General features: G+C 37.9%; 9 protein-coding genes across 13 annotated transcripts; 7 read left to right on the top strand and 2 right to left on the bottom strand.

Moving 5' to 3' along the window:
- The first annotated feature begins 7,439 nt into the window (after positions 1 to 7,439).
- Positions 7,440 to 14,800, top strand: LOC139743152 (zinc transporter ZIP9-like). Its single transcript, XM_071653662.1, has 7 exons — positions 7,440 to 8,010; positions 9,342 to 9,444; positions 10,070 to 10,303; positions 11,221 to 11,295; positions 12,298 to 12,383; positions 13,179 to 13,313; positions 14,552 to 14,800. Exons 1-7 carry the CDS (start codon positions 7,849 to 7,851, stop codon positions 14,798 to 14,800), a joined length of 1,044 nt encoding a protein of 347 aa, XP_071509763.1. The 5' UTR covers positions 7,440 to 7,848.
- Positions 14,801 to 24,138: 9,338 nt separating this feature from the next.
- Positions 24,139 to 57,312, bottom strand: LOC139743138 (uncharacterized). Its single transcript, XM_071653648.1, has 22 exons — positions 57,252 to 57,312; positions 54,807 to 54,895; positions 53,658 to 53,848; positions 53,008 to 53,288; positions 52,209 to 52,478; positions 51,588 to 51,708; positions 50,767 to 51,166; positions 49,947 to 50,092; positions 48,904 to 49,089; positions 47,719 to 48,033; positions 46,618 to 46,775; positions 45,155 to 45,314; positions 44,501 to 44,608; positions 38,988 to 39,305; positions 38,224 to 38,400; positions 37,382 to 37,514; positions 36,337 to 36,498; positions 31,336 to 31,530; positions 30,586 to 30,687; positions 29,902 to 30,097; positions 28,313 to 28,473; positions 24,139 to 24,384 (listed from the first exon to the last, which is right to left on the bottom strand). The coding sequence occupies exons 1-22, from the start codon at positions 57,256 to 57,258 to the stop codon at positions 24,139 to 24,141; spliced, it is 4,122 nt and encodes a 1,373-aa protein (XP_071509749.1). The 5' UTR covers positions 57,259 to 57,312.
- Positions 57,313 to 60,323: 3,011 nt separating this feature from the next.
- LOC139743137 (uncharacterized) lies at positions 60,324 to 68,983 on the top strand. The gene is made up of 5 exons (XM_071653647.1): positions 60,324 to 60,341; positions 65,608 to 65,934; positions 66,303 to 66,796; positions 67,399 to 67,516; positions 68,753 to 68,983. Exons 1-5 carry the CDS (start codon positions 60,324 to 60,326, stop codon positions 68,981 to 68,983), a joined length of 1,188 nt encoding a protein of 395 aa, XP_071509748.1.
- An 8,331-nt stretch (positions 68,984 to 77,314) lies between these two features.
- On the top strand, positions 77,315 to 80,764 carry LOC139743136 (uncharacterized). The gene is made up of 4 exons (XM_071653645.1): positions 77,315 to 77,551; positions 78,026 to 78,519; positions 79,844 to 79,961; positions 80,558 to 80,764. Exons 1-4 carry the CDS (start codon positions 77,315 to 77,317, stop codon positions 80,762 to 80,764), a joined length of 1,056 nt encoding a protein of 351 aa, XP_071509746.1.
- A 5,800-nt stretch (positions 80,765 to 86,564) lies between these two features.
- On the bottom strand, positions 86,565 to 105,092 carry LOC139743135 (uncharacterized). Its single transcript, XM_071653644.1, has 18 exons — positions 103,620 to 105,092; positions 102,688 to 102,794; positions 101,729 to 101,874; positions 100,380 to 100,810; positions 99,498 to 99,965; positions 98,538 to 98,678; positions 97,833 to 97,997; positions 96,570 to 96,621; positions 94,977 to 96,436; positions 94,331 to 94,468; positions 93,527 to 93,643; positions 92,317 to 92,508; positions 91,706 to 91,768; positions 90,771 to 90,887; positions 89,689 to 89,757; positions 89,156 to 89,227; positions 87,409 to 87,549; positions 86,565 to 86,621 (listed from the first exon to the last, which is right to left on the bottom strand). Exons 1-18 carry the CDS (start codon positions 105,090 to 105,092, stop codon positions 86,565 to 86,567), a joined length of 5,409 nt encoding a protein of 1,802 aa, XP_071509745.1.
- Positions 105,093 to 112,048: 6,956 nt separating this feature from the next.
- On the top strand, positions 112,049 to 201,476 carry LOC139743119 (synaptosomal-associated protein 25-like). 5 transcript variants are annotated; one of them, XM_071653626.1, is made up of 8 exons: positions 112,049 to 112,120; positions 126,220 to 126,561; positions 159,767 to 159,808; positions 168,889 to 168,937; positions 179,690 to 179,807; positions 182,548 to 182,685; positions 185,086 to 185,230; positions 201,108 to 201,476. In XM_071653626.1, the coding sequence occupies exons 2-8, from the start codon at positions 126,484 to 126,486 to the stop codon at positions 201,174 to 201,176; spliced, it is 639 nt and encodes a 212-aa protein (XP_071509727.1). In that variant the 5' UTR covers positions 112,049 to 112,120; positions 126,220 to 126,483; the 3' UTR covers positions 201,177 to 201,476. The 5 variants fall into 5 exon arrangements, with proteins under 5 accessions (XP_071509727.1, XP_071509725.1, XP_071509728.1 ...); XM_071653624.1 differs by lacking the exon at positions 168,889 to 168,937 and adding an exon at positions 167,329 to 167,377; XM_071653627.1 differs by lacking the exon at positions 201,108 to 201,476 and adding an exon at positions 192,635 to 193,125.
- Positions 201,477 to 227,446: 25,970 nt separating this feature from the next.
- Positions 227,447 to 255,745, top strand: LOC139743118 (uncharacterized). Its single transcript, XM_071653622.1, has 6 exons — positions 227,447 to 227,934; positions 244,013 to 244,309; positions 245,168 to 246,048; positions 246,567 to 246,792; positions 247,502 to 247,645; positions 252,404 to 255,745. The coding sequence occupies exons 1-6, from the start codon at positions 227,784 to 227,786 to the stop codon at positions 252,721 to 252,723; spliced, it is 2,019 nt and encodes a 672-aa protein (XP_071509723.1). The 5' UTR covers positions 227,447 to 227,783; the 3' UTR covers positions 252,724 to 255,745.
- An 11,194-nt stretch (positions 255,746 to 266,939) lies between these two features.
- LOC139743134 (transmembrane protein 26-like) lies at positions 266,940 to 273,134 on the top strand. Its single transcript, XM_071653643.1, has 3 exons — positions 266,940 to 267,130; positions 271,520 to 271,733; positions 272,385 to 273,134. The coding sequence occupies exons 1-3, from the start codon at positions 266,940 to 266,942 to the stop codon at positions 273,132 to 273,134; spliced, it is 1,155 nt and encodes a 384-aa protein (XP_071509744.1).
- Positions 273,135 to 281,560: 8,426 nt separating this feature from the next.
- On the top strand, positions 281,561 to 285,351 carry LOC139743151 (phosphatidylinositol-glycan biosynthesis class F protein-like). Its single transcript, XM_071653661.1, has 5 exons — positions 281,561 to 281,839; positions 282,890 to 283,026; positions 283,877 to 283,993; positions 284,473 to 284,581; positions 285,070 to 285,351. The coding sequence occupies exons 1-5, from the start codon at positions 281,561 to 281,563 to the stop codon at positions 285,202 to 285,204; spliced, it is 777 nt and encodes a 258-aa protein (XP_071509762.1). The 3' UTR covers positions 285,205 to 285,351.
- The last annotated feature ends 3,007 nt before the right edge of the window (positions 285,352 to 288,358 follow it).

The following is a 288,358-nucleotide window of genomic DNA, read 5'->3' as shown; positions in this document are numbered from 1 at the left end:
TAACTTTAAAAATAGTTAATCAATCCAAACACAATTTCAGGGTATGAAACTATGACTCATTGCCCACATCTTACAGAAAACCCCATTCAGTTTGCTTCAGTTGTCAAAGAGAAGTGAGGATTTTTGTAGAGCATGTCAGGAATCTCTTCCCTCCAAGTTCTGTCTATTGTGTTTACACATTAATATGCAGTTCCAAGAGCATCCAAGTGCTAAACTTGGAAGAATCAGACTCATGACATGCTTTACAACAATACACATTTCTCTGTGACTACTTAACCAAATTGAGTGGGTTTTTCTGCAAAATAGAGCTAAGATGTTATATTTAAAGACCCTGAAGTATCATTTAGACGGTTTAATCATATTTGGTGTTACGAAGCAAAATCAGATTGTAATTTTTTGGGGGACATACTGCACAGGTAGTTTTCTTTTTTTTCTTTTTTTTTTGGCAAAATCTTTAAACCAACTCTAGGTTTCTTTTGAATGTTTGTTAAACAATCCATGTTAACCCGTTGAGGATGAGTCCCGAGTATACTCGGGCAGGTGTCTGTGGGAATTGCGTGTTGTGGCAAAATCAAATTGTCCTCAACGGGTTAAATGTATGGAGCAGCAAAAGAAGAGCAACACAGACACTCTAAAGAACTGATACATGCGTGAACTACCAACGTGGATTTCTAAAAGTTTGTTGACAAAGGTACTTGATTTTTTTTTTAAGAAGTTTCATCCTCAAAAGTTGTTCATAAAGGAATCAAATGTCTTATGTGCTGCTATTTTCACAGCAAGATTTGATGAACACTTTCATGAGTGTTTAATTTTACTTGAATTCTCCAGTGTGAGGTGCGACAACACATACACATTATGTACGTGTATAATGTTTCTATCACATAGTATTAAAGTTACAAGCTGATATGAACTGTCGAGAGAATTCAGTTACGAAGTCTATTAACCAACATGCATTTTATACACTATATGAAAATTGTATAAAAATGTTTTTCTCTGACATTTTGGACTATAACATGGAGTATACTGTTCATGTAGGGTATATTCAGGAAGCTTAAATGCACAAGTTCAACTTACAACCATAATATTTGAAGTGAAATTTTGAGTGTTTGTCTTCTCTTTACTTTACACAAAGTCTGGAATGGTGCATTCTAGTTAAACTGCAGATTTTTATCTTGTTTATGCTCTTTGAAAAGGGTAACACCGTGTATTATGCTTTGTTGAAAACATCTCAGCCCCCTGCCTTAATTTAACTTTTTGTCACATTACTCCTGTCTTGTTATATCACTTGAAGGGTATAAATATCTGAGATACTACTTTTTAGAATTTAGATGTCAACAAGCCATTCTTTTAAACTTGAAAGTGTACCTTTTTATGCTCACTATTATCTGGAGTAGCATAGCTATCAATTATGGTGTTGTTGTTGTTTTTTTTTTGTTTTTTTTTTGTATTTAAAATGTAGAGAACAACTGAATATTAGTGCTGGCTGTTGTTATGAAACAATAAAGAAGCAACAACTGTACAGTGCCCCTCTGTCTTATTCTGTAGGTCAAAGAATAATCTGAATTGTGTGTACATCACCATGTCTTACTCCCAAATGGGCAAAAGTTCTTGAATATCCCATCAAGTCCCATGAAAAAACATCAGTGGTTTGGTGCTGCATGATGTATCTTTTTATTATAATTTCATGATTCAGTGCTATAGTATATCTTGGGGTACTTAGAATTTTTTTTAAAAAGTCTTTCATTCAGGCCCTACTTCGGTCATAATGTTTTCTTTGGTCATAGGATTGCCTGTGATTTACCAAAATGTTTTACTGATCCTTAAATTGGCAATGCATATAAGAATATTAAAGCTAGTGTTTCTGTTTTATTTTGTGAAGGGTTAATGAATTTAACCAGTTTCATCTAACGCTTCTCCAGTGTAAGATACTAATCAATTCAGAGTTGCCAATCTCATGATATCAACATGATGATCCATACCCCCAGACTTGAGGGGTTAACTACAGCTTCCTAGGATCACTAATAATAATGATGGGGGGAAACTATGACACGAGGCCCAAAAATATAATTAAAGTAGGTTGTTCAGTTCAGTTCCTCATTTCCAGCTGCAGGTTGCATTGCCCTGTGATACTTATTATCCTCTAGTTTAATTGATAATATGTATTGCTTGTTTTTCACCATGTGCATATACAGTAAATGTGGATAAAATGTATGTTATTGGTAAACATCACACACCATTTTAATGATCGCAAGAGTATAGCTGCATGTTTCCCATTTTGGAAACACAATAAATGTGATTTTTCTTCTGCTTATGATCACAGAGGCTGTAGTCTTGTCTTCTTATCAGTCTTGTATACTACATGTAATTCATTTGTGGAAATTGTGTAGTGGTGTATTATGTTATTTGTAGAAGATAAGAATATTTAGATTTAAGTTGGATGAGAGAGGAGTATGTTCGATAATGATAAACTAGGGAGAGAAAGAGAGAGACTTTAATGCATAGGTTTAGTCTTTTAAAGTAAAGAATAGGGTCTTTACAGAGTTTAGCTTATTATACTTAAACAGTTTTAAACACAATATATAACAAAATGTATTTAAAGGACAAGTCCACCTTTATAGACATATGAATTGAGTGAATGCAGGAATATTAGTAGAACACATCAGTGAGGGTTTGAGGAAAACTGGACAACCCGTTCAAAAGATACAAATTTTGAAGTTTCTGCTCAGTCACTGCTGGATGAGAAGACAACTGTAAAAGTGGAAATTTTTGCGGTGTTGAAATTTTCACGCATTTTGTGCAACCCGAAACTAGTGCGAAAATAAAAGCACGCGAATATTTTTTGCTTGCCATATGTTCCAGTAGTTGATGTCTTGATTCCGTGGAATTAAAAACATGCGAAATTCTTCTTACCCCGCCGAGCGCAAAAAATTAGTCGCGTGAAAATATCCACTTTTACAGTACTACAGCTTGTGATGTCACATGTGTACAATGATATAAAGAAAACAAAGAAAATTCAACATATTTTCACTTTTCTCGCATAATAAAAGAATGCTTGGCTTGCCTCTTTCAGAATTAAGGCAGAGGGAATAACATTACCCTTAACATACCTCAGCAACAAGTCGAGGAAATGTGCACTGTTTTTCGAAAAATAAGAATTTGTGAAATTCTCTTTATATTTTTCTTATGTAGTTGTACGCAAGTGACATCATACACTGTAGTTGTCTTCTCATCCAGCAGTGACTGCGCAGACATTTTAAAAATTCATAACTTGTGAACATTGTCTTATTTTCCCCAAACTTTCACTGATGTGTTCTAATAATATTGCTGCATTCACTCATTCCACATGTTTGAAGGTGAACTTGTCCTTTAAGTTTGGGGAAAAATCAAGAAAGTTAGAATATACGCAGGCTGCTATAGGGTAAGTCACAACTGTCACTGAAGGTCAAGTGACTGACATTTCTTGGTTGCTACTTGATTCCTTCCGTGACAGAATTTACCAGTGACACAGTTTTTCTTGAAATGGAAAGAAGATACTGGCTTTACCAGTCTGGATAGGTCCGGGATAGGTATGCAGGATCATACTGTTGAATTCAAGTGTTGGGGAGAAGATGAACATGAAAGCATGAAATTAGTGACATCAAATATGAGTGCTGGGTATAGCCCTAGCCATGTGATGGCAGAGACATGGGTCATGTGAAATTTTCACTGAGCTGCAACTTACTCTTCAATGTTTGTTTGTTTTTTTTATCAAAAGATATGATATTTCCATAGGGCCTTATGGGTGACTTTTCTCACCTGGGTACATAAGTTTGTAGCCAGAGAGAGAGCTAGTTTCATTGACCAGCCCAGTTCAATTGATTGTACCCAGTATTAATGCTCAAGTCATGAGTACATGTAAAATTATGAATTTTATGATTCTACTGATCTTTTAGTTTGATTTTGATCAAAACATTATGGTTTTGCCTGCTTAGCATTACTCTGTATGTTTAATATTCAAGTTAGCTTTCTCTTTCACTGTGTTCATTGAAGTATGTTTGTTTTTTGCTTTGTTTCGTTTGAGTGCACATTTGGCGTGCCATGGCTATTTCTGGTTTGGCTTCAATCTGAATACTGTACACAGTACCGGTAGTCTTATTGCTGCAGACCGCTAAGACAGTTATTTTCAATACATTGTATCGATGAGATCCACTCTTGACACGAACTGGAAGATAAAAGTAGAAGAAGACATTATGATAGGTATCAATTGCAAAGACCCACACATCGATGGAATTAAAATAGTAAACATATGTCTTTGTGTGTCCTTATCATCCGTCTATATAAATAATATCCATCACGTGTCAATTAGGACTAGATGGGTGCACTGGACCAGGTGCATAATCCATAACGTATAGCCTTATAGCATGGACCTCAGCTTTTGGATAGGAACTTTTGGATCACTGGCGTAGCCAGGGGGGGGGGGGGGGGGCGATGGGGGCGATCGCCCCCCTAAGATTTGGACCGGGGATTTGGGAGGCGGAAAAAAAAATGCGTGTATACTGTATATGCATGCACATGAAGCGGGTCTCCTTTGCAACCTTTCATCAAATAAGATATTTTTTTGAATATTTCACTCAAAGTGTGCACCAGATCGTTGAATTTCAATTCAAAATATGCAAAATCTCTCGTGCTTGGGAGGGGGATACCCCCTCCCAAACCCTCCCCCTCTGTGCCTCTTTCCCTAGCCTAGTACACTTTTTAGATTTACAAAAAATTATGAATAATTCTGAGTGCACAAGACTTATCACTTATATTCCGAAAAACTCAAGGTTCCCTCATGTATAAGGGGAATTTCCCCTTTTAATCGACCATTTCCTCCCTCAGCCCCCCCCCCATCAGTTTGTGCGTGTGTGTGTGTGTGTATTTCCCAAATGTTGATTCCATCAAAAATGCGTAGATGAGATATCTCAATTTCAACCTTAAAAAGGCAAAAGCTCGATCGGAAGGGAAGGGTGGGGATAATACTCGCCCACGCCTTCTCCCTGCTCCCCCGCCCCTCCCCCCCCCCTTCCACCATGCATAGAAGTATAGACTGTGGCTATACCCAGATCGCTTTATTTCAATTCTAAAAACGCAAAAGCTCCGCGAGCGGGAGGAGGAATCCCCCTTCCTCTATATACATCACTAGACTTTATGCATACACACAGATGGTGCACATTCGGAATAAGAGCTAAATTCCGTGATTTTATCACTTCGATGAAAAAGTATTGCACCAAAAATTTGCAACAGATCGCTGAATTTCAGGTCTGAAAACCCTCCCCTCCCCCTTCACTCGCTCCGCTCTCTCGGGTTCAGTCGCGTTCATGATATTCAGTGAAAAGAGTTAATACAAGAAGTGTATTTAACTTATAGCATTTTATAGGCAAATTGTTCAATAATAATCTACATCAAAATAAACTGCTACCTTAAACAAGTGGGACTGTTTCACGTCGATATAACGCGCAAAAACATGCATCAAATTGCACCATTTACAACATCAAAATGCAAACAGTTCTCACCGTGGGAGGGGGACACCCTCCCACACCCTCCCCTCCCCCTTCACTCGCTCCGCTCTCTCGGGTTCAGTCGCGCTCATGATATTCAGTGAAAAGAATTAATACAAGAAGTGTATTTAACGTATACCATTTTATAGGCAAATTGTTCAATAATAATCTACACTAAAATATACTGCTATTTTACCTTAAACAAGTGGGACTGTTTCACGTCGATAAAAGGCGCAAAAACATGCATCTAATTGCACCATTTGCAACATCAAAATGCAAAAAGTTCTTACCGTGGGAGGGGACACCCCCTCCCACACCCTCCCCTCCCCCCTCGCTCGCTCCGCTCGCTCGGGTTCAGTCGCGTTCATGATATTCAGTGAAAAGAAGTAATACAAGAAGTGTATTTGAATTATACCATATTATAGGCAAATTGTTCAATGATAATCTACATCAAAATATACTGCAACCTTAAACAAGTGGGACTGTTTCAACTCGTTAAAACACGCAAAAACATGCATCAAATTGCACCATTTGCAACATCAAAATGCAAAAAGTTCTCACCGTGGGAGGGGGACACCCCCCTCCCACACCCTCCCCTCCCCCTTCACTCGCTCCGCTCTCTCGGGTTCAGTCGCGTTCATGATATTCAGTGAAAAGAGTTAATACAAGAAGTGTATTTAACTTATAGCATTTTATAGGCAAATTGTTCAATAATAATCTACACTAAAAATTACTGCTACCTTAAACAAGTGGGACTGTTTCACGTCGATAAAACGCGCAAAAACATGCATCTAATTACACCATTTGCAACATCAAAATGCAAAAAGTTCTTACCGTGGGAGGGGGACACCCCCTCCCACACCCTCCCCTCCCCCTCGCTCGCTCCGCTCGCTCGGGTTCAGTCGCGTTCATGATATTCAGTGAAAAGAAGTAACACAAGAAGTGTATTTAAATTATACCATATTATAGGCAAATTGTTCAATGATAATCTACATCAAAATATACTGCAACCTTTAAACAAGTGGGACTGTTTCAACTCGTTAAAACACGCAAAAACATGCATCAAATTGCACCATTTGCAACATCAAAATGCAAAAAGTTCTCACCGTGGGAGGGGGACACCCCCCTCCCACACCCTCCCCTCCCCCTTCACTCGCTCCGCTCTCTCGGGTTCAGTCGCGTTCATGATATTCAGTGAAAAGAGTTAATACAAGAAGTGTATTTAACTTATAGCATTTTATAGGCAAATTGTTCAATAATAATCTACATCAAAATAAACTGCTACCTTAAACAAGTGGGACTGTTTCACGTCGATATAACGCGCAAAAACATGCATCAAATTGCACCATTTACAACATCAAAATGCAAAAAGTTCTCACCGTGGAGGGGGGACACCCCCCTCCCACACCCTCCCCCCCCCCCCCCCCCCCCCCCCCCCCCCCCCCTCGCGCGTGATCGCTCGCTCCGCTCGCTCGGGCTCGGTCGCTTCGCTCCCTCGCAGACTAACCGCCCCCCCTAAGATGAAATCCTGGCTACGCCGTTGTTTTGGATAGCCATCAACTTATCTAGGAAATAGATATTGGTTTGCAATTATTGTCCGCGGTTTTCTTCAAAACAATAACTCAGTTGTTTAGTGAAAGAAGTTACGAGATTGATGAAGGGAGCAGAGAGTAGGCATACAACAATTAAAATCTTAACACCTGGGGTTTTCCACTGTTACGCGAATTTAAAAAAAGAAGAAAAACAAAACAAAAGGAAAATGCTAGCTACTATGTTTATTTTTTTAAGTCATACAGCAATGCGAAAAAGAGAGCAAAGCAATATTTGTCGGAGGATTTAGGAATACAAGACAAAAGAAATCAAATGGGAATGCTAAGTCTTATAATAGAGACATCGCCAAATAATGTCCTCTTCGCTTCTCATACATGGCCAGGCAAGAGGCCACGCAAACACAATCACCGTGTGCATTGTGTGTATTCAGTACATGTACGTATTTTGCACCTGACCCTTATGCGCAGGGGGACGGGCAAGATAGAAGCTACAAGTGCATATCTTCTGCTGTCCAAGAAGAGATACCCCGAGATAAATTAGGTGTTATCAGTGGTTATCGTCTTTCCATGTGAACATATGTTTCGTCTCTCAGTTGTTATAAGAGCCATCAGTCACAGCAAGCGACGTGGTGAATTTCTCTGAGTTGATCAACTCGTCACGTAGGATTTCCGAGCACACACGTATTCCACCAGTTTGGATGGCTGATGTTGTATCCAGCGAGAGACAAGTCTCCAATTCCAAATCTAGCAACTTTCCTGTGCCTGGTGCATGGTGATGTATGACTGCTCAATCAGAGTTTCCAAGTCGTAACGCCGTTAGCATTAGCGCAACGATGGAAGAAGAAGGAACAGAAACATGGGGTATTTTCGTGCTCTCATTCGCGATGCTTGTTGGATGTTTTATTGCCGGTTCAGTGCCGTTAGCGATTTCCATGTCAGAGGTGAATAAAGAGCCAGAAATTTACCCTTTGTCTATTCTAAACTAGGGTTTAATTTAGGGCCTAACGTTAAGTAAATTAAGTCAGGTGTGATATGGTGATGTAAGGTAAGCTGCAGTCCAGCTGTATTTTTGAGTAGAATGCTAGAAAATCTAGCCAGTCATGCTAGAATGTCACTTAATAAGGCAAAATCGTGAAATAGGCCCCACCGCAGTGCCCGTGCACCCGTGCGATGCTATGCTGTGGAAATCGGCCCCACCGCCGTATGCATCTCGCGTAAACGCCGTTTGTTGGGGCTGTATTCACGAGTATTATACTGTGGAAGAAAGCCCCACCGCCGTGCTTGTCTACCGATGAACGCCACACGGTGGGGCTGAATTCACGAGTATAAACAGGCGAGCCGCCGTAGTATTTGTACGGATACGCAGTGGTGGGGCCTATTTCACGAGTATGCCCTTAATAATGACTTATCAATCAATTTTGACTAGTCTATGCCTTTAATTTAACTCCCCCTATGTACGCGTGAACCTAAAGTAAGGACAAGTACGAAGTAGCAAGAAAGACAGAACTATAATAGTAGGTGATAGTACCGTATGCAAGTGGACATGCCAGTGCCAGTGCTTCCACATGACTAAACTGAGTAAAAATTGTAACGTGTTAACGTTATCCTATCAAATCACTCATGGGATTTTGAGCCACACTGACTATTTTATAAATAATATTGAAGTTTTGATTTCAGCCTTGATAATCAACAATGTCGATTGATACGATGGTCACAATTTGATGAAAGAGTGTACACTGTGGAAAGGATATATAAATATTTGTTAATTTTTTTGGTCAGATACACAAATTCATGTATTCAAGACTAGATTCTATTTCCTTGATTTTCACTTGCTGTTTATTATTTCAGCTCAAGAGAGCAAACTTCCTTACCGTGCGGAGAGTATAATATCAGTGAAAGAAACATATAATTACACTCTCAGTAAAACAAATTCTTTTCATTTATATAAAATGCCTCCCCAGAGGCTAAGGTAAGACCAAGAAAGAAAAGAATTGTGAGGATGTGGACATTTTGTCTAACTTCATCTTACCACTTCAATGAACATGCTGGAGGTCTATAGTATTGCTGCTTAGAAGTACCTGTAGTTGACAGGTTCAAATTCAAGGGTGTTTTTTTTTTTTTTTTTTAACTTGGTGATTGAAATACCATTAATACTGATTGAACGTGTGATCTACAGACTGAGAGTGGTTGGTAGTAAACATATCTATTACTGCACTCTCTGTAAAAACCATTTTGATATCTCTGTTGTTGAAAACGATTCATCATCCCACAGAGCAAGACGCGGCTTATTACTGTCCTCGGTGCAGGCCTACTGGTAGGCACTTCACTAGCTGTCATCATCCCTGAAGGAATTCACTCACTGTTTGAAGAAGCAGGTATTCTGTCGCCGTCCCTCCATCCTAAAAATAGAAAATGCACTTTAAAAATACAAGGTGTATTTTGATATAGTGTAAGACTAGTCGGGTGCTGTAAAAGGGTTATCCCAAATTTATGGAGTTTTCAAACTTGGATTATTACAACTTATACAAGTACATCAGAGACTATGGAATGGTTTTTAGTGTGGGAGGGGCTCATGGGTAGTGCTGGTGTTTGAGTTTCCCCTTTTAATGTTTTTTTATTATTTGTAAAGAGCCCAAAGTGTATGTGTTGGGGGGGGGGATGGGAGGGAGGGGGCTTCTCCCATAGGTACATTACTGGTAACTCACAGACTGATTTTATTACAGTGAAATTGTACTGTAAGAAAATTGAACAAATGTTGATGAATGTGACTTCAGGACGTTTTGTTAGCAGTTTCATGATCATCTGTAATTTTTGTATTTAGCACTAATGAGATGAGCTTTTTTTTTTTTGTCTTTTGGCTGACACTTCATGCATAGTTACTGAAATGTCACTGAGGTAAGGAGATGATTTTTGTCCGTAACTGCAAGAATTTTTTTTTCTATCTTCATGCAAAGGTTAATCTTAGATATTCAAGTCTTATTTACATGTCTGCATTTCCAGGCCCACACTGTCATGAAATAGACCCCCGGGCTGTGATAGGACCAGAGAACAACCCAGCGAAACCTGAGGTGAACCAGAATGAGGCTGCAGAGCATCCTGAGCATGACCACAGCCACTCCCCTGCGGAGGAGCTCCACTCCCTCATCGGCGTGGCCCTCGTCTTTGGATTTGTCTTCATGCTCCTGGTCGATCAGATCGGCGGAGCCCATGGTCACTCCCACACACAGATAACCGGTAAAAACTCACGGATTGAGTTCATAATCTCAAGTGAAATTTTACTGCATGACAAGGGTCATATGATATACTGTACCTTCCTACTGGTCTACATGTTGTATAATACCTGTCTGGCTTCCTACTATGTTGTCCTTAAAGGGAAACTCCACTCTGTAGTCACATTTAGTAAAGCAGATAAGGTCAAATAGAACAAAAAAAAGGTTTGATGAAAGTTGGACACGAAATGAGAAAGTAGAATTTGACAAAGTAACATGTTGTTAAATGCATTTATCCATATTAAATGAAGTGATGTCATTATATCACATGACTTGAACCTAAAGATATAAATTCATTTGTTGGTCATTAGTTTAGCAATTATAACACTGCTTTTTAAAAGTCATTATTGCTTGGTTGTTACAACTGTACTATAATTAACAAATTGTATAATTTTCTCCTTTTGAATAAATTCAATAAAAGACAATTGAATAAAGGTATAATATTATGTGCCAGACAGTGGGAGACTTTGGTAATAGCATCAGGACTTGGTATTATTTATATCCAATTTGCATACATCTGTGATTGTGACCATGATCACTGTGCCATGAAAGTGTTGATCAGAAGACTCCATTTACTTTCTTACTGTTGTCTGCTGTTGATGAAACTTTCACTTTGTCCCCTCCCCCCCCCCCAAAAAAAAAAGAAGAAATACAATGCTGTCATTAATGCTAGAGTTCTTCAAGGCCTATCATGTAAATATACTGAATTTTAGGGTCTACAAGAGACAAGGTTTTTTTTTTCTATGATTTTTCGTCATTTTATTGTCATTTTATTCTTATTTCAATCATTGAAACAGGAAACATTCTACATTTTGTGTGGTGATTTTAAAGTGTTTGATGATACATAGCAGCATGTTCAATTTCTCACTGCTTTGTGCACAGGGGAACTTGATGTTTCACACAGAACAGGAAGAAATCGTATCACTGCTACACTTGGTTTGGTTGTCCATGCAGCAGGTGAGAAGAATCTATATTATTACATCAGCATAACATTACATACTAAATATTACTACCATAATGGCATCAATTCATTTGACTTCAGTCACATACACAGTATTTGGAAATAACAAATTCTAATAGATATGGCCATAAGAACCCCAAACAATTCCCAGGAGTTGTATTGTGAAGAACCTATTTATGCAAGAAACTTTGCAAAACTTTAAAGCAAAATGTATTTTCATCTCCCTACTGAGGGTATTTTTTATAGTTTACTTCCAAATGACACATCGTGCCTTTACTGAATTGGCAGTGAAAAGGAATGTTTAATGTTGATAAAAAACAAATGTGAATCATGTTGAATTGTAGAGTGAATTATAGATATGCTGTGTGGGTGTACAATCAGTGTGTGATGTCAGAAGGTTTGATATGTTTTTTTTTTCCCATTGCACTTCCTTTGCAATTAGTGGTATACTCTATATCTCTGCTGTCACAAAACCATCTTCCACATTTATTTTGGTAACTCCTTAATAAGCAATTAGTGAAGGTTGAGGAAAAAACTGCAATATTTCATTGCTACACTGCCTCATAGTAATTTCCCTTTGAATAGGATACAGACTGTATATGCTTTCTTAAAGTTGGTCAATGACTTTCTCAGAAATCTAGTCTTGTTGATATGAAATTAGACATTGTTGAGAATGTCTATTCATAGTTCACTTGAATTCTACATTGGAAAAGAATTTTATGTGGTGTAGATGAATGCTTTAAAGGATCTGTTATGCTTTTAACTGTACAAATGATAGCTATTAAAAGATGGACAAATTCTTCAGTGCAAGTCCAAACTAGGACTTCCTCCCTTTGCATATACAGCATGTATGTTTGCACCCCGTACTTAAACTTTACAGTGCCACGTTTCACCTTTCAAATTCTGTGAAGTGGAGGGTAAACACTTGTACTTCTTGGACCGTGCAGAATATTCTCAGCCTTCTTGCTGACAATCATATTCTCCATCTTAATTTGCAGCCGACGGTGTAGCTATGGGAGCAGCTGCTATAGGATCTCGGGCAGATGTGCAGATGATTGTATTTGTTGCCATAATGTTGCACAAGGTGAGATCTGCACGCTCTATACTCAGGAGTGCCATATTAAACTAAGAGGCAAGAAAGGGAAATGGCAAAGAAGTTTGTAGAATCATTTTTTTAAATTGGCCACAGATTGCAGCAGTTAATTTTAGATGTAGAGTTTTCCATATTTCTAATCCACATGACTGACCATAATTTGCATTTTATAAATTGTTTTATTTTATGTTGTTTTTGTAATGGGTCTGCCCTAGAGGGGGAAGAGTGCATATGGGTGTGTGGTCTGTCCATCCATCCATCTATCCCATATGTGCATATAGTGTACTTGCATAGATTAATGAATTTATGTACATATACATATAATAAAAGAGAGAGAAACACATGTACACAGTGCAAGCATGCCTATATTTTAATGTTATCATGATAGATATCTGCTCGTATAGGTTCAGGGAGCAGTGTTGTGCCTCATTTAGCATGATTAATCACAAGTATGTAAACATGTTTGTTACTGCAGGCATATTTATAGACAGTAGCAATTAACCAGCAGCTACAATGTTTGTATGAACAGATTGCTAGAAAAAACAACAACAACCAAGTTCACATGCATAAATACCAGATCCACTCTGTAAGAGATTGATGTGGAGCGAGTCTGTGGGTACCATTGCAAGTAGCCAATGGATGCTAGTAGAGGGAGTTCACTGTACGCGTGTCAGGTTCGAGTCCAGAAAAGAAGCAGGATTGTTTAAGCTTGAGCAGAAGTTATTCTGGATCATATCACGATTTGTGTACCTCATCTTTGAATTTTTTTTTTTTTTCACTCTCCAGGCCCCAGCAGCATTTGGTCTGGTGACCTTTCTCATGCATGAAAACTACGAGAGGAACAGGATACGAAAGCATCTTCTTGTATTTTCATTTGCGGCTCCAGTAATGGCGTTATTTACTTACTACAGTCTTAGTCATGTGAGTGCTCTTCCTTTTTAACCCATTAATTCCCAGAAACCACTAAAGTTTTTTTTTTTCTTCTTCTTCTTTTTTGGACACTTTTGTGGTGTGGTGCTGTAATTCTATATAATAACATTTACTCATTGTTAAAGGCATAATTTACCATTTGCAGATGAAACAAAAACCGAGCATTAGTGCTTTAAAACAGTTCTAAAATGTGAGTTGGGGATAGAAACAACCAATGTAAAAATTTGAATCCGTGTAATTGATGTTAAGTATATTTAAATACACAAAATATGAACAATAGTTATAATAAAGATGTTTGCAGACTAAACCGTCTACAATTATGGTTTATGGAGAAAAATACTGATATCTCTTTATAATTTAAGTTTATTGTGAAATTTTTATGTGGTAGGATGTTTTGTGATAAAACAGACCTGCACATACAAATGTATGCGTCGAGTGTAATATCTTGAACATTTTGTAAATCACTGCTCCTAAAGGTAAACAGGACCTGTAATGAATTGTAAGGTAGAATTAAGTATAAAACAACAACAACAAAACACAGCAAACTGTCCAACATTTGAGTCCTTTTTTGCTCATAAATAAATTAATTGTTTTTGTTGCAGAATTTTCAAAAGCGTCTTGAAGACAGCAAAATTAATAATTTATTCTAAGATTGGCACCTCATTTTGAAGATTTAAATTCTGTCTTCTCCAAATGATTTTCGTCAATTTCTTTTCGATTTTGTGCAGATGAATGGATTTTAACCAGTTATATCTTTCTCTAGTGTAAGATTTGTGGCGAAATTTAGAGTTGCAAATTTAATGATGTCAAGATGATAATTTCTGCAACAAAATCCCCCCCCCCCCCCCCCCCCCCGAACTGGATGGGTTACGCTGTTGCCACTTATCAGTCATTGTCATTGAAAGTCAATACTTTTTGACAAACACACTTTACTGAGTACTGATGTTGTCGTTACTTGTTATAGATTTCCGCAAATCATCTAAATATAAACCTACTGCAACAGCAAAATATACCTAGATTTAGGTTGTAAAATCATTATATTATGATACATTTTCAATCCAATAGCAGGAATGGATTTAGAAAGGCTAATAAAATGACATCATTTGAGACAGAACGCTATTGCCGCATTAAAAATTGTTCGTAAGTAAAAAAGCAAGAAAATGAAATACCAGAATAAGTTCAGCTTTCAAGAAAGTACTGTCTGGAATTCTCTTGTTTTGTTTTTTCAGGCAAGCAAACAGGCTCTGCTGTCTGTCAATGCCACAGGATTGTCTATGCTCTTTTCGGCGGGCACCTTCCTTTATGTGGCCACAGTGCACGTTCTTCCCGAGATAGCCTCCAGCCAGAAACAGCCACCTTCACCAGCCGACCCAGAGGGTGGGACGGAGGTCAGACAGGGCTTTACGTGGACTGAGCTCGGGGCGCTGGTGTGCGGCTGCCTGGCACCACTCTTTCTCGCCATGGGACACCACCATTAGACAGGTGCGGCTGTATCCCCGCAGTATTTATCTTCCTCTGTTCCAAAGGAGAGTCCTACTGCTGAAAACCCTGTACCAGAGGACAAGAGACATTGTAGGAGTCCCTCTTCGGACGAGGTCTCCAATTAAGAGATTGCATCGAGGCACAGCAACAGAAATCAAGGGCTATGATAAATGATGGATGCCAGTATGATATTTGTGCAGCCCACTTCATCACTTGTCCTGGTGACTCTATCCATGAAGACTGGCGTGAGGAAGAAAAAAAAATTTAATGGGTGCTGAACAGCTTTTTCATGGCTGTTACCATATTTCTGTCAATATAAGTTCTGGTCAGACAGGCTGAGCATAATCAGAGTCAGGAGGATATCCCAAAAAGATGCTTCATAAAACCAGTCAGAAGGGTGGTTTTGGTGGGTTTTTTTAGGGGGGGGGGGTATTTGCTTTTTGACAAGTCAGATACCAAGTTTTCCTACCAGAGGCCATATTAATGGACTTGTCCTTCACAATAAATGCAAATCAATCTGGAATTGTCATTCAACATCATGACAGTTCTTTTCCAGTTCTGAGGTTTAGCAGTGTGAAGTTGTAAAACTGTTCAGCTTATTTTGCTTTCTAGAGAAGTGTAGTGAAGGCTATTTACTCATAAATTGTACACTTTTCCTGAATCATGTCAAGTATGCCTGGAAGGCTGTTATGTTTGCACCAATGAGTTTTGCACTTTAAAATGAATGAAGTGCTAAATTAGATTTCTATTACATAATGCCTTGCAATAGAAGGGTTCTCCCAAATGAATGCTCAATTATCTGAGTCGAGTAAGCTGATATTTCGTACCGTCAAAGAAATTCATTCCAGGCAAGCCTAATGAAGCTACTTTGTACCAAGCAATATCTTGTGAACCGGTTCGTGGGGATGATAAGGTTATGTATGTAGTTTTTGTGGATGGATTTGTACTCATTTATGCACAGAAAATTATTCTTATAAAGTCAATATGTAACAGTTCATGTGAAAGGTCCCTCCTTTGTATAGGTCTGTCTTTTTTTTTTCCCAGAAAGAATATTGCTGTAGTGCTAGGATTGTGTAATTTGCCAGGTGTCAATTTCATTCAAAGCCCACAAATCAACGAGTTGAATGCAATTACACTCATCCTGTCAGAATGTGTGTGATCGTGTCAAGTGCATATTTGTGTGTGTGTGTGTTAGGGAGTGTGTGTGTGTTTGTGTGTGTGTTTACTTATGTCTCATGTTCCTTGACTTGCATTGGATAGTCTAGCTGTTACTAACTGCTCCAAAGCCTGCTTTCAAACTGAAATGTAGGGGAAAATTTCCCTGAAATTCATCCTATTCTTCATCTCTATCAGTACCAGCTACAGTGATAATATTGGTTTGTAAGGAGCAGCTCTCTTGATCAGGAGAAAGTTCCCAATTGAAGTGATTTGATTGGATGTTCAGATTGGGATGTTAGGAAAAGGTGTCAAAGTAGCTGACAATATATGTAGGCTCGTATTAATACATTAATTTACTTATAAGACTTGTGGCTGAACCTGTCTTTCACTTTGATCCATAGGGGAAGAAGTTCAAAAGATTGTGTAAGTGTTCACAACATCAGCAGTCAGTGGCATATCATCATGATACAGTGGTACATGTGCTCATCAACAACTAAAGCTGACTCAGACTGGAGATTTTGTCAACTCTGTGTAAATGTGTAAGTCAACAACATGTAAGTCTATGTATGTCAACTTACACAAGGTTTCCATTATTTGTACATTTTTATAGAATATGAGTGTTCAGCACAGCTTTGTGTGGCGTTTGGAAAGCTGATGTTGTGGTGGGATGGGGAGAAAGGAAGTAACAGACATGATATATTGATGGTATGCTCAGAGTTTGATTATATACAAGCAAGTTTGTCAGTGTAGAGAGGGCTACTAGTGTATATCATGCTTAGATTCCAGTGGCATTTTGTTTGTTGGGACCACCAAAGAAGTGGGAGCCAGGCTCAGTCAAAGTTTTTGTAACTTGTATGAGATGACATCGCTGTCTATCCATCCATTATTAAAAACAGCATGATCTCAGACCAGCAATGTTGTATACCTGCCGTTATTTGTCTCTAAATGCTGATGACAGGTTGATTAAAGGAATGGTATAGTTTTGGTTGAGATGGGGATTCAGGTTTTAACTTTCTGCAAGATAGTTAGGAACCACTTATATGAAATATCAAGGAGCATATAATTCTAAAATGATATCAAAGGTTATTTGATGAAAATTGGTTTTGTAATGGCTTAGATATCCAGAAATGAAGAGATCAACAATAAAAGATGGGACCCAACTTTTACTGGGATCACTTTATTTTGCTTTGTTTTTGGATATCTCAGCCATCTCAAAATTCATTTTCACCAAATAAATGTTGAATTCCCCTTAAAATTGTATGCTATTTAATATTTCACAAGTGGTTTTTAGTTATCTGATAAAAAGTTAAAATCTTACTCCTCCATCTCAACCAAGACTATACCATCCCTTTAAGATGGTGCTTGCAGTTGAACTCATTTGATTAGAAAAGTTCAGATCAGAGTGGTATGAAGAGGAACTGCTGTATGCACAGTATTCATTCATCTATTCTTGTTAAGTGCCATGATGTATGTACAATGTATTTTCAGTCCCGACTCTGTATTCCTCTCATGTAAGTCCATATGGTTCCCATCATACAAATTGCAATGGTGCAAAGTTTAGATATTAAAGGCAAAGAGTGCACGTCGGTCTATTTTACATTACCTTGCCTGCCCCATAGTCCCATATATGTGTTGCTCAATAACCAAAGGACATTTGTAACAGTATGACACAAAACATACACATATATTCCATTACTGCGAGTTAATTTACATCAACTTTTAAACACTTTGTATGAAAAAAAAAGATAAGGAGAGCATGAAAAAAAATTTTTGTTTGCTTTTTAGGGCAGTCTGAGAAATCTGTTATTTAAAAAAACAAACATACTTCTGTTTGTATCTGAATGTAGTTGTATGAAGTTCCACACTGGGATGAACATGTACAGTAAATCGTAAGTTAACTTGTGGGTTGATGAATTGCATAAATCAAAGAAATGTCCCCATTTTATTTTCTTATGTTTCTCATGAAATTCTTTATGCAAGACAACATTCTTAAAGGCATAATTTACCATTTGCAGATGAAACAAAAACCCAGCATTGATGCTTCAAGATAGTTATAAATTATATTATAATTAAATTATAAGTTAGGGATAGAAATGACCAATGTAAAAATTTGAACCAGTATTATCGATGTTAAGTATTGTTAAATATACAAAATGTGAACAATAGTTGTAATAAAAATGTTTCCAGACTAAACCGTCTAAAGTTACGGTTTAATGAGAAAAATTGTGATATCTCCTTATATTTTAGGCTTTAATGCAGAAATTTTGTATGGTAGTAGGTTTTGAGATACAACTGACCTACACATATGCATCAAAAGTGATATCTTGAACATTTTTAAAATCACTGCTCCCAAAGGTAAATAGGACCTTTAAGTATTGATAGCCTTCTAATTTCAATAGAAACAAGACATTACCTGGAGAATGACTGACCATTGAGAATGAGGTTCAGTTCTACATTGCATGCAGTGTGTGAATTAGTGTGTGATATGTTTGTGTAAATTAATGTGTATGTTTGCCTGAAACATCCATTCACAAGAGGAAAACCCAACCTCTCACAAGAGACACAGGAAAACACACACACACGTAACATATCTGTGTTAAAAAAGACGAAGATAATGCAGAAATACAAGCTATTTGAGGGAACGGGGGGGGGGGGGGGGGGGGAGATTTTTCATTTTTTCATGGGTTTTGGTGTCTATTGAAAAATATGGGTAATGTTACTGTCACAAACAGAGTCTGTAAGTTGAGTTTAAAATTTTGGAAACATTACCAAAAGTACAGCACCAAACCACAGAAATGAGGTAGTGACTATTACCAATGAAATAGTGACTATGCACTAAGTTGCTATATACATTATGTGCACAAAGAATGCATATTAAAGTAGACCATGGGCAGTTTTACTTGACTAGAGTCATTGGTATCTGTAAAACGAAGTTGCATTCCATTTTGAGTCCATAATATAGTGTAGAATTCCGCATTGCAGAGCATACATCATTTGTTTTAGTGAATAAAGTGTACCAGTAGTTGTAACACATGTAAATAATGATACAGAGCAATGTTTTGCATGAACTCACACACACCCGCACTCACATGCTGTTGTTACTTGCCACACAAAACTACAATACAACACATTTGAACGCTGCCAGTGATATTATATGAACTGGTCCATGTTTTTTAATCAAAACAGGCAGTTTGTCGACAGGTTATTACGTTGGCGCATGATCTCTGATACCGGCACAGAATGGCACAGCATAATGTTGAAGCAACAACCAAAAAGACTGAGGAAAAAAAAAATATGTGCAGTTTCTGCACAGAGGAGAGAGATTGTGATAGACAGCAAAACATACAATGAAAAAGAGTGAGAAAGAATTACCCTCAGTCTTCACTGGTAATATGGCAAAAGCCACTTGCTATAGAGTACCAAAGTGTGATGTCATAGCCTATTATCGCCATGGATACTGGTTCTAAACAACCCACCTGGCTCGAATATTTGTGAACACTATTGTTGCTATCGATGTTTGCACCTGGTTCCAACACAAGCTATGACAGAAGACTGTGACAGCCCCACTTCAGTTTGACATCAACCTTCAGGTATATGACACTATGGGTTCACATCACAGATGACATCAACAAGAAGCAACAAGTACAGTCCAACAATAAACTATAATCACTACACAATACTCTTTTTAAAAAAGGCCTTTTCCCCTGACTGCACCTTTTCTTGGAATACACTGTATTAATGACAGTTTGTAAGCTATAAAACTTAAGACTTGTCTAAAGTTTTGTTACCAATACCACACATTTTTCATTAGATATTTTACCCTTCTTTTTTTAACACAGGTTGACAATAGCACTTTGGTATAAATCATCCAAGGTCATTGGCATTTGATTTTATTCCTGAAAAGAATTCATATTGGTAATCTTTATCACAGATATAGCATAGTTACAAGTGATTATGCTATTCAAGCCATCTTTGGCTTCATTGTGTTATAGGTTATTATGTGTAAGAATATTGTGAAGTAGAATATCTAACTGCAGTTGACAATCGCTGCATAGCAATCACTACATTCTGCTATATATGCAGCCCTTCTCTCACATTTTGATGATGTTTATTCTTCTTGACCACTGACCATGAATACTGGTCTTTAACCCCTTTTGACACAAAGGATATACATGCGCATTTCTCAATGTTATGTCTATCCACACTGACCACTGACATTTCCACTGACTTTTTCTACCAAGTTTGGCAAGAAAAGAACCTTTTTAGCCATTGCCAAATTACTTTTGAGCTTGACATTCCCTTCCAATCATTTCATGCTAATAACTGTCTATATGCATCTGTCTATGAAACCTTCTAAATCATGTTACCACTGGACACATTTCACTGCAATTATATGGCTGGAAACTGATATGCAGCCAAAGTTCAGTGACCTCTTTGTTTCTTTCCTTTCTTTCTTTCTTTCTCTCATATTGTTTGAAAAAGATCTGGGTTGTGCTGAGACCATCAGAAAGACTGGCAACCAGAAGCATAATGCCTCCATTATCCTTTGGGTATCATACAAATATGATGAAAATTCTACTTATTGGACGTATTCAAGCAGAAAGGGAATTCAGGGTCCCAACAGTAATTTTGCAATTAAGACTCACTGCAGATTAATGAAACATATCCTTCAGAGATTTCCCTTCTTTAATTTTGTGCATGTCCTGGACTAGATGTTTCCAAGATGACACATGGCACTCTAATGAAAGATCACAGGAAAAAGTACCAGAGCTCATACACTGACATTATATTTTCCATGAATGTGCGCACAATTGAATGCAGATATTCTGTAACTTGTGAAATGCATGCATAGTTATTATTTTTCTTTCTTTTCATCAATTTTTGCAGTCCGCCTCTCAGAGATGTCGTAGATGATACCCATGTTGAACAATATTATACACGAAAGAATAATCATATACAATAAAACATTAACAATAACACATACACACCAAAAACAAACAATGGAAAGGGCAGAATCAACATAAAATCAAACAAGCAGTAAAAAACAACATACTGGTAGTTTTAGAGGAAAGGCCAAAGAAATACTCAATACTTGCTTTCATGTGCAGCATAATTCATTCATGCCTGTGTCTGATCAGTTCCTTGTCAGTTTGATATCTACATCACTCTTCTACCAAATCTGAGGAATAGACAGAATACACATAGTCCCCTTTCCTACGCAATACTACAAATAAATGCAAATATCAACATTGAATCCTTTGATTAGCAATACAAATGTCTGCTAATAAAACAAATATCTTCCACGCACAATTCTGAATATCTTCTTTGAAGAGTACTATATGTTACAATATGTACTATTACATTTACTCTGAGTGCAAAGTTATTCACATCAATGTCACTGGGAGAAAAGCCCTGCAGACATCAACCGAAGTCATTCAAAAATACTAATTCATTAATGGTTTTGGAAAACATACATACATGACACAAATTGATGAATTTTATATACAAATGTACTTGAAGGACGGAAGAGAGAGGAAATTGTGTGCATTGATTTCTGGGGTTTGTAGTGCAGAATAATAGTTATCACATGATTCCAGATGTGACATCCAAACTGCCCCACAGCACTGATTAAGACAATTCTTCTTGACATTTATATGTTAGATTGTCCTTACATCTTTCAGCTGGTGAAAGATGGATATCTCTATCTTCAACCACAGCTTCATGACAGACAGATACTTAATTTACATGATATGAATCTTCTGTGTGGTAATAACAAGGTCAAAACACTCATTACCAATACCCATCTACATTTGTCAAGTATCTTCATACACCTGTCGTCAGCTTTAAACATTATCATAGAAAATATATTCATAAAGATGAATTCTATCATCACACCAAATTTAGATATATAAATACTAAATTGTGCCTATCAAAAGTGCACATAAATTATCACTGACAAGTTGGATGAAAAGACAAGTGGTGAGTTACAAAAGCACAATTCTTGAAAGGTAAAATTCTTTCTACTCAAATCTAAAAATTGCTAAGGCTGAAGAACGGTTGATTGCAAACCTTACTGCTACTCCTATACAGCTAGCAATAAGAATAAAAATAGAGACCACCAATATTCAGTGAGGCCATTTCTTAAGTGTATGGATGTACTGAAGTATAAAAATATATGATAATACACAGTTTTCATTGCATATTTAAAGATGTGGTGGCATACAGCTTAGTGAGCCCTCCATATTTCATTAATCTGTAGGTGAGAATACTTCATTAATTTCTAAAGCTAGATAGGCACAATATACTCTGATATAAAGAAAAAAAATGCTTGCTGGACGGAAGGTTCTCATTCACTATATGCAACACACAATTCTTTAAGATTTTACCAAAAGATTTTACCCAGGAGCTCTAAAAAAAACTCTAAAAATACTTCAATGTATACAGTTGAAGGGTTCATGATTAATGCATGACAATAAACTTTAGTGGAAGGATATTGAATCTCTTTGGCTGACTTCACGACTAACAACTGCACTTCATCAAATCTTTACAAATCTGACTGGAATCTTCTGAACATTGGAATGTCTTGCATAGATACACATTTCTCAATGTGAAAATTGGAATCCCTTGATTGAGTTTAATATTGTTTGATACGTCTCCAGAGAAGCTGACTTGTGAACTCACTTAACATCTTAAAATCACTAACTGCCTGACACACAAAAATACAAAATCAGTGCATTTAAGTGCCTAAGTGTTTGCACACATTTGTTCATATGGCTCCATAACATCATAACACAAGTCATAACCCTTTCCCACCACTGTTTAACATCCCCTTCAAAGCTGATATTCCTTCTGATATGAGGCCCACTTTGGAGACCGTCATTTTACATATCTATATAAATGGTAATGTATTCCAAAGCAAGTATAACAAGTAGAAATATTGCTACAAAAAGAGGACATAGGCACAACTATGAAAGGCACAAAGGGCTCCGTCATGTACCTATTCGGTCAGAAAATAGGGCCTTATTCATTCCAGTTGAACAAACTTACGTCATACCATCATATTAACAGATGAGTGTTATCTCAAGATTTTCAGCTAGTCTTTGTGCCAACTATTGTTGTTGAAGAAGACATTAATTGTCAGTAGTGTGAGATAAAGGCTGCTGCCCATCTCTCACAGACTCTGTAATAGTGTATAGGTCAAAATTGTGCTGGCATGGCCAGAAACCAGTCCAAAGATATGTAGGATTATGATTGCATCCCTGCCAACCCCCTACATTCAATGAATAGGAATAAATTTGGGTAAATATTACAAAAATAGAAATTTCACCCATCTCCAATACATCAATATCAGCAGCTGCTCACAAAATAGGATTACAAGAGTGCATAAAGCTTCTTAATTCTTTCCAGAGAGAGAGAGAGAGAGAGAAAAGAGAAGGAATATTCCTTTTAAATATGCACAGTTGATAGGTATGGAATTAGCCTCATCAACTTAAGATATATTCAAGATCTTTGGAATCTGCATATGTTTGGGTACACTTTGGAAGTCATATTCTCAATCTGGATACTTGTATAAAGCATGGACATCACTGTGAAACAGTTTAGTTGTAATATTATTCAACATATTTTTCCCCATCTATAACAGACAGGGAACCAATGTATGAACTATGACATAAATATACAGATATTCATTACCATTTGTAGCTGTACACAGTATCCTGAAATAATCTGTGCTAACTGGTAGTGGTATCAGTACTTTCAAATCTCCTTGGCAATAAGAGCCCTTGAAAAACCTTATGTACTCTTTTAGAAAATGACTTGTGTAATTGCACTAACATAGCTTAATTTCTTTCACTGTATTTCAACACTTATGACGCATATAGAATGAATACCATAGGTCTGCCCTACTCAATGTTATGAACATGTCTTTAGCATACCATATCACACAACATATTCATGAAAGTTTTGAAATACATGTATATCTTATACAGTATCTTTACAACACTGTGAGTTCATCTGAAAACAGAATAAAATATCAAAACAAACAGATGAAATGTGATGGGGGTTACTTAAAAGGGAGGCATTGACGATTGCTCAATTTTTAATAGCTCTATGATTTTACATGTACACAGATTCTGTACAATAGAATGATGTGAGTGCTATGTGGTTTAAGATTTGGTCAGTCTTGGACAACCACTGCCAGCCGGGGCGGCAGGCTTACTCTGTTGGGTCTGGAAGGAGTGGAGGAGGACTCCAGGGTAGATCCCCCACTGCCCCGGGTTGAGATGGTGTTCCTCTGCCGAGACTGTGGCTGCAGCGTTCCTGGAGTACTGGTGGACTCTCTGGTACTGGTCCGCCCACTTCGTGGCACCGCCGGTGCTGTCTCCACATCACTAAAGTCTGTTGTCTCATTGGCCTCAAATACCTAATAACATTTGGATTCCAGAGTTTGTTTGTTTGTTTGTTTGTTTTTGAGGTATGGAGGGAGATGTAAGGACGGGGTGAAGAGTATGTTTGTAGATGTATACATGTGTGGGTGTGTGTGCATGTGTATTTACATGTTTGTGCAGAGAAAAAACAGAAAGACAGAGATTACAGACTTTTTCCTACTGTTGTACCAGTTCAGTGATACTCACTAATCTGTTTGTTATAGAGCAAAATATCCAACATAAAATATCAATGCTCTGTGTCAATAAAAAGTGTCATGTTATTGCAAAGACAACACTGCTGACTTTCTTCACAGCGCAAACAATATCAATGATTAAATGCAGACACACAAAAATGCACTCTGGAATGTCAAATGAAGTTAGATTCTATGAGAAATGACTGTCTCATACTATGCAAAGAATATCTGTAAGAAAATCTGTTAGACAATGTCAGTTGATTGTTAAGATTGTCTGTATATGAGAGGCAAAATTTCACATCACACACAGCATTATAAATTGAAATAGTAACATCAAATACAACAATGATCGTATTGGATCTGCAGCTCCAACAATATATTTCTTGTCAACCACAATGCACTTCCATTTATAATTCTAATTTGGGAACCTTGAAAGGGATAAGAGTGGAAATGGAATACAGAGTTTACCCATTTGGAATACACCAAGAAAATGGAATATATGAAATGTATCAATTACACCTCCCCCAAGACATCTGCTGGATGCAAACAGCTCCTCTTGCAGCAGCAGGGTCCCTCATGTCATGCTTTTTGTGTATTTAACTTTTTTATTTAGTGGAGTTTTAGTCTAAATCGATGTAGTAATTTCAAAATATCATATCTGCACACACAGCAGCCTAGGTGTACATGTATTTCAGTATCAATATAGAGACTTTAACACCACAACAAAGTGAATGAATACAGTGTAATGAATGCAAGAGGTCACAGGAGTTTGAGGTGAAAACTGACAGTCTTTATCACACAAAAATGGATTACTTTAAATACCAAAGGACTCTTTTTATTATGTACAGAAAATGTCATTAAAACTTATCTTTTTGTTTTCTTCAAAGAGGATAGTTGTATCTATGACTCTGATCACGATAAAAGGGGAAGCATGGTTTCTACACATTGTTCAAGACAGAAGAGTTAATTTTGCATAAAAACAGTAACATCATATTTTTTTTCATCTTCTTAGGTACATGTAGGATGCAATGTCAGAAGATTCACTTCTTGTAGCAAAAAAAGCTGCTGAAAACTGCTTATCCAATAGTGGCGAGCCAATGGAGTTAAATGGAGTCAAAAGGGGCCTGAGCTTTAGATCCTAGCAGAATCTTCGTCAGAGGCAAAATGACAAACAGGCAGGGAGAGCAATCACATATAAGGACTTCACACTACAAGAACAGTCAGGGACAGGCTAGGGAAACAGAACAAAAACAAAAAACAAAAAGGAGAGGGTAGGAGGTCATGGGCAAAAATCCAAGGGAGAGAAAAATGTATATGTTCATATACATGTTCATATACATTTTTCTCTGCCTTGGATTTTGTGTCCCCCCCCCCCCTTTTTCATATGTGCTTTAATTATTACTATTTTAATTTCATTTACAAATATCATGATTATTAGTGTTAATATTATCACCTTTATTGTGTATATATATATATACTTTGATATGTTTGATTACTTGCATTTGTTGGTTGACTCTCACTTTCATTTTGTTGCCTCCTCTTAGTACACCTTATTAGGGCTCGTTGTTTGCTCAGCCCCCCCCCCCCCCCTTCCCCTTGCTGTTGCTATTTCACTCTTTTCCTTTCTTTATCCCTCTGTTGTTCCTCATCTTGTTTGATGTCGCCTCCCTATTCATCCTTTTCCTTCAATGGTTGCCCCCATGGTCCTCAGGATCATTACTGACCCTCCTCTGCCTTTTGTCCGTCCACTCTCCTGCTCTAATCCCCCTCCCTTTACCTGTCAGGCTCCTTGCCCATGACCCCCTACCCTCTCCTTTTGTTTTCTTTGTTCTGTGTCCCTAGCCTGTCCCTGACTGTTCTTGTTGTGTGAAGTCCTTATATGTGATTGCTTTCCCTGCCTGTTTGTCATTTTGCCTCTGACGAAGATTCTGCTAGGATCGAAAGCTCAGGTCCCTTTTGACTCCAAGATTCACTACTTTTCAAAATTATCACAAGTTTCCTGCCCATTTTCTAAAAGTTCACCTGATTTGTTGTTTGCATTTGTATTGTCATATATTCTAACAACTTATCTTTCTATCAAAGATTAGAACACAGTCAGTATGTGTTATTGCTCATGGCTTGTGTTTGTAATCACAAGGTTACATCACTACAGTTGCATGTGTTATCGAATCAAGTTGTTAATTTGAAGTGAGAATGACAAAAATACAGATCTGTGAAAACGACTCTTGCAAGATTTAAAACAAATTCATACAGTTCATTCATCCATCCGCGTATTGCTTATGACACATAACAGTTCACTGAATAATTCTTCACATCTACTATTCCTTTTTAAAGATTTTCAACTCATGACATGAAATATACTTTAATTGTGATCTTGCAATACTGCACATATACTCCGTTTTAGCCTTTCTTGGTTATTACATCAATACTAGCAGTCCTCTTCTAGTGTTGTCGTATTCATCAGCATTTTATGTGCATGTTGAATACAGTTTGACCAATCTGCACTATCATAACTTATTTACTCTGAAGAACATTGTGATAGTTTATCACTATTATACATTGTATCTGTTTATATTTCTCTTCTTCTTTTGTGTTGTTATTGTTGCAAGAGTCCAATTCCATAGTTCCACTCTTCCCCTGTAAATTGGCCTTACTTTTGCATTTACAAATTTTTCCTTTACTACTACCCACATAATATCTGCATGTCACTGTCCCTATGTCCGTGACATTCTTGTTTGTCAGTCCTTTCTATCAAATTACAGTCACTCGAGTTTAGAGTCAAACATTGAGCTAAATGCAGCAGAAAAAATGGTGTGAAAATGCACCTGTGGATGAGTTGAGTGCACAATGATTGCAAGGTTAGCTGGGGGGTGTGAGGTGATGAACTACAATGTGTACTAGTAATAGCCAGAGTGATGGCACTAACATCAGTCAGTGCAATATTCTGCAAGCTCTACTTCTCTTTCTCTCTGGCAAATGAAGAACAAGTTGCACTGGGGTGCTAAACAACAAATTCTGCATTACTTGGCAATGCAAACCATTTCATGTTCAGACGTGAGTGTGTGCTGTTCACACTAAGGTGTAACACACATCATCACCAGCTAACCTCTACTGCGGCAGTAATTCAACCTGGGCCCATTCCTTGTTTCAGCATGGTTAAGGGAAAAAAAGGAAAACCCACACAAAGCAGATATTGTAAAATTGGAATAATGTTCTTTACATGGAAAATGCCAGATGAATAAAAATACACAAAAAGGACAATTGCTTTAATACTGGACTACAAAGCACATAAACTTGAACAACAATTCACAAAGCACGGATAATTAAATTGGAGACTACATGTTCACATCTGGGTGTGATCTTCTGACATCAAGAATATGAGTGTGTGCAATGATACATGATGCAGCTTTCAAACAGCACATCATACATGTGAAGTCCCCTAAAATGTAGCTCTGATGCAATAAAAATATTTGTTGTTGCAATGGGCAGCTGAAGTAATCCAAGTCCCCTCAGAAGAACAGCTGAGTCCTGTAGGCTAGCGGTAAAGGGCTTCAGGTATTACACTGTATTGGCTGAGTGTGAATGTCCAGTGTAAGTGATATGTTTATCTTTCTTGCAATACACACACTAACAACAACATAAACTAATAAAACAATAACAATAACAACAGTAGATATGGTGTGAAAAAAAAAGAGTAATAAATATATATGTGCTGCATAACAAACATTACCTTCCACTGCAGGCCATCACTGATGGAGAAGGTGATCCCAGTCCCACCAGTGCGGTTTTGTGGTGGGGTATGGACAGCTGGCAGCTTGAACTCCCTCTGTGGTTCTCCCATATCCATGAAGAGCTTCAATCTTTGCTTAGAGAGGCGCTCATACTTGGATGCTGCAATGACAGAGGGGGAAAAAGCACTAGTATGACTGTGAAATATACAAAAGCACGGCTAAATCAAAGCAACTTTTGACCACTTGATGAGATCCATCACCATTTAAAGTCTGATCATTGCAATTATCTGTAATATCTGTTTTCAAGTTTAGATGCAGGCAAGAGTGTCGGTGATTACACATTTCAGAGTCAAGTCAAATTACCTTGGCAATATGCTCATTAAAATTAAAAAGTTTTAAATTTTGAAACTTACCTAGATGTAGTATCACATTAAGGAGGTAGTACAGATATCAAACTTCTTCTGTTGAACACAAATCAAATTTCTTCTTCATTTTTTTTTTCAAAATCACTGCATCTTGTAGTTTTATAAGTTTTATACATGTCTCAGATTTCATTATGATAACATGGTGACAGTTTACATGAAGTGTCAGTGTCTGATCTTTCAATTCTGAAAGTGTCATGCCTTTAGGATAATTCACCTGCATGGAATTAGTGAAATGAAATCAGCAGACCAGGGGAAGTTTGAGGACAGCTATTAACCCGTTGAGGACGGTTTGATTTTGCTACAGCACGCATTTCCCATAGACCCTTGCCCGAGTCTACTCGGGACTCGTCCTCAACGGGTTAAAAAGCACCAAAAAACATTCAGAAAGTTTGAATGTCAGTGAACCACTTTTACATGGTGTCTTAAAGTGCTTTCAAAGTGTCATCTTGGTAACATTGCCATGACATTGCTGACAGAGAATTTTTCACATGTTGCACACACAAGGGGATTGCCATGTGACCCTTCTTGAATTTGTATGACAGAAATAACTTCCTTTGTCTTGAAGGACAAACAAAAGCAGAACATCCTAGTAATTTAACTGTTGAACACAATCAGAAAAAAAAAAATATGCCTCTAGAAGAATGTAGAATTTTAAAAACTTCATATCCAAACCAGAAAAGGGCATCAAGGCAAGGTTTATTTCAGTCACATGATGAAGGTGGCTCTTCTGGTGCTCAATGAATGCAATATTGGATGACTTACCTGCACACAGATAGTTGTATCTTTCTAAGTTTTTCCCTGAGTTTACTGGAATTTTGGTCTGTTATAATTTCAGGATGCTTTCTCAGCAAACACACATCTTCATAGTCAGATAGCATGTATGACACATATTACGTATGTGAAAAAAGCTTTTATTCTGGCATGGTGATGATTTCACAACATCACCACATATAATTACAATTGCTGTTGGGTTCTTCTATTGTACTAGATATCAATATTGTTCTTCTACAGACTCTGCAGTAAATATGTCAGGGCTTACATTTAAAGACAAACCACTGATCTTAAATCAACAGTCCTAGCATATTCTACACCCTGTCGAAGGTGACTTTACTACACTGTATTGAAAGTCACCAATCACCTTGTCTGTAATACTCTGTACTTACATGGTAGTCCATCCTGGTGATAAGCTGGTTGGTGGTAGCGCTTTGTGAAGGCTGCCCAGTATGGGAGCATCTCTTTGAACACGCTGTACTGGGCGTCGTCAAAGAAGTTTGGGTTGTGAGGATCCTTGCCCGTATCCTTAAGGTAGGCATCAGCCTTCTTCAGAATCCTGCTCCCCAGCTCTGTGGTGATATCAATCTGAGAACCAAGAGAAATGGAACCTTTAGATGGATGGAGCCTTGGGTAGAGTGGGATCTACGTACCAGGGCTGTGTTTTACTAACATGGGAACTACTAGTATATCAAGCCAAACAATCAACCCAAAGTTGGGACAAATTCAGATCAGATTTACTGTATTCGGGGAAAGATACACAGTCATTCAAGATTATTCTGGAACGCGGAAAGGTAGGGGCATTATATTGTTCTCAAATGGCTTTCATAGTGAAACAGTTTCTAACTTCTGAGAACTGACTGATCCCAAAATTGTCCCTGGATTAGTTGAATTGAACTTAGGATGAAACAGCCCAGGTATCATTTCTAAAGCATGAACTTTCAGCAGAAAACAAACTTTTGATAGTGCCTAAAATTCTCATCACAGGGCATAAGAACACATAAACATATCATGATAACCACTAAAGGAGTACATTTTCCACAGCATTTGTTAATGAGTTCAACACCTGCACTCACCAGCACTCCTGATGTAGTGAGTGGTGAATCGATGAAACAGTCTAAAATCACTTCCACTTTTCGTTTCAAGAGAAAGTTGTCGGTGTTGGTGTGGCATGCCTCCTACAAATGCAAACACAGATCAAAATCATCACTTACTCAGTAAACACATCCACAATGCAAAAAGAGAAATGAAAGATAAGAACAGTTTGAAATGTCAAACATAAGAGCAAATTTAATGAAATAGATGAGACAAAACAGCACTGCAAAACCATGCATTCGGTTAACACCAAAGGCAATACCATGACAAATGAGTAGGTATGATATTGTTAAATATATCATACTGTATAAATATACTGTATATAACATTCTCACTAAAATGAACTCTATAAATCACTTGCTAATACTAGCTCTCTTGGAGCAAATATATATCATATGGCAAACATCTACACTCTCAATATAATGGGCACATAGTAATGATGACAATAATACTAATATTAGTAAATTGATTACAATATTGATGTTGTATCACTTACGGGTACAAAATAAAATAAAATTACAAGAACAACAAAAAAGTGCAGAACACAAAACAAAACCATATGAAAAATAAATGGGTGCAACAAAAATGTTGCCTTATTATTTGAACAGATATCAAATTTGTGTATGTTTTCTACAACTGGCACGCAAAATTTGATTAATAGACATGGTTCACTAGTCATTAACATTAAACAGAGAATGGACAGCAGGACCTCAGGGATCGATTACTTGTACCTTAAACCTCTGAGCCTCCAGATAGAAGACCAGGTCCTTGTCGAGGAACTGGGCTCCACCTTCTTTATCATTGTACTCCATCAGGTATCGGTGAAAGTACATGAGCTTATGGGATGGGACTCCACGGGCAGATTTGATGAGAGTGGCGTGGAACTCATTCTTGTCCTGACTTGTTGGCATTTGCTGGCCGGATTGCTGTGGACCATGATGAGTTCAAATTAAATTAGTGAGTGAAGGAAGAAGTGATTGATCAAAACATCCTTTGGGAGATGTAGCACACTTATGTTGTGTAAAAATGAATAATGGATATTTTTTATAAACAAAATAGTATATGTACATATGCACTTTTTGGACATGCATTCACTTTGTTCAAAGGCAAGTGTATCATAACTATGAACACTCTCAAAGATTGTGTTTAGAATTATGAATTCATGCTTTAGTACCAACAGGCATTCATTTCTTTGTGATTTAAAAAGACGTCATTACAATATCATATTTGATGACAGAGTTAGAACTACTACCAGACTGACATGATAAGTGAAGGAAACTTGGAAATCATTTGCCACTGGCATAGAAAGTATTTTGTCTATTTAACTCTGAAAGAGTTTCTTGTGCTGATCTATTTGAAGAATTACCATCTGCATGTGACTACAACTTAATGTATACATTGATAATCATTCATGAAAGGAAGTCTCAATCTTGTGCTTATTATTGAGTGGAAGCTTGCAACTTCTGCTGAGGCACTATAATATCTATCTTTCTGCTTTAAAAAAAAAAAAGTAAGTTAGTTTGCCCAAGAAGGAATTGTACCACACAGAAATGCAAGAGAATTCATTTTTTTTTTTTGATAGGGACTTCACAAGTACACTAAACACAAGCCCAAGAAAGATATCAGAAAGAATGAAAAAGAAAGAGTAAAGAGAAATATTTTTGATGAAATCTTGTATATTTCTTTCTTGCAAAAGGATGAAACAACTTCAGTACCAAGGTACATAATGTTTATGGGTGACAGCATGAGAGAAGAGTACCACTGTTAGTAAAGCACAGCCCAGCTTTATCCCATGAGAGAATGAAATGTGAGACAGAGCAGAGTCAAGATCACACTGTAAGTCTAAACCGTATTTCATTTTCAGACGATCGAAACTGCAGAATAACAAACCTTATTTCACTTTCAAATTAACAAACCTTCTGCATAACATATACCTCGTTTCCTTTGCGGACTAGTGAAACTTCAGATTAACGAACCTTATGTAATATTTGGACAACTACCCTGGGAATAACACCCCAAGTGTTCTGATTAACAAACCACATTTCCTTGTGGACTAGCAAACACCTGGTTATATGGCATTTGTATGTTATGGAACTGAGCTAACCTTCTGAATAATGAAGATCACCAGAAATAACATCAGTTGTATGACCTGTACCTTTCAAATAACCTATTTAAGAGTGCAGTGAAAGCTATCCTAAAGATTGAAAACACTTATAACTCTCTCAAAATTTGTCAAGTTGTATTTAAATGTACAATGCCATGTGTCTATCACATACCTGCCAACCCTGAGACTTTATAAATATGAACAAAGAAAAATAATCTAAAAATCTGAACTTTCATAAATTTCATATACTTTACTACATGTATTAACAGAACTTCCAAAAAATCAGAACACACTGAAATTAATGCATTTTCTTTCAGTGAAAAATCTGAATATTCAGATTAAAACTGAACAGTTGGCAGGTATGCTATCACACTTCATTATGGTTTTAATTTGGTGAACATTCCGCAACTTGCTGCATAAAGGGTATTTGCAGGATTTATTTTGACAAAAGACTTTCTCTTCCCATTTGATCCTGGTTCATTTTGGGTGACTACTTGATTTGTTCTGACGTTACATCCTAAAATACATTCTTTTATGAGCTTGATATTGGTATTACTTGGTAACTTAAGGCAAATGTCATAAAAATGACTCACAGCTTAATGATTTTGTCTTACTCTGTCTATATATCAAATCTGTTGAAATGATGTCTGTCATGATGACATGAAAGGGTGGGGGACATGAACAGTAAATAACAAAATGACCTGGTAAGATTGTGATATCCAGTATTCCTAGTGCAGAGGCAAGACAAAATAATAGAAGCAACCAAAACTGGCATAATTTCAGCAAAGCTGGCAACAGCAGTAAAGAAAAAATAACTATAGTCTCATTTTTCCTATTTTATGGATGCACAAACACACAAAATGCAATGCAAACGCAGGGTTTAATTGACCATAACCAACAACAAAAATCACATGCCCTGGAAAATCAAAAACAACTGAGCAAACAAACAAAACGATTGCATGGAAGAGTTTTGCTATAACAATGTACAAAGTTAATACATCTTAGCAGTGTCATATGAATTTCTGAACAAAACTGGTGCAAATTCTGTCTTTTTTCAGCGTTTTTGTGCTACATAAACTCAAAATAGCAGTGACAACTCACAGAGCTGCCACAATGCAGATGCATTACTTACATGAGTTTCAGGCTATTGGTTTGATGATGAGCAAGTGAGATAAGAAAGTGATAGTTATGGACAGTTTCTAATAACAAAAATGCATTTGTATGATGCCACTCATAGCAGGACACAAACATGTGTACATAAATAATGCACCATAACTGTCTGCATATTCACACATATACACACATACATTTGTATACAAAAGCACACATACAGCATACATATATACATACATATACACATATTATACATATATGCATACATTTATACATACCTACACACATACATATATATGCATACATACATACATATAGCATACATACACTACATACACTCACAACTGACACTGAGCAAGACCGTCAGGCGGATGAAGGATATAGGCTTACACATCATCACACTGATCCCCATGAATATGACTACATTACTATATTGTACTATTCAGACTATATTGTACCTGCATGCATTCACTGGAGATGAATTACTGTAGATCACCTTTTGACAGCAAAATTTGATCCGAACAATTATCATCATCAATGATATGCACAAATGAAATATATCTTTTTAATAGTAACTGTAAGAAATGGCAAAATGAAGAAGATGAAAAAAAATTACCATCGCTGGCCAGTTCTGCAAAAAAGCTTTTTGAATAATTAATTTTTCTTTAATCCAATTTTGGCACTGTTTTTCAAAGTCATTCATTTATTTTCTTGTTCTGACAGCTGCTGGTTTTAACACCCCAAAAACACCTAATTTCAAATGAATCATCATTCTACCAGTTTTTCCATAATAAAGACTACGTGCTCACAATGCTTCACATCTTGCTTTCTAAAATACTCAGAAGAATTCAATAAAAATGGGAATGAAATTTGAGGGAAAAATAGATAACCTTGTGAAATTTGCGAGAAAATAGATAACCTCACACTCTATGAGATATGTTCTTGTTGCATTGATAATTTTCCTTTCTATTTCTATTTCTTTGTCCTATTCATATCTATATATCTGTATGTGACCTGTGCACAAACCCAGGTACAATACACTACTACACTAATGTACAATATGATACATACACACACAATAGCACTACATGAAATACATACTGCCATACATGTACTTCAAATAAGCATCCACCAGGCAAAATGAGCTAGTTGCTTCAAAATGCAAACTCTTTGCACGACCCAGTATGTAGGCCACAAACACAAGCCTTTGGTATATGTGTTTAGTTTTTGCTCAACCAAGGCTTTGGGGTGCAGATGAGCTGTTTTGTGAAGGGTTGAGGTTAGGTCTAGGCTTGGCTTAGCAGCATGCCAGTTGACTATGTGATGCATTATGCAGCAGTAAATCTGGAGCTACTGCTAAATACTCCTTAATACATGTATTTTTTTATTTATTTTTTTTTTTTTTGGTCACAAAACTCTCCAAACTTATGTGTTGCTATAACACCACATTTATTACACACAGTTGGTATGTAACATTCAATGTGCAAAATGTCAAGCATATATATCTCAAGGACAAATATATAAAGCAACACTTACGTATATCATGTGAGAATCACCTTCCTATATTTGTTGTCTCAAATTTGCCACATTACTTTACATGCTTAACATTAAAAAAAAAAACAGGAGAAAAACATATTTGCCTAGTTTTGTTTCAAATCTGATGCGTGGTCAATGCAAAAATCCAGTAGAACATGCAGACAAACACTTTCTCTCTGGAACACATCCATAATGAACAGCAGTTGGACCATCAAGATTGACTAATTACATTCCACTGACATTACATATCATTACCAGGATTACTTGGTACATTGAATATGCATAGATGGCAAACCAGGGTACATTCAGATGATGTTATGCTGGAGAGTTCAGAATCTTTGTTTGAATACCACATGAATCAAGCCTGAAACTATAACAGATTAAGTGTTAAGGCACTACAGGCAATTAGAGTAGAAACATGTGGGAAAAAAACACAATATATTAAGCATAATCATCCAGTGGTTTATTTCTATGCTGTTGATTTTTTTTTTTCATGTTTTCCACAATTCACTATGCACAGTGAAGTTTGGCAGTCTATATACACAAAAACACATACACATACAACAAACAATAGAGACAAAGTAACAGAGCAAGTTAAACAAGAATTTGTGTGGATTTGTTTAAGTCTCTATTTTTTGCACAATCATTTAGTGATTTATTTTTGTGTTTGCATTTTTTTTCTTTGTACTTGTTAGCAGCATTCAAGTAGTTATGTTAGCCACAATTCACAAAACATGAAGAAGTTTGGTAGTTCTTTCCAACACACCTACACAAACAAGCATGCACACAGCCACACACAAACACACACGCAAACAAACAAACTCACAAACTAGCAGAGCAAGTTAACAAGAGTTAGCAGAATATCTGTCGAAGTCTTTTTTTTTTTCTCCTTTTGGTTAAGTACAAAGAATAGATAGAACTCCATAAGAATAGAAATCAGTTAACACATTGAAGAGAAGTATTCATTTGTTTCCCTTACCGGACCCTTCCCTCTTCGTCGTCGCTTGTAGGCGAGCACCATGCTTTGGGTGCTCTCAGTGCGCCCCGTGTTGGCCGTTCCCTCGATCCTGTCGCCTCCACCTCCTCCTCCTCCTCCTCCTCCCATTCCTCCTCCTTGCTCATCCATTGATTCCATGTGACTCTGAATGACACATGTCATGGTTTTCATATACAGACGATGGATGATGGGTAGCTCACAACACACCACAGGCAATAAAAGCAATCACTCTAGCTCACTCAAGCAGTGGGTTCAGATGAAATGCATGTATAAGGGAAATTCAGTGAAGGTTTGTGTATACTGGCAAATAGGGGACTTGTGAGCCAGTGACATCATCATGCTAATTTGCATATCTGGTCATAACTGTCATTACTGTTTCATAAAGAGGTGAAACTTTACAAAGGATGAGTTTCTTATTTCATGTCTAGTCACAATAAAATGTTCACATTTCTGTTTGTTTGATTTCACTGTACTTATTCAAGTCAACTGAAATTGGCATTTCACTTCAAGGCATTAACTGTTTTGACTGATGGTCATCTAACAAGTTCACACATTGATATCTTATTATTTTGTGCACATTATTATATATGACCATTGCCTGCAATTGTCAAATGTTCTGACCCAGTCTTACAGAATATTCTCCATTTAGTACTCCAGTCAAGACGATAACTAGATTCTCTTTAATATAAGTATAATGATAACATTTGCTTCCAGACTGAGAAGAAGTAAATCCCACTCATATGCTTCCCTGTCAAACCCTTACGATCAAAGGACGATGGTTTTCATGATATATACATGATGTATTTGATTATATGGAGACACATCTGAAAACACAATATATGTATGCATATACGTGAAATAATGAAAATGAAAATATATTTGAGATGGTATTCATTCCGACAATGGTAAGGATAATGTGTATCGAATATAGTAATCTGAGAGGCATCATTTAGCTATGAGTCACAAATAAACATTGTAATGGGCATCCAATGACATGGGGGACAAATTTTCAACAGAAAGTACTTACAGCCCAGAAGTTGCTGAAGGCTTCCTCGATGTTAGGAAGGACAGATTTCAGTGCCATATCCATTGTTTTTGAGGACAGCCTCTCTCCCTCTGTACTCTGTCGCGCCAGAACCTCTCGACTCATGTTGATTGACCTGAAGTTTGCCGAGAACAACATTCAATGTGTGAGCATGACTGTTCCTTAGAGAGAGGGTGACATCTGAAGCTACCAGCATCTACCAAGTATTCATCATCATTCAAAAGAATGACATACAAACCACCAAAATCATTAAAAGCCACAAGTGTCTCCAAAGGGGTTGACATTTATCCAATCTTTCTGGTAGATTTGACCATGATTATGACTTCTCTGCAGTGGCCCTTTGAAAAAAAAAATTATAATTCTTCATAATAATATGAAGGCATATACACACAGTACCATTTACTCTGGGTTACAGATACAGATAAGATGACTGAAGTCAGAAGTGCTCTTGCCCTAAACATTTCTTTCCCATCACCCCTATGGGGACCACATGAACCTTTTGCATAATTTTGCCTTCTCTACCCCATAGGATGATTGCAAGTGAGAAACGCTGGATGTATCTCCTCTTACAAAGGGTATTTTACGCAAACAGCTTGACAATGTTGTGAAAGTACTATAAGTACAAGCACACCATCCACACTTAGATTCTTAGGTGGTGCTTTTAAGTACACGTATAATGGATGATGGAACATAAGGCTGTATGGTCTGCTACTACCACACAATGAATCCCTGCCATGGAATTCATGTGCACGGCAAAGGAAACCCAAAGCAAGCTGAAATGTGCAGGTAACTATGTTGAACAGAAGTTACATAAATAATCATACCTTCTGGAGTTTGGGTCAAAATAGTTTCCGTAGATCTGCTTCGAAAGCGTCATCCGCTTCTCGACCAGGTTTTCAGGGATACGGAAGAAGATGTCAATGTCAAAGTACATCTGGATCATGTTGTTGATGTCCTTGCTCTCAAAATCCTGGGCAAATGTCCTGAAGAGATTCATAATGCTGGACAAGGGAAAGAAAAAAAAACATGTTTCTTAGACTTTGACGGCAGAGGAATGAGAAAGGATGAGCAAATATATACAAGAGCTTTCACCTGGTATAACAATTGTAAATATTGCTTTTAAGACAAAGTTGTAAATGCTGCAGATTTTATTAAATTAACAAACCATAAAGCCAACAAGCTCTTAGTCAATGTTGAGAGCATATTGTATTGAGGTATGAATAATTGCCACCCACCAACATCAAATGACAATAAAACTAGATTACTGAGGATTTGGCACAGGAGAGCAACAGATTACACAGCAATTGTTTGTTCTTGGTTTTTAACTCCTCCACTGATGTAGCACACATATCATCTTGTGGCATACAAGTTTTCAATATCATGGGTGAAAGTTATCTTCATATAAGGTGAATGTTAAAAAGTTACAGAAACTACCTAAGGGAGTGTAAGAAAGGTAAAACGAATGGGACACTGAAAAATGACAAACTTTTCATAAATAGGAAGACTTCCTTTAGAGTGGAGAGCTGTAATAGAGACAAATAGCTGAAAGATTTGACAAGCTAATGACCTCGTTTGAGCAATGAATCACCTTTTGTTCTTGAACATCTTCTTGAAGCTGGTGTCCTTTTCATCCTCCCCTTTCTTGTCCCCCTTCTGGTCCTTGCCTGCACCTTCAAACTTGACCCCCTGCTTGCCCCCCTTTCCACCCTTGCCGGTGTTCTTGGCCGCCTGCTGACGGGCTCGGGCCTGGCGCACCACCTTCCGCTGCATGGCGATCTGCTTCCTCTTGCGCTCCTCTCGCAGCTTCTTCATGGCCTCCTTGTCCGCCTGACTGGCCGTGTCCTCCTTCTTGGCTTTTGCTTTCTCAGGTTTCTTCGTCTTGCCCTTGTCTGTCTCCTCATCGCTACTGAAAGAAAAATGTCAAAAACAGGATACATCATTTATATGCCTAACAAGCATTATGGTACACAGAGACTCCAACCCCAAGCACCTTCTGATCTGGAGATTCCCCCGCCTGAAACCCCTAGCAAACAGGAGACCCCAAGTTGATGTGCGCAAAGCGCGAAGTTCCTTGTGGCCGGGGTCCAGCTCTAGGGTTCTAAATGCTCTCTCGTGCTGTCTAAGGCTTATTTTTCAACATACGATGGCAATAAGTAAGAAATCCTTTCCAACGGGAGACACAGAGCCAGGGCGGGAGAAATTAAATCTCAAGCGGGAAAACGGGAGATTTGGCAAAAATGGACTTTCAGCGGGAGATCTCCCGTCGAAAGCGGGAGAGTTGGAGTCTCTGGGTACATACTGCAAAGCCAGACAAGAATGGAGACCTAGTGAAATAAAAAGGGTCCAACAGAGAGCTAGCATATTGTCCTCAAACAAACATAAACACAAAACACACATACACGAACAAGTTAGCGTGGATGTGTCTTCTTGGACATCATACAAATACAGAAACATACACACAAAGAAAGTGTATACACTGCAAATATTATTCATTGTCCTCAGATGTCAAACAAACTCGGACACACATTGAATTGATTTTTTTAAACCCTCAATTAACATTTTGATATATTCACCACAGAATATCGGTAATATTGTTTTTCTGCATCATCATCATCTCACGTCACAGATTAATCCAAGGAGAAAACTCATAGATAGATACAAACTTGCAACACAGACACAAAATATACTCTCACTAGCAAACTAGATTATTCATTATTTGCTTGCTCATACATACATCTCTTGGCACAAAAGTTACCCATACTGATTATTTGTGGCCTGTAACACACAGCTATGATAACTTCTACTGAGATCACTACATATTGATTGAAAACAAGACCATGCCACATCACAGTGTAGCTTTGGGGTTCTACAGGACTTCCTCTGTAAAACCACTGAGAATATACCAAACTACAAATGTGGGTAAATTTTATTGAAGTCATTGAAATGCAAGACGTATTTTCCCTGTTTTATAAATCCTTTCATTTATATAAGCATTTGTAAATTTGCAATTACTAAAGCCTATCATTCACACACACACAAAAATGTAAAACCACCTGTTTAATATGTAGCCAAAATTTTTATGCATACAAGCTGTCACACACATACTCACACATGTTTAATTCATTTGTACCATGACAAATTACAGCAGAACTGGTGCAAGGATGCATGCACACATGTAAAAAGGTAGCATCCCTACAAAACACAACAAACAAACAAAAACAGTAAAAACTGAACTCTAAAAATGATAATGAAAAATATGTGCAAGAGAAATGTGTTAAAAAATGTTATTTGATTGCAGGTAAAACAGTGAAGGATATTCAAAGAATAATTGCATTGATGCTCAATTCTAGATAATGCATAAATCATTCTACTTAAAGTACAGAGATAGAAAATACCACTTTAAATCAATAACTGAAATGACCATAGCTTCATAACAAAAGAGAAGTAGAGAATCGCTACATCTTGTAAAACTTACAATTTGCCTAAAAATATAATGACAAATATACAGAAGAAAGAATAAACACAGGACATACATTGCACTAATAATCTTAAAGATTGAATAAAAGTCAAAAATATAATCTGACAAGCAAATAAAGGAACTGCAAACTTAGAATGTGACAGAAAAAATAAAGATGCGAAACTGACAGACACTTGCACAAAATAATGATAAGCAGTGATTTCAAATACTACAAAGTAATCATCACTAAATAATGTGATAAACCAATCAGCTACCCAGTATGTGCAATTTACATGTGAGTGTGCAAACTGCATGTAAACTTCATACTTTCATAACTTTGATAGTTAAACTATGCAGTCACAAACACACACACACACAAAAAAAAAAACCAATAAACCAATGATTCCTTCTTTGTGCCCTTCCAAAAATCTGTCTCTTTTGCAAACACACACAAACAAACACACACACACACGTCACTACAATACTTTCAAGTGCTTTCACTGCTGGTTAAGTGCAGGTAAAGAAAACAAAACAGCAAATCATCAAAAGGGTGAAGAACCTAGAGTGTGCATGTGCAACAGCACGATAGTTTTTTCGTGGATGATCGAGGCACGTCACCTGTCATTATCACTGGATTCCATATCTGTCTCACTGCTCTCATCACTGAGGCACCGATGTACGTAGTGGGGGGAGGGGGGTTGAAAGGAAGGGATGTATGAGGAAAGATAGCATGCATATTGAGAGACAGACCTAAAAAGGTTACTTGCATGGTATGCAAGCTAAGACAATGACAAATGATACTGTTAATGACAGCCCTCACAGCTAGTATACCATGAGGGCACTATGATTGATGTGCACCATACACTAATTGCTCTGTGCAACTGCTCCCTGACAAATGCCAGATTGCTCCCCATAAATTTCATTCCTAAATTCACTAGCAATCTCCATCATGGTACCTTATTGTTCTCTCAAGTTCCTGTGGCAACAAATACATGAATATGGATGGACAGAACAATAGAGCAATAGATAGATGGAGGAATAGCTAAACATTTCCTCAATGATAAAAAAGACTGCATATTCATACATATTTTTTACAGTGACATAATGAACTACTTATATGTACCAAGTTAATATATCATGTGAACACTGACAAAGAAATATTCTTTACACTAAAATGATTACAGGAGCAATCATGAATTTTGTCTCAACAGCAAGCATATCCAAAGTAAGCAAACAGAAGGTAGATGGTAGATAGGGGAAAAAGAAGTGACCTCAATTCCAACAAAAATTGCAAATTCCAATCCTAATTGTGTAGCACCTGACAATCCTGAAAATCCTGACAATAAATTTACATGATGTTAAAACAAAACCAATGCCTCCGGCACCACTTAGTGGCGTAGTCATAAAGACTGCTCGAGAACATTTTCATGACATGCAGAAAGAACATACACACACAAAAAGAAAAGACAACAATGACATGAGTTTGACCTAATTCATTGCTCCTAAGATAAGTAAAAAGAGTTTGGCTATTAAAGTGCTTGTTCTTCATAAACTGCAGGAGCAGGTTACAATGACATTGGCCCTTGATTCACATTGAGCTCTAGAGCTGGTTCACATCTGTGTCATCATTTAACATCAGATTTGTGATGAACGTGGAATTAACTGATATTTAATCAAGTATAGCTTCTCTGATGTTTTCCTATAAACGTGATTCTTGACATTTTGCATTGCACAATTGTTCCTATAAATGTTCCATTAAAAAAACAAAAACACTGCAACACTCTTTGAAAACCTTCCTTTACCTGGCTTTTTGATGAATGACGGATATCACTGAAGGCCTTTGTTGCAAGCGTAAGGACACAAAATGGAATCAAGTGCTGTTTATGACACCGTATAATGACACCGTATAAACTACACCAGATTTAATGTCCATAACATCCTGGAATGCATGCATGATAGATGCTTCCAACACACACACACAATTTGAAATATGTGTGACAACAGAAGTATCTGAAATTGTAACAGGTAAATGTTAATGTACATGATATATTCTATCACATAGTTTATTTTAATCAGTTGATCCCCACATTGGCGGTAACTCTGAACAAATCTAGTGTTACAGTCTTACAGCTCGTATTACAGCTCCCATTTGAATAGAAACAGTTTTGCGCCAACCTCACTTCACAAGTTTTATATGTGCAAACGCATTTCATGGGATATTCCGCAAAACCTGTTGAGCATCATGAAACAGAACTTTTACAGCATACAAAAAAGAAGAGGAGATCATGGTAACTTTTTATTTGTCAACGCTAAATAAAGAAGAAGAGAGATAAAAATAAACTTGACACAATCAATTTTCTTCTTAAGATGACTGCCATGTATTGATGAAATCTGCTGGATGTCAACAGTTCTACTGGTAGTAAGCTTTTACCTTCAATGTACAACATACAAAACTAGAAATGTCGCTACGGCGACTGGTGTATGCCTCCGCCATAATGCATGGTTCTCCTAATAGGTCTATAGTACAATGTCTTGACAATGTCTGATGACAGTTTCACACAATTGGCAAAATATTAAAATGACAAGGTTTGCCACAAATGTGCCGAATGTTCACTTTCCTAGAACTAGGTTCAATTGGATGAATGATTAAAACATCAGAGTGCAGGTATTTGGGGGAACTGATGATTTTTACTTGACTTTTGACCCTTTTATAAGTTTATGCATTGAGTAATTTTCAAGATATTGAGAAAAAGTATAATTTCAGTATCAAATGGTAAAATAGTATTATCTAAACCTGGCCTTTGACTTTTGACCTCACAGTTCCAAAGAGAATCACTGTTAGGTAGAACATGCATAAATATGTAAGTTTCATGATAATACCTTGAGTTACTTTTGAGATATGGAGGAAGAAGTGCAATTTAGCACTTTCACTTGACCTTTGACCTTTTGACCTTTGACCTTTTGGCAAGAAACTTCCCACAGAATATATATTGGGTTATACATGCATACATCAAGTTTTAAAAAAAATCCTTCAGGCATTGCATAAATATAAGGAAAGTAGTGATATTTTAAGGAGTTGACCTTGACCTTTGACCCCCTGAGCTTTGACCCATGACCCCCAACTTCCCTAGATAATCACTGCCCATCGGTACATGCATATATACTAAGTTCCATGAAGATACCTTGAACCGTTTGCGAGATATGGAGAAAAACATGAAATTTCAACCTTTTTTTCACAAAATAACCTGTGACCTTTGACCTTTGACCCCATGACCCTAAAATCCAAACAAAGTATTATCCCCCCAGGATATACCCTCATACCAAGTTTGATGCAAAACCACCTCACAGTTCTTGAGATATCGACAAAAACAAAACGGGACGGACGTACGGACGGACGACCCGAAAACATAATGCCTCCGGCCACTTCGTTGGCGGAGGCATAAAAAAATTGAAACAGTTTTAAACTCTTCACATTCATAGCATCACATTCATCAACTGAATCAAGTCCACCACCATCAACCTCTCTCTTTTAGTTACTGTTAACATAGATGCAAGAGTACATATTGCATTATAAAGTTTTAAAGTCACATAATTCTTTGAGGCTTTTAGAGGGAGAAATATAATCATGTCTTGTAAATACTTACAGTTTACCAGTGTAGATGGATTCTTTCCTTGCCAGAGCTGATCTGTCAGAGTAGGATGTTTTGTGGGAGCTTGCAGACATGATGCGATCCTCAGGCCTAGCTCGACAACTGAACAGATTTTTAATGTAGAAATAATATTTTACAAATAAATGACTTGTGGTAAACTACAGTAAATCGTAGCGATGGACAACACACGATTGCAACAAGATATAATACAATGGTTTGTGGATGTATGTCTGCATGCAATCTCTTACAAGATTTGATAAGCTATAAATGTGCAAATGAATAAAGAAACATATATCTGTTATCATAGAAATCAAAGTCATAAAAATACTTCATGAGGATCATAATTTTTAAGAGCATCCAACTTTCATCATTTAGCCTGGGTAATATGCCTCACAATATCATAGACATTTCAAAACAAATACCCTAATGATCACAGATGACTGATTATTATTAGTATTGTTTTTTGTTTGTTTTTTTTTGGGGGGGGAAGGCAAAAGTGTAGTGACCTTTGACCTTTCACACTATCACTTTAACCCATCAAAACCAAGAAAATACATTGCCATGATATGAATCTGGGACGTACTGAGTGATGACTCATAAAAAGTCAAGTCTAGTGTAAGATTTGGGTTATCTAGTGATAGAACTCACTCTAAAAATGTCTTGAGGTCTTCTTTGAGGAAGTGAAGCCACTCTCTCTGCAGTAGCTTTACTGCATGTTCTTTGGCCCGGTCAAAGGTTGCTGCCTCCACAAAGTCACTGGTCAGCAGGAGGGTGCTGTGGATAAAGTCTCGCTCTCCAGGTGGTAGTTCTGAGCAAAGTAAATAAATAAATGAAGAAATAGTAAGAAAGATGCAGAAATATTACTTTAACAGAGACATACATAAGAATTTACGGTATACATATGTTTTTTTTTCCCTACTTCATCTCTTACTTGTCAAAACGATCTAGAGAGATGGACAGAACTGTCTAAAAGGAAGTCAACACGTCACATGATGTATGTCTTGCACAGTTTACTGGTACATATTTTGCATTCATTTCTGAAATGTTACATATAAAATACAGAAATCATAATTGGAAAATGTATAGGCATAAACTGAAGCATACACTTTATTTGTAATTTGAGATCGAGAAAAGGTTCATGTACTGACTAGTGTGCAAATTTATGCACAATGGAAATGAATGGTTGGAGTTAAAGTTAACCAATGATATATTTTAAAGAAAATGTTAATGCACTAAGGAAAGAGTTATGAAGGGGAATATGATAGAAACTGAATGTTACAGCTCTACAGTCATTGTTTGTTTTTGCTTTTAATTTTGATTTGTTTTGTTTGGAAAGACACTGAGGATAACTATTCTAAGGTTAAAACAACTTACACATCAAAAACTAGAAAAGCACTCTGAGAGCGCAGGCCTCCGCCAAGCAGATACTTTCCACCCATGATCTTGCTCTTCCCAAAAAGAGATTTTTTCCTCCTCTCTACCACTGGGGAAAAGCTCTTTGGGCTCTTCCATAGAGATCAGTGATTTCCACCCATGGGACCTAAACACATGCTGAAAAATTACCCGATTGCCCAATATAGAAGCATTTGTTACGTCAAAAACCCTCAACTGCACGGCGCGCCTCGCCCCAGCTGAAAGTTGAAAGTAGAGAAACTAGAGCACACACTTTAGTGCGTGCAGGCAAACCTCAAATACGCGCAGCTGAACTCCCAAGTTCATTGACCCTACCTGCCAAAATATCAAAAATCCACCATAAATTCCCCCAAAATTCTCGGATCACTACCAAAAGTTAATCGTTTGTTACTTGTGTCATTCTGAACCTTTCCTGCAAGTTTCATCTCAATCTGTTAACCACTTTTTGAGTTATTTTGCATACTGACAAACGAACGAACGAATGAACGAACCAACCAACCAACCAACCAACTAACTAACAAACAAACCAACGGTAATGAAAACATAACTTCCCCCCTTGGCGGAGGTAATTACTCCCCACTGTACTTACTAAAAGCATATATATTATAAACATGTCAGTCAGGATAGATGTCATAGGACACTCATGCTTGCCCCAGAACTATTGAATGTATGATAAAAGATACATGCTCTACACACACCTATATTCCATATGCCACCATCCATGATGTATCGGTTGAAAATAGACCAGGCCTGGCCCATGAGCAGCAAGCGATCAGCGGATCGGTCTTCGGCCATCACATAATCCGACACATCTTGCCAGAAAAGAAGATTTGCTAGGAGCAGGCGATCAGAGTGTCTATCGGTAAGAAAACAAATCAAAACCAAAGTAGTTGAGTGGGAAACTGATGACAAATCTGCTATTTGTCCATGAGCAAAAATTATATGGTTGTATCAATAGAATCTCCATCATGTGTCACACGCAAGGGGTAAATGCAATTAACTATTTGAAGTCTACCACAGACAGTTCCATGAAACCAAAGATTAGGAAATGTGTAAAAATAGAGTGATATGACTGCAATGGGATTTTGAATGAGACACAATCTACCTTGTAACATGTTGACATTTTCCCTCAACGAGCCTGGCCCTATATTGATATTTATATGAAGTTCATTAATCTTAACAAATGACTTCAGTCTCCTTTGCACAAAGAAACATTTAACAACTCATTTCTGTTGTCATACCACATTACATTTCAACTGGATTTCCGAGCTGAAGCTGCAGCAGGGAAATTGAATATTTGGCTAAATTAAGAGACCTTTCACCTTTCACATTGTCTATTTCTTGGAATTTTCCTACCACATAATATTACTACTGGACAATCATAGCTGAAGTAAAGGTCTGAATTTTGTTTTGTTTTTTTACAAAGTTTAGTAACCTTCATGACCTCTGAATTCAAGGAAATTTGTCAAATCTCTAATCAACACAACTATAAATCTTGCAGCGCACTCTGAGCCGTGTAACATCAGAATCCATCATTGATGTATTATTGGGAACTGGGAAAGATGGACATACAGCATACCAACATAATGCCTCCAATACACTTCAGGGGGCAGATGCCCCAAAATTCACATCTAGTATGATATCTACACCGTTTATTTGTCCTTGCCATTTTCTCCATGTAATAAAGTACAAGAAGAGGACAGCAATGATGAAATCATTTGATCTATGAAGAGGATAATGTTGATGAAATTAGTTATGGCGATTTGTAAAAGTCAAAGGAGACAGGACACACTGCTTACCTCTCTAGGTATCTCTGGAATGGCCTGCCTGCATCCCGGTCACATGCCAGTCCTATGTGAAACCGAGCCGACATTGGGCGTGGGATGTATTTGGTTTCATCCAGGGCCATGAGCTGACCAGGTCTGATGACAGGCTCCATCTGCCTTCCTCCCCTGGCTACTCGCGTCCAGTCCTTCTGAGTAGTTGCCAGCCGGAAGCAGGAAGACGGGCGAACGGGCAAGGAGTTGACCAGTGAGATGGAGGGCAGAAATGTGTCCACAGGCTTCTTGGCTTCCTCCATCATCCGCTGGTGGCGTTCTCGGAGGCGGTCATAACTGGAGAGTTTGTTCAAGATAGAGTGGAATATCCAATGTTGTACATGACTATAGGAGATGACGTGTATATGACAAACATTCAGTTTCACATCTTGTTACATTTCTAGCTCACAGCAGTGCTTACTTCCTCATAGCTAATATAATTGAGTAGTATGTGAATACACAGGATCTCATAGATCACTTGTGTTGGTCAAAGACATTTCATGTTTGTTAAATGATGTTCAAAAGAAGCTACAGTTAATCATAAATAACCTCCAGTTACAATTCCAGTCTTTCTCTGTCAGTTATGGATAAGCAAAATCCACTGTTGTAATCACACCAGAAACAATAACATGTTCCCCCCAAAAAAAATAAAATAAAAAATAATAATAATGATAAAAAAAATAATAATAAATAAAATAAGATAAATGAATAAATAAATAAAAACAAAACAGAGAGAAAGAATAACAATAACAATGTATTTCAATCCCCTTGCACTCTGGATCTACAGCTAAATGCTATCAAGCCCTCTATAATGAAACTGCTGCATTTCTTGTTTAACGATCAAACTGAAACTTCATATCACAATTTGTACATAAAGTCATAAGGGCCACATTAAGTTTACCTACTGCACTTTAATGATAATGGGACTGCTTAATATTTCATCCTATATCTTCTTATCACTATACCTCACCATGACATCATTTTACAAGCACTGTGCATGACTATGCTGCATCTTTCTCTTGACACATTTGCATTGTATATTTCCAATTGTTTGGCAGACAAAAGTAATAAGTTAATCAATAGAAATAAAAAACATATTTTGGTTCATCAATACCATTTGTCAAATATCCTTCACAATTCTGTTTCAGTTTCTGACTGTATCCTCACCTGTACTCTCCTGTCCTCTCTTGATGAATCAGAAATCTAGCTACCCAGTAGGATCTCAGTCTGCGCAGGACGTCATATTGTGTTCTTGTAAAGACCGAGTCACTGAGGCCGATGTTCCCTTGAGCCTGCTTGATCTGACGCTGAGCATCCGGCATCAGCTTAAAGCGGTACTTGTCTTGGATGTCCCTAAGATGTCAAAAATAGGAAGGTTTAAACTATATGAGGGGGAAATAGTACATGTCTTGGGAATCAATTTGTTTTAATTACTGGCATTATCATGGAGCACAGGTTCAAGCGTCTTTGGGTTTACAATTGCAAAATGGCAATTCATCACTTCACAACAAATTGTAATGAAATCAGATTCAACTGTACTCTGATTCCATTTTGGACACAGAGCAGCATGTCATCAAATGGATACTGAAAATGTTGGGTGCCACACAATGAAAATGAATCCTACATACCAACATGACCTCTCCTGTGTACAGCATTTTGTTAGAGAGATGGGAACATCTGGGAGATTGTTTGTATGGTGTCTGAAAGTCAACAAGTTGAAGGTGCTAGCTACACTGTAAAACAACACAAGAAGTTGTCTTATGCATTCAATCTTCAAGGTTGTTGTGTGTACCAATTTCAACTACTTGAAAACTGCGGACGGAGTATATTCCACGAAGCTTTTTTATTTCACAAGTGGTGGCCAGTGGAAATAATCAAGTGGGCACTCAAAAACACATTTTTACATTGTTCTGTGTACATTCATTGAAAAATGTTCTCCACTCCCCCAACAGAATATGAAATAAGATTATAGCTGTCATGACATTACTTGGTAAAAGAAACAAAAAACAACAACAAAATACTTTGCATATTAAAATCCTAAAGACCATCATGCATACCATGTATAAATCACTGAGAAATGTGGACTTTGTTCGAGCTACAAAGTTTTGCTACTTACCAACCAACCACACCTTGCAACATACCTATAACCCAAACTATAACATCCCAAAAGTACAAAAGCACATCCAGAATGATGATCAAGCTTTTTATACCTGAAAAGCCTTGTTCTTGTGATGTCTGCACCATCTTCCAGTGCCTGCACATTGTCCCTGTACATCTCACAGTCTAACCAAAAATTCAGCATGTCTTCGCCAACAGTTCCTGCAAGAAAGGCCTTGAACAGCTCCATGCCAACAAGCTGCAAGTCACAACAGCCAATGATATTTGTCATACATTTATTGAAGAGCTGCTTGCTTGTCTTTCATATTACAACTGGCTATAATGGTCTCTGAATATGCCTCAAACTTGTGCCAAACATCCAGTTTCTGTCCTCTTTGAAGAGACTAAATCTGAATTGCCAGAATCATCTCTGATTTGTCTCAAAGGAAACATTTACCAATGCAGAATTTAAATACGGTACACAAAAAGGGATTGAACTCAGAATTGCAATTCTTACTTGACTCTTTAAGCCTTTGTCTTATTTAAAAGCGACACTGGTTTCTGCATTCTTCACAAAGTTAGAGAGTAAAAATCAACATGTCTGCAAATAGTATTACCATTGATATGGGAAAACTTATAGCAAACTATCAAATACCTACTTGACCTGATACTGAAGATTTGCTTTGAAGAACAATCATCTAATGCAGTGGAATTCCTCATAAAAATTAGTCAATGACGATGAAAATTGTTCAAGACAGAAAATTAATGGTGAAATAGATTCATATGACTTTTTTTTTCTAATGTTTCCCAACAGAAAGCTGAATCATCACGCAAATTATGAATATCTCTCTCACACCACATACCAGAGTAAGTTTTAGGAGCTGGTCTTACAGAGCAGAGCTTAATGCTTGGCAACATGGAACCTGCACTTACACTGCCTAGGATCTCCTCCTTGAGCTGGTGGAATGTGACGCGGTGTTTGGCCTCCACCTGCCGCAGCTCCGACTCCATCCTCTCATCCGCCAAGTCTTCCTCATCCTCGTAGTCAATGATGCTGTGTTCATGTTGGGCATTGTCATCCTCCTCATCGTCCACCTTTAGCTCCTGGTCGAGGAAGTCATCTCTCAATTCTGCGTCCTCTATATCCACTCCTTGAAGCTGGTGTTGGATGGTCACTTCCTCCCCTTTCCTGTGATCACCGTGATCAGTCACCTCTTCATCCTCCTCCTCATCATCGCCATCACTGAAACTCTTGTCCTCGCTTTCCGTCTCTTCGTCTTCGGAGTCATCTTCAGAGTCAATGTTTCTTGAAACTGATTTCTGTGGTGATCTGCTGCTATGCATGTCACTGTTTAGAGTGAGGGAAAGCATCATGATAGATATGACCATATATGTAAGAAATCACAGATTCAGCAACTACCTCCAAGCAAGTTATCATATCTGCTGAGGGGAAATCCCAAATTAGATTTCCCATGAGAGTCTAGGTAACAACGGGTGAAATTGGTTCAAACATGTATTCCTGATTTGACGTCTAACATGTTTGGTTTGGTATTCTTCTATCTTACACCCTCTTTAACTTTTTTATCTGAAGTGATTTGAATGCTGTGGGTAATTTTTTTGCCAATACTTTCTTCAAATAAATAGATTGTGATGACTCAAACAAATACTATTCCAGTGACATTTAGCTTACTTACATGCCTACACAATATAGGAATAATGGATCCAATGTGTACTGATAATTGCATTCAACATACCCGTTCATGTCAGATTTCTTCCGAGATTTTCTTCCCGAGTCATCCCTGGGTGTCTGGATGGTGGCATGCTTCTTGGGTGAGGCTTCCTTCCGAGATTCACTTTTTAATGCACTTTTTCTTGCTGTGTATACAAAATACATGTACATTTCAAGAAATAAAAAACTAGTCCATAACATTTAACAGATAAGCATACACATTTACTACACCATGCAACTTCTCAGATATTCGAGCTCAGCAGGTTGGACATGCTTACAAAGTATAGCATAAAAGATAATCTCCTACTGGTCCGACCTGTCTGTAGGACGAGTAGGTACCCAGTTTTTTCCCTTTTTTTTACCAGTAAATTCCTGAAAAAGTTACGGGTCCAACAGTGATTTTTAATGGTCAGGGACCGTTGGACCAGTGCCAGTGTGCAGCATTCTTTTATCACCCACTGACAATAAAAGAGCCTAGATCATTCTACAAAGTATAGAATTCCGTTGCTTCTTTTGCATGATATTATTCTGAAAAGTCTTTCAAAGTTTGACAGAATGGTGAAATGACTGAGTAAAGAAACTTGACTTATAGCAAAGTCTAATCCCTACATCCCCTCACCAGGCCTCCCACTGAAACATCACCTACCCTGTTCACCATCCCCACTCTTCAGAGTCAGCTGTGTGTCCTGTCTGCTATAATTGTTGAGTTGGAGTCTCTCCATGGCGTCACCACCGGCCTGTATCTCATCCATGCTCTCCATCAGCGTTTTTTCCCTGGAGGGCAGGGATGACTTTCCTGTCATCCTTCCGCTCTCTGCCTTTCCCCGTGATACCTTGGTCGGAGAGGGCAGCTTGGTGGGTGACATCTTGTAGGAGTAATAGCCATCGATGGGACTCCAGAGGGCACCATTTACAGCTGTAAAAGTTGATTCGTTCAAGAAGTGACTTTAATAATCACTTACCAGCTCATCAAAGACAACAACAACAACAAATGTTCAGAAAGCTTGAGACTGAATGGCTAATATGACTTATAATACCATACCACACCATATGATACATTCTGATTAACTCTTTCAATGTTCAGGCTCTTTGATGTGACTTGCCAAGCTTTTTTTCCCAGCATTCACTTCCTATGGTTGTTCCTCTAAACTGACATCTTTTTACAAAATTTCACCAATGATACCAGTTTCATCAATGATACCAGTCACTCACATACATACTACATGAGGTGATGACATCATCCGCTCACAAGTCTCCCATTGACCTGCAAACAAGTCTTCTTAGATCGAAGACAAAAAGTCTTTCATATTCATGGCACATTCACTGTGTGATGTTGTAGTAACCTAGAAATGTAGTCATGGGGGTGCAATTCAAAACATTCATTACCTTAGGGGCAACAAAGCTTTCTGAAAAAACAAAAAAACAAAACAAAACAAATTACTCACTAAGTCCCAGCATGGGAGGCATACTGATGCAGCGTGAGCCTGGCCTCATGTGCTTGAACAGGATAAGCCGATCAGCATCTCCCGGCCAGCTGAAGTCGCTGTCATTGTCATAGGCAGACGCTTCCCGGCTGTGTGCTAGACTAGTGGAAGTTGTAGTGTAGCTTGTCGTCTGGCGACTGTAGCCCCGCAAGCCACGGCTGCTAGGGCGGCTGGTTGATCGGCGCTCATCAAGTGGACGGATTAAGAGCTTGCATAGCTTGTACTCTAGGAAGAGCTTTGTTCTGGGAAAAGAATGACAGATACAGACATGGCTCAATGTTGTCATTGAGTCTTGTTAACATCTACATATCTTTTAATCAAAAAGGCTTTATCTGGTGTGGGAAGTTCAGTTGTTTTTCTTTCCCCTAGATAACTGTAAAATTTACATATAAAGACTTTTTTTTTCATTCTAGGAACTTTCACATCACATTCAGTAACACCAGAAAGATATTGCGGGACGATAGCAAGGCGAAAACATTTGTATGGAAAAGAGTTTGACAGTATATTGATATATAAATCAAAACAAATTATGAATTTCCTTCAGGCCTAAAAACATTTCTAGGTCACCTTTAAAATACCCTGCTCACAAATACTCCGACCATAGAATTTACCTAAGAAAGAGAGGGAGTCGCTCCTGCCTCGCCCACTCCATGATGCGCTCCCTCTCTGCATCTCCTGGTCCATATAGACCTCTTCTTGGGTCGCGGTCTGAGGCATCCAGGACCCCCCTGTACGGGGCTTCATCCTCAACCTCTTGGAAGGAACCTGTCAGGCGGTTGTAATACAGAGGCTGGGGGAATGCCTTGGGAAATGGAAAAAGACGACAAAGAGAGGTAGTAAACATGATATATGAATAATATTATGCAATTTGCACATACTTGTTGAGCAATATGGTGAAGCTACTTCTTAATCAGTAGTAATACAACCCAAACGGTATCTTGCATGATTTGATAGTTAAGGAGAAATGTAATGTACTATCACATAGCATATGCTTTAGCGATTACCATAGGATGTATGATGAGAACACAGACCATAAAATGAGCAGGAAAAGATGTCATGAACATGAAGATACATACAACATATGTACATGCCCAGATTTTTACAACAGCAAAAAATTACTATCCTATGTTGACAGAGCCCCTTGTGAAAAAGAGAACAGCTATTAACATACAAACTCATATCATATCATATACAAGTGTATATCATATTACATCATATGAAGAGTTTGTTCGCAAAAACCGATAAGTCCATGTTTGCCAAATGGAGATATTTGCGATTAAAGGTCAAGAAAAAAAAGAGAATAAGGAAATTTTTGCTTCTTTTGACCATAACTTCAAAAATGTACCTTTATCTACATGACCAATATTATCATTTAAAAGGTATTATTTTGTACTTTATGACAGAGACCGTACTTCAAAATCTTCAAAAATGGACTTATCAGTTTTTGCGAACAAACCCTTCATATAATCTCACATTATGACTTGTACATACATAGAATCAACTTCTGTATGTCATTATGCATCATTGTTTATCTTTCTCTAACATGAAATATGCAGTATTCAGAGGTGCAAATATACTGAATTATAACAAGACAATAATCTCTGATGCAAAATTCTCACAAGACTTGGTAAGCCATTGTATTAGACCCACAATGAGAATTTTATCAAATGCACTAAGGTACAAAATCGAATTTTACAATACTGTGATAATGTAATTGACACTCTCTAGATAGACAAGTTACTGTAAGAAATGTTACTCACTGGATACTGGAGGAAGGCATTGAAATAATCCAAGAAGAGATCATCATATGCCAAGAGTGAGTCAAAGTTGTCTCCGTTCACTTCGATTGCTGTTTATGGCAAGGTAAAAATGGCAAGCTTATCAAAGCAAAAAGTATGGATTAACATGTACATACCTACAACTAGTGACAAAAACAATACAAATAGAAACTGCTTTGTTTGCCTTACTCAAATCAATGTTGGGGTGAATACCATGGCTGTTTCATTCTTACTCAGGATCTCAATAGTGGTGGTAAGGTACTGAATATGTAAAGTCTTTTTTTACAGTTGGATTATCAAAGGTATTAAGGCATTAAGTCTTAGATAGAAATATTATTAAGACCCTGGCTATCTATGGCAATATGCCTATGTTTATGGTATTTCATGCAAATAAACCAATCATCATAATTTTTTTTAAATTTCTTAAATTTGCCCTTATCAGATACTAGTAACTTGTTAGAAATGAATGATTTATTGGTCACAGACATAATAAAATTCCAGTCATTTGTAATGTTTTGTTACTCATCATTGTTACTGTTGCAGTGGTTACGTTCAGACGGCAGGCCCTAACCTCGAGGTTTAGCTGTTGCCCCCTTACTACGACGTGTGTCCACACGACGAATCTTAACCTCGAGGTTACGAAACCTCGAGGTTAAGCTTCTGCCCCCCGTAACTATGAGTGGGTCCCACTCGATGTTAAAACCACAAAACCAGAAGTTTCAGCCCACACTGCTAACATGGCGTCTATTTATTCTTTAGTCCAACCCTGTCGGACTCGCTTACAGGTACTCTTTTTCTCTGTAATGGTATGCAGAGATAGCACTGCACTGATGACTTTATGCCTTTATGAAGATATTCGTCGAAAACATTCTTTTAGCGTCGGAGAAGAATATAGAATACAGTAGCGAGTTCGACGTGTTCAGTTTCAGAGATCAAGCGCATGGGAAGAAAAGATGATGTTGTTGTGTCGTGCGTCATAGGTTTTTCACGTGTAGTGTATTTGTGGTGTACGTTTGTTTGGGAGGTTGACCCGGAAGCAGAGGGAAATTGTGGGGGCTGGAGTTTACGGCGAGGTCACTCTTAACTTCGAGTTCGTTGTTTTTTGTGTCCACACGGTGCTTAACTACGAGTGGGGACCCCCCGCGGCTCGTGGTTAGAGCGCTAACCATAAGATTTCTCGTGGCTCGAAACATCGAGCAAACCTCAAGGTTTGCTAACTACGAGTGCGTCTTCACGGTCCCTAGCCCCGGAGACCCGCCGCTCTGCGGCGGGGTCCTGGCGGCTACCCCGCAGTTTCGTTCAAGTGAGAATCACGATCAACTCCCTATTGCCACATATACGGCAACTTCACAAATAAATCATGGCTAAATGTCCATCATAAACACAGTGACAATATAAAATGAAATATACACTACCCCATTGCCTTAGTCCTTCTCACCAATTTATCTGGAAACTGCATAATTTTCCACATTTTTTAGGAGTAGGCGGTCTGCCCTAGAGGAGAGCTTTGCTGCTATTTTGAACGTGTATCCATCAGTACGCATCTACGCATGCGTAAACAATGACGTCAACGTTACGGACGCAAAAGGATATGAATAATGCATCATCGCACGGTGAATATGCATCATGTAGCGAGTAATACAGCTGTCAATGCACTGCACTGAATGCATTGTGTGCGCATGTGCAAGTGATTGTGAGTTTTAGTGAGCATCGGTGAGCTGAAGATATTTGCCTTATAAGACAGCATTTTCTGCATCATAAGCAATGAAATGCATCAAACAGTCGCCGATGTGAATCATTTAGGTTTAGTCGACCCATGTAAGTATTCCCAGTAGTTTTTGTTGAAAAATTAAGGAAATACAGCGCCGGAACGGCACCCGTTTGGTACAACATTAAAATATCGATGCCAAAACGGCGCAGCCCCAACACTGTACGTTGTACGTTGGGGCTGCTGGTCGCAGTTACACGGTCCCTAACTACAAGCTCTAACCTCGAAGTTTCCTAACTTCGAGGTTAAGGGCTCCCGTCTGAACGTAACTAGTGTTAGTGTTAGTTTATAGCTTTCATGAATCTTTAAATTACTCTTATTTAAGTCTTAAATGTGTTAGTTGGGTAGGCTGTCTACAAACTCGTTCCCCTTCCTTCCTGACACTACTTTATAGTGTACAAACCTATGTCTTGTATTATGATAGAGTGGTCTAGGTAATGATGAAATAGCAAAGATGATAATTTAACGTTTCGTCGAATTGATTGCATTTTCAAATCTCAAACGCGTTTACACAAACGTAAATATAGACACGTGGGACCACGAAGACAACGTTGGTAGTAAACACGTCATGGAGGCTCTGCACTTGAAATAAGGAAAGAAAAAAAATAAGGCATTCTAGCTGACACGATAGTAATTGTAGGAGATTTTAGAGTACTTACGCTTCATTGTAATTCAAATGGTTGATCCATGCTCATAAGCTTCATACTTGTCGTACAAGTAGCTTGGAAGACGCAGAAATTCTAAGCTGGAGATATTCTCGACCTCAAAACTTGGCCAGTCGGTCCCCCGCGCAGCTAGCTAGCTATAAAGTACGTACGTTTTTGTACATGTACGGCCTATGCGCGTGATGGACGAAACGACCATCTGGCTGAGAGCTCGGCGGCCGCAGCGGCTGCTGCGGGACTCTCAGCTAGCACCGGTATCTCGCGACGATCGCTTAGGCTAATAGCAGTGTACTCGTCTCCATGGACGCGATCCGGCTGTTGAATCCTGCGTACACTCCCCTTTGATAGAACGAACAGGTGAATTGATAGTGGTTTGACCAGGGAGGTTGAAGAACCCCGATGGTATAACCGACATAATCTATATACATTGTACGTTGGTAAAATGCGCTAATCTCTATAGGAATTTCTTCTAGAGATAGTTAGATGAATAATGATGTCAAATCCATTTCAAATTGTTCATGCAAGTTCGTTGATTTTACCCTCTGATAGTGCATTCAATTTTATATTCTACATGTATAGATCTGTTTCACCTTAGCGTACATGTTTCATCGAAGGCACGGACTCGGCTGATGACTGGCGTGGGGAGCATGCAGGATGATCCATCTGAAGAGTGAAATGCTTTAAAAGGAGGATTTAGGTCCCTAGGCTTCGTTTTAGGATGAAATCCTTATAATTATATGAGGAAATTTGACGTATTCCCGACAACAAAAGTTTATGTGGGTTAAATTCCGCATCCGCATCCGCATCCGACTGGCGAGTTTGTCATTACGCACTGCTTCTCACGTTTGAGACTATTTGATTACATGAAACTGTTTTCAAATATAAGAACATTATAAAAGAATGGTTCTCATGACAATGCATATGACCATGTTTGTCCAATAGCCGACTAGTATTTGACTGATATTAGAGCGGCTCTGGAGCCCTCGTATTGAATGGGGAAACGATCATAGCAAGATATCGTTGTATTACACATCCAAAGTTAAAACAAAAAATAAGATTTAAAAAAAGCCATGAAACATCTGACTCATTTTCGTAAGTACGTCAAAGTAGCGTGGTGGACCAGTGGCGGATCCGGGGGGGGGGGGGGGGGGGGGGCGCACCGGGCGCGCGCCTCCTCTTTATCTTTTGTTAAAGAAAAGAAATAAAAAGAAAAAAGGGGCACGTGTGCCTCCCTTTCATTAATTAAAAGCGCCTCCCCTCTACGGAATTCCTCTTTCCGCCCCTGTTGACAGCGTGCAGAGATAACGTAAATGAGTCCGATTATGCAACTTTAAGAAAACTCACACGACAATAATTTTGTAAGAAAAAAAATAAAATTATGAACTTGGTATATCACACCAGAGCGAGCATAATGCCAACGGATATCATAATAAAACAAATAAAGGACATCATAATTTTATCATAGTTAATGATTCACCGACATTCCATCATTGTATGTTTCTTATCATTTTTTATTTCACTGACTACTAATTTTACAAATTACTAAAGAGATATTGAATTGCCTCCATATATACCATTCACGCAATTAAATCAACGTTTTCTTTAAGTCAATTAACTCCTGTCATTTATTATCTTTTTTTCATATATTGAGTTGGTTCTATATATTTTCAGTCTTTTTATCTTATGCAAGGACCAATAGCAATATAAATCTTTGTATCATTTTGTAAGACTATTAGCAAAGAAAATGATAGCTCATCAAACACTTCAGTTTGATCCAGAAATATCCCAATTCTATGTATAACGTTTTGCTGTCACATCCATGCAAGCGAGAGGAATCATGAAGAAATGGAACAGAAGCGAGCTGAGAAACAGAACAATAACCTATTTGTCTGTATAGAATTTTGAACGTCTGTCTCAGGAACCACAGTTTTGCTGTCATATCATATTTGTCGGGTCGCAGAAAACAGAATGATACCGGCTGTCAGTTTTTTTCTCGTTTTGTTTTGTTTTGTTTTGTTTTTGTTATTTTTGCATCAACTTGTCGACTCGAGTTCGCTATGAAAAGTTTGCAAAATAATTATGCTAGGTATAATGCTGAATATCTCCTTTATCAGCTGCAGTCGTCTTCATTTACGGGTACGTAAAAGAGGAGACTTGTGAGGCAAGTACATGACCACCACACCATCTTTCCTATTATTAATACACCATTGTGGATTGAACTAATATTCTTTCTGAACGCTCTTTATACAATACTGTGAAACGTTGGTTTTTTTTGTACGATTTACATGAAACTTTCACAGAAGTTCTTCTTGTTTGATTTTAAACTTTTATTTTTTATTTTCTTTTAAGTCAAGTGGAACCTAAAGAGACTTTTAGCTTTTAAAAGCGCACAAATAGTTTTCTCCAATGGAGTTTTCGGCTTCACCAAACGCAAGATAAGTGTTGTGAGAGGGAGACAGATCCCTATAGAATGAAAGTGAAAGGGCGCCACCATGCAGTTTGTGCAGTTATTAATATTGGTATTGCTTTTCATCTCCAAAAGAGGCATAACTAACTCACATTACACACACGCACACACACGCCTGCACACGCAGGAAAAAAATACACACATGCAAATAACCTATTAAATTCTATTTCCGTGCATGTACGACTCGGCTCTCGCTGTATTGATCTTCTCTTTTTGTACTTCATTGAGTCGATGAGTTGTGTGTACGAGCTGATGAATTCCGGGCGCTGCATGAGAGAAGAGTGAATTTCAATTACTGATCAGTCGAAGCTGCAGGGGGTGCCACACGAAAACCTGTCTCACTCGAGGTATCTCGAAGAAATGCGAAGTACGGAACGATACATCCATCGGATACATGGTGAACTTTCGAGTTGAGTCGTATATGCAAACTTCAAAAGGAATAAGAACGAGCGATATACACTGTATCATAACAGTATACTTTAAAATGATTTGATGTAGCCCGCCTCGGCGTGACAACCTTGTCTGGCAACTGGACGCCATTCACCGACGGTCCGATAATTTTGTCGCTCCTCGACTCACGGCAACAACAATCTATACGAATGAATGGCAAATTCATGGTAAGTCTATGGAAGCTACACTGCAGAAATAGCAGTTGTTTTTGTTGGATGGGGTGGAGTTTTGCTGTTGTTGTTGTTATTGTGCCGTTGTTGTTCATTGATAGCACATCACCAAAAGTATAATCATATCCCTTTATATTCAGCATTCCGATGTGTCTCACACACATAGGCCCTAATCGCATATAATATCATTATTTTGTGTACGAAGAGAATGGGCCTACGGTCCACCCTCATTTATATCCGGACATGGTTTGGCACACAATAAAATTGTTTAAATTTTACTCAGACCAAATACGAAACAACAATCCTCATGCAAATACTTGGAAGTATGAAACTCCGGACATAATGCCGATCTCTGTGGTACCATGTATTATTTCAACCAGAAAAGAAAGCATGACACTCGTCAGATGGTTTGATATATTAATTGTTTCACAAAGTATATATACAACGTAACGATCAATTTTCCCATTCTAATCACAATATGTCCGACACAATGTACCAGTGATAAAATATTGTATATAGGTGGATTATAATCATACAAAAACAAATTGGAAAATCATTGATTATTCAATTGAATTAATACATACAAAATCTTAAGCTGAAACTTGAGTTTGATGAAGGCCTCTGGAAAAGCATACGGCTTGTACTTCGTTACAAAGTTAATAATTTGATACATATCTTTCATTTGATAACCGAGTATAGGGTAATAGGTACAAAATGCATCAGTGCAACAGTTTTATACACATACCTATAGTATATGGACATGAATTAGATTGGCACTCAGAGGGTTTAAGGGAGGTTGCAAAGAGAGGGAAACCTTTATATGCATGTCAGTAAACTCAGAGAAACAAAGACACACATGACGAGGCATTATAATTCATCTATTTCCACATCATTTAAATTGTGAAGAATACAGAATAAATGTATATCATCGCATTAGTAATAATGATTTGGCAATGCCTGAAATGTTATCTCCCGACTGAGCTTGCCAGAAAGTGTCTTGCTGGGCAATTATCTCGCTTATCAGGCGATTATAATATGAGATAAGATACACGCATCTCGAAGTAATATTGTCATGTCGATTTTAACGTTGTCATGCTTATACATCACTTCGTCCTGGAAGGGAAAGGCATGCCAATAAACGCAAATAAGTGAAACATTTAAATAACTTTTACGTTCTCTGACATGCAAAATATGCCACCCATAATCAGATAGTTTAGTAGCGAGGAAGAGAATGCGTATGTGTTCAGCAATGTCGGTAATGCAGTTGTAATGTAATCCCATGCACGATTAAAAAGCACAAATTCAATGGAAACGAAGCACTGTACTCTATTAACTCTTTTAAGACCATCATCCTGCAATGCTATCATAACCATCGTGGATATCATCCCTCTCTCGGGGGGGGGGGGGGGGGGGGGGGTGGAGTGGAAGGGGGTATAGAGCTTGTTCATGACTCCTAGTTCATAAAAAGATAATGTTCGATGTGCATTATCATGGCTTGCAGTCATTGTTGCGGTCACCATAGTAACTTTTTGTAGTACTTGCAGCCAATTGGTTGCTACAGTGCTGCTAACACCATAAAGCAGTATCATTGAATGTAAACACCATGTAAAGCAGTATCATTGAATGTTGCTGATGATGCCGGTAATGATATCCCTTCCTTCGATCTTGAGGCTTGGTATGTTATAATCACTAACAATAATATTCTACTTTTTGCTTTTTCACCTCGGGAAAAGGTTTAGTGTTATGAGTTTTGCATCAGACTAAAGAATCAATATCTTAATATTGATGTCAAACTTGTTATATTTTGTTTCAGTTTATTTTCTTTTCCTTGCATTGCATTGCACTGCACTCATATCCATAAATGTATTTCGACCAATGCCCATAAAAAAGTCTTAAACATACGTTGAGTAAAACTCTTTTATAATGCATGAGGGATGTTTCGTTTCTGTAACGAAAGTAAGTACATACGTACATACTCACATACACTCACGATATCTGATCAACCCATTCTAAATTTATAATAGTCTGAGTGAATCTATGTATAGCATATATAGCATTGGAATAATTATGTGGGAAGTGCTACGGATCTGTGCATTCATGTGTATCATAGGTAAATGTTATGACATGAGTCGATCATTACACCCAGTTCATTACCTTCGGTTCGGTGGAGTGAAGAGACTATGTGCAGGCAAGAATAACATCCTAATTATTTCTCCATCCATGCGATTCATTTGCTCCTCTGGTCCTGACGTATTGTTTGTTAGCAATGGAGAGGGCTGACAGGCACCCTTGTATTAGTTATGATTGCACATGACAGTCAAATAACGTCACGGAAAGCATATAGTCTCTGGTCAAGCCCCAAGCCATTATTTCTCCGTGGAGAGTCTGCAAGATTTTGGCTGACGAGTTTTCCTATAGCATGTCACATTTCAAACAAAATACATTACACTTGTCTGGAAAATCATTGGCATAACTATATTCTCATGCAAACGAAAATCGGGTTGGGAAACCATGTCAAAACCAAACTACGTGATATTTTCATCATGGGTGTAGACTACAGAGAGATTATCGAAAGAGCATCCAAAATAACCTGCGTAGGCTGAATACCACGGATGCCTTTCACTCTGCTCTTCCAAGGAAAGCTGTTACCAGACAGAGTGAGCGTCTAATGTACGCGTGCCATGGAAACGGGAATTGCAAATTGAAGAGCTTAAAGGGAACCCTATATAGGCTAATGTAATAGCAATAAAAACTCACGTTTCTTTTGTTATGCACTGATACGAAGACTTCATCAAATAGTTAACACGGACATATACCTTACCACGGGTATTGTTTATCGATTTGTAGGGTATTTACTCAAATGTCATAACGGCTAAACAGGATCAGAAAAGAGGATTCGAGGAGCAAAACTTCCACATAAGATGAGAAAAGTTACCCTTTGAGTAGAGACCATACGCAGTTAAAATCCCCCAAAAGGACAAAAATGGAACTGAAGGTGATGAGATCATTAATTTGACTACATCTATAGAAAACATGATTTTAAACTCTCCAACGGTATAATGGTGTAAGGTTGTAACAGGATCAAATTAGCTCCTACTTTGAAACGTTAAAATCGTCTTGATTCAGATAGTATTGCATCAGTAGGTTCTGTGCATTTATTATGAAGTCTATGAAGAACAGCGTAATAAAAGGGAGTTTCAACATCAAGAATGACGTCTATACATAGAGATTGTAAGCTGGCACGAGTTCCATGTGTCAGCTATTCGTGTTTGGGTGATGGACGTGAGGCAATTCATCAGCGTAGTAGTGTTTCCTTAATACATTCATTTATTATGAGCTCTTTCTTGAGACATGGCTGTTGTTTTACTATTGAATATTACCGTAATAATGAGCTCCTTTGTGGAGATATTCACTATGAGCTCGGGCCCTCGTGGAGACATTTATTATGACATTCAGTATGAGCTCCGTCATGGAGACATTATATTGTATATCTAATATCAATGTTCGATTTTTATGGTCTGATTTTATTTCAGTATTGTCTGGTGCAAATTGTTTTTTTGATAGGGTCCCATTTTTTCCTCTCTCTTCTTTTCTTTTCTTTTTAAAACAACAACATGGATTCCCCTGTTTTGGCGGCATATACATCAGACTTACCTCATTCATTTTCATTTCATTTGTTTTTTCATTCGCTTTAATTCAATTTCAACGCGGTGATAAAAGGAACTTGCTCAGCCAATGGCTGTTATTCTGCAAGTTTGTGCGTAGTATAACCACAGTACAAACAGAGCACAATAAATTTGAGTACAGAATAAATTATCAATATGGAGAGAAAATCTCACCCTTATTTGCATTGCTTTTCTCCACCTTCCTGCAGATATTGCAAATAAAAAGAATAGTATTAGATCAGTCGGTATATGAGTCGAGTGTACTTTCTTCCTGTTGAGCCTTTTCTGCACAAAATAAGAGAGTCGAAGCGCATGAAAATATTCAAATTCAAATGAAATGGCCCTATATTTCAATGCCCATCATTCGGCAATGTTACTTATCAATGTATTGTACAAATGGACACAATATATTATGAGAGCAGTGCATGGATGGTAACGCATTTTTTATTTTTTATATGTACATGTATATATATATATATATATATATTTTATTTTTTTTTATTTTTATTTTTTTTTTTTTTTGCTGGAAAGGAATTATAACACAAGGGGAGCATGCCTTTTGGGTGATTTCAACAAACTAAGTCTTATACAAACCAAAGTGTTTCGGATCAATCTTGTAACGGTATATAACAACGTTACTGTGGGTACTGACATGAATGTATAAGTATACATCTTTTTTTTTTATTGTTAAGATTCCATCAAAGCGCAAGCAATCTGCCTCCATGAAATTCTCTTCATTTCCAAACTCTTTTCCAAAGTCACTTAAAAAAAAAGATTCAATCAATTCATCATCGTCTTACTCCTCTCATTTCTTTTTTAAATTCGCACTTGTGTGTATCAATTCTGACTGTATAGCATATAATACAACATACTATATCAGTTTATTATCTTACGTAAATTGTCATTGTCAGCATCACGATATCTTTATCATAATCGTCATCATAATTATAATTACTGTCAATGTTATTGCAGCAGTCGTCATTCGCACACACACTTAACATTGGGGGGGGGGGGTGGAGCCTGTCAAACCATGCTCTCATACTTCATATAAAATAATGCGACATGCATTTCCAGCGCTCTTTCGCTCTATATCCATGTCCCTGTGTGGAAGAGATCTGCAGGGGCTAAATATCGTGGCGCCTTATTAAACTTCACTTCGCATCGAACATTGTGGGGAGTTGCACACTATTGACATTTTCTATTTTCTGGATAATTGCTAAGGGAAATTGATGAATGGCTGTCATCTAACCGATGAGAGGACGGGAGGACGAATTTGGAATTCAGTTTGCAATATTAGGAAAAAGGGAAAATTTAATATGGAGAGCCTATTCTGTTCACAATAAAGCCATGGACGTTGCATCGGAATTCCTCGGTTGGAGGCGAAGCAAGGCCTTATCATTCATTCTCATTGCGGACAACTATAGTGACTTTCTACCACTATGTCCGTTTCACTTAAACTCTCACTTGTCTGTTATTGGGGTTTTTTTTTTTGTATTTACAAAACAAAGCAACTGTAACTGATCTCTACATTTCAGTCATTCTTCACTGATTCGTCTACTGGTAATTACTTCATTATTCATGTCTGTTACGTTTTACAGATGTCGAAGAAAACCAAGCTGCCATCGCTTGATGGTAAGCGTGACCATAAATCGCCCCCGCAGCTACAGCCGACCAAGATGGGGGCCGAGGCAGCGCAGGATTCACGGAGGGCCCACATGAGCATGATCAAATACCCAAATATAAGCGACACCTTCCTCTATAGTCAGCAACTCCTGGTGGACACATGCATCGCTCTCCACGGCATCATTCTGCAGGATCTCAGTATGGGCAAACGAGAACTCCTCAAGGATCCGCTCTTTATCCAAGCTCGACTCTACGAGACCATCACCTACATCATGAAACAACAGGACAAGACACTGGACCAGGTTTATTATCCTACAATGATCAGGGCTATATAGGGGCTTTCACTCCAACTAAGTCTCATATAGATGATGCACTGTCGTGGCACTGACTAGACATAACATACTTTGTTCAAATAAACAGAGAGATTGCCGGTGCTGTATATGGGCCTTAAGTTGCAACAGATATGTTATACAATAACTCTCAACGTTACAAAAACACGTTTTGAACTGTCACGTATAAACGCGTTTACAAATTGCAAATGATAATAATCAACTTTGATATAAGTGTATAGTCTTCCAAGAACTGGATTTTGTAACTCGTGTCTTATGATAGAAAGGTAATTACATCCCTCATTGTGTAATGATTTTCTGTTCTTTTCATTCAAATATAGGTCATGCTGGAGTATGAGCATCCCCGATTAAAGTACCTCCGAGGGCGAACTGTCATTCAACCAAAGATCGACGTTGTGCTGGCGAAACGGAAACCCGAACTCCTGTTCGTCACTGCACTCATGCTTCGAAAAAGAACTGCTGGCTATGAGCCGGACGTGCGTAGCGTCCGCTCTGACATGGCCCGTCTGGCTTACCTGGTTTTGGAGCGGGCTGTACAGTGGGGTTTTTACCTCTGGATCGGACCACTGGAGGAACTGAAACACTTTGAGATACTTAACCGGTACTCGAGTCTATGTGAGGCTGACGGACAGCGAAAAAGCTACATTGTACTACAAAAGCACACATTAGTTCTCCCCCGCGTCGGCAAACCCATTCCGTCCACCTTTCAGACGACACTCTTGCTCAACCGCATCTCACCGGACTTCTGCCTGCGACTCTACCGCATCGAGCCCGAGATGACTATGTGGGATGATAAGGAGGATGACGTAGCGAGGTGAAACTCCGTCTGGCAGCCATAATTGGAAGATTATTACTCGTTTGGCATTCCATAGTATAAACGGGAATGATACTAATATCTTTGTGTATTTTCAGTGATGAAGATTACATGATATTGTCTTATCCGATGCACAATAGCATTACGCATTGTGCCGAACCATTTTTAAGAATGCATTTCCTCTGGCAACTCAAAAGGTGTGTGAGTCAATAGCGAATACTGCTGTACCGCAATAAATAATAATTGGATGAACGGTTAGTTTCTCTTATCTGCCATCGTGTACGCATTTTTTTTTTTTTACACCTGCATGTATGCAACCTGTATTTCGTCCGTTTTCTAAGGTTCCCTGTTGTTTATCAAGTATCCACGCAGTTCAAAACCCACAAACCATGAGATTATTAACCAGCATGAACGTATGGGTGAAAACGCGTAGGACACGTTGTGATGAACAGACAGATAGAAAATGATAAAAACTATCATATGGCAACATTTGCTGAAGGCAATAATGATAAAGGAAATGTCATATTATTGTCATCGATAATTTGCACTGTGCGTCATTATACTCGACACTCTTGATGCATTTTCATCTTCATAATCTGCAGGCTATACGAGTTCTACAGCAGTACAACGAGTATACACACTGGCTACGGAATGTGGGGAATTGGAGACCAAATAAAGAATGTTAGAAATCAACTACTGAAAATAAGAGACTATGTCGAGGTGAGATCGGAAAACATTACTTTCACTTACTTTCAGGCATTCTGGTCGAAACGAGTGCACTAACCTTTTCACTGAGCTTCTAACATTTTGTTTTATGTGGAGTATAGTGTAAAAGGCCACGTCAACATCATCTGTGTGTATCCTTTAAAACATCATTTTCACTTTTTTTTTTGCATGTTAATTTTTCGGGGTGTAATTAGTGCTTCTCTGCCCCCTTCCGCTCTCCGTGCATGTGTGTGTGTGTGTGTGTGTGTGTGTGTGATATATGTGTGCATGTGCATGCAGTTTTATGTTTGCTTTCAAAGATGCGATGCATGTTCTTCTTATCGTTTGTGCAAGTAGTCATATTCATATCAATTCAATTCAATTCAATTCAATTCACTAAAAAGCAATGCTTGTATACATTGTGAACCACTCAAGAGTTTCTTCAATATCATTGTAGTCGCAGTCATTTTCCTACAGCTCGAACTGCATATGAAGTGAATCTGTGCTATTTATTTTGTAATATCGTGTAATCTTACGATCAAATTTATTTCGGACTTGGGAACTTTACATAAAACTTATCATCTAGATTTTTCTTTTTCTATCTATAAACACCGACAGAAAAATGGGGACATTTTCATTCCATCAATACCACGAATGTATGTTTGATATGCACGAGTATATAGTTACACAAGTACGCTTATAGCCCAAATTTTTCCCTGCATACAAGTTTCGGAGGCGTATTGCTTTTCGGCTAACAAACTCCTTCCTGATATCGTGTAAAAACAGCCTTCAGTAAAGGCGTATTCTGAATAGTACCTCTTTTAACACACTGCAGCCATGTCTATTGTGATTGCCAGTGACATTGAAGACCCATCCACTATATTGTAATGTAAAGCTGGCTATCTGTTCATGAGCTTTCCAAGGGGAAAACATCAATTTTAACCAAGCTATATCCATTAACATATTAAACATGTAGCGAAAATAGCGTCCACTCTGTATCACTGTTGAGCTCATATCAGATCCATCAACCTGTCACCGCTTAAGTGATTGAGATTACTGGCCTGTGCACCTAATTCATTTGAGTTCTTTGCTAATGATTTATGTAAGGCAGGCCTGTTTTTTATATAGTGATGTAAATGAGATAAAGTTCCCTCTATTTCAGTGACATAGTTCAATTCGTTCTTTGCGCTATATAACGTTCGAGCAACAAGTGCTTACACAGCATGCTTTCAACTATTCTAATTCTTCAAGGCAAGTTTGTTCGACCGTGCACGGGCGATGCTGATGATGGCTCGGGTCATGTTCACCGACCTCGTGGTAGTCAAGAACCTGGAGCGGGAGGAGATCGAGGAAGCCAACTACATGAAGCACCACATAGACGAACTGAAGGCCCGCATTGAGGAGGCATTCCGACATGGCGACGGCTACTCATCCACGGACGAAAGCGTGTACGACGACAGTGGCAAGCAAGGGCAAAAATAAATCACCACCAACGTGTTCGTATATAAGGGTTAAATACTATTGCTACTGTGGTCACCATGATAAGAGGAGTAAGAGGAAGAATATGGGATGTATTGCATCATTTACTCGTCAGGAAATTTTGTAGAGATTGTCATTGGAAGACCAAACAAAAGAAGAAGAAGAAATGGGTACTAGTATTGTGATTGCGGCACAACAGTCTGAACAACTCGTCGCCGATTATGTGTCGTTAGTTATACCAAAGCGAAATGTATTTTATGTTGGCCTCGTACCGATAGATTACTATCCCTCGATCTTGGTTAATCAACTTTCGCAATAGAATATCACTTCAAAGCAACCGCTGCAAAGATTGTTAGAAGCTAGGTCATCTGTTTCGCATAAACATCGTCCTGTAACATTTTGGCTCCATTTCAGATGTATGCCGGTTATTGACCTAAAAGTGGTGTCAAGTCATCATTGTGGATTAATCACACATATTGTTACTGTCGTTCTCTCACAATTTGAGAATATGTGTGAAGAGATATCTTTACACTTAGTGTCAGTAAAGACACAAATCGTGGAGTATTGTGGTCTTTCAAATTTCCCAAATTGCCGAAAAATCTGGAAAGCACCTGCTACAGACTTGAGGAAAGATTTATTTCCACAGATTGTCTTCATCTTTTGAACCTTATAGAATATAATCACTATATTATAAATAAAAATATAAAGTTTAACACGCCTTTGGATCGCAAGCCACGCTTTGACATGTTCTCGTCGGTGAATTTGTAAAACACCTTTCAAAGACAAGCAATCAGTAGTAGTTTAAATTTATCTTTAACTCCATGAGAAAGCGCCCCTGAGATTGTGCCAGCCACATGGCGCCGCGGCGCCTTGTTGGCACAGTCTCATTGGCGCTTCGAGATTTTTGTCCATGGGCGGTTAAACCCATACTGGATGCAATATCCTTGTCTCTACTCTTCCTCAGGATCACTTGACCTTTATCAATTTGAAATAGCACTGTTACGATATATTGAAACATGAACTACGGTGTATTACGTCACAATCATTATAAAGTAAGCACTTTGGCAGAGACGAGAATGCCTGTTTTGAAGTCTTTACAGCTAGGATAGTAATCAGTCACCTACAATGTCCTCAATGTCGTGCCGTCATAACAAGACAGACACACTACAAAGTTGTTTTGTATGAGAAGTTAGATTCAAAGAGAACGTTCTGATCATAAATTATGTATTCATCGTATTGTTTATAATATTCATCTATCTATGCAAAAATCGTACGTCATGATTATATTTTCTTTTGGACCAGAGCCGAGACAACTGCACACGTATACCCAAATAGATGAATAAGGTCACAACCTCAAAGGTTCGCGTTCGATGTACACATCCTCTAAAATGGCCGCCGTGGGACATCAATATTTTTCAAAACAACGTATAGTCTATGTAAGGATATATAGTTTCAAAATGTCTCACAGGCGATGTTTTGTGGTAAGTGCAATTCAATACTGGTTCTAAATATTCCTGAAGTAAGTAAGCGTTTAATGAAAACATTATTTCCAATGTGAAAATCCTTATCCATATTCCATAGATTACGTTTCTTTGTTTTTATCAGGAAATTAATACATTATGTATGTTATCAAACATTATATTCAAATTATTCGAGACATCACTGTTGTAGGGAGACTAGAGTTGAGACGATTTTTTTTATTGTAAGGTTATATTCTATTATATTTCAAGTTATGCTGCAAGGATGATGGTTATTAAATATTGGGTATAAAGCGAATGTCAGCCACAAAACAATGACACCAACGCAGTGAAAAAAAAAACCCACCTAACACAACATAAAGGTCAAATACATATTTGCAACTACATTAATCCTATCTAAATCATAATCAAGGTAACAGATTCAAAATACATGTCTATAGCAGTAACTGAAACAAGCTTAGAGTTGACACAATCTTAAAAAATAAAGCTTTGCACGCATGTCATGTACTCATGTACATAACTTGAGTTTATCTTAGTTTTACGTCAAGGCGATCATTTTAATTTGAATGAAAGGCAGATCACATGAAAATTAATGTCACTTTCATCCGTTTCACGAAGCATTTTTCCCAATTTATGATTCGTTTGGTCACCACTCATTGACGGATTATCTAGATTAATATTTTACAAATTAATGTGGGTTTCTGATAGTTCTTATATTATGAAGACATTATCATCAGTCAGTGTAAATAAAGTTGTGCTTGAAAATATGAACTCAATTGCCAAATGTATGTGACTGCTGAACGAAATTTGGATCAACTGCAGCCTAACAAATAGCACAAGAGCTACTTCTTGCATTTTGGTTGTTAGATCAAAATTAGGAAACATTATGTAGTAATCACATCGTTCGCACTTATTCAAAGCATTGGGCATAATTGACGTCAAAATTTGTCATTGACAATTATAACAACCAGAAGTGATTTCGGTATAATTGTATTGGAGGCAAGTTACGGTTTTTCAAACGTTTAACTGTTCTTCATTTTCATTTCATATTTCAAGTCGTTTATGATGCATTTTACGCCAAATAGATGTTGAGCCATTCATACATGTACAGAGAATAAACCTTTAATGATAAATCGAACAATGGTTCTTTGCCCTGATCACTGATTTCGAGATATGAGAAGAGAGAGAGAGAGAGAGGGGGGGATGGGGGTAGGGGTGGGGGGTTGGGAAGAGAAGGTAGAAAGAGAAGATATACCGTGTATAAAATGGATCTCTCCCACGGACCGAAGAACTCGACAGGTGGCAAGCTGCGAAAGAAGATCGTGATAAATAGATTGAATTAGATCAAGGTTTTGACTTGAATTGCATATTATAATTTGATTTAGGAGGACGTTTAAGGGATGGTACAGTATTGGTGGAGATGAGAATTGGGCTTCTAACTTTTTGTGAGATATCAAGAAAACACTTATGAAATAGAACAGAGCATAACATTTTAAGAGGAATTCCAAATTTATTTGATGAAAATCGGGTTTGGCATGAGTGAAACATCCAAAAACAAAGTAAAACAAAGCGATCGTAAAAAGTGTGGGTCCCACACTTATTAGAATCGCTCTGTTTTGGGTATCTTAGCCATTTCAAATCCAATTTTCATCAAATAAACGTTGAATTCCTCATAGAATTACATGCCCTTTAATATTTTGTAAGAGGTTTCTCATTATCTCATCAAAAAATGTTAGAAACCTGAAATTAGGTCTCAACCAAAACTATACGATCCCTTTAAGGAAGCAAAGAATGCTTGCAATTTAGATGAGGCGTTGATATAAGTCTTTCAATGACTTACACACAATGTCTCATTTCAGTTATTGCTTTAATAATGATTCCAAAAAGAAGAAAGTACGGCATTGCCACGGAATGGACAACTTTTAGAACCTCACGGGAACCGTTGTTCCCGGTTCCCGAAGCTAGATTATCTGAAAATCTATTTATACGCATATCATAGTGTATGTAATGATTTAGTAAGGACGGCTTAAAGGAGTTAAAGTTGATATATAGGCCTCATCTTTATTGAAAGAATAACATTTAGCGTGCAATAATCATTCACATTATGACCAATGTCACTGTTTTGTGTTCAGTAGTGTCTAAAATTCATTAATTTGCGTGTTTTGTCCGATTTAAAAGAAGGTATCACTATTTGGATAATATGACTCTTTAGAACAGAGTGGACATGAATGAAGTTGCTCTGTAATGTTTATACAATTACACTTTTTGGAATTATGTAGGCCTCCTTCATGTAAATGACATGCTAAAACAAATCATATCACCAAAGCAATAGTACTGTGTATAGCAGATCTATGAGACTGCCATAGAGGGGAAGAGAGAGAAGGAAATAGACTCCCTCTCTCCCTCTCTCTCTCTCTCTCTCTCTCTCTCACATACACACACACGCATGCACTTTAAAGAAAGTAAATTTACAGCTTTGACGACTTTTTCCTCGAGTCGAGTCGTACATTTTTGGCATCGTCAGCTACGAATACTTCATTGTTTTCCAGACATGAGAAGGTCCAAGTGAGAAGCTTTACGAACAAGAGAGAGTGAAAAAGAAGAAGGAGGAGAAAATGAAGGGAGATAGATGACCTACGACTGTTCAATCGTGTTCTGAGTCTTGGTAAGAACGAAGACAATTACTTATTTCACTCAGTCCTGTACAGCGTGAAATCGATGAATTTCAACGAAGCATCTTAACGCAAGAGGGATATGTGGTGACGGAAGAACAATACGTACAATAAATAGGAGCGTCTTTTGTCGAACAAACCTCCCGAACAGCTTATATCGATTACTTGAAGGTAGCTTGAAACACAACTAAAATGGAAATGGACGACACAAACGGGCATAGGAAGTAGCGATAGAGTTCCTACCAGATACCTCTTATACAACTTCAAGACTAAGTATACATCACTGCTTTAAATGTGCTATTCTGCAACTTTTATAGACGTGAATGGTTCTTAGGATCGTCCTACCAATTGATTTTCAGGGTTTCCAACTGACTGGGTGTAAAAGGGCAGTTTATATCATTGTGAAACAAAGACTTGGACAGGTGAGTTCTGTGTTGAGTGTGCACCAATGAAGAGCTCGACTAGAGCACGTTGAATATCAGTTATGGATATCCGAGAGCTCGTTTCGGTGTGTAGGTCGATTCTATATTATATAGTCAGCTCCCTTGTCGGAGGCGCTCACAATAAAGGGTTTTCATTAGTTTGAGAGTACACAACGGGTAAACCTATATAGTTTTAGTTTGATATAATCATGATATGAGCAAAACGTGCTTTACAGTTTGATGCTAAATCTAAAAATGTAACATTCGTTACAACTCGTAGCACTATACTGTATGTGCAGGACTGGCGAGCTAAGACATGTAAACCACAAAGATCAATCCGTAACAATTATGCCTTGGGATGATGATAAGTCATCTTATACCATTAAACACATGCGCGTGTATTATATATATATATATATATATATATATATTTATTTATTTATTTATTTATTTATTCATAAATATATATATTGAGACGCACACAGACATAATAACACTCATCAACCTCCGGATTACTATAGTACATGATTTTTTTTTCTTCCACGGAGTATAATTTCATTGACAAGTCGTAGAGAGATATTAGTGGTCGCATGTCGATTAAGAATGTTTATAGTATGCCCGAATCTCGGCTGAAAGCAGGCCATCAAAATACAAAAGAGTAAAAAGATTTCTCATGCGGTCTGTTTACTTCGGTCTCACAAACCATGCTTTCTTTCAAATTAATCAATCATCCCATAACCAATATTGCTCATGTAAGATATTCATTAGTTAGATGAAGCTACCAAACAACAGCTTATTGTGAACGTCAGCGTGATCTAAATTATGCAGAAGATTGATCCTATGACACTGTATGAGCAAGGTTTTTTATCTGATGGTCGTGATTTTAAGTCAAGCTAGAGGATATAGACACAACTTCTCAAAATAAATACAATGAAAGCAAGGACTTGTAGCGTTGGTAATGCTGGAAGGCAATTTCTGCAGCGTGGAATGAGAAGGAGGACAAGATACAAGTACGATCTCAGGGACAATTTTGTTACGAGCGCTGGTGTCTGAAAATAATAGTACGCACCTTCACATTTGACATGGGAAAGACTGATTCTGATGACTGAACGGGAAGACGAAATATGACGACATTTAGATAAGTCTAAGAAATCATGACGTAGGAAAAATGTCCGTTATTTCAGTAAATCCTTAAAAAAAAACACTCAATAACAACACTTTGGGATATCTTTCGCCCTGTAGGGCAAATTTAGTTCAACATAGTTTTGTTCATCAATTCATTATAAATGCATGTAGGTGCGTAGTTTCGTAAAAGAGTGATCACAGGGACGTTCATAAAATCAAACAAGATATTGGTCAATGAAGACACGAGAATTTGATGAGAGACTCTGAAGCAGAGACAAAGAGAGAGCGCGTCACAATGCCGTGCGATGGGATATTTATGCAATTACCAAATTACATGCTTGCCGTGTAAAAGTTAACAAAGAAAGGATCTCTGCCTGCAACATTTATATCCAGTCTCATCTTTTTATGGTTCAATAACTCAAAAGCCGACTGGGGCTCAATCTCACAGAAATAATTAGGAAAGTAAGAAGAGTAACTAAAGGTATAGGAAGATAACGAGAACGGTATAAAAACCAGAAGAAGTCTTCGCTTGCTATCAAGATAAAAATGCCAAAAAGTTCAGTAGATACGCCCATTTAACTGTTGTTTGTTTGCTTTTTTGTAATAACTTTTGAATAAATTCAATGAATTCGTTTCCACATTCTTTAATGTCCACTTTTTGTCCCCTTTAACCCTTATGGTTGATCATTTAGAGATTAAGTTTGGCAATCGGTGAAAATGACGTTACATAACATTGCTTGAAGTATTTGATATTAATTTGGATTGTTGTTCCTCAAGCACTTGAGATAGTCCCGGAGTTAGTTTCTTCGTTGGAAAGGAAAGGATGGGGTCACAAGATATACGTGTTTTTTTTTTTAAATCATCCTTATAATAAAAAATATATGCTATCAATAACAGGTAACCACATGGTTTTGATATGGTAATGCAGTTGGACAAGCAATAGAAAAAGGTCTTCAATGCCTTTGCTATGGGCAAGCATTTCGTGTCACACACAATTAGTGTGCACAACATGTACATTAGAATGTCGGAGTAATATAATATCGCTGTAAGAAATGTATAATGATATTATGACTTTGGTCGAGAGTGCAAGCCTGCTATATATAACCACGACTGGATAATGCGGTGTCGGTCATTGGCTGCATAAGCGTATCACTCATTATGGATGCTCCGTAGAAATTAAGTTATAGCAACGAAGGCAATTATCCACAAATGAGAGATACAGCGTGTTTTCAATTCATATCGTACTGACAATTGTTGGGGGGGGGGGGATATTTCGAAACACATGATTAATTGTCGATGGCACAATACAACACGAAAAGTCAGCTTTCATACATTCATTAGTTTTCAGTTAGCTACACTGGGTGTCGATGAGACGCCTCGATAATGTAGTTATACAGACAAGGTCATCCTAATGAAGGGTGGATGAAAAAGCAATACCCACTCCAAATCATCAATTTGTTTGTTTGTCTGTTTGTTTTGGAAGAAGAAAAAAAAAATGAAAGGGTCTAATGAAACAATCGGTAGATCTGTTGTGGCAACAGGACAATGTCCCACTGGTTGAATTGACAACGAATGCATATAGGGGTAGAATATGACTTGTAAAATGCGAGACATAAAAAGCGCTTTTATCACATTTTCCTGCTTACTTTTGGTCTTGCTCTGTCATATTCTATGTGTATAATACTCATTTTTACGCGAGGTTGGCTCCTTATCTGTGTACAAGCAATATAAAAAATTGATAAGTAAATTAATGGATCAATAGATAAATAAGATACATGCATACATAGGCCTACATACATACATACATACATACCATCAGAAGACGCTTTGCTGGGCAACGTGTTCGTGCAGAAGAGTAGATTTTAATCATCTGATATGATTTCGCTTCGACCGTATTGTGAGCCTGAGGAAGAAAACCACTGACTGTTATTAATAGACTAAAGTCGTCGGGACTGGCAGTTTTTTTTTTTTCGTTTTGTCGAAACGAATAAACAATAAAAGATATAAGAGCGGATAATTTTTACTTCGATTTTGTCGGAATTTCGTCATGACCGTGTTCGTTTATAACAATTATATCCTGTCTTTGCTCTTAAACTCACCTGAAAGGGAGGGGGGGGGGGTGTTTTGGATGATGATACAGAGCTTCTACAAGGACCACCCGCCACTATATACCTTTTGCTCGATGTCGCGACCAAAATCCTTTCTGTGCTTTTAGCGCCAAAATGGTTCAGAAAAAAACCCTTTGCCTTGTACACACTGTCCAAAGTATCTGTCACAGAAAGGATTAACGGAAAGTGTTAACGCGTGTTTCAAATGGTTACTGGGTTGACTTCTCACTTGTTTTGCTCAAGCCGAACAGATAGTCTCACAAGGTGACAAGTACATGTATAAATCAAAGCACAAAGTGCTTCCAGCCGGTTTATTCAGCAATATATCTTAGACGCAGTTTCTCAAGAAATCGCGTCAGGAACTGTATAATCAAGTACATGTCACGTGCTTGTATTAGGAATCAAGGGATTATAAACAGGTCATTTTGTTTTCTTCTCTTCGTTAGCTTTCCTCTGCATATTCCCATGAAACGCTGTGCAGCTCAATGAGCAGCAATCCACGCATCTGATTTCTTGGCTGCTGGTAACCATGGCGACGCAGTATGACAAGCTGCGTGAGCGGAACAAGAAGTACCCCAACATCGACGACTCATACAAATATAGCAGCCTGCTACTAGAGGACACTTGTGTGGCGCTCCATGGAATTCTGTTACAGGATATTAAGCTTGGCAAGGAGGAGCTCTTCAAAGAGGCCAAGTTCATCCAGAGCAGACTCTATGAGACACTGACCTACATTCTACAGAGACAAGGAAAGTCCTTGGATCAGGTACTTAAAAGCAATTGCTATTCTTAATTTCGCGACAGTGCTTAAAAGTGAACAATAATGTAATCACGACATTGTTAAAGTTACTGTAGACTCATTTCTGTTTTTTTTTTTCAACAAAGTGGCCATTAAGCCTATACTTTAATACACATCAAATTTCTATGTGTATACATGCATGCATGTCAGTTGCAATAATCATTAGTAAAAGAAGTACCCGACAAAATCCACATCCTGAATGATGTGTTGATGGGACGCAATCTGGAGACGAATGATAGAAAACTATCAAAGAGTAATTGCTAATTCTAAGCAGAAAAACAATGGAATTACACAAAAACATGACTGAAAACCTTGTCATAACATTGTATGAGATATCGCAATGCTGATGACATGTTAGGGTAACGTCCACCTCTAAGGAAGCAGTGACGAATATAACATAACAACCGCTTTACACATATTATATCGGTTAACTCTATACAGGTCATGATGGAATTTGCGCACCAGAAGCTCAAGTATCTCCGAAGTCGTACCGTCGTTCAGCCGCTGATCGACATGGCCCTGGCCAAGCAAGAGCCGGAACAGCTCCTGATCTCAGCCATTATGTTGCGCAAGAAGACGGCTGGCTACGAACCGGATGTCCGCAGCGCTCGCTCGGACATGGCGCGCCTGGCGTACCTCATCCAGGAGAAAGTTTTTCGTTTCGGATTCTACATCTGGATGGGGACGTTGGAGGAGCTGCGTCACTACGAGATGACGCACAAGTTGTCGACGCTAAGTGAGTCTGAGGGCGAGCTTAAGAACTTCTTGGTGCTGAAGAAGCACACACTGGTCCTGCCTAGAATCGGGAAACCCATCCCGTCGACTTTCATGACAACGCTGCTGATGAACCGCATCGCGCCGGAGTTCTGTATCAGACTCTACCGCGTCGAGCCCGAGACTACCATGTGGGACGATCGAGAAGATGATGTGGCCAGGTATCATGTCCTTAAATTTCCCCATGAGCTCTGAAGTGCACTTATATTATTCAGTGGTTAATAGCTCATTACTCACTTTACAGTCCTAACATTGTACCTATTTCAATGTTACAGCAAACTGCTATTTGCATCTGAAAATCATAGTTTTTAAGTAGCCGTTTACAGCCACCATTTTTTATTTTGTTTTTCCTTTCTTTTTTTTCCACAGAGTTGTTGATAATCTGACATGCAAGTCTGAACACATATTCGAGACATTCTATAAGAAATTATACAAATACCTTTTGTTTTTGTTTGTTTTAGCATAACTGTATTCTGAAATAGTTATGTCAAATCAGTGAAAATATTGTATGACATATCATCCCGAAATACAAACTTTGCTGACTGCTAGTCCCACAAATCATAAACCTATATATCTCCTCACACACACACACACACACACACTCTCTTCCTCTCTCTCTTTCTCTTTCTCTCTCTCTCTCTATACATGTATAAATATATATTATTGTAGTTGCTCCGCGTATTGGCAGTACTAGAAATAACAATAATAATGTCACAACAGAGGAATGCATTAAATGCCAATCTTGATTTTAATTAAAAATCCGAGTTTTCGGGGGTCCTCCCCCTTCGCACTGTCATCCCTGACGAAGGGGGAGAACCCCCGAAAATTCGGATTTTTAATTAAAATCAAGATTAGCATTTAATGCATTCCTCTGTTGTGACATTTTATATATATATATATATATATATATATATATATATATATATATATATATATACTAGTATATATATATATATATATATATATATATATATATATATATACATACATATATATACATGTATATGTATTAATTCCAGCTTCTTGAATCCACCGGTATCAGAACATTCTTTCAATCTCGACATCCATGCAAAGTGTGTCATCTTCCAAAAATCACACTCATTTAGGGATCCTATACTTGAGTACAGAAAAATATTTCCACTGTTTTTCTATACTTTGCAGCTTCCCTTCATGGCTACGGTAGCAACACATATTCAGATGTTTCGTTACAGAATCTTTGCATTCAAATCCTTGATACACATACTACCAAATTTCTACCACTGCACTGTTCTGTCACATTGCGGTATATATCACTTTTTTTTCTTCAAAAAGTACTGTTTTTTGTGGACTGACGTGTTTATGTATTGAAACATCGTTTCTTGCTTTGCATTGAGATGAAAATATATGGATTATGTAAAAAAAAAAGGAGAAAGAAAATAACGTTACCATTGTCTTGTATCTTGTTGTTTGTTTGTTTGTGTGTGTGTGTGTTCTGTCGCTGCACAGGTTACATGATTACTACAGCAGTATTGCTCAGTTGAACACTGGATATGGCATGTGGGGAGTCAGCGGCCAAATTAGAAACGTCAGGAATCAACTCATGAAAGTGCGCGACTATTTGGAGGTATGACATCTTCATAAAAACATATCTTTGTCATAATTATTCATCACTAGTCTTTTAATACCAATACTACTACAATGTACTGGCATTCCTGTATTATAGTTTTCAAACACACACAACTTTAACCTGTAAAGATATTAGTGTTGAATAACCGCTATTTATATCTGTTCATTTCCCTCAGTGATAACACTTCTGTATGATTGCAACCACTTTCATTTTCATCCTAGATTGAACAGGCTGCATGTGAGCGAGTACCCATGTTGACCGATCACAAAATGACCCACTTGGTCAATATCACTTTGATGAAGTGATTGATAGACCTAAACTTGTTATGGAGGTGTTCGCATGGGTCTGTAACAAGTTAATTTTGTCAGGTGTTCCTTCTGACATCATTATGGGATACATGATGAACAAGGAGCTAACAAGGACACGATGAATAGAAAGTAATGGAAGAAGTTACGCGGATGAGTGGTATAGTACAGAGCTTAGTTAATTAGCTAATGGCGCTATCATTTTGGCTGGTATCATACTCAATAATAAAGTATCTATATGAATGATTATTGGATTTTTTTTTTTTTTTTTTTTTTTTTTTTTTACAGGCAAGTTTGTTCGACCGTGCACGGGCGATGCTGATGATGGCTCGGGTCATGTTCACCGACCTCGTAGTCGTAAAGAGCCTCGAGCCGGAGGACGTGGCAGAGTGTGACTACCTCAAGATCCACATGGAATTCCTCAAGGCAGAGATCAAAGAGGGTATGGACAAGGATCAGGGGCTCTCCTCATCTGAAGATAGTGACTATGATTAAATGCTCAAGGCAGGCCAACGTGGATGATGAAGGAGAGTTGGAGAATGGTGTTAAATGATTGGAAACTAATGAACAAAACATATACAAGGACATTGTACTGTGTAAAGCTTCCAGACACCATTTTGCTCTAAAAGAACACTCATCTCTTGGAGAAGTCTGTGTGTTTGATTTTTTTAAAAACAGACATATGATGCCATATACGTGGTAAGTGCTGTGATTCATCATCACCATCATCAATGATCCTTGAAGTAATTCTCTTGGGATTAGTTGAGAATCATACACCTTATGCAATATTGAACGAGAGCAGAAAATGTTATTTGTACAAGAAGTGTGATTATTGCTGAAGGTTTGTCCTTGACTAAAGTGCCATCAGTCAAAAAAAAATACATACTGTTTGAAATTGTGTTAAAGAAAAGCCAGCAGAAGGATGGATGGGTGAACAACCTCCCAAAATGCATGCATCCATCACCTTGTATATAGGTGCAAAGGCACAAGAAAATGTGTATTAAATAGACATCAATGCCAACTTGTCAAATATCAATATGCAACATCAATGAATTGTAGACCACAATGCCTTTTGTTAACTTGGCTCTCACTAATCATTTCCTAAAATCTGATCAATCAATAGTCCTTCAAGTTAGACGACATATATGTTTTGAATACCATAAGATTTAGTCCTATTAGTTTATGCATTACCAGCAAAATCTTCAAATTTGACCTGAGCTTTTGACCAACTTGAAATATTTGCCATTCACATTGCAGAAGAAACTGGTCAGATATTGTTGAGACCAAGTGTATCTCTAAATAAAAAGTAAGGAAACTGACATTCTTACAACAGGACTTGTAAGAAAATCTACGATTGAAAACACAGCAATTGAACCAGAAAAAAAAAAACTTTCTCGTTTGAAGGTGCAAAGTTAGTGATTTAAAACCTTGGAGATGATAATTATGTGTACTCTATTTGCATTAAGGAATGCAAAGCTTACCTTGACAGTTATGTGAATATCATCAACTGAACTCCCAACACTTGTGTTAAAGAAACCATTGTGAAATATTGGACATACATACAGATTTCTTGTGTAGTAAGCTATAAATTCTGAACCAGCTAATGAAAAACAAAATGTACATTGGTAGTTTCCTTTCCAAGGGACTCCTGATCAACTTAGGATTGCTTGTGTCTTAACATGTGGTTAAATTCAACTTGACAGTTGCTTAAAGATGTATATATCTGTGCGCATGCATGTGTGTAAGCATCTATGTATGTCTGTCTCATACTTTTTTTGTGGAAACAACTGAATGGTAGAAAAAAAATATGAATGACATATGACAACATCCAATTCCAATGAGGTGACATTGTTTTCATATCTATCTCCTATCAAACAAGTCTACCTGACAGATTTGTCACCAGCTTCACAATCTTCGTCTCCGACTAAAATTCTTCTAGGATCGAAAGCTCGGGCCCCTCTTGACTCCGGCTCAATAATTCATAATTGGTCTCCACACATATCATTCCTCTTTCACACCATGTGACAACATCCAATTCCAATCAGTTGACATGCAATGATTTTCACATCCATTTGCTATGAAACAAGTTCACCACAAAGATTTTTCATCAGCTTCACAAATTCAGGCTTTGTTTTCACACACAATCACTCTATCATTCCTTCATTACAGCATGTGCAAAACATCCAGCTTTAACAGAAGATATCCAACAGTTTTCACATTCATCTGCTATGAAACAAGTCTACCAGACAGATTAGTCATTCACCTAATATCTTCTGTTTTCTTTTCACACATATAACTTTTTTTATTTTTCCATGTCTTCATATTTACATGTAGCTTTGTACATAAAAAATAAAATACATGAGGTACATACAGAAATATAAAACCATGTTAACGCATGTACATTCAACAGCTTTTTAAAGTATGGAGAAGTTGCTCCATGTTGTATGTTTGTATGTGTATGTCGAATGTTAAAACAGAGGTAAATCATATAGCAGTACAAGTTTTGAAAAATATCTGACCAAAGAGCAAGATTGTCCTCGATTCTTAATGCTTTATTTCAACATGTTAAGGCAATATCCATAGGGACGAAAAGGAGTATTTTTGGTGGAAAAAAACAGCAGTGATAGCTTTCCTGCAATACATATCGTCATGTGCCTGGCAGAGCAGCATGAATGCATGCGATTCAAGGAAGGTGTGCCCGGCAGAACGACACGAGTGCATGTGAAGCACGCGTTATACTTACATGCGTCGCATGCGTTCATGTCGTTCTGCTGGGCACATGACGATATGCGTAATGATCTGATTTGGGAAAAACAGTATTTTCCATGAAACCTGCAATATTTTTGGCAAAAACAGTACAAAATACTGAAAAAAAGTAACAATTGGCATCTCTGTACATCATGCCATCCAGAAGAGGCAACAATCTTACATTCTTCTCTTCAAGAGCTTGCACAATATCATCAACAAGTTACCTTTTATCAAAAAAAAAAAATACATTCAAAATGAAGAAACTTCAAATCAGACAATGCAATGACTTTTTTTAAAAAGTTGTACTGATTAAGCAATAATGTATTTTTCTTTTTTAATAGGGAGCTGTTGTGTTTCTTAAAAGAAAAGATAACAAAATAGTCATATATCTTTTCCGTGTAGAAACCAATAGGAGAGTTGTGTAGGTATCATAATCTCATTTCCAGAAGTATTCCCCATGTGTCATTCTGGCCACTATCACTGTAGTGTAAAAATATTTGAAACTTAAACATTCCTAGTCACCCAGCTAGTGGTTTACCTTGCTCTATTCACTTCATCGATCAAGTCCGCAAGTAATTTTGCAGCACAAATTACTTAACTTCTGACTTAAACTTGGCAACTTTAACTGCTTATCTGATACTGGAAAAAGATTAAATGAAACCAATTAGATCAATTATGTCCTCAAAATTAGAAAAATAATAGGAAAAAATTGGCAGAAAAACTAACTTTGATCTTCTGGAATGTCTGATTGCCAATCTACGGCAAATTTGATAAAAGTCTGGTTTACGTGTATGCATTTTTAGAAAAGATGATGAAAAGATGCAATAAAATCTGAAGTGTATCATGGAGGCATGTATGTTCATAGAGTGAATACTTTAGTCATATATATTTGTATAGGTACTGTACAGGGGATGAAAATGATGTGTTTTGGGGTGAAGGGGGGAATTCTGAGGACCCCAGGAGTGCAAGCTGTTCCTGCACACTGTTGTTTAGATTTTGTTTCTTGCTCATCACATGCTCTGTATGTTCAATATTACTTGCTCCTACAATGAACCTAGTATGAGCTAACATCAAGCCTGTCTACAACAGCCACCCAAGGGATATGAACAGAGCGGCCTTTATAGATAGGTGGCCACTATATATGCAGCTGCTCTGACATTTTGTGTGTCTCACAAACATGCACATATATTATTACTGTAAACAGGTAACAGCACTTATATGTCCGTGTATGTGTTTGAGTAATCATGTGTTACACACATTGAACAATGCTGACTTTGAGCATTGCTATGCATCACTACATCCGAATGGTGTGTGATAAGAGGTGGCGATCACTGAACTGTTTGCCACGCACGACTGGCATGGCAACAAGGCAGAAAAAAATGCTGAATTATCTGCTTATCTATGGCTCTGTATGGGCCTGTGGCCACTATATACAGTTGAAAATCTACCACAGGATGCAAAGTTTTCTCGGGGTGGGGGGAGGAGGGTGAGGGGGTTAGTGTTCATACAGCAGGTGGTTACTGCAGACAGGTGGTCCCTAAAGGCAGGTTTGACTGTACATTGCTGGAATGCAGACTGGTAATTGACTCAACCTTTTGCGATTCTGTACCTGGCTCACAGTTTTGATCTGCTGAATCTTGAATAAAGTTACAAGTGAAAACTGGGAAAGACTTCCTATTGTAAACTCCCCCCCCCCCCCCCCCATGAAATAGTGTCATTTCAGCTCTAGCAAACTTTATAAAGGATGATGACTATTTTGATTGGGGTTGAGTAAAGATGGGGCTTGGCATTTTGGGGGGAACATTCCAAATGAAATATGACAGGAAATTATATTTCCTGGCAGTATGAGAACATACACAGTAAATCTTAAAGCAATTATACATCCCAAATTCCAGCACAAATGCTCAAAAACTGAGAGAGTAGTTTAATCCACAATTTAAAAAAAAAAAGATTTGTGTGCAAACTGCTATTACCATGGCAAAAGATTTCTCAAAATTCACGAAAAAGGTGTCTTGCACATCTACCAATGATAAAAGTCACACATCTCATTTTAGGTCAATTGCTCAAAAAACAGGGGACCAATAGATCAACAAGATTTTGCAACGGACTGACTGACCAATCCGACCGACCATCTGGCCACCCGACCTCAAAGTGAATCCTATATAAACAAAACTTGAGTAGAAATATGGCAACGGTTATGCATCCGTTACATTGCATTATTCTCCAAATAGGTAATACATTTATATTTACTAAGTTTCATGAAGAAACCTTGAGCCATGTCTGAGATATGGAAAGAAGTAAAATTTTAGTATTATCATTGACCTTTGACCCCAAACCCTTTCCTACAGAATTTTTATCTGGTAATAAATGTATGCATTCAGTTTCACGAAATCCCTTCAGGCATTGCCAAAATACAGGGGGAAATAACAAATTTTAGAATTGGACCTTATGACCTTTGACTGTCAGCGTGTGTGCCCATAAATTGATAGGCACATCTTCTTCCACTCATACATACAATTTACAAATGCTACGTTTCATTTGGGTATCTCAAAAGTTTCTTAAGTTACATCTTCCACAAAATCGACTAAGGACGGATGGATGGACAGACAAACATAATGCCTCTAGCGACAAAAATTTTGTTTGCAGCGGCAGATTTTAGCCTGTGAATAGTTGCCACAAACCGTAAGTAACATGTGAGTACTTATACATGTATACAACAATAATACATAGACATGTATGTAATATACACAAAATATTGGGTAACCTGTCTATTACAACCAACCTTTTCGTCTCCCTTAGGTGGCCGCTATAGATAGGTTTGTCTGTATCTAATATCTCCTGGGCCCTGTTGTATAAAAAGATGCGATAAACCCTAAGTCATAAAACCAAACATAAGTCAGGCATCAGCCAATCAGAATTGAATATTCCGCGACTTATGTTTGATATTCTGACATATGCTTGATCTCAACTTTTATGCAATATGGCCCTGGATACCATTTCCCGAATCTGTAATGCAAAGTCTTCAATACCCGTTTGTGACAGCGACCTAGAAATGCTTTCATTACATGTATTCAAAGTATCTTAGCACACAAAAGTCGGTAAAAAACAATGATGAATAAAGTCACGAGAAGTGATACACTTGTCCTTTCATATCTATGTTACATATCATAGGAATAGAAAAATAATGATGAACACATCTGTTCTATACATATTATACAGTAAGAAAATAATGATGAACGCATTAAAAAAAAAAAATCATTCCTGAGGACATACATCTTTCGCACCCTCCGTGCAACTGATTTGATTGTCTTTGTTGCTGCGCAAACTGCACTTCTATCATACAACAAGCATTGACAATCTATCCACAAGACGGGTGTGATTGGCTGTGAACGGAACAAAGTCCCACACATTCTGGATGAATGTGGCTGACAATCCCCCAGATGAAGGGAGGCACTGTTCTTCAATGGCAGGACATCACTCTCTATCAACCAGTCTGAAAGCATCTGTCCCTCGCCTGAACGTCGCACCTGCACCAGGGTCCATCTCATCAACATCCATCCACTCCCAGGGCCTTTACATGAGACATTACATGCAGCCGGATGGCCTGCAAGAGAGGAGAACAATATTAACAGACAAAAAAAAAAAAAAAAAAAAAATGCTTCAGAAAGACTTGCAGTAGAGTACAGTGATAATAATAAGAAAAATGCATCCACAAAAAAAAATTCATGTGTCCAGTGCCTACATGAAATCTTGCAGACACACAATCATGGAAGGCTATGATGAGCTCTGAAGTACACATTTTGTTACACGTATTATACAATTTGTGCGTGGATGTGCACTCAAGCATGTTTTTTTTTTTTTTTTCTCAGTCATTACTGATACCAGTTTCCTGAAATACAAGCATGAAGTATGATACATGCTATATTGAAAGTTGTATCATCAATGATGAATCCATAGCTATCACTATGCCCCCCCCCTTTTTTTCCCGGGGGGGGGGGGGGGGATCAAGAAACAGTCTTAATCTCAGTAAATTAAAAGGGAATGTCCATTACGAAGAGCTTGGTTAATATGCCAACTGCCATGATGTCATACAAGATATCTGCTTCCAGCTCTGTGGGCTTGATATGCTCAGTACTTGATGTGCAGAGAATGGATCGAACGCTGTTGCATTCAACAACAATCTGGTAAACTAAGAACAGACTCTTTAAATGTCGATCCACCAAACTTTCCAAAAGCATATCTTTTTGTGACCAATCGGGCAACTAAGATTCAAAATAAACTTTCCTTTTGTTTTGGGCCCCCAGTATGTCAGATTTAAAGATGTAAGTGGTCGAATGGGCCACCTGAGGAAAGATTTAGAATGGAGCCCTGCTTAAGGTCTCAAACTTTACCTTTAGTGTCGTGCCCTTTGGGCCGTAGTTCTTGAGGCAAGACTTCCAGAGACATTGCTTGATGCCAGTCCTGATGTGGACGTGCCTGAGATGGGTCCACAGGGCATCTGTTGTCGTGAACTGACTGGGACACTGCCTCCACTGTGGGTGGGGAGTTGAGGGTAGGGTGATACATGTGAGGATTAGTCCCAAAATGTCATACTGGTAGTATTTACGTTTTTGCAGTTCTATACTGAATGGATTTGGATGAATCACAAATGATTGCAATTTGTGACTGCGTGATTCAACCTGTTCACAAACCACTTACCTCTGACCAATGTCTTTCTTATTTCTCCTACAGCCACTGCACAAACAATACCATTATTGAGTATTATTACTTGATCTGAAAAAGTTACTTTTATATCTTCTGCCTTGGATCTGTGGAATATCCCTTCAGTGCCCCGCTTCTGGGCCCTGATGCGAGAGATATGTATGATTTTCACAACTCTCTGTCACAAATCCTTCAGCATGAATCCTACTATGCATTAGTAAACACTCATTATGCATTTCTGAAAAGATGACCAAAATGCTCACGTCGTTCAATCGGCTCCCTCTCCACAATATATTATCCCGTAAAGGACTGAACTTGGTGGCATCTGCAACTGAAATGGCCAACTTATTGTTCGCCTCTTCTAAATACACAAATATTTGGATAAATACACACTACGGATCTGTAGAAAATAACTTAATCACCAAATCATGGCATGTGGGGTCCCTGCCCCTAAGTCATCATGGGGACCATTCTTGACACTTATGGAACTTTGTACAGTGGTGGATCCAAGCGGGGGTGCACCAGGCACGCCCCCCCCCCCACCATTCTTTGTTAAAACAAAAGAAATAAAAAGAAAAAATGGAGGGGGGTGCATGCACCCCCTTTAATTTTGTACAGGTGCTCCCTTTTTACAGAATTCCTGGATCTGCCCCTGTTCTACTACCCGCACGCAAGAATTATTCCTGCCTAGTTTGGTTAAGAGCTAACCATGAGTTTTACAGAAGATACTAGAAATATACAATGGTCATGGACAATGGACCATGGCATTTCACACCATGGATTACAAACAATGGAATAACTAATCAGAACAGCTCCCTTGGCTCAGGGGAGTTAAAAGAAAGAAAAACAAAAACAAACATACAATCTGACATGGCCACACAAGACTAAAACTCAGTGCAATGTTGAGATATTACCCCCAATACCAAGGAGGTGGTTGACAAAACTCAAAGTGGTTGACACCACAATCAAGCTGAATTGGATCATGCCTTGCTCTTTGATTATGTAAACATCAAACATGTCCGGCAACTAAAATTACTGAATTATATCAATCTTTCAGGTGCTGGTCCTATGGAGCCCCTTCTTGACCCAAGCATCCAGACTAGCAAGGCTTCATGTTCATTGCTGTTTTGGCCCCATCGAAGGTGCAATGGGATACTTAAAACTCTCATACTGGCATGTAGTGCAATGAAGCATTCTACAATTGACATGGACTGGCCTCTAATCAATTCTGTGATTTTGAATTGTTATGCAAGCATGCGAAACAAATGAACAGTTAATGAAGCTGTTTCAATTAAACTTCATTACAGAGAAATTCTTGTGCAGAATAGAATAATATTGCTGCAATTAGTGTCTGTGAGTTTGTTGGTAATGGGATACCAGAGATCTATGTCACATATCCTACCATTTATTTTCTCAGTAACTGTGGATGAGATTTACCTGGCATTTGTAGATGTTGGATGGGTTGAGAGGAAAGGCATCAATGAAACCATCCTTCATTCCGAGAAACAGCTGTTCAAGAAATGTGAAAAAGTAATTTGTTACTTGGCTACACCGTCAAAATGCATCTTCAATAAAGGGCATTACGTCCATCACATATACGCAATATATTATTTCCTTTTATACCTCCTAATATACACAGAAGTTAATGATGATAACACCAATGGAACAAATCATCTGAGATCTCCTGCATTGCACAGCAAAAATACCTGCAAGAATCTTGAGGACTAAATCAGATGGAATATTTCCAAAAAGAAAAAGGGAACACAAAACATTATATGGACAGAGTGGAAACACATAACATAAGAATTAAGTGACAAAGAAATATTGTCACTTTTAGTTTCGTACCAGGAAAACAATGACAAACTTCTTTATCAATGTCATCATCCATCTCAGCATTTAATGTACTGATGTCTAAAATCATATCTCAAAGTACTTTACCTGAAATCTAATATCAATTTCTGTCTTCTTACCATAGTACGGGAAGCTGTCATACATTCAATGCCGGAGCAGCCACTGTCAAAGACATCAGACTTTCCAGTCTAGGTGAATGAAAGGGCATAAATCATCAACAGAGTACACTAAGTCTATGTTCTGCCACAAACTTAACATGATTTCTATATAGTTCTATATCATCATTCCTATATTCATCAGACACACACTCTCCTTCATTTAAAAGGTTAACATGACATCAAAGTTAACTACACTCATTACATATCACAGTAAGCTGTTATAACAATTTTGTGCATCCAACAAGTTTGACTTTTCTCTAATAAACAGAAGGTGTAGTCATACTCTGGCATGCACTTTCCTGTAAATTGCTATAATTATGTCTGGAGCAGGGTGGATATTTTGCTCAGCAAAGTATAAATGGCAGTCAAAACTGGCTGATTTACAGTCTCTTGCATAAAATTTGATTATGCAGAGTTTATGCTACTATGATACGACTTAATCTTACACACACAAATTTACACTTTACATAATTTTTGGTGACATATTGTGGCAGAACCTTTAGACCTTTGATATCAGTATTCATTCTTAAATGTCGTGATCATTTAATATGTTTTCCCAAGGTTGTGAATCTTTTACTATTGACAAGCTTTTCTGGGGCTAAAAGAGGAAAAAAAAAAGTAGTAGTAAGCAAATGGTGCGCACTCTGAAACTACCATCCATATCACCTTGTAAATTTTCAGCTTTCTTTTTTTTTGTGTGCATGTTAAAAGAAGGCCATGATTAATAGTTTCTTTGCCTGATATTAACATCTGGCTATTAGTTTTAGTTGATTAATTCATATTACTTTGTATCACACTGCATTACATGACCTAATTAGAAATGAGACCAGAGGGGTGTTTCATAAAGCTTTTCTTAAAGTTACGAATGACTTAAGAATGACTGGTGATCAGTTCTTGTGCTGAATTATTGAAATTCTGATAAGCATAGCACATCAGGAGGTGTTCCAGTCGTTCTTAAGTCACTCCTAACTTTAAGAACAACTTTATGAAATGCCCCCCCCCCCCAAGTACAAATGAAGAGTGAAGGATATTGACTAAGTCACCTCCATGTTGTAGTAATAGATGCTGCCTGAACAGCCAGCCACTGCAAGAATGTTGGAGGACATGATGCAACACCTGATGGGTACATCATGCTCAATCCCTCTTATGATCACTCCTGTCTAAAGTGGCATTAGACAATATGAAAGAAAGACAACATTATTATGATACAACTCCGATACAAAAATCCAAATAAGTGACAAAGGGACTCTTACAACAGTACAATATCATGTGTTTTACTAACATTCTTCACACTTGATTCATAAAATTTTCAGGGTTGGGTGGGAAAGGCCATGCATTCATTTTCAATGATTCTATTATAATACAATTTTTGGCTCATTTAGTTTATCACCTCTCTTTCCCCCTTCCATGACTTTTACTATACTTGGACTTCACCACTGTTCTGAAAATACATTGAGATAACTATTGGGTTGTCCAGTGCTAATTGAAGTGACCAAAATGTCTAAATCTTTAACATACATAAAAGTACACAGAGAAATGCCAGAGGAGTTTCATTTGAGCAACACTCAGATTGCATTAATGAAAAATACAGTGTGCACTCTGATACAATGAACACGGTTCGAACAATGTCCTCATTACAACAGAGTAAAAATTCAGGTAGCAAAGGCCAAATTATGATCTATATATCTTTACATACTTTACTGCTGGGCTGTAACGAAAATCCAATATAATGAAATAAAAAAGGTCCTGAGGACTTCATTAATGGGAGTCACCTGAACTGTTCTCTTATTTTTTTTTATTTTTTTTTTTAGAGTAGTGCTATGCAAGGGGAAAAAAAAATCATTGGGATGCATAGGAATACATGATGTCACTGATTTAACTCAGAGGAATCAGAAGTTACTATTTGTTTTTAACTCTCATTGCACTGATATTCAGCATTTTACAAGTTTTCGTACAAAATGAAATACTGGGTATTTACCTCAATATTGTGCAGGAGGATGAGGTTGTTTGATGCCAGACTCACCACCTGACTTCCAACAACCTACATTGAAAAGAAAAGGAGTTCATAATTTTAACTCTGGCACTTTCTAATCATGAAATAATCATGAAAATGGTGATAGTTTCAGACCTTTGAAATCTACACAGATATCTTTTATATACACATAAATATTCATAACAGTAACAGATATAATCACAGGCATGCATCTCCATGACTTTTGTCAAGCACTTCATAGTGGCTTCTTGTACAGCGCTAAGTCCATCAAAAATGACGCTCATGGCGCTGTAACATCCCAGGCATGAACAGTAAATATATAACCATATGATAACAAAATACAATAACTTATCGGAACGATATAATACAAAAACATGCTTCTCATACATAATGAAAATGGATGTCAGAATTTAAGAAAAACTGAACATACACTACTGTTGCAGTAATGTGTACAAAAAGACATCAAATTGTAATGATCATTCTTCATTCATAATTACGAATTAAACAGATAAGTCTTGAGTTGCTTGAAGGAATTGGTGGAGGAAGCCAGATGAAGAGAAAGACTTTTGAAGGCATGATAGCAAAAAAGAATTAACCTGAATTTGTGTCACAGCATGAGTGTGTCCCACCAGCTCTTCAAGCAGCAATCCATCTGAAGCCTGCCTGATTGTCAGGCTATGGTTGACTGAAGCCACGACTAGCAGTCTGATGCCACCTGCTAGGGCTGATGCCATGGCCGTGATGGAGTGGGAAGGGGTGCATTCATAGTACCAGCTGATCCGGGATTTCTGTGTACACATAGATTCACACTGATGAAGTTTTGAAATGACATCATTTGGACGATTATCAAATCTACTTGATTGATTCCAACTTCAACTTCTGTAGTGGTCACTTTGATGAAATCAAGCCGCCATTTTGACCAGAACATTTACAGCCATGAAGTCCCCACAAACTTATTACCTCTTTGAACAACCTGCATCCTTTTAAGCATTGAGAAAGGCACCAGTTCCTTGAATAATCTTGGATGTATCTGCTTTTTGAGTGCTTTGCATGTCATCTTCTAGTCCTTGAAGTTGGGGTGGCATAATACTGTCCTGAAACTGACACAAGATGGCCACGCGAACATGAAATTTTATATTTCACATGATGTTGGGTCTGAACTTGGTTTAAAGCCAATCAACGATCAAAGCAAATGTGATGCCTACAGAAGATGGCATCTAAACCATACAAGAAAGGTTCAAGAAGATGTGGATCTTAATTATAAAATGAACTTTTGCAAGATCTTCTGGCTATTTTTGGTTTGCCAAAAATTTTGCAGCTGGTCACAAAGTTGCTGCTGGATCCTGAAAAATTCCATCGGTGGTCATACAATGGCTCAAGGTGCCCTCATGAATGACTGAAGTTCATACAAAAGGGGCTGAATTTGAAAAATTTCCTTTATCCTGTGTCCATCTTTGCTCAATTTCAGCACATCATGATGCCTGCATTAAGAAATGCTCATGTAGATGTTACACTAAGAGAGCAATAGTTGCATTCACTGATGCTCGCATATTCTCCACAAAGATGGGACTCTAATGCACTGCATGGTAACCATTTTTAATTCACAATTCCTCTGTCAGACAAATAATTCTTGCAATTTCAAAAACAACTTTCATACATGTGCTGATTAGCCATTTTTAGACTACAGAAGTTAAGTTTTAGTGTCAGTCACTACTTTGCAAAGACAATCAAATGTGGGAACTGGTCCACAAAGAGGAATTTCTGTAAAGGGGCATAACACAGATGAAATGAAATTTATAGACTTACCGTTATGTTGATATGGGCAATGTCTCCAGCCACTAAGCCAGCATACACTGCATTCCAACAGACATGTAGGCAGGAGATATCATGTGCTAGAACTAATGTCTGTAGAAACTCCTTATCCTGAAGTCAAGCAAGAGCAGAAGTAGTTCAACATTATAAAAAAAATAATAATGATAATATTGCATACATTCTGACACCAAGATTTGAGGAAAGTGAGACAGGCATTGCTATTGCTCCTGAAATTACACAAAACAAAGACAGATATGTCGTGAATGAATACTAATATATCACAAAACATGAACTTAAGAAATAGTTGTTGAAAGAATATAAATCTCACATCCCAAGCTAATAATCACTGTATTGACACTATGCATCTAAAAGTGGGGACATTCTGTGTGAGAAAGTTGCATTTTGGGGCATTTTCTAGGGTGTGTGAGGGGTGAACTACTTCATTGTAGTTGCTCCCTGATCTTTACCAGAAGTGAATAGAAACCTTATGTAAGCTGTGACTCTCACAGATGAAATCTCCATGTTATCATCTTATGTCCTACTCATGTTACTGAGTGTTTGCCTCTCAATATCACACAATAACATCTAGCTCCAATGTTTCATTCATATATTGGGTATGTATAAAATATTGGGTATTAATGTTCCTGCTTCCTATACATACACAAGGGCACACAAAAACTGTTGTAACAACACTGCAAGAATCTGTAAGCACACAAACAAACAAAAACACACTGGTAAGTATTAAACAACATTATGTCGGAACACACAGACTTGTTGGGAGTTTGTTGAAGAACTCACCTGGACGTGAAACTGAACAAGGTTCCTGCTGCCATTACTGGCAAACACAATCATCTTGCCGGAAGAGGACTCCTGCCAAGTCTGAGCGTGTTGGATGTCACTGCAGGCCAGGTCTTCCTCCATTTCAATCTTGTTGGTCTGAAGGGAAGGAAACAGAACAAGTGAAGCATGCAATAGAATTGATTAAATTGATGAGTTGACTGCATATGAACCACATCTTTGTGACGTAAAATAGTTGTGACCTTTTATTATCCACTCTATATCAAAGCATTGCTGCTGACTGACAATGCAAGACTATTGGTGCCTGACCCAAAATGGCCAATAAGCCATAAAAGGGATATTGTTATACCTATTATAAAAAGCCAAAGGCTCAAGTTATTTTACATAACTTGACCCTTGGCTAAGGTGAGCCAAAATTTTGAAGTTAAACAACTTCCTTTACTATTATGTAACAATGCATTCCTGGCAAATTGTTATTTTTGATAAAAAGTCTCAGTTGAATACCCCTAAAAGATTTACCATTGGAGAAATCCTCAAACATATGATGTGAAATTGCAAACTAAAATACATGTCCGCAAAACAGTGCAGTGTCATGCTAGAACTCAGCAATTAACATGAAGGATTGGGGAACAGACTGTGAACTCACCTTCAGGTTGAATACCATGAATCTACCATCAGAGATGATTGAGTACAGCTTGTCCCTGATGATATTCATGTTGATGACAAAGCCCTTGGCATGGAGTCTCTTGAGGCTCTGGTCTGATCCCAGTGAAGCCTTCTCGACGGTATCTGCTTCTGTCTTTGGAGCGTGAGCATTGGTCTGCAACTCCTTCCTCCTCTTCCTCTCCTCCTCGTCAACATTCTCAGTGGATTTGCGCCGTTTTCCAAGAAGGCTGTTGGCCGAGGAACTAACTGCAGGGCACTGGCCGGCCCTGTTGGCCACACCACTCTCAGAATTGAATGAGCTTGGTGACAGCACTTCCACTTTCACCATGCTGTCTTCAGCTGCTTCTTCAGAAAGGTCCCTACTTCCTCCTTCCACCTTAACTTGTACAATGTCCGTTGCTGGTGTTCTCCTTTCAGGTGCTTGATCAAAGTTAGGAGCACTCCTGCATGCACTACTGGCATATAATTGTTTCAAGTGTTTTAAATCTCCGCAGTCCAGCTTGTAGCCAGTATCTGCTAGTTCCAGCTGCACTTGATCAAATCTGGACTTTCCATCAGATGGGGCAGTATCCTCAACCTCTGAATCTCTGTCAGAACCAGCTGATGCAACATATGGTGGGAAAGAAAGAGATCTATAACTCCAACCAGTGGCTTCATTTTCACGCTCACTGATCTCCTGGGTGCCACGAGGCTCACGCTTTATCTCAATAATAACATCATTCTCTCTCGTGGGAATGCACTCTGTTCGATGAATGGGTTCGGCGGTTTCTGTGTGTCCCTGTTTTCGTAGAGCGGATGAAATACCAACGTTGCTTCCCTGCCAGCTGCTCTCTGGTGTCTCCAGCTCGGCTTGGACCAGTTTCTGGACAGCTTGCAGAACCTCTGTTGTCTGGTACCCCATGTCAAACGGCTGAATGGTGATGCTGCCCTCCAGTGGGAGTACTGGTACATTGTCTGCAGGTGTGTTTCTGATACAGTCATCACTGTCCCGCACCGCTTCAATATGTGTATCTGGACTATTCTTCAGTCCTGGGGAGACGACCTTACTCCATGGGTGCTCTGGACTACCCAACATGATCTTGAATCGTTCTGACCTCTGATGAGGCATGAATGAGGACTCAGTGGATGCCACATTTGCCATCCTGATGCTGTTGACTCCTGGGGAATCTGACACATCCCGCACTGCAGACATTTGAGAACTACTGTCTGCCATGCTGCTCCGTCTATTTCTGTTTGGTTTCAGGTTCTTGGTAGAAGCTGCACATCCTGGTGACTGGCCAGGGTTAAAGTCAAGCAATGATTTCCCAGATTTTCTCTTCTTTGTTGTTGGAAGGCCTTCATTAGAGTTCCGGAGAGCCAATGTCCTACCGGTAGTCTTTCCAGATCTCATTTTTGCAGGTGACTTCATCATGGCTTTGAACTCATCCTGTGGTGTTAATCCTACATTGGAAATGAAAAACAGCAACATTACTTTTCAAATGAAAATTGAGTGCAAAGAAGCAAAGGACAGGAATCAGAGAGACAAATACGTAAAACAACAATCAATTTACTTAGAAAACACATGAATGCTCACCAAACAAAATCTGAAGTCTATGTTCTCTCAAGGTGCTGAGTTTACCAATGACCTGCAATTTGACACACAAAAAAAAAGGATATTAATACGACAAAATGACCAATAAGTTGGAAATTTTTGTTTCAATAAACAAGATAAAGGCATACATCAGAATGCAGCATAATAGGTCCTGCACAAAGAGTAACTTAATGTGTTTTGTGAAAGTGAAAATATGCCCCTACAAAGACAAAACAAGATGCATGTCTTGCACATGAAAACAATAACATCATTATGAATATGTTTCAACATTGCTCTAAAACCATTGATAATGTTCACTCAGGCATGTTTTTCAAGTCTAGTGTGTTTCTTGACTTGGTATTTGATAAAATCTTCACATGCCCTGAGCACAGCTGTCTGACATCATTCTCTTCAATATCATTCTTGCAATGCTTATCATATGGCCTTCACCTTTCTAACATTTTCTATACGTTTTCATCAACTGCAGCCCTACCAATATACCACTGGGCAATACATTTGCTGGATAACTGATAATCTTCTCATCAACTGTTCAAGTTCAAGTTGTCTATTTCATCTCCAACAAAACATAAGCATAATGAAACATTTGAATACATATAATGACACAAAATCAGTACACTGTAATGAAAAACAAAGAAATGTGCACTCAGATAAAAATAAGATACTGAGATACACAATCTGCGTAGATACAGTGTACTCCCATTAAAATGAACACAGTTACAACAGAATTTCTTACAACACAGTCAAAATTCAGGTCTAAAAATTGTTATTCTATACATGTTTATACAGAGACTCCAACTCTCCCGCCGAAAGCCCATTTTTGCAAAATCTCCCATTCTCCCGCTTGAGATTTAATTTCTCCTGCTTGAAATGATTTCTTACTTATTGTCATTGTATGTTGAAAAAACAAGCCTTAGATAGCACGAGATAACATCTAGAACCCTAGAGCTGGACCGCGGCCACAAGGAGCTTCGCGAACATCTAGTTGGAGTCTCCCGTTTGCTAAGGGTTTCAGGCGGGAGAATCTCCAGATCAGAAGGTGCTTGGGGTTGGAGTCTCTGTTTATATCATACTTTATTTGTTCTGCCATAATGAAATTTTGATTAACAGAAGAAAACTGCCAGTCCCAAGGACTTCGCTTTAATTGGAGTCCCCTGTATATCAACTACAAGTATGTGTAGCCCACTCAGCACACAGTATAAGCACACAGTTTCAAAAGTAGAATGTAAACTCTGGCCACTTTCTCACCATGCTCTTCTGCTGCTTGAACCTGGCTAGCTGAGCCGTCTTTTTTTGGATGCATTTTGTAATCTTGCCGATACTCTTCTCCAGTCTGTCCATCATTTCCTGCAGTTTGTGCTCATTTAGGGTGATTTGTAGGAGGTCTTCTACACTGTAATCTGCTGAAAGTTGCTGCATGAAAATTGAATCACATTAATCAAGTTTATCCCCATTTCTTTCATGCCCTTTTGCATATCATGAGCCCCACAGACATTCAAAGCAGGATGCAGAAGAAAATTTCTGACAAATTCTTCAACTCAAAAGGAAAAGAAAACGAGGTCTGCTGTTTTTAAAGTGTGAATAATTATAAAGCTCAGGGTAGAGCAGTGTAATCCATATACCATCAAGACCACATATTTTCAGCACTTTTATTTTCATTGATTTTGTGAGTGCTCTGATATCTGCAAATTCATGATGCATCAAAACATTACTTCCTGAGACACAATGTAATAGCTTCAGTCTCCAAGGAGACAATTTGCTAGCTTATCTCTCAAAAAGGGACAGCGATAATCATGATTTTTCATTCTGCTGCTGTGTTTTTTGAGCATGGGTTCACTAATCTGCCTACAAATCTCAATTACAGTATATGGTGAATAAAGCATATTTCCAGGTGGAACATATAGAAATCATATCTCCAGTATAGCTACTCTACAGACAGTGACTACTGCTCACCGGAATTTTCTTGCTCATCAGTTTTTCCTCCATTTGCTTGGTGGTCACATTGGCAAGGTTCTTTGCTTTCCATTTTTTCCCTTTGGCACGGCCTTGGTGTGGTCCTGAGCATGCCTTGTTGAGCTTTTTTCTACTGAATACCTGCTTAGATATTCAAAGAGAAACATTGGAGAACTCACATCCAATTAAATCTTCTTCCCTCTCTCACTTGATATTGGAATAGGTGTCAGCTCAAACATAGTATTTTATAGAAACAGGCTATCAACACACAATTTCTTTAAATACATGAATTCTTTCCATTTCAGTCTGTTTCTCTTACAGTCCAATAAGTAATGGGTCTTATCTTTTGACACATTTCTGCAATAACAACATCATATTAGCTTTCCTTTTATCTGTTACCTTTCTCCAGACTACACAACTATAGCTAGAGCATTATATGCTTTAGTGTTTTTTTTTTTTTATTATTTCATTTGGTGGGGGGGGGGGGGGGATTCAAACAGATTTCATCAACCTTTCAAAATTCAATGACTGGAAAAGAGTTTCATCTGCAATGATGAACTGCACAAATCCCGTTTAAATTACGCAGCATGAATACAAGTTCTCAGGAAACATGCATATCAAATTCTAACAAAAAAAGTACAAAAGTCAAACAAAATATGGATATGTACACAGGAGATAATCGTGCAAATGTGGGTCATTTTATTTTAGTCAAGTACTATTTATCATGAATTCTAGTACACCTTACAAAAATCATAAGATGAGATTAAAAGTGAATGTTTAAACCCTGCACACACGCCCATTTCTCTTGATTTAAAGCAATTTGATGTGAATCAGATAATGAAATGATTGTGTCGCACTGTTGTAGCATTATATGTCTCTCTTTACTAAGTGGTGTGATGCAGGGAAAATTCTGCATAGAACTAGCACCAAAAAAGAAAGCAAGAAAGGAAAGAAGCATACCTGTGGGTTTGTGTTCACATTTGTGGCAATCTGCTCACTCCAACGGCTATCAGATATGTCACGTGACAGGATGGCCTCGTCAGAATTTGCAGCTTTATCAACAGCAGGTGTAGCCTGGTTTCCTTCTCCCACTCTGCTCGAGTGTATTGTAGAGGATACAGTGTCTGTCTGTCCCTTGCGTGCATGTTCTGCCTTTGACACGGCTGTACTAAAGTGGCGATGAGATGAGGTCAGACTCTGCTTTCCGAGTCCATGGGTCTTAACGATGCTGCAGGGTTTGTTCTTCCAATGTTTCTTTTTCTTCTTTTTCTTCTTTGAAGACTCAGCTTTATGGGACAGCTGCTGTGTGGTACGGCCATCTGAACAGTCCTTGGACAATTTTTCTCCTTTGCGATTTTTGTGCCAATGCCTCCCCTTGTTCTTATGCCTCTCACGACTCTGCAAGACATCTGGAGCGATAGAAATGACCTGCAACACGAGCATACATATCTTTAAAAATGTATCTGACATTATCAGATGTTTAAAACGAAAATTTCATAAAACCTACTCTTGTTACTTCCTCTAAGAAAAAAAAAGTATGCATCAATATTTTGAATTGTGTTTTATCAGCAAACAGAATTTGCCATACAAACATTAAATCTTTGTATGGCGAATCTAATAGAGGAAAGCTGAGTTATGTGCTCAGCATTATTCTGCATGCTGGAAAGGCGCAATGAAAGCAGAAAAGGAAATAATTTAGGTGTCAATTAGATGACTAAAAATCAATCTACAATGACCCCTCACTTGCATAAATGGTAAATTTTAGCATACAGCAGAGTAGCCATGTATCCAAAAAAAAAAAAAAAATCAATACATGGAACATGGCAAATTATGTCCAGTCACCTCTGAATGCAAAACACCAGTGGAGGACACTGAAGTTTCATGGTGTTGATCAGACTCTTTCCTTGCTTCGATACTGCGGGGCGGTCTCCCTCCAATGGGGGACGGATCAAGTCTTGCCTGTATTTCACTTGGTACTGGACCATTCCCTGATCCCAAACTCCCATCATATGCCTGGGAGTCTGATGTCCACACATAGCCTTCATCAGCTGGTTCTTGTTTGATGTACCGACGGATGCAGGATAAAGGGTCTCTTTTCTTGGTGAGAGCAGAGTCTACTGAAGGTGGTGTCTGGATGTCATGGCAACTTGACTCCGGCGTTTTGGAGTCCAACGTGGGTTGCGCCGAGGTTGGGATGACGGAGCTAGAACCACTCACACTGCCAGGGAGGCCCAAGTTGTCAGGAATGGCTTGTTCTCTTGTGTTGCTTGTATCTGAAATGGTGGCACACGGACTGTCATTACTATTGCTCTGTGTGTTGACTCTACTTCCCTGTGAAAACAATTGTGGGTAGAGTCTGACTGCACCAGCAATTTTAATACGTACATATCCAGCTAAAGCAAAACTCATCATCCATTATTAAAGGCATGGGAAAACTGATTGTTTAATTGCCTTGGCATAATCAAACCTCTTCCGCCGCTGACACAAAATACAATTTGAATGAAACTGACAAGAAATGGTCATTTGAGATGGGTGACCTTAGACCCTGTAAAACATGAATTAATGATGGCAGCACCACACATGCCACAAGGTGTCTCATCCTGCCCATGGTACATCACCACACAAAAGCTCTGTAACAAATTACACTGTCACAAACTTAAAGGCCCGAATTCACGAAGGTGGTAAAATTTAAACCATGGACAATTTGTATGGAGCACCAAGTGTTGCATGGCCTATTTCGTTACAAAATCATTCATTTCGTTGATGAAATGCTCATTTCGTCAACGATAGTTTTGTCAACAAAATGTAGACATTCCATTACAAATGGTCATTTCATAGACGAAATGACTGATTTCGTAACGAAATAGGCCATGCGACACTTGGCGCTCCAAACAAATTGTGCATGGTTTAAATCATGGTTTCAATTGTACTACCTTCGTGAATTTGGGCCAATATGGGTGTGATTGAATGTTATTGCACCTGCTAAGCACCTGCAAGCATCAAAAGGGTTGTTAAAGTTGACTGTGGCTGTTGTTTGTTAAAGTTGCACAAATGAGGGCCATAACCCCCAATCCAGAAGCATATACCCTGGATCAAAGCTGATGACCACGGGGTTATGGTAATGTGACATGTGGGAATAAGAAACCACTGCTGACGTGATTTGGGGAGAGACATCTTTGTTAGATTCTTACCCATCAGTTCAGCAAAGATGTCTGCAGAAAAGTCCTCCATCTTGATGCAGGAATTGAGCAGCTGCTCCAGGTCCTCCTGGCCTAGGCTGGTGATGTCCAAATCAGCCAGGTCATCTCCTTGCTTCGAGGTCAAAAGATGACCAAACCTGAATAGCAAACAGGAGAACGGGAGAGTTAACGAGATGATGGGAGAACAAGAGATAGAGTGTGTGTAGGTGTGAGTGTGTGTGTAAGACAAGCTACATACTCAAAAAGCTGCATCACTTCGGTGATCCCCCGCATTTATCCCCAAGTTGAATTATCCTTTGGGTTTATGCCAGGTTCAAGTGTGTGCGTGTGTATGTCACATACAAACACACTGCTATGGCTTCTGACCATTATTGAGCACTGAGAATTAAGGGTTTCTGGGACGAACACTGAACTAGGGCTCCCTATAACTCAGTCGGTAGAGCACTGGGCTAGCACTCCAGAAGTCTCGGGTTCGAATCTCGATGGAATCCCTTTTTCTTTGTTCATTTTTCAACTAATAAACAAGCTATGACTACATGCATCTGTCAGAATTTCATTCAATTCTTCACAGTTGGTGGAGTGCTGCAATTCTACAGCAACCATATGTTTACAGGTGTATCAAAGTATGTGCTGAGCTGTTTGCATTCACTAGCATTGCTCAAGTAATGCGGTGAGTCTGCATATTGTACATACAATCCTATTGCCCAGCTTTGCATGGACAACTGAAAATTGTCACCCTGAAAGGTTGACTGTTTTGAGGCATGTGCTCATATAACCACCCAGAGCATGCTCTAATATTAGATGCAAGATTAGTACATCGGTCCTTGGACAAAATGACACTTTTGATAGTCTAGGGCACATTGCACACTCTAATGAAGGAAGCAGACAAGCCAAGGACCCAAAACTCATTCATGTAGTACAGCCAATACACATAACAAAATATTGCCCACCTGCTCCATCGTTCTGGGGTCTTCTTTACTTGGGAAAGCATGCGAGTGAGTTTCTTCTCCTGCCATACAGGTCTGGCCACACCACTAACCAGTCCCTGCATTTGCTCCTGAAATAAGAGCCGAAATCAGAAAATGATAGCATTCTTTGGAAAAAAAATACATAACAGCACTAAATCACTTGAATACAGGTGATTACTACATCAGGTCTAAAATCTATGCTGCTAAATTTATGCTATTCTGTTGGTTTATAATCCGAGTCAAAATCGTAAAATAAATTTTGATAATCAACTGTACAGTGTCGTTCACACAATTCATCCTCCAGTAAATGATGTAGTGACAGGACAAGACTTTGGACATCCTTGATTTGGGCAAACTGGGAACAACAGCTGATATCACACACATATTTTTCCCAAATTTGTGACCCTCCATCACAAATCAACAAAAAATTGCAAATCAACAAAAAGTTGCAACAAAAAGTGTTGATTTTCCACAATACCAGAAAATTTGCATTATGAGATATCTTCTAGATTCAATTTATTTACTTTTAATTATTCATTAATTTGTTATCATTATTTTTTTTTTTTTTTGGTTTATTCCAAGATGAAGTACCTGTTTTCTATTTTAATTCAACGTTTGGCTGCATGAAATAAGAGTAAGCAGTTTTTATCAACTTGTTATTTTTTTTGTCTCATGTCCTTCACATGAGGTATTTAAAAGTGTATGTGACAATCCTACAGAGCCTTTGAAAACAGGGAGCAGTAGCTAGATACTCTGACAAAGTCATGACTAGAACATTGGTAATGAGTGTCTTAAATTTGAGGTTAATCTGAGAATCCCTTCACAGTGGTTGCCATTGAGTAAGAATAAAAAGGCAGATACACTTTCCTGATGTGACTGCCCAGGTTAAGTTTCACGACCGCTGCTGATCTTACCTTGAATTTTTGTGTGCTTAATCCGCTGATGCCATCCTTACTGGATTTCAGCCTGGTCCTGGCAACCGTCAGATTGGGCCTGGGAAGATGCTTCTGGTGGTCACTGACAAGGACTTTGGGCAAGGATGGTTTCAACAGCAATGGTGCAGTTCCTTGTGGCTTTTTCTTCTCATCCTCTTGAAGGTCACAAGGTTCACTTCCAAATGAGCGAGTACGGTCAGAGTCCAAATGTTCAAGAGACTCAGAAACAGTATTCTCCTTGTTTGAGTTCCCTCTGGGTCTCTCACTATTTTCTGTAGAGGGACTTAATGTTGGCAAAGATGTCAAGGAACTTGAATAAGGACCAATGGGAGTTCTAGACACCAGCGGTGGCGCTCTCATGGAAGTGGTTCCGACTGTTCTGGTGACAATACTTGACGGTCCTCTGTCATTTAGAGGGGACTGGGTGTCTGAGCTCTGAGCACTTTGTTCCCTGTCACTCCTGGAGAGCACTGTATCAGCTGAACCATTTGAAGAAGCCTGTTTAGATGATGGAGGGACAGGGTGGCGTGGTGGAACATGTCTGCTACCTTCGTCATCTCTTGATTTATCTGTAATGTCTTCACGACCAGCCGAGTGTTGTTGGACTCTCTCTTCCTGTGCTCTTTGAGGGGCATCACATTCATTGCCCAGCTGCTGTGAGGTCCTCACATTAACAGAAGGCCCAACACTTGACAACTGCAATGGCGCAGTGACTGCTTGTGGTGACTGAATGCCTGTGCAGTTTTTCTTGCTAGGAGTGCCACTACAAACAGGTCTCTTTGGCATGACAGTATGACTGCTTTCAAAGGCTTTTGATTGGTTCTGAGACAAATTATTCTCCGATTGCACACGGTCAGTACTGCTTTGCACTGAAGATTCTCCTGATGGAGATGGAGCTTCATCTGGAGCATTGTCCTTAATGAGAGTACTGGACACTGTTTCACTGTCCCGGTTGCTACGGCGATGAGATATCGGCACACACTGTGAAGACTTCCGATGTGTGGCAACATGGGATGATAGTCTAGGCTTTTTTGAGTTTGCTAGAGAGGAGAACTTGCCCTTTTTCTTGACAGATGAAGCACCAGGAATTTGTTTCTTGCTGGAATGACTGCTTTCTTTCGATCCTGTAGATTTGAACTTAGACATATTCTCCTTTGAGTTGATACCTGCAACACCTGCACGATGAACATGTAGCTGTGAAGAACCTTGAGCTGAAATCCTGTCAGAGGTGTCAACACTATTTGGTCTCTTTTCCCTTGTTTGACTACTTCCATTCGAACACACTTTTCCATTTGAGTCATTCAACTGCTGACCAGGCCTAGCTTTGCTCTTGAGTTTTCCACGGTCTGTCCATCTCTCTGTACTGAATTTCTCAGATGCGTCACTCACATTTGTGCCCCACGATCTCCAGGCAAAATTGGGAGCGTCTTGCCTTTCAGTAGCAGTTGGCATGTTTGATGGATACCCAGCCATTGGATGGGATTCCATCGATGCGATGTGACTTCGATTAATCCCTTCCCAATCACCCCCTTCACAAGTGGGAATATTATGATTATTCCATTCCCAATCATTCCCTTCCCAGGGGGGGATGAAATTGCTTGACCATGACTCATTAGTGTTGAATCCAAACTGATGGCTGTGCCACGGTTCTGGAGGAGGTGGCATGTGTGGAAACCTCGGTGGCTGCGGTGGCTGCCACTGGTCAGGTGTGGGCCATCTTCTGGACATAAATTGTGCACCCATCATCCGATGGCCTCTCTGTGGCCATCTGTTGTACGGGAGACTATGTGAAAATTGTTGATTTATGAGTTGGCTCTCGAACCTATGGGGTGAAAAGCCTGTGTTATATGGACCATACTGTTCTCGACTGCCTTGAAACTGTTGACATTTTTGCACCTGGTTACTGGATGATTGATGTGAATTCGAGGTTTCTGCAATGGGTCCCCTTTGTTGGTCTCTGGCCTTGTTAATGGAAGACCTGTTCTCTGATGCCCTGTGTGAAACAAAGATATATTTTTGAAATGAATTGGTAATTGATGTATACACTACCTCAACATATGATGAGAGAGGTTGATTTTATCTTCATGCAAATTTGTATAGGGCAAAGGAATCCATGGTTCAAGTCAGATGATCTCTTTGTGTATTCTACAGAATTAATACTGCATGCCAAAGTAATCTGGTTGCAATATCTACTTCATTCTGGTGTCAGCTCTAGCCAAAATGCTTGAAGTGTATTTGTATAAATGCACTGATCTCAAATTGAAAGGGGATAAACCCACATATCATATGTGTTGCAGCTGCACCACAGCACACCGTCATGGTTTCATTTGAAGTGAGAATATAAATTTATGAGAGATGTGAGGTAGCCTCAAAAAAAAAAAGAAGAATGAAAATATGTATTACACATGACAGCTGTTGATGTCATGTCTATACTAGTGACTTTTCTCCTCTTTCACTCATATTTACCTGGGAGGTAGTCTTTTCCCACCTCCCTGTGTTTACTAATTTTCTAAAACGTGTACAGCATAATGAACAGTCATCTTCTTCTGTGTAAACATTGCAGTATACTAAAGTGAAGATCATAATATCTAATTTGCAATTACAATGCATCTTATCTTAAATTCATACTAAAAACATGCACTACAAAATCGGCTGACATGTAAACATCAAAATGAAATGCCATTTCACATTTAAATTGACTCAAATTGTAGTGTAATGCAATTTTCAAGTTTATATTAATAGATTAAGAAAAATAATTCAAATTTCATTTGAATAACTACAAAAAGTAATAAAATTTCATTCATATGTTTACAAGATCTTTAGTGATATAGCTCATTAGCACATTACAAAGTAGCTGAGGTGATGTAATCAATTCAACTGTCTCACTATTTTGATCACAGAAATGACATAAAATTTATGAAGCTAGCCAATAACAAACTCAATCTATAAACATTGATGTGATGAGATATCACATGTTACAAAGAAATGTATGTCTCAGTAAGAAATACTAAATGTATGTGGAAAGTCATTCAGGAGATAACAACAGATTGGGGAAAAAGCATTTCATTGTATTAAAAAAAAATATTTAAATCTAAATCAATTGTTACTTGTACTCTACACATACATTTTGCAGTTTCAGTGTTTTTCATACATAGTCCCACGCATACACTTTATCATATGTTTGTGGCATGCACTTTGTGCTTTTACTGACATTCATTCTAATGAAGTATCGGCTGCAATGAGGAAAATGGGTGGATCCCAACATCCTTGACACATCCCTCTATAAAGCAATCAGTGCTACATAATTGCATGATAAAATGTTGATGTGAAGTATTTGAGTGTTTCACTTTCATTTCATGACAAGCAGGAAATTTATGGATTTGTGTATATGTGTCAACATGACACTTGTGAGGTCGCAACATTGTCGCTTCATCTACTGTAACTGTCATATTTGTTCCAGTATCACTGTTAGTTTGTAAAATCATATTCAAACCGTAGATTTACAAGACATTCTTATTCTAGATCCAGTTTGGTTGAAACCTCTACAAATTTGATTAAGTTGATATTACACTATCTAAAAAAATCCCACTCTAATACAGTGCATATGGCATTTTCAAACAGACTACCAGGTATTTTCTAATATGTGACCCTACATCACACAACCACCAAAAAGTCACCAGACAATAGATTTTAAGTTAGGGGCACATTCTAGATGAGCAAGCTCAAACCTCTAAAATTTCAAATGATGTATAACTCAAAACAAATAGAAAATGTTCACTAAGAAAAGAGGGTTTATTCAACTGCTTCTCACCAACCTATGTTCTCTGTAATGAATGGACAAAAAGCAAGGTGTAAAATTCTGTAGCAACCACAATGAAGGGCTTATCAGATTTTAAAGCTAAAAATTTGCACACTCTACAAGCACATTCTCAGATAAACCTAATAACACTATTCTTTGAAAAAGTGTTTCCAAAAAAAAAATGCCAGAAAAATTCATTTTACAATCACAAACTTCAGAATTATGTAGAAAAAGAGATGCTCTTAAAAAGAAATACAAAAAAACTGAAGATTTTCTAAGTTGACCGCTATCACCTACTTTGAGTTCTCACATGAAATCTGGATGCGCAACTTTTTATTGGTTTTGTGATGCATGGTCACATAAGATTGGTGTCAACACATTGTGTATCAGAGGTTAATTTGTGTTCTTTCCCAAGTCGGTTATGAAATATTTTCTGAAATAGCCTCATTTTATACTCAAATTGTGAGCACTGCTGAAGTAGTTCATAATCATACAGAAACATTTCAACAGCAGACAAACTGTCTGAGATGGTCTGATTGCAGATGAGAGGAGACATAAAATCCTTGCCACAAATGATGCAGCAGTCATATCTTACACTGTATATGACGTATTATGTGCAGATATGATTATATGTGGAAATATGCAAAGGAACAGGCCACTGCTAAACAGCGACCTCTATATAACCCACAGGGCCGGCGGAATGGGGGGGGGGGGGGTGATTCACCCCCCACACTTTTTTTTTCGCACCATACAAAGGAATGCATAAGATGTGAGCGCGGTAAGGCTTGTTTTTGTGCTGAAGACCTTTTTTTTTTTTTTTTGCTTGTCAGCTGAAGAAACCTGGAAGTGGCAACTTTTTGAGCTGAAGACCTGTTTGTTTGTTTGTTTGTTTTTTTGCTTGTCCGCTGAAGAAACCCCGAAGTGCACCACAAGTTGCACGGAAGGCCTTTTTTCTTTTTCTTTTTTTATTTGCTTGTTAGCTCGATGAAACCCGAAAGTGCCCCCCCCCCCCCCCACTTTTGAAAATGTTCTGCTGGCCATGCCCCATATATCAATAAATCATTTCTGGCTTTTGCAAAAGGTATCTCAAGTTACACTATAGTCACTCAATATCAAGTAAGTGTTGGCAAAGATGTCCGCACTTGGTTGTGACAGAAATGTTGGTGTACGCAAAACCAGTGTCACAGCTACTACAATTGACAAATGTCTGAGCCATAATGTGACTCTGAAACAGGCTTTACCTTTTGTCTGTTGCTTGGCTGGTTGAGGGAACACCTTGCTTTGATTCCGAGATTCTTGTCTGTCGTAACCCCAGGGACGCCTTGTGTTTTTCACCTATCAGATGCTTTCCATACTCATTGATGTCAAAACTTTCAAACATGCACAGGTTGCAATGATGTTTGATGCTGCATCAAAAGACAAATGAATTGAACATAATTTTGGAATATCCTATGAACAAGAAATAAATTCCTACATTATCTTCTTACAGAAAAAAAAAATGTTTGTTAACACACTATTTGACAGCTTTAGTGCATTATTTCTTCATTAATACCTCATCATCACAAAGTCAAAGAGGGGTGTTGATTACAACAGCTAGATTAAGTGATGGAAGTTACTGTCACAACAAAATCATTGTATTGTCCCTGATAATGGCAGCTATACAATGATTGTGATCATTCTGAATAAAGACTTTAATTTATCAAAGGTACTTCAAAATAGAAACACAACAGGCTTGTACGCAAGAAAAAGTAATACATTTTCTACATTAGTTGTTTCTCAGAATCCAAATTATTCACCTCTGTTGACAGAATAAGGATCAACCTATATTACTGAAATGGGTCTAGGGCAATTACCCCCTGGATAATTACCCCTTCCCCTTCTCCTAGCCATAATCCTAATTCTGAACCTAATCCTAACCCAAACTATATCCCTAAACCTAACTTTAACCCTAATCTTCTTATAACTAACCAGTATTCAGCAGGGGGGGGGGGGGGGTATTGCCCTGATACAACTAAAATATCAAGTGGGTTACAGTATCAGCTTACCTGGGTTGCTTATTATTGATGATCTTGTGATGGTAGAGAGACCAAAGATGTTCCTCAAACTGCACTGCTGTTGGGTAATCCAGGTTGCACACAGTGCACACAAACCTAGACTTTTCAGGATTTGAAACACTTGCCATATTCACATCTGTCCCTGTTGAAAAAAAAAATCATGGAGAGAGCCCATAAGCAAAATAATGATTCCCTCAACAAACAAACAATCAAACAAACAAACAAAACAATCCCTCAAGCATCTAGATGTACTAGCATGCACATACTAGCTGAGCATGCACATATTATCACTATAAAAACCCATCAAAACATGAAATATAGTTAGAGAAGGTCACTCTTTAAAAAAACAAATTTATAATTATCATTACCAGCAATTGGGTAACAGCCTGGTGCAACCTTACAGCTCATACAAGGCCAATATTGTTCATACAGAAAAATTCTTTTATCGATGCTGCTCTGGAACACAATACACTCATGAAATAGCATCAAATTTGATGTTCATTTTCAAGCAAACACTTGCTTTTATTTAAAAATGAGGGGAGAAATCTCCCAATCCTACTTATTGTGTAAAAGTTTACAGGCTGCCATCATCATTTCAAACCCAAATTTGTGGTTGCATTCCTCCAATGAATCTAGCAACCTCCCTCTGGCTATTACCCTTAGTATATTGAGTTCAAAACATAGCAGACCTCTATGTGTTTGATTCTTTATTTGTCACACTATGATTTGATACACATTTGTGTTGATCAATTCATTAACAGGGCTGCCAACAATAGGCTGATAGCATATAAAATCACGGATATTCCACAGAGCAATAAGGGAATTGAATCAGGCAGACTTTGATATTTTCTCGAGTAGACATGAGGAGGTGTTGATGTTTTCACAAAGCCTTCTACAAAATCAGGGAGACTTGGTAGCTACACATTTACCGATGGAAAATTCTGGAAAAAGCTGCTACAACCATTGACAAAAATAACTGTCAGTGAAACGTCTGGGTGCCAAGATTGGTGGTCTAAGATCATATGGCAAGCCACTGAAGTGCACGAGTACGGGGGAAGGAAACCCAAACATACATGTGGATTGAGTCAAGGCAGCACTATTGTACAGTATTACTTATTAGTAAAACACATCAGTGAAATTTAAGGAAAATCAGACAATTCATTGAGAAATGATACATTCTTAAAGTTTTAATGCAGCCATTCGCATTGCTGGATGATAAGATCACTACAGTTTATGGTATCAAATTTAAAGGGAAATACGATAAAATAAATAATGATAACAATCAGGGAATTCCACAGAAATAGGCACCCTGCCACAAACTGGGTTGATTACTCTATCTGTATATAGCCCAGAGGTGATGGCTCTCCTCCACACTAAAAACAATGGAGTTCTCGTCTCCTTGTTGTCGTAGGGCCAAGCCTACTACCAAGGTTAGTTTAAACACTTGAAGTTAACATTAATCTGAGTTATGGCAAGTATTCATCGAGGTAAGCCGATATGTCTGACCAAAATTCCTGAATTTCCCCTTTCATCAAGACCTGTACCTTAAGGCCGACTGGATACATGCTCAGATTCACAATCTGATCAAAAACTCTGCATCCTGTAACGTTAGAGCTGGATCTTCTTCACCACAACCTCACTACTGGGTACTGTACTGGCTCTCATCTCACGGCATGGAGGCTGGAAGTGTGTGCAGCACCTCGCAGGGGCCAGACCGGTGAGAGAGGATGGCTAGAATTTAGAAACAAAACAGTATTAGTGCAGGAAAGGTCAGAGCGAGTTTGATCATCATTAAAGTTTACGTTTGCAGTCATCAGCTGTCAAGTAGCAGTTTTAGTATAATTGTAACTGCTCAAACGTAACTTTAGACAAACCACTTTTCACAAGTCCCTTCAACAGTTCAAATTCTACTTTCAGTGAAATCGTGTTAAATCGTCTTAATCGTGTGAAAGTTTCACACGATTAAGACGAGAAGAGTGGATCTAGTACTTAATCACCTAGCAACGTTAGATTGCTGGTTTTCACCATTTTCACACGTGACGCCACTCACATTTATACACACTCACCTCACGCAGGCCAGACTAGATTAGTATTACTGGGACTTGAAGTGCAAAACTCAATGTATTCTTTCTAAACTCTATAAATTTGATTGATTGCTACAGTACGTTACGTCAGTACAATTAATGTATACCATACACCCCTGACTTTTTATTTTAAACTGTCCGTACCTTCTTATAAGTCGAACCATTGAAACACCGCAAAACAGTCCATGTCTGCACAGCAGCACAGTAATCACTCAAGCACTCACTAGTACACACCACTGCTGCCACCACACACTGTACAGGGCCGGCCAGCTAGGGAGCGAGGCGCACGGGGCCAAGTGAAGACAGGCGAGGGCTTGCCAGCGTACCGATTTCGCGCACTGGCGTTCGCGGCTCGCGGGTACGGTAGGCTGAAGATGAGCTCGTTCGCTAGCATAGCAAGGTCGGTACGTCAGTAATTTGCTTCCGGGTTAGACTGCATCTCTTCTCTACATTATCGTTGCATTGCGATAACGTTGAGTTTGCTGGCTGCTAGTTATAAGCAAGTTGAGATAGGCGTTCACGGCCGGTGATTCCTCAAAACTGGTAAGTAGGTCTATTGTCATGATTGTATAGCTTTCGAGCATGAACTGAAAGTAGAAGCAACGTTCTTCGGCTTGTTTAGTAATAGTAGATGGCTATAATTGTTTTTGTGGATGCATTAATTAAGGACCAGGTGCCTACAGTCGCTAACTAACGTTACACTAACTGTGTAAAAGAACCCACAATTGCACAAAACACGTTGATTAATTGGGCTATCAAAAGACAGGCCACACATAGCGGCAGAATTGTGTTGAATACCAACAGACTGTCACCGGCACAGACAGTAAACACAGAAACATTGGGAATATACAATTGGGTTGGGTTAGATTATTAGCTCAACCAGACACCATGTGAAGCAATGTGCACACCGACAAGGCTGTGCTGTGTAGGATGGGGGGTTGGGTGTCTGGACACTTAAGACTCTTGCGTACTCTGACAAGTTTGCTTATTTTACTTTGAATACGCATTTATGCACAGCTCCTCACTGACAAACAACTGTTTATGTAGGCGCATCAGTGTCAAACCAGACGCACTTTACAGTACGCATCAGGTCCCACAACCTGTCCGGACACCCAATGACTAGGTAGGCCTATAACTAGATAGTAAATAAGATTAAGGGTTAATTTAAATGAGCATTGATTTGAAATTGCAACCCACGAGTATTACGAGTAACGTTACAGTTCCGACATTCCTAAAAAAAGGGCAGATAAAAGTTGTCTGTGGCGTTGTGATTTGCCGTAAATAGGCCTATTTTGTTAAACCCGTATATGCCATAGCTAGGCCTGCACCATTTGAGGCCTTTGTCATTGATGCAGCATATCAGCAAGATTTGTTTCTTATTTTTCCCTACACAAGTTAAACTAGGTATGGAGTAGGTTAGAGACATAGAGTTCTAACTTCGTAGTTTAAACTTTAAGATCATGGCATTAGCGGACACCATGGTAAGGGTGGCTTGCGTTATAAATACAAATATCCAGACAGCATGATAATTCTGGACACGCACAACCACATCTCTGTGTAATAATACTAATATTTTAAATGACATTTATGTGTGGGACTTCGTTTACTACTAAATACTAGCCTTACAGAGTGATGTATGGGCAGAAAAAAAAAAGACGACACAAAAATTAAAAAACACTAAGAAATTTGTATTTCACCACAGTTTAGAAGAAGATGATGATTTCTCATTTAAAGATTTTATTTCGTAAATTGTTCAAAATGTTCATGTTAGACCTTGTAATTTATTGTATATTTTTTCTCTTTGTCGTCCCCTTGGTACAAATGTGTACGGTGAATCGTGGGTATGAATTGTGATTCTGGTGCATTGACAAGATGTGAAAGTTTTTGAGTTTGCGAAAATCATGTTCAGAATTATAATACCGGTACGATTTTACATTACAGTAAAATGTAGCTTTTTGTAGAGGGGTTAACTTGACCAGTCTATTTTCCAAAAATTAGAGCTGAGAATGTGTATTTACATAATTTTGCAAAATTCATAATTTCTAGGACTTTGTAAATAACTAGCGTTATTTTAGGCTGAAATCTTAGCCGCTGAGTATGGAATTCAGAGCCACAAAAAATAAGGGTCCGGTGATAGGATCCACTCTCCTATCTGCGTAAAAGTGACATTCTAATACTCATGGCTATGAGACTACAATGTATGTCTACCCATCACATCTCATTGAACATTGTATGAGTCGGAATTGCTACAAATGCTACGCAAAAATTTATAAATGCTAAGGAATTCATGTTTTAATTATCTTAGCTCAGATTTACGAGAAGATATATTTAGCTGAAGATTTTGCTGGTGAACTCATTCGAAATGTTTGACCTTTAACCGTACGATATGAATTTTGAGCCTCATTTCGTCGCTGGGGTGACAAGACCTCGCATCTGAAATTTGGGTGAAAATTACTTTTTTGGATTAATGGTCAGATAATCAGATAAGTGATGTCCAGTCCAAATCCTAGGTGTTATACCCCCAAAATAAAGCCACCACGACATGTCAAAGGAAACATTTGATACAGTCCTTTGGCTGCCACGTTTTTTTGCTCTCCTGAACATTTGACGTTTTGCAGTCACGAGGTCTTGTCGCCCGAGCGACAAATTTTGCCATTTTTCTCTTTGTCGTCCACGCGGTACAAAGGTACACAGAGAATAGTGGGTATGAATAGTGATTCTGATGCATGCATAAGACGGGAAAGAATTCAAAATTCATTATGTTACAAAAATAGTGTTTGGAATTATAATGTGATTTTGCACCACGCAAAAAAGATCACTCTTTGTGGAGGGGTTACTATTCATGACTAAAGGTATATTTTCAAAAATCAGAAGAAATAATTTGCATAATTTTGCACAATTCATAATTTTCAGGACTTTATGAATATCCTAGGGCCTAATCATCTTGTGAGGATGGAATTCAGAGCAACGAAGAAATAAATGATTGGTAAAACAATAGACAGACTCTCCTACAGACTAGTGCATACTCCCCTCCCCCCTCCTTACCTCACTTTTTGCACATATGGACTACATATATAGTCAGATGATAGGATTTTGCAGAGATTTTAAGAAATTTGGATGCATGTATGCTTTTGGCTAAAGTTGCATATATGTAGATTAGAAAGCCTATCTCTTAATTAGATGCAAAAGTACACTGAGACTAAGCCTCTACACTTTCGAAATGCACAAACTTGATGATGTGCCATTGCAAAATGAGGAGGAAACAGATGCGGTTTCACAATAATTGTTGAATTTTACCTTCATATACTTTCTTGAATAGTAATACTGTATCTCATTCTTCTGTTAAACTCAAATACCAAAATTGTCTGGAGGACTGACATAATAGTGCTCTTAATCTGGTAAATGACTGCATTTTTAATGGCCTTGGGTACCAATCCAACATTTCAGTCCTCCACACTTACACATGCTCTTGTAACACAATTGTGGTGCAGGAATTTAATTTGAATGCTGAGCATTTTTTGCTAATCAAGGCAAATTTTCAGATATTGAATTTGTACATTCTCATATTAAAATGTCCAATCAGCTGTCAGCTTCCCAGAACATAGTCCCCTCTTTATACTTTGAATATATGGTACTAAACCCTAACCTTACCCCACTATTAAACTGTTGCAGTCTCCAAGCCTTCGACCAGATGAGACGCAGAATCTATCTCCAGTCTTATTTTATTGAAAACTCTAACTCTAAAAGTCCAGCCCTAACCTATTCATATCCCCCTAGACTAGGATTAAGGATTGCTATAATGATCAATTTCAGTGGGACAGAGACTGTATTACATAGAAGACTTGCAAGGATGCTGTTTGGGTACATGCACTGCATCAGGGCAGATCTAGGAATTCCATAAAGGGGGGAGGGGTTCCTTTACAAATTAAGAGGGGGTGCATGTGCCCCTCCATTTTCTTTTTATTTCTTTTGTTTTAACAACAAAAAAAAATAAAGGGGGGCGTGCGCCCAGTGCACCCCCTCCTGGATCCACCACTGCTGCGTGCACAAAGCATGGTTGTGCATGAAGTTCTATCTACCTGGTAGCGAACTGTAGGCTCGTTGGAGATGCTGTGAAAATAGCTCCCAGAGAAAGATGTTAAGTTCAATGATTTGACTAAGCACCAACAGATGATAACTTTGTCGTCGTGAACAATTGGTGAAATGATGATGGAGTCAAAATTTAATTGTAAATGTGCTGTGAGCATCGACACATGTGACTGGCTGAATAAATGTGCACCCAGGGAGCTCTTCAAGGTACTGGCTGGATGTGATAATAGTTTCTTCTTTTTATAGGTGATGAAATATGTTGTTTCTAATACATATGTGTATAACAATCCCCATTGAAGGTTTATTTTAAAAAAGAAGAAAACTCTCCTTTCTAGAATTTACGATGTGTCATAAATTCAAATGTCTCTGATGAATGCACGTACAGGTACATGGTATGTTAGTACAATGTGTCAGCTTTTGTAGTACATATCCAAGTGTGTGCAAATTAAATTGTCAAGTGCACATTGTAGGCCCGTGTACATGTACAAATGTACTATTACAGCTTCAGTAAATTTTATGAGTGATGCATTGCGTTACTGCTTTTAATTAGGACAGTGGCATAATTGGGGCAGAAGGTTTTAGTCTGAAGTTTAATATACATGTTACTTGCAAAGTATCCTACCCCCCCCCCCCCCCCACACACACACATGTGTTTTGAACAGTAACAAATGCTGAATGGATCTGCATGTACACATTAGGTACATACACAGAAGGCCCATGATTAGTCAGCTGTGCATCTTGGAGTGTTGTGCGCATTGGTGTGGTGGTGTATCATTCTGCAGTTTGGAAGGGGAAGAGAAAAAAGTATGACCCTTGACTTGCTTTGTACCAGTTCATACCCTTCAGATTGACAATTTTGTTTGTTCACTTTCCTTGCTGGTCATGACATAACTGTGGGTTTGGGATTTCTTGTTTTTTGTCTTGGATCTGTAGACATCAAATGCCACTGCACTGTTATCCATATTAAAGTATCCATAGTAATGTCCAATCAGTGATGCATTGTTATACCAATGACATACAATTGTACAATGTAAATTACATGAACACATGTTGAAGAAAAGAAAATGTTTATGGCATCCATGTACTGTCGAATATATATACACTATTTGTACAGAGGAGCTATGAAAAAACAAAAACAGACATTTGTGCTGTAAACTAGAATTCCCAAATTGTTACATTTGTCCCTAGCTGCTGTGATACGTGTGTAGAGATGATATCCCATGATGGATGACCAAGTGTCTGGATGATACCTTAGATTCAGTGATATTACAGTGGTGCCACCAACGTGATATCATATTTCTTTGTGGATTTACAGTTAGAAATTACTATAGAGGTATAATATACAGTGTATCATGAAAAAACTGAACACCTTTGTGACTCCTCCCTTACTGGCCACTGGCCACATTTCTTGCTGGATTTTATACAAATAAGCTGTGGAGGTGCACCAAGCTGAAAAATTCCAGCTGCCTCTCACCTTAATTAAAGCACTCTCATATTTTTTTACTCCTAGACTCCAGACAAATAATACCTTCATCTTTATGTTCATCAGTGCAACCAATTGAGAGTATAGAGGTGCCTCTTTGGACCAGAAAATTAAAGAATTTCAGCATGCTTTACTTTGGGTAAATTACTGCAGTCAGGGTTTTCATTTCCATGACATTTGCTCCTGCAACAAGTGAACAGTTGTTCTCATGAAATATTTGCATAGTAAGCCAAACATAAACTTGACGAACAATCATAACCCTAACGCTAATCATAATCCTCACATCAAACTTAACATAAGACCCGATCACAACCCTAACCCTACAATGTAAGTCCTTGGAGAAAATAATCCCGGAGCAATTGTTGCAGGGGCAAATGTTATGTCACCGGATTTCCATGATGTCTGTCATTCAATATGCCTCTTGTTGGCTATCAGTAAAATCCTCTGATCTGTTTCTTGATTTCCTTTCACAAGCCTAAGTGTACTCTTTTAAGACAACCCACCCTACAATGCTACACTGTATTGACATTGTTTATAGATGGGACTGAGAGAGTTCAGTGATAATAATGGCATTTATCAGCACTGGCAGCAGGTTGACTTAATGACTCAATATGTGCTCAGTTGACTGCAGACTTTGCCGTGCTTGGATTAACATCCATGTCATGATATTAGTGAGCTTGCTATGCAAACGCTAAGACAATGTCACTCCCCGGGTTAAACAATGGAAACAGCTGTCTTGCGCATCATATGCAGAACACCTTGGGTAGGGTGATGTAGGGTCAATTTTGTGATATCATCTTAAATGTAAATGTGATTTTCGATGCTAAGTAAACATTGCTGTTAGGGTAATCACAAAATTAAATGCAAAATGGATTGCTGACAAGAAATGATGAAATGTATGGAGTTCAGAAACAAGTCATAATGGATAATGTCCTGTGTAGTACGTGTTAGTTATTAATTTTATGTAAGGTAATTTGAGAAATATTTTGGTTTACAACGAAAATTTTAATTTTCGTAGGGATATCACAAAGACTTCATGTTGCAGAACCAATAACAATGAGATGTATTAGCCAAACTGTGTAGTCATGTGATACCTCTCTGGAATAAATAATGCTGGCAGAAAATTTGTGAGGCCCTTGATACTCTCTATAAATAATGTTTTATAGGCACCAACAATGATACACTATGTTTTCAAATACCTAAATTTGGCTTTGGAAACTATAAATGCTCATACATGTAACTATCCAACAAACTTTGAGACTGACACACATAGAATACCTGAAGAAGTGTACACAACTGGATTAGTTCTGCTAGCCAATGGACACAACATTGTGATAGCTTGTCAATAACTCAAGATGACGACAATTTAACAATTTACTAGATCCAAAGTGACAAAGATGGTAGGGGTCGTGGCAGGGCTGTGATTGTATCTGTTTTGAGATATGAAATTGGAAGAATTGGTAAAAAGTTGTGATGCGTGCTCTAAGTGTAAAAAAATGTTCCCCAGACGAGTATTGCATAACATGTATTACTAGTATATCAACTGACTGACATCATGAAAGAAAGTACATAGTGTCTGAACTCACAGCTATCATTATTCTGAATGTTGCTGCTATCAGATTGACAGCTTACTATGACCTAAGAAATCAAAGCAGTACTTTTAGTAAAGCATTGAGTTGCATCATTTGGATAACTGTTGATGGTATAAACATTCAAAGTTTGCAACAATGCAAATAATTTTCATCTATATGGGATGTTTTAGCGGTGCATTAAAAACACGTATTCTCTTCCACTTGATTTTCACTGTGCAATACGAGAGTGCATTGAAAAATGCATGATACATCTAGGCCAACATAATAATTCCCCAGTACAAAGTGTAGCTACCGTTGTTAATGGCTGTGCAATAATACACTGTATTTTGTCTCGTCTGTTGCGCAAATGATTACTACCGTACTACATGTAAGTGCGAAAACCCTTGTTACAATTCACAAGTGCACAGACATCTTGCTAGTTACACCATAGGTATGCGCAGGTGCGAATGTAGCAACTTGCAAGTGCCAGTCGTTCCTTTTTCAGTGCAGAGTCAACTTCAAAGAATAGTAGTTGTATGTCACTTTTGTACACTTTTTTGCCTTCTGTACTAGATAATAATTCTAGATGATAATGATTATAAATATTGGATGGCTTAAATTCATGGAATACCAGGGAATATTGCATTCATTAGGGCCAATATCTCACTCATCTTCGATTCATGCAATATTGGCCCTAATCCATGCAGTATTCCCTGGTATCCCATCTATTGCTATCCAATATGATATGATTATGACCTGTAATTATTGCATTTTTATTAATGCAAATTTAGAGAAAGGGAGGAAGAGAGAGAGTGAAAGAAGGTTTGAGTTTGTAAGCCTTTAATTTTATTGCAACGAGTAGATTATCTACAGTAGATGTTGAAGCAGCACATTGAAAATTGATTAAGTTCCACGTTAAAGGGATCGTATAGTTTTGGTTGAGACCTAATCTCGGGTTTCTAACATTTTGGGGTGAGATTATGAGAAACCTCCTATGAAATATGAAAGAGCATGTAATTCCAAAAGGACTTCAACGTTTATTTGATGAAAATTCGTTTTCAAATGGCTGAGATACCCAAAACAGGGCAATTCTAATAAGATGTGGGACCCAGCTTTTATAACGATCGCTTTGTTTTGCTTAATTTTTGGATGTCTCAGCAATTCCCAAACCGATTTTCATCAAATAAACTTTGAATTCATCTTAGAAAGGTACGCTCTGTACTATTTTAATAACGGTTTCTTGATATCTCGCAAAAAGTTAAAAGCCCAATTCTCACCTCTACTAGTACTGTATCATCCCTTTAATGCAAACACTTTAATGAAACTGAAAATGTGTGACATAATTGGAGTAGCAGCTACAATTAATAATACATAACTTGTGCAAGCTGTTATGTATGCTTGAAGCAAGGACCAGAGTTTATTTCATCCATCTGGCAAATTGACTACATGCATACATAAGTGTGGTAGTGGCATGCACTGTGCAACATAGACTTCTGAGGATAGTTTTGGTGCAACAGCATTACACCATTGCTGCTGTGTCAGCTACTCCATCACATTTCTTGTGTGGAAATCTTGAATATTAGAAATCTTAAAGTTGGTGTTTGATGGTGAATTCAACCTCCATACTTAGATTTCGTCAACTATGTGAACAAATTTTCATGGAACCCATGTGACACGGTCTCTGTGCTATCCTCTTACAGTGCACTTTAGGCAGAATGTGTGGGTGCAATACTCATAAATATTACAAACTTGCCAAATGAGTACCCAGATTATGATGTTCTTAGCTTGCCTGAGCCAAAAGCCTCAATAAGCTTTTATGACCCTTTTTTTGTCTCCTGGTTGTCATCCATTATTTGTAGTTTGTTAAACTTTCTTTCTTCTTTCCATCCTCATCCTCTCTTTTAAAACCCACAGTCAGCTAATAAAGTTGGGGAGCATCATTTTTCAAGCGCATGGGATACACAATATAGTTACAGTTATACACTTAATGTTGCATTTAGTTACGCTTCTCTTGGGGACCAGGGAAGGGACTGCAGCACCCATTTATGTAAATGATAATAATGATAATAATAATGATAAAGAACGATAGAAGAAATCTCTATAGGAGTCATCCTGTATTTTGATAGACTTTGCTTAGTTACATTGGGATTCAGTTGTCTAAATTAAAATCTTTATCTTCTGTATACAGTAAATGCATGATAGAATGTAAGGAAAACACAGGAGCCATAATTCATAGGGTGCAGGATCAATATATGCAATGTTGTTCAAATGGTGCAGATGGCCCCCATACAATAATTGTAGGTGCCCAGTGGCAGGGCCTGCAAGGGCCAAAATTGTCTGGATATCAGTTGTCTTTACTACTGTAAAACATGATATATTCGCAGCATGAATTTTTCGCGAATTGGGGCCAACAGACTTTTTTGCGGCATGAAATTTTTGCGAACTGCCACTGGCATTCAAAACGTATAGTGTAGATGAAAACTTTCCCGTGCATTTTAATTTTGCAAAACTTGGCGCTCGCGAAATTCGCAAAATTAAAATGCACGCGAACATTCCTCGTTTTACAGTATTTCTTGAAGCTGATATGAAAAAGTGACATAGAATATTCAAGCAGGGGCAGTTGTGACCAATATTGGCCCTCACCATTTTATCTAGGAAAATGCACTTAAGTGAATTTAATTATTGCTAATTAATGCAACCTCAGTTGAATGATTTGGAAGACATTAATTTATTTTGACTTACTAAAGGAAACTGGTGTTTTTTAAAAATGATAATTTATTGTAAAATCGTCACATGATACATGTGTGAAATGAAAGGCAGAAAATACTTACCTTTGAAAAATATGTAAACTCAACATTGAAATGTTGCCCCTGTTATCACTTGAATATTGTAAATCATGAATTTGTCATATTTACTCATTAAAAATGCTAGCATTGTGATTTGAATTCCCTTGATCTTGTTACTTCTTCACTGCTCTGTGTGACAAATCTCCATGGATATTCTATGAAAATTATGGCAGAAATTCACAAAGGTGATCATTTTGTTTGTGGATCATTATGCAAATTTCATCTACAAAGTTGTACATAAATGTATGTGACAGATCATAATGTATGCTGACAGACATCCAATGATGCACAAATGTGCTGATATGGGCATGTGAAAGGTATGCCTCTTTTACACTTGTTTTAGTCCATAGACTAAATTATAAAGGTCATTTAGTATATGTACATCCCTTTTGCAAATGTCACAAAATTTTGCATGGTTGAAGAATAATCTCTCCCAACATCATGTATGAAATCTTCAGGTACTATGCCTCAGAGTTTTTCAAAAAGGAGTGAAAAACTAACCTGCACTACTCAAGAATACACTCCCCATTTGTAACGGTTGGAATTTTTTCAGGGTCCAAATATGTTTACTCAAAGTCTATATATTATTCATTCCCCCTCCATCATAAAGAAGTTTGCAGTTTTATTATTGTGAGGAAAGGTCTGAATTACCCACCTCTACAATATACCAGCCTATGAAAGGATTCTAATTTTCAGGGTTGCAATTTAAGGGACACACAAACATTGAACAACAGATTTGATTTAAAGTGCCCTGGTGAACTCAGGCCTTCTTTTTTATGTCTATATCTCCAGAGACCTTCATGCACATGCCACACACCGCAGTATGGACAAATACTGTCATGAAATAGATGCAAATTGTATTGCTATTGCATTCCAACTTACTGATATCTGGCATGTGGCATACGATATACAATTGTAGTTCCACTCTGTAGAAAGGAAAAACTGACAATCTTTATTTCCATCAAAGATGAGTTTAAAGGTTTGCTCTCTTTCCTTTTATTTCTTTTTTTTTGAAGGGAGAGGCACATTGGAACAGCAGTACTGCACAAAACACATGTACACCTGTATGTTTGTGAGTTACTTGTATTGTGTAGGACAGACCTTTGCTCAGCTACTGCCATAGAAACCTTCCAATATATATATTTTTAAATATATCTGAGTATATATAGCATTTGCTATGAACTGAAAATGTGTCGAGCTTATAGACAGGAATTACACAAAATGGAAGCAACTGCACTAACTATATGTCTGTTTATCCATATCTATTATATCTATATACAAAATGTACTTCTTTTCTCTCCCTCTCTCTTTGTTAGGTAATCAATCTTCCCCGCAAGATTGACATCCCTGTATTTTTGTAGATACATGGATGAACTTGCCATCAATGTAGACAGATATGCTTTAGTGTTAAAAAACAAAAAGGAAGGAAGGAATGGGCTAAGAGAAGTACTAGCACCAAATTGTTGGGCAAAGCTTCACAAAATCTGCCTCCTAGCAAGCATGGCCATCTTGACCTTGTCATGTTGACTGACAAGGTGGAGTCAAAAGAAATCTGGCTGTAGTTCAATAGAATCTAGGCAGCTTTGTTTGTTTGTTGTTTTTTTCCCCAGCTTGTTTCTTCTACTGCTTTGTGACACCAAACCTGCCTCAACCATGTAAATGCACCGCCTGAAAAATGCTGGCCTGTCAACCCCAGTATAGGGTGTGGCGTCACTCATGCTAATGGCCACACTGGTAGAAGTATTTCAAGTGGACAGATGCATTACAATGTGCATACACTCAGTGTGTGTGTGTGTGTCTGTGTCTGTGTGTGTGTGTCTGTGTGTGTGTGTGTGTCTGTGTGTGTCTGTTTCTGTGTGTGTGTGGGTGTGTGTATGAATGTGTGAGTGTGCATTGTATGTTTCTATGTGTCTGTATGTGTCTGTATGTGTGCGTATGTGTGTCTATTGTGTGTATCTGTGTGTATGTGCATGCATGTACATGCACATAAAAAACATGTGTGTGTGCATTGTATGTGTGCATATATTTGTGTGTGCATTGTATGTGTGCACACGCATCTCAATTATGGTACATGGATGCTCATGTGTCCTGCTGCTAGGATGCTTCTCAGGCGGGGGTTAATTTAGCCACTGCCAGCAGTTCGAGTACCCTACCCGTAGTTCCTACAGGCAGGCAGGCAGGCGAGTGCAGTGTGCATGCATAAGATATTGCCTGTGCTGGCACACTGTCGGGACCTGTGAAGATTCAGTCCAGGCAAGATATCATACAAATGAGCTGATGAAATTGGATAGGACAGATGCATGGATGGAAATTCCACTAGATGTGATTGAGTTAGCTTCAAGAAATTTATATCAGACAGAAAAGTAGATGTTACAGTAATTTATTGAGAAATGAGATTATGGAATTGCACCCTTTTAATGCATATTTTCATACTAACCCTAAAATGGTTAATGAAAAGCAGCAGATATTCCTGCCTAAAAAGGCAAAAAATGTCAGTCTCTTCTGGCACCCAACTGACTCTTAAACAAACAGGAACTCTGCATACTATCTTAGCAGGTTAATGATAAAAGCCTCTATCTACCACAAAATTCCTGTTCAGTGTGATAATGTGAAAATATACATGTAGGTATGAGTCAGAATTAAAGAGGAAATTCACACCATATTAGAATTTACTTTCATAAATAGATCAGAATCACATTAACAGAATGGATGAAAGTTTTACCAGAGTTGAACCAGAAACAAGCAAACAAACAAACATTTGATTTTGATCTATGTTTTCACCTAATATACTGATCACTTTATGCGTATTAACTTTCCTGCCAGTTTGTGCTCAAGATATGAAATCATGCTTTTGATCAATAATTTATCATTGATTAACAACCCTTTTTCCATAGAAGTTGTGGTTGCCTGATTGTTGTAACATACCGGGTAACAGTTTAGTTCAGAAGAAATATGCTTTCTATGTGATTTCAAGTCAAATGATAGAAACATTTCTTTAAAGGAAAGTTTTTGTGCAGGTTTACATGAGACTTTATACATGTAGAACATGACGTAGTTACCTCATCTTGTTTCTCTGTGCGATTACCATGAAATGTGTCGTAAAAGCATACATGTGACTATCTTTTCAATTTCAGCATTAGAAACTTCCATAATTTTGGATCCAGTTTTTGAATATTTCTTTTGTATTTGATTATATTCATTAAGTCACCTTAAAAATAGTGTGGAATTTACATGCATGTTTTATAGCTCATCTGAGCCAAGGATGCAGAGAGTGAACTATTGCAGCTACTTTTTGTTCATCATGTATTGTGCACTATCTGCCATAACCCTGTTATTTTGTCTCTTTTTAAAAAACTATTTTGTCTTCTTTAGAAGCCAGACTAGTAGTAGGATTTAGACTAACTTTACTGGAATCATTTGTATGGGCAGGGGATGCAAAAATGTTTTTTAAAACTGGTTCTGGGGTGCTCCATAGGGGCCCAGGAGTACCCCATGGCTTCTTCTCCAGATCTTTTTCTTCAGATCCAGAATTACAGCTAATTGTTTTGCATTAAAAATTAAAGAATGCTTCACGTGTCCTAGTATCTTCTTCTCCAGGGATACAATGCCAAAATCTGTCAAATTCATTTCAAATGTCATTATTTCCAGATCCAGAAATATTACCACAAGGTTACTACAATACCCTTAACAAGAGAAATATTACCTGGTACATGTAGTTAGGAATAACAAGAGCAATGCTATTGAAGCAAAGCCTCAAATGTCCCAAGTGCCTAAATGGTATGGTATGGTAATTTATTTCTGTAAATATAAAAATCAACATTACAAATCATGTGATACAAAAACTCATAAATAAGGCAACATTTTTTTTTTCTCATGAAAATAGTACACTCATTAGTAGTACAATCATGTGTATTGTGTAGTGATATCTGATGTAATTTTGTATGAGGGAAGGATGACAGGTTTCATGACAGTTTCCTGGAGTGGCCCTACCCGTGTATTCATGAAATTTATTAATACTTTCTTTACAGTGCAGTCTGCTCGGATTTGACAGGAATCATTTTTTAAAGGAAGGAAATGCAGTCTGGCACCTCTCTGGTCAAGTGTAGAGTTCACTTGCGATACAAATACATGATACTGCACAACTTTCCAACTTCCCCAAGCCTTGATGTTCTGTGAACACATGTGCAGAGTATACACAGTTGAAAAGGGGAAATTTTGTATTCATGAATATGTGTAAGGCTTTGAAGCATAGCGGGAACTAGCTTAAATGGTCTGTACAAAATGCTGATTAAGGATGAGGATCTGTCATTCATTATGGTGACTTATTTTGGAATATCTCAGCCATTTCAAAACCTATTTTAATCATATAAACTTTGTTCTCCTTCTAGAATTACAAGCTTTTTCATATGTCATATTTTACCTTTTTACATAACCTACTGTACTGAAATATATGATGTGAAATACCCTCTCAACTGAGAAAGTGTCCCATTTAAATGTACAGTCACTTAGTTGTTGCTTAACCACTGCTATAGTGATTTCAATCAATGCATGTTGCAATTGTTGTACAGTGCTTGATGTAATGGTGCTCAGGAGTCCCACTGGACATATTTAAATTTCATGAGATGAGTTGATCATGTACTTTTTCCTTTTCAGCAAAGGTCAGCTGATCAGCAGAGGCAAGCTGTCATCACGTGGAGCTAAGCTGGACATCATCACATCTCCACCTCGTATCGCAGGGCAGAGTAAGCTCCAGGCACACATGCAGTAAAAGTAGCATCAGACTGGACACAGTGACTACCACGCAGCTAGCTATCAGGACAGACATACGAGAGCATAAATTTTCCCGACCAGCGAAATTGAACTTTTGCAAATCGGTTGGCACAGAGAGACGGGCAGACAGACACACACACAAGCAAAATGGAGGACGCCAATGATATGAACATGCGGTCGGAGCTGGAAGAGATCCAGATGAAGTCTAACATGATGACTGATGAGGTATGTTTTCAAAAATCACTCCGAAGGTACTGTAGTATTTATGGGGATTGTGAACAGCCATGAGATAAAGTTGATATGACTCATCAAGTCAACATGCCAGTATATAAGCATATGAAAATATTCCATTCAAGCTCCTTTCAGAAACAATATTCTAATGAGAAACCCAACAATCTAATCAAAAGATAGAAGCCCTCAAATCCAAATGGGAGAGGGGAGGGTGTGGAAGTAATTAATGACTGCCTGTAGTGGTAGATTGCTCACGTCAGTAAATATATGTGTGAAAGATGCTTTTGCCATGCAGAGTAGAAGCAAATGATATTACAGAAGAAACCTTGGGGGAATTAGAAGGCTTGCTATAGAGGGCTACCACCTTTTATTAGAGGATGCTCTTTTTTTGCAGATGGTGTGAAGTCTGTAAATTGAACCAGAGGCTTACCTTAATGATGTTAGTGTCATCAAAGTAATACATTTCATATCCATAATGCTGCAATGGCATCTTCATTTTGCTGGTTCAGCTTAGTGTACAGTAGGTAGCTGATGTAGGAAGGCTGGTTGGCCATGGAACCTGTGAATAATATAGGTTTTCCCATTCATTTTCAAACTTTTTTCATTCAATTTCACAAATGTTTACTTCAAATTCGTCGCAGGATGTTGGGAATAGGCCAATCTTACTTTCAAATTCGTCTTTCGTCATTCATTTTCAAATAAAGTCCATTCAATTTTGATAGTCATTTGGCATACATTTTCGTCATTTACAGTTCAAATTTGTCAGTCTCACCCACAGGACTCAAAACAGCAGGATCGATTTCATCTTTTGTCAATCATTTTTGTTAAATTTTCATTCATATTCGTCTCATATCTCTGTCCAGTGTGATTTTCCAGTCATTCATGTATTTCTTTCTGTAACCGTTCACATTTTACATTCAGGAGTTAACATACACACAAGTGCCCACCCCCCCCCCACACACACACACATAAAACCACAGATACAGACACATCTACAAGCAATCCGAGTACACACTGATACAAGCAGACGTACCGTCCCACAAACGAAAACACTGACAAACTATATATTTCTAGGCTAACATGATTAAAGACAAAATTTAAGTGTAGAATTGTATCCTGTTTAATGTCAAAGAATGGATAGCATAACTGCTTTCCAAGGTACAAAATTTAAAGTTTACTTCGTGCATTATGATGCGAAAACCTGAACATTACGAGTTAAAGTTCAAAAGGTGACACTGACGTACTGTACTGGGTTATGACTTTTGATTGTCGTTTATCCTTCGATCAATTTTGGTCGGCAGTCATGTTTTACTGTGTATTGTCTAAGCAAATGGTTAGGGAAAAATGTGTAACGATACTAGAGAAAGTAAAAATATGTCGGCTTAAAGTTGGTTCTCCATCAAAATAAAGAAATCGACAACATCTGACTAATTTGAATGAAAAATTCATGAATCGTGTGAACAAAAACGAATTTGATCTTCACATTCTGCGATCCGTCAGCAGGAGGGATGAATTTGAATGACAATTGACGATTCTGAATGCTATGTCTTTGAAAATGTTTGACGAAAAACAAATTACAATGACAATTGACGAAATTGAAGTTAGGATTTGTGTTCCACATGCTTCTCGGGACGAAATTGAATAATAAATCTTTGAAATTGAATGACAAAAGTGCAAAAATTGATTGGAAAACCTATGATATCAGTGACAGTCCTACACAGCCATACATTTTTTTTTTTTCTGGGCAAGGGCAAAATTATGTGCTATTTTGTTATTTGTTTGTTTGTTTGGTGGGGGGGGGGGGGGCATGCAAGTGCCAGAGCGCAGCAACCGAAGGGAGGGGGGGGGGGAGGGTGTGGGAAGATGTACCCCCTCCCGCATGTTGAAGCTTTTGCATTGATATTGTGCACAGTTTTGATATAATGTTTGGGAAAATTTTCAATCAAAAATGTAAGAAAGATAGATATTCAAGGAAAATGTAAATGGCTAAATCGTAGTATCTGTCACTTCTTGTTCTGCATGTGTGTCTTCATTGTGTACTAAGTCTATTTAGGTGGACCAAGCAGGGGGTTGGTATGGGAGAGGGGTATCTCCTCTCCCACTCCCACACAAGGGAGCTTCTGTACTTTTTAGATTTTTTTTTAGATCAACAATCTTGTGACAATGCTTCCACCCAACGGCCAGGGGTGGTTCGTATCCCTTATAGCAGTGGATACCACATATCTTTTTGAATTACTGTACAACCACTTTCACACATTGGAGCTGACTGCTTTCTTTGTGGCACGAAACTTTCGCGAATTGCCACTGGCATTCAGTGCCGTGTGTAGACAAAACCTTTAGTTTTAGTTATTTTCATTGCGACTCATTGACTAATTGCCCTTTATCAATTTTTAGTGAGAATCGATGATGTGCGTGTGTGAGTTGTATTGTTCGTATTGCAGATGCAATTATACACAGATCCACAGTCACACTTACTCACTAATTAAAGTTGTAGAGGAATCAGACTCGGGGTACGCAAGATATACATGAAGTATTGCAGCTTTTATTCGAAGAGGTATCACATGGACGAGTCGTGGTGGAGTAACTGTTTCACAATATTCAGCAATCACTATTTATACACAATCTCAGCAGGGAGATGACTCACACCTCCGGTAAGCGGTGAAACAATGGGGTTAAAGAAAATTACAAATCACTTGTCACTTTTGACAGGGGTCTACTGTGTTCGGATATTATCAATCGGCGGCCTTATCTTTACCCATTATACGGTGGCCGCCTCAGAAGTCGTGTGCTTATCAAGCGGTGTCTGGGATGGCCACGAGAGAGAAATATTATGCCGAGTGGCTTTCAATACTAGGAATTGTATTCGTCATCAATAACATTGAGGATAAACACACCAGCCAGCGGAGGCTCGCGAGTAATCATGCGAGAGTTTGTCTACATAATTACCTGATAAAGGAAACTTGTCAAGGGGAAAACAAAACAGCGGAGAGGGTCACACCCACAGAGAGAGAGAGAGAGAGATAGTGCATGTGTGGAAGACGGAGATCAGAGGTCGGAGCGGAGAGAAGGAGATTGTGGAGGAGAAAGAAGCAGAGAAAAGTTGAGCTGCTACAGATTTAATGAGTACACTGTATAACAAGTTTGTTTCCCGGCATGTATCAAACTTGGAATGCATCAAAGCTGTCACGTTATTTATAAGCAACTTAGTTCCATTTTATTTTCAATTATACATACAGTATATCTCTATGGGGAATAATTTACAGGTGTGAGACTGAAAACTCAATGAAGAAACATGATATTTGTGATAGTGAGCCCTCTTTTGCTGGTTTGACACCAGCCAGGACACCTTGAGGTTGAGAAGACATGCAGAAATCAGTGAAGTGCACAGATATGTGTGCAAACTGATGTTGGTTCAAATAGAATGCTAGATCCAGTAATGCATTTTTCACTCTGTGCCCAATCTACGCACCACGCAGTAGACCTTGTCACCAACAGATGTCGCATAGTTGCAGTCCCATAATGCAAATCAAATTAGGTGATGATGTCTTTGGTTCACAACTCTCACATTGCCATGCATATGAATCTTTTCACTAGATTTCCCTCTGTCAGACTAATTCATAAAATCAAGTGTATCCTCAGTATAAGATCATTCTTAAGTTGAAATGATTTAACAAAGATGATTGCTTTAAAAAATGGGGGGGGAGGGGTAATAACCAAATTATTGATTAAAAAATCACAGTTGTAATACTTGTGTTGATGTATGAGAGATTTGAAATATCTTCATCCCCTCACCCTACATTCATGTGTGTACATGTACATGTTTGTGTATGCGACTGAAAATATGTTTTTATGAAATATCAAAACTCCACTGGTGCAGAAATTACTGAACATATTATGCGTATAAATTGTGATGGACTACGCTTGGTGTCATTGTTGAAAATCAAGTGCCCAAAATGACCTAATGAGGAAACCAGAAACAAGACACGCTACTAAAAGCCAGCTCATGCTTTTGTTTCAAAATGTGTAAATATATGTCATTTTCAGATATTATAAGCAAAGCTAGTTGTCTGTTCAGGGAATCCGTCTTTTTGTGGGGGAGCAAGTAGAAATAGATCATTATCATAATCATCATCATCAGTCAGTGAGTTAGTGAATGGGTGAAAAAAATAAAGTAACAAAACACAACATTTATACATAGTGTACATTTGGCAAACTTGTGGTAATCACAAAAGTTAAGATCTGCAATACATTAGTATCAAACTATGGCATGAATTATGACTTAAAATTGTCTACTTAATATTGTAAAAAAAAAGATTCTTTAATTATCAAGAACCTTATATTGAAATAATAATGCAAACTTAACATCGTATCTACAAAGTGTAAAACAAAATAAAACTACATGTATGTAGTAATTATTGTCTCAAAATTTTAGGCTTGTATCAGGGCTGCCAACACTGGAAACTAGTTGAGAGTGAGACTCCCATAGGCCAATGCTATAATTTAGGAGTCAAAATGAGTGAGATCAATAGAAATGCATGCAAATGAAATAAAGTTTTAGAGTGAGAAAGGACCAAAATGAGTGAGTCTCACGCTCAATGTGTGAGAGTTGGCAGCCCTGTTAATGTATATGGCATGTATTGCAGATTGAAATTGTTTATTCATCACTTGGTAAATTATTTCATTATTTTGAACCATGAAATGATAGACCAAGGTTGTTGACACACACACATACACACACACACACACACACACACACACACACACAAAAAGAAGAAAAGGTCATCAAACTTAGTGAGGGATATCAAACTGCATTTATAATGTCTTTAAGTGAATAAGCTGGTCATGTGTGTTTGGTATGTTTTCATTCAAAACTTTAAACCACATTAGAAACAAGTCCGTAGTGCATCTTTCAGAAAGATAGTCAATATTCTTATTAGAATTTGTTTGTGTCATTTGAAATCAGGTTTCACTTGGGAATTTTCAGTCAACATGCATAACCACTCTAAGAGCTCTATAATTCTATTTTTTTTTTTCAATTTGTAACTGTGTGTCTTTTCCATAATATGTTCTCCATCAGCACTCCAATGGCCCATCTTACTCTAAAAAGAAAAAGAAAAGAAACAAAAATTTAAAAAAAAGTTCTGAAATAACTCTCAACCTAGTGTAGTTTTCTCTGCAAACTTTCAACATGTTTTACCCGATCCAAGTACTGATCAGTAATGTAATTTAACTGCGTTTCAGAATGTCATACTTTCACACACCTGAATTGCAAGATGAATCATGTATACATGATTTTGATTAATCTTGTCATAGAGTTCCACAGTATTTATGATCAAATTCTATGAAGACTTAATAAAAGTCACTTTAGTTAGGAGTAATAAGCTACAGCAGGATTATTTAAAAGATACCTGTAGCCCCCATGTACATGTAGGTCTTGGGAAAAAGCTCCTGAGGGGCAAATGGTTGACAGTTTTATTTAATGTTATCTCCATACAAATAGATGCTACAAACAAAAGTTTTACTGTGTTCAGGTAATTTCACTATTTTTTTTTTCTTTAATTTCATTCTCAAGTGGTAACATCACTCGACCAAACTTGGGAAGTCACTGTCTTCAGTTTACATTGATTAATTATAATTGACAGTCTGACTTTATAATTACAATTACAATTAATTGCAATTTTGTAATAACCAAATCTCAGCCATTCATGTGTGTGTGTGTGTGTGTGTGTGTGTGTGTGTGTGTCTGTAGACTTGTGACTTTCATGTTTTTTTTTTTATCAAACTTTGCATAAAATTTACAATTTTGAAAGGGTGTGATTTTTTTTCTTATACTTTGTTTAAATGTTTGTATACTTATATGTTGTAGTTTGAATAGTGAGGATGATATTTCCATGGCAGTGGTGGCACTTTTCCATTCCAAGGAATTATTCAAAAAGTATCAACAGATGGCATCATAATACAATACTGCATCCATGTGAAACTGGCTAATGTTGTCATATTGACTTCTTTATATCGAAGCAGCCAGACTGCATAATCAAATCAAATGAAGTACAAAATACAAAATATGTATAGGTACTGAAAAACAACAAATACCCCAACACAAATTTAACAAGATGGCAAGGTATCTCTTGAGGCAGATAAAGATTAAACTTTGCTGAAGATTGAATCTTCAGTTGTTGCTTGAGCACCATGAACGATCAGAAAATGAAAGCAGAATGATTTTTGTTTTGCTTTTTTTTTTTGGAGAGGCTTGGGAGAGCGATGTGAAATATTCAGCACTCAAGAGCTGGAATTTCTATGACGTCATGTCTCAATTGATGTTTTTGAAGATATGCTTTTAGCCTGATCGAGTGGCTTAGGCCAAGGGGGTGTTCTTTGATGAAGTCTAGAAGTGCAATCATAAATACTGCATGGTTAAAGTTGTGGTCAGAAACCAAAAATTACATTATAACTTTAATACCATCATTCCTATAATGCATATATATATCTGTGTCAGGATTTAATGGCACTGTGGGTTTTATGGCTGGGATTTACCTGTTTTGCAGTGGGAAGTGTGCATTGAAGAATACAGTATTTGTGGACATCAAGGCTGCCTTTAACATTTTGGCAGTAGTCTATATTGGTTCAGTTATTCTACTTCTTCTCCAAATTGAGAAGAAGCACTACCATGTAATTACAGACACTCTCAGAGATAGAGACTACGACCCCGTTTACAGTGCGGGGCTGGGCCGAGCCGCGGCCGAGCCCAGCCTCAATTGCGGGGCTGAGCCCCGCAATTTTGTCCGTTTACACTGCCAGGCTCGGCCGTGCTTTTAATTCAAACCTTTCAATATTTTGTCGTAGTGGCACTCTGCTTGTAAACAAACGCAATTTGGTATAGTCTAGTTTTCAGACCCTTTGCCAACTGGATTCCGCGGCGACGAAGTCGCCGTTCGGGCAAAGGCCTTTGCCGAAGGAAATATCCTTTGCATGACAAAACCACCTTAAACTATACTAGTTTTCGGTTTTGGAAGCAAAACTGAAATTGGCCGCGCATTTGGCCCAGTGTGCGTTTACACTGAGAAAAGGCTTGGCTCGGCCATGGCTTGGCTGCGGCCGAGACCACCTCCAGAGTGTGGCCAAATGCGCGGCCAATTTTGGCCCCACATTTGGCCTTTTGGGCGTTTACACTGAAATGAAGGCGGGCGAGGCTTGGCCGAGCTTCGCACTGTAAACGGGGTCTACTTCACTTGTTCATGGCCCAGTTGGACACTTAATGAGGGGTAATGAATTTAGATGGGCCCTCAGGTTCAACATTGAAATTCTACATTTCTCTTCTTTCATAAGGCCACGTAAAAAATAAGGTAGTTTCTTGTCCTCGCAAGCATCCAGTTTTGGTGCCGCATTGATTTGTTTTACTTTTTACTATTTTTCTAAATAGCAGTGAAAATATAAAGACTTTGTGTTCCTTGTCAGCATCGTCAGTATGATACATACAGGTACACAAAATACAGCACTGTAAAATCATTTCAAAATGTGTAAAAGTCCCCAAATTAGCAGCAAATATTCTATTTTTGCCTGACTTTGTAGACTTAGATACATGTATGTCTTTTAGGTTGTGATGCATTCAGTTCAAGTCTTAGTGGCAGATATTCTAGGGACATGGTCGTTAGATTTATGGCAATTGACCAATCAGATTGCAGGGATTTTTCTGCCCATATTGTAAATGCATGGATATGACAGCCACTGAAGAATATTTATAATTCAAGCATTGAAAAGTGTAAACGAACATACCAAACATTTTTGTGCAGAAATTCATAGCAGATAGATCAAGGTATACCTGTTTTATTTTATTACCAGAAATGACAATTAGTAATTTCTGATAATCACTGATATGCAGTAACTTGAGTTTGGTTGGAATGAAAATATTGTGCTACACACTGAAACCTTGGGAGTTTTGGTACTGCTAGCCATTTACACCCACAGATCTCTGAACATTTCTTGAGATTTGCTGAGATGCCTGCAATGACAAACTCCTGCCTAGGAGATTTATGTGCATAATATCAATGCCAAAATGCCTGGCAGTGGTACTGCAAAAGTGGAAACTTTAGCACAAATAGTTTTTCGTGCTCAGACAGGTAAGATGAATTTTATAATTGTGTGTGTGTTTGTTTGAGTTTTTTTAAATCTGTGGAATCAAATTTAAGATAGTGTAATATTTAACCAGAAAAAAAAAAATCACATGCTTTTATTTTCATGCTGGATTTTTGTTAATGGGGAAATGTGCAAAAATGTCCACACTTTCAGAATTTTTACTTTCAGTACTATTCTTTGGCATAGTTTACATACTTCATATAGTAGACTTCCGTCCACATCTCAAGTTGCACACACAGGAAACCAGTCAAGCCAAGTTCTGCACAACTTACATTACAGTCTCACACATTGAGATCATGTTATAAAGGTTCATTTCTCTGTACGGTTGTTTAATCATGGTGGCAAAGTACATGTATGTAAAGGTGGCAAGTCACTGAGATCAACTTTGGGATGTTTAATCGTGAAGTTAAAGGATAGCGGTGATGGTGTGGCCCACATCATAAATGGCCTGTTTAAAAAGAAAAAACAGAAAAAACAGATGGTTTTAATTGTTATAACTTCCTTGTTATATTTTAAGTGTAGCATCTGTTTCTTAACTGCTCTGAATTCAACATTACCAGAAATTTGATGACAGAATTGATTGTCTAACCTCTTCGATACACTATACGCTGAACAGTGTTCCATGCAGCAGTCAGTATACAGTAAGTAGGCATGTTACCAGTAGTATTTATGGTGGAATGCACAGGAGAGTCAGTGCTCTCCATGGGTTTTCTCTTCATTCTGCTCTGAATTTTTATTTGCTCAGTTGCATACCTTTGCCAGAGAGCACATCTGCTGGTGGTTTCAGGGCAATCTAGTGACAGCAGTCTCTACCTTTTAAAAAACGTTACTAGTCAGCGTGAAGTCATATATTATTCATTTCTGGCGAAGCCGCGAGCTCGCAGTCAGCCAGCCAGCCAGCCAGCCATCCATCAGAGTTCTGGACTGGTTGGATGGTGTGAGGAACCATGCATTGTCAAATGGTTCATTGACTGACACGGGGAGTTTATGATAATGCATGCAAAGCCTTAAGGAACACAGAGAGCCACCAGTATCTGAGAAATCAATAGAGATGATCCGGACCTGATATGAAATGTTTCTTTTGAAGCATGCATGTGTGCTTTTGCATGCATTGTTTGCTCCAAGTCTGGCTGTTAGCACTTGTATGGGGTTCTCAGTGAATTGGAAATTAATTTCCAGTCATTTGAAGGAGATATTTGGCGAGATGAGAAATGTCAATGATGCGTTAATCAATGATGGGGGCAGCAGGTTACTGATGTGGCAGTAGTGGGAGAGTGTGTGATGGGGGTAGGGGTCGGGATGGAGGGAGGGATTCGCAGTAATTGCTCCTTCTCAGCCAGCAGCTCAAGATGCCTGAGTGAGCAGGATGGTCCTGTTCATATGTTAATCACTTCATTGTTCTAAGAGTGGTATAGTGGTGTGGTTTTGGCCACTGACTATTAAAAGTGCAGTCTGAGGAGACACTCTTGTACCCTTAGAACCTGCTTTTCACAATCTTCCCTCAAGCATACAGAATAGTGCTTGCGCTATGAAGAATGGTTGATATAATGCAAAGATAATTAATCTTCTTGGCCGTTGTTAGACACAACAGACACATAAGTGTTGTGTGCGTGTGTGTGTTTGTGTGTGTTGTTTGTAGGGAGGGGGAAACATACCACTCGTCTCTTCTGTGCCGTACTGCTCAGGTGGTGTTCGTCTAAATGTGGATTGTGATAATAGAGAGAGAGGGAGAGGATAAAGTGTATACCATGCGTTTGACATTCCTCCAAGTGCGCATTTGTTACATGCACACCTTGCAGCGATGATGCTTCCAGTGATGGTGCTACGACTCTCACTTGGTCAGCACGTGGTACAAAGTGACAAAGAAGTCTCGACTTGCAAAAATGTCTCGGACTAAGGGCTGGCCGTTGCCATTGGAACATTGATGTAGGAGCATGTAATGATGAACAGCTTCTAGTCTCAGGAACTGATGATGTGCCTTGCAAGCAGCTACCAAACACACACCAGTCTTAAGGGGGTGTCTTCGTTCCCAACTTTCATGCACGACTTGTGCGAAGATGCAGGCGGAAAGCAATTACAGATGATGCGCTTTTAAGAGACTCAGAAAAGTGCATGGAGACGCCATCCCAATCCCAAACAGGATGCACATGTCTTATGCCGTCATCATACCGAAAATCATATTACGAGTGCCATGGAGTGATCCGTTACACTCTTTACGTGTATGCAGTGGCAATGGAATTAGAGTGTTCGCGCGGCATATTGCACAATACTACTGAATTCATGCACATGAGTTACCCCAAAAGATCCCTCCTCAATACTGATTGCCAAAATGAAGACAGAATGAGATATTCTGCCTCAGTTTCTAGTGCAGTTATCTGCAGGGCGTGTGTCCTAAAGAGTTGATTTGATGCCTGGCTGCGGGTGTCTTTTTGAAGGGTGTTCCGCAAGACATTTGCCTGACAAATAGCTTGGCTGATATTTCATTGTCATGGAATATGGATGAGATAGTCCTGTGCGATTAGACTGCAGCTCATAACATTTAACCCTGGATGCATGGGAACTGTTTGAATTTTACTAGGACATTAGTAACATCACCTCTGTCTTTTATTGGTCTATGATCTTTATTTTGCTTTGTTTTCTCTCGCATTCATTGCGTTCCACAGTAAGATTTTCATCTGGCCAAGGGACTCTTAAAACATCATTTCTGTATACCTTGTTTGTGCATTTAGTCCCATGCCATGTATGATGCAACACTTCACACTCATCTGTACTTGTGCTATGAAGTTGGATATATATATCTATATTTGGATTATATCTTGTGGATAACATGCACATCAGTTCTCTTTCTTCATTCATCGACGGAGACCTGCCCTCTTGAGCGGTATGTTATTTTTCTGTGCTAATGCAGCATGGAATCGGATGTTGCACATTCATTCTAGAGAGGAAATTGACGATACATTCGCGAGCTTTTTCTCCCAGTGCCTTGGACAGTCTCACTGCCTGCTTGTGTGCTTTTGGGAGGAGTTGTGTACTTTTATATTTTGTGCCATATTGTACAAGGAGGAAGCTTCAAGACTTCAGTAGTTGAATCATGGAAGAGAACCATTGCGAAAATGGAAAAGTATCAAGAAGAGGAGCCAATAGTAGAGGAAGTGAAGGAGGAGGAGAAAATGGAGAACAGATGCAAATCCAAGCAAGTGATCCCATTGAGCAGCAGACAATTGAGGTATATTCCACATAAATATTCTTGCAAACTAAACTAAGCGGCTTTCACTCTATACACAGTATAGAAGACACATTACACAGTCTCGTCCATTGTAGGTCCTGTGTAAATATTATTCATAGAACTGAGTTTGCAATATGTATATGATGGTATATATTTTTTTCTGTTAAACCTCTATTACCTGAGCCAAAATGGAATTAAATTCAGATGTCATTAATCTATTCATTATCCATAACCTGATATTCAGTGCCTGGTTTAGATTATATGCCTGAAACTTTCTTTTTTTTGTATTTAAGTATTAAACATTTTCATATTTTCATAGAAAATAAATAACTTGTATGGATGTCACCTTGAGTTTGTAGGACTAACTCTTATCCATTAAGTCCTAGGATAATTCTACTGCAGAAATTGTCATCTTGTCCTCATTAGATAGACCCTTCTGAGTTACATTGCATATCCTATATTCGGTATTGCATGGGACCAGATGAATTCCCATAGTCTGCACAAAAGCAGAAATAGATTGCTAATTTGAGGCAACGACATTAACTCTATCTCTTGGAATATGTTGCCATTTTTTAGGGATTTTTTTTTCAGTTTAGTGATTTAGAGGCTTTAGATAATCCTACAACTGAAATTCAAAGGTCTTTGACTATCATAGAATTCATCTGAAAGACAGTTATTTAATACTGTAAAATTCGAGCAACAGATGGTTAAAATTGTAATAAAAAGATCCAATATCAAACCCCAGAAACGAGGTTTGTGGGATTTTATGGGCTCGGGGAAGCTGTTGAGGGCCATTGCCCTCCAGGGTGACCAAGGCTAGGGCTAAAAAAGAACAAAGATAAATTTAGGTAGATAAATGAGTATATGTAATAATTGATTGAGTAAGAGATCAAATTAGATGAATGAATTACTGGCTTTCAAAATTCTTCTCTTCTAATGCTGAAATGGATAGAGTCTGGCTTGTGTGGAACACAAGTGCCTTTGTGGGTTAATGGTAACAGTTGTTCATTAAATTCATTCTAAGGGTTTAGTTCTGTCTGGGTTCCTAGCAGGGCTAAAAGTTTGCAACAATAACAAACTAGTTGACATTTTTCTCTCATACGCCGTTCACGTGATGCTCCTCCTCCCAGATTAATTACCTGAGCGGAGGCTGCTCAGCTCTTTTTTTGTGCGCGATATTTGTGCCATGTGAACACAAATCACATGTTGCAGGAGCTGAGACAGCTCAGGCTTTTTATGTGTTTCCAAATGTTGCTGTATTTGGGTTGTGGCAGCCCACGCAGTATCTTCTGCTCTGGAAATGAAAGCTTGGGCTGTGTTGCCAGTTATGCAAACTTCCAGCAAACTATGCAAATGTATTTTAGGTATTAGACAGACATTTATGCCATACTCTCCCCCATCCTGACAGTCATTATCTTGAATGGCAAATTCCATGAAACAAAAAAGTCTTAAATATTGTTAAGTGTTTTGGGGGTATCAATGATACCTAGAATCTTGATTCTTATCAAATGTTACTTGAACTAAAAAAACCTGCCTTGCAACATTTTGTTGGTTGTGTGATGCATGTATGTTACGTGTACTGATCTGTATAGAGAAATCCTTTTAGTTAATTTCCTAATCCCACCATGTACTTCCCACATGGCTTGATTTCAGGATGCTGGCTATCAATATTGCCCATGCTTGTATTGTTACTCATGCCAGAGCAATGTTTGTCATGGTGTGGTGATGTAATGTGTTTACAATGCTTTGTGTTACAACATACTTTACCCCACAAAACACTGAATTTTTAAACATTCTTTACACCATGTGTAATGATACCAAAGTGCACACATGCACTTTTCAGTGTGCCGTTAATTTCTTCATCTTTCAATTCAATTTAATTCACATGCGCTGAACTTTTTGCTAATTTCAATGCTAGCGTAGCCTTATGGTCTGTTAAATTATTTTCTTCTTCTTCTTTTTTTTTTAAATAAAGAGCCATATGGGAAGTTTTCCCTGAGTTTTGATGTAATGGAGATATATACCTATTGGTGGTATTCAATGTTGAAGCATGTCTTGTTCTGATATGTTTCAGTGCATGTCAGAAAGATGACCATGAGGCTGAGTGAAGACTGTTGCATTCCCTAGTACTATTGATATTTTGTAAACATTGCAGTCAAATGTTGCCTCAAAGTAGCTTTTAGTTTAAGGGTGTTGCTAATTCATAGATCTGCAGTATTTGTGTGTGTGTGTGTTTTTTTTTTGTGTGTGTGTGGTCCTATTGAGTGTTTAGGGCAACTTACATGACAGTTGTGATGTGGAGTATGAGGTTTTGAGGGTGATTCAAAGTCAGACTTGGTGGAAGTCTTGATGTGAAGGGAAAGATGTTTTTAGCCGATGTCTGCGCACACACTTGATGACAGATTGCTTAAGGGTGCCATTAATGTGGAGACTAGAGGGGGAAAATAAGAAGAAAGTGAGGAAAAAGTCAAGGATGTGCATCACAGTGCCCATGACGACAGCTGCATAATACTCCAAACTTTGCATCGCCATAGCAACGGTGCACAGATTCCTGCTTTTGCACGTAAGTGAAAGGATCATCTCCATGGAGTTGCTATCCTCATAATTTCGGAAAATATCGGCATGCATAAATATGTACATATTTTGAGTCTATCTACTTAGTAGTAATGAATTGAATGGAGTTTGTTACCACAGGATCGGGCTGTTGAATAAGACTTTTGCCAGTGCCGATATTCCATTCACTTTCAGTTGGACCACTTAAATTAACAGAGGCATATATAGAGAAAAAAGAAGGATACGTTGGGCTAAGGTTGCAGTAATTGTGATTCGATGTCTATGTATGTTAGCTCACATAATCTATTTTTGCTCACATTTTTGAGAGTGAGAGTTGTGTGAGAGAGGTATGTTATCTGCTGACAAAAGACAGTTTGCCCTTTGACAATGTACGTATGTTGTATTGCACTTTCTGAGTTGCCAATTTAGGAATGTCATAGTGCTGTTGATAGTGTTGATTACCAAGCCAGAGCAGTTGATACACTGTCATCAGTATGGATAATTATCAGCACAATATAGATGATTCATGTAACAGGAGAGAGATCATTTTCTTTCTAATTTATGCGTAAGGGACACAGCCAGGAAATGAAAGAACAATGGAAAAAACCCAACCTTTATACTGATACAGTTGTAATTCACTTTTCAGTAGACTCGTATGAATGTTGGTATTTATATTGATGTCAAATTTAATCTTCACTTTTCCTTTTCTTTGAGTTGCAGAGGACAGAACACAGGGATGTTCCATTTTGTTTTTGTTTTGTTTGGATGAATGCAGTACAATTTTCCCTGCTATGAAGGCCCATAATCAAAGTCACTTTTGCCATGGCAGATACTTTACCTCCAACTATTTAATTTCCATGAGACTGTACTGCTACGTACAAAACAACAGCCCAGTGAAATCAGGGTGGAATCAGAGAGTAAATTGAGAAAGTTATTACAGTTTTGATTTCATCTACCAAGGAAAAATTACCATTTGGTCAGTAGTTACGTCAGGGATATCTCAATGACAAGAGTATGCCCAGTGGAGAATTGTAACTAACTAGGTCGTGTGAACTCAGGGATCAACAAGGTTATGATTATGCTTGACCCATGAAAGCCCTTGAATTACTTCCGGTCAATGAATGCCTGATGTTGTTCCTGCACTGTTACCTGAGTAGAGTCTCACTTACGGGCATGGTTCTGTGTTCTCGGTCAGTCGGGTTGTCGTCACTGTCAGAGGCTGCACTATGTCCTGGCTCCTCACCTTTAAGTTTTGCTAGTGCGCTCAGAATTCATGAAATAGAGGTCCTTGCGTGCAGTGTGCACTGTACTTCGTGATTTTATCATCGCGTGTTGCTCAATGAAAACTATGATGCAATGACAACTACCAAATGAATGAGCATATGTAGTTCAGGAGCATATTTACCCATCTCCAATACTAGCTATCATCACTTGTAAGACAAATGTCTGGGATATTTTGTGAAATACAGAGCAGCTGACAGTATACAAATGATGCATAGGTCTGAGTACATTGGATCAGTAAGAATTGTGTGCAGTATGGTAACTAGGGAATGCTTATTAACTCACAAGGTGAGGCCAAGTGAGTGTAGGCTAAATTCGGTAGTTACCATATGCACACTATTCCTACTGACGTACAAAAAGACATGTGCATCATCCATCTTATAGAACAGGGAACGTTTTTCTTTTTTTTTGCCAGAAATTCATTTCTTTTTTATCATTTAACCTGATGGCAAATATACTGGATGCATTTCCATTAGGTTTGCCATAGATCAAACTGTATAATAGTAATTTCTGATGCGTTAAAATTGTTACTGATCTTGCATGGCTAGCAAGCCATCTCTTACTAAGTGCATGTATGCTTGCTTAGTGTGCAAACTCTGTTACAATTGTATAAGTATGTGTGATAACGTGTTTATTGTGTCTATCAAATGTACTGCCAGTAAAAATTAATGCATGGCTTTCGACCAATGAAATTGCAGGATTCTCTAAACGCGTTTTATAACAGGAATTAATTTGGCTGAGATTGTCAATATGGCCCTAGTCCTTTGTAACTCTGAATCTTGATACCAAAAAGTATGGAATCCCTTGGAAAGTACAAGTGTATGTATTCTGTCTGTCACCAACCCCTCTTGTCAGCAAAGTTTAATGAATTGTTCTGCCTGCACAATGTTTTTTGAGTGGAACAGAGATGGGGAAGAAGACGACTAAACTGAAGAAAACAGAGTTAAAGGGTAAATCCAGTCCAAATATAAGTTAGTCTGATAAAAAAAGTAAAATCTTACAAATTCAGCGGTAAAAATTTGACTGAAATCGGATGAAAAATAAGGAAGTTATGACATTTTGATGTTTTGCTAATTTCTGCAAAACAGTTCTTGTACAGTAGATATTAAAGATGCAAATGAGTGAGCTAACCGTGTCACACCCTCACAGTTTTCCATTGATCGTGTAAAAAAAAAAAATGATGAAAATTCAATGTTTCTGTCATTGAAGTCTGAGGCATGGTGTTATTCCTGGTTGAATAACTTCAGAATAGCAATCAGTTAGATATACAAGGATTTGAGCCTCGGGCATAATTGCGTTCGAATGAAAAACTGTAAATTTCAAAATTTTATGTACAAACTACACTGTATATGGTAAGTTGTGAGGGTATGACATGCTCACTTTGCCTTTTGCATATTCATATTGACCGTTCAAGAACTGTTTCCCCCCAAAATAGCAAAACTTCAAAATGTCATATCTTCCTTATATTTTCATCTGATTTTGATCAAAATTATACCGTTAAACTCGTAAGATTTTACTCTTTCTTATCAGACTAACTTATATTTGGACTGGATTTCCCCTTTAACAGAAAAGCCTTTTTTTCCCCCAATTAAACTGAAGATTTAAAAAAGAATGACACTAGCTGCATTCACACACAAGAGTTAAAGGTTTTTATGTTGCGATGTGAAAATAGATTTTATTTGCTTCTGTTCACATATAATGGCAAAAAACCCACAGAAAAAACAAAAACAAAAACAAATAGCATGACTGCAAAATGAAACACTTTGTAATCTCCAGACTGTGCATTACTGAACAAGACTGGAGTATGACCATAGACACCAAAGTGTGAGGGCCTAGTGTGGCAAGCTGTATTTTGGGATTAAAAGAATCAATGGTTTCTTAGCCAGCTGGTCACACATGCTGTGCAGACAAAACATTGGGCTGTATGCATAAAAAGTAAGTTGCTTGTGCTAGCCTTTTTGCTTGAATCTGTATGAAAAAAACAACAACCCCAAAACAATACCTTATGCACTTGCTTGGTAGCAAAAGAATTTGCTAGCAACCACAAGCAATTGCTTGTTGCTCATTAGCAATTGCTTGGAGATGAAGCATTTGCTGTTAATGTATGCATGAAATGGACCCTTTGCGTGTTCTTGCTAGCAATCGTTTACGTTTTTCCAAGCTCTCTAAAACTAACTTGAGTTTGCTTTAGTAACTGCCAGGATGTTTTCTTTTGAGCTTCATGTTCAAAGTCATAAAAGAAAGGCCAAAGTTGTGCAGGAGTGGTATAAATCAACAAGAGATTTCTCCTGAGATGTAGCGGAAACTTTTTTGTTTCAACATGGGGAATGTCCAGTGGTTAGCACACAAAATGTAATGGGAAACAGGTAGGATAAAACATAAATTCTACCCACAAACTTAACCCTTATCCTTATCCTGATCCTCACATGAAACTAAACCTAAAACCCTATTACAACCCTAACCCTAACCCTAAGTCCTTGGAGAAAATAAGACCGGAGCCAACTGTCACGGGAGCAAATGTCGTGTCACTATGGAGAGCATGGAGACCTCTCTCGACGTGCGACCTGGTAGATCCGGGCTACTAAGCATTAGCTAGGGAAGTGATATGAATCAGCCAGCATATCGTCGCTGGGGTGACAAGACCTCGTATCTACAAAATGTCAAATGTTCAGGAGAGCCAAAAAACATGGCGGCCAAAGCACCGTAGCGAATGGGAGATCCTTTCCTTTGACATGCCGTGGTGGCTCCATTTTTGGAGTAGGACAGTTGGGATTTAGACAGGACATCACTTAATCCATTATTTGACCATTAATCCAAAAAAGTAATTTTCACCAAAATTGCAGATACAAGGTCTTGTCACCCCAGCGACGAAATGTGTGTATGTTTGTGTGTGTGTGTGTGCGCGCACATGTGTGCATTTATAGTTTTGCTGCTATGTCAGGAAATGTTTCAGCACCCATACATGCTCTTCCAAATACATCATATCACTCCCGCCTTTGGTCTTGTGTTGTTCTTGAAGGAATTACTTGTTTGTTTGTTTTTTCTCCATCTACACAAGAGAATTAACTGTTTTTACATCGCCTTGCAAACGCAATTTTCAAAAATGTTAATTATGAGTTTGTGTGAACGGGACTAAAGAGAGAGAGAGAGTACTAGGTAATTTTTTGTGTGAAAATAAGGATAGAAAGTTGGGGATGCACCTTACACAAGATATTTTATGGTGTGTTAAGGCACAGAAGGCCCATACACACACCTAAAATTAATAATTTTTATAAATTATTTTCTGCAGTGTAGTACGACAAGATCTATATAATAAGTGTGTATGTGTACACACAAACAAACAAAAAATCACTAACTATTGCAAAAATCAGTCCATCATGACTTTTTATTTTAAGCCCTCACAACAACTTGTCTTGTGCAGTGTCAGTGAACAGCATGCAAAAGGAAAAATGTTTTTTGTTTGTATGTTTGTTTTTCTAAATCTCATGATGCAACTGGCTGCACTAGGCCTATGATGGAAATGCTCAGGATCATGCTCTGTTCGTTGTTAACCCATTGAGGATGATTTGATTACCATGCCATAACATGCATTTCCCATAGACACCTGTTTGAGTATACCCAGGACTAGTCTTTAATTGCTTTTAAAATCCTTTGTACACAGTCCAGGAATTTTAAGTGCTTTGCTTGCAGCTGAATGGGGTTGATTTTTATTTTTAATGCCATGTGCGATCGCTACCAAATAAGATTTATTTCATGTATAACAGCAATCCAAAAATGAAAACTCCTGTGTATGAATGGGCCTAGAGTTACAACCTAGTACAAACTTTGTGTATGCTTTGTAGACCACATCTAAACTGTAAGCCTGTGAACAACAAGAGATAGAATTTAATGGAACACACATGACGTATCACACAGCCCAAAGTTGCGTAAACCGATGAAACACGCAAGAAATTTGGTTGTGCGTGCTTGTCCGTTGAGAGTTTTCGCTGATTTACGCGATGAAAATCACCGATGACTTGCGCAAGAACTATGGAGAGATCACGTAAAAATCACTAACAAACCACACACTTTCAGCGCATAGGCACGCAAAGGCCCCAAATAGGGCGAATTTGTGGTTGTGCGCGACGACCGAGGTCCACGGAAAAACCACGCATAATCTGCGCATTATCACTAATGAACTGCATATAAATCGCGCATGAACGCGATAGCGGCAACATTTTTGCGAACGATCACTGATATTCCACACGTATTTCGCGCATTGTTCACGTAAGAACTACGCAAACTATGCAAAAATTATGCAAAATAGCGCAACTTTTACATGAAGCCGAGTTTTGAGCTGCTCAAAACCTGGAATCGCGTAAAGCGCCGATCCGGCGCACATCGGCGGACAACTACGAAGGTTCCACGTCAGACAAACTCATGAAATGCGCAAATCGCGCTTGTATCATGTAAGGCTCGAATTTCTTACGTGATTCATGCATTTACGCGACTTTCGGGCAGTGTGACTGGGCCTTTAAATAATTTATTATACATGTCAGTGTTTTTGTGCCCAGATATTTAGCAACATTTTTGTGAGTTGCTAAATTCATGATTAACAACTAGTGGACCTTCCAACCCTCCTGAGTTGTGCAATTCTTTTTCTTTCTTTCTTTTCAAATAGTGATGTCCACATTCTTATTGGAAAAAACAAAAACAAATAAACCAGGAGTAGACAAAAACCAGTAAAAAAAGAAAAAACAGTAGATAAAACCTATTGACATAATAGCTGATATGAAATGTGTTTTGTCACAAGTTTGTATTTGGCTCCAGAGCCCATAACATCTACACTCACACAGTAGGAAAATGCTTCTGATTATATTGTACTCTCCATGCATGGCAACAAATCATGGTCTTGACATTATAACATAACGTTGTAAACATTAATCACACAAGAGGATCACATAATTGACATTGCTCAAAGAAAGAGTGCAGAGATATGAGAATAGAATGTGATTAGATAACGAGGCTGATTACTATGATGCCAATGCCAGATCATGAAATTAATGCGTACAGTCAGCCATGAGCGCTGTTCCAGGCCTAAACGCCTGCTCCGCTTCTCATAGTCGGGCATGAATGCAGGTGGTGTCTGATCACAAATTGGGTCTGTCCTGCAAGTGGGGTTCAACTCCTCAAGAGATGGAAAATGCTATTGAGTGTCTGCAGTAACAGTCAATTTTTCTATAGACCTCATCTCATGTCAATGACCTAACCGCATTGTCAGGCAAGCCTTGTGCATACTTGAACAAAGCATTGTTTCCCTGTAAGAGAGCTGATATGTCTTCATGATTCGGCAGGAAAAACTCTGAAAACTATATCTTGACAATCTGAGGATTTGAAGAGTCTCCATGGTCTGGGAATTTTTTCTTTCCATTTTGATAGTTGCGTGTGAAACACAAGTATTTTCCTAATTAGAACCTCTCTGATTTTGGTGTGGGAATTTTGGCAGCTTCACTATAGAGAAATAGCATGTATTTTCTTTGAATCACAACAATTGCAGTGCCCACATAGATTTTTAATGCCTGTGTGTAGTTTAGTTTGCTTCCAGCAATTTACTCTATGGTTTGTGAAGAGATTAGCCTTGGAGAGGTTACATTGATAGTGAAATTTAGATGTGCTGATATACATTTGTAGGTGGTACACACACACACACGCACACACACATACACACACACACACACACACACACACACACACATACACACACAAACACTCTTTTTTGTTTTTCGATATTCTTTATTTGATTTTTATGATTTCACATGACAAAAACATTTATCTTGAATGTATAAACACAAAATACAATCAGCAATGTTTGATCAAGTAAAAACACACACACACACATACACACACACAAATGCTTTGCTACATTGTGAGAAGAGAAAAAAAAACATGAAAAAATAAGGAGTTAATCTATCCAAGTGATATCAGATCACAACAGAGACAAATGAGAAACGCACTGTCGTATTTATTACACATGCCTAGTGGTCATATTGATCTGAAATGGGGTGAAGCCTAAACTATGTGTCCAGATATTGGCAGAGTTTACTGCTTTGCGCAGGGCAAGGAAGATATTCAAAGGCATGACAGTAGTCCTTTGATTACAGGCAGTGGAATTGAAACTCTATTCAGATCTTTTGAGCATCCAACAAAAATGCTCTTCATAAGGAGCGGAAAGGAGGAAGAGACAGAGGGGGAGAAAGAGATGAGGTATATATAGAGGAGAGGGGGGAAAAAAGATGATATAGACAGTATGAGGACAGATTGAAAGAGAGATAAAGAAATAAAGGCAAAAAGTAGGGACAGGGAGAGAGAGAAGAGGTGGGATGGAGCAATGACTTTTAAGGCATCCCCTGTGGCTGTGTTTTTTCCTACAGATAAACATGCTTGTTTCTGAGCGCTGCACCTCGCTGGTTTGACGTGATTATAGCCAGACACAGATTTGCATCTAGCTCGTCTAGCTGTGTGCAGCTCTTGAGCTTTTTTCCCCCATTCTCCCTGTTTTTGTGCAAATGGAGAATATTCTAAGCCTTCATGTTAATGTAAAGCCATATAAATGGGATTTGATACAGAAAAGGTTGTTGCCATGCCCATTTGTGGGACTTAATCCTTGGACGTGGATGAGCTGTCAGTTAGTAGGGTAGTGGAGAGAAGTGGGCAGAAGCCTTCAGTATTTCTTGGACAAGCTCCTGTGAAGCTCTTGCTGTGATCATAATCATTTGTATTACAAGTCTCTCATCTGTGGCTGCATGAAACACAGGCAGCTTTTGTGCGGTGGTGGATAAAAAAACACTCTCCCACTACGCAGCAATCAGGTAGAGCAGGAGATCCGGAGTAGTGGAAAAAGTGGACAGGGGGCGCAGAAATTTTTTTGCGAACTGTTGCTAATGGAAGTGGCCTAAACGAACTGTTGCTGGGAGTAGCATCTTGCAATCCCAGTCGGTGTTTACAGATTGTGGAGCCTTTTTGCTTTGCTATGAGGATCCTGCATACAATGATGTAATTTGCCAAGTGATTTGCAATGCTCATGCATTGTTGAGAACAACAACACTCTTCTAGGTCTTTGGCAGAGGAGGGGATGGCGAGTGACTTGGCATTTGACCTCACTTTTTACAAGCACCGACGTGAACATAGGTCACCCTCTTTGCCTGTGATTCGCAGTGACCTCACCGTTGAAGCATGTCTTATGCGGAAGTACTCGAGGGGTGTAAGTATGGCCTTATTTCCAAGTGCAACTCAGTGCAGGGAATGACTCCGCACAGAGCAACATGTACAAGATACACTCATTCTAGGACAGTTTGTTTTTTGCAAGGCTCAAAGGACATTGTTGGTGATTCAAAAAACATATCACATTTTGCCATGAGAGAAGTTTGAGCTTTAGAGATAGTGACATCAAATGCATGGAATGGGTGACTGCTTCACATTATAAAGCATCTCAAACAGGCTTACTGAAGAACCTTCACTTTGAGTTTACGTCCCTTGTGCATGCATTCAACATGTGATTAGTAAATAGCTAGTAGTCAGCTGTTGTCGTGCTTATCAGTTTCAAAGTATTTTTGCAGATCTGGTCTTAATTTCACAACTTTCAAGTTCAAAGTGCTGTCAGCACAAATGCCTCATGGAGATTTGTTTTTCAAAATCTTTTCATTAATTTGAATCAAGAAGTTTAGTGTTTTCTTATAAACTGTGGGATGCTGGTTTCCAGGCAGAAGCCTGAATTCAGGCCCTGGCAGTATCAAAGTTCAAGCTCTTGTATGTACAAAGTAGCTTCTTGTAGATATATTTCACGCTCTCTCTTTCATTCTAACTGACATCCCTACTGGAAAATGTACATATCTTTTGAATAGACAGATAGTTGACACTTCATTGCAATCTTACAAGCCTACTTCTCAGTTTTGTGGGAGACTTTCTTCTGTACTGTTCACACTGGTGAATGTACTATGTATGTGTATCTATCCTTACCCTCTCCCAAATGAATCATCAAACTATTATTGCCATTGTTATTATTGTTATTGCCATTATTACTATCAAGAATATTATCATCATCATCACAATCGCTATCACAGTAGCAGTTATCGATGGAATAGGAATTATCATAGTGGAAAATCTTCCTGTGCACATTTCATCACATATATGCCTGTGGTATATTTATACAATTCAAGTCTTTTTTTTGGAAGGCAAACCAAATCTTGATTTTATAGTTCTAAGTAACAACATTGCAATATGTACAAATATATGAAAGACTGTGTCATGAGAGATGAATTAAATACATATGACAGGGGTAAATATGCACCTGTCAGATTTGTGCTTAATGTAGGTTCATGTACATTGGATTTTGAGTAGCCCCCAACCAGCTTTACTCTTGAGTCTATTACAATGGGACAGACTACTAGTAGATGTTAGAAGTCCCCTGCAGAGGTAGTGAGGTACCTTGCCTAAACCGCTGAGCCACATCAGCTCCCAAAACTACTGTATATGTTGTATATTTAGGGAGTTCAATTTTGTGCGTTTTGTGTCTTCTCGACAAATCCAGAGTTCTCCAAAATTTCGCGAGTGGTTAGATTTATGATTGTGGAGTACAGTATCATTGCACACATTTTTCACGTGCTGTGGACTGCGTACCAGCACCTGTATGCGTCCACATTGCATTCATGTCGGAATCAGAGTTAGTATTTTGGCACGTTCTTCTTAAATCGGTAAATAGCACCTGACCTGCAACATTTGCAAAAATAAAAACCTAACAAATTATATGCTGTATACAGTACGAGTTAGTTTGTCCACAGTCCGATAGGCATTTCACCATTGCTCATTGCGTTGTTGGTTGTTTTACCCTATACTGCTTGTTTACTACAATATCCTATTTGGCTCAAATGGTGTCCAACTTGACCTCCCTAACAACTGCCTGTACCCTTCTGGCATCGTTGACAGTACAGCTGTGTTGATGGCTCTCTCGTTGTGAAGAATCCCATCTTCTCCCAGCTTGCCTCCTGGACATGTTTTGCCAGTGCACTGTCTGTATGGCTGTGTTTTGTTGCTGTATGAACACTGACATGTCAGTGTGTGTCTTCAGGTGCAAATAAGACAGCTCTAGTATTTCATAACTACATTTTGACAGTGTACAGTGTTTGAGCAAGTTGCTGTACTAGACGTGAAGGGATTCTTGTTACCTCATTGATGCCTAGTATGCCCTTTTCAGTACAAGGTGCTATGATTAACTTACAAAGTGTTCTTTTCAAAATGATGAATGCCTGCATGATGGGAGAGAATATTATACACCATAACATCGTAGACATCTGCTGCTTCTTTACTTTGCGATATGAAATACCTTAATTACTTGTGATATGATGCCTAGTATGGGCAGGTTCCAGAATGTGTTGAGTTGGATTTCTTGCTGTTATGAGATGTATACAGGAGATCCCTTTAATCAGTGAATGATTACTCGGCGTGGGTGTTGACGTCACCAAAGAAAAAGTGATCTGGAAAACAGAGGAGCTGGTCATCTATGAGACTGATGAACTTGAGATAATAATAAAATATACCACGCACTGAGAGGCTTTAGTTGGAATTATGGATGCCGAGGTGGCAGGAATAGCGTAATTTCCGTCACGGAGGTATCGTAATTTCACTAGTGGCTCAAAGCACTGCATGATATACTTGTTTTATATCCTTCCATTGATTCTCCACCCCCCCCCCCCCCCCCAAAAAAAAAAAAAAAATAAATAAAGAGAAAAATAGTGAAAAGACTAAAATGAATATTTTTACATATATTCCAATGCAGATGATCACTGCACTATGGTGGATACGATTTACATAGCAGTCTATGAGGCTTACAGTGGTAACCCTTATGTCAGTGCAAAAGCATTGATTATTGGCATATCTGTGATATAATGCTTGTGGTATACTGTATAACGGAACAATAATATAAGGTATTTGTAATGCCCCTTACCACTCTGAGTCCTCAAGAGGGCACAAAAAATTCCTCACACAACATAAGGAGAAAAGAAATGAAAAATAAGATAAAAAATGAAAAATATATTGCACTGTTCCATGAATAGTATGTCATGGTATCTAGTACATTTATCACATCAGTATTTTGTCTCCAATGTCAACACTGAAGCAGTGTGTTAAGTTATAATTTAAGCCATTGGATATACAAGGCTGGCACAAAGAGTTCTGTTGACGCTGATCAGTGCACAAGTCTTGAGTTGTGTTCAGTTGCAATCTACATTGACTCAAATGCACCTAAGCTGACTATACAGGAAGTGCTAGTATGAGCTCAAGGTCATTCCGGAAGAGAGACGGAAAAAAAAAAAAAAAACATGACTGCACTACTTAGTCGCAGATGTGTGTATTGCATACAATTGGAAACATGCCATTTGAGTGAAGTGACCATTTATTACATGTTCCTCTTTGCTGTTGATGCTTATGTGGAGATTTAATAGTGATGAGTATTAAAGACAAGTCTACTGGATAATGTTTCAGCTTTAAGATATTTAGTTGTGAATGAACTGATAATTTGCACTCATTACATGCTGCTTGCTGCCCTAGATTATGTTGCACCAGTGCTATTACGCATGTTTTCATAAGCCAGCAACAAAAACCATCCAAGATCCTAGCCGCCCCAGGTCGTAACTGATGTACGATCACTTCAAAAGTGCTATGTATTGATAATGATGCTGTCACTACTTGGTTTGCCTTGTCTGGTTCGTTCCTTAATGAACTCTGCTTCTCCAGGGAGCATGGTAGCATTGTGGATAAGGCAGTGGACAGATCAAGTATGGATCCTCAGATTTATTATCAGCAATGTCCTTCTTGAACCATGTGTAAGATGAGTTAGTTACCTGTAAAACAAGGTACCTGGCAATGCTGGGCTCTCTGGAGAAACAGCGCTAACACTGAAGAGGCTGCCCTGGATGATTTTATGATTTTATTGTTTTAATTGCCATTATTGTTATTTCTAGGACGTGTCACTTCAAATTTTGATCACTGGTGTCATTAATGTCATCACTACTGTTTTTACCTTTAACACCATTACCATCATTATCATAATTATCATTATCTTGATAGTTACAGTGGCAAACCTTTGTACTGTATGGTTGCAAAGATTGGAATACTTTGTCATAGCAATTTATGGATATATTTGTCTCACATTGTGTTTATTTTGAACAAAAGTAATCAAGGATATCTATACTGAGAGCGGCAATTACTGGTTCATCAGTGTGTATAGTTACGTAATTGTCAGAAAACTAGTAGAGGAAAAGCACTGCAGGTAACATGATGTCATTACACACAGACATATGCTGTATGATAGATAATTATCTAAAGACTGTGGGATTTTTTAGATAACTTACCCCTCACGCCCCCCCCCCCCAAAAAAAAAAAACAAAACAAAACAAAACAAACAGAAGAAGAAAGATTGTTACTGCTTGGGAAGTTGGATAATTAACATATTAAGTATAATAATCACAGTTGCATTGTTGTGTTTATAAAGAAGTTGCATTTTTTGGTACATGAGTATACATGCAAGTGTACATTGGAATTCTCTTGTGTTCAGTGGTATTGTTTGAGATAAAGGCTATTTCTTCTGAGTTTGGCAACACAGGCTATTTTTAGCTAGACTAAGCATGAAGATTGAGTGTATAAGTCAAGTATGTAAGGGGTAGAAAAACAAAAAGAGGACTGTGATATCTGGACAAAGGCAAGAGAAGTATGAGGTGAACGTGGCCTTGTGCCTTACCTCAGAAATGCCAACAACATGAGCCAATGCATGCGCATGCAAATAAGTAAACCTGGAGGAGCCTCCATGTGCGTTTACAGGTGACAAAGTTTCTGCATGAAAGGGATGATATCGTATTGGCTAAGATGAGGATTCAGTCTTTAACTTTTTGCAAGATGCTTAGAAACCACTTTGTGAATTGTTAAAGAGCATACACTTCTAAGAGGAATTCGAAGTTCATTTGATGAAAATCGCTTTTGAAATGGCTGACATATCCAAAACAAAGTAAAACAAAGCAATCCTAATAAAAGTTGAGACCCACCTTTTATTAGCCTGTCGCTTTGTTTTGGATATCTTGGCCACTTCAACCCAACTTTCATCCAATAAATTATGAATTCCTCTTAGAATTATATGTTCTTTCATATTTCACAAGAGGTTTTTCATTATCTCAAAATTTATTAGCAAAAAATGTTGGAAACCTGTAGCCTCCTCTCAACGGAAACTGTACCATCCCTTTAAATGGCGGAATAAGAATCAGCAGAAAAGACGAAGAAGAATGCACCAGACACAGGTGTTTTCTTGTGGTTTGTGCAAAGTAACCTCTCTCAAGAGTACCTTTGAGTTGCATTTTAGAATACGTAAGCATGAACAGCATACCTAGGGATAGGTCATTCCAGCCTCTAGGCCTTGAATGTTATTGTTTTTTGTCAGTGAGTAGGATATGTAAGAAGACTACTTCATCTGAACATGTGAAGATTATCAGGAGGTTGAGGTTTGTTGTTTTTTTTTTCGGTTTCAGTGTATTAAAAGAATATTGACATTATGACAAAAGATCTGAAATTTTCAAAACCTTATTTCAATCCCCCCCCCCTAAAAAAACACACACAACAAATATTGTTTCTGTAAATTGTCTCACTCTCCAAAGAGGGAATAAATGAGAGGGAAAAGAAGAGACTGTCCATTAAGTTTTCTCAAGGAAATCTACCTAAGATATGAACACACAGTGCCTGCTACTCATACTTATGTGATTCATACACAATTATTCCTTGTGATAGAGTTAAAATATATCTCTGAATCTCTTGAAACCCCCTCCTTCCCCCCCCCAAAAAAAAAAAGAAAAAGAAAAAAACACACTCACAAGCTATATGTCGTACAGAAGGAAGCAGTGATTTTAAAGTTGTAGTTTTATTATCCCGTATGACAAGCCAAGTCTAATTAAAAGTGATCTATTTTCAAACTTTACTGCACTGGACTTGATGATAACAGAACTCAAGACTGAGGATGTGTATCAATATTTATCCTGTCTTTCTGCATCATGAATATAAATTTGCAAAATTAGTACAGCTGATTAACATATCTTAGCCTCTTTTGTAACAAAATTACTGATTGATGTAAGTGTCTTATACTTAGTAGTTGTACAAGAAAAAAAAAGAAAAAAAAGAGGAAAACGGCAAAATGTTCTGGTTATAAGTAAACCTTCAATCTTCAGTGTATTATGTAGATACATATACCATTCCACAATTTTGTTCTATCATTATCTTATGCTTAGTTTTTTTTTCCAGTTGTATAGTGGGTAAATGGCTGGTTGTACACAATGGCCACTATAGCAGCCCCTGCATAGATGCTAAGCATACGGACCATTGTATTAGATTAGACTCACAGGGTGAGGTCCTAAGTCCTAATTTAGATTTCAGTTATATTATGGAATCAGAGTTTCAAACTTATATGTATACTTCAACCGTAACTTGCATGAATGTTTCCGACATATCACTTCCTTAACCCCTTCTGTGCGAAGAAAACAAAAGATTAAATACAGCCCTCTATAATCAATTGTTTGCACTAGGTGTTTCAAAAAACATTTCCCACTTTTGATCATTAATAGTTAAAAAACTATTCGTCCGATAAAACTGTCATTGATATGAGTAATAGGTGAATAGTGTACAATTTTGTTGGAGGTGATTTGAATGTGAAAGCATAAATCAGTTTCATTAAATCTAAGATTGATTTTGAAGTAAGGTTTCAGATTTTGGTCAAATTTTGCCCTCTGTACAAAAATTGAACTTTGCACAGGAACCAATGATGTGTATGTGAGTGTGTGCTGACAATGGCCTTGAACAATGGACATGCCTGAACCACCTGTTGACCAGGTGTCAGTCTCCCGTTCCCAGGCACATGAATGCTTAATCAATACTTCATGTGGATTGCCCTGGGCACTGCTAGTCTGAATTTATGCACGGCAAAGGATAAAATGCATGCACATGGAAAAAGTAAGCACATGTTTCCATGTGCTTGGTAACACCACAGTTCATTCCAGCTGGCAATCATTTTCAAATTTTGCTTCACATATTATTAAATTTGGGATATAAATAAGCATAAATGATCTAAAGTTCTTCATTTTAATACAACTGTCTACTATTAGTCTGACAAATTTGTCACTTTTTCGATAAAAAGAGATCATTTTTGGTAAAAAGTTCAGCAGCATTTTTTCATTGGGGCGATTTGTTTCCCAGTAGCTTTATCTAAGGCTCCATATACACAAGTGTATACTCTAATTGATTTTCTTTGCTTCCTGTCACCATGTTTACGACAGAACAGAAGGTATTCATTTTAATTTCGTTTTCCAGAAGTAGGGAGAGCACTGTCGCGACTCAACGACAGTATTGGCAGGCATTTGACTTTACACAGATACTGCCAGAGGCTAAAGAAAGACTAGTTGTGATAGTGGAATTTCTCATGAAGCATTCAAACCCTGGCCATTATTCAGGACCATTGTCAGGGTGTTAACCACACACTCCCATACACACCCATTGATCCCTGTGGAAAGTGAAAGTTTTGTACAGAGGATTGAAAATAGAGCAAAATCTGGAACCTGACTGTGAAATTAATCATGGATTTCATGAAACTGATTTATGCTTTCATATTCTAACCACCTCCAACAAAATTGTACACTATTCAGCTTTCACTCATATCAGTGACAGTGTTATCTGATATATAGTTTTTGAATTATTAAGAATCAAAAGTGGGAAATTTTTTTGAAACGCCTAGTAGCTTCTGCTATACCATCATGCATTGGGATCATCTGTGTGTTTTTGTTGTTTTGTTTTGTTTTGTTTTTCTTTTTTTTTACACTGAGCAATTTGTGCACCAATGATTCAGTTGTTGCTTTGGTCCTAAGTATTGACTTTTTTGTGGAAGTTCTCCAAATCATTTCTTTCTAAACATTTTTCATTTGGGAACAAAAATTAATTTGAAGTGAATATAAAAAAACAAACCATGCACAATTTTGTAATAAAAACATAATTTCATGCATAGTTTCTGGGGTACACAAATCACAATACTGTAAAGTAAGACTTCATTAGACATTAGGTTGGTTTCTGGTGTACAGAAAATGCATTTCATATACTACATAATAACCTAGAACTATTAAGCTTCTGACTCTCTAATGGTACAATTGTGCATAAAGATTGAGAAATGAATTGTGGAATGGTTCAAATACATTTTGCATAATTACATACTTGCAAATATTTTGTGCATGCTTTATCATTATTTTAGAGTACTGTCTGATGGCTCTTCATGTCGGAAGAATGACCTGGCAAACTAGTCTCCATGCCAGGCCTGTCTTACCACTTAGAGTATTATTTAATGTGTTTTCATGTTGGAAGAATGATTGGGCAAACTAGTCTCCACACCAGGTTTTTCCTTGTTATAACATGGTTAAAGAAAACCCTGCCAAAAATCAAAGCCCACTCCTCCTCCACCCTGCCAGGTCCTTGTCTCGCATGGATGTTTGGCTTCTTGAGACCATTGTTTCCCGAGCTGTTTGCTCAAGTCCTTCTAGCTTGGACTCCTCTTCATGGTCAGGGGACAGAGAGCACTGGGCTGCTAGTCAAGAGGTGGGGAAGAGAGGCCAAAAGGGGGATGGGAAAGTTTGAAAGGGAAGAGCAAAAGAAAGAGAAAAGGATGGAGGTAGGAGTTTAAAGATAGAGGGAAAGGAGAGGTACATGAAGAGGGACCAAAGTTTTCTTAACCGTTCGAGTCCCGTGAATTCTTATGGTGCAAGAATTGTCATCTTTTCATCATGAAGTAGCCACCTGTGATTTTGACTGCATTTCATCTTTGTTGGAGAAACTTTCAATGGATCTTGTCAAATTTATCAAATCTTCGCAAATTCAGAAAGAAACCATCAACATCGAATGAAATCTCAAATATTTTGTCAATTAAACTCAATGGATATCAATTTAGGAAATTTAGAAGCTTTTGATAATTCTGCAACCGATTTAAACAGTTAGACATGATATTTAACCAAAGTAGGGCTCAAATAAAGGAAAAACTTGCACTATAACCATATGAAAAGCAATCAAACTGAAAATTATCATAGAAAAGAATATCATCAAAACAAAGAAATGTGGTATGTGACACTTGCTTGGTTGAGAAGTCTGTTAACCATTAACTCTGATTTTCATCTTAACTGAGATATTTCCTGTCTGTGCTTATTAAGAAAGTAATATCAAATATCAAGTACTATTGTACATGACAGCTAATGCGCAGACAAAATACAACATTAAGACTGTTCATGTGGAGTGTTCCGGCTCTAGATTCAAAAACTTGATTTCTGTCTATATAGCTATGCAGGTCAGGCAGTTGCACAGGCATGGTACAAAGATGCACACTCATATTTCTTACAGTCACACACTTCTTGATAGAAATTTATCAAAAACTAAGGAGCCAGCTCTCTCATAGTTATAGTCAATGGAATGTTGGTGAGGTTACAGTTGTTATTATGAAGGCTTGTTAATCTTAAAATGATAAAAGGTGTGTAGTACCAAAGGTTCATTAATCTGAAAATGAAATAAGGTTTGTGATTCCAAAGGTTTGTTTTTCATACCTTCTTTTCATGTTTTTCATACCTTCTTTTCATGTTTTTCAAACCTTATTTCATTTTCAGATGAACAAACCTTTGGAATAACAAACCGTATTTCATTTTTGGATTGATGTATTTCAATATCAGAAGAACAAACCTTCAAATTAATGAATCATATTTCATTTTTAGACTAATGAACCTTCGGTAAAATGCCACAAATATCCAGATTAAAAAGCATCTAGTTATATAGGGAAATTATGTGGTTTGGAATAACGAACCTTCAGAATAACAAATCTTATTTCATTTCAGATTTACGAACACCACCCACAGGCGATGCCTGTGACATGCATAAAGCATCTTGCCAAGGGTAGGATGTTCCATTGGTTGTCTACTGCCAGAAGGCAAAGAGATGCAGGGATATCTTAACAGTTTGTTTGCTATTTGGAGAATCCCTTGAATGCCACTCATTTTCTTTGAATGCAAATCATGGATTGTGCAAATCATGAAAGATACAGGATTTCTGATGGATATAAATACTTAGTGTGCATGATTGTGCCGTGCAATAATAGTTCTATGCATTAATGGCTTGTCTTCATGTATTGCTTGTAGAGCTCAGTGACCTTTTACTTACTGGTTTGTGAGCTTGTCGGCTTGGGAGCAAGTAATGAGAGCCTGCCATGCCAAGTGATAAGTATGCAAATGGGGAACATAAGAAAATATAAGGACTTTTTTCCCCTTTTACTTTTCACAAAGGAGTAATATAAAGGCGTTCTGTTGGATTGCTATAAGTGTTTATTACTTGCTCAGAATGATGCATACCTCATCTGGAAACTTTCCACTTTAGAATACGGGATGAGGTGGTGAAAATGAGAAATGAAACTAGGGAGAGGGCATTTGTTTTTATAATGGATCCAAATCCTTGATGTTTGATCGGTAATAAAAGTGAAAAATCTCCAAGATGGATTTCACAAAAGAAATACAAAGAATGCTCCATTTCAAGGAATTTGCTGCATTTTCTCCAACCAGCTTCATCTGATCTTGCCTGAATGCGATCATTATTGCCAGCATCAGACTTAACTCCCGTTGCCGGGGCATATGCTAATGAGCAAGAGGATGTGACCCCATTCCACTTGACAACAACAATGACAAACATATGTACAGTGGCTTCTCACCACTGTACAGGGAAGTGTAATCTGTACACAGTTCCATGTTACTCAACAGCGCATTTGTGCTTTCCCTGAAAAACTGCTGATATGGGTTTTCATCGCAACATGTGTACATTATGAAACAATGAATGTGATATATAACTGGATGTGTTACTACGTCTGTATTTATGTTCATCGTCATCGTGAACCAATGATATCTGAATGTTTTTCCTCTTCTTGTTTTTCTACAGTCACTGGAGAGTACGCGGCGTATGCTGCAGATGGCAGAAGAGGTAAGAAAGGGAAAAACAAGTCAAGATTTCAATGTAACATGGGCTTAAACTGGCATTTTATTTCACCTTTTCAAGGGCAAAGCTATACCCATGTTTCTAAATATGTGGTTTCTCCTTGCTCGAGGTCGACCATCAGTACAGTGCATAATTCAGTATTTATGGTCAGTATTTTCATAAAAATGTTTTTCTCACATCGTGTAATTGATGAGATCTTGCTATTTGTAGAACCACTAACATCAAACCAGTTTAGCATGATTCCCTCTCAAACTTTATCCAAGGTGACTCCAGACTTGTTATATTTTTGCCTGACACTTTGTAGACCCACCGACGTGTGCAAGGAATGTATATAAAGAATATATGGTCACTGCACGTATAAAATTTAGAGATTGTTTAATCAGGACCAGATATGTCAATTCAATTCACTTTAGTTCAATTCAGTTGATGTAATTTGGAATCAATTCAATTCAATTCAATTCAATTTAATTCAATTCAATTCAATTCAATTCAGTTCAATTCAGTTCAATCCAAATCAGTTGACTTCAATTCAATTCAGTTCAATTCAGTTCAATGTAAATCTTTCAATTCGATTCAAAACAATTCAATTCAGAACAATTTAGTATGTGTACAAATATACTGTAATGCTAGTGAACTGGTTTCACCTCAATGATATGTGGGGACAATTGTTTGGGATGTCTGGTTTGTTTGTTTTTTGTCTTGTTTTGATTTGTTTAGTTTTGAGGTATGTCTAAATCTGACACTGCATGCAGTGTAGCAGTCTACAAAGTAGTGTGGTCATGTGGTCGTATTGTTATGCTCCTAACTTCTGCCCCTGAAACGGGTCGGAGGCATTGTGTTCTTGTGGGTTGTCTGTTTGTGTGTCCCTCTGTTCCTCCGTCTGTGTGTTGCAGATTTTGTTAAAATAACTTAAGCACCCCTCCCCCCTTATGGATTTTCTGGATACATGGCACAGCTATGCTACATGAGTTATAAATGCACCCAGAAGCTTTGGGGGAAACCCCCACAAGGTCAAAGGTCAAGAATCATTGAACCTTGCAACATAGCGTCATTTCTCAGCCATACATTAAGCTTGGAATGACCATTGGTGATGATATTTGGTCAGAAAGAGAGGTATAAATTAGACAGTATTTCATATGAAATGATTGGTTCAAAAAGTTTAACTTTAAATTCTGCGGTCATGGAAAATGGACTGGAAATATAAATTTGAGGCCATTCATAACTAGAACTAATTGCACTTCCCCTTTGTCTGTCTAGATTTGAATTTTGGAAGCATGAGATAGAGTAAGATATTGTCTTTAACAGTTGGGCTTCAGTGAATAGAATAATATCAGACAACATAAACAGCAAAACCATTAAAATGGAACATCAGATCGGAAAATCTATCATGAAATTTCAGAAATTCACTAGATGATATAATAGCTGTTTGTTCAAGTATCACATGTACTGAGGCATATTGCAATAAGGAGTAGGCAGTGGCTTACCTGACATAAAAGGGATCATGAGACAGTATTAAGCCCCCATGCCTACCAAAAGAGAACTTAATACGACACCCATGACCCCAACCCATTTTGTGTGTTAACATAATTGCTATTTCTGCCTCTGTAAAACCATTCATGACATAAGTGAACATAACACGTGCAACTCCATGTAAGGTGGTATGGTGGGTGAAAGAAGAATTATTCCAAAGACATGGAAGAAGAATTATTCCAGAGACATGTAAATCACCCCTGATGGTGAGAGGGTATACATGGCAGAATTGTTTTTTTCGTACCATCTAGCCTGCCAGCCACAGGTAACATGCATGAATAGACGTTTGGGTTGCAGCTGTCATAGAAGTGTGGTGGTGCAAAAAACAACAACAACAACAACAACAACAACAACAACAACCACAACAACAACAACAACAACAACATCAACAACAACAACATCAACAACATCAACAACAAAAAACCAACAACAAAAAACCAACAACAACAACTCCATCACAGTGTATTCTATCAACAAGTTGCTACATTTTGTGGCCTATCTTTGTTAGTTATATCATATGCAGGGCAAGAACTGAAGTTGAAGAAGGGATATAAATGAGGTATGTACTGTTTATAAGAATGGATTCCCCTCATCGTACATATATACACACATTAGAAGAAAAACACGAAGTGTCTGCTTGTGTGTACTGAACAGTGTGCTATCAAAAGAAAGGAAGACTTTTGCAAATTGAATGATTTCACATTAGTGTCACCATGAAATGTTAGATTTTGACATTCACAACACATTAAAAATAGAATACCCCCATTCTATAGACAGGTGTTACTACAGGTAGAATCCAATAAACAAGGACTGAATGTCACTGGTGTCATAGCAATGATTTTTATTACAGACTGTAAACAAAATTTCTTCAGAGATTCATTATTCTACTGTATTTTGAAGAAAAAAAATTATTCCAATAATATGTTGGAAAGATATCAGGGTATTATTATCTGAACATTAATATATCATTTCATTTAAGATTCAAGTATATTTTTGTGTTTTATTTTGCCAAATGAATGGCCTTAATTGGCCTCAACCAATCAAAATGAAAAAGTCAAACCATGAAGAACCATACATTCTGACTCACTCTTAGTACATGGACACAATGGGCAATATGTATACCTGTAACACACATAGACATTACATAAAAATACACTGGGTTGGGGTGAAAAAGGGTTAAACAATTTGACATCAGTGTACAGTTCATATAGAAGCCTCCTCACACAGTCTCTTTGTCACATTACATGTATTTACCATAATTTTTATATAGACGCAGTTCATCAATCTTGACCACAGATATTTTTTAATTTGGCAAACCAAATTACTTTACATTTATCCAAAGTTAGGGCTGAAAATTTGTGAACTGAAGTTCAGTGACCTCTTAACTTTCTCCCTTGTCATTTCATTCACATAATTATCTGCATCATTTCTACCATATTAGATTACAGTCGCACATTCCTGGCTGAAGTTGTGGCTTACTGACAATGTTAGCCGGAGTATAGCTTTCTTTGACCCCAAGGGATATTACTGAATAATCTAATCAGTACACACATATATACACCTCATTTGGCATACAGGTACTTGTACCTTGGGCAAGGCATCCAGAAAATCTACCCAATTCTGTTTTTCTTAAGATCATGTTTTCAAAGATGATATTAGGTTCAAGGATGGACGGACGGACAATCTACAAACATAATGCATTGGCATCGGTGGGCATGAAGGGAGAAAGCCTACCTGTGTCATTTCTCGATGTTATTCATTACTACGAGATTACCTCTATGTACACAGCGTACTGCCACAGAACTTGCCCTGCTGTGTTATGCCTGATGCACTCTCTCCCGAAGAGTAGTTTGCCCCTTTGGAGAGTACGAAAGAGTTGGGTAAAGCTGACCCTAAAGTACATATGTTGCTTCCTCTTCAGGTCACAGTGCACCGACTGGTGCCTTTTTAAAAGTACTATTAAAAGCATCCAGGTTTGTTTAGGCTAGTGGGTTTTATTTTGATTATCAAGTAGGGAACAGGCACAGTGTGAAAATCACCCTCTGTCCATGTTTTTACAAGTCGGTGCAAATCAGGTTTCTGATGTTTAAAAACCTTCATGTGTATGAGTGGAAGGAATATCTTTGTCTTTTTAGAGTATATTAGAAAAAAAAAGTACTGAGTGAGTCCCTTTCAAAATTAAGTTGCTTGCCACCATAAACTGTAGTTTTGTGTTAGAGAGCTGTGAGCGAAGGGATAAATGTTATGCTTCTTTCTTCTTCTTTTTTTCAACTTGGTAGACATTTAGTTTTTGGTCATGATACTGGTGGTGCATCGTCTTTTTCTTTTCACCTTGGCTGTTGCACAGGGGGTGCTTATTGAAAGACAACCACAGATTATCAGCGTGAATTAACCAGAATGCACTCATTTTAAATAAGAATTCAACCCACATTTGGTTTAGGTGTGTATATCATCTTAATATTGCATAACACCAATTATTGGAGATTCACCACAGGCATTTCTTTGTTTCCAAGAAAAAAAAAAGATCACAACTTGTCAGCCAGAACCTCCTAGATTCCATCAGGATTACATCTGATTCCCAGTTGCAATGTTGGTCTTCTTCCTATGGTGTAGAGATTGATATGAATATTCCTGTTTGGTACCACAAACAATTTTGGCCAAACCACACTTTGAGTATAACTCAGAGTACTCAGAGTATAACTTCCTGATCTCACCATTTGCAACAGGTCACTGATGATATTCTGGTCATGTTCTTTCAAAATTACCAAAAGTGCTTGGTGTGATATGTTGCATGAATTCAGGATTGTGACATGTCTAAACATAATTGTAAGGGCAGGGTTTGCGGCAAAGAACCAGATAGCTTCTACCAAGATGTGTTTTTGATGATTTTGTTTGTTGTTGTTGTTGCTTTTTTTTTGCAAACCTTGTCTGTTTGGTAGCAGATGTCTGAGTTAAATCAGTGGAGACAGCCTTGAAATGGTATTTGATTGGGAAAAAGGCTGAATGTTGCTCTTAATGTGTAAAAAGCTGTGGGATGGGTTTTTAGTGTTATTACTATTAGAGATACCTAAGCCATTGAGATGTAATTTGTTTGGCATGTTATTTCCAACATTGTAGTTGCTACATGTAGCTTGACATGTCTTTCATAGGGTAATATGTTTCACTCTATGAAAGATACTTATGTGTGAGAACACATGTACATTGCTTTATCAATGGTGATTGGTAAAAATGCTACTGATCTATTATCTGTGACGAAAAGCAACAACCTGCTTTAGGTCCTTTAGAGTGTAGTTACATCCTCTCTTTATGCATGAAGGCTTCCCACTCATTTTTGTGTGTGGCAAACGATGAGGATGTGTGTTGGGCATAATGCAGCAAGCAATGTATGGTGGCAGTTGATGCAAGTGTTTTCTTGTGTGGCAAATATTTGTGCCCATAATCATATCTCAGCAGTAATGAATAGCTCAGAATACTCAAATAGGAAGCAAGTTTAACTTGTAGATGCAGAACCAAACTTTCTACTGTTTACTTGATGATTATGTATGTTGAAAACTATGTACCAGTGGTCAAGATCAATTCAAAGTATTATGGCTCTGGTATTGAACAATGGCCAAAGTGTCAATGTAGGGATGAAAAACAAAACAAAAACAAGTCAAGTTATCTCAATACAACTAACCATGGCATCCCTAAACATAATGATTAGTGTTGCATGAATGAAAAAGAAAGTTAACCAATTACAGTTGTAGGTGATGGCTGTTTTTTGCAAACTGATCATTCTGCCACAAAGAGGTGAATATATAACGAGTATTATAGTTAGCACATCTTACATTCAGAGCTCTTCCAACACATTGGCGAGGATTTCTTTTTATAGATAGTACATGTGTATACAGTTGCAAAAGAACTTTCAAAACTACTTGTCTGTTCACCACAACATCTGACCACTTTTTGACCCCTTTCCACTCGAGGATGCAGATTTCAACATTCCTGTCTGTTCTTGTCACCCAGTAAAAATTAACATTCTATAAAAGTGTTTGTAACTGTTGTTGTGCCAGTTTAGGCTGAAGCTCTGGCATTGAAATGCTTATCAAGTCATGCATAACTGAATAGATACACATGTATATTATGACTTGCTTAGGATTTCAACATATATTTTGGATGTTCCATTTGATAGAGACGTTACACATGTTAACTTAAAAATGGGTCACAATCACAAAATCACAAGATTTCCTCAAATAGTTTCTTGTTGTAAGTACAATGTTACCAGTTGTTTGAATATTCTAAATGTTGCTCAGTTTTCACAGAATATTTTAAATGAATATTTTGTTTTGGATGTGACATAAAGTTTAATAGAAGTTAAGGTCAGAATTTGAATTATCATAGAAGCCCTTTACATTGACAGGAGTGCAGAATAAGCTATATCATGCTGTGCACACATTAAATCATCTTTGAGACTGCAATTGTTAGAATTAACTGCACATAAGAACATATTTTCATTTGAGGGAAAATCTTGGTGCGTTGATTTTTCCTTGAATTAGGAGACATCATTGTGTCAAAACTGAAATCAATCAAGTCATAGGAAAACTCCCCCTTATTGTTAGAAAAGCGCACTGCAAAAAGGTGTTCCTGATTCTCACATTGACAAATTTCTGTTAACATTTTGCTCCTCTGTTTCACAGTTACATTCTCTCACAGACAAATATAAAGTTTACCACTTTCCTCGTGGGACCTAAGCTTGGGTGAAAATAGTGTGCTCACGTACAGATATTGGCTAGAACACACTTTGGCTTTAAGCAGGAGTCAGCCAAAGTGCCATTATGCTTACGGACCATCTTCGAAACAAACCGGAGCCTTATTGTTCCTCATCATGTATACTTCCCTGTTCTAAACAAGCTGTTGGTCTATGCATGCATGGTACTGTCACAGTGTTCAAATTTGCATGCACACCATGAAGAATTCTGATGATATTGATTTTGATGAATATATCATGTTGTGTGAATGTTCTGCTTTCTGTTGATGTTAATTATATAATCTTGGCTTGTTTTCTATGAGTTTACTCACTTTTAAGGACATTGTTGAACTATTGCACGAAGCCCCTTAACTGTGTAGTATGGATTTGTTTTTTTGTTTGTTTGTTTGTTGTTGTTTTTTTTTTTGGGGGGGGGAAACGTCCTTGTTGCATGACATTGCTTGGTTTTTTTTTTCAAATACTAGAAGGAATAATGACTGAAAAATTACATTTAATGGTTAGAAATTAACAATATCATACTAAATTCTTTCTTTCAGTTCATGTTCATTTTCTTTGGGAGCAACAAGCATTAGAATCATTCCTAACCACTTAATGTTATTCAAAGTTACATTTGAAAGAAGATATTAATGAGCAAATGTAACACTTCTTTAAACAATTAAAGCTCCTTCATTTCGTACAAATGTTTGATTTCTTTATGTGAGCTGATGTGTCTTTGAACTTTGACTTTGATAATATTATCAAATAACACCGAAATATTAATGAATCATCTGTATTTCTAGAATCATAATGATAATTTTAAAGAATGAGCCAAAATAAGTCATACTACAATGTAAATTTATACTCTGATAAAGTATGGATAGTATTTTCTGTATACATTCTGATTTTCCTGCCATCCAATGAAATTGAAGTATTGATGTTTCATCATTACAGGCATACGAAAGCAAAAAGCAAAAACGTAATCTACTTTATCTCCAGTGTTGCAGTTGTGTACGATTTTAGGCCACACCTTTCATGCCATTTGCAAAAATGTAGAAATAGTTTCATATCATATCAATAGTAGGCCCTATGGAGGGATCTGTTATGAGAGAGAAAACAACACAAAAGCGAAAGAAGGGGAAAAATAATTTATCTGTTTTCAATGTTGTCTGTATATCCCTAACCCTTTTGTCCAGTGAAATTGCTCTTGTATTTGTGTGCTGTCTGACGTTTTCCATCACTCACTATGTAGAGTCAGGATATGGGAATCAAGACTTTAGTAATGCTGGACGAGCAAGGAGGTAAGGAATTCAAGCCTTGGGTACAATGTGGGTCATCTTTTGCTCTTTTACGTACCCATGCCATCTGTTTATACACACAGGTGTTCACTATGTACAAGATTCATCGTTTTCCTCTCGTTGAGGTTGCAAGAGACTTGCTGTGGTTCATGCAAGCATGCAACATGGCAGTGCCTTGATTTTCGAGAAGAAGTTGCCTGGGCTGTATTTTTGTCTGAATCCACTCACAGACACTTATCGTTTGCTCTTAAATTGTGACACCAAAAAGAGGAGATTGATTCCTTTTCCTCAAATGCTTTAAGGATGTGCAATTTCAGGACTTGCAAGGATGCCAAGTTAGAGATTACATGGCATACTTTTGAGTGGCTGCATATCTGTGTAAGATATGAAGTGTGCAACCCAGACATTTTCCTCTCTAAAGATGATTACAATGCTCCATGCTTCATGGCTCCACATCACATTAACACCCCTGTAGCAATGAATGAATGCCTAACCAGTTGGAACATCTTTTCCCGGGAAATGAACTTGGATCTAACATTGCTGTATTAAAGCAGTTATGGTGTACAGCCTTCCCGGAAGAGATGTTGTATACACTTCAGAGTGGTGGCAGGCTTGTTTGTCAGCTTATTCATCAGTTGCAAGCAACATTGCATTATCCAAGACCTCATAGAAGGGTAATAAGCTGACATGATAGATTGCTGAAGACTAAAAAAGAAATTGCATTTCAACCTAAATGTTGTGTGTGTGTGTGTGGCACAGAAAGAATCACTTTCAAAGAAGATAAATGACATTTCAGGTCAAGATGATAAAAGCTTCAATTTCTTGTCAGTGTAGATTTTGTGTGATGTGGAAATTGATATCTTACTAAAGAATGACGTATATCACATGCAAAGACATTTTTGTTTCTTGCATTTGTGTGTGTGTTGAAATAGCATCTGCAGAATCAAGTGTGTGTGGACAACATATCACCAAATTCTAACATGCACACTGCATTTGATTGATGTGCAGTTTCTTAGTCGATGGAGACAGGATTGCAGAATGTAGTCAGAATAGAATGAAGAGATGTCAGATGACAAATATGGCATTCCAACAGTCAATATTAGATGTGAGTTGGTGATGTCAGTGATGGCACACAAAGATCACAACAATTTTATATCGTGATTCTCACCATTTAGGTGAACTTTGTCATTTTAAAATCCTGTAGAACTATGTGCAAACAAATTTATGTTCCTTAAATAGTAATATGTAAACAATATGATGATTGAATGTGTGCATTTTAGCATTCTCATGAATTTTTCTAGAACTAGTGATGACATCTTACATCTATTCTTATTAGATTGTGCTCTCCTGCTCTATGCTGCCAAATGGGTCCATCCTTAGGATCAGGGTGATTGGGCTTTTTTTTTCATTCATCTTTTATTCTTCCAATCTTTTGTCCCTTTTCCTTTATCCCCTCCCATTTTTCTCCTCTTTTTTCCATTTCCACATTTGTTGAAAACACTTTGCATATCTAGAGCAAGGAAGCTGGTATCAAGACATTGGTGCTGCTGGATGAACAAGGAGGTGATAATCACCACCCCCTCCCGTCCCTTGCTTGTCTACCTCATGCAGTTAACATGCCATTTAGTCATCAATGTGGTTTTATTGATTAGCTAGACCCCACTGCATTGTCACCTTGCCCAACAACCCATTCCCAGCCAACACCCCATATCTGCCTAACACCCATATGTGTGAACACCTCCTCTATGTACAAATGTATGTGCATCTAGTCGCATTGGTGATGTGTCCTTTGAAGTAGAAATGTGTAACTGTTTGAAGACAAGTCATAAAATAAACAGATATCATACATACCTGTTTCCTTTCCTCTTCTTCTTACCCGTGATCTGCAACATCCCTAACCTGATCAGTGCTGTTGTTATAGGTTAACTAGTTTCCTAAATCAAGCTTACCAACACCTTCATGTTTTGTTTGATGATAATGATGTGCACCGGTGGTGATTGTGCTAACAAGTAAAGTGTTTAGTGTGGGAAAGAGTTTTTTTTTTCATTAGGAAAGACATCTCTTATCTCTCTTTTCTATTATATCCTTGATTCATCAGTCAATTGAATAGAAACATCCCTAACCCCCAAATCCAAAATGAGCTCTTGGCTCCAGTTTCAATGTCTCTATCTTAGCCGGATATAAAGGTTTGTTCAGAGACGAGTTTTGGCTGGCGAATTCAATTTTGATTAAGGGATCACTCATTCCATAAAAATTCTGATTTGCCAATGATAATCATATAAGATACCCTTCCCTTGACATTGCCAGAAGAGACACAAGATATACTTTTTCTGACAGGTATTTGAAAGCGCATATCTACTGATATTGGAAAAGGTACTTATATGAGCTCAAAATTTGGGAAAACCTGGTGAAATATCACATCAGCTATTAGGATGTGTAAACTACTCCTTGGCATAAACAGTCTAGCACATATATGCACGCTTATGTCTAAAATTCCTGCTCATGACAACTGTGCAGATACCATGGTAGACATGATCACAAAGGCAGAACAGGCACCCACTATAGTTCAGCATTCACCAGGATGCTGTGCAACTTGATATTATGGGACCTCTCAAATCATGGGGCACCTTTTGCACGCGATTCCATTCTCATGATATGAAAATCTTGTGTTTTGTTTGTGAAACACCCTTGCGAGCCATGCATACAAAGTATACCCATCCAGCTTGTATCGCATGGCTCCAGTGTTTCCAGGATTATCCTGTAGTGCCCTTGTTTCCTCTGTATGAATGCTTTGTGAATGGCTTGGAGAATGTTTCAGGAGGCTACTTAATAATCTACTGAAAGAGTGATTGTTGTATGTATGATCCTACTTCCTTCGATACCTCCCTTTTTGCCATAGTTCATAGAAAACAGCTATAGTTTGTTTGTTTGTTTGTTTGTTTGTTTGTTTGTTTGTTTGCTTGCTTTTTGCAAATGTGAAGTGGATATGTGACTGAGCCATGACAGTGCCACTAGTAAACTGTAGAACAGTTTTCACAGGTCTGCGCTCTTCTTGATAGAAAAGAAGAGATGCTTGCTTGTAGTCCTGCCATTTTCCAGCAAGAGGGAAACCAATTTAGTCCAATCCCTTATGAGACACACTTGCGAAATTTGCTTGCTTCTGTGATGAAAAAAAAAAGAAGAAGGATGGTTCTGGTTCTGGTTCCTGCAGTTAAACTTATTCCTTGGAATGTTCCCTGAAGTGGTCCACATCAACATACCCACACCAGAAAATGGATGAATGATGCCAACTCTTCATGGTCTGCTCCAGGTGACAAGCAATCATCAGCAAACGATTATCAACCAGGCACATTGTTTCATATGGTAAAAGAAGAAAATGGATGATGCAAACCAAAGGTGCTTCAGTGAAGAAGATGGCAACTTAGACCATGTGCCAGTTGTAGTCACAGTCAGGGAAAAGTTATGAAATTTGCAGAAAGCAACTCTTGCTCCCTGTTCGAATTTGGTAGCTTATGGAAAGAAAGACCACCCTCTACTTCCAAGAGGCAGTGAAAACCTGATTCGAGCATAACCTTAGAGAGGAAAATGAAGACCAAGGTGAGAGATTTGACCAACTACATGAGATTGTAAGAGAAGGCACTGTCTGAGGAGGAATGGATTCAAATAAAAGAACAAAAAAACAAAATGGTACCAGGAATAGGACAAGTTGCAGAGCAGCAAATGCAATGAAACTCAAGGGAGACACATGAGTGAAGAACGCAAAGAGTTTGGAACTTTGGAGAAGATCAACATTCAGAAAATGCAGGACAGGGTAAGACAAGAGACAGGCCAGAGAGAAACTCACTATGCTTTTTCTTGCATAATTGCTAAAGATAGCACTATGACGATTGAAAAAGCAGAGATTCTGAACTAATGGAAAGGGCACATCTCAGAATTTTTCAGCTGTTAAAGAGGACATGAGCCAGTCACTAAGAAGGACTTTTAGATTCTTATTATGATGAAGGAGGAGGTGGCTGCCTGTCTGAAAAATGCCAAGGGGAAAGGCAGAAGTGCTCCACTGTTTTGCCTTTGAATGGTTTCAATCACTAGACAGTTGGGACCTTGATGAGCTTTATATCACTAATTTAGTAATGAAGGTCTTTGACAGAGACAATTTCCTGGGGAACTTGCAAGTCAATATCATAGCACGGATGAAAGAAAAGAATGTGAGCAAAATGAGCTGAAGGAGTCGTATAACCCAGCTGGTATTACACATCCTCTTTTACAATACCAGAGGAAGGACGAAAAGGAGATGTATAGCAGAAAAGTGGTATGGCTGTCAGCCTACTACAGGAACCTTGCAATGCAGTTTTTATTCCAAGAGTGCTTTTTGCAGAGAGTGCAGGGAGAAGCCCAAAATGTACATCAGTTTCATTAGCTTTGTTTAAACTTCTTATATGAGTAGACATGACTCTTTGATAGGTGTATTAAACAGATGTTAGTGGGAAGTAATCAGGCATATACATATTGGACCAAGAGTTAGCCATGATAATGGATTGTCCTCTGATTGACTCTATCACTATATGTAGAGGAGTGAGGCAAAGCTGCCCAATGTCTCCTGATTTACTTTCCCCAGGTGTAGAGAGGTTTATGCAGAACATGGAACAGACAATTTTAAAAAGGTTGATGGTGTAAATAGTAACCATTTAAAGATTGCAGATAACATGGCAATCATAGCAGACTCGGAAGAGTTGCACAAGCTGTCAGATACAAGTAGGAAGCAAGTGACTCCATGGGGGCATTTCATGAAGGAACTTGTCGGATGAAATATCTGACAAGTCAATTATATCCGACAAGTTTTGAGAAATTCTTTAGTCTGATTGGCTGATTTCTCTGAACTTGTCGCATATAATTGACTTGTCGGACATTTTATCCGACAAGTTCCTTCATGAAATGCCACCCAGATGGCTGAATGAAAATCCATGGAGGAGAGATTGGACTGGGGATCAGTTCAACTGCGTAGATAGCAGCATAACTTTGAACAGGCTACGCGACTCAAAGATATGGAGGAGAATTGGTAGCACAAAGACAGTTTAGAGGAAGATGGGCTTTGTCCTCACAGCCTGGAACATAGGTTGAGCAACCTGAAATGCTACATCTGGTTAAGTTTGATGTGCAGATGTGAAATGTGGACAACAAGTGCTGTGATGCTGATAAGGATGGAGGCAGTGGAAATGTGGTTCTTGCGATGGACATAGAGGATCTTATGGATGGCCAAGATGGCAAATTTAGTCATGAAAGGAAGCATTAACAGAGCTGTATCAAATGAAAGTGAATGACGATTGGTGGGTGAAAGTTTCTGGGACGTCTTACAGTGTATATGTGCAAGGACAGCATGAAGAATATCATGATAGCAGGGACTGTGGCCAAGAAGGCAGCAAAAAGCAGGCTGGAGATAACTTGCATGGATTGATTGATTATGGAGGATGCTTGGTATGAAGAGCAATGCAATAGTCCCATCTAATGGAAGACAGAGCTGTGTGGAGAAAAGTCAATAGCCACCAATCTCTGAAAACAGACGAGCACAACCGATGATGATGACAGCTACGAATGTTTAGTGGTGGTAAAATTTGGTATTAAAGCATAAGTGTGCAAACACAGAGAGGGCACCTGCAGTTCCAGAGTGGTTATTGATGGGACAGCTGTTTCGAATCAATATTCATCAAGCTGTGAATATTGTTTAAAAGGAAGGGTAGAAAGAAATTGACACTTATTTACAGGAAATGGTAGTGGTGAAATGTCAAAGTGAAGGGTCAATGGACTTGTGCCAATAAAAGGGTCATTTCTGGCCATTACTTAATCTAAGAATATCCAATGGTAGGAGTGGTAATTGTAATGATCCTGTTCTATGTCATCTTGTGGCACTGCATTGGTGGTTGATAAACCTTTGTTGAATGCACTCCCTTTGCATTCACAACTAAGGTTCGGAGTGAGAGATAACACATATTTCCTGTTACCATGATGCCCAATAAAAAGTTGAATACTTTATTGCAAGAAAAATGCAAAACTAAATGATTTGCTCCAAAATAGAAAGTCTGATATCTGTTCAAGAACTGAAATTTTGATATTTTGACTACCTCCTACCTGAAATTTGAAAGTCTGTTATGTTTCAATACAAACATTTTTATGTTGTAGGAGCTTTTTCCCATAGTCTTCTGTATTTACTTTCTGTGTTTTAGATACCTAATTTCAGGTATACTGGACCATATCAAAACTTCAAAGCGAAATGTAGGAGAACTAAATATATCTTGTGACCAGGTTTATCTCTGTTTTTTTTTTTTTAATTAAGTATGAAGAAAGATAAATAGTGCTGGAAAGCATAAAATCTGGAGACTTTAATGATACGACGAAACAGAAATCAGTAATGGGCTTATGGTGACTGCTCATATATAAATATATTTCTATCTGTATCTATCTATCTATCTATCTATTTATCCATGTGTGTGTGTGTATATATATATATATATATATATATATATATATATATATATATATATATACACACGTCTTTGGCTGTTTGTGTGTGTGTGTGTGTGTGTGTGGAGTGGAGTGAGAGAAAGAGAGAGAGAGACACACATCTTGCTGGCTGGCAGTGGCAGCTCCACTTCTGCAATTAGCTGTGGTTATTGATGACACTATATTAGCATCCCTTGTAATTCCCCCACCCGATGTTGCCAGCTCACCTCCCAATTTTGAAGTGTTGGTAAATGTATCCGTCACACACATGTGATCCGTGATGTGCCCCAGCATTATACTCACCAGTGATGTTAAAGGAAACCAAAGGCCAAATATGAATATGAATAGAGTGAAAGCAGCAAGATTAGTAAAACACATCAGTGAAAGTGTGAGGAAAGTCAGACTGTCGATTCCAAAGTTGTGAATTTGTAAAGTTTCAGCACAGTCATCGCTGGAAAGGGAGACTACTCAACCTCATGACATCATTATAGACAACAATGCAGAGAAAATTCAACATGTTTTCAATTTTCTGGCATAATGAGAGAGCACTTGACTTGTGTCTTTCAGAAAGCATGGGGAATAGTATTGCCCGTAACAAATGTCCATAACAATTTGATGGAATGTGTGCTTTTCATGAAAATGAAATTGGAGGGATTCTCCTTATATTTTTCTTTATATCGTTTTCCATAATGACGTCATGAACTGTATTAGTCTTCTTATCCAGCAATGATGGCACCAAAGCTCTAGAAATCATAACTTTTGAATCACATGTCAGATTTTCCTCCACCTTTCACTGATGTGTTCTACTATGAATGCTGCTTTCAATCAATCCGCATTTATATTTGGGCTTTGGGTTTCCTTTAAGCTCATTTCTATCAAAATTGGCTAGTTTGTTTATACCCAGTTAATTGTGCATCTAGTAGTAGTACTTTGCTCTGTACTGATTGAAGTATAGTAATCTGTCAGTTCTGCTGTGCTGCTCAAAAGTGATGTTTTTCTTGTGCTGTTCTAATCAATTGATCAATTACTTGTCCAATAGTTTTACTCTGTTTTAGCCCATCAAGTCACAGAAATGATATCCATGTGGTCCTGTATCTATTTTTATGCCTCCGCCACGAAGTGGTGCCGGAGGCATTATGTTTTCGGGTTGTCCGTCCGTCCGTACGTCCGTACGTCCGTACCTCCGTACGTCCGTACGTCCGTCCGCTTTCGTTTACACGATAACTTGAGTAATATTTACTGGAATTTTACCAAACTTGGTCCAAGTATGAAGTATGATGGGGCAATGATTTGATTAGATTTTGGGTGAAATCGGCTAAAGGTCAAAGGTCAAAGTTCAAGGTCAAATCATGAAATTGTATCCGTTTACACGATAACTCAAGACTGGGTGGAGCAAATTTCACCAAACTTTGTTGGAGGATGATATATGATGGGACAATTACTTGATTAGTTTTTCAGTGAAATCGGACGGAGGTCAAAGGTCAAAGATCAAGGTCAAATCCTAAAATTTATCTGTTTACGTGATAACTCAAAACTGGATGAAGCAGCTTTCACCAAACTTGGTCCAAGGATGATGTATGATGGGACAATTAGTTGAGTAGGTTTTAGTGACATTGGCAAGAGGTCAAAGGTCAAAAGGTCAAGGTCAAGTGCTAAAAATGTTGCTATTTCCCCCATATCTATGCAATGCCCACAGTTATTTTCTTGAAACTTAGTGTATACATGTACTACTGCGTAAAGATTCTTTAGAGAGAGTTTCATGTCTTAAGGTCAAAGGTCAAAAGGTCAAAGGTAAGGTGAAAATGTTGCAATATCACTTTTCTCGCAAATGGTTCAATGTATCTTCATGGAACTTGGTACATATGCATGTACTGACTGGCAGGGATTATCTAGGGAATTTAGGGGTCATGGGTCAATAGTCAGGGGGTCAAAGGTCAAGGTCAACTCCTCAAAATGTTACTATTTCCCTCATATACTAGTATATGCAATGATTGCATTATTAGTTTTAAAATTTGATGTATGTACATGTATTACTTAATGGAGATTCTCTTGGCAATTTCCAGTCAGAGGGTCAAAGGTCAAAGGTTAAGGTTCAAAAGTCAGGTTTAAATGCAAAAAAATATATATATTTTGTACTGTAATTACACTCTTTCTTCATACCTTGAAAATTATACTCAATGCATAAACTCATAATAAGGTCGGTCAGAAGTCAAGTAAAAATTTTCAATTCCCCAAATATGTGTACCTGCACTCTTTAATAGACAGTTATAGCAAACCCAGTTCGTGGAAAGTGAACATTCAAGATATTTCTGACACCCCTGTTATTTCGGTATTTTGCCAGTTATGTGAAACTGTCATCACACATTGTGAAGACATTGTACTAAACACATATTGGGAGAATCATGCATTATGGCGGAGGCATCAGTCGCCATAGCGACATTTCTAGTTTATAGTGTTTTATTGATTGTTAACATTTCATAAGGTAAAAAAATTATGAAGTTATTTCCCATTTAAGTCATATTCTGTTGATGTGTGATGGTTTGCTATGGCTGACAGGATGCCAAAAGCCTCAGAATGTCTAATTCTGTGGCTGTTTCTTTGATCGCTTACATGTTTTAGAAGACTGCATTTTCTGGTTCTCTCTGAAGTTGTGGATTGTCAAATTTGTTATATAAATTGTGTTCTGTGTAGAATTTATGGATCAAAACAGTTGCATGTAATTAGAGGTGGGCTATAGAGGGTGACATTTTCAGAACATGCTCATCACACCTTAGTTTGATGACTTTTTGCCTACTGACACCATTTTTGAAAAAAAGAACAAAAAAAATGCAAAATCCAGGGTGCCCCGGCCGAAATCGTAAAAAATCCAAGATGGCCGCCGTTTCGGCTTTAAAAAGACATTTTTGGCCATAACTCGGCTATTTTTTGGTCTATTGTGATGGTTTTGGTGTCTAACCCCATGTTTTAGGGGTCAAAGAAATGGATTATCATGATAATTTTAGTGTAAAACCTAAGCTTCTACATGAAACTAACCTTTTTCCCATATTTAGGGTTAAATTTCCTTCTCCTTTAGCCCTACCCCAACCGCCATATTTTGCTCTTTTTTCCGTATTTTTTTTCAAGTCATGTTAACTACCATACTCTTAATAACAAGTTCTAGCAATCTGTTTTTTTTTTACTACCGACAATACAGCAAGAAATATACAAATAACTTACGGTATACATGTATGTGTCATACCAATACTGGTCATGTGGCTGGTGCATTCACAATGCATGGTAACTGTGGAACCAGTATTATCTGCTTTATAGTGTCCATTAACATTTTGGTCCTAAGACCTTTAACAATATACACTTAAATAGATCCAAATAAATAGATATAATAATAAATATTCCTTCTCCTTTACCCCTACCCTAACCGCCATTTTTTGCACTTTTTTCCGAATTTTTTTCAAGTCATGTTAACTACTTCCATACTCTTAATAACAAGTTCTAGCTATCAATTTGGTGTTTTCTTGCAACAATACAGCAAGAAATACAAATAACTTACATTATACATGGTTTACATATGTGTCATGCACAACAGGTCTGAATACCAAATGTTTATCAGCACTACAAAGCAGATACAGTAAGCACTGGCTTCTGTTACAATGTACCATGCATTCTGAATGCACAACCCACACTATATACCAATATGTGCATGACACATATGTAAACCATGTATAATGTAAGTTATTTGTTATTATTTATTATCATATTTATTTATTTATATTGTTAAAGGTCTTAGGACCAAAATGTTAATGGACACTATAAAGCAGATACAGTATTTAATACTGGTTCCACAGTTACCATGCATTCTGAATGCACCAGCCACATACCAGTATTGGCATGACACATACATGTATACCGTAAGTTATTTGTATATTTCTTGCTGTATTGTCGGTAGTAAAAAAAGAATGGATTGCTAGAACTTGTTATTGAAAGTATGGTAGTTAACATGACTTTAAATAAAAGGGGGGAAAAAGGCAAAAAACGGCGGTTGGGGTAGGGGTAAAGGAGAAGGAAATTTAACCCTAAATATGGGAAATAGGTTAGTTTCATGTAGAAGCTTCGGTTTTCCACTAAAATTATCATGATAATCCATTTCCTTGACCCCTAACACATGGGGTTAGACACCAAAACCATCAGAATAGACCAAAAAATAGCTGAGTTATAGCCAAAAATGTCTTTTTAAAGCCCAAACGGCGGCCATCTTGGATTTTTTACGATTTCGGCCGGGGCACCCTGGATTTTGCATTTTTTTCGTTCTTTTTTTCAAAAATGGTGTCAGTAGGCAAAAAGTCATCAAACTAAGGTGTGATGAGCATGTTCTGAAAATATGACCTAAAATTGACCCTCTATAGCCCACCTCTAATGTAATCTTTTTCCAAACTCAGATATATGCAGTAAAGTCAGAGTTGCCAATTTGATGATGATGAGATGATAATATCCAAAGAAAATCCTCCAGGACTTGATGGGTTAAACAAATTTCATGTCATGTACCAGGACTAATCAATGAGCAGTCATTTGTGATGCATTAATGTCAGTGTGTAGCTTGATGAATGTGAGAGGGAAATGGCCTTTGCAAATTACGGCACATTTGTGACTAACTGTTATATATGCACAAAAGAAAAGAGCAAACTCCAGATTTGAAAGGGAAACTCCTATGGTTTCCTTTCCCTGGACTGTATGCATCATCAACTTGCACCCATCTTCTCTGTTGCAGTGAATTACTCAGTGGTAGAGGATAGATACCTGTGACGCTACAATCACCAACGCATTAGAGCTAATAGAACATCCCCTGGCTCTTGTTTGTTTTTAACCTTTAAGGATAGGGCAAACTTGAGCAAGGAGCAGAATTTTGCCTTACGTATATGCCATTTATGGCTGCTTAATCTGCTAAGGGGTGATGATATCATTGGCGGCATCTCCCTTTCTTACACTGGATCTCCTTCCCTCGATGTGTTTTATAATGTACAATTACGCGCCTGCAGGATCTGAATGTGATCTGCGGCAGCATTCGAGTGTCCTGTCTTTTGGATGCGTCAACCCAATTGAATAATGACATTTCTGTGCTATAGTTGTATCGCAGTAAGATATTGTCTCACCGGAGGTATGCTTCTGTAAATAACAGAATATCAATAGTGCCTTGGTGATTGTAGTTGAATAAAAAAATGTCAGCAACTGAAAAATTGATTCATCATGTCTAACAATAATTAGTAATTGATATCATGTTCATGATATGCAAATGTTAGTCTACACAATTTGTGATATATGCATTCATTTATTGTGTCTTGTGAATTGTGACAGTGAAATGTTCTAGAAGTACAGACTGTTTGATTGTCAATGTTTAAGTGTCAAGTGTAGTGTGCTGGCTATGATTTGTTGTCAAAGCGAAGACTTCTTAAGATGTAGAAATCAAGATGTATTGACTGAAAGATGTTTTGTTAGCTGTGCGAGCAGAGCGCTGTAGAAACCCGATCATTGTCTCCAAAGGTGAAATGACATTTGGGGTGTCAAACCTCTGGGGATTTGTAAATGTCATCCTTTATTAAACAAAGATGGTTGAGAGAATTGTAAAACCAGCCAGAAGATCCAGAAATGCAAAATTTTACCATTCCTAGAGAATGTCTTATGTTTGCTGTGATACCCATTTTTCTTCTTTTTTCTTTTTTTTTTAAAAATCTATACCACACCTGTATGTTGCCCCCTCTCTATGATACATTTCTCTCAATCTGTGCCGATGTTAACACCAATATGTGCTTGACCCTTGACCCCCCAAAGAGCAATTGGATCGCATTGAGGAAGGTATGGACCAGATCAACACAGACATGCGAGAGGCAGAGAAGAACCTGACAGGTCTGGAGAAATGCTGTGGGATTTGTGTCTGCCCCTGGAAGAAGTGAGTGAGATATGTTAATGATACCAGCTTGCTACGTGAACTGGGTCATAACTCTAATGGCCAGAAACAAACAAAAAGGAAATCAGTTACCACAACAACAAAATCACCCCCATATGCACACATTTTCTTCATATTTTCTTCTTTCTCTGTTAAAATTGTCCAGTTTCTGTTTATTGCACTCATTCTTATGCCTGCTATTGTGACCAAAGAAATATTAGCTTTGAATAAATGTAGGTACCCTGCATGTGGCTTAGTTGCAATGGAATATGAGTTGGACGGCAGTCACAGCCCAAAGCATATTTGGACAAGTATTATGAAGTCACTACTACTTGCATGTTAGCATTTTACATGAGGATTTGTGTTTGTTTTCATGTATATGTTAACTCAAATTTTCCACGTATGAAAAAGGTAGAAAAACATAACTATATGTTCATTCAAGAATATTTATGCCTTTCTAGCAAAAGAACCAAATATAAAACGAAATGTAGCCTCATGACAATGAATCAATAAAAATCATGTACCGTACCCAATTTACAAATTTGTTGAGAAATCACTTGATTTTTCATGTCAATTATTCAAATTCATATTTTTGTACAAGAAAGACTCATCAAAAATATGTTTTTACAAAATTTACTGTAGATTTTGCATTGAATACGATAGACCTGATTTCCTTGAAGTGGGATCATTTCATTTAGTAATTCCATCTGAAAGAAAAAGAAGAAAAAGAAAGTGAACCACTAATGAAATATTGCAAGATTCTGAGCTGCGTAGTATGTTGCTTACTCAGGGATTCAGATTTCAGGTACTTGTCCTAGTTTAAGAAAGTTGTTTTGATTTTCAGTTTGCTCTTTCCATGGAAGTGAGATCACAATTTTTAGCTTATCTAAGCCAAGGGCTCATACTCAGACTTAGAAACTCATTGCAAACTGCGTGTTGATAGCAATGATAGTACAAAATATTTTCATTCGTGAGACTTAAATTTAGCACAAAACAAGGTAAAGCTGCTCTTTTGCAAAGGTTTCCACTCACAAATAGCTGTTGCATGATCACAGTCAGATGAGGGCAGCATACTATTTTAGAGCTCAAAATAATGTGTGATCCATTCAGCTACCGTTCAATATTGTGATCTCTTTCCATTACATATACAATATTGATCTTTCATGTGGAGATATCCAGTAGAATAAGCTACAAGGAAATAAGTCATGTTCAAAAGTCAGGTTTCCTCGATATCAACCCAGCCTAACAGTACGGTATTTTGACCGAAGTGATGGCTTTAATACTGTTTCTGCTACAAGTCCCACTCATATATATTTCAAGTTTGTTTAAGCTATTTAGGCACCTCAAAGTGATGGTGAGCTCAGTTGGAAATGAAAAGCTAGTTGCCATTCTAAGCCTCTAAAATTTGTAGGTATGATGGAATATACAACTTGACCTGCTCCAAATCACAATGCTCCACATTTCATTTACCAGAACATCCCATTAGGATGATCTCCAGTAGATATAGATGTATTTTGTATGTTCAAATGTTGCTGTTCATTTGTGTATTTATTAATTCCATTTATTGCAAGTTGCAAGAATGCTTCCTTTCCATCATGTGCATACAATTTAAGCCAAAGTTCAGTGACCTGTGGTGACCTTTGACCATTAAGGATTTTAAAAAAAAAATCTAGTCAGCACATCAACAGAGACTCCAACTCTCCGGTTTTCGACGGGAGATCTCCCGCTGAAAGCCCATTTTTGCACAATCTCCCGTTCTCCCGCTTGAGATTTAATTTCTCCCACCCTGGCTCTGTGTCTCCCGCTTGAAATGATTTCTTACTTAATATCATTGTATGTTGAAAAATAAGCCTTAGATAGCAAGAGAGAGCATCTAGAACCGTAGAGCTTCCAGGGCCCTTAAGCGGGCCCTGGACCCCGGCCGCAAGGAACTTCGCGCTTTGCGCTCGTGATGTGCACTTCGCGCACATCAAATTGGAGTCTCCCGTTTGCTAGGGGTTTCAGGCAGGAGAATTTCCCAATCAGAAGGTGCTTGGGGTTGGAGTTTCTGCATCTATACTTCATCTAGCAAACCTGGGTCAGGAACCGAGAAAATCCAGTGAACATTGTTTCTTAAATTGTGATGGTGAGATATTGGTGGCATAGATGGATGGACAGCCTTACCTCATTCCTTCATCCTCCTTCTTGGCCGAGGCATAGCGCTGCTAATGGCTCTAGCAGGATGCTAGATGAGTGCTAACATCATTGACTTCCTGGTTCCTTTCTTCCTTCATTACCAGCCACCTCTCAGGCGCGAGAAAAGTTTGTCTCTTGACCTGTCCTGATTAGGTGGGGACCACTTTACCAGTGAAATACTGTATATGCCGAATATTTCGCGAGGCTTTTATTTTCGCAAATTTTGCGAGTCGGGTGCTATTTGTAAATTTTAACACACATGAAAAGATTGACTCTGATCCCAATAGGAATGTGACATGCATATATACATTTCTCTGTTCAGTACTGTACTCCACTTTCGCAAATTCATCTACTCGCGAAATCGTCAAGAAGTCCTGATTCACTAAAATTTGGACTTGCTAAATATGTGGCATATACAGTAATAATGTGAATGGCCATACAATGTGCTTTACTAAAAGAAGTACCAACAATATTGTATATCTGCAATTTAATTCCTAATATTTGTTGACTCCTTTTTTGGGCGTATAAATTTTTATAATAACATGATGCATTTAACATTTATACACAGGTTGACCAACTTTGAGAAGGGAGATGACTACAAGAAGACTTGGGCAGGCAATGATGATGGCAAGGTCAACTCTTCTCAGCCGGTCAGAATGGAGGACGACCGAGATGGCGTCGCTGGCAATCAGTCGATGGTCACTAGGTGAGTGAACAATCAGGGTGGGCTGCTGTCCTTCAGGAAAACAGAAACAAGAAAAGAAAAACAACAACTGGTGATGTGCTAGGACACGACTTGTCTTTCCTTTCCAATAGATATGACATGAGAGATTTGCAAACATACACATATTCATAAAGACAGAATATCTAGCCATAGAATTTGATAATCTTATTAGTTGTGTTTGAAAGATGAAGGAGCAGAATCGATAACAAGTACAAATTGTTGGGGTTTTTTTTTAATGCTAAGAGTCCATTTATTCACGGGCTAAAAATATAAAGCAGAATGTGAAATGCATGGAATCACTGAATGTTAAACTGTATTCACCGAATAATTAAATTTTAGGTGTTTACTCAAGCCATATGGGCATTCTGACTGGCGTTGTATTCAGCGGCTCTTTCTGGACTTTCAGTCCAAAGGATGATGTAGATAGGTTTCATCATACAGCAGGCAGCAGTAGCAGCAGGTATGGGAGGCAGGTTGCTTTCTGGTGAATAAAAGAAGTCAGGGATGGTGACTGGTTTGCTGCAGTGAGACAGTGATGGATTTTTTTTTTTTTTACTCTAGCCTGAGCCAAAGGCTCTAGAATACTTTTGTAACTACTTTTTTTTTCCTTGCATCTGGTATTCTGCAGACTTATCAAATTTCATCAGAGTCTTCTGAACCCATCATTAATGTTTTTTATATTCTCTTTTGAAATTATTCTCAGAAGTAGAGGATAAAAAAATTCTTTTGCTCTATGCAATACATGTCCATAACATTTTCATATTTTCCTACAAAAGACATGCCCAGATTCAATGGAACTTTGTAGAAGTAATATTTAGTCACAGGGGGAACACATTAGTGGCTCCAGGATAGAGTTCCCAAAAGGCCAAACCTGTGTAAATGTTTCAAATTTCTTGCCCAGATCTAGAACTAGTGCAGCCAAGTCTTTTATATTTTACGTCAAGACAACTTTTAGAAATGTAAAGAACATTGAGCTGTTCTGACTGATTATTTTCTTCTTGAGGGGTTGCCATTACTGGGAAAGTAACATTTTAATTTCATTGCGTAGGCATAATTACATTTTGTCAATTCTACACAGGAATTTCCATCTGGGGTGCAGTATGTAATGTTTTCCAAATTGCATGTGTGTCCCACTGTGTGGGGGAGAGGGGGGGGGGGGGATTGGGGAGAGTGCCAGCCAGGTCTCTATAGAAGGAACCACAAAGGACTGAAGAAAGTACTGATGTACTGATTATCAAATCATCTTCTCTCGATTGGGGGTTGGTACACCAAGGTGTCATGTTAAAAGACCGACCAGGTATAAAGGAGGAACTGTATACTTCCAGGGGTACCTCATTATACTGTATGGGGAACCAAGAAAAAAGATTCTACATTTTCATCATTTTCCTATTGAAAAAGATGCATGATTAGATTTTTATCAATTTTAAGCAAGAGAAAAGTGGCATATTGCCCCAGTGGAATGCTGTGGTTTTGGTTCTGAAAGGCCAATTCATCGTCATTTTCAGTTATTGATTTATCTATTCACAGGACGGGTAACTTGTACCGTGTGTAGACACTGTCATTGGGAGAGAATGAATGTTTATGGGAAAATTTTGTAGCGATATTTTTTTTTTCAATTATTGATTAATCTATTCACAAGACAAGTAACTTGTACCGTGTGTAGACACTGTCATCAGTAGAGAATGAATGTAAACAGGGCCTCGAAATCTCATAGCAATATTGTTAATGACATACCTTAGGGCACAAAGGGGATGTTGCATCAAGGTCAAATGATTGTCTTGAAGTTCAGGTAGGCATTAAGCCCCATGAGGTTTTTTTCCCCTGTCATTTTCACTATGTTCTCATACAGCACTTCTCTTATGTACTTCCACTGGTGACACGTCATTTGCTCCTGCGACATTTGCTCCGGTCTTATTTTCTCCAAGGACTTAGGGTTAGGATTAGTGGTTGTGATAGGGTTTGAGGTTTAGTTTGATGTAAGAATTAGGGTTAGGGTTAGGGTTATGTGTGCAGGTAGAATTTTTGTTTGGCTTAGCGTGCAGATGTTTCATGAGAGCAATTGTCGCAGGCACAAATGTCATGGAACCACTTTCACTATACTATAGGGTAAAATTGATTGGTCCTATGATGCCTTTCTCCCCCCTGCCTGCCTAGTTGTGGGTACATTGCTTGTTGGTCTGTCCACTGGACTGTGTGTGTGTGTGTATGTGTGTGTGTGTGTGTGTGTGTGTGTGTGTGTGTTGGTTTGTTTGTCGCTGTATATGTGGATATGAGTGGATGCGTGTAGATGAGTTTGTATGAATTCATGTGATGAGTGCCCTATTGACATCTTCCTCACTCTGGATTTCTTTTTCTTTTCTTTTGTTAATCCATGTGAAATAGGATAACGAATGATGCTCGTGAGGATGAAATGGATGAGAACCTGACCCAGGTCAGCGGCATTGTGGGTAATCTGCGTCACATGGCCATAGACATGCAGAGCGAGATCTCGGCCCAGAACCGACAGGTGGATCGCATCGCACACAAGGTAATCCCCGCTTTCTTTCCTCCAGTCCGTGAGATCATTTCCTTTTGTTTCACAGCATACTGAGATATTTGTGAAGCACAGTGATTGTTTTAGACATGGCTGCCATGCATGCTCCTGCCATCTCTTGGAGGCTTGGTAATATGTCAGTGTACAGTCTTTTCATTTTTGGCATTTGGAAAGCATGCTGCTAAATTCCTTCATTTCTCATGGCAGCTCACATGTCACTTTTGTTTTGAAACCAAAAACGTTTAAGCTGGGTTGCTAGTTGTGCAGGAAATAGGTAATACTGTATCAAAGTCTCTTTGGTAAGATGCAGAGAGATTCACAGGGGCTTGAGCAAGGCAATAATGTGCCTTTGCCATATATCTATTAAGGGAACTGAATCCCTGAGAAACCACCAGACAGAAATTTGCACAGGGACTTTCCCCAGTCTTTATGGATGATAAGGTCTGAAAGCATTGCATTTGCGATCTCATCTCTTATCTTGTCGCTCTGCATGTTGCAGTGATTAACAGATTGACTCAATAATTCAATTTCAGTGTACAGCTTTGCTGTTTCTTCCATAGGGTTTTTTTTTTTCATTTTACTTACTCTTTGTGGTAGCATATGCAATTACTTATTTTTGTACTAGTGAATAATTTTTAGTGAAAACTCTAGACAATCATGTTGAAAACAAAATGAAAAAAAAGAAATGTACTGTTTTCCAATAAAAACAGAAGAATGCCTTTTTGTATGACTGTCTGTGTTTGTGTGTGTCAATGTCCAGTAAATGTGATATGTTTTATCTATGGTTCACCATGTAATGTGTATCTACTATCTTTTTTTTTCTTTTAGTCAAATCACTTTCATTGTTTTTATCATCTCATGCAAGATTTTATGTTTAAAATTGAGATGTTGTTTATATTCATGCCTTCAGTTTGTGATGTGTAAATAAACATTCCTGGATTCTTGTAGGGCATAGTCAGATTTTTGATATTGCAATATAGGATGCTAGTATCAAAACTTCTTTCTGAGGAAACCTCACATCTACTTTCCGTTGGACAATTATTAAGAAACATGGAGGTTTTATGACACAAATTGATTCATACCTTTATAAGTGTATTATTGCATGCACAAAGATGTTTAATTTGTGCCTGCAACAGACTTGATGAAAAAATAAATATTTAAGAACTAAGGCACTATTTTAGAGATGGAACGGTCAAGTCGAAAAACATTCAAAACTTTATGACTGTCATTTCTGCTCACCGTAACACTTCAAAGTAAGAGGTAGAACCACAACTATGAACAGAAACATTTTGGTCAATTTCCAGAAACATTTTCAAATGTTCTCTCATTAAAATCATTGACTTTAGATCAGAGTAGAAAAGCAGACAAGCGTCCACAAATACTATACACCTCTGTGTCTGAAAGGGCTTGTTCATGCGGGCTCAACCAGAGCATTAGTGCAATTAAGTTTACACTCATCTTTCACTTCAACTCCTGTCACGGTATTCTAATCTGTGTGTTATGTAAATCAGAGTTGTTATTGCCAATCTGGGGTCCAGTGGTGTTTTCTAGCCACTATTCTAGCAAATCACAGTGCATTCTTTTTCCTCATCATGAGTGGCTTCACATCTGATACAAATTGGGAAGCTGGCTTTTATGACCTTTCCTTGCACTGAACCTAACCAACCGTTCACTCTTTGACATAAGATAATTTGGCATGCACAGATTCATGATGAGCTGCACTAAATTACTGTGGAACCAAATTATATTCAGCCAATTTGAGTACATGTACCAAGGACTCAGCTACTGCTTTTACGACTTGTTTGTTCACTAGATGGTTGGTTTGCATACTATTTCTGCATCTCTTTAATTTAAGATCTTTACTGAGTGTAGACTTCCAGGGGTCTGTGGTCTAAACTAAATTTTCTACCCCCCCCCCCCAAAAAAAAAAAGTGTAACAAATTCAACTTAATGACCAAATAAGCCAAAAATGTAGATGAGTTACTAGCACTTGCCCTTTCCCGTTAAAAAATACAAAAAAAAAGCAAATAAATAAATAAACACATAACACAGAGTCAGGGATGTTGTAAAACCAGTTTCTTTACCAGTGTAGCAAACAAAAAAAAACTTGTTACAGCTTTCATGTATTATGTCTGCACCTACACACTTTAGGTGAGATTGAGACACTCTCTTCATCATTACAGTCTTGTCTTAAACATCTAAAGAAGTGACACTTTGGGAAATATGTAGCCTGCAAGTTTGTTGTTTTGTTACCCCCTGGGCACTGAAAGTAACTGCATTTAAAATCAAACTTGTATGTTCTCCCCTGAGGCATCTTGATGGACATGTAGGCTATCTGTAATTTCATTTTTAAAGTCATTTTCTTATTGTCGTGCACCGTTCAATATCACTATTGCATGTTGAATAATATGACATTTTTTAACTGTTATCGTTTCAAAATTTGTACACACAAAATATAGCACTGCTCATGAAGTACACACACATGCACACATGTTCAAGCGTGCATTAGGTCAGGAAAAGTCAAACCTCAATTTGACAGCAGCGACATCTTATTGCACATATATTTGGATGTTTTAAAAGAAACGCTGTCATATGAATCTTTTTGTATGTTATCAATATGTTTATCAATTTTTGCAAGTACACAGAGTTTAAAGACCATAGTGCAAAGAACTCCAGTGGTAAAAAGTTACCAACAAATGCTCTGTGTAGGGTCTATTTTATGAACTTGTGCACATAGCCCAAATCACAAAGATGCACAAATGAGATTAGTTTTCAGTGGGAGTCTTCATTTATGGAGATGGAGGATGAGATGGTACATTATAGGAGGAACAGGTGATAATCATGCAAGATTTTTCCATTTGCCAACTCTAGGTTTAATACACAAATTGAATTAAAAAGTCACTATGCAGGGATCATGATGGTATGGTTTTCTCTTTGTAAATGATTCTGCTTGCCATAACCCGGGGAATGGTCACACCCTGATATTCGGCATTGTGTAGTGCCATCTCATGTTGTGGAGATGTACCGTTAGACACCGCTATCATAGCAGCCAAATTCTAACAATAGGCAGTAATGATGCCCATTGCAGTTCATCCCTGTTATGACGTGTTGAATGTAAATATGATAATCAAAATGCACTTTTGTATAAGTTTTCCAAGTATGATTTTAATCCGCAAACTCAGCCCATGATTACTTTTTTTTTTCTGTCTGTGGACTAATAATGCATAGTGCAGTGTATTGGTGGTGCTGCTGCTAAACGGCACTTCTTAGTTGCACATGCATTTAAACAGCAGGGCATTAGTGTCATACTGTTTGGGACCATAATCAGAAAATATCAAATTACAGGATTTATTGATCCATAATTAGAAATTAATTCATAGATTGTTTTTGTAAATTATTGGATAAAGTAATCAACATCTTGCATAAAGTGCTAAAACTTACTTTCACTCATTCTTTGGTAACCCAGGGTACAGTGCAAAGAAGAAAAAAAAAAGATTTCAATTAAATGGCAAAGTCTTAGTTGGTATCCGAGGGTACCAATTTCTGCATGATATATCTATCTATATAAAAGAGAGAGAGAGAGAGAGAGAGAGAGAGAGAGAGAGACAGACAGACAGACAGAGTCTGTTCAGTTCATAAAACTTTAAACTGCTTTGCAATGACCATGTGAAAGTTTTATTGCTGTATATGTGACCCGCTACAACAAAAGGATCCTAAAGTTGCTGATGGCTGAGCCGAGAAAATCGAGTTTGAAGTCACGTCATGAAAATTGGTCAAAACAACCGGATTTCTGTTTTTGGCATAATTTTGTAGTCTAATGTTTTGTCTATCATCTGCCGAAATTTCGAAGCTAAATGATCAAAGGAAAGGCAAGAAATCAGCATTTTTCTGAGCCATGATTTTCCGACTTTCAACGTAACAGAAACGTGTCTGAAGATTTGGATTTAGCGCCGCAGATAGACTCCGCCCCTAGCAACAAGGGAATGATCTTATTGGTCAGTGTGTGGCGTCCTGATTACTGATTGGTCATGGGTAGACTGCTGGCGCTAAGCTTGAATGAACATCGCGGAGGTCGCTAGGAGCATGCCTTCTATTGTCAAGCGATGAAAACTGTCTCACCTCCCCTTGATCATGATAGCGTCGGAAGGAAAACTTTGAAGGCCTTTTTCTCGAAACTCTAATTTCCTCGACCACTTGACATGCGCTAATAAAATCATCGATATCTCCACAACAGAGTACTTTTATGAGTTGTGCTATATATGAATTTAAAGTAGAAGAGTAAGGGAATAATGTCATGCCATTTTCAGAAAACTGTCCTCCCCCGACTTTCGGATCCTTTTGTTGTAGCGGGTCACATATGTACAACAGGTCCTTTATCTTTGCCCAACAAAAATTGCAGAAAACATCGTACGAAATCTGTGAAAGCCCTAAGATAATTTATTGTCTACGTGTTGATTGTTGAATGTGAATATTTGCAAGAGAGTGAATATGTACTGTATGATGATTTGATAAGTTTTTTATCACTGATGAATATGTGACATTACTTTTGAATGGTTTTCTTTAGATTTTGCTTCTGATCTTTTTTACCTTACTTTTGTGATTGATTCTCTTTTTTTTTTGGTGGTGGTGGTGGTGCTCATATTAATTGACAAGTTTTACAAGCGTGTCATCTCAGCCTGGATGGCATGTTCTAGTGTTTACTTGGTCATTTTTTTTTTAATACAAAACAGTCTTTATATTTTTGCATCATGAAATGTGACATTTGATGTTTTGCTTTTTCTTATTTCTCTTTAGTCATGTTATCATATTCACGAAGACACTCATTTGTTTGTTTTCTGTCATTTGCTTTTTTTTATCTCATCTCACCCTTTTTCATCCGTTCACCCTTTCCACTATTCACACCACTTTCCTATGCCCCTTCACCTTTGACCCTGCCTCACTCCGCATCTCATACTGCCAACATCCACAGGGCACCTCCAATGTGGACCGCCTCGCTGCTGCCAATAGTCGCGCTAGCAAGCTCCTCAAATAATCTGACACTTAAGTTTGCTTTGACCCCATAACAACACTGACTTTGCCACACTTATAAACAAGAAAAAGGGGGTATAAGGGAGGTAGTTTTCCTGAAAATAGATGCCATAGGTTATTATGACTATATCCCGTGTTGTAAAAGGGCTGTTTTATTTCTAAATGAAAATAATATTGAATCTCGTGAACGATTTAAGTTCTTGAAGATCATGAATCCATTACCAGTGTCCTATCAGGAGTAGTATGCTTTCCCAAGATGACTGTTCTTTCTATATTTCTGAACTGATATCAAAGAAGTTAAATTGTCCTGTTATATTGATCTGTATTTGAAGAACTAAATTTTAAAAGTCAAATTCTTTGGTAAAGTTGAGTTAAACAATGTAGGATGGGACTGGACTTGATTTAATCATAGTTAAAAATGTAAAGGCACATATTTGCTTGTTTACATCACGGTATGATACAGGTTCTGTGTTCTTCAATATTTTACAGGGCTTCAGTATGATCCATTGTAGACTTTCTTTTAAACTTCATCTCGTCAATAATGTATACGCTTTCCTCTCTGATAGTAACTACCTTCTAGTCAAAGCTCTGAATATGTGTTTGCATTAATCAAAGCTGTATGCATGCTGACATACTGTACATTTATGCTGAATATGCACATGGAAACATTTATTCTGCTTGTGCTTTCATTTTATGGATGTAAATGTAAGATTTGTAAGATTAGCAAGTTTGTGCTATGGAAAATCAGTGCATGACATTGATTTTGTGTTTGATATCTATAATGTCCAAGAACATGGATTAGTTGTGTTTTTTTTTTAATTATTGTTATTATTTAGCAAACTAGCCATGCTGTGTGTTTATGTGTATGGGTGTCTTTGGATGTCATTTCTTATTGAACAAAGAACTAGTGCCAACTTTTAGTACATTTGTGTCAGTGTTGCTCGTAATGTATTTATGACTAACATAACTGATCTGTCCATCTATCACAATGTTTATTTTGTGGCTTGCCATATATGTGAGAAGCTCGCAACTTTATCAACTATAAACTCATAATGAGAAAACTTTTGTATGTGGTAAAGACAGTCAAGTACTTGTTTCTTTGTTCGTTGTAATCTAGTACATACATGTTTGTACCCCCAGTCACAACAACATTCCTTCACAAAATGTCTTAAAGTTTGATATTACACCAGTGATGCAGCAGCACTGCAACTTTTAGATATTGCGTCTTACTCCATAGCAGAAGTCTTATGTGACGTTGCATCACAAAATCACAAAATTTTGCCAGATAAGATCTTCAGTGCACTGGTAGTGGTATGTCAAATTTTAAACACGAGTATCAGCCTTAAAATGATATGTAATTTGGGTGATTTAAACCCCATTGGAATAAGTGATATTGAATAGAACTTAATAGTTTGAGAAGATGGTCTTGGATTTAGGGCCAAATCAAATTCCCTTCCAAGTTAACAGAGATAAAACAAAAAGCTCTAATGTTGCGTATGCAACCGATGCATGCCACAAAAGTCCTCTCCTTTGGTGATTTTTCCCTCATATAGACCAACTCAGTGATCATTGGTTTTGTGAGGAAACTACCATTTTATCAGCAATACAGAGTCAAGTGGATACATTTGGAGAGATTTTAAACTGCATAGCTTCTAAGAACAAGGGATATTGCAATCAAAGCAAAACAGAAAGAAAACAAAACTAACTAAACCTGGCTACAGTCCAAGTTCATTTCTACCCCACCATTCTAAAGCTTTTTTTTTTTTTTAATTTGCTTTATCAATCCTTTTCTAATTTCTCCCCCCCCCCTTTTTATTGGCAGGAGGGATATTATTGTCATTCTTTTTTTTTTGGGGGGGGGGGGAGGGGGTGAACAAAACTTGGTAATTAAAAAGTTCGAAGTTCATCTTTTAAGTGATTTTTTTTTTTAAAACTGCATACACACATTTTAGGTGCATACGTATATTCAAAACAATAAATCATGTTCTGCTTTTGATAGATGTTATCAGGTTATACTGTTTGTGGTTTTTTTTATTACGAGCTACTTTATAATACTCAGTATTAGCATTGCTTGTATACTCACACATGTATGTCCAATCCTTCTTGTTCTACTTGTTGTTTTTGTTTTCTCTCCTTTGTCCCCTCCATCTGTCATCTTACTATGGTCCACCTTAACACTACTCTTATGCAATCTGACCTCTCACCCCACGTCCCATTCCCCCCCCCCCCCCCCTCTTCACTTGTCATCACCCTTACCAAACCAAACCTAACCTAACCTAACATAACCTCACCTCACCTAACCTAACCTAACCTAACCTAACCTAACCTTCCATCTTTTGTGTGACTCTCCCATTTCCCCCTTGTCTACAGGCATCTCTTAATGACGCCCGAATTGATTTGGCCAACAAGCGAGCTACTACCATCCTACAGAAAAATTGAAATCAAAGCATTTCAAAATATGACACAGAAATATGCGACAAAACATGCCAGATATTTGTTTTACCTGATGTTTTGGACAGAGCGGAGCACAAAAACATGATTTTTTATCTCTTCACATTTTCATCTCAGTCCATTTCCGTGTATATTATATGCAAATGTGCATCCCCATGTATATTGTTATTTACTGCATTGTGTGTGTCTATATTCACATACATGTGTATGTTTATGTGTGTATGTGTGTGAGTGTTGGTGTGTGTGTTTATATATCATACATTATATTGTATAGCCCTGACAATGAATGAACTCTACAAAAGAACTGCCCTACCTATTCCATTAATAATAATGCGAGATGTTTGCACGTAACCATCTTCTCAACAAAAGCAGTTTGGTGGCATGGGACTTGAAGAACACCATGCTAATATGTAACTTATAATAATGTTCCCCTACTGGTAGTGCTATTTTTAAGGTGATGAGCAAATAACGATCATTCCTGTGTATTCATTATTTATGAGTTCATTCATTGCAGACCGCTGTGTGCTATCCTAAAATCTGGAAAGAAAAGTGAAAAATTCATTTAAAAAACTCAGCACCTCACCCATGATTCTGCATATATGTAAATGTGTCAAAACCATGTTGCATATGTCCCTATATAGCTGTGTTCAGTGTTTTTCAGTAGACACATATTCAGTATGTCCTGGTATCCTCTGTGAAATTACATTTCGCATGTATGAAAAGATTCAGAAAATATGCATTAGTCCTCAAATATCTTCATTACTCGTTAAAAATTCTTTAGTTTGGTGTCCTTCGTCATACTTTCTTGGCATACTCAAACTGCTATACAAACCTAGTGCTCAATGTCATATTCCAATTATGGTGAATTTTAAATGCTTTCTGCTTGTTACTGTGGAACATTGCAACGCAAGAAATAGGTGGTTACTGCGAGTGTTGATGTTGTAGATAGCTGAACGTGTCTTGTAATCCACACTAAATTTTGATGATTAAGCACGGCAACAATATGCCCTGCAGCAGGTTAACTATATGTTGTAAAGTACGGGGTATGTCATGTAGTATGGTGAGCAAATATTTTTACTTTTGACTAAAGTCATAGCTCTATGTGTTAAAAAAAGAAAAAATTGTGTGCAGTCTTCATTTTCTTTTTTCTTATCATGATATAATTGAATTAACATATCTGGGAGTCAACTCATGTTAAATTCTGCAATATATAGTCCAGCCTTTATAGAAATAGAGATATCGTATGAAATTTGATTTCAGTCTTTCATCATAGCAATGGACAGTGATATTTGATTCCATACTTTGTAATAATTGTGAATGTGTAACCATAGTCGAGCATAGACAAATGCTGTTAACCACAAAGCTTTGTATATGTATGTTGAATTACAGTTGTGGAATATATAAATGTCTTTATATAATTGAATTATTTGATGTTATTGTGAGTTACTATCATCCTATTGATGTTTGTATGTAGGAGATTTAGATGTATAAATGCATGTTGAAATATTGTATTTGTAAATGCTAAGATATATATAGTGATGAAAACAATATATTCTAGGTAATTATGTAATATTGGTTTGACAAATCTGTTTTTTTTTCCCACTGGCTGCATTTCAAGATAAGCCATTTTCCCACAAGAAGTAAACTGTACATTCAAACACAAACAAGAAAAAAAAAAAGAAATATCAAATGAACAGGAGTTTGATATTCTGGGATTCAAGTTAATAAATATACATCAGTACTCCTGGATACTGGCTGAATTTACCTTTTGGAATGTGAGTCTGTTTTCACATCATTTAATGTTTACTCATATGTAAACCAAGAAGACTATGCATCATTTTGGAAAGTAGGGGTGAGGTTTTCGTAAGAGACAAATGAATAATATTTCAAGGGGAATCTTTCAATGTTTTCAAGAAATTTACATTATGCTGATGTATTCATGTGAGCAAAATTCAACATATGGGTTGCATGGTTTAAAACTGTACAACCCTGATGTAGAAGAAGTAGAAATAAGTTTACAAGGTAAATGGATACTTACCATGTTGTTGTTGCCAGCCGCATTCTTTCACAACAGTGTAGACATTTTATGAAATTGAAAAAAAAAAACTTTCAAAAATTGATGTTACAACTGCTGCTATCTCAGATCTAAAATTTCAGTAGTCATTCCACCTTTGAAGCATTCCTTCGTCCATTTGATTTTTTTTTTTGTGTGTGTGTGTAAACAGCTTCATAATGACCAGTTGCACTGTAGAAAGTACCAGTACTTGGAAATTAGCCGTAGAAAAGAGCATGTAGGATACACACATATAAACTCATTATTGACTTTCTTTGTGTGATATACCACAGCTATACAATTACAATATTTATGGTAGATGTGTGTCAGAACTGATTTCTCCAACGAACGAATGGAGTGGAAGAGAACGTAAATAAATGCAAACGAGGTTTTATTTGACACAAGTCTTATGTTCCAGCTTTTATACCCCTTACCCACCCCCCCCCCCCCAGTTTGTGTGCTTATGGAAGGGTTTTTATTTTGTGATTGTTTTTGTTTTCCTCGTACTTCTCCATGAAACCTGCTGTGAGCATATCATATCGTCAGCTGAAAACCAGAAGGGCACTATGGCATTCTAAGATTGAACATAAATAAACTATTTAAAAAAATTAAAAAAAAATCAATTTTCATGACATAAAAAGTTTACTTGATTTAATGGCGATATATATATAAGCATAGTTCAAATTATTGGGTAAAATAGGCCCTTGTTTTTTACTTTTAACATTTTGCTGAAAATGAAAAGAATTTAAGATTGACACCATAATGTAGACGAGATCAAGCTCTACAACGTGATACCAATAATTCAATACCCCTCAAAATTGCGTCAACGCCCTAGAACTGGTTCTCTGCTGACGATATGAAAGGCTGCAGTGACTTGATTGGAATAGTCCCACCTAATTGTCTGTAGTTGTATCCCATGCACACACCACGTGCAAGTCTTCTCCGATGTGAGATCTGACATGGGACAATGGCATCAAGAGTACAAATGCCGAGAGACTTCGGATCACAATCTTTTACTTTTTCACCCTTCTGTCAGCATGGCCAAAACATGCTTGGTTAAGCCAAGATCTTATTTTGCCAGGTATCAGTGGGGGCTCTTGAGCAGAAAACAGGCCATCTAAAACTAAATATGTGACAATTGCAGCGCTTGTTATCGCTGATGACGATATGAGTAGACTTTTGCAAAACCATTCTTGACATTATTGTCGCCACTTGCCCAAATTGTGGCTGGTAGCAGCATGCCCAAGAGGCTGACACAAGTTGTTGACCAGCAGCAGCTTACGACATTCCATAACGTCATCACGTTCATATCAGGCAAATATTTTTGTGTGATGCACTCGCACTCGGGTCTGCAAAATGTCAGCTCATGTTGATTCAATATTGACTGATCTGATCAATGTTTTGTTGAAATAACGATCATTAGCCACAAATATTGCCCTAGTAGACTTACCCAAAGGTTAGACAAAAGTTTATGTTCAACTCAGTACAATGATGAATGTATCCTGCAGGGGTTAGTAGATGACATGCTTATGTTGAAATAAAGCAGCAATAACAATTGAAGTCCAGAGTCAACCAGAAATGATGTGATTATTTAACAACAAAAAAGTGTGTGCCATTGTCATGAAAAAAGTAAACTTCTTACAGTCAGCATGCTTTCAAAATGATAACTCATTTGATGATAATGTGTATAAAACACTGTGTGTTATCAACTTGAAGTTTGTGATTGCAAAGTTTATCAAGGGAACCAAGGAACTAGTAACCTGGCTGGTGTGTCAGTCAGCGCATGACACCCACAACATCAACGTGAGAGACATCGGGGGAAGCGTGTTGCAGTTTGCAAGATGCACCTACCTGGGTGTGCAACATTTTTCTAGTTTTGTAGGGAAGAGCAGTCCAACCATTTCCAAATCATATTACAAATATAGCATATGTACTCTTTCCTTTGCATAGGAATATTTACACTGAAATTTGATGCAGTCTGAGATCGAAAACCACCAAAAAAAAAAAAAAAGAAAAAAAAAAAGGCCAGGGATGTCATTTTTTAAACAAAACTTAAAAGTCCTTGGAAGATGAGGCTGAGCTCAAGGCAGATCCCAACTACATAATCCACCTTCACCCACACTGCTGTTTGAAAGTGACTGGCAGGCTCACAGAAGTCTCTCTGATTCCTTGTTCTGGCAGCTGTCAAATAAAATAATGTACTTAAAACATACTAGCAGCACCCTTTACTGAACTTGACAGTATGACTATGTCAAACTGATGCATTTTTTTAAAGTCTTTTCTGTCTTGTTTTGTAAAATTGTGCATTTTTGGAATTCTATACTCTTTTGGATACCAAGTAAAAAATTGTTATGAACAAGTGCATACATATATTACTACACCTATCAGTTTACTTACACTCAGCTGGTATATTATATCCTTGTAGGTTTGATATACATAGACTCTACTGGACTGCAATCTTAAATTTGTGTCACAAAACACTTTAACAATATGTTTGTTTATAACCTTGATGGCATGTTATATGCCGGTCCCTCAATCTGTACCATTCAGAATTAATTACTTTGTTTCTACTTATTGTGTTATGGCAAGCCAATATTTCATGATGATATAGCTGAGACAGAGAGAGAGAGACAGACAGAAAGAGAGAGAGAAAAAGAAAGAGAGTGGAAGAGAGAGAGAGAGAGAGAGAGTCATGGCATGCTTAGGGAAGTTCAATTAAAGCATTCACGAAGGAAAAGCTTCCAGCTATTCCTGGATCGAGACCAGTGCAAGAGACAGCACAGATAAGTGACAACAAGAACATTGCATTTTAACTTTCTTTATGTGATTGTTGTAGAGATTAGAAGCACCATATAATGTGCTATGTGTGTGTTATATTTTCTGTTTGACTTTGAATTCCATTCTTTTTGTCGGAATGTATCTAGTGAAACTTCCATCTCTCTTTCTGAAACTTTATTATTTTCCCCGTCATAAGATATTTGTGGATGTGTACTTTTGAATTCCCAGATGATTATAATTATGTTTTATTTGTAGATGATATATTATAATCTTTGTTAATGATAGATGCTGTATTTGGGAAAAGTAATGGTAGCCTTTATTGCTTTAACACAGACCCAACAGTACTATATGTAATTATTCAAAGCTTTGTATTGTCCTGTGCCTAGGAGAACAACGTGAAGGCATGCGATTCAAGGAAGTTGTATCCGGGAGAATAACGCGAACACATGCAAAGCACGTGTTATACTTATGGGCCTGGCCAGCGTTTGCATCGTTCTCGTGGGCACACCTTCCTTAAATCATGTGTATTCGCATCATTCTTGCAAACGCACAACGATTTATTTATAGCGATCTATTAAATTCACAGATAAATACTTGCCTTTCCAGGTATACTAAATTTCAAAATCTGCAGATATTCAGCATTGCACACAATTGATTTGTGTTTCTGAGGTATGCTAGTGATGTATTTTAATTTAAGTTCTGTGTAACCATAATTTGGTTGTTTTATATTACCATTTATTTACCTTTGAGGAAAAGGAGAAGTGGTTTTGAAAAGTCTGTTTACTGGTCCGTAGTGCAGGTATAAGGATTGTTCTTTGGTGTTGTTGTTCTTTGCCTTTGTCTTGCTTTGTTGTATTGGGTAATTTTACAAGCTTAGGACCAAACGACAAGTTTTAGTTGAGTTGTGAACTTACTTTATGCTGCATTTAAACCATGTTCCCTGCGGCCACAGCAGTCACATTTCAGACCACCAGTGTCGGTACTAATGGGAAACCTTGTAGGCCATGATAAAACGTGGTGAACACAAAATGTGACAAAACTTAGAGGCAGTCCATAGTGCAATGTGATGGAAAATATCATGTAGTCTAGCCTGACCAGATGCTGTGAAAACATCTTCTGTGCATGTTCATTGTAAGTAAGACTGGAATGAATAAGCCTGAGGAATATGGAGGGGAAAAAACAGGATATCCCATCTTCCCATGGCGCACTACATTTTCGGGCAAACGGGGGCTGCGGTGGCCGTCGGGAACATAGGTGTAAACGTACCATAACGTAGTTTTCAGCCTTCTGTTGCAGTTATGAGGAATCTTGCTCCAATAAAGAATATGCATATTCTGTCAGTTTGCTGTGAAACCCCCAAAGCAACACATCCCATCAAATTTTAAGCATGATTGATCAAATCTCATGAGAGGTATGGACAAGTGAATTGACACTTTGTGAGTGGTTTAAAAGTGTTTCTCTGACATTTACAGGACTGTAAAACATTGATTTCTCACCCCACAAAAGCCCCTTAAACCAGATGTAAAATTGGGATTTTGACAGTGGTGGTGTAATTTAAAGGGTGTGTACAGTTCTGGTTGGAGTGAGGATTTAGCTTTAACATTTTGCGAGATATTCAGAAACCACTCTATGAGATGTCAAAGAGCATGCAATTCTAAGGGGTATCAAAAGTTTATGTGATGAAAATCGGTTTTGACATGGCTGAGATATCCAAAAACAAGGCAAAACAAAGATATCCTAATAAAAGGCGTGGCCTGTCGCCTTTTATTATTATTACTTTTTTGGATATCTCAGCCATTTGAAAACCAATTTTCATCAAATAAACATTGACTCCTTCTTAAAATTACATGCTCTTTCATATATCATAAGAGGTTTCTCCTTATCTCACTTATTAATGTTATAAACCTGAATCCCCACCTCAACCAGTACTGTACAGTCCCTTTAATGGCAATGATTTTCAAAAGATCAGTGATAACGCTGAAGAAGTTACTCTGTGTACATTGAACCATTTCAATATTCACTCTGTTCATGCAATATGTGTTTTTTGTATTGTCTTTAACTTCACACTTTCTCAGGAGATATCTTTCTGATTTGCTATATTTATATACACTGTATATGTACATATGTTTGTGTGTGATATGAGTGTATTTGCGTGTGTGTGTGTTTTATGTATATCAAATATATCACAAACTCAAGCATTATCCATGATATCACTGACATGGATTAAAGGCTAATTTTAGCAAAGTATTTTTTTATTCCAGTGGTAGTTAAATTAGAAGTTATATCAGTATACGCAAGCAACTTCTGTTAATGTAACTAAAACAACCATGTTGAGATGCCATAGGATACATGTTTAATGCCTTATTGACATTCATACCATTTGCCCATTTCTTCTCCTTTTTTTCTCATAATGTTGTTTTCAAAGAGATGAATTCCTTGTGTAAAGCCAAAGTGATTGGTCAGTTACTCCTGCTAAATTTGATGTCAAGTTTGGGATTTCAGGGTATTTTTTGAACGAAGGAAGAAATCACCAAGCCACAAAAATTTTATGTTTTATTAATGAATTGGAAAACCATATTGCAATGAAAGCTGTTGTTGCATGTTGTTAAAGTGCTATATATATGTTGTTTGTCTACTGCATGGATGTCCTGCTCTGTAAATGTACGTAACATGTGCTGTTACTGTGTACATGTTATCAGTTTGTATATCTTAATTTTGATTCGTACAAAAGAGCAGAAATAGCAATGTCAATTTCTTATGTTGTTGTTTCATTTTTTTTTTGGTTTCTTTTGTTGAATACTCAGTTTTGCCCTCTCTCCCACTAGTAGGTATCATGTATGATAAGTCGCAACTGATTTGCATATTGACAATTCTCATTCATTTTTGTTCTTTTTCCTTCAAATGAATGAGCTTAAAAAAAAAAGTGAGACACCTCTGTGGCCAGCTTTAGTTTGTTCAATAAAGGAGAAATGTTTTTGTTACCAGTAAGATCAGACGTGGTCCTTGTTAGATTTGTCCAGTGCAACGCAACTCTTGACATTCTTGACATGTTCCTTTTTTTAAGACTGAACAGAGGTAGCCATGTTATGTCATCTTTCCTCTGTATGAGTGACATTGATGTGTTATCAAGACTCTACAAACATCCCTCCATGTACAGTGGACTCCCGTTATAATAAAGTCCTTGGGACTGGCCGTTTTCTCTTGTTATATATTGAAATTTCGCTATAACCGAACAAAAAACAATAAAAATACATAGAGCGGATAATGTTGCAGATCAAATTTTTACTTAGTTGGAACCGGAATTTCGTTATAACCATGTTCGTTATAATGGGAGTGCACTGTACAATGATGTGTGCTGATGGCACAAAACTATGTTATTCTCTTTCACTGTCATTTTTTCCCCTTATGTTCTACTTTTAATGCTGTCACTGAATTCATCATTTTCTAATTCTGTTAAGGATCGCTTTAAAAAGAATGTAATGAATTTTGAAGCCAGACTGATATGTTGAGAGGTACTCATGCTTTTCTTTCTTGTTCTTTATTCTTGTCATGTCCATCCAGGCCGAATCCAATGAAGTCAGAATAACGAATGCCGACAAGAGGGCAAAGAACATCCTACGGAAGCAGTAAGGACGGTCACTCTCGTCCAGTTTGGTTGGTCATGCCAGCAGAAGAAGGTGGTGATCTGCAATCAGGGACAGCGGTCACTTTGTCTCACCAATAAAGACAAAGTCACATATTCTAATATTTCCTGTGACAGGCACATAGGAGCAATATTTAATTGGATTTACACAGGTACATAAAGCACTTTCACACAAATGTGAGTACACACGCACACGTGCACATACTTTGCGTAAATATTTTTGTATCCTTAAGCATTGACTGCATGGCAGGTTTTTTCTTTCTCGTGATACCATGACCTTTGATACCAGAATTTAATATACATGTAGAATGCAATGGACTCTATTCACACACAGCCACATTTATCCCTAGTACTCGTCAAATACAACTTCACATTGTCAAGACAAACATTTTGCTGGACAGAGTGATAATCAAGTATAACGGTTCATGGATACATATTCTACATCTAAAGATGTACGTGTATATAATGATAAATATACACCAGTGCCTACTGCACCTCCCAGGCACTCAATCACTCACACATGCAGAGTTCCACCTTGCCTGCATGAAACTGGTGTGATTTTCTCATAGGACTTCACATCCTTTACGAGTTACGATGTTACTGCAGGGCAGTATTATTCATCAAATGCTATTTTGTTCTCTATTATTAAAACAAACAACAACAAAAAAGCAAAATTTATGTCATACTTCTCATTTTTGCTTCAATATCATGACTATTTTGAACTGTTTTCTGTAGATCCACCTTTCCTGATGCTCCTACATTGTATCTGCAGTGCTCACATTAATGACAAAGTAATACATCAATCCTTTGAGGAGCAATATGGAATTAGAAATGTTACCAGACCACTATGTTTTGCATCTTTATAATCATTTTATGTCTGGCCTGTCTGTAGGATAATTACAGCCAAAACTTGACCATAGTTTCAACAGTTTAGTCTACTGTGACTTGCAAGGTGTCAGGATCCATTCATTAGAAAGGGCTCCCTCTCTGGTCTTGTTTAAACTGATGTGTGACAAGAAAAGATCTCTATGTATTCCACTCATCTCTTATGATGCCTGTGCAGTGCATACAGCACTGTCACATACGCTTTGATTACATGGCTGTCTGTGTTGATACAAATGCAAATATACTACCAGGTAAAAAAAAAGAAAGTTATAAAGTATGTTGTTAGTAGCATATGAAACAACAGCAGCGTGTCAATGGGTATATCAACTGCTCTATACAAGTCAGAACCAGTGCAAACTTTATTTGCACTGGTTGCATCCATTAATCTCTGCTGAGCCAGCATTGTTACCACTCATTTCAAGAGTAGATTGTGAAGTATATTGATGGATAAAAGTGCAGATTTTGACTTCCCGCACATGGACTGGATATAGTGATAGTGTTAGAGTTTCCGCTCTCTTGCCACTTTCCACTAAGCGTCAAGATTTTTGAAGAATTGATTGTCATTCTGACTGATTTATGGAGGACCTTTTGATTGTCTTTGAATGTACATAGCATCATTCATTTTTGAGACTGTTGAATATTCGATTCATCGTAAAACTGTTGAATACCAAATATTGAATACCAAATGTTAAAGTACATGTATGTAGAGCTCAGTGTTACTGGATTGTGCAACAAATCAATATAAACATAGTCCAAATCATCAATTTGGAGGGCAAAGGTAATACCAAGAGGCTACTTTATGACCTAGGAATCAGATCTTTGAAATAAGGCATTCTACTGCTCCAAACACGTGACTTTTCTATATGCTGGAATTGATAAATGTATACTGACTTGAGAAACATTGCATCTCCAGAGTGGAAACTGACATATATGAATTTAACTTGGTATATTGAGATATCTATTTACATTGCCATGTACATCATTTTTACTTAAAGAAGATACAAAAGTGTTGGTGTAGTAGGTACCCTAAGGTATAAGGCAGTTCATTTGTTAATGATTAGATTGTTAACAAAAGGAGATTTTGTCAACCATGTATAGCTTTGTCATATTTGGTGCTTGTAATTCAAAAAAAGAACAGAATTGAATGGTGACTTTGAGATGTATGTGGATACACACTTCTAGGATATTGAAATCCTTGATAATCTGTAGCTAGTGTGTATAGAACCATTTATAGTTTATGTGTAACATATTAGAATAGTTGTGCTATCCGTAAGAATTGAAGACAACTAAAATTGCATAGTACACCAAGTACCTGTAGCTTAATTTGTCAATTACTACTCACCTAGTAGTTAATGTAGGGAACACGTGGTAGTATTAAAAAGAAGGGGTAAAAAGAAATTTTTTGCAGTTCCTGTTCAACCACCTTGAATTGTTTTACCACCTTATTCTGAAAAGTATGAAAACTATCACCAAAAACAGCAAAGAAGTCTGTTTTGTGGTTCAAGGATATGTTCAGATCACAAGTCCATCTTTTTGATCTTTATTGTCTTGGCTCTTGGCCAGCATGAGACCCGGAAGTGAAACTGACATGATAGCAAGTCACTTGAATTATGTTCTGATTGCATTGCTGTTTTCACATAAGTCATGTAAATAGAGATCTTATATAACCTGCCATGAAGTAGATTGCTCAATAATTATCCATTCAAAACAAGTTACAACGAGTTATTTATCACAAATGACGCCAATGAAAAGAAAAAGCGCTATAAAATTTGTATTTAAAAGAACTTTCAGCATCAATACTAGTGATTAGTTGCATGATATCTACTTAATGTCATTTGTCCTAATTGTATATCAATTTATATACATGTATATTCCTCTGTGATATACCATCATTCCATGTATGTGGGTATGTCACATTCAAACTGAAGCCATTCTATTCTTTGTACATAACAAATATATTATTACTTGTTATTAGTAAAGAGTATTATTTCCTCATCACAAGTTTAATATCAATAGAAATCTTCATATCAGTAGGCCTACATCTAAAATTCTGTCAAGTGTGCTGTAGTTTGACATATTGACAATATTTTGAGAATAAAGTATATCATTACTGAGTTGGCATTTTGAATGCTAATGTTTATGTAGTGGACACAGGACATAACTGTGTATATGCCTGTTCACAACCATGTTATGTCGATGCATATCTCCAGCTTATCAACACAGACCATAGGGTCATTTCTGAGAGATAGAAGCATCTGTAACACATGATATCATGATAGGTATTATTTGTATTACGTTCTTATGTATTCTATGTACAATTACCTTGTACAATTTATTGATTCTCTTTGTATTTTGTGTTACTGTGGCTATCCCTTTTCATTGCAGTTTTTTTTTTAAAGATATTTGATCAACAAAGTCTGTACTCATGAAACGTAAAATCAAAATAGACAACTAGGAAATTGTGTCTTTTTCGAATTACTTGGTAAATAAGTTTGTGAGCATCCTCATCTGCTGGAAAAAAAAATTTTTTCCCCCAAGGAAAACTAGAACATTGCAGCAAAGCATTTGACATGTTAATGGAGCACAGTGCTTTACCATGCGATTCATGGCAAACCACATATGTATGTACACATCTATATTATCATCTTCATATTTAAGGGTTTGTCTACATGTATGTGCAAGCACACTCATTCTGTCCGCTGCCAAATACTCTCCTTTCGTTCCAAATCCAAAGAGCGGTGATTTTTCTATTTCCCTCTGTCTGTCTGTCTGTCTGTCTGTCTTTTCATCAGTGTAAACCTCTCACTTTTGTTTCAGAAACTTCTCTTATGTTTTCAGCTCAAACATTCAGGTAATGAATGGTGTAAGTGCTCAGCTGCAATATAGACTAAAATTGTTTATTGGAAAGGTGCTCTTCTAGAGCAAGAGGGGAGTTTTGTTCTTCATATCATGCAGGCCAAGTAATATTTGATTGAAAGATGTAAATAAACATGCTGAAATGTAAACATATATGATAGGATGACTTGATTTTGAATTAAAGATGTACATTTACATGTGTTATTGTATGAACGTTGTAATTAATCGTCAGCAAATGAAATGACAATTGTATTTGATTTTTGAAAATATACAAGCTCATTCTTCGTTAACAGAAGCAAATGACTCCTTCATTGCATTATTTTGTACTAGTTATGTATACAAAAACGTCTGCTACCTTTCTACCAATCCTTTTGCAAGTACAGTGTACTCATATTCCTCCTACATTTAAGAAATTAAAACAGTTATCGGTACTACTGCATGTAGGCTACTGTTAAGATTACGATAAATGAATTAAGTACAGAACAGCAATATATAGGTAAATCATGCAACATATCAGTCTTTTTTTTTTCACATAGCTAAAAGTGCTCTCATGCAAGTCGCTGATTTGATTGATAGAAGTCTTTGAAGAGTGTGGGTTTTAACAGCTTAATATGCCTGATCGATTGACGTCTGCACAAAAACCACATGGCATTATATATCAGACTTTCTGTAGGTAACAAAACTTAACTAATCTGAAAATTCATCACTTCTCTCAATCACGTGCCGTGCCTATCCTTTACTGGAGATGAATGGTTTTAATGAAATTTAAAAAAAAATATTCAGTTTAATAAAAATTTTACTCAGAGAGGTGAAAAAGCATTTTTCCACCCAACTTTTTCATAGCATGTTCAATGCGAGATCAAATTTCCCATGCAGAGGTTGTTGTATATATGTCGATAGCATATAGCTTGTAACACCATCTCTTGTTTAGATTTGAAGAAAATAACTTATGCATACTAGACCCATTCTCATCTACTTGTGCAAGTGCAAGTTCCTCTTGGTCAAATGCCAGTAGTAAATGTATAAACTCTTGCTAAAGAGAAGAAAGGAAAAGGCTGCTTCTTGCGTTAACTTCTGCATAGAATATCCAATGATAACATGGTGTATAGAAAGGATGAAAATAATAATGAATCATTCACATGTGTGTGTGTGTGTGTGTACATACAATGTATATATATATATGAAGAGTTCGCAAAAACCGATAAGTCCATTTTTTAGTACAAAATAATACCTTTTAAATGATATATTGGTCACTACATATAAAGGTACATTTTTGAAGTTATGGTCAAAAGAAACAAAATTTTGTTATTATTCTCTTTATTTTTCTTGACCTTTAATCGCAAATATCTCCATTTGGCAAATATGGACTTATCGGTTTTTGCGAACAAACTCTTCATATATGTATATATAATCAACTGGTGAAAGTGATTGCTATAGTTACAATCATTTTGTAGTCTGTCATTGGCACATACATTGAAATATCCCACGCAGCACCACCTTAAATGTCATTATCAAATCACTCATTAGAACACCGTTTGTTTGTTTTTCAAAAGCAGAGTTATATACTAGTAGATATTTTCTTTGATATAATCTTCCCGCCAGGATTTTTTTTTTTTTAACACTTCAATGAACGGATTTTCCGCACAGACAGACGCAGACCTTGCAGTGACTTTCGGAAACAGACTTTGAAGGCTTTGCTGTGGTGGCTCCTGGTCCCATCGTCGGTAGAATTATAGCATACATAGATTCAAAATCATTTTCTTTCCCCTCCCCCCCCCCCCCCCTCCCCGATTTATTACTTGTCAGCATCTCGACGGGTGGATGGGGGAGGGGGGGGGGGCAAGAGATGCGGCGATTGCTTCGATGTAGTTTGACAATCAACCTCATTGGTTTTGGTTGAAAAGGGAGGGAGGAGGAATCCTTTCTTCCGTAAGATTTCCGTGAATGTATACGATTTCAATTGGGACCTCATCGAGGAGCCATCGTGACTTAGTGGATAAGACCACAGACCCTCAGTCATGAGGTCCCTGGTTCAAATCCTCTGGCCATGATACTTTATTTTCCCGGTCTGGTCCTTCGGGGGTTGAAGCATTCTGTGCTGTTGTAGCTTGTTCATTCGAGCACGTCGATGATAATCCAATTATAGAAGCCGCGTATAAAATGGGGTAAGAAGCCTAAATCCGTTATCGTCGTAGATCAAATACCTTGTACAACAATCATATGATATTGATAATCTTCGTTGCTGTTCTGTGACATGTTCTACCGCATTCAAAAAAGAAACCGTCAGAGAAGAAGACCCATTACACTTTTGTCAATTTCATATTACTCAAGATTCTTTTATCACTCATAGCTTCAGTTTCCAGGTATTTGAAACCAAGCGTAATCAATTTGTATATGCCACGTAATCTGACTCTTTTTTTTTTTTTTTTGGTTATATAAATTACAATTATAGACTTTAGGTAGAAAATTAAGAAGTTTTTTATTTGTCATTTCACACTATTTTTATCAGGATTTCTTTCTGGCTTTCACCAATTCCTGCCAGGGGTACTTACTTTTACCGAAAAGAATACCCCAGGTAATACTTATCTCGCATCTTGCTGCTGTCATGTCTTGATCCTGTTCTGATAAGCAAAACATTTTTGGGGCAGCAGTCATCACTGGCAACAAAAAAGATGAAGACTTTATCAATGACGTCTTGGCAAACATTAAAAACGATTGTGCGTAACATTTTTGTCTTTTTACGAGCGGTTTCTTTTTTCTTTTCTTTTTTTTTTTTTTTACATTGCACTCTGGCTTTGTAGAATCACAACGAACGGACGACCCATTTTTTTTTTTTTTCGCATCGACCTTCTTATACTTCATGTATTTCCTGACCACAAAGTTGCTGGATGCGATAATCTGAGGAAATAATGGAAGGGGGGGGGGGGGGTGAAATTTGACACACACAAAGATAGCCTATCAAAAGTGACTCGTCATCAATATTTCCATCGACAACATTGACGGCAGGTTTTCAGAACAGTAAGGAGAGCTATCAGTAATGTTGAAAGGCGATAGGAACACCATTCACAAGGGCTTTCACATTAGATTTGTCTAGTCTCATTGTCGATTTCGAGAAGAAATATGTTACCACCATAATTTATCATAACGCTTAGGATTCGTTGGCAAATGGAAAAACAACGCGAGACTCGGGGGCGAAAACTTCGATCCTTGAATACGTACAAACATACTGATTGTGTGCGGATCTTTAAGATTTAGGATGCAAGTGCAATGATGTTGTCCATCTTAGCTCAGCGTGCTGAGAATCGATTGTTATTTCCCCCCCCCCCCTGTCTGCTCTGTTCTTCCAATCAGCTCAGATGACATATTCAACGGGGATCCCATAAGTATAACTGAATATGTTTCCTTACTTCAAGTGCTTCAAAAATTGTAACAGTGTCACCACTGTTCCAACGGAACGAGAGTACGTTAGATTAATGATTCTCTTGACCTGCATGATGAGGAACTCTAAAGATGTTGCTCAAGCCTCGAACAAAAGGCAGCAATACTGCCAAACGTGCCCGCTTCCTCGGATTACACCACAAGGGGGCGTACTACAGAACGCTAGCTGACTGTCCAGTCGTCAGTCATTGTTTGTCGGGTTCTTCAAAATAAATAGACCGTTATGATTTGAATAATTTTTTCGTACTACGAAAAAATTACAAATCTAAACTACTAACCTAGTTTTACAGACCTGTGTGATGCACTTATGTAGTTGACATAAGTGGTATGTTGTTGTTTGCCATCGATAACAAAGTAGGAGAAGCTAGTGAATTCTTCTTTTCTGACAGCTTTAACATGCATATCTTTTGTTTAAAGTATAACTATCATATTGCAACCACAGGAGGACTAATGTATGCAACTGTGAGTACACAGAATACGTTACAGTGAGCGTTTGGTGCATTATTTGAATTTTAACGGCTAACAACCTTCAAATAATCACAGAAGTGTTATAGCTTTACAATAATCTTGTCATTCTGGTGGAGTATATCATGTTTTGTGCTGTTTGGGAAGGAATGCAAAAGAGATGGTCCATCTTTAAAGTCATGTAACTCATGACCTGTCAGCACACTATCTCCTCATGTATTAGGCCTACACCAAGCTGGAAATTAGGCCCTATCCATTCATTTTCATTCATTCCTGTTTTATTTTATTACTTATTTTACCAGGCACTGCGTCCTTTGTAAGGCCATGCTTACTCATAATGATTCAGGGACTTCATAGAATGCCCTGATAACCGGGAAAAGTCGATCAGTGATGCGTCCTGTAAGGGGTCCAGAAGGTTTTGTCAGCCAGACATATGCCTAAATAATATCGTGGGAAAGTGAAGAAGGAAATGATGTGGGCTCACAAACTAAACAGTCTGCGCGACAGCAGTACTAGCAATATCAACAAAAACCTTATTTCAATTACATCAGTCATATACTGTAGATGTTGGCAACTGACGCAGAATTCCAAAATCACACAAAAAGAATGTGTAAGGATGCTTTTCTTGCAAAACCATTCTCTGAGATACAAACAAAGCTGAGTGCTTTCTTACTTAAATGAATTGATAATATCTGCATCTTCCATCAGTCATTTGGTTTAAAAAAAACCACACACACATTTTCACCAATTTTCTCTACGGTAGACTGCTACCGCAGAGATCACGTATTTCCTGCTTTCTGAGTTAATGGCAGGTGTCATGACAAACGTAAAGATACAAAAGACAGCATTAAATATCAAAGTATTGCACAACAAAATATTATGGATTTGTTTGGCCTTGTTCTGTTCACATTTGGTTGCGACTTCATTTAGCATCACTGTGTATAGTATTTAGTGCATGATATCATCGGTTACAACGCATCTATGCGTGGAAAATGTTTTGATGCTTCAGAAAGACTGAGGCATTATTCTTTGTTGATAGCAAATCAGAAAGTCATGTGACAAAGTTTGTGAAGCATGTTCGGCAATGTGACAGGAAGTTGATAGTCCATGGGCCAGGCCAGATATTGGTACTGTACCACCTGGGGTGGCAAAACCTTTTTGGTGTCATTTTGTTTGTCGGGCAAAGATATGCTTATCAAGCTATAAATGATAGCATTTCCAAAATGAGTAGCTTAGTCATAATAAATGAATTTTAAACCAATTTGGTTTCGTTGCTATATCCCTATACTTATGAATCGAGACTAACCGCTTCACAAAGAAGAGCACTGTCTTCTGTATGTTCACAGATGTTCTGTTGTAAACGCGGTGCGCTTAGTCTTTATTCAAGGCAGCGAAGGGAACATCCAAAGGTTATGATGTCCACAGCGCTTAGTCTAATATTCAAGACGGCGAAGGGAATATTCAAAGATTATGATACAGTGTACATTGTATATCCTTTTATCTGAAAACAGCAACAACAAAAAAGCAATTCCTCGTGAATTTTACCATATTTTTCAATTATTTATCATTTTCCGGTGAAAACGCTATGGTGAAAACGCTAATACCACGCCAATGTCGCTTTATTTCCATCCAACAATGAAAGATAATGCAAAAACAATGTAGGGGCCTACATGTACCGGTACACTACAATACATTATAATAAGCAATGTGGTAAATGAACAGAGTGGTTTTTGTTTAAAAGTGATGTATTTGTTAATTGAAATGGTAGTATAAAGACAGTACAGATAATCCCTTTTATTAGGAACTTTAGATAATAACCGTACATTGTTCTAGATAAAGACTAAGCGCACCGCGTGACAGCTATGGACATCATAACCCTTTAGATATTCCCTTCGCTGCCTTGAATAAAGACTAAGCGCGTCGCGTTTACAACAGAACACCTGTGGACATACAGAAGCTATAGTGCTCTTCTTTGTATAGCGGTTTGTTTCGATTCAGAAGTATAGGAATATATAAACGAGACCAAATTGGTTAAAAATTCATTTATTATGACCAAGCTACTCATTTGGAAATGCTATCATAGCTTGATAAGCATATCTATGCCCGACAAACAAAATGACACCAAAAAGGTTTTGCCACCTCAGGTGGTACCAATAACCCATTTTTCGGATCTTGGCCCAGGGACTATGACTCTTGTTCTAGATTTTGTGTCCACCAAATATTATAGGGTCAAGATATCTCCCACTCGAAATTTCATTTTGGTACAACAGATAAATAGGAAAGATTCAACAAAAAAGTTGATTGTAAAGCTCACTACTCTACACATGCTGCAATAGCTACTTATCCAGCCACGAAGATTTTAGAGAAAAAAAAAAGACCAACATGTCGTACATCATTGAATCTAGACGAATATCGTTTTCCAGTGCATAAAGGATCTTGTTCATTATTTCGGATTTGATTTGACTTGATTTCGTTTCGTGAAATAAAACACAAGTTCATAATTACGATGAAAATGAAGGGATACACTAAAACGCTTGGCTTGTAAGACGTGGACCCCTGATGGATATATGTATACATACATATCATACATAGTATATTATTATTAGTATATGTATGTATTATATACAGTTCGTTATTCCGAAGTTTCGTTAATCCGAAAACGAAATGAGGCTCGTAATTCCGAAGGTTCGTTATGATCACCTGGTCATTTTCGTGTTAACGAACCTTCGGAATAATGAACCTTATCATTTTCGGATTAGTGAATATTTGGAATAAAGAACCGATTTTACAGATTGCAACAATATGAACAATGTATACGCGTAGATGGCTTCAAGGAAAGAACACAACCCAATGTCAAAAAGTGGTATTTTAATCTTCGAAACGAAGGTTCTCATATCATCATTTATCTGCAGTAAAATGAAAATTGAATACTAGTAGTGGTCAAGTCTTAGCTTTCAAGAGATAAGTAATCGTGTCACTAAAAAAAAAATCGACACGAACGTGTCTTTTAACCATGGTCCCATAAGTCCCCCCCCCCCCCTCCAAAAAAGAGACAAACTTTATCCCTTTTGAAAATCGATAACGTCTGTTTCGCAGCTTCAAAGAGCTTATTGCGCATCTAGTTTCGCAAAACAGAGATACTGAAAGGTGGTCATTTTCAGTCAATGAAAGCAAGTATAAACTCAAATGACAAGGAGATTTCCGTTTGGGAGTGAATCCGTGTGGGCACACCGGAAGTGAATATGTCAGACTTTCCGCTCAGACTTTTCCCATTGATCGTTAAATTATGGGATCGTTCGACACTATTACACAGTATGAACTTCCAGTTTTCTTATCGATAAGTTTTTAAGCCCTCCTTAAAGGAGTAGAGAGATTAAGGGTCCAGTTTCAATAGGCATTGAGTCCAAGACGTCTTGCCCAATAATATGTTTGGTATATTTCCTACAATTGTTGCAGTTTTGTGATTACGCAAACGAAATCTATAAGAGTATAATCTAGTTGAGCCAATCTTGAATCATGTTGAAAAAGTGACAAAAAACTACGTAGGCCTTAGGATCATGAAAATATCGTTGGTGAAAAAAAAGTCGGTGAAATATTTCAAGTATTCTTATTCTTAGGGCTATGGATGTGTGATCAGATCATGAAAGCCAGTATTATTACAATACGATTAACTTTCTTCTGGAAGAGTAAGATACTGGTATCATAAGACGTTGAGGATGCCCATGCTTTTGTTACAGCAAGAAACATACAACCACGATAATACCCACCACCAGCAAAGATAAGATGAGGCAACAATGGGATGTCACCAAACGATCGAGTATCGACTATTGGAGACGCCACGTTCGATAAGTAACAATCCTGACGCGCCGGATTCCTAGTAAAGGTTGCTTCCTATTGAAGAGATTATCTTTACACCATAGCGGTGCAATGCCCTTTAACTTCAGCATTTTGAACCAAGAGTGTCGAACGTCTATAAAGGATATGAAAACTATTGTTTAAATATCTGAAGGACGTTCGGCATTCAAGTACATCTGTGTTTTTGCATGCTGAAGTTGACTTGAGATTAATCCGTATACTGGCCCGCATACAATGAATTATTGGGTAAATCATACGGTATCAGAGATTATGAACGTCTTTGTAATACGTTTGCACACGTGAAGAGCATAAGACAGGTGGATGATTTTGAACTGTACAGGAGGGATTTCAGAGAGTGGTTGGACTTTATTCAGTTATTTATTTCACATCTTGAAAAAGGGTGACCCAAGTCAGCATTGGCTGGTTTTAATCGGGGCCCTTTAAAACACAACACGTAAAACATTGCAGAATTACTTAGCAAAAAAAGAAACAGAAAAGGAAATAGATACATCTAAATACAATAAAAAATCAAACATGTAACGCTGATACAACAATTTCAAAGACATGTAAATACTACAACAGTTTCTAAATAATAAAAAAAAAACTTTCATGGTTTATAAACTCGATTGGAAGTACGGCTGATAAAAGTGATAAATGACAGATATACACAAAACCCTGACACAAAATCAATGGTGTTCATAGTATCGCCTACCACCGTGTGCTTCGACACGATCGCAACTACTATAGCATAACCACGAGTTATCAGTTACTTTCTAAGAGTTGATATCATACTATATACAGGATTTCAATAAACATGTGCTGGTTCTAGGGAGAATGATTTCTTACATAAATGGTATGATCTTATTATTATCTGATTTTGTTGGATCTTTGAAGACTGGAATGTATTCATTTTTTCACATAGTTTGTACTAAACTGTAATTGTTTACATATTGTTAACAATATGATTTATTAAAATATGTAGTTTGTTTTTGTATAGAACCTTTCTGTTGAATCGAAGTTTAGCACGATTTCATTGAATTGAAAATTAGAATAACGATCCTTACTTCATCTTAGTACAAACGAACTTATACGTAGGTAGGGAATTTGAGTGTTTTGGAATAACGAACCTTTGTGCAATAGTATTTTATTTGGGAATAACAATAGCATTCTATTTGGGAATAACGATCCTCACCTTTAACAACGCACAATTTTTCTTTTTTCGGGATAACAGATTTTAATTTGCAAGAACGAACGTCATCCCATTTCTGAATCCTGTATCATGCATTTCACCCTCTTGTGCATGATATCACTGGTAGTATCAACAACAGTGACACAATAATTATGTAGGCCTACATATTCTTTGTATTCTAGACCTATATATTATGTAGGCCTACTCTTGAATATCACAGGATAAATCCCCCTCTCCTCCCCACGCCAAACAGGAAAACAAAGAAGTCCGGTTACCTGCTTTCAGAGACGAGCTTCATGACGGTGCCAAAAATTATAGCATTTACTATCTTTTTTAATGCGCTTACCATTCTTTCTTGTTTTCACTCTCTTTTGCATTGGTCTCTTTTCAGTGAAACATTTACTTTTTTTTTTGAAGGACACCATCACTGTTTGTGTTTTAAAAAAATGGTGAGAGAAATTACCGCACTGTAAGCAAATTCTACAAGGCGACGAAGTGAGAAAATTAAGACTTGCCCATTGTCATCACTTGTCTTGTAATTAACATGCGTTGTAAAACAGAGGGGGAAAACATCAATTTTTAAAGATGTTACTGTATCCGACTGGAAGAAAGTCTTCACGAGGAAATGCTAATCGAGCTGCACTGACAATAACCGGGTTCTTCGTTGTACATGTAATTTAGCACAGGATTCTGCCTCTCTATGTTTTTTTTTTCCTTGTCTCTGTCCGTCTGGCTCTCTCTTCAGCTCGTTCTCTCCGTGATTACGACAGGAAGATCGTCAAACCAACATTGTTGACAATGACAGGAAGAGGGCGCGATAGGGCAAGTACAGGGCACAGAGTGGTCTCAGTATTACAGTGACTGGGGAGGGCTTTGAGCGCACGTCGAAAAAGCGTTCACCGGCCTTTGTTGTTACGGTTGTAAACATTGTTTTAGGTGTTGTTACTTTGTTTTTCTTTCGATCCCCCCCCCCCCCCCCCCCCCCCACTCATCGGGAGACTAATGAAAGTAAGACGAACCGTAAGAGAAAGCTCAAGATAACCCTTCAATCGTGTGATACAATATTTTCAGCTTCATTATTAACGTTTACAGGTAATGTTGATTGTCAAGAGTATAGAAAAATAACTTTCTTGTACAGTCTCTACAAATCTCACGTAACCGGATGCACATCTGATTGCCCCATGGTCACACCTGTTAAAAAGGAACCAACTGAAATTTGGGCTTCGGATTGTTGTTTTTTTTTCTTTTGATAGTAACACCACTACATGTACTGTAAGCGCACATACAGGAAATACGTTATCAATCTCTCAAAGAGAAGCTGTAGTCCCTATACATTGATTGCATTCAGTTCTATTCAATTCAATTCACAACTCAGATTAGATTAATTCCACTTACAAAAAGTATGATGCAAAGTACATATTTGGAAATTATGTTCGAATAATTTGTAAGAAGTACAAGTCACAAAGTATGATGCAAAACATAACATTATATAAGTATTAATGAGAGAAACAATGCATATTTTGCAAAGGATGACCAAAAAGTAAATATAGCGATGGAAGAGAGTGGTCTACTAAAAAGCGGGGCTTGTACGATACAATATGTACATGTATATGCTAGTAGATCACTCGAGAAACAATACGCAAATAACATAATGTACAGCAAGAGCATTTGTTAATTGAAGTATATGATAATAACACATCGTAAACTGTATTTGCTTTAAGATACAGAGGAAATACTAAAAGTGAAATATTACTGCACAGCATAGACACTGTTCATCGATCAGTATGTAGGCCTACCAGGAAATTAACATGGTGACGAAAAACAACAGTAAATAGTGCACTCACGCAGTTGGTCACGCGAAGAAAAAAAATGCATATATATGAACAAAGGAAGGACCCAATATTGTAACAACAGGAAACAAAGAACATAATGACATTCTAACTCAACAAAGAAAAATGAGAAAGGAGCGCAAGTAGAGACGACAGAAGAGACGTCTTAATACGCAACTCAATCGTCAGGACTATTATATCCAAAGAATATTAAGCACGCAGACGAATGAACGTTCATTTGAAATAGAACAGGTCGTAAAGTTTTTGAATGTTTTAAATTTTGCCATTAAGTTTCGCATTTTTTAAACTTAAAGAACATATCTTTATGCCGTTTCAGTCAAAATCATAATTATGCAACCTAGTTTTGGTGATGATTGTCATATATTAAGATGATTGTCATTGGGAGAGCCGTGTGGCTCAATCGCTTAGCCCGCTGCATGTTCATAACCTCAACGCAGAGTTGATTAACGCAGAGTCTTGGATTATGTTTCACATAGTGCTTTACTAAATTTCTCTCTATTTAATGAATTTTAAGGAAACAAAATAATGCTTTGCATATTCCATAGCTGTGATGAACGAGCAATTTCTACATTCTAAAGGGGGTAATGGAATATGGTTATTGATCAAAATACTGATAAATTTTGTATGCAATGCAATTTTTATTATGTACGAGCCAGTCTGATCGTTTGATTGTAAATATCCGCACACATCTTGGTTTTGATAAACTCGTTGAGGCTGCAACGAAAACGAAAAGTGACACTCTCCCTGTCCTCGAAAAAAAAGGAGCATATTTCATTGCATGCATGAACAGAGTGATATTGTGTTCAAGGTCGCACTAGATTTTTTAAAGTGGAATTTACCTAAAAATGTGGGTTAAAATGGATGAAAAAAATAGGAAGATTGTGTGAGTGAACTATGAGGAAAATTGGACTGTCCTTGTTATGGACTTTTTTTTTTAGATCCATGCATTGATATATAGGTGAACAAGAAGACTTATACAACTATTCATGATTAACAGTAAGTGGAACAATACAAAGAAAATCCCACTAAAATCCTTTTTTTAACCGAAAAGTTCACATTCCCTGGACTCATCACGGACATATAGTGAGGGTGATATCATCAGCCCTGCATGCTTTCTGAAGGAGGTAAGACAAGTGCCTATTGAAACGTCATAAAAATGGAAATATTTTGCGGAATTCTCTGTGTAATTTCTTTACATCATTACACTATACTGAAGTATACTGTGACATCACGAACTGTTGAAGCCGTCTTATATCTAGCAATGGTGTCACCAAAATACAAAACTTTTGAGAGGATAGTCCAATTGTCGTCTATCTTCACTGATATGTTCTATACGTTCGCTAAATCCACAAAATAAAATTTCTCTTTTAAAGTAGAGGCTTCTCATCATTCTTTTTTACTGCCTGCATGGATGCATTACCATATTACGAAAAAAAAAAAGTAATCAAAATCAGCATGCAACATCGCAGCAGCACATGAAGTAGTTTTGGAAACGACAAACTTTATATCCAGGATCATAGCGACAGGTGGTCATTCGTACACAAATTGACGACCATTACAAGCGTTCAGCAGGAAAACAGACGTATGCATATGGACGTACAAAGTGCTATAGAGTGCGTTCCGTAGCGGAAACCTATCTAGAAGCTTGTCTGCGAGAAAGTGCAACGAACTGTATTGTATTTAGCTTTTGGGGCTGATCGTCCTGGCATCATAATTTTTTGCTAGAGGGATTTTCACGAACTAACTCTGGGATTTTGACTATGAGGGTAATTATTCTAATGAACATAGCAATACATTCGGTTCAGCTGATTTCCCAGAGAGTGGTGGAGGTTTCATATTTCACCTTCACCTAAATGAACCAGGATGGCCTTATTGTCACCGGAATTCAGTTTAATCCCGGCGTTGTCTTTATTGCAATATACCAGCTGCGTGTGGTGCGCAATGATTATTTGTGGATACACTCTGCCTATTATTGACTCCAGCTATAGCAGATCTGACCATCAATGTCTAACACTCCTTTTGCCTTCTTCTTTCTCTATCGACCTCTATCAATCATTTTGTCATGTACAGGCTAATTTGCATCATTAGTTATCATATCTAATAGTTCCCGCTATTTTCAATGTACATACAGTGAAATATTTTCATATATTCAGAATACCTTTATTGTTTTTTATTAGCATGATACGTTTTGTACATAATAGCCGTTGTTGAAAATGAACATGAATATATGAATGAATGAATGAATGAATAAATGAAAAGAGAATCGAAATAAAGGTGACGAAGTGAAGTAGAATTGCAATGGAGTGCACGCACAAGTGAGACACTTTTTTAAAAAAAGTAGGGCTTACGTTGTACTGTGTTCTTAACATTCAAATCTGTATAGTAACACAAAGATTCGAAGCCAGTTGCTGATATCAGTCTAAATGAGAGAGAGAGAGAAAAAAAAAACAGTGTTGATACTACAGACCCCATGACCTTTCGTGTATGATCGATGAGGCCATTCACGGTCACTGCAAAGAAGAATAATGCTTCTCAAAAAGTAGAGGCCTATATATCAAATTCAGTTGGGACGTATGGTATTCCAGGTTTTCCCTTTTTTCCAAGTTTTAGTTTTTTTTTTTTAAGGTAGAAGGAAACGTCACTGCACTCTTAACTGTAAGTCCTATGTCACCGATAAGACGAAACGAGAGCGGAACTGATGGGGCTGATTATAGAAAGGCAGCGTTTAGTAGGTCCTAGTGTGTATTACGGAAACGGTTTAGTAAGGAAGAAGAAGAAAAAAAAATGTGCCCACATTAGCTCACAGGTAGGACTGCTTTTGATTTGAAACTGCAGTATTATAACCCGATGCTGTAAGTAAATGTGGTATTGTAGTTCTTGCATTCCAGACATCAATAATTCTCCATTAATTTTTATCTAGACGTCGTGCATGCAGATCAAAGGGACAGTATAATACTCCAAGGTAAAAATAATAAAAAATAGATAAATAAAAAGAAGAAGATGGGCTTAAATTGTTAATGTTAAGCTGACATCTTTTTGTATGAGGAAGAGTATTTCAAGTAAGGCAATTAATTGAAGTAAAACATTGATAAATATATGTGATATATAGTTGGAGGGAAAGAGTGAATCAGTTATAGCTTTTGGGGAAAAATGACATGGTATTTATTCTTTTGACTGCCAGCATGACGGCAAGAAGTCTTTCGATTAAGAAAAAAAAAAAGGATAAACAAGAAGAGTCATACAGGTTCCACTCCTTAACAACAAAGTTTCAAGTGTTGAATTGCATTGGTGGGAAGATTTGTTAGTAAAAAAAAAAATTGCATGGTTGACAATTTGTAAGTTTCATAATCACACGTTGAAATCGAATTGTTTTGAATCTGTGATACAATGCTTGCCGATCAGCTAGTTTAAGGGCAAACGATTCATCTGGATCTCAACTAGACGCGAATTCGCAATCGACCATTGTTCAGTAGCAAAGGCTGAACCTTAATATCCTAACCCGACATATTTTATCAAATTGTCTTCGATAAGACTTGGAAATAAGGAAGTGAAGGCCCTATAATCTCAGGTTTCAATCGTAATAACGGATACCCTCTGGCCCCGATGTGGTCTAGAAAACTTCATTGTTTTCTGGAAACTTTAAACCATGAAAGATCTTGTGGTTTCATCCATAACAACGAGTGGCAAAAGGCCGTCCGTGAAGAACACAATTAATGGTAGTTTGCTATGAAGAGAATAACAAAAGAGCTGAGCTTTCAGCTATATAGGGCACTTGTTTACGAGTGCACCGAATGAAAAGCATTTGGCCTGTGATATCACAAACCCAGTTTGTATACATTGTGCGTGGTGCCCGGCTCAGTGCATTGAAGGGGCCTTATGACGAGTTTTAATCTGGAAAAAATAAACTCAAATCCTTTTTGATAATATATTCTTATTCATGGATGTTTTTTACGGATGATCTCAGTAATTTGAATCTCATTCACCTGCTTCAAAGCTTCTGCGAAACGTGTGATAAATCCTCTATGTTAAATTCTGAGTATGAGCCAATCGGATTTTCACAACAACGATTTAAACCTGAGGCTGAACCACCTGATATTCATTAGTTGTTTATGAATGCATATATAGATACAGGACAAGCAAGGACAGCTTTCTAGAGCTTCCAGGGAGAATCTTTTGTTATTGGGTTGTGCATAAAATTTGAATATAATTATTACATAACTCCTTCTTTGACATCGGAGAAGCGGCCTCGACTAACCAAGAAGAAACAATGGAACTCGCTAAGACTTTTGCCCCATAGGTGACTCGAGACAGCAACTAATAATGCTTTTAGTTTTATTTTTTTTTTCTTGTTTGTCTGTTTCGTCTTGATTTGTGTTCTAAACTGGACAATCTCAGTGATCAAGCGCATTAATTTCACACACAAAATATCGGGAAAATGGAAATGGGATTTTTTTTTTGCGTTTTTATGCAAATTGAATGGAGAAGTTGAATAGTAACAATAAGTCTTCACTACAAAATGAAAAGGTTAACCAGATAATTTTACATATTTTAGATATTTATAAGATTTGTCAGTCCACAGTCTTTAAAGGGGATGTCTATAGTAACTGATCAGTGGGAATCAGTAGGAATCAGTGGGAATGCTGGGGGATGATTGTTCCAATCCTTGTGGGATTAATTTGAGTACATTATATATCTATTGTTGTGTGAAAATTATTTGCTTCAGAATGGTCTCATATTCAAGTAATGTGCAGATTAATGTTTCCAGGTTAGCATGCCTGTACAGTGACGGGGCGATCGTTAGCGGCCCGTTAAAGGGATGGTACAGTATTGGTGGAGATAGGCTTTTAACTTTTTGCGAGATACCAAGAAAACACTTATGAAATAGTACAGAGCATACCATTTTCAGAGGGATTCAAAGTTTATTTTATGAAAATCGGGTTTGGAGTGACTGAAAAATCCAAAAACAAGGTAAAACAAAGCGATCGTCATAAAGTGTGAGTCCCATACTTATTAGAATCACTCTGTTTTGGATATCTCAGCCATTTCAAAACCAATTTTCATCAAATATTCAATTCAATTCAATTCAATAGTTTATTTATTTCCATCATCACAAAGAAAAGAAAAGAAAAGAAAAATTTTACATAATCCAAAGTGATACAATTTTTTTTTCATTTCCCTTACACTCGTCTGATAAAGGATTTTTTTCAATACAATATAAAGTATATTATACACGAATGATGTCGTAAAAAAGAAACAATGCACTTTGTCATGGCAACAAAAATAGTAGATAATCACAATGATGGAAAACAGTGTTCCACTAAAAAAGCCACGCTTGTAAAACGTGGAACACTGGAACAAAACAACAACAGCACCAATTTGTTATACCAATAAGACATATTCATTTTAAATTCTTCTATATACTATTGTACATTTTACTCACTGATATAATGATGTTGATACTATGAACAATACTTACTAGGATTTTAGGATGCAAAGGTATAAACTATATAACATATCACATTTGTGGCACAGACACTAAGGGACCAGGTGTGCCAGGAAAATTGAACGGAAAGGAAGATATGCAATCGGCCACAAAAAACATAACGACGACAACAACAACAATAACACAATAGACAGAAATAACAGAATTTGAGGAAATGCACTCAGACAGATACTGGACAACGAAGAACGAGGAAAAAGGAGTAGGGAAGAATAGAGAAGGAAAAGGAGAGGGATGGAAAAGGTCTGTGGACACACTACAAAATCTCAAGGAAAAGTGAAACATAAGGGTTTTTTCATTAAACAGAATTAACTGGTATATTTAGAAAACAAATATTTTTTGAGTTTATACTTAAATGTAATTAACTTCACAGATTCTTTTAGATCGTTATGTAAGCTATTCCAAAATCTGGGTCCGGTATAAACAAATGTATTTTGAGTGTGTACAGTTCTAACTAAGGGAAGATGAAATTCTTTAGATTGTCTCGTGGGATAATTATGTACGTGGCTGTTACGGTGAAAGTAAGAATTCCGTAATTCAAGTATATACGGCAATACCAAACTTGAATAAAGCGTAATCAAAGCCGAAGAAGGAAGATAATATTTCAATCTATTCATTATGCCTATGTTACGAGCAATTACTTTACAAATATTGTTTATGTGACACTTCCATGATAACTTATTATCAGCACAAACACCTAAGAATTTAATAGACGAAACCTCTTCTAGGGGAGTAGTGTCAAATATAACATTACCTGGTAATCTATCTAAAGAATTACTGAAAAACATTATACTTTGTCTTCTCAATATTCAGTGACAATTTATTTGCATATATCCATTGTGAGACATTCTTCAATTCATAATTCACTGTACTAATTAAAGTATTAGGGTCAGGGTGGGAATAAAAAAGATTGGAATCATCCGCGAATAATGTAAAAGAGAGTTTATCTGAAGATCTATAAAAATCATTAATGTAAACTATAAATAACAGTGGGCCTAACAAACTTCCTTGCGGAACACCACATTCTATTTTCTTCATAGGAGAATCAAAACTGTTCACATGTACATATTGAAATCTGTCAGATAACATAACTCGTAAACCATTGCAAGGCTTTTCCGCGAATACCATAATGGGATAACTTAGAGAGAAGTATACCGTGATTAATCGTATCAAAAGCCTTTGAAAAGTCCAGGAAGATGCCTATTGTATGCGACAATGTATCAAGTGCATGTGTAATCTTTTCCACAAAGGTAAGTAAAGCGTGGGTGGTGTTGTGATTTTCTCTGAATCCAAATTGAAAATTCGTAAATATATTACTCATATTGAAAAATTTTACAGTTCGGATATTTACTATTCTTTCCAAAATTTTAGAAATTGAAGTTAATAACGATATTGGTCTGTAATTATTGACATCATTTTTCTCCCCTTTCTTATATATAGGTATAACTTTGGCAGTCTTCATTTGACTTGGTACAAGCCCAGTACTAAGTGATAAATTAATAATATATACTAAAGGATCTATTATTTGAAGAATTATATTTTTCAACAAATAATTATCGATTCCATCACAACCTAGGCTTTTCCCTTCTTTCAAATAATAAATGATATCAATAACTTCTTCATTATACGTAGGGTCCAAAAATATAGTTTTAGGATTAGGTATATCTAAATAAACGTTGAATTCCTCATAGAATTTCATGCTCTTTCATATTTCATAGGATGTTTCTCATTAACTTACCAAAAAAATGTTAGAAATCTGAAATTAGGTCTCAACCAAAACTATACGATCCCTTTAACTCGGATTTCAGACTACATTATTTTGGAAGTGTGGGGATTTTGACTGTTTCCCTATCACCAACTGCCCCAGCACGTTCATCTTCGTGTTATATCTCTCCAATTCTAGATCTCTTCGTTTTCATCTTGACGAGCAACTCTCTCTCTCTCTCTCTCTCTCTCTCTGTGTGTGTGTGTGTAGGGGAGGAATTAAGGAGGTAGAAAAAAAGTAGATCAGCCTGCTTAATTGAAAAATAAATAAATAAATAAAACCGCTACGCTTACAGTAATATGGTAACATTCATTCGTTTACGATGTATGATGATGATGATGATGATTCACAGCTTGTGGCGACATAATATCATATAATATTTGTTTAAGAAAAACCAAAAGCTCATATCTCTTGTGTATTACGATGAGGAGGTTTAATCTTCCACACAAAAACAAAACAAGCAAAGCAAAAAAACAAAAAATTAAACAAACAAACAAACAAAATAAGGTGACACTAAGAGGAATATTGGGGTCGTTTGTTCTCCCTTGTTCTCTGAGCCAGAGTGATGCACAGCGGTACCATGATCATGTGATATGCCATCTTTGAATAGGGCGTTGCTTTTAATGGTTTCTCCCCTTTTATACATATTCCCAAACACTGGATCAACTAAGACAACTTTGCAAGCAGTTGATCCATTTACAAGAATTGATAACAATCTTATATAATTGTATGCATGTCTGTAATCAGAGATCTGGCAATTCAGCTATATAATTAATTTTGTTCAAACGCGTTATATTGTCTTAATGGAGTAGTTTGTTGTCATTAACAAGAACTACTGTTATTGATGATTAATTTTGTTTCTATGTGTTCATTATACTTGATACGGACAAGTATCAGTGTGAAAATATTGCAAGAACCTTTACACAGCAAATATTTTATGAAGATAACTTTCATCAAATTCAGCTATCCAAAGAAACAAGAAGAGCTCTCCACGTTGCGATGCTCTTTTCATGATTATATCATTCACTGAAAACATATTAATTGTATATTAATCTGCAGACTGTGGTATTGCTGTAAGTACCATGTGGATTGAGTGGAAGCAGCAACACCAGAACATAGCAGCGTTTTGATATAGGCTTGTCCGATTTTCCTCAACTTTATTGATCTATTTAACTAATACTGAGTAAACTTTAATTACCTTAAATTACACACTGGATTTAATGACCTATTAATAACTTTTACGTGCTCTTGATATCAAACAGATATAGAAATAATCATGGGCGTTGTATATTCAATTCAATTCAATTCAATTCAATCATAGTTTATTTCCAATCATCGAAAATAAAAAAAAAACATAGTACAAAGTATACATGTGATGAAATAATATTGTTCAAACGTTTGCAAAAAGTTCATGTAATATACGAGACAAATTATAGAACAACATATAACATATACAATATTTAGGAAAAACACTGTATAAATACTTCGTGGGCGAGCGGAAAATAAATTCGATTATGGAAAATAGTGATCCACTAAAAAGCAAAGCTTGTCGGACGTGGATCGCTAGATAAATAATGAGTATAAAATGATATACTATTCTATAACAATATACATGTAATTATAATGTATAGGGCTGGTATACAGAGATTATTCACAGTAAATATTTATATCATAGGTATAGAAAACGTATTCACGTCTATTTGAGATGCATATAACATAGGCTAACTACTTCAACAGGAGTAATGTTCATGATAAAATGCAAATAAGGCGGTGATGTCATCACCTCGCAAGAGGCTCTTTGACCTGAATACATTAACCTCCACTAAACTGAATCTTAATCTTTAAATCTTTGCGAGAAAATTGTAGTTTTCACATCAAGCAACATTTGTAGCGTGTAGCAATGTCATTTTTTTTTTCATTGAGGAAAGGTTCGTTGTTTTAAAAAAAAACAGCTCAACGAAATCATGATTTCTTGACCATGGCCCCAATGTACAAACCGATGAGAAGATTGTAAGGTGAAGGCATCATCGCTTCTTCCAATAAGTATGTGGATTGACCAATATCTCAAATGACTGGAAACCATTATGTTTCTTTTTTTTTAATCAGGTTAGGTTCTGATTACTTAATTCCCTGCCTAATCTGATTTACTCTTTTTAAAAGTTAGAATCAACCTGATAATGTGTGGAATTGCACATCAAATTACATTTATATAGGCCTACTATGTATTTATATGCAATTGGGTATCTGGCGGAATTGAGCGCTGATGCCATTTTGGTTATGGAACATAATTATATCATAATCACGTACACAGTTGAAATATGCAAAGTCGAGAAAATTTGCAAAGACTTTCCATTCTCTCTCTTATATATAAAACCTCGACAATCCCTTTGTATTACACGTTGTTGTTGTTTTTTTGTCCCATGTCCCTATCATTATTAATTTTTATATAAGTCAAAGTTGATGTCCCTGTCAATGTCAGTGTATGTATGTATGTTTCTGTGTTTGTCTGTCTCTGTCTTTGTCCTTGTCCTTACTTCGGTTTTGTATTGCTATTTACTATACTGTATTATGTAATGTCATATATAATTTTATACTCATTTCATCACACGTTTTTGTACTCCTATGTGCCCCTAGCACTTTCAAATTGATCGCATGTTACTTTTACTTGCTGGAAATAAATGTCATTGAGCAAAAAAAAAAAAAAGGCTTTAAAAAGGACCGGGCTCTGTACGTTGAATGTAAAACTATATAGTTGACAATATTCATAATATTGTCAACTATAGTTTTACATTATTCACCTTATATGACCGGAAATATAGCGCATGAAAGCCTATATGATACTTCAAGTCAAACGGACAAACACTGCATTATACCCCTTCAACTCTCTTCTTTGAAAAGTACAAACAAACAAAGTAATAATCATTCTTCCTTATCACTTAATAAATAACTATCGCGTATACATAATGTAAATTATCTCAGGTCGGAATGCAGGTCAAAGTCTATACACTTCTTACTCTTCAAACATAATTAAGTTATCAATATCAGTTTAACGTTCTTTCTGTATACGTCTCGCCCAAAGCTATCTCTGTTAGGCTTATTCGCGTTCTGTCATAAACTTTCTCTCCCTTTTGTTCTCTCCTCGATATGCTTGTCATTGCTAGACTTCTTTATATCAAACACCTGTAATAGACAGGGTCAACTTTGTGTGAAACTGATTTCGCCCTTCCTCATTGGATATCCGTTTCCGATGCTTCCACCCCCTTTTTCGTGCATTTTCTTGGACTCTTGCCAATATTGCTTATCTGTGATGTGAGACATGTTGCCGTTAGCTTGATGCTAATCAGAGTTGTTAATAAGTTTAGACATCCATTTAATTGACATGTTTATAATCGAATTATTGATAATCCTCCGTGACCCGGCCTCTGCATTCTATTGTGTAATTTTTGGGTCGCTTCCGGGACAGAACAATAAGGTCGAATTCCTAATCGATTATTCAAAAGATGTGTAATACATGTATGATTAAAAGTACGTATGGCTCATTTCACAAAAACTGAAAATTTAAATGGTTTCTTCTCACCAATGTGCTTGATATACCATAAGCTCGAGATCATAGCAGTCTTGTTTCTCTCTTCGTTCTAATTGAAGGTCATGTAAGTTAATATCTGTTAAGAGGACCACTGTAAGGCGGAAGGATGGCAATACTGTAACTCATATCTGTTTTTCTTTTCTTAGTTATCTTTGTATCTCTGCTTGTATGACATCTGCCGTCGTAGGCCCCAAGGTTCTCGTGACATGCAAACCAGCAAGAGGCCTGTATGGGACATGCGGTGAAGGTCTCCTCTTTCTTCTGCTTTCGCAATGTTCAATTAGTTTCTCAGTCAAAACAACATGATTTCATGATACACCATCAGTCTTCACAAAATTACCTTCATAAATGGTAAATGACAGTACAGGCTACAGTCCTACGTTTTGCGTGAAAACAAACAGGCATCTGAGGGAGGTCACCCCGCTGGGCCTCCGCATGTTTACAACCAGAAAGCAAAGAGCTTGAAGGTCTTCTGCATCTTCGCTATTATGGTTTCTCCTCTGACCTTGCCCAACTTTTAGAAGAAATGTCATTAGTTATCAGTCAAATCTTATCAAATTTTCATTTGCTTCAAAATGTGGACAAGGATTTTAAGAGTGTAATGCAGATGCGTCTTCACCTGCCCCATAATCCACATGGAAATAAAATAAACATAGTGGGTCTGTAAATCAGACTAGCTTCGGACCGACCATAACAACAGCGTTTGGTGGCTTCTTTTACCTGAGCACGCGCGATTGGCTTACGTCTCGCGCATGACCCCTGACGTCAGATTGACCCTTATTATGCGCGATTGTATTTATGAGGGTGTCGACGGCACAAACAGCTGATCCACCCCGCTCACACAAAGCGGCTGCCAGCTGATCGCTAGTTATTGCGACATTCGACAATCGCGCTCGATGTACCGCCCACTGATGCGCCGTTGATGTCCATTGCGCGAGCTCGCTGGGAGAATTACCAGTCTTTGAACAGGGGACGAGGCGCGTGAACATGTTGATTTCATCATCATTTAGCCACAGCAACGAGGTTCTTCTCCCTAGGATTACGGGTTTACTACATGCTTGATGGAAATATCACATATGTTTTGCCGTTAGTGAATCCGTTACACAAGACGTAGGGTCTATTCGAGACATAGCTAATAACCACCTCATCAATAACAAGCCGTGCCCAGCAATTGACATCTCATCCCCTCATCATCCAGCGGCAAGATGTGTTGCTGGTGTCTGAAGAACTCATGGGGATGGTTGGTGACTTTCTGCACCTTCCTCCTAATCTTGCCCGTGACTGGGATTTTAAGCAGTTTCGGGGTAATCTTTGTCAAGCTCCAACATGAATATGACATCAGTGACTTTGCGCTCGGTGAGTATTCGCATTCGTCCATATAATACAATAGCTCTGTAGCCTCTGATACAACTTACAAGAGGGGCTGCTCGAAATGTGATTCGGTCGCCACGAAAAATGAAATGTAGTGTTTTATTGATTATCCGATCATTTTGGACAAATCTATTCTTTTTTTATTTTGCTGTTTGAGCAACCAAGAGAGCTGGGTTTTAGTAGCCTAGAACTACTTGTATAGCTGTAGTTGATTTCACCCTGCATTCGCCAAGCGTCCTGCGAGCCATGGCCGCACAGGCCAGGTGTCGATATGGGACGAGTTCGTCGGTCAGTTCGATGTCCATTATTCATTGTAACAGTAAGGAGCTATACCTTCAGCTTCTTCAGAAAATTTCAACATTGAATCTTCCTTACATTATCATGGGATAAGAGCGATACAGGAGACTGTGTTCAGTCTACCAGTTAGAGGAAATACTTTAAGTATAAAAATGGAGGAAATACCATGAGGGATAGGTTTGGTGCATGGTGGTGCAAGGTGGGAGTAGAATTTCCGTCTCGAAACCATGCACTTCACAAAAGACCGATGTATCAACGAAGGGAATATTATAGATTTCACTGATTTCCTCTACTTCATGACATGTTAGGAAAATTAATGCTTCTCTTCGTTGCGTAATCGATGGATGAGTATTATACTCCCTACAGCATATCTATCGCGGCAGCCAGCCGTCACCGCTGTACGCCGCGCTGACAGTCGTACAAGTACTTTGACACCCTTGTTTATACTGCGAAACCTGATGCGAAAGCGCGATATTCCACGTGATCGATCACGTGTACGACGAATGCGTATACATACTTGAGCTTGGCAGTTCATATTCCCTTGCGCTTCTGTTCTATTTCCTTAAAGCGAGCAAAGCTATAGGCGTGCATAAAAATGTCCTCAGCACAAGTGATGCATTGTAAATATTTCCAACATTGATGGCATAGTCAAGCATAATACCATTCAAGACGGAGATTGATTTAGCGTGCTTTTGCATTATCAGTTTTGAATATGGAGTTGGGGTATAGGGTATGCAAGATAAGTGCATGCACTTGTTTTTCGCGCATGTTAAAAACGGATATATAGTTGCAGAGAAGTGTCTATTATCAATGTTTATTCATTACCTTATGTGTGTAAGAGTTGTGTGCCTTTGTGTTTGTGAGTGTAAATATGTGTGTGAGTGTATAATCAACAGCCATCAGGGGAGTGTTGACCCGAGACTCTCTATGTCCTCTCATGGATCTTGACCAGTTCTGCTGTAGTCACCCTCACAGATTGTTTGACAAAAGAATGTTTGAATAATTAAGCATTATACAATTTCTTAGTAAAGGAGTTCATTTCCAAGCCAATTACTTTTTGGAGTAGATTCAGGCTCTTACTATATAAGATTTTATTATTATGGCATCTCTTTGGATCTTCTTACAGTCTTGTAGCGTAATTTACTGACGATTTTACATTATTCATGCTGTAGATTTCAGTTCTGAGGATGTTAATTTTGGGTTTCTGAAAAACTTTATTCATATACTTTTTCCTTTATTGATACATAATGGATAAAGTTCAGGACCAAAGATCCAAGATTCAGTCCTGTACTCGGTGGGTGTATTTTTGGACAAGATTTTCAAGCCACACTAGTTTAGCAATGTGTCGGTCCCAGGTGTATGATCAATTAGTTCCTGACAATACTAGAATACTGATGCAGGGCCCTCTGAACAATATGCTTAAAGTGAAGAAGCTATTGTCGATCAATATAGGACCGCATCATTGCTTCCTTTTTCATGCACGCGCCTTGGTTCGCTAAACAGTTTAATTATTCAGTAGGGCCTACGCAACTGTCTAAGGAACCTCTGGTTTTCTGTCGCACCACACTTCACACTTATACCCTCATAGGGTCAGAGAGAGCTGTTGAGAGTTAGCATAACATTAAATGATGTAGGATTTATTCTTCAAAACGACATGAGATGGACTAGGCCAGTCAAATAGCAGAAAGTGAAGACACTTAATTTTAAAAGAATTTTCATCTATAAACCTCTGTTTAAACCACGGGAAAAAAATATACACCGCGCTTGTTACGCTATTCGTATGCGATCAACGCGGGATGAGATCACGACACACCAGCAAAAATAAGTTGATTTGAGGGTGTTCAAAGCGCTGCCAGAAGATTAAGTATTTATAAACACCAATCGGAAAGATACGAGTGTCACAACTCTCAAAGAATGGCTATAGGATGGGTCCCACTCCAAAGGGTCACCTGCCTGTACAAAATGATGAAGGGCAAAGTGGCTATCATTACTCTTATACTGTTTACCCACGCTTGACCGACCTCGATGGGGGAATGGCAAACAGTTCAAGATTAAATTGTGTCAGGATCGATGACGTATGTACATAATCATGCTATGTCCTTCCTCCCAAGAACAGTCAAACACTGGAATCCAATGACCGACCTCTCTTGTAACTGTACACCATCACTAGAAGGGTTTCAAAGTTTGTTACATGATCTAGAATTGACAAATTTTAAATAGCCAGCCACCAGTCTCAACACACCTCCAACGCTATACAAGAAATGTTTCCGGAGAATTATCTACCAAGCTCCAAGTATGGCGATGTGCACTGTCCCCACTTCCGTCAGAGCCACTCCCACCTCTGTGCGCATAGCCACGACCTACATGGAGGTCAAGAACTGGTCTTCATCTGTGGCAGCCTTCCGGGTCCCCGTTATTACAGGTGGGGGCATATGGAGCCTACAGATGGGGTTAAGGCAAGGAGCTAAGGCTTCAAACCCTCGACCGTTTCAATTATTGCTACCTAGTGAAGCATACATACACGAGAGTACCTATACGATGCCTCATTTCACGGTTTCCGGAGATTGGACTGTAAGCCTTTTTAAGCACCCTTGTACAGGTGTATATGATGCCGATGATGAAGGAAATTACGCAATTGCACTTTACTATGGGGTCTATAAACTCCAGTATTGCTTGACTCAAGTCAGTTTACATCGACATATTCAGTGAGATGCGCAAATTAAAATAAGACTGTATTCTGTCGATGCCCCTAACATGCATCTTATTTGCCAGATATCTGCTTATCATGGAGATACTCTCCCTATACCCATTCACGTACAGTGTCGCATTATACGTCACGCTGGTCCGAAGATTATATTCTATCATTTTGCACCATCTTCATGTAAGTTAACTCGCAGGGTGTTGGATGTATTGGTTATCATAACTTGTGATCAGTATGCAGGCATCATAATCTGTGAAAAATGACACATTGCCACTACAACGTCGATCAATTAACAAATGAAACAAGCGTTAACTTGGCGGTTCCGTTTTGTTACCAGGACCATTCGTGCCTATATATTCCATTCTCGCTACAGTTTATCAGTTTTATATGGGCGTTCAGAGTCTGAGCAGCATGATTTCGATCATGTCTTAGAAGTAATCCTATAATGTGGTCATATTATGCCACTTGAGTGTCCAGAATGATAACACTGTCGGTTGTGTTTGATTTATTTGCAGTCTTACTGTAATCATTTTTTACTTCATAATGCATGGCGTAAGTTAAATTTGATTCCTCACAAGATTTTAGGTATTATTGAATGATCGGTAGAATTAGTTTAGCTAAACACTTAAGTAGTATGCACTATACAATTAAGCCAGAATAAAAGGGGTGGTTGTGGTTGAGATGGGAATTCAGATTGTAACTTTTTGCAAGATAATGAGAATCCAATTATATGAAATATTAACGAGCATCTTAATTCACATGTATATGAAGGTGAACAGGTTTTAGATGAAATGGCTGAGATATCCAAAAACAAAGTGGTTCTAATAAAAGATGGCACCCACCGTTATTAGGACCTCTTTGTCTTGGGATATCTCAGTCATTTCAAACGCGATTTGCATCAAATAAACTTTCAATTCCTCTTTAAGAGTTCATATAAAGGGTTTCTAATTATCTTGCAGAAAGTTAAAACCTGAATGAATCCCCATCTCAACCAAAACCATACTATCCCTTTAATGCTTTAACATTGACTGTGCATGGATTCGTGTATACGTAGAGTAGTATCATCACTAGTGTCTTGCTCCCGAGCAATGAGGACAGATGTTATGAAAAGGTTTTGAGTACGAGATGGGATGTTCTGGGGGGTGTTTCATCAACGTTTGTCAGCGCTGACAATTTCAGCAAAATCCTTGGTTTTGATTGGCTGAGATGCTCTTGTCACTGACTGTTACTATGGTGATTCAAGTTGTCAGAGCTGACAAACGTTGATGAAACACCCCCCCCCCCCCGATGTTCACTCTTCAGTGTCATTTTTAATGGCAGGAATGGCAACCTTTTCGGTCCCTCCTGAGCCCTGACACCAGTCTCATACGACTCGGTACTTCTTCATATTCTTATGGGAGATGTTATGTGTTATAGGAAAATGAAATGGAAACATTCACCACGCCCTATGGAATACCATCTTTTTTTAAATCATGAATACAAAACTGCATTGTAGATGCGACTGTTGGAGAGGTATTTTGCTGTCAGATATTAAAGTCCTCTTTAGTTGGTTTTCTTAGCCCCACAATCTTTTGATAAGTTCACCTTCATTTACAGTTATGTGCATTGAGTGAATGCAGCAATAGTAGAACACAACCGTGAAAGTTCGGGGGAAATCGGACAATCCGTTCAGATGTTATGATTTTTTAAAGTTTTCTGCACAGTTACTGCTGGTTGAGAAGACTACTACAGCTTGTGATGTCACATGCTTAAGACGATAATAGATAAGGAAGATATAAAAAGAATTTAACGAAATTTCATTATATGAAAAAAAAAGTCCCTCGAGTTGTTACTTAAGTATGATATAGGCAATTTATTCCCCCAGCCTTCTGAAAGAGGCAAGTCAAGTGCTCTTTTATGATGCGAGAAAAGTGAAAATATGTAGTATTTTCTTTATATTTTCTTTATATCGTTCTACACAGTGACATCACAAGCTGTAATAGTCTTCTCATCAAGCGATTGCGGCACTGAAACTTTAAAGATTCATGACTTTTGAACGGATTGTCCGATTGTCCTCAAACTCTCACCAGTGTGTAATTGATATTGCTGCATTCTCTTAATTCACATGTATATGAAGGTGAACACTTGTCTTACTTGTCCTTTAATTGTCTCATTTGATTGTGTATCATTCTTGCAACAAGGGTATAGTAGTGTGTGTGTGTTTTTCCAACTATAAGCAAGTCATATAACTCCTATACTGTGTGAAGTTTTGTAGATCTTTCCTGTATATGATAATTAAATATACACGTATTATGATTACTTTGACATCACGAGCCTTCCGACCTGCAGCATTTCGCGAAATCAGCCTCGTATAATATGCATGGACATCACACAGAATCATCAGCTTTTTCATCACCCGCCAAGGCGTTCGTATATATCATTTGCAATAGATATTGCGATGCAAGGCTAATCTAAATCATTTTCAGGTTGGCTCCTCCAAGTAAATGAGATCAAACAAACAGAACAGAATGGCAAAGTTTCAGAAGGCTCGGACCTGTTCAAACAAAAGTCAGAAAATCAAACTTAAGTCTCTGATTACTCAAGAGTGACTGGCTGATGCCAGACTTATATTCGATTTTCTGGCTTATGTTTCATTTCATTTGCAACAGGGCCCTGAAGTTAAAAAGAAAAAGAAAGTTTCTGATGTTTCCACGAAACAGTGTTTTGGTGAAAACCACACGCTGAAAATGGAACGTAGTGATGACGTCATGGTTTAGCTCATAGGACTCCTGTTGATCTTAGCACAAGTCTTCGTTCACTTCTGTTTCATTTTTTGACATGAAATCGAACAGAATGAAAAGAAAACAAAATGTTTTCTCACCAAACGTCCGTTTAGCTGCGGGTACATGACAATGGCACTCTAAAGGGGAGTGGATTATAATACAGTCTACCAAATAAATCGACTCTTAATTTTCATGATTTTTTTTTTTTTTTTGCGCACAAAGCAATAAAAGAAAATTGCGTAACGGATGTGTGGTTGCGACGATATCACTTTCGGTGAAATCATCTGGCAAATTCAAATTTCAGTGCCTGTTTCTTCTTTCAAGTCCGATCTTATTCATTGCTACCACTGTATGTTCGTCTGATTTTTTTTTCTCTATCAAGTCAACGCGAGTTATAGGTAGGCCCCATAATCAATATTTCACTTCGAATCTGACTCTCACAGATTAGAATAGTGTGGAACTCAGTAGGTTTTCTTTTCTTTTCTTCTTTTTAGTCATTTCTGTCACAATATTCAGTGGTACACTCTCTAAAGACTTCAATTTCGAGTGTTCTTATCTATATCAGCAGCAGTAACGATCGATGACATACATTGTCGCAGTATTTTCCAGGATGTAATCTATAAGTAGGCCTACATGATTAATTTTCCTCATTTTTACCGGGGAAAAGATTCCCTGTTTTGTTGCTTGTTTTCAGTGTTGTTTGCATTTCGTTTAACGAAGCACGCGCTCTTCCATAAGTTAGGATGGGAAAAAAAACACCAACATTTTTGGTTAATTAGCAGCGCAAATTGCTGACAGCCAAGTCTTTTCATTTGGGTTTTGAAGCGTTTGGGAGGAAAAGGCCCTGTAAATAGAGTTGAGGCTCTCATGGACCAAGCGGGTCTTTGAAAAAAAAAACACACAAAAACCCAAACTAACTAACTAATTAACTAACTAATTCACTAACTAACTAACTAACTAATTCACTAACTAACTAACTAAATAACTAACTAACTCACTCACTCACTCACTCACTCACTAACTAACTAACTAACTAACTAACTAACTTACGATAACTGACATATCCTATTGTTGCTGTGTTAATAGCAGATATTATACAGATTCTATAGATACTGGCAACTGACCTTAATATTATATATAGTTAAAGCGGCCTATTTAAGTTAAAATTCATTAGAGAGTAACAAACGAAACGGCCTAGGTTTATCAAAATCGGACATAGAAAAGTATTTTAACATTTTGAAGATTAAAAAATTGATATGCATTATAGGAAGGGAATCTATGTTAACTATATCGACGACGAGGTAACGGATTTCTTCCATTTCTTGCAATCGACTTCATCAATATGTAATGTATACGTGGAGCGTCACCACTGTAACTTGACCTCTTTCTATTCAAATTCCTGTGAATGGTGGAACGCCCTATTGTCCTTTTGACAATGGTGAAAAGCGCTTTTCCTTTCATTCTAAAGATTATACCTTCCTCATTCACCGATGGCTTCCTGCATTGACTTTGGCCCGTTACGTGGTCGGGAAACTGCAAATACTCTATTGTTACAGGATTGTAGGAAAGATGAGCGGGGCGAATCTTTAATGAAGTTGGAAGAGAGGGGTAGTGTGTTTGTGTGTGTGTGTGTGGGGGGGGGGGGGGAGGTGCATATTCTCGCTTGTTGGGCGTGTATTTATGCATGAGCGTTTATATTAAGTAGTGATATCTCCTTGGTATAATACGTACCTGCTACACATGTAAAGTGACGGAAAACGTCACTTCTTGTACTGGAATATCGAACTCGTGATTGTTGAGTATTCGAGGAGTAGAAAACAATGATAAGGTTTCGGTGTTTGTTTGTTTTTTTTTTGTTAATGTATGATTAAAATATATAGTAAACTACACACTGAGCTTTAATACGCGATGTTTACATTACGCTTGCAATAGGGAGTGATTGTACAAGATGCCATTGATTAGCGTTAATATAACCACCCAGCTAAAGATTTCAAACACAAACCAGTCAAAGGTATTGCAGTTTACTCTTATCAGTAGTAATGTGTACTAAGGGGATCGTGATAAAGTTATTTTTCTGTACAGCTGGACTGTATTTTTTTTTCTATATTGCAACTGAACTATCAGTATCGCTGATAGCGTCATTCCTCTCACGATGAAACAATATACCCGTGACCGAACACTTTACATCAATAAGGGGAAATGAAAATGAAAACAAAAGTGTTTTTGGTTTTCTTGAGTTGTCTGTGCCAGAGGCACATTAGAATTGCAAAAGTGTGGACGTGAATGTGTATGAGGGTGGCCTGCACATGTGAAATTAATTGTGAAGTTTAAATTGATGTATAAGCATTTATGATATCGCCGACAAATTGCCCTTTTTTTCTTTTCTTTTCTTTTCTTTTTACATTTTCGTCACCCGATAAGTTGCTGCCGTCTATTACAATAAACAAGAGTTAGTCATTGTCTACGTGATGTCACACTTTACATTGCTGGAACCACACGGTAAAATGTAAGGGGATCAATGATCATGTCCTTTTTTATCAACTCCAACCTCAATACCGAATCGCAGTTGATAACAATATTGAATATTGGCATATAACAAATGTGTGTCCTGTGTACGAGAGTGTCAAAGGTGTAGAAAGAGCGTCATTAAACTTCTATGATGTAGGCCTACTTGAAATGTCAAGTCATTTTATTTATCCATTGCGCTAATCTCACGTAAATTGGACAATCTCAAGTACTGCCACTTATACATACTGTTATCGAATATTGTGACGATATTCTTTTTTATGCTTTGAGTGGAATGGAAATATCAGTAAGTACAGTGTATACTATACGTATCAGCAAACAGGTATAGAGCCACCAACCAGTGTTGTATATAGGCCCTAAGCTCCCTATCAAGTCATGTGAAGAAAAGTTGTGTGCCCATGGTGTGTTCATTAGGCAGCGAAACCAGATTGATAGGCGCAATCTTCCTTTATCGTTCAAAGGTAATCCTGACTGGCTAAACTTTAAACTGAGTATCAATAGTGTTAGATTTCAACAATGAAGTATTGTTGATAAAATAAGAAGAAGTATAGATATTCGGGTTGTTACAACAATCATCTATTTCAGGGTGGTGTTGAAAACTTGAGTGCGAACACGATGGAAACAACTTTGATAAAACGGAATTATCTATAACCACTTGGAGTTTCTTACTCAGTAATTTTCGGCGCGGTTCCAACATCATGTTGACAAAACGCCGATGTGAATTTGGGTAGCATCAATGTATCTTTTCTTACCCTAAAACTAATACCGATTGTCGTTTTGATTTTCAGCGTGAAATCTATTTCATTTAATATGACTTCCACGAGATCAGTATAGGATGTGACTCCAACATTGATTTTGTGTGTGTGTGCTTTGAGATGTTAATACATGCGTAGTATGCTAAATATGAAACCATTAATGAAAATTCACCTTTCTCTGTATATAGCTGTAAAGAATGTTATGAACGTTACCGTATTTTTGCAAATTCATGAAGGCATGTAATATTGAATCGTTACAAAACTAATAGCATCCTTAGCAAAAAGAACAAAATCGGATCTCACTTTTTTTTCTTGAATAGAGACCAATACAATATCTGTTTAAGGTGGTGATATCGCTGCACCTTTTTCTTAATATTAGTTGTACTTTTTTTTGATAAGGATTCTCACCTTTTTGTTTGCAAGTGTAGTAGCAATTATTAATAACGACTTTCCCCCTGTTTGTTGTAGTTATTACATCTAAGGGTGAATCTGTCGTGAGCACAGTCATGTTTCGCTTTCAGTTCCGTGCCTTCGGATTTGGCCGCTGTCGCCAATCGTTGAAACGGGAGGCAGGGGAAAGTTTCCCTAATGGTGTATACAACTCTGTCACGTGACATTGACACGAATTCATTTTCGTCAATGGGCGTGTTTGTTGTAGTACATGTGTAAACTTCACGCAAAGTTTGAAGAGAAACCGCGCCCAGCACACCTTTCAGCAATATCTAACGATGTTTGAGATAATGGTTTTAGGGTTGTTTATACCTATTTAGCAACTTTCACCAAAATTTCGCGAATGGTCCCGCTTCACAGACATTATACCATCTGGTTGTTTGTATGTCCGTATGAATAAGCCTATACTATACCTATATTGTTTGTGTCATTTGTATGTTCCTGGGAGTATGTGTGTATGTCAGTATATGGGTATCATATGGAAAGGAGATTACAAGACTTCGCTACTGTAATTCGCTCGAGATCTTTCGTGTGCATTCCTCTTTTCTCTTCCGCAACGTCATCTTTCTTGGATAAGTGCGTGGAGTGTTTGTTCCAGATTCTCTGTTATATAATAAAGGACCAACAGCTGAAAGTGATTTTCTGTCGGACGCCCTAGAATGTGCGCCCCGATTGTTCTTCGCTTCCCCGCTAGAAGATAACAGATTGCCTTCGCATAAAACGAACAATGTACTGAGATTAACCTCTGTGAAGAGGTAGCCCAATAAGAGAGGAAGCTGCTTAAAAACAAAGGCAAGGCGACGAATAGTACAGTTACACCTTTTAGCTTTGCTAACCTGGATCTTCGATGGCACTGTATAACTCAGAATCAGAGCACACAATACCATCAACGACATTCTGGTACTGGAAGTGGAAACCAAGTTGAATGCAGGGAAATGGGTTCTTACTATATTGAAAAGAAGTTGTGATGTTGTGGACGCTGTAATGAGCAATCACAAAGAGTTTGAAAGAACATAATATTGCCGGAAGATAGAGAGGTATAATAAGGACTGGTGTTTTTGGTGACAAGTTGAAGTTGAAGTTGAATTTGAATTTGAAGTTTTTTTTATCATCCACATTCACATGCTCACATGGCATAATACATATCGTTGGCGGAGAATAATAAGGGCCTGATAACAGTTGCCACTAAAGCCTTAGTGTTCACGATATCAAAAGACACATGAATGAATACCATACAGAAGGTAAACCGGAACAAGGGGCTATACCGCGCACATCACTTCTCTGGTTTGTTTTGGTGAATGAGGGTGTTGATCATTTACAATGTAGGCCTACAGGTAATGATCACCACCTGCATGACATCGTGAGAACGCATAATAGGATTCAGACCCGTATTCCCGGTCGCACCAAAACTTGCCAAGTTTTCAAACGGACAAACTTGATGCTGTAGAGCCTGTCGTGTTATCCCGCGCCGCGCTTCTCAACCGGTGGGCCGCGACGTCGGCCAAAAAATGAATAACAAAACATTTCTATTCGATCTAATTGGATTCGAAAAAAAAATATATAAAGGAGCTGAAGCTTGTCTCGGGTTAAGAAAAGATTGAGAAGCAGAAGTGATCTATTGTCTATACGTAGGATCGCTTTTATACTGAAGCCTGTACATGGGGTGAGAATGTGCATGATCACGTCGGACAAGGCGCCGACTTCTCACGGCGCCATGGTGACTTGTTCAAGCTCACGTATAGTCACCAGTCCGTCGCAAGGATAAAGGAAGGGCGAGAAGGCAACTTTACCACAAGCCGCTTATCCAGTCGCTCGCCTTGGAGGAGAAGGCGAGACAGTGACTTGTTAAATCGGGCCTTTCATGTTATCTATTATGTTATGGAGAAAGGGCTTTAAAGCATCCTTCGGAAACCGATTAATATTGACATTTTGTTAGGACGATGAGGATAGCAAGAAAGCTTCTGCTAGGAAAGCACATGTGTGCCTTGTTATGGGCGAGAAGGTGGAGGAGACCACTTACTATTTAAACTATTACGAGATCAACGGTATCATTTTGATCGAAATCGGATAACAAATAAGGAATTTACAACTTATATTTTGACAGGATTTCCCCTTTGAATCTCACCTTCATGCCTTGGTCAGGACGACAAGGCGAGAAAGCGACTCGTCAAAAACTCCCCCGTAATATAATAGCCTACATTATTATGCTTCTTAGCGCATTGGCGAGTTTCAAATTTCCGTATATGTTTCTTCACTTGTGACAGCTTTCCTAAAGAAAGCGGCATATTTACAAAAACAGAATTGATATTATCTGATTATGTATATATTTTATTTGTTTGCTTGTTTCCCTTTTTTCTGTGCTGGAGAGAGTCTGAGAGAATGATATAGTATTAATTGTGTGAATTTTAAACACAGGTTATTTGTATCTATTTATAGTTTCGTATAGGCCTCCCGCTCCTATGTTGAACTCGCTTTTGTTGTTTTTATAGCACGACCTCTTGATGAGAGTGTTGTGTGAGGGAGTCAGGAAATAATCCCTTGCCAAACAAAAGACTTCAAGTACCTCACCTTACCAAACGACTCCAGCAAGCTATTTCAACCATCGCTCAGTCGTCCGTCCTGCGTCGTTCGTCGCCCGTCCGTGCCCCGTGCATTGTCAGTCATCCGCATCGTATTATTCTTCTTTTAAATGCGATTCCAAACAATGGTCAATTTGGCTTTGATAGAAAGGATAGAGTCAGTCAGATGAAGAGAGTGGTAGGGATTTAATCGAAAGGGCCTAAAATGCTTTCGTGAGACAGTCAGTTGTAACTAGTCCCCAGTGCCTGTGCTAATTAGGTGAGCTGATGAAGTCAGAACTCACAATCTCATGAAAACTCTCCCATTGGTTTTACACAAACTCTTCTAAACTTCATACTTTTTATCAGCATAGCGAGTACTTCACAAACTCTTCTAAACTTCATATAGTTTTGATCGGTATAGCTAGTGCCCCCCCCCATTATTGTCTCATATTATAACCCTATGAAACGTTGATGTATGTTGAATTGGTCCGAATTTGGTAAAAATGTTACTATCGTGTTAATGTTATTATCACCTATCAATAAAGCCAACATTTAATAGTGCATGATGCGGAATTGCGCGTTAACGCATTTTTTTTCCCTAAACGAAACTTGCAGTGGCATCAGTCATTCTGTAGGGCATACAGGCTACAGGGGGGCAAAGTTTTTAATATTGTTCAAGTGGCTCCCATTTAATAGAATCCAGAAGACAAAAGGTTGTGAATTTTCTAAACCTTATTCTCCAGATCCAGATATATTACTACCATTTTTTATCGCATGTGTCGATATAGTTTCTGTTGTTCATGATAGTTGAAGTGATGACTCAACTTCGCACTTGGCACTCGGCAAGTGGGAGGCTGGTTCCTTCCATAAGATACATCATTATATTATTTTTGCCAAACTTTACAGGTATAACTTACATTCCAGTGTAACGCTCCGACTGAGCACTTATACGAGTATGACAGGGTGGTCCAATTTAGCATTTAAGGCATATTTTTATCTTCATTCAATTAAACTGCCCGAACAGCCTCTTTCCACCTCCTGGTCTTATACGTATAGGCCTATTACAGGCAGAAGATAGAATGGGAGGGGGAGGGGGGCAGGGGCCCTTCTTTTTTGTGTCATTTTGTTTGTCGGGCATAGATCTGCTTATCAACCTATGATGGGGTTTTGCCACCTCAGGTGGTACCAATAACCCATTTTTTCAGGTCTCTATATGTGGCGAGTTCTGCTTTCTTGGTAGAGTGTAGGACTATAGCATTACTAAATTAGACTTTTCGTCGTAATTCTTCAAAATGTCTTTATCCTTCAGGACAGCCATTAAAGAGTTATACAAATACACGTTGTCCCCATGAAATCGTATTCTTTTTTTCCCTTTTTTTTTTTAGTAATTCTTCGTCAAAGAACGCATAGCAGACAGAACCGGTTGAGATAAAGAAAGCGCCTTACTGCGAGATTAGACGTACTCGGTGGTCTCAGTGTGCGCTCTAGTTCGTTGTGAAGGTGACTTTCAGACAGCTATTGTCTAGTGTTCATAGGAAGCAGAACGTAGTTTGTTTCCAGTCGCATTTCGTTATGTCCAGCAATGAAAGAAAATCTTGTGTATACCCGCTTAAATTCGTAATGCCTGTATTTTTTTTACAGTATAATGAGACACCCGATACCGTTAGAATAAAAAGATTTCATTACTGGTTTGGCTTTGCCTAGCGGTTTTAGTTAAAGATCACTACAGTATATTGGACGACTATGTCGATAACGGGGGGAGGGGGTGTTATGAGGGTTTTGTTTTGTTTCTTTTTTTTTTAGGATACCTCTTTTCAGTCAGTACCATGATGATGCAGCAGTACTGTTTTGTTTCCATTCTCTATATCACGACACTCGATAAATCGTTGTTCAGTTGGCTAGAAACATAGAAACGAAAATTGTAAGCAGCGTGAAAAATCAACGCATATTCTTACGTTTTCTGCCCTTGGTAGACGTGGTCAATCGCAATGTTCAGCCTCCGTTATTTTAAGGTCTCCATTCCATGTAAAGTTTCATTATCGTCACCGACCGGCGATATCTACACCTAAAATCTTGATTCTCTGTCTCAGTTGCTATTTTTGATTTCGAGACGTACTATAGTATTTGTTTTCCGGCTCAGCGATGGGTGCTTTCCACTGGAGCAGGAACGAATCTTTTGCCCTTCAAGTTTTATATTGCTTGGAATTGTTGAGCTCCAGTATTATGAAATGTTAGTGAACGAAATGCATTAAATGGTGATTACTGTTTAAGCAGAATTACGTTTGAAAATGAAGGGTATTCTAAGATGTCAAATCATAACTTAATGCAGTATATATGTCTCTCATCTTGCTGTATTGGTTCACCCACACAATCAGGATGTTGCTGTAGGCTATTATAGTACATAGACTGCCTGTCTCTTGCTAAATATGATCCTATACCCACACTCCAACATGTACATGCACATCGTTCACACTTCTCCATCTGTTTTATCTAACGGAAATGCGTGTACGTAATATGCATATTTCTCCATTAATTATCTCTCTATTCAAGCATTTATCATGATAGACATTTTAGTCCCCGAAAAGCGTTGCTATATCAATGATATTACGTAAGGCCTATATCTATTTTTGTTTTCTTGGAGTTAGTTTTGCTATCAATCTGCTTTTGGCGACTGTCGTGATAACGGCACATGTAATCCGTCGTGCATGAACCTATTCACATCTTTCTCTCCTTAAAAGTGAAGCAGTAGATACATGTTTTAACCAGTACTTGGACAGTAAAAATAAACGGGAAAGAAATGCTGTGTCAAATGCTGCTCCAAAAACTTCAAGAATTTGCAGAAATAAAAATTGAGTTATACCATCTCCTCTCATTCTCAAACCAAATGAATTTACGGAAATAACTCGTAAAATTGAATTTTGACTTATAAAGTTAGACACAACGTTATTATAGGAAGAACAGTGCACAATGCTATATAATAGAGAACTTGCCGATACCACACTCGCATGAATTTCAGAATGTTTTGATGGTGTCTATATACGCATATCTCATAAGATATACTTCTTTTCCGTTTTTATCGTGGAAGACTTTCCAATATCAAATTTAATAAAATGATATCAAGTAACTATACGGTTTCGTGGAAAAGCATTTATCTGCCGTAATTATGCGTCTTTCTGAGATATTTATATTATTTCTTTTAAGTCCTCCTGTTTAGCCCTGCATCCTTAAACATAATCAATCAAAAATAATATAAGACATGAGGAATACAAATCAAGGTACAGCGTAGTCACATGACCAAGACGGCAATGTTGACTTGCTCCTCTTCCTCCGCAACCCGGTATGAAAGCTATCCAAATACTTTATGACTCCGCGCAATAATTTTGCCTGACGTAGCAAGGCTTTTGTTATAACTGCTCTTGTTGAAAAGGTCTTGTGCACTAAGTAAATGATGCTTATACTCATGATGGTTAAGGCATAATCAGTCATGTACTGCAAATCAGAAACAGTCGCAAAACATGGCATTAAAAAAAAAATAAAAGTCGATGTGTCGTGTTCGATATGAAACTGCCTGCGTGTATATAGGGCCTACATTATTAAAGGGATCGTACAGTTTTGGTTGAGACCTAATTTCAGGTTTCTAATATTTTTTTGTGAGATAATGAGAAAACTCTTATGAAGTATGAAAGAGCATGTATAATCTATGAGGAATTCAATGTTTATTTGATGAAAATTGGTTTTGAAATGGCTGAGATATGCAAAAAAGAGCGATTCCAATAAAGTGCGGGACCCACACTTTATTACGATCGCTTTGTTTTACTTTGTTTTTGGATGTTTCAGCCATTCCAAACCCGATTTTCATCAAATAAACTTTGAATTCCTCTAAAAATGATATGCTCTGTACTATATCATAAGTGTTTTCTTGGTATCTCGCAAAAAGTTAAAAGCCCAATTCTCACCTCCACCAATACTGTACTATCCCTTTAATACCCGTTTTGTTCTGTGTTTTCTCAGGTTGGATCGGGTCTGTCGCGTTTGGGATCATGTTTGCCGCCTCTCCCATATCCACCGGACTCTTCAAACGCTTTGGGCACCGTAAGGTCGCCGTCGTGGGCGTCATCTGCTGCAGTGCCGGGCTCCTACTCTCTGCCGCAGTCCCACACCCGTACTACCTGTTCGCCACCTACAGTCTCCTCTTCGGGATCGGCTCGAACTTCATTGACAATACCTCGCTGAACCTGGTCGGCACCTACTTCCCGCGGAAGAACAGCGCGAGAGCATCGTGCTTCGCCACACTGGGCTGGAGCGTCGGTGAGCAGTTTTAACGATCATCCCAATCTCAAATTACTGCCTATACCTCTTTACAAAAATAGAGACGGAATATTTATATCCAAGCAATCAATAGAAAAAATGCGTTTGGTAATATTATGAAGAGAAGAATCATTGGTTTATACATTATCGCCACGTCCAGAATTACAAACACCTGCGTCTCAGTTAGAGCCTATAACGCAGCTTATCTAAGTGTATGATAGAAACGTTGGTGGCGCAGTATAGGAAGTTCTCATTCAAGACAGACGTCATCTTGAACGTATATCTCTTTAAAAATAACACTTATGCTGATATCAATATCTCATTATAGAAAAGAAAAAATATGCAAAAAACTTTATCAATCTCCACATCTCCACATCTCCACTGGTGAAAGATATGAAGATTATTCAAATTGTGTCCCATTTAAGCCCAGAAGCAGATAAGAGTACAGAAGTAGACCTACATTGTAATGGTATTGTGTGTGGTTGCATACAGAACAGAGGGAAGTTGTTTTTTCTTAACAGTAGCACGTGGTCCCTTCGGGCCATGGACGCGAAAATGCCTGCTTCCCGTCAAATACATACCGTCCAGAATTCTTTATTGATGTGCTATTTATTGTGTCAATCAGCGCAGCACAGTCGTATTCACATTTCCGGCTGGAGGATGAACACTCGTACATGAAGTAATGCATTTTGAAATAAAACTAATCAACAACATGAACAGAGGGCATTATTGGTGACGAGGCCAAATTATGAACCTGTGTACAACAAAAGTGTGTCATTGATCGAAACATAATCCGTCCATTTACGATGAAATAAACATTTCACATACAATTCTTTCTGTTTTCCTCATTTCCTGCAGGCTCACTGTCATTGAACCCAGCCATCGAAATCCTGTGTGAAAGATTCGGTTGGAGGAAGACGTTCATCATTCTTGGCTGCTCCCTCTTCGTCGTGGGGCTGGTTTGTGCAGCATCGTTCAGGAAGAAAATTGATTACATCGAGGTTCCAATCCCAGACGAGGAGGACGAGGAGGAGAAACAGGCCCTCGATGACTATTGTGATGGTGAGGAGGGGGAAGGCACCGCCAAAGATGACGCAGTCTTCAGCAAAAACGGGTACACCAAGGTCGCCGGTGACAACAAAGTTGTCGACTCTATGCTAGGCGCGCAGCTTGAAACTATAAAGGAATCAGCTCTTAGTACTGAAAATGTCAATCAAAATTGTCATAATGCCACGAGTGAAAGCAAAGAAAGTGCTACATTAAAGTCAACAATGTGCACGCAAAATGCCGCCCCGTCAGACTGTGACCCCGCAGCGCCGAAAGACAACAGCGCGCCTTCAGGAACCGGCAGCGAGTCCCGGCAGGGTAGCGTTGGCTCCAGGAAGGACAGCACGACTAGCAAGGGTCGCCGGGACAGCAGCAATAAGCGGCGGAGCAGCACAGCAACAAGGTCGGACAACAGTTCAGGGGTGCGGCGCGACAGCAAGGGTCGCAGGAGTAGCAGCTTGACGTCTCGCCGGGACAGTATCGTTAGCTTCATCAGCAGGCGGGACAGCGTGTGGTCGAGGAGGGACAGTACGAGGTCGCGGAGGATCCCGATCCCGGACAACACACCCAAGCATACCACCAAGCAGTACATCAAGGCTTTCCTCGTTACCTTCAGGGCGCCGGGTATTGTGCTGTGGTGCATAGCCAATGTTCTCATGAACATGTCGCTGATATTCCCGTTTGTTAACTTCGTGAGTGAATACATGCCTTCTTCCTTGGACTTCCTGAATTCACCTTTTGTTATTCATGTGCCAGGCTCTCGAGAACGGAAATGCTGCATACACATTCACTATTATTGCAAACAGAGGTCTATTGTAATGAAAGGAAAGAGTGTACGAAAACTGCTGAGCTACAATGTGCATGCAAGATCCATGCCCTTTTGAAACTGAAAATCTGACAAGATATTGCTCCTTACATTTACAATTCAAAAGTACTAAAAATAATACATTCTCTAATGCAGTAAAAATCCTCCGTCCTTTGAAAACACATGAGGGAAGCATAATCTTGTTTGTATTTTACTTTTTTGTTGGTAATTTACTTTTGTGTGGTTTGTTGGAGTGGTTGAACTGAACGTATCAGTCGAACGAACTTTTCCCAGTGAAAGTCTGTAGCTTCAGAGCTCCCATTTGAGAAATGCAAGGGACTGTTTGATCTTTGCCAATGGCAGTGTTCAACCTTCGTTTTTTTTTCTTCGATCATCTTGTTTCAGATAAAATACATGGAAACAATAGGCATTCCGTCGTCAAAAGGTGTCCACGTGTTGATGGTCTTTGGCGTCTGCGATATGATCGGTCGTGGCGGATCGGCGATATTTGGAGACTACATTCCCTTTCACACCGTGTACGTGTACCCCATCTCAAACCTGATCATGGGCGGGGTCACCCTCTGCCTTCTGGTTATCACCAAAATACAGGGTCTCTATGGTTACGCTATTGGTGAGTGCAACCCTCTACTCTTCTTTTTAATCGCGACCCTTCACCGAGAAACACAAGGGGAAATCAGACAAATCATTGTTACTTCATTTGAATAAAAAAATATATATGTCTTCGTAGTGTATATCATACTTTGTGACAAAATTGGACAAGAAAATGAGTAACAGCAATTGCGAATATTAGCAATTTGTGTAATAAGTGATAAAATTCCTTTCATTCAAGCGGTTGATCATCAAGAAGGTATAATGATAATCCTCTTAGATTAGAGGATTATCATTATACTTAATAATGATTATCAATCACTTTCCTCGGCATAATATTTTACTTTCAGTTTAGTAAGTTACTATCTCATATTATTCTGCTGACAGGTTGGAATACCCTGATCAGCTATATGGTCCGACTTTCATGAGGCTTTACACAGCAAAATGCATTCACTATTTTAAAAGCCCAACTTTTTAATTAATCTTAATGATAATATTATTGAAGAAAGTCTTTAGTTTCTGTAACGGTCTGCAGTAGACCCCGATTTGTAAAATATCATGCTCTTGACCCAAAGATTTTCTTGAATGCTTAATTTTTGCCGTGATCTCTCTCTTCCTTTTTCTTTTCTTTTTTTTTTTTTCGAGAGAGAGAAATTCTCGTTTTGTCATTATTCGATACTGACACTACTTAACGACGATTTATCTTTGACAATGCCATCTTCTCTTACTAGTTGTTGGCATCTTGACGGGTGTGGTGAATAGCATGCTCCTCAAAGTTTCAATGGACTTATTCGGGCACAAACTGCTGGCAGAAGCGTGGACGCTAACCCTCCTGTCGGCTGGAATCGGCATCACATTCGGACCCTCTATAGCAGGTGTGTATACATCGCTCTAAGGATATTGGCTTGAACTGGGATAAGGATTAAGAAAACCCATCGTTCTTATAGTACTTCATGACATACCATGAGTTTATGGGCGATTCCTTCGTTCACATCTTTAATCGTAGCTAGTCACTAACCATCCTACACATGGCGAAGAGGACATCGCTGTGTCATTGTATAAGTAGCAATCACTGTTTGGTCTGTTGCAACTGGGTTTGTAATGGAGGATGAGCATGCTTTCTGGATTGAACTGGTATTTCACTTGCGTGACTCACGTTATTGCTATTTTTCACAAGTATACCCTCCAAGTAGGAACAGATAAACGTACAAGGTATATTTAGGCCTATATCTTGATATGATGTATCAAGATATATAATGATATAATATGGAAACCGACTTAATATATAGAGAGTAAAAAGTCGGTTGTTTTAGTTTTTGTTGCCTCCTGTGGCATATCACATGGGGTATTATGAAGTTAAACATAATCTGGACTAGCGCGTGTGGTATTACTGCAGTGGCTATCACATGGCTGATCACATTTTTCTCTCTCTCGTTCTCTCGAACAGAGAATGTGTAGGAAGTGGCTTGAGATCGAGGGTCACAATTGTTCTTCTTTGACAATGGCTATATACTCGGTATATCTATTAACATGAAAAGTAAAGGGGAAAAAAAACAACAATAAAGAGCCATTGTGGGATGGGTTGTTTGATTCGCTACCGTAATCTTATATTGGGGTGACACACCTCCCGGGTTATCTTACACACCTCCGCCGTGTTGATTTATCACGAGGGCGAGCTTGGTTTATTGCCAACTGCTTTTTCTGTGCGAAGATAAAATGGCGCAGTCATCGACCGCAGTGAGGGGAAATAATGGCAAAAAATAATGGGATGGTGATGAAATAGTCGAATTTTGCGTTCTACTAAATATCGCATTGCATCCCGTCTCTAAAAAACCACAACAGGTGCTATTGTGACTGCAGGAAACGGTTAAAGGTGATCACATAAAAACGTTCAAACTGAAGTTCTGTAACAGTTTCACCGAACCTCATTGATAGTCTCTCTGAGTATCAGCAACCTTTACTTTCCGGTATCTGTGTTATCGAGGCAAAATGTTATCACCGTAATGCAACTACTTTGTGATTTCCGTGTCGTCAATGTTGTTACGAACTTTCTGGCGAGGCAGATTGGAAAGCGTTTTACGGAATATGCAACCTTTAATATCCGGGAGAGAATTTACCTTTTACCTTTTCAAGACCAAACGAACAAACTAGAATACGGCTAATCAATAATCCATAACAATGATGATGGAGGCAGTCCATAAAAGTGCAGTTACCCCAGTGAGGCTGACCTTTATTCGGCCATGCTATATCTGCTACAAATCATTCCGAGTACAGCAATGGGCAGTTTATCAATGCTTAATTAGAAAAAAAAAGTAAGTTATAAAGCGTTGAGCATTCATTTTTTTTTTTTTTTTTTTGGGGGGGGGGGTCAAAATAGTTCTCAAACAGTTGATTTGAATGTGCAAATGAGTGAGCTGATGACGTCATTGTATGCCTCACAATACTCCATCTATCGTTCGTGTAAAAAAAAACACAAAAAAAAAAAAAAAATTCCGAAAATTCTATTCCTCTGCTGTAAAAATGTGAAATATATTGTTATTCATAGCTGAATAACTTCAAAATAATAATTAGTGTGATATATTTGGATTTGAGACCAGGGCATAATTGTCCTATTTTAAACAAAAGACTTGAAATATCAAGAATTATGTACAAACTTTATCGCATGTTGTGAGGTGATGACATCAACTTACGTTATTTGGCATATTTATTTTGACTGTTCAAAAACTTTTTAAAGTCATAATTTCCCTAATGTTTCATCCGATCTGACAAAATTTTCACTGTTGTGCTTGTAAAATTTTATTCAGTCTTTTCAAACTACCTTCTAACTGGTCCGAGATTATCCGTAAGTCACCCTGTATACTGACCGCACTGGTGTCCACGCGCATCACATTCTTCTCGTACTAAACTCTGGTGCCAAGTTCAAGTTTCGTTTGCAGCTCACGTTAAACCTTTCAATTCTCAACGAAGCAGGAACCACATCCCCCCCCCCCCTCTCTTTCTCTCTCTGACGTTGGGGGATGGGGTCTAACTGGCACTATAGAAGGGTATTCATCTAAGGGGACTGCCTTACTGGACCTGGTAGGCTACAGTGGTAGTGCCCGGGGATCTTAAAACGAAACCCATATTTCTAGACCCATGGGCCAAGGTTTTGATAAAAACCTATAACTAGGCAAGCAAGTTTTTGATTATTGTGCACTGTGGTGGAGATTTCAGTTTCTATAATGTCAGCAAGAAAAAAGAGGATCTGATGTTATTCAATTTTTAAAGCATGCGTTCTCCTTGTGTGTGTGTGTAGGGGGGGGGGTGGGTGAGGAGGTATTAAGATGTCTCCACTCTAACGAGTCCCCCCCCCCCCCCTCCTCCTCCCCCTCCCCCATTAGACTGTCATTTAGTACCGTCTGTCTTACAACACTAAAGCCGTATTTTAATCTCATATGCCTTCCGGGTATTGTGTTGCAAGAACTGCCGTGACAAAGTAGTTATCCGATCACCAGATCTATATCTATCAAAAGACATGGTCTTTGCCCAAGATGAACTTTGAACTGTGTACACAACACGAAGGGTACATTGTTTAAACTAGTGATGATAATGAAGAATACAGTCTTTAGGCCGTAGATAACATGCTTGTACACGTGATGTTTACTGAAACACTATAGCTATACAGCAAATGACATGATAGAAGAATATACAATAAATCACCTCTTAATTTGCTTTTTTTTATTACAGTTGCCAATTTGCGTGGATAAATACAATTAGTCGATCGTGGCAGAGAAAACAGATCTGTAGCAAATCCTTAATGACTGCTAGAGGCCACCTTTTGCTTAATTGTCTCAGTTCTTATACAGTCGTGTCACTTGTAGCTTTAGTACAATCGTAGTTATAAAGATAGGAGAGAAACACACCTGTAACTCTTCAACTAATTCTGTTTCCTGAGGAATGGCATGAAAGGAAATTTCTTCATTCACATACCAAAGTCATTAATAGAGCTAGAAGGAGCACCTAATACTACAAGAAAGAGAGAGAGAAAAAAAAAATAGATTAGAAACGACAACCTCGTTTCATGACACGTGTGCTTTGCCATCTGTTTCAAGGTAAAGATGTAATGTGTCACCGCTGTAATATATTAGAGTCATCGTTTACGGAATTTTCCGTTTCATTGTTGCTTTTATCTTTAAATGCATATCGTTGCCTTGTGCCAAGGTACACTCGCTCCGTCGTGTTTGCCTTGTTTAGATAAGGACTCGACGTCAAATGAACAGGCGTTTTGATATAGTTTTTGTAAGTGCTTGCTATAGTTTCATTATGTCTTGACGAGTACAACCATTGTGGAAAACGAACGCATAGCCACCTCTGTTGGAGGCGATAATTTCGCGATCGACCAGAATCGAGTAAACTTTCGATTTGAGACTATCGCTTTGTATGACCGCACTTATCAAATAATCAACTTAAATAACAGGCAACTACGTAATAAACGGATGAGGGTCACTTTCTGAGATAACCGTGGTTAGAGATGACTGAACGATGAAATCGTTCATGGTATGTCATGACTTGAGATAGGACTGTGATGTTTGTTTTTATTAAATATATTCTTGAAAAGGACAAGGTGGAAGTTGTCAATGTGAATCTTCAGATACTCTTTGTGAAAACACCTTTGTGTGCCTCCTGTCCAGTGGATGTCGGAGGCATTATATTTACGGGCCCGTTTGTTCAACTGTTTCTCCAACAGTGACCAAACTTAGAGATGCACTTAGGACTTATCAATATCATAGTGCTTGCTTTAGTGAAAGATCTGCCTCTGCCAACCCCTAAAATTCGTACGTGTTCATAGTACGCATCGCTTATGATTTATGTTCCATTATCAGTCTCACATTATTTTGCATTTCTAATCGTCCAAAGTGGGTAAGACACAATTTGGCAATTGTGCTGTTTTGTCCGAGTTTAGGAAAGCTTGCATTGCACTGTTTATTTTAGTATGTTGTCTCTATCAACTTGAACACGAATTAGAAATTCCTTTGATTGGTCAATAAAACATTCATTGTGTCAAACATCGTGATTTTTAACTTCAGCTTCATGTTATTTGAGGCTATAATTTTTTGTCCGAATACGCCTATCGCTTGAAAAGGAGAGGGTTTGACATTTTGATCTGTCACAAACTGCATGGTTGTATGACATAATTATCTCTTTATCACTACATCATAGAACAGTGTACTACCCTGCTCGGAGTGATTTTTGTCCCTTCACACTATATATTTTTTTCCACACGACTGGAGAATGCCTCTCAGCTGAAAATGCAGACTTCATGCTCACTGGTCACTAATCCCTGTCTAATATTGTCACATTACGACCATGATATCAGCCTGTTGAGGCCAACATGAACGTATTGTAATCAGAATCAAGAATGAAAGGTAACTGGAGAAATATTCTATTTCTTTTCCTGTAGAGGAGGTTTAAGGGGAATCTTCATAAGGCAAGCTCGTAACGACTCTATGCGCAAGTTAATGAAGGGCCATACTTCGGGCAAGGAAAAATTATAACAGGAGAAGGGGGAAATGTCCCAGTCAATATTAAGATGCATATAACAGTCAAACTTTGCATTCTTGAAGATTTCTATGTGATTTTTTTTTAAAATCCAGGTGCTTCATACGACTTGACTGCATCATTCGACGTTGCCTTCTACATTGGTGGTGGTATCTATATCGTAGCATCCTTCGTCACGCTTCTCATCCCTCTGATCCAGCGACGGAGAGGCTGGGTGCCGGAGAAGAAAGTGAAGCCTCGACTGGACTCGCTGGCGACTATCGAGGGCTTGGCCGCCCTCGAGGGGCTGCACGGCATCCAACCAGGTGTTTTCAAGAACGTCGAATTGTCCGTTGGCACTGGCTGCAGCGACGACAAATGCGAGGAAATGAAGGCACAAGCGGCCATGTTGGAGGAAAAACTTACGGTGGTTTAGTAGATTCCCCAGGAAAAGCATAACAGCCTTGCCTGTGATCAATATGGACCATTGTTTCATGTTCTTTCGCGGTAGAAAGACTACATACAGGATGTAACAATTTGGAGCTTTGTCATCTGTGCCCACGATTGTTCAGAAACTCACACAAGCATGTACATTCTCAAGAAATTTGAAAGTAGTTGAGGCCGATCAGTAATAAGAAGTTGGAGTGAACACACTGCATGTAAAGTGGAAAATGCTTTAGCCTGGCAGCTGCTCTTCCTGCAAATGGAGTTGAATATTTGGTACATCCTGATAGCAAAAAAGCACAAATTACGTCAACTCAATCCTCACACTCGCAACTGTGAACGTTTTGGCGTATGAATGAAAACTATTCGTGTGTGACCAGTTTATCATTTTACTGTCGTGAGGTTTCATGATGCAACTCATGTAATTTGTTGTTGTCTGTGCAAAGAGACCACAGTTCTACATGAGCAATAAATGTCACAGAGTACTTTTCAGAGTTTTGTTATGTATTTGACAAAAGCATTATTTTTGCTTTATCTTAAAGTACGCTCTGTGAAGGGAGATGTCGCCAGAAAGGAAGTTGCGTCTTCTGACATTTGAATTAACTTAAAACACTAATCATGCAAGATTAATTGTTTCGTCAAACGGTCTTCCATTGCAGAGTACCGTTTAAATTACCCGTTCATGCAACGTTTTCACGTAAGTAACCAGCAGTGAAATTAAGCCTTCGGAAATCGATGACCTTTATTCAAAGGGCATGCCAGAGTGATATTCAAATATGTGCTCCAGCTCCCTTTTATTTCTGTCACTGCAGTTTGTATGACTGGTGTGATGACGACAGTAAAAGAGGTATAAAGCCATATGTAATCAAACAGAAATGTGTGTGTATTGAAAACCGATTGATAACTTTGGCACAGAGTATCTAATTTAGGTACACGTGTAAATTCCATTCCCATGAAGCACCCTTAGGCTTAAGTGTGTAATTCCCGTCAAATTTTGGTGGTACATGTAGTATGAATTTGACATCATTTTACTATATGGTTACAAAATACAACCGGATGCATAGCTTGACTTCCGTTACATCAATCACAAGCGTCATGTCTGCAGCTTCTACAACCTGGTGTTCGTCAAAACTGAGTACAAAATGCGTAAGCTGTTAACATCATAGCTTCGCTCAGTTGTAAATGTTGTCCTATTTCATCATTCATCGTTACTTGTTGACGCAAAATATTTTCTCCAGCTTTTTGACGATAGATGATTGTTGAGTTATTTGAAATAATTTTCACAATAGTAAAGACAAAGTTAAAGGAATAACTGTGTGCTGATGAATATCATTTTCGAAAATTTCGCGAGATGCCGGACCGTGTCGTTTGTTGAAGATAGACGTGCAGAACAGATCACTATCTCATGGTTAAGACATAGAATAGGAACCGCAACAACCGACAATCGGTCCAAGTTCCTTTTTATTCTCTGACTATGATGAAAATCATTTAAAAAAAGAGAGAGATAAAGATTCATGTTGAATCAAATGTCATGCGTATGTATGAATACATTGTTTGTGCGTGTACCAATGTAGCATTTGTCTTTACATCCATGTGAATAATTATGATTTATTGATAATTTTGGCTACTACGAAAGAGGTTTTCTGAATTCAGAGATCTTTAACTCTTGACATTTCTATAGAACAATTGAAAACACATATTGAAGAAAAAAGAAGAAAGTCCATCTATGAATATCTACATTGTTGTTTCCCGATTTCTTTGCATTTCTATTTGATATTTAGTCCACAGCATGAGATTTAAGACCATAATAGGAAAAGCAAGTGCTTGAAGGTTTGATCTTCAAATTTTATTCATCATATTCTGGTATGGTTTGTCGTTATAGAATCCATAGCTCAATTATTATTGTTATTATTTTGGCCGTTTTGCAGGCGATCATCTGGTTTTATACTACAGATGTAAATCTTCGTCATATATCTTTGGTTCATTTTGGCTGTTTTCATGTATGTCGTGTATGTCATTTTCCTTTTGTTTATATGTGATAATACTGAGATATTTGCAAGGTTTAATATCCATAGGTTCAACTCATCACACCGCCTTAGTTTTGCTTGTAATAATTATTCAGTAACACGTAAAGCAGTCGTTTCTAATGACTTCTCCCCGCCTGCTTTATTTTGTAGTCTCAAACAAAGGCATTTGCTTCAGGCACAGTCAATCGGTTTTCAGAATGTCAATATTATTATTAAAATCAGAGTTCTTGTTGTACGCTATCACTCTGTCTGTTTCTTAAACAGGGCCCAGATGTATTGGTATTAACTTATTGTGCGTATGTTAAGGAATATACCTATTTATGTGTTCATGGGTCATTGTGTCAACTTACCAATTCGTGTAAGATTAAGACGCAAATATTCTGCTGATGAAGATGTTAAGTAGTATTTCTATTTTTCTCTTGCCAGATACATATATATTGAAGGCGTGTTAGATAATTGTTGAAAGGTGTTGCTGCGATGTTAAATTCCTCGCTCGATTGATGGGATGATCATGTGATGAGTGAATGGCAGTTCAACGTTCAGTCCTATTTTAATTTCCTCTATTTCATTTCCTTTTTTTTTTCATTTCCTCTGCTCATATTATTCTTAATCGAACTCATGTCCTTTTTTTTTTCGTTTTTTTTGTGTTTAATTGTTTGTCTGATGTCTTGTTTGAAATTACCTGCATCGGTACTTCACAGTTTTTATTTCGATGGCACGTTATAGTCAGATACTAGTATGAGTAGATGAGATACAGTGTATTTAATTGTGGGTTTCAGGGTGTGTATTGTTTTATGTTGATTAGTGGTGTTGTATTCTGTCAAAGCAAGATGACATTACCACCTTCGACAGACTTATCGCAAGTTATATTTTACAGTCTTTTACGCGTTTTGTTTACAGTCTGCTCGATCGCATGCCTCGCGCCAGATTCAGTTGATCCTTTTGATCATTGCAACAAATTCTAGATAACCAAGAATTTGTGAGAAATACTGGGCAACTATAAAATCCGGAGAGATATGTGTGTTGTAGAGTAAAATTTTCGGAACATTTCAGTGATCAAAAGATCATCATTTCAAAGATGATTGTGATGACGATTTATTGTGCGTGCAGGCGATGGCGCTGATGTTGATGTTACGTGAGTGTTCTGATGATACTGTTATTAGAAATACGTGTAACGATGTGCTGCTTGCTTTGGTCATACTGATGTAGTAGATGTATATGGGTCTGTAACTTTGATATTCATTCGTTACCTCAATTTTCTGACGAATCAGATTGCTTGTAACTGACTTCAGTGGAAACTACGCGTGCCATGGCAAGGTACAGTGATCCAAAGATCAAGTCAGTGTAGTATAGACAATAATGCTGCTCTTGTCTGTTTACTGTTGATCACACGTTTTTGGTACAATTGTGAAATAAATATGCACAAGCTTTTGACATGGACGTAGAAACCATACAGATGCTCTAAAAAGTGCCTTGCACAAGCATTTATGATGCGTATAATGATGATTCCTTGAATATCTATAGAGATATTGAGATAGCACTGTGTGTGCTACAAGGTTTCCTTGAGTCGTTTATTGCTTTTCTTTCTTGCTCCATGTTGTACGATATTATGACAGATGTCTGTACATATCGAGTTTAATGAATTTAGTGCTTTCTCTTTCGAGTTTAAAATGAGAACAAGCTGTCTTAAATCGTCCGTTGTTCAAGTGCTTAACAAGATGTACCTGAAGACATTTTCCATTTGAAGTATATGGAATGTTATATCGCAAGTTAATTTTACAAACATTGATTTGTCCCGATGTTGGTCGTGCAAGGAGAGCCATATTTCATATCTCTCTTTGCAGTGAACAGTCTTATTCTAAACTTTTCGAACAGTTAAGTATTAGTTTCAGTGTCGTTGTTATTACTGTATAGATTAGAATCATACTGATAAATATTTGTCAGTCGTTATGTCAGCATATTAAAAATAACTCAATTGACGAAAAAAAAAAACAAATTGCAAACTTGACTTGTTGGCAGTGTCTGATTATTAACCCTGGTTGAGTACATGCATTTCTTTATTTTGTTTTGTTTTTTCTGTTATAGTATTTTGTTATTATTATCCTGTTTTTCTTTTCTTTTTTTTTTCTCGGGAGTGGCCTCCGCCCCGAAGGGTGCAGGAGAACAATTATGTTTTCGTGTGTCCGTCCAGCCATCTAAGTGCGCCCCCCCTTTTTTTTTTTGGCAAAGTCGCTTGATGGATTTTCTTGGTATACGTGGTCGAGACAGATATCTCAAGGACATACATTTAGCTCTCTAGTTGTGACTAAAATGTCATTTTCCAGTCATGGTTAACTCAAGGAATCGCAAGTGGTGAAAATACACATATGTGGTAGCAAAGGTACAATACTGGCACACGATTAGGCCCCTAATTGGAGGAATGGGGGATGTCTATAGGTCAATGGTCTTGCTCTTTACTTTGGCTAATTTTCTAATCATCAACTCAGTGAGAAAATACACCAAGGAAATGCAGTGTGTTATAATGTTTAATGGCAACACATTGAAATTTGGTCGGGAGATTAATCACTCTGATGAAAATAATGCACCATAGTTCCTATAACATTCAAAATTATCCATATTAGTTAACTCAGATTTTAAATGAAGCAGAAAAAAGGTAGGGCCTATAGGCCTATTTTTTATTACGTTTCGCAATATCGGGTTGTCGCAAACGAAGATATTATAGGAACCGTCAATATAATCCAAGCAATTCTTTGAAAATGAAGGGAACTTTCAGAGTAAGAATCGCAGCGTTCCATCCGAAAGAATTCGTCCGGTACCCTCAATAAAAAGTAATATGCGGCTGTAATTATAACATATACCGTGTGTGTGTGTGTGTGTGTGTACTTCTGAAACGGATTTTACAGTTTAACATCAATATCGCATCCATGGTCGCTTACGAAGAATTGTTTCTTAAAACATGCACTTCCCGACAGGATAAGCGTTTTGGTATCATTTGTATCGTTTTATCACAATCATATCTTTTTATGGATAAATTGTATTTCAAAACCTCATTATAAATGGGTGAGAAATTGTCCAGCAATCGCAAAGTTAGCTTAAGATACATATGTCTTACATCATGTTTTGTTGTTGTTGCTGTTGTTCATGAGTGCTTTGTGTGGGGCTGTGGGACAGCACTCTGACCCATAGACCTACATTATATACTTAGTAGATGATGACTGGCGGGGGAGGGAACATACCGAATGTTCCACCAGAAGGGTTTAAATGCTATTGAGGGAGGTTATAAGTCCCGAGACGAAGTCGAGGGACTTAGAGCCTCCCGAAATATCATAACCAATGTTCCTCCATCACGTGACTGTGTTTAGCCAATCTCTAACCGGTATTTGACAAACCCATTTAATATTATGCCATTAATGATTAGGATAACACAGTGTGGTTGCGTGAAAAGGCTTAAGTATCAGGGGACTTCGCGCTGCCGTCGAGCTGGTCTACGTATCAAGGTTGGGGAAGTGTGATGCAAGTTATGTCTGTGTCTGTGTCTGTGTCTATGCATGTGTATGTGTATGTGTGTGTGTATGTGTATGTGTGTGTGTATGTGTATGTGTATGTGTATGTGTATGTGTATGTGTATGTGTATGTGTATGTGTATGTGTGTGTGTGTGTGTGTGTATGTGTATGTGTATGTGTGTGTGTATGTGAATGTGTATGTGTCTGTGTCAGCGTCTGTGTATGTCTAGACACCATGCGTTACACTATTGTGTATATATATATTTTGTGTGTGTGTGTGTGTGTGTGTGTGTGTGTGTGTAGTGCCTCATTATTTACTTTCCATTCAAATTATGTTCGTGCAGTGTGTTCACTCAAAAGGCAAAAGGGCCCCGTAGGGTGGGATTTCACGGAGCACGCGAACGATTTGCGAAGGACGCGAATGGCAAAATCCAGCATTCGTATTTTAGTCTGCAAAAGATCGCCAAATAAACGTGAGGGTTCGGAAGCGTCGTCAATTGTTCGCGAATGTCGTTTTTACTTCGGCGAGAATTTCAAAAAAGTTTGACATTTTTTGCGAACCTTTTCCGCACAATTGGTTGTGATTTGCTCGTGAACTGTTCTCGAAAGTGTCTTTAACGCCTCGTCATATGCGCAAGACCTTCGCAAGACACGCGCGATGTTCGCAAAATGTTCGTGAAACCCCAAACAGACTTCGAAACTTTGGAGAATGTCTCGCGTATGTTAGGGTGGGATTTCACGGAGCACGCGAACGATTTGCGAAGGACGCGAATGACAAAATCCAACATTCGGAAAAGTTTTTCTCCGAATGTTTTCCGACAATGAAGCCGAAAACTATTCTTGCGCAATTTGTGCGAAGTTTCCACGACGTATGTGCGAATGTCGTGTGTATCATTGCTAAAGTACAGCATGTTACGTACACGAAGAACACGCGACGGAAATGCGAACAACGAAAAATTTTCAATAATCATGGGAGAAAATGTACCCAAGGAGAGGTGGAAGCTGTCTTGAGTTGAATTTTTTTCTTTCCTCTATTTCTCCTTTCTTTTTCTCTCATTTCTCTATCGTGTGCTTGCCTACATTCTTTTTCTTAATACCTATCTCCACTATAGTAAGGAGCATTTGATTTTTTTTTCAGTTCCTCCGACACATAATCTCTATAGTTCAAATGAAATTTTACATAGTTAAGATATATTCTAAGTGTATTCTGCGATTTTTTTGTATATCAAACATCTCTTTATCTTTGCTAGTCTTTAATTTCTTTTGTTACTATAGTTGTTAATAATTCTTTGATGTTTAGATGTATTCTACAATTTTTATCTGCAGAAAACGTATAAGTCATGCATCACCCAAACGTGCGCTAAACGTTCGCGAGAATGTCTCAAAAGGTACGCGAACCGTTTGCGATTACGTCGTAAAATGATTGGAAAAACTTCGCAGATTTCGCGTAACATACGCGAGACATTCTCCAAAGTTTCGGAGTCTGTTTGGGGTTTCACGAACATTTTGCGAACATCGCGCGTGTCTTGCGAAGGTCTTGCGCATATGACGAAGCTTTCAAGACAATTTCGAGAACAATTCACGAGCAAATCACGACCAAGTGTGCGGAAAAGGTTCGCAAAAAATTTCAATCTTTTTTGAAATTCTCGCCGAAGTAAAAACGACATTCGCGAACAACTGACGACGCTTCCGAACGCTCACGACCGTTTGGCGAACTTTTGCAGACTAAAATACGAATGCTGGATTTTGCCATTCGCGTCCTTCGCAAATCGTTCGCGTGCTCCGTGAAATCCCACCCTTACGCGAAATCTGCGAAGTTTTTCCGATCATTTTACGACGTAATGGCAAACTGTTCGCGTACCTTTTGAGACATTCTCGCTAACGTTTAGCGCACGTTTGGGGGATGTATGACCTATACGTTTTCTACAAATAAGAATCGTAGCATACATCTAAACATCAAACAATCATTAACAACTATATTAACAAAAGAAATTAAAGACTAGCAAAGAGAAACAAATGTTAGATATACAAAAAAATCGCAGAATACACTTAAAATTAATCTAAAGTATGTAAAATTTCAGCTGAACTATAGAGATTATGTGTTGGAGGAACTGCAAAAAAAAATCAAATGCTTTACTAATGGAGATAGGTCCTAGGGAAAAAAAATGTAGGCAAGCACACGATAGAGAAATGAGAGAAAAAGAAAAGAAAAATAGAGGAAAGAAAAAATTCAACTCAAGACAGCTTCCACCTCTCCTTGGGTACATTTTCTCTCATGATTATTCAAAATTTTTCGTTGTTCGCATTTCTGTCGCGTGTTCTTCGTGTACGTAACATGCTGTACTTTAGCAACGATACACACGACATTCGCACATACGTCGTGGAAACTTCGCACAAATTGCGCAAGAATAGTTTTCGGCTTCATTGTTTGAACACATTCGCAGAAAAACTTTTCCGAATGTTGGATTTTGTCATTCGCGTCCTTCGCAAATCGTTCGCGTGCTCCGTGAAATCTCACCCTTAACGATCTAGAGCGTTAATGGGTTAGATGGTGTAGGCCTAGTACATTTCCACATCGTGACATACTCAGTAATTCATCATCAGAGGATAAGAGAGATGGATTAGCTGATTTGATATCATTTGCCATATCAAAATTACACACGTGTACCAAACTGTCATTGAGCATACAGCCATTGAACGTCATACAAACAGACATAAAAAAAAGAAAAGAAAAGAAAGGTAAAGACAGGTAGGGCCTTATGGCTCATTCAACTCTGCCTACAGCCTTTACCTTCGATGGAGTGCACAAGTATATTCTAATTAGTTATGATGAAATAATATACTATACAAAAAGCGTGTAAATTAGATATGTTCGACTGGACTTACTTGTGAAAATCACGGAGAAAACAGTTTCGTGACTCGTCCGAGTCACTAATTCTTCAGCTCTGTCTGGCCGGCGAGCATTCACCCGTGGAGGGTGAATGGGCGATGTTACTGCCTTTATTGTCTGCACGGCAGGGAATTTTGCGGATCACCGACTTGTATGTTGGTGAAAGGCTGTGTCAGAGTCTACATCGAAATATACTACAGAGCAGATATCAAACTAAATGAAGTGTTTGTAGGAACAATAAGCATGCGTAATATTTTTTTTTAAAACATAATCACAATAATTTTAACACACACTGTAACTTCTCTGGCTCACACAGAACCAGATATCAAACTAAATGAAGTGTTTGTAGAAACAATAAGCACGCGTAATATTTTTTTTAACATAATCACAATAATTCTAACACACACTGTAACTTCTCTGGCTCACACAGAACCGATGACCGACATGTCCGCTTCCCTTTTCATTCAGGCAGCAGCGCATTAACAATTCATTTTTTTTTTCACAGTTATAATAAATACATGCTTGAGTGAACGCTCCCTGCGTATTATCTAATGAGCTGGAATAAATTATTTTCATATCCCAAATAAACTTAGAAAATCAATTTAATTAGTTGAAAATGATCATATTCAAGGAATCATCCCCAGCTTTCGTGATATTATGTAATTGTGACCTTTTTTCTCGTACAAAATTTGTAAAAAAAGGTTGAAAATTATTTTTAAAAATGAATTTTAAGCATTTTGAACAGTTGAAAGTCTAGTTAAACATGTTTGCTGTCACCAAATTCTATGCATCAGTCATGTCGGTATGAAAAGCAATATGTTTTTCTCTTTGCCATTTGTTTTGCTATACTCGTGCTTTAAATCTGTCGGGAGACAGCAACATACAACTGAGTACTGAATTGCAGCTGAGCAAAATGTGAGAAAGCATTTCACTGGCTGTTAGATTGTCTACTAAGCTGTGATTGGACTGAGGGAAAGTCAAAGTAAGCCCACATTACAACCACAAGGCATCCAGGTACACATCAAGGTGAACGAGCGACCTTATTTTGAATTAACCATCTTTAGTTCACAAACCTGGAATTGATATAAAAATCCATGGTCACATTTTGCACCTACTTGATATTTTGCTGGATCCTGACCCATTTAAAGTCCTGAACGTCCTGGCAATAGAGAGGGAACTATTATTATTCACATTGATGTAAAATAAGGGAAATGCAACCAGACAGATTCATGTAACAATTTGAGCTTGTTAAACAGACAGCAACATTTCATTTTTAATCATCTTTTCGACAGTAAATTATGGTTACCCAGGAGTCAGGTTGAAATAAACATCTACAGTAATGAAGCTTTTAGTGTCTCCTAGCAGCTGCCATACATGCTCATGTTTTCAGCATATACACCATTAACTGTGATCGTGCATTACTGTAATTTTTTAAAAGCGGTGTGTCAGTTCATTAAGGATATGCAAAGTGCACTGACAAGCCTCGCCTGCCGTCGTGTACTGCATGTATGTAAACCCCACATAAGTTTCCGCCTTATTGTCTCCAGAGTTACGCTCTGACTGTTGTATGACATGTTGCAACGTTTTGACTATCTCGAACGAATTAACCAATTAATCATAATCTGAAAACGAATTAGTGATGTATGACTGTGCAGCAGTCCATTAGCTAATCACAAAATAAAAAATGATACTGAAGAAAACTATATCACAAGCGGGGACACCAGAAAGTGACAAAATGATATTTGCCTATAGGTTTTTGTGTGTTATCTGGGGGCATTTCATTTTGTCAGAATTTTTTTTTTGACAAATTTGCTCACAGCCAATCGGATACAAGGATTTCGATAGCTTATAACGATTTGTCAGAAAAATAAATAATCTGAAAATGCTTCATGAAAATGCCCCCTGAACGTGATCTTTGTATAAAATAATTGAGCATAAGTAGTTCATGCCAAGTGTGGACAACTACGGCTTTGATGTGCTGCAAGACGGTTTTTAAGAAATTCATCGCACGGGATGATCCGGCGCAATGCTTTGTTGTTTTGGGGGTTTTTTTTTTATGCCTCCGCCACGAAGTGGTGCCAGAGGCATTATGTTTTCTTGTTGTCCGTCCTTCCGTCTGTCCGTCCGTCCTTCCTTCCGTCCGTAATGAATTTTGTGGACAGCATAACTAAAATCCTTTTGAGGTATCCTAATGAAACTTGGCATGTATGTGTATAAGGGGGTGAAGTTGTGCCTATCAACTTTTGGGTGCATATGCTCAAGGTCAAAGGTCAAAAGGTCAAAGTCAAATGCTGACAATTTCACTATTTCCCCCACATCTAAGCAATGCCTGAAGATATTTTCTTGAAACTTAGTGTATACATGTATTACCCATAAAATTCTTTGGAGAAAGTTTGGGGTCATGAGGTCAAAGGTCTAAAGGTCAAGTAAAAATGTTAAAATTTCACTTTTTTATCCGTATCTTGGAAATTGTTCAAGGTATCTTCATGGAATATAGTATATATGCATGTACTGACTGGCAATGATTATCTAGGGAATTTGGGGTTCATGGGTCAAAGATCAGGGGTCAAAGGTCAAGGGCAACACTTCAAAATTGTATTATTTCCCTCATATTATTATGCAATGCCAGTAGGATTATTATTTTTTTAAAACTTGGTGTATGCATGTATAACGCAATAGAGATTCTCTGGGAAGGTTTTTTTTTTTGCCAAAAAGGTCAAAGGTCAAAGGTCAAAGGTCAAAAGGTCAAAGATCAAGTGGAATTGCTGAAATCACTTCTCTCTCCATATTTTCGGAAGTGGCTCAAGTTATCTTGAAACTTAGTACTGTGCATGTTCTGCCTGACATCGATTCTCTTATGAATTTAAGGGTCAAAGGCCAGATGAAAATGGTAACAATTTACTATTCAATACAGAAATTGCACTTTTTCTCCATACCTTGAAAATTACTCAATGCATAAACTTATGAAAGGGTCAAAGTCAAGTTAAAGTCCTTAAATCCCAAAATACATGCTCTCCTATTCATCCAATTAAATCTAGGTCAAGGAAGGTGAACATTCAACACATTTGTGACAAACATGTCATTTTAATCATTTTGCCACTTTTATGAAAATGTAATCACACATTGTCCACTGTACTATAGACCTATTAGGAGAATCATGCATTATGGCGGAGGCATACCAGTTAACATAGCGACATTCAGTTTATTTTGTTTTTCAGTTTTATGTAGATGTATACTTACTGTATCTTTTGAACTGTCAGAGGGTTTACTGAAGCTTATGACAGGAATAGTCTTCACATTATACGAAAAGATGAGCGATATCAATACCAGGGTGTCAGTATTAGGGTCTTCAAGGCAATAATGTACACATTGCATGCATGGAATATATAGAGAGGAGTTGAGATTGAGATTAGGTGCAGAAATGACATTCTGCACACACACACACACACACACACATGATTATATACGTATACACGGGTGAATGTGTGTGTGCGCGCCTGTGTGTGTTTAGGTTTGTGTATTCACCATTATTACAACAATTAATTTGCGTGATATGATACGTCACGCAAAGTCACGCATTGGGCAGTCTCCACTTGCATCTTTTATACCAGCCTATATTTTTTCCCTCTCTAATTCCTCTGTGACTATAATGTTTGTCTGATAAACTCCGGTGACCCATCATCTTTGCCAACGAGGAGTGGACCTCGCCGTCCGGAGCCGTGTGTCAATAATAGATCGGTCTATCACAATTTAATGCTGTCACATTAAACAACTCGCTTTTAGGATGTAGTCGAGCCACTTGATTGTCAAGGGGTATGACTTGTTAGGACTTCTGCAGTAGTTGAAAAATTGGATGATGATACAACAAAATCTACGTCCTTGACGTTGTTTGATTTCCATTAATTTGTAATTGGCAATCACGCATTAAAACTTAATTCTAATGAACAAATACGAAAAGATCGTAAAACAGAGCGATTGCAATACAAATAGTTTTATGATATTTGAAAAGATAATTACAAGAGACATTACTATCTTCAACATCTCGCAATTTCAAGGTGTGAAGAGTAAGTCCACAATAAATCACCATCAAACGTCATATTTCATTATTCTCCATGATAACCTGCTATTATACAGGAAACATTAGTACGCCATGTCACTTCAGAAATGTTTGAAAACAATAATAGTGGCACCATGCACGCTGTAACAAATAATTCGGAGAGGGCTATAATATGAGAAGTTGTGCTTGTATCGTAATATGGAAGATCCAAACTATATAATTTAATCATACTTTAAGTTTTGCCATCAAAGGAAACTTTCAGATGCAAAACAAGCTTTCAAAGAAACTGATCATCTGTATTCCAATAGGTATCTGACATGATGCAGTCATTTCTCATTACAAATTTATTGTAGAAGAATAAGCTTATTACGCGATATAAGATCTTCATTACTCTAATGATGAGGCAACTTAATATCACGTCAATGATGACATCGCGAAACTATAATGGCAAGATGAGATGATTGTTTCCCGCGTGCGAAGTTATATGGGACCTATATTTGATATTGAAGATAATTCTTCCCATGAGTGATTCGTAATTGATTGTGATTTACCACATGACATGATCATGCATCTTTTCTGCCTCTCCATCCGTTTTGCTGTCTGTCTCTCGTCCCTGTCGTCCATGTTCCATGTGTGTTGTCTGTTGCTCATCAGCCCACCTGTCTTTCCCTTTTCATCAGACAATCGCGTCCTTCAAAGTCATGAATATCTCACGTATTTTCATTGCACTGTGTCGTCATAATCGATTTACTTTGATTAAATCGGTTTGATGGGAACACTTTCGAAGAAGGGCGCGGCGGCTTCAGCTAGTGGGCATGCGCAAATGAAACTCAGTCGTTCAGCAAATCATGCATTCGCTCTGAATATTGGGTACGGCATTATTGGGTAAACGGGTTTATCGGAGGACCATGTCTGTTGAGTGAAGTGCAGCAAATCATTTGATGGATAGCAGTTCAATGTTGTTGCAAGCGGGTTTTCTGAATGATTAAGAACTGCGTTGACTCTGAAATAGCAGGGGGAGCTTGTACATCCTTCCGTAGACCTCTATAAGTAGGATGAAACAGCGAGCAAAGGTGGGCGACAATTTTGAACATTGGTTTTGACGGGGCGATGATGCGAGTGAGACAAATGAATGCTTCGGACCTGCTTCGACTCTGAACGACACTCCTTCATAAGGATACATCAATGAGCGAAGTACTTGATGGTCCATCTGTAAAATCATGTTGGAGTAAACGTGAACGTCTCATGTTTGTGGACACGAATAGACATTAACAAAAGTGGCGGAGTCGGGAGCACATCGTTATGAAGCAAAGACGCTATAGGAAAAGTAAAAAGTAAACAACCTTCAGGAACAATGATGTAGGGGCCTAAAGGAATCACAGTGGATGAACCTGGTCAAAAGATAAGAGGTTTGGTGACACTATCCAATGTCTTTGGGTGGATTGTCTCGTCACAGACATCATAAACATCACTATAATTTCAGAAGGTGAAAAGGTATTAAAATCATGGATGAAATGAACAGTGAATATAAGCATTCTGTAGAATCCGATCATGACATGTTCAGGCGGAATGCTACGAACAACATCCACGCCGACAGCCAGGAGTCCGGATACGCTTCACCAGCTCCTCGTCACAATCTAGCCGTGCTCCAGGCCGACGATGAAGCGAGCGATCGGCCAGCCAGGACACTGTCCACGAAAATGCGCCCACCAAGCTATGAGTTCTGTTCGATGAAACTGCAGCGGGCATCGAAGGCCTCGGTCGTACGAGCCGCGTTCCTCTTCCACGGTCTTGCTGCGATCTTTTGCGTCGTGTACACGTTGCAGAACTCCTACTACTGGTTTCTTGGAATCGGTTTCGTCTTTCTTGCCATGGAAATGGTGCTTACATACTCTTATAATGAAGAAGGGGAGTGGAAATGGTAAGTGCTCCATACTCGTCCAATTAAAGATAATCATGCTAACTTAATTATGTACAAATATGTTAACTTTCAATGAAAAGAATAACGAAAATGATTCAGAATTGACAGATAGTGTCCAAGAATCCTTGTTACCACTATTGGTTGGGAAAAATTCAAAGAATCATGCTTAAGGCCGTGTCACACCTTTCCGGGCAAGCCTTGCGTGCGACTTGCGAAGAGCAATTTTCACTACCCGGAGGTCCCCGCAGATGACCCGAACATGCATGACAGTATACCTAGCACGTATCTCACCAGTAGTCGCCCGGAGGTGCGCACTCAAATCCTTTTTACCCGCAACCATGTTTAGGCCCTGTCACACCTTTCCAGGCAAGCTACGCGGGCTTGTTGCGTGTGGGTATTCTCCAGCATACCGGACAATTTCTGAGGGCGGGCAGGGATTTGGGCGAGTTTTGAATGCGTTCTACTTAAGTTCTACTGGCGGGTATTCTGTGTGACCTGCGTGCCAGGCGCGTGGGGGCTGACAACTAAGTGAAGGAACTCCTCTGAAGGAATGGCAGAAGTCCCACAGAATGTCAGTATCTTGGCCGCATTCGGAGACTGCGAAGTACCTGCGTGGGAGTTAAATTGCCTGCGAGGTGCTGCCGCTAAGGGCCTCCTACTGGCGTTCTGCGTGGACCTCTGCGGGCAATCCCCGCGACTCTTCCGGAAAAGGTTTTGGTCATGCTCAAAACATGGCTGCGGGTAACTCGGACTTGCGTGTGCACCTCCGGGTAAATACGAGCGAGATACGCACTACGTACTGTCAGGTGCGGACCAACTGCGAAGAGCTCCGGGTAGCAAATTTATTTCCCCGCAGGTCAACCCGTAAAATTTCCCCAGATACAGTGACAAGGCCTTGAACATGCTCAAAACTTGTTCCGAGTGAGTCGCGGGGGTTTGCCCGCAGAGGTACACGCAGAGCGCCAGTAGGAGACCCTTTACCGGCAGCACCTCGCAGGCAAATCCAACGCAGGTACTTCGCAGTACCTGTAACTCGCTCGTAACAGAAAACGGATCGGTTTCAAAGCTCTCACGCAGGTCACACGGAATAAACGCAAGTAGAAGGTGAGTAGCACGCGTCTAGCAGGTAAGACACAAGTGCGAAACTCGCAAACATTCTTGTCCGCCCGCAGAAAATTCTCCTGCGTGCTGGAAAATCCCTACTCGCAACAAGCCCGCATAGCTTGCCCGGAAAGGTGTGACACGGCCTTTAGCTGAGACAATGATGAGAACGTCTTGTACTTTGTTTATTACAACGTACTAGGCCCTACTACTTATTTTTAAGATTGTATCCACACAATACTATATTAGGGACAATGTGATTTGTTAATTCAGAATTCATTGTTCAAAATTAGGCCTATGTGTGTATTCTGACTGTGAATATGTCTTTTAATGCTAATTATAAAATAAATGTTTTTTGGGGGGATACTGTGAATCTACAGATGATAAAATCATGAAATCCATACCTGACTTCATCTGATCTTGATGTTATTCTCCCTTTTTAGATTGGTCAAGCAGTATCATACCCGAAAAAGGCATCGTAATTTGCTTTGTATCCATTTCATTGTATTTCTTCTGGTTCTTCTCATTGCAGCAAAGGCTGAAAAAGTGTATAAGAGAGAATGTCTGTAAAACAATTCACAATAGTGAAAATTATTGTATATTCATCGATCCGTGCACATAATGTCATCCCCCCCCCCCTCTTTGGACAGACAAGGAAATGTAAAAAGGCTACTATTATTTTCGTCATGATACATGCAGGACTAACGCTCTCTTGTATAATGAGCGTTGTAAATTATTCGAGAGAACATCATTGCCATAGTGCTGAATCCCGCAGTCTTTTAACTTGTTAGCTCGAATCATGGACTTCCAAAATAGCTTACATTGCCATTTTGCAATTTTGAACATTACAGTCTCCACTCCCAGTGGTCTTATGTTTTGATTTTTTTAAATAAAATTATCAGCATGAGTTGCGCCATCGCTGCATGTATTATGTTTTGTTTTCATGTTGCATCAGCAATCATTGCTAATTAAATTCTAAACACAGCTTATAGTATTTACCATGTTCAGACTTGAAGTTAGTTGAGTTGCGCCGTTGCAATGTTTTACATATAGGTCAGAATCATATTCAACCTGCACTGATCAAAGGCTTTAGCATTGCAATCTGCTACACGGAAATTTCCGTATCGATCTGTGATGACAACTTGTCTATGGAAAATGAAATTGCATTTGAGGTGTGATCCGAACAACGACGGTAATCTCACGCCCAGCCTAGCAGATCGATACTGTCGTATCCAAACTCAAGCGGTTATACGCTAGATTAAAGTAGACTTGAATTCGCCACTGTGCATGACGAAATTGGGTGATCTACTAATATTCATCCCTGACTAGCTGGAATTCGACCCCTAATGATATAATGTGAAATAGATTTTTTCGTATTAATCTGTTGTTTTTTTAATGATCTGAACAACATATTTTGCCTAAACTCCAAGCAAGAGATAGGGAAAGAACGGGAATATTTGGGATGGAGCGGCAACATCCATTGCATTTGGTGCCCATACTGATAACTGTCATCCTTCCAAATGCGTGGGCGCTGGAGGCACGCAGTCATTTCATTTTCTGCGCAATGGTTTCATCTCAAGAAGTACCTTCGTAAGCTAGGTCTGTTGGGGACTGCTGCCACGTTAAGTATGGATTACTTGTCCAAATAATCAACGACATATTAAAGGTACATAAAAATCAGCAAAAGATAATAATATGATAATGTTTATGAGACCGTCAAATGCAGTCGATATTTCCAAGCGTCCCGCTGAGAAATGTGATGGCAAAAACGCCCATTTTCTAGGAACTCGATGAATATTAATTCAGTCTCGCTGTCAGGCGCTGAACAAACAAACATATCGTGAATCAGATTTTTCGATTGGTGTTTCTTGGCAACGAATTAATATCTTCTAAGTGTATATTATAGTAGAGTGTATGTGTGAAAATATGCAGGGTGTGAGATAGACGAACTTTAAGTAATGCTTTATTTTGTGTAATAATGAATGCTGCATATTACCAAAATTTGTTATTCCGAAAATGAAAAATTATAGGTTCGTTAATCAGAAAAAGAGCATATAGTAACGAACCTTCAGAATTACGAACCTTATAGAATTTTCTGATGAACAAACCTGCACAATGATGACCCTCTTTTATTTTTGGATTAACGAGCCTTCGAAATAACAAACCATATTTCATTTGGGATTTACGAATCTTCGGAATAACGAACTGGAGCTATTTCAATTGTTTGTTTGTTTGTTTGTTTGCTTGCATGCTTGCTTGTAAGCAGCGATTTCCTCTCCCAATTTCACTTTGACATTTCACACGCAGACAGAAAAACAAAGTCGTGATCTGGTGATATCAACTCTTTGTAGGGTTTCAGTTTCAGTTTCGATGTACGTCATTTCTGCATTTTCCGTGAATATCATGTGTGATTAACTGTAAAATGGATCTTTTAGAACATTGTACATAGCTTACCTGCATTGAGGGTCGTGAGGAATGGGTTTCGAGAGTCCGCTGGTTTTGGGGTCCAAGTGAAGTTTTCGATCTCTTTCGTCTAACACTACCCTTCAATCGTTTTACTGTGCTTCCAAAACCAGCGATTACATGCGCTTTAGAAGCGTCAGTATCAAGCGCTATGTTATTATTATTATTACTATTACTTTTAATGTTGTTATTATTATTAATAATATCTTATCATCTGATAGATGAAGTGCCTATTGTAACTGTCAAGTGTACTTTTTTTTCCCCTCACAAACTGTTACGCGGACAATTATTTTGGCATATAGCTGATCTCTGAGATGGGATGTGTTGACTTTTGCATTTACAAGCCGGGCTAATAATTACTATATCTCAAATCTGTCAATTTTACATCCTTCTTCTAAGCAAATTCAATCTTAAACATGTCAGCTACTGATAAAGGCCTCCATAATCAAACGAAAGAAGAAGGGAAACACAAACTGCATTATACACATTAAAAAATACAAACACAATGATTTTTGTATATACAGAAACTACAGGAAGCAATCAGCATATTATAATTTTCTATAATGAATTATTCATCTTGATTACTTCCGTTGCGAAATACCTTCTCAAAGTGAATGTTTGTTATTATCAAAACAACAAAGCGGGATACGGCGTAGTATATTCAAGTATACTAACGCTAGCGACAAGGTAATAAGGCATGTAACGACCACTTGAATATACTAATGCCGTATCACGGCACATCCTATACCAACGAAGATCATAGTATCTTTGCAAGCGATACTAAAAGAATTTTTACGACTACATTTCTTGTCTGTTGACCATCAGGTTTGTACCATCGGCGTTCATCTACATGGCCATTGTCGTGCCCGTTGTGTGGTTCATGGAGCTGGGATCACTCAATCTCCGGCTCCTCGTCAAGAGTCGTGTTGGTTTGGAGGCCGAGTGCCCCGTCAGCATCAGTTCCGTACAGATCAACGCCTTCCTCTGTCTCAACAACAATACGTCACCATACGATGAAGTTGTTACTCCCGTAGAACAGGTAAGAAGCATGCACACACATTTTAATGCCTGTATATAGGGAGCGGTGGGGGAAAGGTGTGTTGTATTCGCTGCAATACGTGAGCAGAAACGGCTGGCGAGTTGTGGGTAAGGTTTACAAAGACAGTCATATTATCGCATAGCTATATAAATTATTTGCCTGTATAACACACCCGTGATTTCTGCCTGAATTGGTATGTTCCACGCAGTTAGAGAGTTTATTTAATTCTATCTTATTTCATTTATTTGTTTTTTTTTAACTCTTTCCTTATCTAATTACTACTGTTGTGAACCAATGTCTTCTTAGATTGCGAGCAGAAACCCTTTGCTGTTATTCACAAATGCATAAATGAGATAAATACATATGTATCACAACAGACCCACATGTCACTATAGAGAAACGTAATGTGTCTTTTTTGATTACATAAAAACAACCGAGAATTCAGCTTTGCTGTAGTTTCAAGCTACAGATCTATGAAGTTGCCAATCACTGTTGCAAAGAAGGCCTATTTCCATTAGATTATGTTCTTGTTCAAATTTACTGTAAGGTTTAAACTGCGAATGAGAAATGCACTTCTGCGTGGCGTCATATTTTTATGAAGCGCATAACATAAACATTTTCATCTTCTTGTTTGGTCATTTTCCTTCACAGAGGGTGTACGAAATGCAGCAGTTGTATTCCACCACCCTGCAGCAAACTCTGATGCTGATTCTCATCTTAGGTCGCTGGTTGATGCCGCGCGGTCAGCTGACACGTGACCAGCTATCTCAACTACTATTGGTCTACATCGGTATGGCGGCAGACATGCTGGAGTTCTCGCTGGAGACCCTGAAGCTAGAGGCCATCGCCTGCATGAGGGACATGTTCTACGTCATCCTTGGCATCTGGAGCTGGAGCTTGTTGCAGTTCACTCTCGGCTTGACTGCGACGAAGGCAAGGAAGCGCCGAGTGTTCGGCAAGGTAGCCAGGCCTCCGGAAGACGAGACCGCTCGGCAAGAGGAAAAGAGGCGAAACAGCATTCTGGGGCGGGCAGCGATATCTCTGTGGTGCTGTGGCACAGAAACCTGGGCGCTGATGACCAGCGTGATCCTACAGGACGGACCCTATCTTGTCATTAGACTCTATCTCATCATTCGTTTTAGAATTTTCGATCAATCCATGATCTTTTTCACGTGCAAGAACATGCTGCTGCTAGTGCTGCAGTTCTATCGCCTCTACGTGGTCATCAGCGAAACTCAAAAGGCACACGCACAGAGTTCACTGCGGCGCCGCCAGTCCATGCTTCCAATGATGAAAGCACGGTCTGATGATTTACAAGGGCGTTGGCCTCAGAATGGGAGTGTCTATGCAATTCATCCTATTCCAAGGGCCAATGGCGAAGTAGAAGTTGGTGTGCGATAGACATCATGTAGAAAATGGATCTCTTGCTCTTGTAATGTTTATAAAAAGCTATTCTTGATTTCAATGGAAACAGATTTCAAAGAGTCCAGCGTCGGTGTTTAGAGTTTCAGACAATAAACAGTTTATCACTATCTCTCGATAGCAAATTGAGACTTTTGTCCAACAGAGCCCCTCTTGCTGGGAGACAGGCCATAGAAATCTACATCCAAGAAATGAGAGTGATAACGAAAATATTGCAATGAAACAAAAACTCAGAACGCCGAAATAGTACCTGTCTGAAATGAGAGAACGTGAAAAAGGAGCTTCTTGAACTCTAACTTGACTCTTCTTTATTGCTTGCTGAAGAAAAACACTCGCAAATAAAAGTGGACTCCATGCCGTATAAACGCATTCATTTCATTTTTTTCATGTCTTGTCGATCAGAATTGAAATGAATTTAAAAAAAAAAAGTACTGGAGTGATCACATTTACATCACGCCCTTATTTTCCGTTTAAGTATATAGAAAGATCTTTGAGGATCAATTTGATCACGATGTTAAGAATAAAATGTGACTTTTGACAACATTCAATGTAATGATGTCCTTGCGTGATAATACAGGCGGAGCGAACACCCTCATTCGTTGGGAAATAATGTGCTATCAGGCCTATTAGTTGTTGGATTGTACAGGTGTATCAATATGACATTGTATGGGGTGATCAATCGACTTTGGCGTAATTACATTTCGCGGTAAGTTACGTTCATGGAAAATTATAACTGAAGGTCATCGGAGTGATTATTGAAGTGGTGATTATGAAGACCGGAATTTGGTATCACACATGGTATTGCATGATTAACCTAATGATTATGACATGATTAAGTTAATGTGGCTTCTAGCTCCTTTTTCAGAAATTGTAATGTCTTTGTTTACTGCAGTGTGTACACATTAAGCTTTGTTGTTGATACATTCCTGTCGTTTCCAGGATACGAGAGATGATTTTATAGCTCCAAATACACGTTGCTTCAATATTTTCAACCTGTTGACTGCATGTATAGGAAAGAGCAGAGTATAATGGATGCAAAAATGTCAGTTAACCCTTCTACTATCTCGAGTTTCCTTTGACTCGCAGTTTATCAGTTACGCTGCGCAAGAAATTTGAGTGTCTGCCAGATGTCAAGGAAAATAGTAACTCTTTATTAAGAAATCATTTATTATGTTAATCAATATTAATTATGAGGAGGTTTTATTCAGTTAATGCAAAGTAATGTTGACTTTCAATCTTTCACTTTTCACAAATTACTTAGGGTTAAATTGCACTTTAAATGAATGAATGAATGAATGAACTTATACAGGGAAATTTATTTCAAAGAAGACAAAGAAAGGAGTGAATCAGTTAATATCTGCATTACAAGAAGGAAATTAGTTGAGATTTAGTTAAAACGTTATCATATTGTACAAAATATGCATCTATGTGAATTGGTCTAACTAACTAACATTGGGTGATTGAAATTTCGGTGCTAGTGCTAGTGTTATCTCCCAAGCAACTGCTCTAGAGGGGAATGAAACAGCATTATCTGTGTCAATATTGAGTGAATGTAGAAATATGAGAACATAATCAGTGAAGTTTGAGGAAAATCGAACAAGCCGATTAAAAGTTAATTTTTGTCAAGTTTCTTCACCGTCATCGCTGGATGAGAAGACAACAATTCGTGATGCACTATAGCTCCGAACTTGAAGTCATCCAATGCACTTTACAAATGAATCAACTATATAATAAAGTGCTTGATACAATACAATGAGAAAGTGTGGTGAGCTTTCGTCAATAATACGTCGATTTTCTTGTAAAGAAAGTGATAGTTTTCCTGTTTTTTAAATTTTGTTTGTGCCTTTTTTGTAATTTGTTTTGTTTTATTTGTTTGTTTGGTCGTTTTCTGACTGAATAAGGATCCGGGATAAGGATAGTCTGCATGGAAAAGCTAAGACCACTATATAGCGACTCCTTTGTTCTTGGTAGCGTTTGTTGTCAACTTAACTAGAAGGAAGTGCTTTTACTCTATTAACCCTTTCTATACCACTGAGTCCAATGTGCACAACTCGATCTCTCACACAAACATTTTATGTAGAGGGTTAAACTATAATGTGATCAATTCAGTCTATACACGTTCTATATCATAATGCCATTCACTCACTTTATATACTGCATGAAATAAGTTTGTTTTTTCAACAATACTGCTTATAATCAATATGTTTCTTTTTATTTTATACTCAGTTTACTTACATATACTTTTTATTATATACATTCAGGTTATTATAAGGAAATTAACGCTTCATCTCCTTTTTCTTAAGAATTGGGGACACTACGGATGGCATTATAGACTCTCATGTTCAATCGAGGATCCCGAGTTCAAATCCAGTCCAGTGCTTACATCCTTGGACAAGATGTTTTTACCCACCCACTCTCGACCCCGTTGAATGAATGGGTGCCTGGCAACGCTATATGGAGTAATATTAACAACAGGGCCCTCTGGAAGGACAGTGACGACACTGAAGAGGCCACATATTCTACGGAAGACCATATTGTTATTATTATTATTATTGTTATTATTATTATTATTATTATTATTATTATTATCATTATTATTATTATTATTATTATTATCATTGTTATTATTATTATTGTTATTATCATTATTATTTTTATTATCATTATTGTTATTATTATTATTATTATTATTGTTATTATTATTATCATTATCATTATCATTATTGTTATCATTATTATCATTATTTTCATTATCATTATTATCATCATCATCATCATTATTGTCATCATCATCACCATCACCAGTATTAATCATGAAGGAAGTCTTTTAACCATGAGGAAATAGATCTTAATGTAGGTAATGTAGGAGCGTGCTATAGTAATTTCGTAAACGGGAGAAAAAGATAGGCTTGCTTAAACCAATCTACATCATGGCGCTTTCTTACGTCAATGAGCAAAACAAAACCAAAACTATCAAAACTTGACCCATATGATTAATTCAAAGAAGACTTGGTTTTTCCTGGAAATACGATAATTGGGCAATAGCTCAGCACTGTGGCGGGAAAAGATTAAAACATGATCCCGAAAATAACCTTTGCATCTGTGAAAACGAAAACAGTGATTCAAGAAACAGCGACGAGTCTAGAAATGCCTTCTTGTACTTTATATGCGTCTTGCTCTGCACTAAAGTAGATTACGTGTTGTGCATGCAAAACATCGCAGGGTGTAAACAAAAATGTGACATTTCACTGTGGAATCAACTTATAGATTTCTAACATCGAGTGATGCCGAAAACGTGCAATCACTCCTTTTCATTTTTTGTCTACCCCGCTTGTGAGCAATATAGTAGAGGTATAGCAAACGCAGACCAGGCATGGACCGGGGAGATGTCCATTATATATCGCAGGTGACCTTGTACATATATCAGTAGCTCATGAAACCCGTCATCCGATCGATTCGGCAGTGTCGTCATCGATTCGACACCTCCACAACATGTGTGAAGCGCCATGGTATGTTGTTTATCTGTGATTTTTTTTTCATGTCTTGTAGAAGCCATATAACTGGATTTGTTCAACGGGAATCGCACGTTTCGTATGCTTTGAGTAATACTATAATAAGATATCATTCCATTGTTAGTTTGAACGATTTCTACAGTGTAGGCCTATACCTTCCGTATGTAACGGATAAACGAAAATTTGCAAGCAGTGTCCGCATCGGAAGTGAATTGTTCTCCTGAAGATAAATGGCGTCACTGGTCAGCTTTTAGGAACAAAATCATCAACTACATAATATTTACCACTGAATGAAAACAGTAACTCGTGGATGACTTCTCTCTCGGAGGCAACAATCAAATGATTTCGAAACACCAGTGGATCGAGGGTCTTTCATTCATGGGACATGATGATCTTTCTTAAAAGCAAAGCTGTGCCTTCGATTTGCAACCTGTTACTAAGCTGAAAAGTAGATGGGTTACTGTTCATGAAGACAGGGTGTGTTTATTTGTTTGTGTCTTTGTTCATTGTTTCGTCGTCCAAATTGTACCTGTAAGACGACAGGATCCATCTCCTTCCGAGACGAATCTGAAATAGAAAATTTGTATTGAAACACACATTGATACGTCATTCAACAATGGCAGCACATGCCATATTAGCACATTCGATTTCAAAATACGTTGTCTGTCACGTATATGTGGGGTATACCCTGAGGCTGAAAAAGCAGAAATTTGGATATTTGTTTTTAAATTCAGTCTTGGGACTTCAGGAATCGCATAAAGCCATTAACAAAGCTAATTTCTGGTAATACTTTCTTGATATGTCAATATAGTACTTGTGATTAGCATTTCTTAACTAAGCAACAAACCCAACAGTGTTTGGATATTAGTGGGAAATCTGTTATTTCAAGTCATATACATTCTCTTCTTATCAAAATCGGAACGATTATTTCACAATGATTTATGAGAATTATTTGAAATATAGGTCAATAATTCTAACGCGTTACGAAGATAACAATGACGATGTCTGCAGGTGAGGCGTTTCCGTCTTCACTCATTGAATAATCTAAATTGCGTAGTGAAGAATTTTAGTTTCATCTTCGCTGATGATAACACGGAGAAGGCAAAACTTTGGAATACCTAGGTGAAATAGGTAACTCTTATACATACACACACACACACACATATATATATATATATATATATATATATATATATATATGTTTATATATTACGAAATCGACGTTACCATTGTTGTTAGTAATTGTTTTCAATTCAGGTACGTCCATTCCCAGTCACCTCTCCATCTAAACCAGTTTTACGTTCCACATGAAAGAAATACAACGTCATAGCATGAACCACTCAAGCCTGAATTGAAAACGCAGTGAATTCATTTCAGTAAAAGACTGTAACAGTGATTCATCGATTATTTAGGTGCTTGCTCTGCGCAATTGCAAAGCAAACCAAGTTGCACACTGGCCTCGAATTTGTACAGGCAGAGAAAAATCCCCCGGCTGATCGAGTGTTTTAAATCACCGATTATTTTTTTTTCTAAGCGTGTGTGTTTGTTTGTTTCTTTTTACCTTGCCAAAGCAATAACAACAACACTAATTCATTCGAAATTTCAGCTCTAACAATATCTCAAAACTAGTCTTCATTTTTGTCCTCCTCTTTCTATTTAAATCGATTTCAATCACATTTTTGTTTTATGGCGAGGGAAAACGAAATATGTAATAGTAAGCTCACAGACGTATTTCTATGTACTTTCATGGAGAATTGTCGCAAAACACACACACACACACACACACACACACACACATATATATATATATATATATACATACAAAGACCTTGATATGAAATAATAGTATCGAAGCGTTGCCCTAAGTGAAATTATGCGATATCAACAGTATTTAAATGACATAAGAATCTGTTGTAGTATTTTCATAGATGAACATCCAGTCAGAGTGCGTCAACATCTAGATCTCAAAATGCTACCAAACTTCAAATTAAGCTGTTATCATTAGATCATTAGCATAAACAGTTGATCTTTATTATTCTGATGAATGCCATATTTTATGTGAAAAAAACATTCTTGAATATGTAATTACAGTTATGCGATTTATAGAATATAAATATATATATATAATCAAGCAAATTATCATAATGCCGTCCAACGTAAGGTATGGAAATAGCTATACGTTAAACCATCAAAATAAGGTTAACATGACATGTAATAAATATACTAAAGTAAAACCTTAAAAGATCTAAAAAGTACTCCTCTTTATTAATCATAACCCTAACATCAGAGAAACAGCTGGGCTACCATTCTCAATGTCATAATCAACTTGTACGCGATCTCTCAGTCAAAATTGGATAGAAGTATTTATATGGAATACGATTTGGACTTTTATACTTGTGCAACTTGAGAATCTTGAAATTGGGGGCAGAAGGAACACATTAATGCATCTTATAGTGCTCATGTCAATGAGTCCTGTCAAGGGGGTGAAATAGGACCCATGACGAGATGAAAACAGATTGCCCCCAACCAAGCTTCCCCCTTGTGGGTCCAAACAGGCCGCCACTGTCACTATGCAGGATATCGTTGCTTCTTTACTATTGACATTATCAACATAACTACATGAATACACACAAGATGTGAATTTGCTGTACAAATTCAGTTAGCAAGGGTCCACAATAGATAGTGTACGCAGAATTTGCACATTTTACCAAGGGGGGGGGGTCCTAAGATAAAATTAAATATCTCTATCAGAATTAGGTAATGGAAGATCTTGCAACAAATAAATTTTGAAATTGGATCCCTTCCAACCAACTCCCATGGGGATGCAGCCAGGGCACTACATTGATTTTCGTTGCAAACGTGTCAAAATACAAAGTGAATTTTTAATCATATTTTCATATGAGGTAAAAGAGCAAATATCTATCATTCTTATCTCAAAGCATCCAAAATTTAGGCTACAGCTCGATATTTCGAAGGTCTGTCGTTTCATTCGGTTCGTTATTTCGAAATGTCTATTTAAAAAAAAGGAAAAAAAAGTTCGTTCGTCCGAAAATAAAAGAAGGTTCATTCATCCCAAAATGAAGACAGGTTCTTTAATTCTAAAAATGGGGAGGAAAAAAAAATGATTTATCAATCCGAAAATGAAATAGGGTTCATTAATCCGAAACTAAAGGGGATTCGATACTCCGAAAATAAGATAAACATCTTTGAGTTGAAAAAGTACTGTGCCGTAATTCAAACGCAAAATATGATATACTATAGGGAGGTCGACTCTTTCCACCTCCCTGGATGTAGGCCTATAACGTAATCTCAGAGGAGGAGAAGGATACGTTCGTGGGCAAAACATATTTTGCCTCAAGCAGCTGGGTAAATAGATATCTGATTCCTGAAGAATGTTGAAGTGCTTTCCTCCATGAAACACATATTCCTCACAATCCTCTGGGCCCTACTTTCCTATTTTATCTTCCTCTTTCCTCCTTTCGCCCTCCTCCTCCTCCTCCTTCTCCTCCTCTGACGGCCTCCATCATCATCATCATCATCATCATCATCATCATCATCATCATCATTATCACCATCATCATCATCATCATCAGAGCATGCATGTCGTAGAAAATTGAGAACAGGGTGTACCAACGAAAAAAGAACGTGGTAGAAATAACAAGCAAATAAAAACTCATAATATATAGTTTATAAACAGTAGATCTCAACTTGAAAATATCAATAGATTTCATTCCATTTTGGCATTCATGCGATCTCCCTTTCTGACGAGCCTGTTTAATGCATAATTACTATGTCACGTGTAATGAGTCGTCTGATGAGGTTCCTGGCTTCCATGCATCACCAACTCGGCGTCCGACTGACACCTCTTCAGAATGAGACTTGTAACGAGCGGTATAAAAATATCCTGGAACCATTTTGCATGCACAAACCCACAAGGCAGCTTAAAATCAGGTTTTACAGAGCAGCTTTCTGTTTGGTACATGCGTAAAGTCCGTATAAAAAGTACATGCGTTTAGACGAATCGCGATGAGGGGATCCAGAGCTTTCAAAGAGATTTTCCTCCTATGCTCTTTGAGTTTTACATCACACTAGGTATGAGGTTGTATGTTTCTCATGGAGTGATGAGATAAATAATCAATGGTCACTCTTCCCTAGGGGAGTGTAGGTCTAGATATAGGGCCTAGTATGGTCACTACATGGTCATTCCTCATGTCAGTGAGTGAGGATCGTGTCACGGCTGACTAAATTTGCTGTCAACTCGAAGAACTGGTGACACATTAAGTATATGCATCACGAGAATGTCAGGATCATTTTGAAAGTCGAAAGAAGCCGGTATCGCTCTCATGTTCGCTTTCATGCGACTGGTTTTGTATCCATCCATACATACTCCGCGGAGTGACCTACAGCCCAATCTAAAGCACACTCCGTTATCTGGCTTTGAACCAAACCGAAAGCTGTACGCGTAAACCCTTCTGTCGTGATGTAGTGATGGTCAATTAGCTCACATTTCCTTGCATATAGTAGCTCGACGACATATTTTGAATTATCTTTTTCATGGAATCATAGAATTGATGAAAGAACCTCATTCGTCAAGGCAACATAACCAGTGGCACATAGGCCTATATTATGGTGTGTTGCAGTTCCGGCGGGTAACACAACATTCAGAATTTGCCAGTACTAATACATACTCTCATCTCCGGGCTATTATATATTACGTTACATTTACAAACAGAAGCAGAAAAAATCACTTGTATTAGTAATTACAATTATTTTATTCATAATGGAGATGTTGAAAGGCAGAGAAAGAAGGGGAGAATTTGTGACCATCCAGCTAAATCTGCTACTTCTTTTGTCGTTAGAGGGCGTTGGTGGTGTTGACGGAGTTGTGCGAAGATGGCAGCCTCCAGTCTTTCCATGTCGTCCGAGCGGACGTCACGGAAATACGTAAAATCAATATTTTACGTTCTTATAGTGTTTTCATTATTTCATCTAGTGTCAGTTTTGATTGTTCTTGTTCCAACTGGCAACAGTTTGTTAATATTAGACCCGATATCAACGCTTAAACCGTGGTGCATATTGTATGGTGTGCTGCAATGCATTGGAAGTTGGCACTTATCGCGTTCACATCCACGGGACGACGCTGATTGCGGCCTGAGCTCAAGCGGTGGAAAGGTATGCTCACCCGGCCCCGCTGGCGGTTAGCGGCTTTGCTATTAATAATACTAGGTTACTCCATTTATGATAAAATTTGTATGCTGTTCTACCATTTTGCTGGTAAACCGCCGTGATATAAGGTATATACCTAGACAGATAGTGGTGTACATGTGTGTGGCCTATTTCAAGAGAATGCCCCATTTGCCTATTGAAAAGGGGTGAAACTTAGTCTTTGGACTTTGACTTGAATAGGGTAACTGTGGTGGGGGATAACCCGATCGATCGGACGCCGTGCAAAGCACTTCGTCTTCGTCTGTACAGCGACATGGCTGTGCATAGTTATGAATGGGGGTGATTAACGAGGGCCAGGAGGGGAGTAAAAAGAAAAATTAGATCTCTTTATCATACACGAGAATTAATTTGTTGTTTTTGTCGGTTGTTGTTCTTGTTGATGATTAAAGGCGCTTAGCTTCATTCAGTGTTGAATATCTATACCTTTATTCAATAGATCTACTGCAATAGGTAAAATTCACACTCAGTTATTATCAGAAAGAAAAAAAAATAATCAACTAGAGGGTCTACTAAACAATGAAGAAAAAAACAAGTGCACAGGGAGCAGTCTGCATGCCTAGCGCCTATGCGGTTGAGACGGAGAAGAATATGCCTCATACAGAAAATAGCAAACTCTGGTCAGCCCGGCTCGGTATGTTGAGCAGGCTTCTTGGTCACACAAGGAACTAGACCACACATTTGCCAATGAGGATGCTCGTTGTTTCACTGTGGCTTCATTGTTTGCCTTTACAGCTGGCTGTATAGTCCCACATATTGAAGTTTATATTTTTATAGCCATTTAGAATGGTTTCCCCCCCCCCCCCCCCAAGCCAACCTGTGTGATGAAAGTAAAGCCAGTGAGTCTGAAGTTGATTGTAGACATTTTTTTAAAAGTCCCCAGAAAGTAGATTATATATAGGGGGATCTATCAAAAGTATTAAAATGGACAATGGCAGATTTCATGTGCATCATGAAAGTTTGTGAAGTGATTCTGATGATCTTTCTTTGGCCCCTCAGAATCTGAAGGGACCACGTGCCATTATGCATTTCGTCACATCAACAATCAAGACGACTCTGAAATATGGACTCCTGCTGTGCTTCAGCTTCATACTCTTCCATACTGTGGCTGTGCTGTACGGAGCCCCACTCACTGAGTAAGGTATCTAGTGGGTGACACTAGTATCATGTATACACAGGATATAATTTTTGCATTTCCTGCTTTTTTTTAATGAAATAATGTAACCTAACCTCAGTAACTGAACCTTATGTGCAGTGCTGCATATGATAATATTCATGAATGTGAAAGTTTGTGCTTCAGATCCAGTAATTTTAGTGTCATATTTTTTGCAGTCGCTGAAACTGCTGTGATTATCTGTCAAATGTGTAATTTTCAGGACTTTCCTTGTCATGGTAGTTCCAGTGCTTGGCTCTCCTTGATATTCCTACAGTCAAGAATATTACCATTGCATAGCAATTTGCTATGCATATTAGATATAACTGCTATACAAAATGTCATTTGTGTTGAAATTTCATTACATAGAATAGTATACCACTTTGTGCAAAATGTACAAGTCCATTGACTAAAACTGCTATTCAAATTCAAGAAAGGAAATTATTGCCTGAAATATCAACTCGCATCATTTTTAGTTCATATGGGATTTTTGTTGGAAAAAGCAAATGAAAATGCTCCTTTGACTAAGAAATCATCATTGCATTGCTTTAGAGTGGTTTGATGTGAAATATACCGGTACTATTTCTTCAGAAATTGCAATTTGTGTGTAAACTGATCGGAGTTTTGTGAAAAGATGACATCTAATCTTTTGTCTGTCATTTTGCAAAATCATATGAGAAATATGAAAACATGAAATTGTTTATCTTTCTTATTTTTGTCTTGTATTCATTCACTTTTTTTCATTTTACATGGAAGATAAATCTCTATCGAAGTTAACTTGAACGTGGATCAGAGAGTTTTAAGTACCTGTCTGTATGTTTGTGTACAACCAGATCAGTCCAGGAAACTGCCATCTTTGCAGTGCTTCTGACCACATTGGTTGCCTTACCTACATTTTTCATGATTGGAACAGATGGTGAACAGTTCAACAGGATATTCAAAAGCAGAAAGTATGTCAAATAATGAAAGAAATTTTTTTTTGTGTGTGTAGAATAGTACTGATGATTTGATTAAAAGCATATACAGTATATTGTTTAAAAGCAAATGTAAGGAACTTGATCGCTGGTTTAATGAAAAAAGGTTCTTCATTAAATTCTCCACTCTTTCAGTCAACTTCATAAAAATATTTTATTCTTGTGACCCACGTTATGACCATTCTAATCTGTATTTTTTTAAATGGTTTCAGATAAAACCATTAAGCACAATGTGTGAAATCAATAAGTAATCTTCCAAGAACGAATAGTTCGAATGTTGCACAGTTTTATTATTCATCTACATACAAATTATTCGTAGTTGTTTGTATTGGACATATTTGCCTTACATTTTTAAAGACAGGAATCCCTTTTTTGCCTTAAAAAAAGAAGAAGATATTACAGTACTTCCAAAAATGATATAAGCACAAAGAATGTTATTTTGTGTGTGTCCTCAGACTTCAAGCTGGGATTGAGACTGCTCTGGTGTATATAGTTGTAGCTAGTCTGCTGGGGGCATGGCTTGGAGCTTTTCCAATCCCCCTTGATTGGGATCGTCCATGGCAGGTGAGGAGGAATCAAAGAAGTGTGGCAAAGATTTTCATTTTTAGCCACCCATAGAATGCTGTTACAGATGATAAATTTGATTTTATTGGTGATAACTATCTGATTTACTTCATTGCTGGCAATATTTATTGCAAGATCTCTTTTTAAAACATGAACCCTTTTCTCTTGAATACAATGTATGTCGCTGAGTTTTCAAATGATGATAAATCTCTAATCTTTTAGTGCCGGATATATTAAAGACTGAATGAATAACAGACGTTGACATTAGCAAAATACTTAATGCCAGGTAGACTGGTATCAGGAGGACTGTGGAGGATTACCTGAAATGAATGGAATCAGTCATACTTACAGCTTGCTAGTGATTTGAAAATGGTATATCAATTCTAGAAACCATGACTGTCACTTACTGTAGCTTTGCAAGCGTTCTGATATAATATTTCTTGTCTATTTCTTTTTCTCTAATTTCTCCATATGTGAAATTATTTCAGAAATGGCCCATTTCATGCTGCATAGGTGCTCTTATTGGCCATGCTGTTGGACTGGGTGCAGCAGTGGTACACTGTGGGCGCATGTTGAGCACAGAGGTGGATATGTCCTCGGACAGAAAGAGCAAAAACTTTTAGCCCAGAGACCCAAGGACTTGAAATACATCCATGGTACATCCCAGTTACAAATAGGTGTATGTGTATTTGTGCATTATTCACAAGGCATAGACCTGTCTTGCATACAGCAAACCAAGCTCTGGAATTTGTGTCGTCAACAATAAAATATACCTGGGGGGCATTTCATGAAGCGTTTTGTCAGATATTTCGTCTGACAAAATGTTAAAAGCTACTGAAATCCTTGCATCTGATTGGCTGAGAGCAAATTTGTCCGACAAGTTGTCGGACAAAAATGCTTCATGAAATGCCCCCCTGCATTTCATGAAGCATTTTGTCCGACAAAGTTGTCCGACAAATTTGCTCTCAGCCAATCAGATGCAAGGATTTTAGTAGCTTGTAACAGTTTGTCAGAAAAATATCCGACCAAAATGCTTCATGAAATGCCCCCCTGTTATTGAGAGAATGTAAAGATGTGATATTGGAAGAGACTTCTGCTCTGTTTAAAAGATAGTCCCTTATTTGTTTGTTATGTGTTTGCTGTTTGTGTGTTTAGTTTAGTTTTGTTTTGTTTTGTTTTTTGTTTTTATACCCCACCCTCACATAGTGTGTATTGGCCTGGGGTATGTAGGAATCACTCTCAGGTCAGATGTCCAGGCGGTTGGTCAGGCAGTCGGGTTTGTTGCAAAATCTTGTGGTTCAGGTGATGTGTCAGAAAGGGGTCACAGTATTCAAATTGACATCTTCATCTTTGAGTTCAGTGATATTACGTTCTTGTAGTGTCAGACTTTATGAAGAATTTACTTCAGAGGGAGTTTTATTTGACGGAAAGAAAACATTACTTTTATTTAAGTTTAGTACATGAAAGAAAAATGTTGAAGGTACAGGTGTACTATCCATATAAATGTAATGAACATGACACTCTCAGTTAATAGTAATTGTAAAAGCGTCCTTTGTCATGGTAGCTGTGAAGTATCTCATTTCAAAATCCTTGTTCTTGTTTTTTTGTTTGAATTGATACGTGAAAACTTGATAGAACGAGAACCGACATAGCAAAGTATCTTATATAACAAACTAATTTCTCTGGTCCCAATGAATTTATATCCTTTGTTTTGTACTGTTTATTGACTACTGATAGAATGAAATATCTGATGTAAAGAACAAAATTCTGTAGTGTTATTAATTTTCTTGGTCCCAAGGATCTCATATTGAGTTTCTCCTGTACTGGTTTTACATATTTTCTGTGAAGTAATATTTTTGAAGTGCAGTTTCCCATGCTTTTCATTATGACTTTGATAGATAAAGTGTCAAATACTAGAAGTTTCCTAGAAATTGGGCATAACATTATGGAACTAAGTAATGAGGTATTCTTTAGAAATCATTAAATAAGAAAGAAAATTGATTATCATTTACATCAAATAATTCTTGTGTTTAAACCAAAACTGTGGAGAATTTTAGGCTTCAAGGGATTGTAATCACCAAATTATTGTCCAAAAACATTAATTTTTATTATTATTTTTTTTTTTCATGAAAACCTCAGATGGGAGATAATTGAGGTGATGGGAAGACGAGGCCCCTTTTTGAAACGTCAGTCCATGACATGATGAGACAGTGGGGTTGTGTTGACCACCACACAGAGTTTTGTGAACAGAGGTGGAACGTTGTTTTGAGACTTAGCATTAGCCATGGGAGGAGGGGGGGGGGGAATCATGTGCAATATGTGTTTACTGGTTTGTGAGAACCCAGGATATTCCTTGCAACAAAGCCAAAGTATAGATCATGCCAATATGAAACATTTAAGGGTTTAATGTTGTAGTTCATTGCAGTACGTAACCTTATTGTTGAAAGAACAGTTTGGCACATGGATGTAATTATTCATGGATGTACCCATTATCTAATTTTATGGATTTGAAATAGAAATCTTCTTGTTCAGAATGAAAAAAAAAAGTATTGGAAGGGGCTTCTTGCCATGATGGTGTGCAGATGTTTCAAGAATTTGTCAGTGTGACAGGCAAGAGACTGAATGTACCTGGTATGTTTTGCTTGTAAGGGGCTGCATGGTGCTTCAGAGGGAGTAAAGACTGTACATTGAGATATAGGTTACCTGATTGAATGTTCATGTGTGTGACATTCAACATATGACCATGTGTAGTATCTCATCCTATGCTAGTGGAGGAGTGCTGCTTGGTGCTGGTATTACTGTCTTGCAACTACATGAACATGTATGTATATATCTGCAGTTTGTAATAAAATGAACCTAAAATCAATCAATATCCAAATTCTGTATGCATTTACAGTTATTATAGGTCGAGTTGTGGTCTGTTAAGTTTAATTCAGTTTTTCAACTTCTCTGAGTGCATATTTTATTTTATAATGGATTCAGGATTTTTCGTACACACCTTGCTCTGATTTACACATTGGTCCATTACTAAAAATACATTGTAATACGTGTACTTTTAACAGTGTGAGACACACTAGCATATGTCCAAAATTTTGAGTAATTTAACAGATATGAAATTAACCATGCACAGTATCAAAAGTGTGTCCATGAAGAAACAAAACTCCAACATAAAGCACTGACTACAGCTGAAACAGAAGTAATAATAAGTAATGATTAGTCTTTGTGGTATTTTCCTTTGTTTGTTGACATTGGGAGGCTGGTAGATGCAGCCTACTTTACAAATTGTATCTACATGAGGCTTCTGTGTTTGCCCATTGATAAAAATTCTGATCCATAAGATCGAGTTTCCTTGCAGAATTGTAATTGCCTGTGGTTTAGGAGTATCTGCAGTTATACTACATGTCTTTTAAAGAGTGACAGAGAAAAATTTGTGAATGAGTTTATCGAGATTGGTCATGTGACACAATTTTGTGATTTTTTTTTTATGGGGAACGCTTTTATGCACTCACAGCATCAAGTACATTTGTGCAAGAAAGCCGATCACCAACTATGAGAAGTTATGACCACATTGACAATTTTAAGTTCACACTATTCTTTGTCTTAGTGAATACACACGTTACTGAGCTTCAACAGACATACGTACACTGTAATGCACACAGTACAAAACATGCACAGATACAAACACACATGCATACCCAAAAAGCTGTTTGCACTTGAATGGAGTTGTGGCTAGAAAAAAACCCCAGTTTTGATTTCCATATAGAGTTTTGCCCTTCT

The sequence above is a fragment of the Diadema antillarum genome, unplaced genomic scaffold (genome assembly GCF_040938485.1).
Source record: "Diadema antillarum isolate AM-2024a unplaced genomic scaffold, OU_Dant_1.0 seq00001051_RagTag, whole genome shotgun sequence".
In the NCBI taxonomy this organism is placed as follows: domain Eukaryota; kingdom Metazoa; phylum Echinodermata; class Echinoidea; order Diadematoida; family Diadematidae; genus Diadema; species Diadema antillarum.
This window is presented reverse-complemented; position numbering and strand designations above follow the sequence as displayed.

What these genes read in the sequence shown, in the direction of transcription:
- LOC139743136 (XM_071653645.1), top strand. Translation starts at nt 77,315, where the DNA reads ATGGCGACGCAGTATGACAAGCTGCGTGAGCGGAACAAGAAGTACCCC. An exon ending in AAGGAAAGTCCTTGGATCAG is followed by an intron (nt 77,552 to 78,025) that starts GTACTTAAAAGC and finishes AACTCTATACAG; the next exon opens with GTCATGATGGAATTTGCGCA. An exon ending in CGAGAAGATGATGTGGCCAG is followed by an intron (nt 78,520 to 79,843) that starts GTATCATGTCCT and finishes GTCGCTGCACAG; the next exon opens with GTTACATGATTACTACAGCA.
- LOC139743135 (XM_071653644.1), bottom strand. Translation starts at nt 105,092, where the DNA reads ATGCCAACTGCTACTGAAAGGCAAGACGCTCCCAATTTTGCCTGGAGA. An exon ending in CTGGTGTTTTGCATTCAGAG is followed by an intron (nt 99,966 to 100,379) that starts GTGACTGGACAT and finishes CTCGTGTTGCAG; the next exon opens with GTCATTTCTATCGCTCCAGA. An exon ending in TCCTCCTGCACAATATTGAG is followed by an intron (nt 90,888 to 91,705) that starts GTAAATACCCAG and finishes ATGCCACTTTAG; the next exon opens with ACAGGAGTGATCATAAGAGG.
- LOC139743137 (XM_071653647.1), top strand. An exon ending in AAGGAGGATGACGTAGCGAG is followed by an intron (nt 66,797 to 67,398) that starts GTGAAACTCCGT and finishes CATAATCTGCAG; the next exon opens with GCTATACGAGTTCTACAGCA. An exon ending in AAATAAGAGACTATGTCGAG is followed by an intron (nt 67,517 to 68,752) that starts GTGAGATCGGAA and finishes TAATTCTTCAAG; the next exon opens with GCAAGTTTGTTCGACCGTGC.
- LOC139743152 (XM_071653662.1), top strand. Translation starts at nt 7,849, where the DNA reads ATGACTGCTCAATCAGAGTTTCCAAGTCGTAACGCCGTTAGCATTAGC. An exon ending in CTCCCACACACAGATAACCG is followed by an intron (nt 10,304 to 11,220) that starts GTAAAAACTCAC and finishes CTTTGTGCACAG; the next exon opens with GGGAACTTGATGTTTCACAC. An exon ending in CTTACTACAGTCTTAGTCAT is followed by an intron (nt 13,314 to 14,551) that starts GTGAGTGCTCTT and finishes TTGTTTTTTCAG; the next exon opens with GCAAGCAAACAGGCTCTGCT.
- LOC139743151 (XM_071653661.1), top strand. Translation starts at nt 281,561, where the DNA reads ATGGCAGCCTCCAGTCTTTCCATGTCGTCCGAGCGGACGTCACGGAAA. An exon ending in AGGATATTCAAAAGCAGAAA is followed by an intron (nt 283,994 to 284,472) that starts GTATGTCAAATA and finishes GTGTGTCCTCAG; the next exon opens with ACTTCAAGCTGGGATTGAGA. An exon ending in ATTGGGATCGTCCATGGCAG is followed by an intron (nt 284,582 to 285,069) that starts GTGAGGAGGAAT and finishes AAATTATTTCAG; the next exon opens with AAATGGCCCATTTCATGCTG.
- LOC139743134 (XM_071653643.1), top strand. Translation starts at nt 266,940, where the DNA reads ATGAAACTGCAGCGGGCATCGAAGGCCTCGGTCGTACGAGCCGCGTTC. An exon ending in GAAGAAGGGGAGTGGAAATG is followed by an intron (nt 267,131 to 271,519) that starts GTAAGTGCTCCA and finishes GTTGACCATCAG; the next exon opens with GTTTGTACCATCGGCGTTCA. An exon ending in TTGTTACTCCCGTAGAACAG is followed by an intron (nt 271,734 to 272,384) that starts GTAAGAAGCATG and finishes TTTCCTTCACAG; the next exon opens with AGGGTGTACGAAATGCAGCA.
- LOC139743138 (XM_071653648.1), bottom strand. An exon ending in ATGCCTTCCTCCAGTATCCA is followed by an intron (nt 53,849 to 54,806) that starts GTGAGTAACATT and finishes CCATTTCCCAAG; the next exon opens with GCATTCCCCCAGCCTCTGTA. An exon ending in TGGAGGCTCAGAGGTTTAAG is followed by an intron (nt 30,688 to 31,335) that starts GTACAAGTAATC and finishes TTGCATTTGTAG; the next exon opens with GAGGCATGCCACACCAACAC.
- LOC139743118 (XM_071653622.1), top strand. Translation starts at nt 227,784, where the DNA reads ATGTGTTGCTGGTGTCTGAAGAACTCATGGGGATGGTTGGTGACTTTC. An exon ending in CACACTGGGCTGGAGCGTCG is followed by an intron (nt 244,310 to 245,167) that starts GTGAGCAGTTTT and finishes CATTTCCTGCAG; the next exon opens with GCTCACTGTCATTGAACCCA. An exon ending in TATTCCCGTTTGTTAACTTC is followed by an intron (nt 246,049 to 246,566) that starts GTGAGTGAATAC and finishes ATCTTGTTTCAG; the next exon opens with ATAAAATACATGGAAACAAT.
- LOC139743119 (XM_071653626.1), top strand. Translation starts at nt 126,484, where the DNA reads ATGGAGGACGCCAATGATATGAACATGCGGTCGGAGCTGGAAGAGATC. An exon ending in CTAACATGATGACTGATGAG is followed by an intron (nt 126,562 to 159,766) that starts GTATGTTTTCAA and finishes GTTTTTCTACAG; the next exon opens with TCACTGGAGAGTACGCGGCG. An exon ending in AATCAGTCGATGGTCACTAG is followed by an intron (nt 182,686 to 185,085) that starts GTGAGTGAACAA and finishes CATGTGAAATAG; the next exon opens with GATAACGAATGATGCTCGTG.